Source organism: Excalfactoria chinensis, chromosome 9 (genome assembly GCF_039878825.1).
Source record: "Excalfactoria chinensis isolate bCotChi1 chromosome 9, bCotChi1.hap2, whole genome shotgun sequence".
NCBI classification, from domain to species: Eukaryota; Metazoa; Chordata; class Aves; order Galliformes; family Phasianidae; genus Excalfactoria; species Excalfactoria chinensis.
In genome coordinates, this window is record NC_092833.1 from 19028814 (window position 1) to 19253324 (window position 224511).

General features: G+C 49.6%; 6 protein-coding genes and 1 long non-coding RNA gene across 24 annotated transcripts; 1 reads left to right on the forward strand and 6 right to left on the reverse strand.

Annotated features, from left to right (window-relative positions):
• Nucleotides 1-1640: 1640 nt before the first annotated feature.
• On the forward strand, nt 1641-18435 carry DHX36 (DEAH-box helicase 36). The gene is made up of 25 exons (XM_072344944.1): nt 1641-1886; nt 2010-2131; nt 2927-3137; nt 3559-3597; nt 4029-4199; nt 4970-5049; nt 6068-6142; nt 6271-6437; nt 6981-7062; nt 7538-7678; nt 8878-8980; nt 9864-9951; nt 10510-10565; nt 10677-10741; nt 11209-11352; nt 11974-12091; nt 12705-12803; nt 13658-13831; nt 14141-14227; nt 14873-14956; nt 15059-15158; nt 15245-15335; nt 15946-16066; nt 16660-16812; nt 17721-18435. The coding sequence occupies exons 1-25, from the start codon at nt 1692-1694 to the stop codon at nt 17904-17906; spliced, it is 2952 nt and encodes a 983-aa protein (XP_072201045.1). The 5' UTR covers nt 1641-1691; the 3' UTR covers nt 17907-18435.
• Nucleotides 18436-20013: 1578 nt separating this feature from the next.
• Nucleotides 20014-119169, reverse strand: ARHGEF26 (Rho guanine nucleotide exchange factor 26). Of its 8 annotated transcripts, XM_072344945.1 has the most exons (19): nt 105982-106028; nt 101057-101112; nt 100356-100438; nt 76171-76258; nt 67404-67501; nt 55257-63757; nt 53839-53878; nt 52117-52262; nt 48008-48064; nt 44406-44566; nt 35519-35671; nt 34912-35041; nt 34377-34451; nt 33139-33228; nt 30051-30205; nt 25119-25328; nt 22308-22375; nt 21766-21870; nt 20014-21390 (listed from the first exon to the last, which is right to left on the reverse strand). In XM_072344945.1, exons 6-19 carry the CDS (start codon nt 56046-56048, stop codon nt 21248-21250), a joined length of 2325 nt encoding a protein of 774 aa, XP_072201046.1. In that variant the 5' UTR covers nt 56049-63757; nt 67404-67501; nt 76171-76258; nt 100356-100438; nt 101057-101112; nt 105982-106028; the 3' UTR covers nt 20014-21247. The 8 variants fall into 8 exon arrangements, with proteins under 8 accessions (XP_072201046.1, XP_072201050.1, XP_072201051.1 ...); XM_072344949.1 differs by lacking the exons at nt 100356-100438; nt 101057-101112 and adding an exon at nt 94928-95159; XM_072344950.1 differs by lacking the exons at nt 100356-100438; nt 101057-101112; nt 105982-106028 and adding an exon at nt 118900-119169.
• Nucleotides 119170-126855: 7686 nt separating this feature from the next.
• On the reverse strand, nt 126856-130483 carry RAP2B (RAP2B, member of RAS oncogene family). Its single transcript, XM_072344551.1, has one exon. It carries the CDS (start codon nt 130299-130301, stop codon nt 129750-129752), a length of 552 nt encoding a protein of 183 aa, XP_072200652.1. The 5' UTR covers nt 130302-130483; the 3' UTR covers nt 126856-129749.
• Nucleotides 130484-136476: 5993 nt separating this feature from the next.
• Nucleotides 136477-138422, reverse strand: LOC140256383 (uncharacterized). The gene is made up of 3 exons (XR_011904696.1): nt 138377-138422; nt 137222-137617; nt 136477-137106 (listed from the first exon to the last, which is right to left on the reverse strand). It is a non-coding gene; the product is annotated as an uncharacterized lncRNA (long non-coding RNA).
• Nucleotides 138423-152943: 14521 nt separating this feature from the next.
• Nucleotides 152944-156446, reverse strand: P2RY1 (purinergic receptor P2Y1). Of its 3 annotated transcripts, none has more exons than XM_072344312.1 (2): nt 156360-156446; nt 152944-155614 (listed from the first exon to the last, which is right to left on the reverse strand). In XM_072344312.1, the coding sequence occupies exon 2, from the start codon at nt 155544-155546 to the stop codon at nt 154458-154460; it is 1089 nt and encodes a 362-aa protein (XP_072200413.1). In that variant the 5' UTR covers nt 155547-155614; nt 156360-156446; the 3' UTR covers nt 152944-154457. The 3 variants fall into 3 exon arrangements, with proteins under 3 accessions (XP_072200413.1, XP_072200412.1, XP_072200411.1); XM_072344311.1 differs by lacking the exon at nt 156360-156446 and adding an exon at nt 155811-155997; XM_072344310.1 differs by lacking the exon at nt 156360-156446 and adding an exon at nt 155807-155996.
• An 8912-nt stretch (nt 156447-165358) lies between these two features.
• On the reverse strand, nt 165359-209592 carry MBNL1 (muscleblind like splicing regulator 1). 9 transcript variants are annotated; one of them, XM_072343929.1, is made up of 11 exons: nt 209460-209592; nt 193256-193818; nt 185208-185378; nt 183408-183608; nt 178400-178657; nt 177460-177513; nt 176399-176552; nt 173010-173045; nt 172220-172314; nt 169660-169734; nt 165359-168684 (listed from the first exon to the last, which is right to left on the reverse strand). In XM_072343929.1, exons 2-10 carry the CDS (start codon nt 193427-193429, stop codon nt 169678-169680), a joined length of 1200 nt encoding a protein of 399 aa, XP_072200030.1. In that variant the 5' UTR covers nt 193430-193818; nt 209460-209592; the 3' UTR covers nt 165359-168684; nt 169660-169677. The 9 variants fall into 9 exon arrangements, with proteins under 9 accessions (XP_072200030.1, XP_072200029.1, XP_072200031.1 ...); XM_072343928.1 differs by lacking the exon at nt 209460-209592 and adding an exon at nt 204299-204471; XM_072343930.1 differs by lacking the exon at nt 209460-209592 and adding an exon at nt 204107-204209.
• An 8918-nt stretch (nt 209593-218510) lies between these two features.
• On the reverse strand, nt 218511-221216 carry SUCNR1 (succinate receptor 1). Its single transcript, XM_072344680.1, has 2 exons — nt 221111-221216; nt 218511-219737 (listed from the first exon to the last, which is right to left on the reverse strand). The coding sequence occupies exons 1-2, from the start codon at nt 221111-221113 to the stop codon at nt 218787-218789; spliced, it is 954 nt and encodes a 317-aa protein (XP_072200781.1). The 5' UTR covers nt 221114-221216; the 3' UTR covers nt 218511-218786.
• Between the last annotated feature and the right edge of the window lie 3295 nt (nt 221217-224511).

Below are 224511 nucleotides of genomic sequence, written 5' to 3' on the forward strand. Positions count from 1 at the left end.
CCCTCATCTCTGCTCAGACACCATAGCAACTGACTCAGAAAGTCCCTCGGAAAATGTACCTGCATCAGCCCCTGCACTTCTCCTGCTTGTGGGATCTGGGCTGTTGAATAATACAAAGGGTAGAAAACAAGAAACTCAAAAGAATTTTTGAGACAATCTTAGGTAAGCAGTGTATCCAGTGTGTTGGAGTTTCCCTTTGGCGGCACATGTGCACTGACAAGAATGTTAAGCTGATAGAATTACAGGAAAAGTAGATATGAAATAGGCAGAGCCAGGCCTCAAGTCCCAAATGCCTCAAAGGACTGGGCTTCTTGAAACAGACAATATGGCCCAGTACTGAAATGTACGTTTCTTGTTCTGGTTGAATGACAGCATCATGCTACTTCATAGAGAGTAATAATTAAATTTTACCTACACGTTGTTTTACCTTTATAGGTGTGAGGCTGATACATATATTCTGGAACGTGATTCCACTTCCTGCTATGTATCGCTATAATGATTTCCAAGATGAACTCTGACTGCTAGCTTTCTCTCATGAATATTGCAGATTTAGATGTCTCAGAGCAGAATAAGTTCTGCTTTTCCAGTCTTAAGCAGCAGCTGTGTTATCCATACACTCCTGTATGCTGAACCTTCAATCATATGTGGTCTTTAAATGGATAGATGGGTGATCCTTCCAGCGTCTCAACCTACAGATCTATTGCAGATATTGGGATCTGTGACGTTTCCTTTAGGATGTGTATTCTTTTATCTCAGTGTTAAGAAGACATGGCTGAAATGCAGTGGTTACGTGCAAACAGAAGGGAATTTTCCCTGCCATTGAAATCTCATTTATGCACATCTCACTCATGTGCACTGCTTTGGTGCCCAAATACACTTCAACAGAGTAAACCTGTTCATGTCCCATAAGTGATGTTCCTGCAAAGTGATGAAGAAATCAGTTAAATATGATTCTCACTTTTAAATTTGATGATAATGTCTTATCAGTTAAATGTAATGGCCTTATGCGTTATATATGTTGTGTTGGAGACAGCCTGCAGTTCCGCTCCATTACCGGGGTGCCCAGATCTCCTGGCACCGTTATCTGTTCTGAACCAGATAGTAGTCTCATTCTCATCCCACACTGCTGTTAAAGAGCAGCAAAGGGAGAATGCCTCTTCCCGAGAGTTAGGGGAGGATCAGCTGATGTGCTGCTGTGTCCCAGCGCCAGATTTGGCCTCCGCAGCCTTCCCGTGGTTCTGTTGCACCTCTCCGTGCTGGTTTATCCCTCAGCCCACACCTTACGCTATGAGCAGCAGAATTAGACTGCACGGTCGTTATTTCAGCTGGGGTTCTGCCCCCAGTGCCCGCTCACGCCTCGCTCTCCGCGTGCCTATAAAGCGGCTGCAGAGCCGCGCAGCTGCCCGCTTGTTTTACTTTCCTCCTGACCACGGCTGCAGCTTTTTTCCTAGTAAAGTTATTCTTTTTCCTGAGGGTTTTTCTGCCAGAGTTCCCCAGTTCCCAAATGGAAGGTAACCCGAGAACTCGGTACAACCGATTCCGATAGCGCAGCCCATTCCTTAGCGCTGTTAACGACGGACGCCGCCCGGGACTCGAACACGTGGCCGGCCGTGGGGGCGGGGCCTGCGGGAGCCGGAAGTGAGGCGGCGGAGGAGGCGGGCGGCGCCGGGTGCCGTTGGGTGCCGGCGGCCATGAGCTACGAGCAGCGCCGGGGTCGGGGCCGTGGCGGCGATGGCGGCTCCTCCGCCGCGTCCTCCGGCGGCGGGGGGCACGGGGGCCGCGGCGGAGGGCGGGGTCGCCACCCCAGCCACCTCAAGGGCCGCGAGATCGGGCTATGGTACGCGCGGAAGCAGGGCCAGAAGAGCAAGGAGGCGGACCGGCAGCAGGTGGGCCGCGCGTTCCGCACGGGCGTCGGAGCCGCCGCTCGTGGCCGGGGAGCTCCGCGCACCGCTGCGGCCTTGAGCCAATGGCGCCGTGTCGGTGCGCGCTGACGGACGCGTTTCTCGCAGCGGGCCGTGGTGCGGATGGACGAGCGGCGGGAGGAGCAGATCGTGCAGCTGCTGAACGCCGTGCAGCCCAGGGCCGAGAAGGAGCAGGAAGCCATGTCGTGGTGGTCCGGGGACGAGGAGGGGTAAGGACGCTTACGGTGATGCAAACGCGTGCTGCCCGGGTGGGGGAGATCAATGAGGGACGTGGGGGGGAGTGGGGCGGGGGAGGTCGGTGGGCTCGGAGCTCCTTTCCCTGTTCGCCACGCGCTGAGCCGTCCTGGAGGGGCTGGCAGCAACCATTGCTGTAAAGGTCTTCTCCGGATTGAATTAGAGTCTGGAGTGCTGGATTTTCTCCAAGAGCCACAAAGCTCTGCCGTTGATCTTCAGGTTTAGGACAGCGGATGGTTGGAGCTTCTGAGTTCTGGGCCTCAGGCGCGCTCCTACGGTTGGTATCAGGCTCCCTTTTTCTGACATTTTGCAGCATTGGGAAGGTCGTGGTCTCTGTGAGGTAGGGTTCATTCTTAACACTTTGTCTTGAAGGACTTCAGGCAATAGCAGTGAAACGAGGGGCTGCGTGTTGTGCTCCACATGCTGGTGTGACGCAGGTGTGTCCCTGTCTGGCTGAAAGATGCAGTGGTTCCAACAGTGCTTTGAGCAGCAGCTCTCTGGAGATGTTCTGTGGCCTCATTAGCTTCCTCTAGAGGCAAAGAACACGTTGCACCTTAGATGCTGGTGGAGAATTTTTGTGGGTTGGTGGTTTTCAGACTTAACTGCTTTCACTTGCCACGTTCTCTTTGGGTTAGGGGTCAGAAAGCTTGTCAGTATAATATCTCAGAAGCAGATGTAAGGTTTGCCTGCCACGGCTCCCTGCACTTTCCTCAGAGGCCAAACATGCAATGGATAATTGTTGAAGTTTCTGTTCCCTGCGCTCGTTTCAGACATACTCCAGAACAGCCTCCAAAGGTGAAGCCAGGGGCTGAAAAAGGTGAAAAAGCTCCTGTGAAACGGCAGCCGGTCTTGGAGAAAACATTTCTTGATCAGGACGTGGAATACCTCTTTGAAAGGAATGATCAAGATGCGGATTTAGATGAGCAGCTTAAAGAAGACTTAAGGAAGAAGAAATCTGATCCTAGATACATTGAAATGCAGGTACTTTCCCAAGTGTTGAGGTGCTCTGGCTTTCTTTCTTAAAGATTTTATCTGTGCATTTATTTATAAAACTCAAAGTGGGGTGATGGGCTCTGAGGGGACGCCTCAGTTTATGCTGATGGTCAGACGTCATGCTGCCCACTGGAATGCTTTTAGCATCAGTCAGGTGGGAGGATGGTTCAGGGTCTTCCAGCTGTGTGTGCCTCTTTGTGTGCTGATCTGTTCTACATTTTTACTGAATGCAGTGACGTTGAAAACGTGCATGGAATTGAGTTCATTTCTAGTGTCCCAGTTCAACCTAAGCTGGGCGGTTTGTGCAGTTGTTTCTGAGTTTAGTCTGGGTCATAGTTGGGGTCTGCTGTATTAATTCAGTGTTTAAATGGTAATTTAAAATGTTTCCTGTTACTTTCTCTTTTCACAGAGATTTCGAGAGAAGCTCCCTTCGTATGGGATGAGACAGGCAAGTGTGAATTTCGTTTGTAAGGAAAGGTGTTTCTTGTGTGAATTTTCTATAACTGGGACCAGTGGGAAGGGAAGCTCGGATGCCTTTTATGAAGGTACTGAGGCCTCTGGAGTTTTGAGTTCAGATTGAGTTCTTTCCAGAATGCATCTTATGTTCATTGCTTCATGATAAGCTGGAATTTATTCAACCTTATCAGTAACGGTGGCATTATTCACATAAGTGAGTGTGTGTGGCCAGCCTTACGCATGGGAAGTGTACAAGAATTACTTTTAGTGTGGTTTAAAGCAAACTGTAATAAGTGTTTCTCTCTTCAGTTACCAGTATGTTTTCTTCTAAGGTCGCATTACAGTAGTAGGGACTTACAGAACACTTCAGGCCTCTGTTGTGGATCAAGTACTTGAGAACGTTTTGTCTCTTTTTGGAAACAGGAACTTGTAAACCTTATAAACAATAATCGAGTGACTGTAATAAGTGGTGAAACCGGCTGTGGGAAGACAACCCAAGTGACGCAGTTCATCCTGGATGATTACATAGAGCGAGGGAAGGGCTCCACCTGCAGAATTGTTTGTACTCAACCCAGGAGGATCAGTGCTATCTCAGTAAGTGCCATGACGCGGGGCTGTTGTTGTTGCTTGTTGTTTATTATCTGACCTCCCGCTGTAATTCTGAGAGGAAAATTACTGTCTCATTCTGTTTGAATGAAGATATTTAGTACTGGCTATAAGGAGCCGGTGTAAGTTAATTAGCTGAGTGTACAGTCTGCTAGACTAATTATAGCTGAAAGAGCTCCAAACGACCAGATAGATACTGCACACCTCTTACAGAAACAAATCTACTTTCAATGTCATCATGCTAAACTTAAAGCTGAAGGTTGGCATTCAGCCGGTTCGTATTGCTTTCTGTGTATTCATTAGTCCTGCTGGACTCTATTGCAGATCACAACTTTGCTAATACACACTGATTTGGCATTTCATACACTTTGGTAGTAGTTAAAGTACAGGCACTGCACATCTCCTTCCCTGAAGCTGACCATTATTTATGATGGTGGTTTTAGAGGACCTGGGCAGTGCAATTGTGAATTGAAATGAACAGTAGTGTTGTTTCAGGCCTCTTAGAAATCTATGAATAAGAATATGACGTTTTTAATTCTCTAACCTATATTTTTCATTGCAAGCCTGTTTCTGTGTTGCCAACAGAGAACAAACAGTTGGCTTTCAGAAACGGTGAGTTTTTCAGGTTTTTGCTGTCTGTGTTCCATCTTGGTTCTAGGCATTTCCTACTGATGAGGAGTTAAATTGTAGCTCTGCCTTTTGGGCTTTTTGTGCACATATATTTAATGTGTAATGCATTTGGCTTTTTTTGTTTTAAGGTGGCTGAGAGAGTCGCTGCTGAAAGGGCAGAAGCGTGTGGTAATGGCAAGAGTACAGGATACCAGATTCGTCTGCAGAGGTAGTAGAGGCGCTCTTGGCCATTTTTATTCCTTCTTGTGAAGTGCTGTCAACTGTTATTTAAGCAAGAAATAAATGAGAATTAGTTCTTGCTGGAGACAAGTGCTTTTACTCCCCTACTTTCTCCGAATGGAGTTCCTCTGAACAGCTGGGATAGGGAATAACAAGTTGAAAGTTAGCAACGAGTGTGGTGATTACTTTCTCTGTTGTGTGTAAATGAGTGGTTTGAGGTCAATTTGTGAAATCAGTTCTGAATCTCAAGCTGTGTAGCAATGGTTAGCACCAAACTCTGCTGTATTAAGATATTCTGAAAGGCCCTGCTATGGATAGAGGTAAAACTGATGTCTGTAATCCATGAATTTCAAGCAAAAAGCCAGAATGCTGAAGTAGAGGATTGCTGTTAAGTTATATTTCTAGGCTAAGTTATGTATTTGCTGCACTCAGCTGGTGGGCAATTTTATCGATAATAAATAATAATGAGAGTTAGGGCTCATTCACAAGAGTCCACTGAACTAAAGTTATGTGTTTGGAGTCACTGGTAATATGAAAAAAATACACGGGACATCTCCAGCAAATGATGACACCTTGCTTAACATTGATGGAAATACTGCTGGAGGGATACAACACTCAGTCCTTGTAGTGTTTGAGCTTGAGGCACTGGTTCATAGAATCTCATCTACATTTGTCATTAGTGTTCGATCAGGAATGTCCCAGTGCTGTATAATTTACCCTCTAGCTGTTGTCTGTGTTGAGTTCACATAACTGCAAGAATTTGGATCAGCAGATCAATGTAGTAATGATGCCTGGGAAGTCAGAGGTTCTGTCAGTGGTTATTCTCCATACAGAACGGTTGCATTGCTGGCCTATTCCTTGTTCCTCCAGCTGAACTGTGAGCAGGTTCAAATGTGAGGTGTGCTTCACAATGTCTATAATGACTGTCTGCGTTTTGATTTTAAGCTTCTTAAGTAATTTGTAAAATAAGGAAGAGAACTGAAGAACTCTTAATGTATCTCTTCCAGTCGGTTACCAAGGAAACAAGGTTCAATTCTGTACTGCACCACAGGAATTGTCCTTCAGTGGCTCCAGTCAGATAAGTAAGTTTTCCTGTTTAATAAGAAACTAAATACAATTATCAAATGATTTGACTCACGAGCTGCTTCTGTCCATCTCTGTTTTCTGTTAGTGCAAAAAGTAAACGTTGATTGTTGTTCTTCTGTTTCAGGCATTTGTCCAGTATTAGTCACGTAGTTCTTGATGAAATTCATGAAAGGAATCTTCAATCAGATGTTTTAATGAGCATTATAAAAGATCTTTTGAACGTTCGTTTGGATCTGAAAGTAATACTAATGAGCGCCACTTTAAATGCAGAGAAGTTTTCCGAGTACTTTGGTAGGTGAAATCCTTCCTGTGAATGTTCCTCTTAAGTAATTTAGACGCCTGTAATCCAGTTGTCTAATTATAAGATGGATTTTTATCAAAGGAATTAATGATTTCATTTCTCACAGCCACCAGCTGCTGGAGATGCTTATTTCCTCAATTCTGTTTCATTACGAGCAGATATTTCTTCTGCGTGTGTTACTCAGATGTACTGCAGGAATTCTCTGCACAGAGTATTCTCGTACTATGTCAGAAGCCACGAGTGGGCAAGCAGAGAGAAGTCTTTAGTTCTGCATAAGTTGGTGTTTATTCTCTAGCTGGAAAGAGGTGAATGTGCAGGAGAGTGCAGTCCTGCCTGCTGCCTGTGCTGCTTCTGTTCAGTCACTTTATGTGGAATTGAATTTGGCCTCTTCTGTGAGGATTCAGAGGGGGGGAAACAACAACAAAACCTATGGACTTGGAGCTGTATTGCAGAAACAGTGAAGATGTTTATGGACTTTAATAGTACAGCACTTGTGGTGTTGTTTTAAAAACAACTTAGACCTTTATCAACAGATAACTGCCCAATGATTCACATTCCTGGGTTCACGTTTCCTGTGGTGGAGTATCTTCTTGAAGACGTCATTGAGAAGTTGAGGTGAGTGTATTTTCTGGACACCAGTGCAGTTCACAGCTTGGTTGGTTTTGGCATTTGATTGGTGTGTATTTTCAAATAATACTGCAGTATAAATAACCTGTCAAAAAATCAGCTGTTTTAAGAAGGAAAATTGCACTGGAAAGCAGGCATCTTGTGCAGAAAAGCTTTCAAGAGCTGTTCAGTAGCTTTTGGTGTAGCAATCTGGAAACACTGGCTTGAGGAGGAAAAAGAGCCTGCTCTTTCTTTTGGTGCGGTGAATTTTCAGGCTGATAAGTCAGTCTCTATTTTTTATTTGTGTATTTATTTATTCAAGAAAAATACATGAGCCTTTTCAGGAAAAGTGTATCCGATGATTGTATTATGTGGTATAGCTGAAGTACTGGGCATTGTCCTCGGTTTGGAAGAAACAGTAATGCAGCTGGATCCAATGGCTGCAGGTTCAAAATGTAATCACTTGTGTTATTTAACTTTAAAGATATACTCCCGAAAACACAGACCGTCGACCACGGTGGAAGAAAGGTTTCATGCAGGGACATGTAAGCAGGCCAGAAAAAGAAGAAAAAGAAGAAATCTACAGGGAACGATGGCCAGAATATTTAAGGCAGCTGCGGGGCAGGTTGTTCTCAAGTTACTGTTTTGCATTGTTTGTGGTTTTTCTGTTTCTCAGCTGAGAACTGGAATTTTGTGCCGTATTTTAATACCGTGCTTTCATTAATAATCTAGTGCTTAATACTGTGGAAGGCAAGAATGATGGAGGTGCCAGTGCAGTTGGCTGGTGACTGCTGGAGTAATGTAGTCAGCCACAGAGGTCTACCTTCCTTTGCATGTGCAAGGTTTAAGAGGGCTGACAGCTGTCAGGTTCGCTTGCTGTTGATATCATGATTGCCTATCAGATTCTGCAGCACAGCGTTGGGCTTCGTACACTTCGTTCCTGATTTCTTTTGTTGTCAGCTTTGCTGTTTGTCGGTCTTTTTTTATTTTTCAGTGATAGATCTCATAGTATGGCAGTCTTGTAATCAGTGTGCTACCAAATGTGCTACTGTTCTTTCTTTCAAGAGTCTTTTCCTCAGAATATTTCAATATTCCTCTCAAGTGATTTGAATCCAAGCTAAAGCATTTTGCCTATCGAGCACCCAGCAGGGCTTTGCTGCTTGAGACATTCTTTTGCTTGCCAGCATTTGACCCTTTTGGTTATCCAAGTAAGTAGGTTAATTAGGTAGCGGGGCAGCTGTATTTCAGGAACAGCGTTTTTCTGTTTTCCTCCTGTCTTATTTTACCTCTGCAGTTTGTGACATCCTGTATATCCAGCTTGATAAAAATAATTAATAAGGATGGCTCAGTTTTGTTTCTGTCCTAAGGAAACTAGTAATCAGTGATGTCTGTTCCATCCCATGGTACACTTGCCCTTTTGTATTTCTTCATCCCTTTCCCAACCAAGTCTGTGGAACAAATGGCTAATTGGTATTAGATTTCATGAAAGCAAAGGGCTGAAGAGATGAGTTGCTTCCTGTTCTCACTGAGAGGGAGGGATGCACTGAAGGGTGAGCTTGGGCTATGGATCCAAGGTAATCCATGGGGAGCAGAGAAATACAGATCAGTCACAACAGGATTCTTTAACTTACCTGACTAAACTGGCAACAGTTGTACTAAACTGAATCTTGAGAGTATGTTGTCTGTTCAAGTATGTTACCTTCAGAGAAAGAAAAAAGAAATTGCATGATAGCAGCGTGTGTGGATGAGTAATTGTGGAGCCTTATAATGGATATGAGTGCATGACTGTGGGTGTACCGATACACTTGTTTTTGATGTCTGTAGGTATTCAGCGGGTACTATAGATGCCTTGGAAATGATGGACGATGACAAGGTTGACCTTGACCTAATAGCAGCACTTATCAGACACATTGTTCTGGAGGAAGAGGTACAGTTCTGCTTCAAAGCATCGTGTTTTCAAGATACAACTGAATTGTGGCCAGTGGCTGTTAGTAAATAACTACCAACTTGGTTCTTCTCTATTCCACAGATGTGTGGGTTTTTTTGAATGCTTTTAAAGCAATCTAATAACTTTAAATACCTAATTACAGTATTTATTTCAATTTCTAGCTTTCTCTCTATTGTTTGTGTTAGAGGAAGCGGATCTTGAAATATTAAGACATCAGATTCTGAGTCTGAAAATCCTAATTATAGTCTCAGTAAAAAGGACTTCCAGTAATACTGTTAGGTACATTATTGTCGGAGTGCTTCTGTGCATGAAGCTGTGGTAAACTGGAAGTAAGAGTAACTTCTGTTATCTTAGGTAACGTGCACAGGTTCCATATAACATAACCTGGAGTTACATATTCATTTCTGTGTTCAAAAACATCCACGGAAGGGCTGGTACTTCAGCTGGAGTTCTTGAAAAGAATTTTGATTATGAAGAACATCAAATCATTTGAAATTTCAACTGATAAGAGCACTGAAGCTGCGTAATGGGGGTGACTGGCGGTTTCTTATTTTGCTCTTCCTTGGAAAATCAAACATAGTTTTTTCTGTGTTTCATTGCAGCTCAGATTCTTCAACTGTTTATATGGCAGCATTTAAAATGCTGCAGGGAAAACGCGTCTAAAAAGGAATTTGGATTTCTTAAGTTTAGATAGGTGTGCAGTGTGTTCTTTTGTAGAGAATAACCTCTAAGTGTTGCTCCAAACATGGAGGTTTCAGATATCACTTAACCAAAAGACATTCATCAGTGGCTGTTTTGTTTTCTGCACAGCATGTAATGCATTCTAACATATTCCTTTTCCCATTCATTTCCTCACCTACAGGATGGTGCAATCCTGGTGTTCCTTCCAGGGTGGGACAACATCAGCACTCTGCACGACCTCTTGATGTCACAAGTCATGTTTAAGTCAGGTAAAAAAAAAAAGGGGGGGTTTTGATGGTTAATGTTGCATAGCTTAGTTTTGTTTTTAGAGGTTAATGCAAGCTGCTTCAGTAGAATAATGGAATGATTTTTTTATCACAGGTAAATATTTAGGTAGCTCATGGAATTGCATGTTTTAAAAAGAGAATGCGTTTCAGAATTGTCCCTTTGTTTAAACGAGCAGCACTGAATGTTTGTTGTGGTAAAAGACAATTTGTAAGCATAATATCTTGATCTTAAAACGCAGTTGTTGTCCTTACAAAAAGGTTCTATTTCCCCTCCCTCCCAGCCCCACATTTTATTGTAGCTGGTGTTTAATTTGCTAAATTTACATTACTATTAGGATTTGTCACCTGCATTTAATGTTGATGTCTTGAACTGCTAGCAAAAAGCACGTGTGAACATATGCCATTATTCAGAACGAGATCTAGGAGCAGTCATTCATTTACAGCATGGTTTCTCTGTTCTGTATTCTTGATTCTATTTTCTTCCCTGTATAATGGAAGTTTCTGTGCTTACACCGCATCTTTTCCTACCTTGATTTTCAGATAGGTTTATTATCATCCCTTTGCATTCATTGATGCCTACAGTCAACCAGACTCAGGTATGTGTTTCTGCTGTTACACGATGAGGTAACATTTCACAGCAATGAAAAAGAATAATTGTGCATATGTTTGGTTTTGCAAACATACAAATGGGCCGTGGATAATTACAGGTGTTTAAGAAGACCCCGCCGGGAGTAAGGAAAATTGTGATTGCTACCAACATTGCAGAGACCAGGTAAATAGCAGCTACACACACGAGTAGTACCTGTAATTTTGATGTAATAAGTGAAAGTATAAGCCTGCTTAATATTTCACAAGGTATGCTTTAAAGATCCTTATCATTCATTTATTGAATTACAAATGTGTCTCAAGGTAAAGACCGGGCGGGAATTTTCCTCTGAGAACTGTCTAAAAAACTCAAAATGCGGATGGTAACATGACCTGCAGTTGTTGTATATGGTCCCTGTGGGTTGGCTGCAGGCTTTAAAACTGTGCATGGTGACTCACACCAGACCTGTCAAAATAAATCAAGCTTGCTATTGAACTGTTTAATAACGTGCTTATTAATGACATGCTCAATACCTGAATTTTTATTTCCTACCCATGTTTTGAGAAGGGATAAAGAAAGCCTGAATTGGTAAAATTGCAGGTTAAGCTTACAAAGATGGAGAGTTATTTATTTTCCTCTTTATTTTTCAACAGCATTACAATAGATGACGTGGTGTTCGTTATAGATGGTGGAAAAATCAAGGAGACTCACTTTGATACACAGAACAACATCAGCACAATGGCTGCAGAGTGGGTTAGCAAAGCCAATGCCAAGCAGAGGAAAGGTCGAGCAGGAAGGTAAGGATGAGGCTGGTTAGGAAACGTGGTGATGTTAACTTTCAGTTGGCCTTGAAGCACGTGTGTGCTGGAGGTTCTACCTGGTCATTCCCACCTTCAGAAGCAGGCAGTAGCACAGTACTGTCACTGTTATGAAAGAGTTATTCCATGGTTTTCCTAGCAAACTGACATAACTTCTGCTGTGTTTTAGTCACGGGTTTCCTTCCTTCTCATAGAACAATAAATCTTGTGTTCTATTATTTATTTACTTATATTGGTAGCGTTTGCCCTCACTTTTGAGGCAACAAATATATTAAAGCTAAAATGGCCTACAAATTAACACTGCTCAGCTGTGTACCGAGTTATTTGAAGCTTCTGTACGTCTCAGAATTTCTTATGGAGTGTTTTCTGTTTGTTCACACATGTACGGTTTATCTCTGTTCTCTTCATTGTTCCTTTTGAGCAGTTATGAGGTCTGTTTTCTGTCGCTTTGTTTCCCTGTTGATGTGTGTGCATATCTGAAAGCTGCAATAACTGAAGATAACTCCATTCTCATTTTTCAAGGTGTCTTGGAAAACTGCCTACAAGTAAATGCAATCATGACATAGCAAAACCCATACTTTTCCTTTAAATATATTCCAGAGTGCAGCCGGGCCACTGTTACCATCTGTACAATGGGCTGCGTGCCAGCCTTCTGGATGATTATCAGCTGCCAGAGATCTTGAGAACGCCTTTGGAAGAACTCTGCTTACAGATCAAGGTAGGCACATGCATCGTCAGGTGTTTGCTTTTCTGTTGGAATAAAAGGTTGAAAGCTTCAATTATTGCAACTCTGAGCTTAGAGTTGTCCTGAAGTCTAAACTCTGTTACACCATCAGCACAGTGCACGTAGCTAATAATTGAGGCAGTTCTGGCAGAGCACCATCAAACCCAGGGAAGTGATTGCTTAGGATCGATAGAAGCTGAAGTGTTGATTTCAGCAAATTTCAACTGTGTTGGTTGTTTGTTTTGTTTTAAATCATTTAATCCGAGCTGCTTCCGTGAAAAGGCTGGTGAGTGAAGAGAGGATTCCTTAAGAACAGCTCTTCTAAAGTAGACCTGAGTTTCCATTTAGCAGGTTTATGCTGAATTCCAGTGCATGCATAGGGCTGCTGTGTGTGTGTTCTGAATGAAGTAGTGTAGATGGGATGAAGCTTTCAACCAGAGTGTTTCTGGTTTTGTCTGTACTTCTTAATTAGCAAAATCCTAATTTCAAACTGAATTGTTCACACCTGTTGTTGTCAGTGTGGTCACTGTGCGCTGGTTTTAGGTAGGTAACCACCTTTCTCCAATTGCTGCAGGCTTGCTGTTTTGTTTGTTTTGCTTTCTTCCAGATTCTAAAGCTTGGTGGAATTGCTTATTTTCTGAGTAAACTGATGGACCCCCCATCTCGTGATGCTGTCATGCTGGCCATTAATCATCTCATGGAGCTGGTAAAGTACTAATTAACGTACCGTTTCATGTGTGCAAGGAAAACTGCTTGCAGTCAGGTTGTTACTTTTGGTGCTTGCTAGAAAGGTTATTCTGACTGCACAAGTCTCAACATCCGAAACACTCTGTTATGCAGACCCTTTGTATCTTCAGGCCGTACAGTGTTCTGACACCTTGACTGAACAGAGAAGGCAGTTTCATGTAATACTGGAAGCTTATGGGTTGCATAAAGTAGTTCCTGAATTGCTGAAAACACTTGGCACAGCTTTTATTTAGATTCCCTACAGGTTCTTATCTGTAAGACCCTGCTTGTGTCTGATTTATCAGGAGTTCCAGCCAGTTCAGTGGAGAGCTGGAGATGTGTTTTCTGTGGGCAGATAAGAGAAAGGTCTCATCTGTCAGTGTGCTTTTGGATGATGGGGAGGGAGAGATGAATGACACGTGCATACTGCTGACTCCTTGCCTTGTCAAGGCTGCGTGGTAGCAAAGAGTAAAGGAAATGAAAACCAGGAGTGATATTGACAGGAAGGTGCAGATCTGAAACAAATGCTTGGCCAGAAGAACAGTAAGGCACTCAAATGTTAATTCGTCTTCATGCTTCCGTACAGCAGGACACTGAGCCCAGTAAACCACTTGAAACACAATTAAAGGTGGTTGCTCTTTTATTGTACCTCTTGAACCTTTCTATTTCTGCATAACTTGCACTGTTGTTTTCCTACCTTCCCCCCTTGTTGTTAATGCCAGCTGCCTTTTTTAGATAATGGGATTCCCTTTGGTTTCTAAATTGTGTGATGATTGTTTCACGAAAATCCTCCGATTCCAAATACCACAAATGCTTTCTTTTTCCTCCCGACAGAACGCTTTGGACAGACAGGAGGAGCTGACTCCGCTGGGTGTACATTTAGCACGATTACCAGTTGAACCACATATTGGAAAAATGATCCTCTTTGGAGCTTTGTTCTGTTGCTTGGATCCTGTACTTACAATTGCAGCAAGCCTGAGCTTCAAAGACCCTTTTGTCATTCCCCTGGTAACGTTTCTAAAGCAAGAGTTACAAATAGGATATTATGAATCTCAAAAGAATTTCAGGATGCCTCTGAGGTGTTGTAGTGTAAAAGCACTTCAATCTCACTTCTGTATTAATAGTGTTTTTTATTAGTACTGACTGCCTACACATGCTGTGACATACTGTACACGTATACCTACAGAACAGCATTAATTCTTGTGCATGCTGCATATGGAGTATTGTTTTATATGTGTTCATTAAGCTGGGAAAGAGAACTGGGTGGAGGAATGGCCTGTGAGTCACGAATACATTCTGAATTCAAATTGTTTTTAGGGCAAAGAGAAAGTGGCAGATGCAAGAAGAAAGGAGCTGTCAAAGAACACTAAAAGTGACCATCTAACAGTGGTGAATGCTTTCACAGTAAGGATGTTTTAATGTTTCTCTTTCAGAAACTTTTCTTTGGGTTTTATGCTTTATTCTAAGGAAAAATCCAATGTCAGTGTGTGTTCTCAAGTATTTCTTGATTTCTACAGAAACAAAACCAAATTAATTTTCACCCTCCTAGCCTTGTTTTCTGCCTCAGTAGCCAAATTTCTCACGGATGTGCTGTTGGAAACATAACTTCATGGTTATCTGGGTGTTTTCTAAACGTGTTTAATGAGAGATGAACTCGGTAAGCTGTGGCAGCCCTTCAGAAGCCACTGAGTCAGTGCTGCTTGTATGCTGTGGTAGGCTGGGCCTGACTTCAGAAGTGTTGGAGACTTCACTGTGTGCATTGGGCAAGAAGACCACTAAATAAATGGCGTGGAAAAATTGTTGCTACTTTGAGTATCAACTAATGAATTTCTGGCAAATTTGAGCAGATTTCACTTCTTAGCATTTAAAAAGCAGCTTTCCTGCTCAGATGCTGTGTATGTTGAAGGGGGAGGGTCTGATTTCTTTCTCACAGAGGAAAAAAAGTAATTTTTGTTGGCTTCTGGATTTTTGCTCTGTCCATATTCATTTAATTTTTGATAGTGTATGTTCTTCTAAAAGATTCCTTTGAACGGTGGTTTGAATTTCTAGGGCTGGGAAGAGACTCGTCGTCGTGGGTTCCGAACTGAGAAAGACTATTGCTGGGAGTATTTCCTGTCTCCAAATACTCTCCAGGTAACATTCTGGCTGTAAGGGGAGGGGAGGAGGAACATGTTGATGGGGACTGGGAAGAGCCTTTTTGCACAGCATCGTTCTGGGACAGTTGTTGTTTCCTAGATGCTGCATAACATGAAAGGACAGTTTGCTGAGCATCTGCTTGCAGCTGGATTTGTGAACAGCAGAGACCCCAAGGATCCCAAGTCTAATACCAACTCAGGTAAATAATGACGGAGACTGGAAGCTTTTGATCAGTCAGATTCACGGTTTGCAGAACCACGTTACTTACTTTGCTGTCTTCTGCAGATAATGAGAAGCTGCTCAAAGCTGTCATCTGTGCTGGCTTGTATCCAAAAGTTGCCAAGATCCGGCCAAGCTTTAGCAAAAAGAGGAAAATGTAAGGATTTGGTGTGGTCTTTGTTTGCAGTAGGGGCGGTTTCTACATCAGGTAGAGGGGCAAGGCAGAGCAATGGCTAAAATGCACGGATGAATCTCTTGAATCGACCGTGGGTGTGGGTTCCCTCATTTGAGAGCAACAGATGTGAGCATGGGATTGTTCATTTTTACTTACTGGAACAGAGGCATTGTCTGACTGTTTGGATAGTGGCTGATATGTGAAATGATTGGTGTGACATCATCGTATGATCTGTGATGCTACAATATGTTAACATCACGGCTGCTGAAGGAGGCACTGTCATTTTTCCACAGCAGATATAAGTGTAGGTGCTCAGAGTTCTGCCCAACTTCGTTCTGTCTGCAGCTGGCACTACTAGTCAGTTACTTTCCTGTTTTAAACTGAGATGGGTGTGCTTAAAATTACCTTAAGAATGCACCCAGCAGAACGGTCTGATGGAAGTTACTGTGTCTTTGCATCTTAGCCACGTGGTGGAGCTAGGTATAAGCCAGCTGCAAGGAAGATGCACCAAACACGAGGTGTGTTACACTCACAGCTTTGCTGGACAGGCTGGTTTTGCAAAGTTGTCAATATCTCTTCTTCTTCTTTTAAGGGTGAAAGTTTGCACCAAGACAGATGGAACAGTGAATATTCATCCAAAATCGGTTAATGTGGAAGAAACAGAGTTCCATTATAACTGGCTTGTGTACCACTTGAAGATGAGAACTAGCAGTGTACGTGGAGGTTTATGTTTCTTATTGATTTTTGTAGCTCTTTAATAAGGTTGGATTGAGGGGGGGGGGGGGGGGTGGCACTGGGGATGTGAACAGTGCCTCTTACTGTGGCCCAGAAGGTAAGGGGAAGCTTTGTTTGAAGCTGTCCTCTTTTGGGTGCTGTGTTCTACACATCCATGCAGTCTGTTCAGTGCTCCTGGTGGGGTTGTTCCATAAGTAACTCAAGGCCGAGCTTCTGATAGGTGCTTCTGTTCCAAAAAAAAGAGTATTTTTCATTTCCAACCAGTGCAATGCTTCTAAATACGATGCTAAGAACCCAAATGCGTTGTGAATTTTCTTCTTCCTGTTTGATTGCCAAGGGGACAGCTTAGTTTGATTCTCCCCTTTGTGTGAATGAAAGCTTTGAATGAAAGCTTTTGGGACCATTTTTGCTCCTGTTTCATTTGGTGCAACTTTTCCAACCAAGTTGCTTCAGATTTGTTTTGCAATGAAGGACAGAAAAGGTGATCTCGATCTGCTTTGGGTTTCATGAGTGGCTGTGATGCCAGTTGAGACGCTTTTGAGAGTGACGGGTCAGTTGTGTCTCCCTGCAGATCTACCTGTATGACTGCACAGAAGTGTCTCCGTACTGCCTGCTGTTCTTTGGAGGAGATATATCCATCCAGAAGGATAAGGATCAGGACACCATTGCTGTGGATGAATGGATCGTTTTCCAGTCTCCGGCAAGAATAGCACAATTAGTTAAGGTGATTCTGTTTAATAATGGTGTATATGAAGTCTCAGTATAGCAGTAGCTCTTCTTAGACCTTATCTTTGTACCTGCTTACATATTGCTGTAGGGGCATAGCAAATCACTGTTTTTCATGTATTCCCAGTAAATACTGTAGGTATGATAGGTAAACCAAATTCAGTTTCTGAAGGTGAGTGTATGGATGTGGACCAAACAGGGCTTGGAGATTCGTGATCCCTGAGGTCCCTTCCAACCTGGGCCATTCTGTAAATGGTGGTAAAAGGAGCATTCAGAGCAGTCTGATTCATGTGGTAAACTGGGCAGAAGTAAGCAGTAATGAGCTCCGTAGTTTTTGGCCTTAGGAGCAGGCACTCTAATAGCTGCACCAATGGAGTGAGGGTTGTGCTGCTATTGCAGCAGTGGGAGGAGGTGTTCAGCTGTGCAGCCAAACAGTTTGGGGGGTGCTGTAAGATCGTGGAGGTTTCAGAGAAGTGTAGTAGGGCAGATGGGAAGGTTTGTGAACACGGCTTATGGGCAGAGAGTTGTTGGAGAGTGGGATTTCTGTAGTTTCCTGTAGCTCCAGTGTGCCCATGGAGTAACCAGGTGCATGTGGAAACCAGAGGAGGGGGCTCTTTAGCTGGCGGTGATGCTTTCCAGTGGGAAGAGGAGCTGAACGGAGCTGTATGTTAGATCCTAGAAATGGCCTCTGATTTTCTTTCTTTTTTTCTTAACCTGAATACTTCTAGACCTGATAGCAACGATTGTGTGATTAAAGGCCAAACTGCTGCTTTTTGATCCTAAAGATCGCAGTGTTGAAATGAAAGCAATGGGAGCAACAGGGGTAGGGATGGGAAGAGAGGGCAGCACTGTGGGCTTCCTCACCATGGCCTCTCTCTCTTCTTCCAACAACTTTTCTGGCTGCAGGATTTGAGACGAGAACTTGATGATCTCCTCCAAGAAAAAATCGAGAACCCCCACCCCGTGGACTGGAACGACACGAAATGCAGGGATACGGCAGTACTGACAGCCATCATAGACTTAATCACCACCCAGGAGAACGAAAGTGCCAGGAATTACGCTCCGCGGTTTCAGGGCGAACGCTGCAGTTGATGCCCTTTGGCTGTTGGTTGCAACCAGCATCCCGTATTGGTTTGTTGTGGATGGCAGTTAGTGAGCGGGAGGGCAGGCTGAGGGGCAGCTCCTGCAGCAGCCACGGCCGCGTCTGTCTGTCTGTCTGTCTGCATGTCTCGTGTGTCGCTTTTTAAGTAACAGAGCAGCAGTGTTAGCAATGTTAGTTGGTGTTCATTTGCTTTTGCCCCCCTGGGAGCCCTGTGACGCTGCAGCGTTCTTTCCTCTCCGACGGCCCAGCTCTGCTTATTGCATCACGCTCCCCCAGCGTCCTCTGCTGGGTGAGAGGCGGCTGTGCGTTGAGCAGCACGTGCTCGTTGCCGTTTGGGGCCGGGGAGGGAATGCTGCAGCGCGGCCCTCTTCTGCCCCTTCTCTTCCCCCCATGCTCCTCAGCGCTGAGGGCGCCCCGTTACCGATCGCGGTGGAATCCGCCTGCAGCCTTCGTTGTTTCATGTTTTTTTTACTCATTCCGCGTCCGGGCGCTGCGTCACATTAAAGGACTTCTCCCCCAGCCGCGTCTCGGCTGCTCTCCGCCCGCGGTGCCGCTCAGCGCTGCGGGGATTTAAGAAAGCCGGGGCCGCGTGTACGGCGGCTGTAACGGTGGCGATGAGGTGAGAGCGGGGCGGGCACGATGCGAGGTTTGGCACCGGGGGGAGGCGGAGCTGCGGGTGACGCTGCGGGACCCTTAGGCTGGGAGCGGCGCGTCGTGTCCGCCTGCGCGGCCGCGGTGAGTCCCGGTGCGTCGTGCTGGGCGCTGTGCCGGCTGCTCACATAACGCAGCTGTCTTTAGCACAAGAACTTATCCGTCTCACTGTACCTGCCCCGCGGCATGAACCTTTTCATCTGCCTCTTGGCCAGCTGGGCGCACTGCTGCATCATGTCCATCAGCACACCGAGGTCCCCATCAGGCAGCTTTCCAGCTACTTCTCCCCTAGCCTGTAGGGTTGCCCAGCATTGTTGTGTGCAGGACCTGACGCTTGGCCCAATTGAAACCCATACAGTTTGCCCTGGCCCATCGATCCAGGCAGATCAACACTCCCTCCCAACTTGGTGTCATCTGCAAACTTACTGAGGGTGCACTTAATCCCCTCATCAAGATCATTAATAAAGATGCTAAATAGCAGTGGGCCCAGTACCAAGCCCTGGGGGCACCACTGGTGACCAGCCACCAACTGTGTTTGACTGCATTGCCCACAGCTCTTCTGGCCCAGCCATCCAGCCAGTGCTTCAACCAAATCATGGGCAGCCAGCTTCTGCATGAGGGTGTTGTGGGGACAGTGTCAGAGGCCTTACTGAAGTCCAGGTAGATCATACCTACAGCCTTACCTTCATCCACTAAGTGGGTCACCGCATCATAGAATGAAATCAGGTTTGTCAGACAGGATCCACCATTCATAAACCCACACTGACTGGGCCTGATCCCCTGGTTAGCCTTTAACTGGTCCATGATGGCTGCTGAGATAATTTGTTCCATCACCTTCCCAGACACTGAGGTGAGACTGATGGGCCTGGAGCTGCCAGGATCATCTTCCCGGCCCTTTTTGAAGGTGGGTGTCACATTTGCAGGTCTCCAGTCAGCCAGGACTGCCAAAGGATGATGGAGAGTGGTTTGGCAACCACACCTGTCACCTCTCTCAGCACTGCAGGGTACCATCACTGCAGTCTATGGGGCCGGTATCCATCTAGTCCATGGGGTATCCATCCAGCCCCATCGACTTGGGAGCATAACATCTTTATTGATGACATAGTGAGGGCATTGAGTGTACAGGGCAGTGCTGGTTCAGACACATCCAACTGCTCTGACAAGAATGGTGTTAATGAGCTGCAGCTTAGTGCTCCCTGAAGACAAACCGAGGCTGCATTTTAGTAAGGATTTTAAAGGATTTTATTGATTGTAGTCCTATAAAATCATGAAAGTCTTTAATTCTTGTGTCTGAAAATAAGAAAAACGCTTTTAAAAAACATTACAGCACTTTTGGAAAAAATAGGTATGAAAAATATATACAGTGTATTAAAAATCTGAATAAAATTAATGCCTGGATTTATACATTCAGTTACGTGTTAAACCTGTCTGTGTACAATAAAGCCTTTGTTACAATATTAGCAGTCCTTCTACTGCGTTAAATAAGGCCCTGCTCAGTGTGCGGTCCCAATCATCGCCACTTCATCAGTCCACTTTCCATTAATGAGCCCCGAAGGCTGGCAGGCCGCTGGCAGGTTGTCACGGGAAGCGTTCTTGTACGAGTGCCCTCCTGCCATCCTGCCCACTGTGACGGAGGTACACGTCTATAAACAAAGCTGTTCACAAATCAGCACAGTCGATGCGAAACAGCGTCCAGAACCTTTCACAACCTGCGGGGAAGGTGACGGCACGCCTGGGTGCCACACGTCTTTCACTTAACACACACTGAAACCTGCTCTGCCATCAGCCGGGCCATGAAGAGATGGAGGTGGTTGTAATATATCTGTCACATCTATATACAGAAAAGAGGCGCTGAAATTAAGTTGATTTTGAGTGCATTCTGTTCACACGATATTAAGTAGTTCCTTTTTTCAGTGAAATTCCAAAGCTAAAACACAGATGCAAAAACAGAGGAGCTGTGTGAAGTGCAACTGTGACAGGTCTCCAAAGCCAAGAACAGCACCACCACGTGAGGTATGGCCAGCTCTGGAGCTTGTGTCAGCTCTGTAACTGAGGCTGGCAATCTCACTGTGTCCTACAGAGCTGCTGCTGGACAGTCCTTCATCAATTACATGCTGGTTCGTGTAGCTCAGGTTAAACAAAGATTTTGATGGCATGGGGAAGTATCCCATTCAATGCGTTCTCGGGTTCTGAGAATGTAATACTGCAGTTCTTAGGAGCTGAACTCCCCTCCCCCAGTGCTGTGCTCCTGCTCTCCTTCCAGCTCAATGTATGTATTTATTTGGTGAGCTGCTGGTATTCAGCCTGCTACAGAGAGGTCTGAGCTTGAAAGAAAGTAAGTAAAAATGATCAAGGAAACAGATGGAGAAAGATATAAATGGGGGTGGGAGAACCACAGCTGAAAGGGAAATCTCACGTAGAAAAAAAGGAAAGTATGGCTGATCTGCACTGCCCAGCAACCCAATTCTCATAGAAACTGCTGTTCCTCAAGCCAGGCATCAGTTCAGAGCTCTCAGAACGTGAATCAAAAAGGGCTATCTGAAGTATCAGTGCTGTCACTGTATTGAATGCATCTGTGCCTCACGTCTGCCATGCAAGAGCTGTAGTGCATGCAGCTGTGCCTCTGCTGGCAGCAGTTTAGTGCAAATCCTGCAGCACAGTACGAGGATGCAGAAACCATCTATACGTTTGTTTCAAGTCCAAGCAGACGTCCCATGCGCTCCATGTTCTTGTCAATCGTGGCACGACACGTGATCTCCTTTGCACACTCCATGGGAAACCACCCTCTTTCTCCATCCCGCAGTCGTTCCCCTTCATACCAACCTGCAAGCGTGAACAAAGAGTGAGAACAAAGAACTAAGAACCCTTCCCAAGTTCTTTTAAAGGCACCTTGGCAGAACTTGTCAGCAATGCACTTGTGTAGGGACAGCCCAGGTGCCTGATGAGATGCCCAAGCTCTATGTTTTTAGGCAATGCAGTTTCAGTGTCTGTGGGTATTTCACACGTCAAAACCACCCAACACATACCTTCCCCAGCTCTGTATCTATGTAGGCTATGACAGCTGATCTGAGTTACTTACTACAAGTGCTGCTTAAACAGAGGCTGCCCTTTGGAAACCTGAACCAAAATACTCAAGCCATTGAGGAAACAAACTCTGATCTGCAGAGGTGCCGGGTGGTTACCACCATCAGTACTCACCGTCATTTACTTTCTGATAAACCAAAACAACGTCAGCAACTTGAAGAGACAGCTCGTCTGACTGCTTTGCTGTGTAAGTTCTGATGATCTCCACCTGCGTCAGAGCTGTAGAAGAAAGCAAACTGAGTGACACAATTCCTGCAGCCAGTCTGCTGTGAAGGTGTGCACTCCTTAACTCAGAACATTCTCCCAGCTCCAGAAAAACACCAAACCCAAAGGCAGCAGCAAATGGCTTCCCCATCACACACAATTACATCCCAATGAGCTCTGATTAAACACATGGGAAGGGGCTGTGCTCTTTTGTTAACAGATTGGAACAGCTCACCAACATTAATGAACGCAAACGGAAATCACGGAGCAAAACAGAACTCAAAGAAGCACCTCTAGACAAGGTGGAAATGGCAGCTCCTCATGTACTGGAGTAACAGAGCCCAGCGAAAGCAGGGGGCCGTACAGCAAACATGTGCTCAAGGCACCACCAGGGGGCAGTGCATTTCCAGACCCACGTCCCAGTGCTCAGCGCTGCTGGTAGCTGCACTTACTGGTTCTGTCTGTGCTCTGCCTGTCTCTGTCTTGTCCAAGCACTGTAATCCAGCGAGCTCTTTCACTCCTGCAAAGAGCAGAGCCAAGATTATGACTGTATCATAGACATAATCCTCCTAACGTCTGAAGCATCTGAGAAACATAATAAAGCCATTCTAATACACAGTATCAACAGGTTGCCTCTGAGTAAGGCTTAGCAGCAGAAAAGACTTAAAATGAAAAGCAAGAGTCAGAAAACTAAGTTCTCCATGCACCCAAAGGGCACGGTTATGTTTCCAGAGGTGCTGATGAGGGAAATTTGAGAGCCAGCACTAATCAAAGCCTGGGCGGAGGCCTGGACACATCACTGGGCTTCAGGTTGTCCAGCAGCACTTCTGACAGCAGCAGAAAGCATGCTTTAGATTCTGAGCTTACAGATTCACATCTTAACACAAGAACTGCACTTCCTATCAGACAAAAATGGGGTAATTCCAGACTGCCCTCCAGTCCGAATATCCCTTCCTTCATACATCTGAGCAGCATTTCTTTGGTGAAGATCCTCCCACTGGAGCCCTCACTCCCCACGGGCAGCATTAAAGTGTACAAAAAATCCAGTCAAGAAAACACCTCTTCCATCTTGCAGCCTGTCTAGGAAAGCCTCTACTTTTACACATGATCTTCTGTAGCCTTTAATGCATTTTTTCCAAGAGAATCAATGTTTCATGCATAAAAAGGCAATCTGGAAAAGAAAACTATGAAAACAGATGCCAGCACCACTGGATAATCTCATGCTAAATGACCCCTCAGCTACAAGGAATGTCTGCAGAAGCACTTGTATCTGTCTGGGAGAAGTGCCACGAGGATGGGTGTAGAACTCAGGGTCTGAGCCAGCCCTGGGCACGGCCACACTGCCCACTGCTGTCAACACCCTGCACAGCTCCTGCCCAGAGCTCGGCCTTCCCTCCAGGAGCCTCCAGCAACTCCAAGTGCAGAACGTGATCACGCAGAGCTACAGATCGGAGTCAACATCAGTGTTAAACTCCAACGTGCAAAGCCGTGTTCATTGAGCACTGCAGCCCACCCAGCCCGGCCTCCAGCTGCACAGCGCCTCCCTGTCCTCTTACAGCCAGGGCAAGGTTACGTTTGTCTACAGCCCGTGTATGCAGCTCACAATTATCTGCAATCTATTAAAAGGCAGCTTTCAAATCAAGTAATCACTGCTAGAGTTCTTCCTCTTGATGACAATCTGCCAGACGGCTAATTATACCACAAACCACGTATAGCAAAGCAGTAACGGATCCGTAGAACAAAATCTCTTTTAATAAGAAGACCAGACAACTAAAAATGCGCCTCATTTTTCCCCAATAAAAACGCATTTCCAAACAAGTCTGAATCATCTGCTTACTTTATAATGAGATCTTTAATAGATATAATTAATGATCTGTAGCTTCTTTCAGGGTTATTCTAAACTCTGAAGACAAACCCCAAATGTAACCGTTTCCAGGCTGGGCTCTGTCTGGAGCACTCTGTGCCTTCCGTCCTGCCTCCAGCTCTCACCAAACAGACAAAATCTTTCACTTTTGTGCAGGCTGTGTGAAAGTTAATGGCACCACAAAGGAACGAGTGCCTCTTGGGGACTTGCGCCCCAAAGAACAAGATGCTTCTTGTTGTTCTCTTGCAAAGCAGGACACCCTCCAGAGCTGCTTCAGGAGAACAAGGACCGCCTCTATCCCAGCACAGCCCCACAGCTTCCCCAGGGGGTGCCAAACTCCTCCCCCTGTGCCGCTGTGCTGTTCCCACTCCTGCACCATCCAACCATTGTTATAGTGGTGCACAAAGTGCAGCTGCAGGACAGCAGCACGCAGCATTCATGCCCGATGGCTGCTTGCTACCACCACGCCTCAGGATGCAGCCGTGCTCACTGCTACTACTGCACCGTGTTAGAAATGCCACGCAGCCCAGATAACTATTAGGATAAGATGGTTGGAAGAAACCAGTACAGAAGAAGTATCAGACAGAACAATCCTAAAGGAATCTGCAGTGACATTTTTCAAGGTTTTCCTGTCAAGAAGGAAAATCTCCCTGCCCAGCACACAGAAGGCAGCACTCCCCTGCCAGTCGGCTGCTGTGCTGGCAGCGCAGTGCTGCGGGGTGAGATGGGAGCAGCGCTGAAGAGGGCTGGGAACTCAGCCCACTGCTGCAGCGCTCCTCAGAGTGCTAGTCGGGAATGCACCCTGTTGTCATTCAGCCCTGAGTGCTGTTCTCAGCTACCTGCAGACAGCTGTGCATGCAGACAGGCTGCAGAAGGCACGTCTGTGTAGTGCTTTCAACTGCAATGCGCGAGCTGCTGCTCTGATTTCCTTTAGGCACTTGCCCTCTGGACATAACTGTTATCACAGGAAGGTTCTGTGTTCACGGGCAACTTCCAGCTCTCAGAAGAACATCTGTCAGAGAAGCATTTGAACAAAAGTACTTACACTACAACAAACAAGTGGGAACTTGGATACCTCAGCCACATTTGCAGTTCAAACAGAATCAGAATATTTTAAGCTGGAAGCACAAGGATTGTGAATGCCAGCACCCAGATCCACAGAGGACCACCCAACTCCAGACTGAGAGCGGTGTCCCAACACTCCTTGAGCTCCAGCAGCTCATGGCCATGCCCACTGCCCTATGATGGCGAACCTACAGTGGCTACAAGCCATCACGAGGCCTTCCCTAATGTTAGACAGACAGGTCAGCAAGTGGAAAGCTACTGCAGAGAAGCTCAGAGAGGTATGCGGCTTCCTGCAAGATTTTAACATTTTATTTTGCTATTTGCTGTTGCTTACTGAGTGTCTGTTCCCAGAAGCAGCTCCACCTTCTCTCCTGCGTGGTTACTGAGGATGGACAGTCTGAAGAGGTGAACTGGGGAGCTCTGCCGTGAGTACAGCATGGCTGAAGTGTTCTTCATGGGAGAAGAGGTCAGGTCCTCACTGTCACACTGCTGTACCTCCAGCTGGTCCCTCAAGGAATAATCGGTGACGTTGTAACTCTCGTCACTGCAGAACAATTAAAAACAAAAGCCACAAGTTCAGTGTTACGGAATCTGCTTTACCTACAATTCTGACACCTTGTATCTCCATCTTTTCTGCTCATTTCTTTCTGAAACTACCAGCTTCCCACAGCCTGCAGTGTGTCACTCTATATGCTCAACTTACTGCACTAAACCAGAAATCAGGCACAGCAATTGTATACAGTAACACATTTCCTTCTGTAACTCCAGTCAGTGACAGACCTTCATTTTAGAATACGTAAGAAAAATACACTTCCCTCTTCCTTGTGCATGCAGAGATACAGACAGGCAAACTTCTTCCCAATAGCACGGTCAACCTTTAAAGTACAGGATCATCTTCTACTCCTTGTCTGCCTGCAGGTGTAAGGTGCTACAATCTACTTCATATTGTTCTGAAACTAATTCCATAACATCATCCAACTGTGACTTCTAAGAAGAGGCAAAGAATCACAGAATCATGAAGGCTGGAAAAGATCTCTGAGACCCTCAAGCCCAACCCAACCCAGTGCCACCATGCCCACCGAGCCACATCTGCAGTGCCACAGCCACCCTTCTGTCACACACTGTGGGTCCTGAAAAAGGCACTGTGCCATTTACCTTCCTGAGAGCAGTCTTGCACACACACACCCCTTTTGTAAATTAATACACCATCACAGATGAGGAATGTAACTGTTATCTTAGGAACTCTGTCACATAAATGAAAACATACACTTTGCCTTGAACAGCAGCTTTCTGTTTGTCAACAGGAGAGTCACTGCAGCTCATCACAGTTTTCTTGACAGCTAAAGACACAGGAGAGAGGGAGAGAGAGGAGGGCAAACACCTGGACAAGGCACTGCTGGTGTGACAGTGCTGTATGACAGCAGTCTCGAGTTACTGGAACCGTCCTATCAGTCCATTACAGTACGGTTAGGATCTGTGCTTCTAAAGCAATACTGAAAACATCGTTTTCAAGTGGAAATTAATCGCACATTTCCCCATTTTCAAAGCAGTGAAACTAATTGCCTCAAAAACGCAACAAGCTTGCGTGACAATACAAGATTCATACTCTTGTTTTGTGAGATGTCAGCTCAGTGCTTAAAACCTCTTCCACGTGGCTGGCAATCCCTGCCCAGCCAAGGGCAGACACAGCACACCCAGCTGCGAATGCTGCCCGAGGCAGTCGGGACTCTTGAACTGCAAACCAAAGAAACGGAGTCTATACATTTGCATAGTAAATAATGAATGCACTCCCAATTAATTAATCAACTGAGATAAACTTGCACAGATCCGTCTTATCTCCATTCAACAAAACATCTGATGTTAAATTATTAAGGAACCTTTATCTTTTTACCTCCTGTGCTCCCCAAGAGGCCCCCACCCAAACTGCTCCCTTCCAGCAGGATTAAGCAGAGCGCTGAAGGCAGCACAGCCCAACTGAGCACACGTACACACATGGAGAACCCACCTTCCTGGCCAGGCTGTGGAACAACAGGACATTTAACATCCTTTAAAATCACAGCAATCAGCTCACACAAACGGGCACACATGCACTTTCAGTTTAAGGCTTAACATGTTTGTCAAACGTTTATTCGGATTCAAAACACAGAGCAGCAGCACCATTTAACACCTCTCTGCAAGGAATGCCTGCAAATTGTAGCAAAGCTTTTATGAAGACCACATATGTGTTCTAGGCCTTCTGTAACAGAAAGCACATGATGTCTCTTTCCTAATTCCTTTTTTCTATCTATAAAAAAGTGGTGAATCTCCTTCAGCAACATTTAACCATTTTTAGCATTATTACTTTAGTGACAAAATGATTCCTGGCAGCTTGGAAAAAAAACCATGTTATTTCAGGCAGCTGTGAACAGGTAACACTCCCGGGCAGAATTTAACCCTCGGGTGATTTCCAGTGCATGAAGTCCAGCTGCATTCCTCTGTCGAGATACACTCAGAAGCTGACAAGCCATTGAGTGCTGAAAACAGACAAGGTTCGAGTAGTTTTCTCAGGGGATCACAGAAAGCAGAATTTTCCATAAATGTGTGCTCGAATACAGCCCTGCAGTCTCGTACAGCACTCGGGATGTTGTAGGTAGGTTTTCTGAATAGCTCAGTAAGGCAAATAATGTAACAAAGCTTCATTAATTGTAAGTTTCTCCGGAGCTCACAGAATGCAGAGCTAGCTCACAGACAGTTCTGGGTATCAGGAACTGAAGGATGCAAGCAGATTTCCATGGTCCCAGGAGGGCAGACTGGAAAAAAGGAGGTATCCAACTTTCAATAGAGCTCTTAGTCAGCCACGTCCTGTTTTTAGCAGAGTATTGTCACAGTGTAAGCTTACAACCGTGCAAAAAGAGAATCATCGCTGCTGGTCAGCATCCCCCCAGGGGCACTTGTAAAGTGACCACTCTACTGTGGGAGCTCTGTGTGCCTGGCAGCAGACAAATCCACACCCAGCAGTTACGCCCATCAGCTGTGCAGGAGATGTAAGCACAATCCTTGTCCGTCCTCGTTTGGCGTTTAGAAGAAGAAAGATGAAAATTCATTTTGATGGAAATGCATACAAACATGGAGGTATTATCCGTAACATAAATATGCTCTATCCCAGCAAGGCACTGGTGTCATCATGCTCTGAGGAACCTGGAGTAACTTCTTCAGTAGCTCAGAGAAAGCCATTTCCAAGATATGACACCGGTATGAAGAACCACACTGCAGCCATCTGCATCACGGGGCAGACTGAAAGAACTCAACATCTGAATTACATTGCTGGCTACTCACTGTGTTGGAATATTGCCTTCAAAATCCAATGTCAACACACACCGCTGGTTTAATGGACACTGTAGTGGGAGCCGTGGCCACATCAGTGGCCATTTGCAGTTCAGCAACGAGGTTAAGGAGATAGAAGAAAAGCTGAGAGCGGAGCCGTATGGAAATGCAGGATTTTATTCTCCAGATGGATGTGACAGGTACCACAGTGGCAGCCACACGTCCCTTTCTGTGCTTTTCTCAATGGTACTGAGTAGTACTCAGCTGCTGTTTGCCTAAGTAAGGTGCATCCTAAGTACACCCCAACACGCTCTTTATGTTTGCTCAGCTAAAACGTAGTACTTCTCGTTACAAAAAAGCTTCTGGAGTGCTACTTTGCTTGGTATTCAAGGTGCACTTCATCCAGCGACAACTCAGTGCACGTGGGCAGAACACAGCCGTGCTTCACTGGGTGGGCAACACCTCACACTGCCACCACTGAGGGCACTGCCACCACCGTGGTGCTTTGGGAAGAGGAGCTCTGGGCCATCCCAGCACACACAAGCTTCTGCATATATGGCAAACTGCTCACACAGGACAGCTGAACTTTGGGGAAAGGATGCAGCAGCGTGACTGCAGCACTAAGTAATTAGTATTTTTAGCACAGTAGAGTGATTTTGTTGTGCAGTGTTAAGAATCTTTCAAGAAAGCAACTGCTCCACTAAAAATACAAACATCTGAACTCGGCTAGCAACAAATATTTCTGTCCATTGCTGTGGTGTCCATAGTAACGCTGGGGTAGGAGAACAGCTCACCAGAGCTCAGATGTTATTAATGACCATATTCACTTGGTAAGTGCACGCTTCGTGCCCAGAGGATCTGGGAAGTTCACACAAACCCTCTTCAATTTTTGCTCAGGGGGTGTTGGTCAAGTGACCAGACCATGCTGATTGTTAAGTTTGCTTTAGTTTTGGTTTCTGGACCCATTTGAGACGTTTCAATTCCATCAGCTGGAAGGTGTTATAAATCAAATCCCCCAAAGCTTTAGTAAGATGCATTGCTATAAAAATCTGCTATATAATCTGGACAACAAGCCAATAAACACCACAGATAATAAACTTGTCACTGTTTTCCTAACTCAGACATTTACTCAGCTAACAACACAGCCATAGAACAGCAGCAGGCCCACGAGAAAAACACAGCTTAAGAAGTGAGAGAGGGCTGAGGTGTGAGGCCAGAGATGTAACGAGGGGCCTTCAAGGGAACATTCCAGCAGGGACTCCATCAACACTCAATCTCAGAACTGTGGTTGCAGCATTAAGAGCTGGAGACAACTCTATTAATTTTTTCCCTTGCCCATATAACAGTATTTTGACTCATTCCTCGTTACTTCTCATTAAAGTTATGACTGAAGTTTCACAGACGAGCATCTCTTACAAATAGCTGGAATTTGGCTCACCTGGTTAAGGCAAACGCAAGATCATCCTTCCAAACAGTTTTCAGCCTCAGGAAGGTTTGTGTATCAAATATTATTTAACAGCAAAATCAGAGGATGCAAATTCCATTAGATTATTCTAAGTCTCCCCTCAAATCTAGTGATAAAGACTTAAGCAGGAACTACTGGCAGCAGCTTCCCATAAATGTCTCTCCAGGTAATTCCTGTGACTGCAGATACAGCTCCACAAATTTCGACTAAATAACACATTTAATCCACTTTTCCTCCTGTGTTACACTGCAAACGTACCAGGCCCCTTCAAACCTCGTTCATTCTTTCCAATTAGCACACAGCTAGAAAACACACAGAAATTCTGTGCACACATTCAAGCTTGCCCTTTCCAAGGCAGGAAATGCTGGTTTCCATTTCCCTTGGGGGGAGGCACGCACAGCAGTCACAACAATTCACAACAATTCACAAGACAGCTACAAGCTGGATGGTGTCTCTGTGCTGCAAGAGCCAAACACACTGTTCTGTACTGGCTCTTACCTCTTCTTCTTGGTAATAATGAGGACATCATTGAAGAGGAAGAAGTACACCTGCTGTTTACAAGTCCTTTTGGAAAAAAGTCCCGTGTCTTCTACATACGCTGTTAACTCGCCCCTTTTCACCAACCACCGTGAAGAAGAAACCAAAGGAAATGGCTAAAAAACAAGAAAATAACATTTCAATCCTTTAAAAGTAGCTTTTTTTCCCTCCCTTTTCAAGATCAGGTAACGGTCTTAAATAGCTGGAAAAACAAAACCCACTTGAATAAACTCAAAGCGCAGAGATTAGGAGTTCTAAAGCATCTTTATCATCCACACAGTCCACAAGTAACAGCCTGCAAATACTTGAAAAGTCTCATATTCACAACCTAATTGCTCATCTGGGATAAAAATGAACAGATTTGACTGCTTGCACTTCAGGGTGGAACTGATGCCCTGAGAAGAGGAGAACTGCTTGTTCAGCACCGGCAGCAGCTCCTTCCCTCACACAGAGAACACGGACAGGATGCAATTATGGCTGGCTGTTCCTGCCTGCTGGGCTGCCCACAGCACTCAGCTCCTCACAGTGCACAGTGCTGCTCCAGCAGCCCTCAGTTAGACCAGCAGTGCAGCAGTCCTTTGGAACCATTACAAATCATTACAAATTAAAGAAGCCTTCAACTTTCAGTCTTGCCTCAGACTGATTTATATCTTCATATATCAAGAAGATACTGCAGGGACTGCTCACCCAGATTCGGCTCTCTATGCAGACATCTACCAGAACAACACTTCTGCTACACTGTACATGGACACCAGGGACCTGTCATGGATGGTTGGACTGGGTGACCTTAAGAAATCTTCTCCAACCTTGGTGGCTCTACAATTCCATATTCTCCAATTAGAAAATGCAGGATTCGATTTAAACCCATACTTCCTAAGTAGCTTCTTACCCAAGTCTGCATCTCTGTTAGTGAGTCAGACAATCTCATCAGAAGTCTCTGTCATTTCAGATTCATTAACTGGCACTGTTGCTCATCTCACATCTGTAGCTAATATCAATCCAACCTTAATAAAGTGACAGTCCTTGGAGAAAGTGATGAAGACACCTCATTTCACCACGCAGCTCACAAAGGACCAATTTAGCTCAGTACTCTGACATGACAGCTCAGAAGGGCTTCCAAATTCCATCACTGCAATCTAAGTAACTTCTGAAGTTTATAAAAGCATTTAGCTTTAATAAAAAAGCCTTATGCTGAATCAAGGCTGTGCAGCTCCAGCACCTTTTAGGTCAGCAGACAGCCCCACTGATGGACACTTCCTGAAATGCAGGAGCAGTTCCCTGAGATGATAATGAACGTGAAACATCAGACCACAGGGGCTACACCACCTCTCTATGGGACTTCACAACATCAAAAGGCTGGGCTGTACAGCCCCTAACACAGAAACGACAGAGGAGTTTGGACTCAAATGTATGTTTGCAAAAAATTCCTTTCCTGGTGCTAAACACACAAAAATAAGAAACTTCACATCTGAATCTTCATTAAAAATACAGAACCCTCAGGTGAGCCATGTACAGAAGCGATGTGGGTTTTAGCAGCTTCTCTTGTACTCCCATGTAATGCTCTACAGTCACACCAAAGAAAGGGAGAATTACAAAATGCTGCATGAGAAAATAGCAGAAATAGCTCACCTGATTTATAATGGTTATAGAACGGAATCATCATCATTGTTCTTCAGATAAAAGCTATTCTGAAGATTTCTAGAGCATGAACTAAAAAAGCCTTCTCATCTCTATTCCAAATGAGTTCATCAGATTTTCCTGGCTGACTCTCTTCCAGAGGCATCCAGTGTTTACTTTAATATTAATTTTCCCTTAATTGCCAAAAGACTACAATGCATATTTCATCTCCTTTCTATGTAAAATAAGCCATCAGAACTTAAAATGTGCTGAAACTTGGCCAAAACAATCCGGCAAGCATTCCAGCTGGCACCTGCTCCAACGGAAGAAGTCTAAACCACTAAGTGGTCATATTTAAGAGGCACGGAGGGAAAAAAACTTGCATAAAGAATACAGAAAAAGAAGATAAAGTTCTGTTATTGTCATGAAATCAGCAAGAGTTGCCAGTCCCAGCATGCACACTGCAAGGATCACACAGGGCCTATTGCTCCTGCAAGGTCAGATCCATATCCCGGCCCCTGCCAGCAGAAAAACAATTTAAGGGCATTTAAAACCTGCCAGGTTCTTCTGCAGGTCAGAAAACTTGGAAGGAATGTGGGAAGCCAATGACCCAAAGCAGTCAACTTATTTAAAACTCTATTTTCAGTTATCCAACTACCTGAGACTATTATCTGCCAGTGTCAGCAGATGCTGTGATGTCACTTAGGATATATTTCCTTTATTCTTGTTGAGTAAATGTTATTCTCAGTTTTTAGTATGTAAATAGAAATACTTTGGACAACTTGAGAAATATCTTTCTGGAGACAGGACTTACCCAGAACAAGGCTGACTACTTAAACACAAACACATACTTCACATGTGATGACAACAACCAGCCTTCTCTCAAAACTACACCCATTACGTAGAGAGAGAGAAAAGAGAGAAAATTAACTCAAAATCTGACAGTGCTCACAGACACCAATGGTGAGAAGGAGACAGGCACAGCAATGTATGGCACCATGCAGTACTCGTAACAAATCTGTCATGCACATCTGTATACACTACATAAAACAGCATAAATGTCACTCTGGGTACTCCACCAGGGACAGGCTTCCATCTGCAGAGCTAAACCCAAAGTCTGGGCATTCATTCTTCAGTAATCAATGCTACTTCATTCTTTTAAAAAAGCACGTTCTCATGCCCTATTTCCTTAAAAGTCTCACCTGGAAGCTTAACAGACCTCGCTAAAGGAGCAGCAGTCCTCAGTTACTCTTCAAGTTTCCAGAGCTTCAGCTACCTTAGAATATGAATTTGTCTTCCCATTGACTGAGAAGTCGCATCAGGATTGCAGTGTGCCCCAGTTTACTTTGTGCTGGCAATGCAGCCATCAAAAGAACATGTAGTCAAAGCTCCTCCTATGCTAAATGGCTTTGGTTCCTTGATTTAACCATACCTTGATTTTAAATTCCAGCTGGGAGTTAATTGTGTACAACATTTCTGTCCTTTCCATTTTTCGAGCACCTTCGTTGCACAAACGCACCAACTGAAAAACAAGACATTCACTGAGTGTCATTCCATTTCACATCCTCACCATTTGTGATACCAGTAACTCCTGCTCCTTCACACAACACACTCCTGTGAAGCGTTTACAAAGCATCTGACATTTTCACATTCAGGGATGGTCACAATGCTTTCAGCACCAGGCTGAATGCACCACGGAGGGACCTGGTCAGAGCTCAGAGCTGGTTCTGCTCTGGGGCCAGACTGGACGACCTCCTGATGCCCCTCTCAACCCACACTAATGATACTATAATTACTATTTCTCTTACTCGCTGATCCAAGTCAGTGCCCTGCCCCACAAAAGCCATCCTTCCAGCCTGACAATCAGTGCTGCACACACATGCAGCTCCTTCATAGAAGAAAGTCCCGGTATAAATACTGCAGTGCCACCTTGTTAAACTCAGGCAAACTGGTCTAGGGATTGGCAACCCTGCCAAACAGCAGGGGCACTGAAATCAGATGATCCTTAAGGTCCTTTTCAACCCAGGCCATTCTCAGACTCTATGAAACTACCCCAGGGATGGATTCGTTGCGGCTGACATTTAGAACACGATCTTGAAGCACACACCATAGCCTTACTGAAGCCTGCACACGGGAGAAGAGGCATACATGCTCACAGGTGTAGTCAGAAGGGCAACAAATCACATTCCCTTCAACTCCATAAATATCAGGCAGGACTTCCCACAGTTAACAAGCCTTTTCTCCTTTTAAAATCAAACACTTCACAAACCATTTACTGTTCCTATGGAAAAAATAATTGTGTTGGCAACAGCACAGTGTTCCCGAGTGCAGGATATCTTCTTAAGTAAGACAAAGACAGTAATTTAGCCAAGAGAAAGGCCACTGTGGATTGATTTCAATTAAGACAGTTCAAAGCTTTTATATCCTTCACTGCTCTCCCTTACACAGCAACGTTCAGCGCCTACGGCCACATCCAGCCCTCACAGGGAGAGGAAGTTCCTTTTCAGTTATTCTTAGTTTCTAATGATGTCCATTGCACTTAACAGTCTGTGATGCGTTATGCTTTCTCAAACTGAGATCTTGAAGGCAAAAAACAGACAACCCTGAGATTTCTCCTTTTCTTTTCATACCACAATGCTCTGTTTGAAAGTCTTGTATTTGCAGACATACCTTGCTTACTTCTTTCAGGGCCCGCTTGCAGTTCTCATATTTTGGTGAATCTTTAGGAGTTTTCTGACAAATAGTCTGAAAGAAAACTTCCATTACTTCAGAGAACTAAAAACACCGACTGTAGCAAATAGAGAAATTTGCATAGCAATTAATGGCAATCAAAGAGCTGAAGTACCACCTGGGAACTTATGGACAAATGAGCTAAATGAGAGAACACCATGGACATACGGATGCATGAAATGATACTAATTAATTTTTATCCTAACAGCCTGTGAAACTTCTGTGCCAGGTTTCTTCTTGGTTTCAGAATCAATTCTACTGCAGATCCATTACGATTGGAATTAAGTAAGTATTAAATAAGTATTAATTTTCCACTGCACAACCAAATAAACGCTTCTGCACTTCATGCTAAGCAGACCTGTCAGTACTTACAGCCCCGTACCTGGTACAAGCAGTGGGATCACCCGGGAATCAAACACAAAGGAGAGCTAACGTTAAAAGAACACACGAAGGAAAAATAGAACAACATTCTCACATCCATCAGTAATGGAAGTCGAGTAACTCTCTGCATAGGGAGAATGAGGAAGGAGATCATCGGTAAATTCCTGCAGTCTTCATGGGACTCAATGCGTGCCAACGCCTCCTTAAATGCTGGATTTGTAGCTCTGGTGGGAAAAAGGGAGGGGAATGTAACAATGTTTTAGACAAGAGCTGTGAAAGTTGGCAGATTTCAGAAATAGGGGAATTGTGGTTGGAAAGATTTGTATCACAGCCTTCAGTGATGTTTACTTAGATATGCATGACCAGTATTGACATTCAGAGAGCTCATTTACTCCCACAGGTGAACACGAGTGCACACAGACTCATAGGTAACACAGAAGCAAAGCACAGCTTTGGTAAATATGCAGACCTGTACTTATCAGCAGAAAGGCAACGTGCCACGTGGACACAAGCAGGACTGCACGATGCAGCCCGGCACGTTTCCACTCCCAGTGACTTCAAAGGCACTTCAGTGTGCAGGGTCACCAAGCATGTAAGGACATGCTTTGCTGTGAGCCACAGGCCTTGCACAAAATGCCACGGCCTTTGCCTGCACTATACAGGAGGTGATATTGCAATCGTATTTTGAACTTAGCTCTTACAGCAATTTCTGAAGCGTCCGCTGCTGATAGACTTCATTAGTGCAGTATTTTACATAAGGATCAAACGTTGAAGAAGTGTGCTTCTCCACAATATCGCTGATATCATCAATGAAGATGTTGTTCTGATGTCTTGCTTCAAGCTCTTTGAAGAACCTGTGAAAAGAAATAATTCATTTACAAAAAAAAAGCCAAAACAACAGCAGACTTCCTTGCAACATTTTACACTTCAACTGACAGAACCCGCAGCTCTCATAACCTAATGACGATCTGGATGGTTTGTGAAGGAGTGAGGTCATCCCTCCTTTTGGCAGAGCAGCGTGGGAAGCCTTTCAATGATGCCGTCAGGGCGGTGGGTGTCAGCTGGCACAGCTCCCCCAGAAACACTTCCCACACTGCTGCCAAAACCAGGGCGGCCCACACGGTCGGCTGGACGGGAATTTCCAGAAATGGGGTTGAAAAAGAAGTGGAACAACTTCAAGCACAGCATTAAATCACCATTTCCTCCTCTAATAAGGGAAGTACAATACCGGAATAAGTTCAAGTAAATAAAGCGTGAATGGTTAAGCTAATAACAAAGAGAGCTGAGCTGTACGTGACTACCTTGTCTCACTTGCTTCAGTCTACCACCAAGCCCAAACACAGGATGGAAACAGAGAGAGAGGAAACAGAACCCAAAATCTCCTTCCCTGCTGCTCATCCTCTGTTCCAAAAGGGAGCCCCTTTGACCTCGGAGAGCTTTTCACTCCTTCTTGCCCTTGTAATTTTATTGGAAAACAAATGCCTTCATTTCAACAATGCTCATTAGGAATGTTCTGACCCTTTGGGGTATAAGGGCTCCAATGAATTGGTATTAGAGCTAATGTGGGTCATTAGAGCCACGTAACACCAGTGTGATGCAAAAAAACATCTAAAAGTTATTGAAAATCCCTCTGGTTCTTTTCCTGCCTGCAATCGTTACAACCAGGTAATGTGCCAGGGTAAACCAGTTAACTAAACAACTGGCACGGAGCACAGCAAAGTAACACAAATACTTGGAACACACCCCACTCAGACACACTGATGGCTGCAGTGCCCTGCCAGCCCCATTTCACTCAGCCTTCCTATCTGCTCCCTGTTACGGCATGCTGACCACGCGTTTGATCACGGTGGGCTGGAACTGACACTTCTAAAGCTTATTTCTTGCTTCAGCAGGGACACCAACAGTCACAATAATGTTAGGAGTCAGTATGAATGTTGCTTTGTAGGAGATACTTTAAAAACAAAACAAGAAAGGAAAGAAGGGGCAGAAAAAGCACTCCCATGTCCCATCACCCTCAGACTGCACTGAAAGAAACATTACTGCTGGAAATCACACGCTGAAGATGGACTCAAAGTCACCTTCCCAGCAGTCACAGTGCAGCCACCAAACCGTCCCGAATCCCTTTTACTTGTCATAAGGATCAGTACTGACTGACTCAGTGCCAATTTCACCGACTACAAATTAGCTGCACTCTGCTCTGTGACTGTTTTTTCTCAGCAGCAGGAGGACCTAATAAAGCATTTACTGCCAGACCTTCCCAGCTTAAAGTGAGTTCCATTGAAGTGAAAGTCACACAGCATCCTAACAGAAACTGCTTTGCTTTGCCCTGTGCTGTTTCAGAGGAACATCCCATCCGAAATACGCTGAAACTCTCCCTCTCCTAAAGGCTGTGTGCCAGACCCAGCAGTGCAGATGTCATTAATTTCCTGTTTGTTCCCTCTTCCATCTCGGGATAGAGAAGCACGAGAAGCACTGCACTACACAGCAGCACTGGGGCTGTCCCGGCCCTACGGCAAGTTTCCCCCTTCCAGTTTTGGAGTCTTATGTGAAGGTTCTCCCCCCTACACACATCATTAGTAACCCATCCATCATCATGTGCAACAACATCCCAGGCTTTGCTCAGGCCGTTTTCTTAAGCAAATTCTCCCTCTTAACTGGCACTGCTTCAATCCCTACCTGCTACACACAGCTTCCTGCAAAGCCAGGGCTAAGCCAGCTGAGCACAGCAGCACCAGCACAACGTGTTACACTGCAGGACTCAGCAATGCCTCCCTTAGCAGCACCAACTTCCCATCGAACCCAGCACAAGTGCTACTTAAAGGGATGCAATGAACAAATCAGCCAAGTCAAGGTGCTAATATCAGCTATTTTGCTCAGTCTTTCTTTTCAACATTTGCTCTCCCTTCACCCCTAAATAAAGATAATAAGTGAGTTGGACTTACATTGTTACCAATGCTGTCTTATTACCTGGTTATATCAAAATTAGGCTGCGCTGGGCTAAAATTGTCATTGGCCATGAGCTTCTAACCAGGCAGCCATAGAAGAGTTAGAAACCTGTTACCTGATACCAAAGCTGCTACCCAGGAGCAAAAAGCATCTCCTGCCATCAAGGCCACTCTGAATGTGGAAAGGAACCGCGACCTGCCCTGCCGGTTATTTGTTTATTTATTTGTTATTGGCTAAACCTGTGAAGTCACAACAACCCGTATTTCTGGCACAAGGGCTATAAAGCAGATTTAGCTTCACAGTGCTTTTGGTGTTGCCCATCCCCTACAATTGTGTGGTTCTGCCACCTTTCTGTGAAGCTATTCCTGTCTAACACCCTTGATTGGTTACATGCCCAAATGTGTGAGCACGTCAAGCTAAGGCCTGGCAGCACAGAGGAGAGGGGCCAGGAGCTGGGCTGCCCTGCAGCAAGCAGTGCAGCGGGTGAAAGCCTGCCCTGCAGCCACAGCCCCACATTGGTGAGGTTATCCGCCTGCTAGGAAAGCTTCTATCTCAGGGATTCATAGCTGTGTATAGCTTTAAAATCTCATTTTAAAATAGCACACTGACCCAAGGGTACAGGAGAGGATCCAAAGGAACACACACGGCTCCTCCTGCTCTGACAAGTGCACTAAACACAACCATTTCCAGGCAACGAACAATGTGGAGCCTTCCCAAAGCCGTGTGCTCCCCATGCACACAGCGGGGCTGGCAGTGCTCACTGCCCTCACCAGCAGTCTCTGCTCAGTCCCACCAGAACTGCCTGCTGCTGCCCTCCCTGCAGCCTCGCCATAAGGAAGGCACAGATTAAGAAGTCTGAATAACTGCTTGTATGGGAACTGCTGGGTCCCAGCCTGAACCACTGATGGAGCACCTGGGGAAAGGACCCAGTCAGCCCTGGCAGCACAGGTGAAGGCAATCCAATGGTGTGGCTGGAAGGAGTGGAGCCTGGCTGCACCTCTGTTAGACCCCATTTAAGGGCTGACTGCCATTGCAGTAGGATTTTTTTCTGGACATCCATCCTCTGTGGAGTTTTCCCCCGCAAACCTGGAATCTTCTGCCATGGGTGAGCAATATTCTTCCCTTATAGCACCTTTCTATCATGCTGGTCCTTCCATCACCACACCGTTGTAGTGAGGCCTTTCCCATCATATTGATCTAATTATTACACTGCTGAACATCCATCAGCTTTACTGTTAAAAACATGCAGATGAATCCAGTTTGCCTCTTTTACGCTCCCTGCAGTAACAGCAAAGCTGAAAAGTGGTGCAAGGGCTGTAACCAGAACAAACCCCGTGGGGCCCAGCACCAAGGCAGAGGAGGGTCCGTGCAGGTCAGAGTTTCAGCTGAACAGCACTGCAGGAGCAGCCACACAGCACCTCCTACTAAGCAGCTGCTGGCATTAAACTGCAAGCACCACTGCTCTGCACAGCAATTGTCCTTAAACACAGACACACACATAACTCCCTGCACAGCTCAGGCCACAGAAGAAGAGCCAGAGGTTGCAGGAATTCAGGAATGCTACTGCTGGCAGAGCTCTGTTAAACTGAGAATACATTCAAGCAATGTAGCAATGGGTTTCAGCACAAATGAGTATTACAGTGGCTGGGAGCTCTATGGCACAGCTCTGGTGATGCTGGCTATCAGGGCCATCACCTGCAGCATGCTTGAAATCCCAGCTCCAATCAGTATCTCAGCACAGCTCCAGCTGGGGATTATTCTTCAAGATATTGTCTTCCAGAGCTGCACATCGTCTGCAGACAAACACGGTCAGGTCGGCCCAGGGAGCTTTCTCAGCTGCTGAAAGAACTCTCCAAACAAACAACCCCTCCACATCAGAGCTGAAGAGTTCAGCAATTAGTGCTGATGTCCAAACAAACCGCGAAGGAGGAAAGCTGACAGAACACCAAAGTGAACTCGCTGCCCCAAGTCATCGGTGAGATATAAACGCCTGAACGTGTTCTGTCAGCACCTAAAATTTAGAGAAAAAAGTGGTATTTGGACTCACAGCTCTTAGTGCACCCTTTGGGCTCCCTGCAGTCTCCCAGCAATCAAAAGCGATCCCTTCAGCAACAAAGCATTTTTAAAAAAGGCAGAAATCAGAGTAAACTCAGCAGTTCTCCACACACTGAGAACCGGAGCCTCGCACTGAGCCCGGTGATCAGCAGCACCGGCTGTGGGTACACAGTACCACACAGCACACAGTTCCTGGGGGAGGCTTTTAATTCCTCGTCTGCCTTTCTCTGTCCACTGCACACAGCACTACCACTCAGCCTTACTGAAAAGGGAGGCATTTACCCACCTGGAAGCCTCCAGCATGAGCAGCCTTCCCTACAGGAGCAGAAAATTGCTCCCCAGACACGCTGCAGTGTCACTGAGCCGCCTGGGAACCAACACTCAGTGGCACCAGCTTCCTTCACAGCTGGCTGCAGCAAGAACTGTGATAATGTTGGACTGAGGCTGTCAGGCCACGCAGGAACAGAGAATGGTACTGACTGTTACTCCACTCATACAGGGAAATCCAACAGGTCAGCTGCAGCCTGTGAGCAGTTCACTGTCATTACAGCTCACCTGAGTCACCTGGGGTCTTCTCACAATCCTGCAATTGTTATTATTATTATTATTAAAGTACTTGGCTTATTTATTTATTTATTTTTGCCCTCAATCTCCCAAATAAATTAACAAAACTGCATTCTCTAGAAGCAGTGCTTCTAATGGCTGTTAACTGACCTAATACAGACACGTCCTCAACAAGGACTGACACCAAGTTATTCCACGGAGAAAGATGAAGGTATGTCATACATAAGGATACTGGAAAAAGATGAAGCACTGATCTAATTTATAGGAGAAGCAACTATAAAAAGCTTACCTGGACCCAAGGACATACACACTGGAATTTAATTTAGGTACTCAGATGAGATGCTGAGCTACCTCACAACCCACACAGTTTTCTCTGCTGAAGTCAACATGCAGAGTCAACAGTCTGAACCTGTCCTGGTAAGCTCTGTCTGTGCCCTTATGTGCTAACTCTAACCTCTGCATACCCATAAGCCTTCTGCTGCCCAAATGGCAGAGAGAAACACGCCAAAGCTCTCCACCTGCTCTGAAGCTGTGGCTTTCACCTTCAGAGCAGCTGCTGCTCGAGACGTTTCCCTCACTGCTCCCTGCAGCAGCTCTTTCCCAAGAGCCTCTTCCTGGGAACCTGACCTCCCTGCACCACATACTGAGGCTGGAGGGAGTTCTGACTGCTAAGACTGATTGCACAGCATTCACACACTGCACAAGCTTTTAGTTCCAAATAAGCTGAGCCACGGCACACCCATCAGGTTACATCTCAGCATAACAGCTCTTGCTGACGCTGGATGCAACCCGTGTGATTTTGTGCCCTGCCAGCCAGGAGCAATCACATTACATACACAGCAAATACACCACTAAGGAGTTAGGATGTTTTAACAAACAGACACCAAGTAAGCTGCGTGCACAGTTCAGGCCAGCTCTTCTTTGTTAGGAGCACCCCAGTGACCTCCCAAAAGCAGAGACCATCTTTACTGCCTGCATTCATCTTCCAACAAAGGCAGTGTTGTTCAGTTACAACAGCCTCGTCATGCACAGGGGCCTCTCCTGGCACTCTGGAGAGCTCCCACTAAGTGTGTTCCAAGTCTAAGTTTCTACATATAACTGCTAAGCAATTCTGACTGAAGATACCACTCCTACCCATCTGCATTCTTCAGCCTCACTAAAGGTTTGTCCCTGCAAACCAAAGCACTGATAGCTGCACCCAGGCACTCACAGTTCTTTGGTCTTTTGTTCAGAAAAGTAAGGACAGCCTAAAGCAGAGCACATCCAGTGGCACAGATGCCTGATTGCATTACTTTTCTATAACAAAAGGATGGGTTTTGCTCCTGTGGAAGACCTTGGGAACACAGAGTGGCAATGTGGACGCACTGAGAAAGAGGCTTTTTAAAGTGCCTTTGCATTATTTACACGAATTTGGCTGCAGAAAGCGAGCACATTTTGTTATAGTTTAACAGTGTTGCGTAACTCAGGAAACAAAATACGCTTTCGTTTAAGTTTAAAAAGGGGTTATGAATTCTGATTTCACTCCAAGTAGCACTAAATCAAGTTCTCAGCCTTTACACTTTCCAGACCAAAAAGAATAAGAATATAATTTTAGGGCAGTGTGGGGTTTTCCATTCTTTTTTCCCCTCCCACTTCCTCTGAGGTCTACGAACCAAAAGGGTTTTAAAGAATTCCCCTCATATACTGCAATCCCCACCTCTGCTATAAACATTGTAACTGAGAAACTCAGAAGTGGATTTAATGGTTTTGAAGACCCAGGCACTGAGAACAGGAAAAACAATCACAGCTTAGCTTTACTGCTACGTTCCAGTGCTTCTTACAGAACCAATTCAAAGCAGCAGCAAAGTCTCCAGGCTCGTTAACTTCTGATTTCTATTAAGCTACCCAAAAAAAGGCAGCAGTTCCCCCCTCACAGATGATGTTTCTGCAGACTCTAGCAGAAAATCAGCTCGTGATACTCTACTTTTACAAGTCACATTGCAGACAAGCAGAAGTCTTTAAAAGTACTATTCCTAGAAAATAAGGGCTTGGATAACCTGCACCTCTGGCAACAGTGCTGCCAGACGGTTCTCCTCCCTGCAGTGGCTGTGGGATCCAGTAACAGCCAGCTTCCATCAGCAGACCTCGACTGTAAGTAAAGGAGATGAGCAAAAAGCAACAGGGAGATGCTGGAATATAACTGAGTTAAGTTCTAACGTATGCCAATCACATGGCTCCTACCAGAGCTTTTCACTTGACATGAGACCCTCTAACATACATGCTCCATGGAATAAAATCCTATTACTGCATATACTTCAGAAGACATGAATTCAAATCTCTGCACAACCCATTTAACATTCCACAGCATGCGTGGCTTTGGAGAAATGGGAGCCAAGAAAGGCTGTCACCAGGGCTTAGGACATGGAACTTGAGAAGTTCTACAAAGACAAACAGGCCTGGTAGAAAGGAATTCAGGAAAACACGATTCCTGCTAGGACGCCAAGGGGACAAAAAGGAAGGGGACTAAAAGAAAGGTGGGTTGTGACAAGGCTGAATCCAGAAATACCCCTGCCTGGCAGAGCCCCCTCCCACCCACTGCCCACCTCAGAAATGAGGCAGATATTCTGTGTTCCACAAGGAAAGCAGGGGCACCGACAGTGCAGGAGATCAAACAGCACCTTATCCTTCAGCTTCAGTTCAGACTGCAAATAAGGTGCCAGAAAAGCAGCAGACACATTTCTTTTTCAGTTACATGGGCAATAGCAATTGAACGCCTGGTGCTGCTATCAATCACACTCAGGCAGCAAACAGGTTACCATGAAGCAAAACCTCACAAAACAAATTTCTGAAGAAGAATTTGACATATTCCTAACTCTGGAACACACTGTGAGTGCACATGTACATGCAGAGGCAATATTAAGTGACAGTAATTATCAACAATAATAAAACAGGCCTGAAAGTATTTGCACCTCAGAAGACCTGCCAGCACTTCCTCCTGTCTGGCTGTGTGTGTGCTGCATCCATCCTTTCATTGCTGACTTTGTAGGGAGGAAATTTAAAAATGAACTCAAAAAAGGAAAGAAAAAAGCAGAGCAGATCTGAGCAGCCTCTGCTGCCAGGTGCTGTGGATGCTCAGCGCTGCTCCCCTTGCCTCTGCTGTTTACATAGCAGATAGCAGAGCCGCACAGCGTGCTGCACATTGAGTACCAAGCAGAAAGTAAACAGATTCAACTCATCTAGGACAAAGCTGGCAAGAGTCAGCTCCTAAGGGCAAGTATTAAACTCCTGCTTAACTCTGAACAGTTTAATAGGGGCAAGCTAAGTTTAATTTGATAGACTGCAGAACTAAGTATGGCTGCTCAATGTTTCAAGATCCAGCTTAGGAACCATTCAGAAATGAACCATGCTTATTCATCTCTTGTTCAGCCTGCCTGCAAGCTCTCCTCGCTGAACTGATACAGTCAGAAAAGTAAACAAGTGTTCAACTTTAAGAACAGACAATTCCAGCAAGAAAAGATTTGGTTTTTCCAAACAAGGGCAAGCTGCCTCTCGGGACAAGAGGGGTAGGTAAGGCACAGCCTGCGAATGCTACCACATATCACAAACAGTACTGACCAAAGCTCTCCTACACAATGAGCTGCCTGCCAGGTACAGCAGGAAAATACAATCCAAATCAACAGAGCCCTGGTTGTATTACATAGGCAGAAATCTGTGGCTGGTAAAATCCAAACTGCAGCTCCTGTATTATGCTAAGGCAAATCCTTAGCACTGCAGACTACAGACATACCAGTGCAGAGAGAACCAAAGTCCATTCTAATTCAATTACTGCTTTACAACAAGTGCAACATCTGACTGCACATCCTTACATCCCAGGCCTAAACCTTCCACAAAAGCTTCACCCTGGTGGCTGTTGCTCCCTTTTGTGCTGACAGTGAAGACGCTATTTTGTATGCTACGTTTCATTTCTTACTTGAAAGACATTTTGATTATAGGCAGTCACCCTCAGCTACAACCCTAAAACAGTTTTTGCATTTGTACACTTACTTTTTACTTGCTTCATAAACGTCTGTAATATTGGAGAAAAGGTGGTGGCTCTCCGTTTTGGTCATGGTGAGGCTCAGCTCTCGGGAGTTTTTAAACATCCGGATCAGAATCTCCAAGCTCAGCAAGTACGAATGCTCAGAAGATATCACTTCAAATATGGCCTGCAAGGTGGAGGGGTGAAAGAGAAGGGTTACCACTGAGGAGGCTGGATCCCTTCTGTTTGTGGAGGGAAGCAAAGAGAAGGTATTGGATGCGAGCTAAAAACACAAGTTTTCATTGCCACGAGCTCCATGCCATTAACCCTTGGAAATCAGTGATCTCACACTGGGACAAAAAGCCATATTAAGACTTCTAAACTTCACACCAGTGGTGATCACACCCTGTTCAGACTCAGAAGAGGCTTTTCTGTTTGTAATTTAACAACACGTGCATGCTTCTGTGGCCTGACCGGAATCGTACAATCAGTAACAACTGTTCAGCAGCCAGACTCAGCTGCTGCCTTCTTTGAAGAGAAACTGATAAGTTATTTGCTTAGAAGCATTCTCGGCTAACAACTCTGATTACCAAGAATCTGCAGAAAGCAAAGCCACTTGCAGAATGCAGGACTTAGACATGTGCCAACATTGGTACCTTGGCCACTTTCAAAACTCCCACTTAGGAGATGATGCCTGCAGCAGGGCCAAGCGCAGGGCTGAGCAGGCAGGAACACAGCAGCCCATCCTTGCTGCCATCAGCTACCAGATCCCAGGCACTGGGACCACACAGCAGCCTCCAGTGCCCGCTGCCTCCCACAGCCAGCCGGCTCTGTGCTGCCATCCCACTGCCCAGAGGACACAACCACGTCTCCTCCCCCTGCCGGCTGTACCCACAGCAAACCTCCAGTGGACTCTTGGACTCTGAAATCCTCATTCCACAGGACACGTCCATCTCTGACAGGGAAACCTATTCAGCTTTTAGACATCTTTTACTCCTCCAGGCTTTGCTGGCTGTTAGTCTACTACTGTTTTTATACATATACATATTGTGGAAAAATACGAAAACATTTCCAAGAACACTTCTGTCACAAGCTCCACCAAATGGCATTTGTCACCAGTGTGGCCCCCCATATAAAGTTAGCATGGGATAATGCTATCAGCAGAGCTAACACAAATTTGTGTTATAACTGGTGTTCACACTTGCGTATACCACTTCATTAGTTATTTGCAATTAACTTCTCCAAACACCCTTAAATGACAGGGGAGAGCCTAACTTGAAATGCAGCACCTCAGACTCGAGTATTTAGAAAGGACGATGACCACAGCTCCATAAAGACAAAGAGGGAGAGAAAGGGAGTGAAAGAGGGGAGAGAAAGAAGGAGAGAAAGAGAAAGGTCTATGAGTGACAGTCTACAGAAGGTGCTCACTTAGGTGGTCTGATGCTCTAGAGAGGCTCTGCTCTTCCATAATCAGATATAAAAGCAAGAAAGACTGCAGGCATGCTGAAGGCAGCCTTGCTAAATAATCCCAGCCTGCAGCTGAGACAAACATTGCTGGGTAAGAACAAAATTAAGAAATTCCTCTGGGGACATTCTCTCTTAAGAGTTTGTTACAGTTTAAGTCCAGAGAATCCTTCTGCTTATTGAGATAGGCTTCTGATCAAATACAGTTTCTCCTGGATAAGCTGAAATTCAATGCTCCACACTGTACCTTCAAAACATTCCCTACCCTTCTAAAAAGTCTTCTTCAGAAGAAGCAGCAGTTTTACCTCAAGCCCTTAAAGGTTGATCAGGTTGGACTCAAACCTTTAAAATTCATTGGCTTCACAGAAAACCTACAGGGACACTGCCCACACAAAGAAGGAAGCCCAGCCAACACTGCTCAGCAGCATCACTCCATCCTCCTGCCTACCTCAACATCTTCTGGAATGCAGGCAGGGATGCAGCAGCAGAGGGGTAACAGCTACAGCACCCTATGTTATTCATGAGAGCAAACACTGCTGTGCAAGAATATATGCAAAGGTGATGCTTACAATAATGTGAAATTGCCCACCAAGCGCACTCGCCTCAGCACCCAGAACACAGGTGTACAGCCACTCTGGCAGCACATGGACCAACTCCCAGGGCTGACTGTGGGCAGAAAGGAGCCTGAGAAGGGCATGGGAGCCTTCGCCCACCATTACATTTCCAGTCTTCACTCTCTCAAGCCAAAAAAACCACGTTTCTTTGCAGTGACAATGTATTATGGGGGCAAAAATAATATAACTCTAAAAAGCAAACTGAAGAAATAATAAAATAATCAGTAAAGGTAATTTTAAAGAAATAACATGACCTGACAGTACAACTGCATCATAAATATTCCTTAGTTTCACTCTGAAAAGACAGGTCTCCAATATTCAAATAAAAACCCTCAAGCTGAAACTATTTTGGTAACATTTTAAGACTCCGTATTTAAAAGACAGCCGAAGAATGTGTTATCTTTGAGGGGATGCAAACATGGCTCCAGGACATACAGACCACAGGCTCCTGGAGGACACGAGGACCAAAATAAAGGCCCCGTGACTCAGAGCTTCTGAGCAGGAGGGGACAGAAGAGCGGAATGCAGAACCTCAACTGCTCATAGTCTATCTCAAAAAAGCAAAAGAAGTTAGACAAGGAAATGCAGGATAATTAAAGACAAACAAAAGCCCCACGGTCTGCATCACGTGGATGCCATGGAAGACAGTTCTGTGTCTGTACATGAACACCACAGCTGCAGGTCAGTGCTGAAGCAGGGTGTGAGGCTTGCTGCACACACCTGTGTGCAATGAGGGAAGCCCCACGCAGATCTCACCCTGCTCTGCTCACCAACGTGTGTCCTGAAGCGAAATGAAGGTTTTGGAGCAAATGACCACAGCAGGTAATTCTGCAGTGCTGCTATTTCAAGAACAAAACAGCAACAAAAAAAAAAACACCCCAAACCAAACCAAACCAAACCAAGACAGAACACTTGTTTGTTTTTTTACTTTCTCTTGTAGGACATACCTCAAGAACTGCAGGGATATAATAGCTGGCTAGGTCAGGCTATTCCTTTCAACACCTTTCATTCTTTTTGACATAGCCCCTGTAAGCAAGGAGAGAGGGGAAAGCAGATAAAGAGAACAAAAAGAGCAAAAATGGAGAGAGGCAGAGGGACAGAGACAGAAAGGGACAGAGAGAAAAGAGAACTGCATCAGTGACTGCTGCTGCTTCCTGTGCTGCTGACAGCATGGATGGATGCTCCCACACTATCTCAGTAAATAATATTTCAGGAATGCTGAGGCAAAAGCTCCCGTTCAAAACGGTTCACAGGGTGAGATGCAGCTGAAGGGCAACGCAAGAAGTTGCCCTGTGTGCTGCCTCCCACCTCTGTGAACATAAGGTTAATGTTACGCATATGTTGCTCCCAATGAGCAGCACCAAGCAGGTGCCCTGCTGCACGGAGCACACTGCATGCAGCACAGCTCTGATCCACGGAGAGAGCAGGCATCCCCCAGGGCAGGGAGCAGTGCTGGGCTCCTCTCCTTCAGAACCAACACAGAGCATTAAACCAGACATGCAGTGCACCCGAGTTACCAACATAAAAGAACATTTTCCTTTAAAAGAGTACCTCTTGTCTCTTTCTTTCTTCCTGGCTGATCGTTTCTGACAATCCATTCTTTTTCACCTAAAAAAAACCACCATAACAATTAATTCATTAACACATTTTGTAGAAAAACGTGGTTTGAAGACAACACAAATCAAATATGCAGAGCTTTTCAAACACTGTGAAGAAACAATGTAAGTACTGCATTAAGATTCACAAGTACTTAATTCTACTGGAGAAATGCAACCATGAGCCTTCAGAAATAAACATATAAAGATAATGTGTAACATTTGATAGCTCCAAAGAATACGAAGTAATTAAAAACCAGCACAGCTCTCCCATGGAAGGCCTCCAGCACAACTGCGCAGGCACGAGAACTCTTCTCCCCTCTCCAGTACGTGTGTCAGTCACGACACCTAACATCACAAGGTGCATTTTCTGCACTGGCCTGAAACACATTAGTATCTTCATTTGTGAAACACACCTTAAGGTCTTTTTAGACAGGTTCCGGTTGGTCAAAATTTCTTCTGGAGGAATCTTTTCCTTAAAAATACCTGCAAAGTCCTGAGTAAGTGTCTTGTGATGCTACCAGCCCCAGCCCTATGATGTCTAACTTCTTTAGTGAGTCGTATTTCTCCTCCCTCCGTGTCCTACAGCCAGACCAGCCATGCAGAGCTGGCCCCATTGCAATTGCACAGCTGGGAGTCACACACTCCACTACCAAACCCACACCACGCTTCTCAAGTTGATTCTTTCCCAGTGTGAACCACGTGCCAGGAGACCACTGACCAACCCAGGAGGCTGCAGCACAAGGAGGAGCTGGCTCTGTGCACATCCTGGAGGACCCCATGCAGCAGCTGCATTTGGACAGGACCTCAACTGCTCCTGAGACACTCAACTGGTGCACCTCCATCCTCACACTTTCCTCCAGGTTTCTCCAAAAGCTCCTAATGGACCATCAGCAGCAGCTTGTTCTTCTCCACTTGCTCTCCTGCACAGCAGCCCCCACAAAGGTAGGCAGCAGGCTCCCCAGTGGGGATGGCAGCACAGTAATGGTACTTCATTTGTAGCAGATTGCTTGGCATTTCATATGACAAAGAAAATAGAAATACTCCATTTGTGTATTTGAGTAACTGCTCTTCTGAACACATCACCATAAGCGTACAGTTCAAGCACCACGTAAGAACCAGTTAGCTGACTTCCTACTGACATACCTCTCCATCAACAACCAGCAAGCTTAGGAGTGCTCGCTAGGAAATAAAACGACTGTTTTTTGGATATCACGGAGGGCTTTTCTAAAAATATGCTGACACAGGAAATACCTATGAAGATATCCAAGAGATTACCATGCTTCCTGTTAATAGAGCAACTGTAAATTTCCAGCAAGGACAATGCAGCAATGCTAACCTCACGTTCCAGAAACATAAGCTGTGTTTTGTGATTGTTGTTTTGGCAAACATGGGTTTGCACATAGCAAAGAGCACATCTGAATCAGCTGTAGAAGCAAATGGTTCAATCTCCTAATTAATCAATGGCAAAGCTTCCATTCCATCCTCTTCCAAGAAAGAGGTGCAAATATGGAGATCAATTTTGTCATGCTCTGTGAAAAAAATACTGTTCTTCTTTTTGAGGTGCCCAAAATGTTTTAGCTTAAAGACTCTAAAACCCACATTTGTGGTGCTATGCCATCCACAAGGACTCAATACAGGCTAAGAAGAGAGTACCAAGAAAGCTACAAGGGATGCCATACTGTCAGCACTGCTGTGCCCCCCAGGGGCTGCAGAGCTTCCTGCCCACAGCTCAGCTGTGACTGAGCCCACCAGACAGAAGGAGGAATGGAGGAGAAGGAGAGGTTAATCCCGCACTTAGGTACAGGATGCTCCTCTAAAGAAACAGCTACACAAGGGAAAAAACCCACATGAAATATTTCTTTGAGAAATGATGGCTACACCATAAACCAAAATGAACAGAAGCCTTCTGATTCTGAAAGGGGAGCTAACACAGAGATCAGCCCTGAGGCAGGCAGCTGCTGCTTGACACCAGAGGGAAGAGGCAGCCATGGAAGTTCACGATGGATCCTGCAGCTCCTTGCACACCCAGCACCACGTTGGTATCATCCAGCACAGCTGACCGCTGTGTCTGTTGGCAGTCCTACCTTCCACAGGACACGCCAGGTAGTAGCACTGCATACGACTGCTGTGAGTTCTTAAAAAAAATGTTTAAAGATGCTTTTGGAATATATTTTAGAAAAATTGTTTACCCTCTTCAAATTAAAACTTTAAATCCACAGAGGAAGGCTGCAGAAAACAGGGAGTAGACAAGCTGGCTCAAAGTGCCTCGGGAACCTGAAGAGCAAGAGAGCCCAGGGAAGGAGTTCGAAAGGAGCTGAATTAAATACCATCCCACTTCGGGGACTTCAAAAGCTCTTTGAAAAGTCTCTTACTTCTACATGTGTAAATGCTGCAAGAATACAGAAGCACCTTTTTATTACAGTCTAAAGGCTTTAACAACAGAATACACAAAGGTTTCACCTCCAAGAGCAGACCAGCATCAGCTGTCAGGGCTGCACGGCCAGAGACACCCTACAGGGATGACAGATTTGCTCTGTGGTCTTTCCTCTCCCAGCACAGTCACAGCTAACAAGGGCCAGACACCTCCTACAGCCCTCCTTTCCTAATGCATGTTGAAATCCAATGCTTCAGTGTTTCCCAGCTGACTTCCTGCTGCAGTTCAGCACTTGCTCTTTTTAATACTAAACGACAGCACATGCTTTTTCCAGAGAGTTGTAAACAGAGACACTGGGAGACTCACAGGTTCCCACCCTTGATTTTCACAGAGAACCTCTTCCCATTTACCTCCCACTTCAAGCCTTGTAAATCAAGTGCAGGCAGGGAACAAGTTTGCCGTGTTAGAAATGGTGAAGAACAAGTCTGGTTTATGTAACTGTAAGCACAACACACCACTGGTTCTTACTGAGACAATTCTACTTTGGTCTCAAGGCAAATTAGCCTTTTTGCAATCATCATTACTGAGTATCATTCCTTCTGAAATACCTCAGCTGTTGAGCACTTAACTGCTAGTTTGCCTAGAAGGCAAAAGAAAACCAATTTGTCCTCATTAGAAACAATGTTTTTGCAGCATTAAGCAAAATGAACTACATTTTAAGTACTCAATCTGTTGAAAGCAAATTCAAAGATCTTTTTAAAACCACCTTGTCTTGGCTTCTTTATAATTAACGACTCAGAGAGGTGTTCATATTTCAATACCTTGAACCACAAGGTCGCCTATTGGACAGCCCTTCTAAGAAGAAAACCTTACTCAGCAATAGTGGTTATCAGGGTAAACACAGCTAGTGGGCCCAATGGTCAAACGTTCTCCATCATGGTGTGGTACGATAATAATCTTTCCCTATGTCATATATAAAGATGAGGTTCTAAAAGTTAAAAAAAAGAGACGTGGCTCTGAATTTTATGGATAACCCCCAGAAGTCACAGAAAAATCAAAAGGTGAAAGTAACAACAGAAACCCCAGTGTTTTGTTCTCCCCTTGGACTCGGAATTATGCACACTAGGACAGCTACAGGCATTGCTGACTTTCCAGCTTATCAGCAGGGTTCTTTGGTCCAGCACGGATTTAAAGTGAAACGCATCTTAAAGTGTAAGGTGATGAATTCCAAAGTCCTCTGCATTTCAAAGTTCTGTTTAATTTCATTTTAAACTACACTGAAATTTGTTTCTTGGCCATTTCAGATCAGATCCTATACCCACGTGAACCTATGCACAATTATGCCAGCAGATGACAGAGAGAGGTGGCACCACAGAAAACGATTCTGGCAGGACTGTGAGTCTAAGCCTACTAATACTGACTGAGAGAACACGACTTGTGCTTTTCTAAGCTCATGGAGTTACCTTACACGAGACCCAAATAAAATCTAAATCTGCACAACCACAACCTGGACTGGTAACCTGGACTTGTTGATAGAAGTACTCACAGAAACTCAATATATATTGTGGAAGGGAAAGGAAGATGATGATAAAGCTCAGCTGAAGACTCCGCAGCAAGTAGATTTGCTTCAGTGCGGTCTGAGCGGCTCAGATAGCCTTTGTCTGGCTTTTCAGTGATTAAATACTCACAACTGATAGCTGACTCCATGTTGATCTCAGGGGCTTATAGGGAAAAACAATCTTGTCATCTGATTTCTGCTCTCGGGGCTCCGACTCCTCATCAGAATCGATGTCCAGAGCTTTTTCTTTGTAGTTCTGATACAATACAGCATTTTCTATAAAACAGTAACAATATGCCATTAATTACATGAACTTATTTAGTGCTTTTCATAAAAAATAAGCCAGACTTAAACAATGAAAGAAATGAAAACGTCAACGTGCTGTTCACAAACTCCACCAGACAAAGATTGCATCTTACTTCAGATGGACAATGGAGCAGTACAGTAACAATGGATCGCTGTAACGCTACCAAAAAAGATCCACACTGACTGCATTAAAGAACAGATGTGTCCTTTGTCAAGAAAAAAACAGAAAACAATTTTTCTGCCCTCCCTTTGCTGTATGACGTTTCATAATTAGCCAGCAATTAAAAAACAGAACGAGCTGTCAGCAGAGCAGTCGCCGATCTGGAGGTCTAACTATTTTCATCAGAAAGGCTGCTGTACATCCAACACCCATTCCCACTTCTACTCCATCAGCTTTAAATAACACCTTCCCACCTCACTAAGAGAAAGGAATGACCCAGGCTTCAGAGATCTCAAGGCAGAACTATTCCAAACAGAAACTTCAAAGGGTGCCTGACTAAGAATAAAGCCTATGGATTTCAAATTGGACGGCATGCAGCAGCCCTGCAGGCTGGGGGGCACCTGTAGCAATCAGCTCCCACCCCACGGGGTCCGCTCTGCCCCTCAGCTGGGCACCACACTGGGCTCAAACTTCTGTGCCCGCTCCTTGGAATGCATCTATGTAATCTGTATACCCTGAAGACAGGAAATCCCTTACAATAACTGCATTCTGAGAGGCACCGCAGCATCTAGGGAAGTAATTAGAAGACAATGCATGAAAAGATGAAAACAAGAAACAGACAGAGAGATGCAAACAGGACACAGCATAAAGTTTGGAAGACAGAATAAAGAGGAAAGGGAAGGTAAGGCAGCAGCTGAGATGTCCTCAGGAAGCATTAAGCAGGGCCAAGGGAAACAGCAGCCGTTGTGTGACAGCAGTTCCACTGTGACAGCCACAGATTTGCTGCCAGGCAAAAAGTTCTTTGTTGAGTACTGGGAAAAGCAGCAAAGCTCTGAGCTAATGAGTAACACGAGAGGGCAGACACACAGGCAGGATTTCTCTGACACTGAAATTTGAAGCCCAGGTAGAAAAGAAAGTAAAGGATTTACAAAGTCAAGGGATTCACAGCAGTGGAAGCAGCATTCTGCTCACTGTGAAAAGGGGGGGAAAGCTGCATAGCCTTGAGCTTTCAGAATAATAATCCAGGCATTTGTTGCAGGTGCTGACCCTGAGGCTGACCCCCAGGAGCTGTGTCTGCCTCACCTGCACCTCCTCTGCAGGTCTGCTAGGGCTGACACACATCAACCAGTTCATCTTTTAAGGGGAACAGGAGCTTAAGGTGAGAAGAAATTCTCCAAACAGAAGGCATTTGTAACCTATCATCCCACATTCATTAAAATAACTGTTAAAGTACGGCTAGTGCCACAACTACAGTTCCATATTACAGTGCAGTTACCGACAAAGAAGGCATGTGGTGTAATCAAGTAACAAGGAACTGTGCAAAATGATGTTTAAGTTCATTTCATTTGTCATTAAGCACCTCTTAACGTACAGGAAAAGGCTTACCTTCCCCATCAAACGTCCCTTGTCCTCTCAGCGTTTTCTTCTAACAATTTTAATAGGAAAGAGACACAAACACATTAAAAGAAAGGAAAATAACCACCAGTAACAAGAACTTCACTCCATACTTAAGCACTGACTTAGCAGGACCTGCTCCAGAAGCCTCTTCTGTTCATGAATACAGTTGTTTCATTGCAGAAAGCAAAAGGCTGCTCTGGACTTTCCTACTCTCACACACTGTTTACATACATTTGCCCAAATGTTGTATTTTTCTCACACGTTCAAAGCATTACGTGCATCAGCACCAAGAGAGCTTCGGGAGCTCGTAACTCAGCTCAGAGTCTCAGGGCTTCCCCAGGAGACACAAGGCTCGGTCTGAGCCGCACGGAGCTCTTCACACTCTGCAAAGAGTTTCATAAACAAAAATGTGGAGAACCAAAACAAAGCTCCAAAACAGAACGGCTGCTGTGGTGCTGTACGGCCCAGGAAGGCAGCTCTGATAGCAAAGTGCTACTGGCAAGAAGTCTGAGTGTGAAGCCAGAGAAGTCCCAGCATCCCGCCCCAAACTCCGCTCCCTGCTGCTCCGGCTCAAAGCACTGCTGAGCAGCTCCAGCCAGCCCCTCTTGCAGGAGCAGCTCTCATCTATCACTGCTTCACCGCAGCTCACACCTTCACAGAAGCCTCCAGAACCGTCATCTTTAATTTAGCAAGGACTGTCACAAAGCTGCTAAGCACTTCAGCAGCTCCAAACCAGCCCTCTGCACGGATCTGCTCACGATTCCACAGCACTGCAGAAATCTATCACCTCTATCACTATGTTAAAAAAAAGTAGCAAAGGGTATTAAAAAGCAAACTAGACCAGAACAGCATAGCATTTAAGAACCATTTTCAATAAGGCTTAATAATATATTTTCATGCATTAACATTCTACAGAAATGCACCGTTCCTGGGGCTCACCAAGCAGTAAGGCTGGGTACTCTGCTCCACTTGAAGTCATGCTCTGCTATTTTCCAATGCTTTTAAAGCAATGTTTCTGAGCAGGGTGGAAGTCTGTTTTTCTGTCAGCCTATTTACTCCCTCAATCAGAACCCAACAAATCCAGTGGGCCTCTTTTTTCCTGTTTACTGCTGTCTGGATGCAGGTTCTGAAGCATCGATGAACTGCAACACTGAACCTCGGGCTGGGACAGCCCATTGGCACCAGACTGGCAGGACACACTGCAAGCTGCTCAGAGAGTACCTGCTGTGGCTTTGGAAGCAGCACTTTAAACCATCTGTGGAACTCACCCGTGACTACAAATTGACTTAAGCAGCAGAAAGGAAACTGGAAATAAATGAGCGCTTACAGAAAACACAGAGGTGACAAGTTGTGCCGGTGCATAACCTGCAGCACCCAAACCAGCGCACCTCACACAGCACAATTACCTTCGTCCTCCCCAGGCTGGAAAACTTCTCTTTATCTTCAACAACAGCCTTCAGGATGGGCTGAGACATTCTGTTTTTCTTCTTGAAGTTGGCGGAGCCGTCGAGGTCGATGCCGCTCACCACGGCCCGGCGATAGGAGGTGGAGCGCAGGCCGCGCCGCAGCACGCCCGGGCTGTCCGGCTCACCTTCGGTTTCCTCGTCGGCACCCAGCGGCACGCCGGGGCTCTCCACCATGCTGCGCGCCTTCAGCACCCTCCGGCCGGCATCCACGCCGCCCTTGTGGGTCGCCTTGCTGTCGGACGCCAGGCCGCGGGGGATGATCTGCTGCGTGCCCACCTTGAGCGCGGCGGGGCTGTGGGTGCTCAGCGTGACGGCGGGCTGCTCGGGGAGCGGGGCCGGGGGGGCGACGCCTCGCTCCGGGGACATGGCCCGGGAGATGCCCTCGGGCCCCGCCGGCCCCCGCTCGGCTTCTCCGCGAGCCCCTCGGGGCGACGGGCCGCCGGGAGCGGGGAAAGCGCCGTTGGTGACGAAGCCGAGGGACGCGCTGGAGAGCAGCGCCAGCAGCCCGGCGGGCGGCTCGGAGCCCACGCGGGAGGGGAGGCGCGGGGAACCCCCCCGGGGCGCGGCGCTGACGGTGGCCGCGGGCTGCGCGAGGGTGAAGGCGCACCTGTCCTCCACCGGGAAGTCGGTGACGAGCAGCCCGCCGGGGCTCTGGTAGGACTGCGGCCGGGGCTTGCCGTGCGGCCGCGCGGTGCCTCTCCTCTTCCCCAGCGCCCCGCCGCCCGCGTCCATCGCCGCTTCCCCCGAGGCGGAAGCGCCGCGTCCCGCCCCGCGGATCGGCCCTCCGAGCGCCGCAACCCCGCGCCGGGACGGGGAAGGGGGGGGAGGAGGAGAAGGAGGAGGAGGAGCCGCCCCGGCTCGCTCGCAGCTCGCGGCCTCACCTCCGCGCGGCGCCGCCGGGGCCCGAGCACGGCCGCATCCTGCCCCGCAGGTCCCGCGTCCCGCACGGCTCCGGCACAGCGAGGTCGCGCTTCAGCGAAAAGCGAAGCGATTCGCCTCGCCGTAGAAGTGAGAACGCGTCCCCCCGGGCTGCCAGGTGACGGCAACGCGCCGAGCGGCCCCGATGGAGCGGCCCGCGGCACGGCTCTTCCCTGCGCCCGCCCCGAGCCTCCCGCGGAGCGCCGCACGTGCACCCGGCAGCAGCCCGGCGGGCGCCCCGGAGCGTGCGGGACTGCGCGGCGATCGCGGCACCTTTCCGCTTCAGCTGCCCGGCGCTGCCCGCCAGCCGCCCCGCAGCCGCGAGTCCCCTCCCTGCACAGCGCACCTGCCGGGGGTGCAGCACGGGAACGGCCCATCGCCCGAGGACGCTCAGCGCCAGGCCCGGGCTGCTCTGCAGGCGCAGCGCCACAAGACGTGGCACCGTCCGTGCCGCCTCACTGAGCCCGGCACTCACGTCTAAGCGAGCTGCGGGAACCTGCGAGCAGCCCCGGGCAGCAGAGGCTCCGTCACGCTGAGCACAACCCACCCTCGCCGCCCCCACCTGCAAGACACAGCCCCGCTTTCTCCAGATTTCAGCCCCAAAGGAGCAGCACCAGAAGCTTTGCAGTGCAGCACTACGGCCACGCTGCCGCAGAGCAGCCAGCAGAGCAGCTCACAGTAGGGAGCTGTGGGGGGACGTGTGGCACAGGAAGCGCTGCCAGCCCCAGGGTCAGCGGTGCACAGACGGGGCTGTTCCACTCTAAGTACGTTTAACTGGAATCTTTATCGAGAGTAAAATGAAGCAAAGCACACTGAAGCTGCCCGATGCGATTCTCACTGCTGAGACAAAGCTGCGCTGGCACAGCACCTTTGCATGACAGAACACACAATGCATAGCCCAAAATGCCCGTTTGTCACTAAGAACTCTAAGCTTTCCGTATGGATTTGCCAATAGGACACAGTTGCAGCATATTTCTTAACTCATAAATCCTAATTATTAATAATGGAGGTAACCAGCTTTTACAAGATTACTGTTATACATACTTATTAAATATGATGCAACTCCAAGGGTAATTCCTGTTCCTGAAGGGCCACCTCAGCACTTGCTTTCATACACAGCACTAAAGAAATAGACTCTTGCAATAAAATTAAGGCTGTAATAACAGTAGAATCGACTATAATTTAAAGGAAGGAAATTGAAATGGAATTATTCGCACCTCATACTCAGCCAGCTCTCAGTGCAACATCAGTACAAATGAGCCGAGCTGAACGTGCCCACCTACATTGCTCCTCGCAGATGGCACACAGCTGTTTCTGACCTGTGCAGCACCCCCAGCACGGCACACAGCCATGAAACCTGGGAGACCAGCACCCAGCCACATCCACGGGGACACCAGGTCAGCCCTGGTTCTGGCCATGAACACCTGCAAACTACACCAGTCCCCAGCTGGTGTAATGGATTCACACCAAACCAGAAAGCGTTTCTGGACTCAGCTGCCACCAAATGTGCACTAACCCCCAGATCACTTACCATGGCCGCTGCCAGGCAGGTGGGCACAAGACACATGCAGAGATGCTCAGTGGTGAATGTGGTTATTCCTTGAGAATCTACCAAGGAAAATGAAAGCTTATTCATCCCACCCCACATTCAAAGCAAGAGTGCGCTTGTGAGCATCCCCACCTCTCCCACAGATCTCAGTGCACCGCTACCTGAGGGAGCTGGGACAGCTGCTGCACACGGCCAGAACAGAGCAGCCCTTCACGTGCTCAGCACTCACACGTACCTGTAGGCTTGAAGCTAAACACGGAGCCATAGGTTTGACAGCAGTTAGAACTTTTACAGGGCTGGTCCTGTGCTACCGAACCACAAAGCAGTGCACAAAGCTGCTGCCCTGTTGTACTTTCTCCCTGTTTTCTCAATACCACGTGTGGATGGTTAGCTGCCTGTTCAGTGTGTTTTTCATGTTATATGGTACCTCTCTCAGTTCTCTCTCCCAGCTGTTTTGGGGTATGAGATGTGAAGCAAAAAGCTCTGCCCACAGACACCGACTGCAGCAGAACAGCCCTGCAGCTGCTGGGAGCTGTGCCGTGTGGTACCGTCCTCCTGCACAAACAGACCGCAGTGCAGCCATGGCCCACAGCTCAGCACTGTGCCCAGCTGCAGGGCTGCTCTGCCATCTGCACTCAGCCCTGTGATGCTGCATTAACTGGCAGCTAGCTAGGAAATATCAATAATGTTCTTTTTAGACTCTTTTCGTGACTTCAGGCAGCCTGTTTACAGTTAGTTGAAAACGAGCCAACTGTTCTCAGAAGGATCAGTGCAAGTCTCTATCATAATTAGCATGCATGAATGAATAGGGCTCTCACTGTCTCACAACAACAGCAGGGGCAGAGGACACCACAAACACAAAGGACTGGATGCAGCCTGGCCACTCATGAGATACTTCTGCTGCTGCTTTCTCCTTCCTGACAGGGATGTGAACCCAAGCGAGGCAGTGGTGCCTCTTGCCCATGAGCAGGAGGGCTGTGCTGGAAAGGCTGCTCCAGCAGCACAGGCATATGTGCCCACAACCACCAGGACAGGACAGGACGCAGCCTCCCCTCCTGCCCCTTCCTTTCAGCACAACTACAGCTCTTTTATTCTGAACAGCGCTCAGCTGAGTTGTAACCATAAATCAATCAGCAAAAGGTACATTCCTTGGTTCTTCCCACTTCCCTCATAAGTCGTTTTTGCTGTTATAATAATCAGCAAAAGTTAATGCTCTGTAGCACCAATTAAAAAGCTTTCAGGGGAGAAAAAAAACAGATTGCATGGCAGGAAAAAAGAATCTGTTAATGCTGGCATTCTGACTGCCTTGGCTTTAGCCACTGCAGATGAAAGAAGTTTCATTGCTAATGTCTTCTCTCCCCCTGCCTTGCCTCAAAGCAGCTCCCCATTACAGCCAGTTGTGCACGCTGTCTAAATCAACAGACTGTGAGTCACTGCAATGCCATCAGTGTGCCTTGGGCCCTTCAGGTACAGCATCAGTGTAACTTCATGGGGCACAGCAGTAACTGTGGGCTATTTCTACAGAAGGTTATCAAACCTTCCAAAATTCACAGCCACCTGTATGTTCTGTTCACATAAAGTGCAGTGAACCAGAATCATAAAAGAGAGCCATGAAACTGAAGGCCCACCCATCTCCTACTTATTTCTAAATGGTATTTTTCCAGTTTTAAGATTCCATTTACGTGTCTGAACGTGAATTTCATCTCATTACTGCTAACAATGCCCTTTCCATAGGAGAACAGTCCCCAAAATGCAGACACAAACTCCTTTAGCTGATGACAAATAGTTCAGATGTTGCTATTTAAAGAGCCTAGCAGAAAGAGAAGGTGCTTCAAAGGATGCCTAACAAAAGGACCAAAGCACTGCTTGTCACAGCTGAAGACATTCTATATATATTCTATGGTTGCTATTAGCAAAGACCAAAAGCTTGGGAGCCTGCACTACTACATCTCGGAAGCTGAAGGATGCTATTTTCATCTTTTTTTCCTTCTTTGCCTGCACATTGCCCAGACAACGCCACAATAAGTGACAGGGAAGAGGCAGTCATTACTGCAGGCATGTTTCCAAGGAGCTAACACTTCTTCCTTGTTAAAAAAGGAAGAAGAAGAAGAAGAAAAAAAAGGAGGAATGAACATTCTGTTCCTATCAAAAATAATAACACTGAGCAACTATCTGCAGAACCACTGTATCTTCCTCCATGACTGACTGTGACGGAGGGGCTCCCAGGAGCACACAGCTCCCTCCTGCCATGCACCAGGCAGACCATGCACCCAGCTCCGTGCAGCAGGACCCTGCCCTGAGCGAAGGTTGAGGTGGTGAAACCTGCATCTCTCTCAGGTTAAATACCTCAGCCCTACGTAATGACTTACCTACATTGGGCTGCTTGTCAGAAATGCTGGACCTGACCCAGGCACCCAGAGAGCTATTAACCCCAGAGTGACGCACCACGCTTTCCCTTTGCTGTACAAAAAATGCTGGAATTTTATGAATGCCATAGCAACAGAATCAGAAAACGAGGAGATGCAGAGCGTGAGGCATGGAAGCTTCTATCTTTTCTCTAATGAGCTGCCACTGAAGCATGACTCTCCTCCTTAAATTCAAGTTTGCCATTTGTACTCTACATTCAGACTCCACGCTTCGCTGAGCTTCTTGGCTGAGGTTTCCTCAGTGGAAACTACACATCAACACGTGTAACGCATGACCATGTCCTGGCCCCATGAAAGGCTGCAGGAGTTTTATACTGACTTCAAGAAGGCCATGATTTTGGCTGCCCATGACTAACTGCACCCAGCTAACTGTGAGTCCCACTGAATGCCCGAAGAAGCTACATGAGAATCTGCCCCCTTTACATCTCTACTTCCCAAAAGATCCTTAAAAAGGAAAGGCCACATCCCAGATCCAACTTTTGTTAAACCCACCCATTTTCTCACCCACTACACCATCATTTTCAGAACTCATCATCTTTCTTCTCTAGTAAACCTTTTTGAAATTGTTCTCATTTGCTTCCCTAAAAGAACCTTGTATTAATTAAGATAGGAGCCTATTAACAGTGAATGCAATTAAATATGCAATGCATGAGGATCCATATAGCTCTACCAAAATAATTGTGACCAGCTACACACATTTTTACATGCACGCACAAATACATGTAACACAAGTACACCAAACCCCAAAGCACATCTCAGCACTCAGATGCAGGAAATTCTCTGCTAAAAGCACAAGGATTGCCAACTCAACTCAAGCACCCTGGCACAGTTGTGTGCCTGCACAGGGCTCAGTACTGCAAAGTGTTGCATAAGCACAGTTTACAAAGCACATTTGTGGCACAGTCTGCAAGCGGAGGTTTTGGCAGCTGGAATTCAAGAACTGACAGTTGCAGATGTGAGGAAGAAAAAAAGGACAATGGCTAAGGAGAAGGCAGTATGGCAAGAAAGCAAAGAAACACCTTCATCTTAGACAAGCACATCAGAAACTGAGATGTGTGAGAACTCATACTACACTTTAAACTGACTAATGAGAAAAAAGATGAGGACAGAGAGACGCTTCCCGAGCCAGGAGGTGAATCCCAAAAGAGAAAAAGCCTGGATTTAAAAAGAGGGGGGGAAAGATACAGACAGACAGACAAAGTGGTGTTTTACCAAAGGCCTCTGTCTGAAGGAGAACAGCACTCAGCCTAAGCAGCCTTCTGAGATTATTTTTATCTATGACATAAGTCCCCTTAGACAAAATATTACTACTGCTTTCCACTCGGCTTCAAAATTAGACTAGTTTTACACAGAAATCAAACTAAAGGTGGCTGCGACCTTGAAGAGGACCTTCTTCCTGAGAAGTGATTCTGGTCCCAAAGCAGAAACGCTGCCCAGCAAAGCTGCTATGGGGAATGAGCTGTCTTATGGACATCAGTAGTGAGTTTAAACACTTTTCAAGTTAGTCAGGAAAAACGTGCTGAGGAGTCACAAGGGCCATCCCTGCAGCAGACCGAGGATCGCGTGCTGCAAAGTGCCCAGCACTGAGCGGATGGGTGGCTGCCAGCTCCTGTGCTGTACCAAGCTGGGAACAGCCCTGCCCAGAAGGTTCCCCTGCCTTTGCAAAGGCCTTACAAGCACCTGAAGCTGTAGGTCAGCACAGCACTTCACTGAGTGGCCATGGAGACAAAGATGAGCTGTACAGAACATAGAGGAGCACAGCTGCTTCTCAGCTGGCTTCAGGGAATGCTATTAAATATGCGCTTCTGGACTTGTGCGTGGTGTCAGTGGGTTTAAGTATCATTTACATCTTCATTCAAATCTTCCCAGGAGAGGAAACACAAAGTTGCTGAAATTGCAGTCTGAAAGCAAGAGAAGAAAAATTGAATGTCTCTGTCATTACATGGAAATCGTACAAAGAGATCCGCGAGCAGCTATTTGTGATTCCAGAAACTGCTTCCTGTTCTTACTTCTGTGTGTTCCTCCTCCCTCAGCAGCCGGGACAAACAAGAAAAGGGAATGCTGAGCAGGGCTGCCCATGCTGGCCCTGCAGGCTGCAGAGCCCAGCAGCACAACGTGGTGCTCCCAGGCCTGGCTGTGCTCTGGTGCTTTTGGTGACAAAAGCCAGAAGCTAGAAAGAAATATAGGGAACGCTTCCTCTGAGAGAAAACAGAAGAACAAGTGTTACAAGCCAGATTAGCAAAGCTTGGTATCTGCCTGCTCTGTGTAATAGCTGCGTTGGATTTTTTAAATAGGAAAGCAACCAAAATAAATGATCTTCATCACCTCACTGTGGGCTATATGGGCATTCTGAAAAGAGCAGTGGTTTCCAAGCCCTAACCCAGGGATGTGAGATACCAGACACAAATGCTTGCAAGCAATGGACTTTCACATGCTGAATGAAGAGGATGCTCCTTCCCGCCCAGCAGCCTGCTCCCCTCCAGATGCTCTCTGTGGATTTAACTGTCTATCAGCTTGCAAGTGCCTTTATGGACTCTTGTGACTTGGCAGCAGTCATACAGTAAAGCTCACAGGAAAGGAATGTGGTCTTATATTACAGCCTGAGCCCCGGCACAACCCACACCTCCCTAGCAGCAATCCTTTATGATCTGTTCAGCTCAGCCTGTCCAAACTCCCTTCTAAATGCTCGTAAATGAGTTTAATGATTTAGAATTCATCTTTAAGCTCAACTGATACCTGCTGGGATTTAAGCACATTTAAGCACATCTAGTGGGGATACAACAAAACTGCCACTCACACACAGGACTGGGGCTCAAAGGGAAGTTCTGCAGTTCCTTCCACACCAAATTTAAGCCATCCTGAGAAGCAGCACAGTGCGAAGCGGCTGCCATCTCCCACAGAGCTTTGGGCAGTTTTGACTGTGGCGTTTTTAGTGGAACAAAACCAACTTCTTAGAGGAACGAATGGTCCTCAGAATATACTGAAGCACTGAATAATGGATGAAAAGTTCCTGCAGAACGAAGCCACTCATACCCTGCAATGAAACAGACACGCAGTCTGCCTGTACCCTGATTGTTTTCTTTGCGTTGATGTTTAACTTTATCTCTATTAAAGATAACATCCAATGCAGAACCTCATGTTACAAGGACGCAGGGCCTGAAACAGCCAATGCCAGCATAGCTGCATGCCCTCAACGCCAGCATTCCCAAACACCCTGGGAATTCCAAGAGGAATAGCCGAGCCAGGAGCAGGCAGCAGTAAGGACAGACAGCTACAGATGTTCTTATCCTTGTCAGTGAAAACCCAGAAATACTTGAAATACCCCAGATAGTTCCAGTTGGGCAGCCAGCACCACAGCCAGCGTCTGTCTTTGTTTTAAGTAAACCACTAACAGCAGAGTCCAATCACAAGGATAAAAAACACAGTAATGTTTTTGGACTAAACACACCCCAACCAGCCATCCAGAACTGCAGCACAGAACCCCAGTAGTTCCAGCACAGGGAGAAGCATGGAGACAGTGTGATCCTCAGATGAACACTTGGAAATCTCTGAAACACAGGAGGACAGATTTATTAGAGGGACACTGCATTCCCACAGGGCTCTGCAAAACTTCAGCCTAAAAATAGCCTTTCTCACAGCCTTTCCTTGAATGAAAGCTGTATTTAAATGACAAGATAATTAGAAACCTTTCTTTGCCTTTTGGCTGCACGGTCTAATTCCTAATTACCCATTTGGTTTAATTCACGGCTATGATTTCAGAAGGAAGATATTTTTCAGCATTCCGTACCTGCTTTAATAAACTCCTGGCATTTCTGCACCTGGAAGTATTTTAAATACAAATACATTCAGCATTCTATTTTTGTTTATATTTTGAATCAAACACTTGTGTGAAGACAGACAAGGAGAGGTTTACATCACTGTGTATACAGTTCAGACACAGGAAGGAAATCAAATCTTCAGTTAAAAGAGCTGCATTTGCATCAAGTTCTATATAAATAGGAAATCAATACGGAAAGGGGAAAAGTAACAATAACAATGATAACAACGTTTCATTCCAGTTGCATGTATTGTAACCCTACAAAACCTCACTTCCATGCACCCCAATACAAACTGCTTTCTTTTCCACCACTTTCCAGCTAATGACACAACTCCCCAGGAAATCAGAGCAACCACAGGCAGCTGCTCAGCTCCCTGCACTGGAAGATCAAAAGACCAACCAGTGTCACCCAACTACCTCAAACCCCACCCATCACCTTTTCTGCTTCTAGCAATACTCTGGCTGTTTTTCCCGGAAGGAGAGCACAACAGAAATATGGACTCGATCCACTGACACCATCAGGTCAGGTTGTTTTGCTGTGAGCTGTGAGCACTGGCTCTGTACCAGCTGCCTACCTTTCCTAGACACACACTCAGGCGATGCTCCTCCCGCTCCAGTCGGAAGGCTGGGGCTCCAAGGAAGGCACAGGGCCAGGGATGGGCAAAAGGGTGACTGTCACTGAGCCCTGCACAACACTGCCTGGGGTGCAAGGCAGCCCCACAGCCCTGGGAGCAGGGACACACTGCTGGGAGGGCTGATGGCGCCCAGTGGGATGGGACCATGCAGCACCCTGATGGCGGGGCAGTCCCCAGAGCGTTGCTGAAAGGCAGTGCTGGCTCTGCGCCTGGGCAGCTTGGATTGCTGTATGAGAATGCAAAGAGAGGCACAGGGTGATGCCAAACACGTTGCCTAGCAAGTTAATGTTGAAGCAAGTTCTTTTCATCAGTTATGTGCCTATGTGCATTCGTATGCGTCTTTAAAAAAAGAAAAAGAGAGAGACTGTGATTATTTCTTCTGTTATTATTCTTAACCCAACCCATTGTTGCCAGTACCTGCAAGAAGATGCTGTGCGTGCTTCACATACCTCCCAGCCTGCTGGATGGAGCAGCTGAGGTCAAGGAAGCTTAACAGACTGTCAGCACGTACATATAGGGCACGCTTGTTTGGGGAAATCCATATTCACAACTGTCTTGCCACTGACAAAGAGCCTGAGGACTTTTCATCAAGAAGGGAGCTATTTTCCATTCTCCCTATCCCTCTCAAAGGAACAATGTATTCTGTCATTGAAGCAAGAGAAGGATAAGCAAACAACAAACCAACACATGGGTCACCCCTCCCAGAGGCACAGCAATGCTGCTCCAGGTTAAGCAGAGGTGCTGCCAGGACACGGGGCTGCCTTGCCTGCTTCTAAAACATGCACAGCTTTGCTGAGGGCTGGGGAACAAGACAGCAAACGGAAGGCAGCCACTGCACATACATAAAAGCTCTCGTCAGGGCAGAAGAACAGCTCAGCATGGTTTTAGTTCTGTATTTGAAAACTACAGTATGGAAGGCTCTTCACAAAGCCAAACAGGCAGCTGAGCTAGCAGTTACAATAGACCCACATTAACAAGCAAGCAAGCAACTTCTGAATCCGTTAATACAGAGATTTGTTCAAGAGGTTTTTTCCTTATCTTAAACGACCTCCTTTTCCCACTGGGCTGCACACCAGCAATTCACTTACACATGCTATGCATTTTGGTCCCGCCTTGCTTTCTTTGGAGAAAGAGAAGTGAAAAGACTGTGTTTTGAAAGACCTGCATGGGGCAGAATTAAGTGAGCATCTGTGATAAAGACTATTTAAAAGCATTCTTCAGTAAAAACCAAATTTAGCAGAGAAGACTTTTTAAACAATAGGAAAACATGTAAAGTTGAGTAAGCCATTATGATTGTTAAATGACTTTAGACTTATTTCATGCACGCCAGTGCAACAGAGGTAAGACAAGATCCACGAGTGTCCTGCCTTAGAGATCAGTTTCCCACACAAAGCAGCTGCTCAGCTGTAACTTCTATGGGCAAGGGGATGTACACGGAACAAAGCACCACCAGTTATAATGTCTTCAATGTGGAAAAACAAGTGGAGGGCAGGCAGTTCCAAATCCTGTATTCACATGCCAAGAACACAATGAAAATGAAGACAATCATTTTAAGAAGTAAGGCCTCGGTCCTGGCTTCAGGATTCAAGAAAGGTTTGTGAGGCTTTTCCATTTGCCTCCCTCCATGCCTAGCTGTACGGAGAGGTCAGCAGGCACAGCAGTACTGGCACAGGCACATCCATCCCAGCACAGGCAGATATGTCGGCCCATTTTCTGCAACTGACTGGAAAGGCATAATAAAAGACCAAAGATACAAAAAATCTTGAGAGAAATCTGCTACCTTTCTTTGCCCGCTTTTTCAAGAAGCACAATCCCCACCCAAGGTGATGATTAAAGAATAGAGATATGGATCAATCTTTGTTTTCATTTACTGCTAATGCAAGTTCCCTGACTGTTCTTTTCTAATCTGCATACAGCTCAGCAATAAGCAAACCCCACATCCTTGATCAGACTGAATTACTGCTGACCCCAATCCCATTTAAATTCTGCCCACATAAAACAGAGTTGCAGCCAAGACATCTAGCTGATGAACTCCAATGGTCGTTAGCTAATGGCTATTTTCATTTACAGATCAGAACAATATCATTGTAGCTTGACAATCCTATTACTCCAGAATTAACGCCAGGTATTTGAGGAAGATAAATACAAACAACAGTTCAAACAGCGATTCACATGCAGTTGCAAACCAGCAATTAAATCCCTGGCAAAAATCAGTTTGCAGGAGAAACTGTTTTAAACAGTCTCAACAAGCCACACATGTTATCTGCAAACACAACACCTGGCACCGAGCTGCAGGCGCTGCTTTTTCTCCCTTTTCTGCTCTCTGCCCTTATCTACTGCAGCCTTCCACCTCGCACTGCTGCCCACTATTCCCTGTCCTTGTTCCTACCACTGAGCAGACATGCAGAGCAGCCTTTTTCTGATCCTCACCATGCACATCACGGCCATTATCAACCATTCACTGCTTCTTCTGGTGCCCTATTGCAGACCCTTCTTGCAGAATGCACACAGGTAGATCCCAACACAAAAGCAGCTGCTCCTGCAGATTTGTCCTTCAGACAAATTCAGTCTGTGGTGCTAAGGCAGTCTGGTCTGCTCTCTTCACTAGGCTGTTGTGAAGTGCAGCCAGCCTTAGGAGAGTGCTTGAAGTGTATGCCCTGCTAAGTGACAGTACTGCCAGATCAGGACATATTCAATACCAGAACTGAAGGAGCAAACATATGGCAGACAGTTCACACAAACCTTTGGAGAACAGCACTCCGGCATTTCTGCTTCAGACTGCACTCGGGGCGTCATTCCTTCGGAACTCACTGCAGTGCTTCCAGCTGTGGTGAACACGTCTGGCAGTAATAAGAAATACAATAGAATTAAATAGGAGCCCCAGCGCTCTCTATTATAATTCATAAAGTAGAAAAAATGCTATTTGTAAGTACACTAAGTAATAAAGGGAGAATTCAAGAATCTGTAGCAGAGAAATCTGCACAGTTTATCACTACAGCTCTAGCTTACTTAAGCCCTAAGGCAAAGATAAACAAACCATAAAACACGGTGCGTGTTTGCAGGGACGGGCTCAGCGTGGGCCTGCTGCCCACCCGGCTGCTCCTGCCTGCTCCACAACACCTCTAGCACCACTGCCTGCCCACCGACTGCTTCTGCCTCCACAGGACTCATGAGTGTATTTGGGGGTTTGCATATACAAAGACATGTGAATACTACGTGTATGTATGAGCACGTACAGACATCCTCACCGAGGAAATACGATCAGGGTAACATTAATATAGAAGGGTTTAGAGATATCTAATCGAGGAAAAGAAGTAACAGTATATGACTTAGATGATCAGACATACGTTGCAATATGATAAAATTCTAATGCAAAAAAACTCCACCCAAAGCAGAAAGATTTGCACAGAAATATCATTATAATGTCATTATAATGAAGAACATACATTATGGAGTTACAGCCTCAATACTGTGGTAAAGACAAGCGTGGAACAAATTTCTGCCTGCTGGAAAGCCCAATGGAGCAAGTCATATGTAGGCTGGCAAGTTCGGTAACACTTTCTGTGAACTTTCTGAACTTTCTGTGCCTGTTTCCAACAGAGATGAGGACAAAGGAAGAGTATGAGGGAGTGACCGTGTCCATTTAATGTTAGTACAGAAGCTGATGTTGTATCTACTGACGTACACTCTGCTATACAAAAAAGCAGGCAAAACAGCCATTTGGTCCCAAATGGAGCTGCAGAACCAGCAATAGAATATCAAAATAGGAAGCAACTTCCAGCAAGACTGAGAAATGTGTTTGCAAGAGAAGCTGGCTGATGTACAGCTATGCTTAAAGAGAATAAAGGAGACAGATGGGAACATTTTAACTGACATATTTGTTTCAAGTTTGCAGCACTTAACAAAACGTTTGCAAAGAAAAAACAATAGCATTATTTTTTCTCCCCTGCATATTAGCTAGCTCTTATTGCTCCATCTTACACGCGTGTTTGTGGGAAACACCCTTCAGAGCAAATAGGAAGAACAACATAAAACTACCAGAGAAAATCTTCCTGTTCCCTGCTGCCTTCCCTGAGCCTGCTAATAAATGGAAGTTCTGGCATATGCTGTTCTTTGGAGCTTATTAAGACTCTGCATTTTGGGTCATCAACAGCCCTTGCTCTCCAGACGCAGCTGAGAGACCCTTCTGCTGTGAATAAGGCCTGCGGGAGCACATCATCAAGGCTCCATGCCACCCTGCCCAGCTCAGCGTGCCCCAAGCCAGCATGCAGAACTTGCTGACATTCCTTGTGCCTACAGAGTTCAACCCAGGGCTAAAAGAGAAATGGTCTCAAGTATTAAAACAGGAGAAGAAATAAAGAAGGCAAAAAAATCTCAAGAGAGCAGATCCTAGAAATCTTGAAGTGAGGAGTCTGAGAATGGGAAGGCAGCCCAGAAACAGTGCATGGAGATGACACGGGGATTGCAGGGAATTGGCACGATGGGAGATGCCAAGAGAGAACATACAAGGAGACTGAAATGAGCCAGAACTTACAAAACACGTGTAAGAAAGAAAACTCAGCACAACAGGAGGGAGACGTGATCCAGGACTTGCGGCTTAAAAAATGCTGAACAAAAATATCTGAAAAACCTAATTCACCAGATTCAAACCGAGAGAAAGGCAAACAATGTGAATGATGGAGTGCAGTGAGAAACACTCGCACAGAACTCAGGTAAAGAAATAGTGCAGAGACAGCAGCTGAATCAAAGTCCTGAATTCCTTCTGGGCAGGGCAGTCTGTAGACTGCAGGTTTCTATTATTGTTTCTCTCTCCTTATCTTCAGCCTCTGCTTATGCAAAAAGCACGTCGGGGCTGCAGGCAACGCTACTGCCGGCTGGAGGTGTTGCAAGGGAGGAGACAGATTTATCAAGAATGCATTCCATTTGTAAAATTCTGCTGGCTTCACTGCAGCTTTCAAACATGCAAGTTCAGACTTCACATTAAAGCTCTGCTGTACGCAACTCTCAGCCAGCCACAGTTTCACTTCAGTCTCTGCTCACCATGAGAATCAGAATTAAAGCCTGCCTACCCAGAAATAGCAGAGTTCTTGTTTGAAGAGAGCTTTACAAACAGAAGCCCCATGTCATTTGCTTTGCAGCCTACAAAGCATCAGCTCCACAGCCAACCTCTGGCTGCAGCAGGCACCCTGCTGCTGTGTCCCTGGGCTGAGCACTGCACCTGACATCTCCAGCAGCTTCCAGCATGGCCTCCTCTACCTCTGGGCACCGACCTTCGAGCCTTTGTATGCTGACATCATTACACAGCAACAACACAGACTCTTCAACTTTCTCTACTATTTGTGCTTGCACTTTTTCATTTACCACAATTTACCACAATTAGCACAAGCAGCTCAAGTCTCAGATCTGGGACATACTATGCACAGATGTGTTTGAACGTACAGAACAGAAGTACACAAAACAATTATGATTCTGACAATTTCACCTACTTCTCCCTTCACTTCAACTTTCTCTTTGGATAAAAAGGCTGTTTCTCCTGTTTGTTTAGTACTGTCAACATAGTAAAAAAAAGAAGTGTGCTTTGAACTGTTCTCCAAGAGCTGACCAGATAGCAGCCAGCACTGAGGGGTGGGTGTGAGGTGGGGCTGCGGGCAGCCTCTGGGCTTCAGGAATCTCTTATCTTGGTGAGCACACAAGTGAGTGTGACAGCAAGAACAAGAAAAGCAAGACCAAGTCGTGGGCGTCAGGCTGCTAAAACTCCACAGACCAGAGACAGCACCTGCTGATTGCTAAGGACAGAGCAGAGCGTCTGTGCAGCGTGCTCCACTCAGGTGTAGATCAGGAGCTGGCAACCAGTCCAAGTCAGCTCAGAGATTTCCTTAATTGGACCTCAAGGTATGGGGCTCTCTGTGCTCATATCCTGAACACTGGGACCTGCTGGCCACCTGCAGACAGCCCTCTGATCTCAGCTCTCCAAAGCTCTCTGTGGAGGTCCTCCTGCAGCAGCTCTCATGCAGGAATATGTCCCTGCTCAGCAGGTCAGACCCTCAGCTGCCCCTCAACCCTACCAGGAACTTACCATGTACCCCTTCAGAGCACAGCACTTCAGCAGAGGGGTGATGAGCTGATTTGCTCCCACTTCAAATGGCACTAAAATCACAAGGCTAAATGAAATTCTCTGAATAACTTCTCTACAGTGCCACGTGAGTGACATCTTTCAGCGGTATTCTGGAGATGGGAAGGGATTGGGAACTTTATCATTGCTTCACAATTCCCCTCATATTGCAGCGTGCTGGCTGATGGGCTGTCACCAAGGACACACACCCACACTGCTCACTGCACTGCCTGCAGGTAACAGCCTCCAACTGCAATCCCAGGTGACCTTTGGCCACCTCCTCCCAGCCTCAGTCTCCCTTCAGGCAGCACAGCCCTGCCCTGCCCTTGGCTCCTCTTCCACATGCCCTGAAGCTGAGGGCAGCAGCCCTGGCCATCACCATCACTGCTGGGTCCTACCAAGGGCACTTCCACGTGACAAAAACCTGTCCACCCCACCACCATCCCTGTCTGGTGAGGCTCTGCCCAGCACCAGGTGAGACTCACTGCCCACAGGGCAGGCCCAGAGCAGGGCTTGTGCAGCCTGCAAACTCAGTTGTCAGAACTGCCTCAGGGAGCAGCACAGCACTGCACAGCCTAGAGCTCCCCAGATCTGCTGCTACAGCCCACAGTCTGCATGGTGAGCCTGGATATGAGGCCTTCACACTGCCACAATGGGGAGGCAAAGTGCAGCATGTGAGGTATATCCAGCGTCACGGCTGTGCATTGGGCTGGGGGACAGTCTCTGAGAACTGGGAGAAAACTAATCACAGAACGGCCTCGTGTGTCTAACCCAGGTCTCTGCAGGACGTGGAGCATTTACCGCGTGGAAAAGCAAGCCAACATATTTATAAACTCAATTGATTCAACATGTAAGGGCTGAATTCTGAATTAACATCCTTCTGATGTAGTTATTGAAATTGCCACTAGACAGAGCTGTTTATCTTGGTTTTAACCCTCAGAAATATCTATGAGCATGCTAAGACATGAGATGGGTTTGTTGCGGCCCCTCCAGACAGCAGCATGTGGCTCAACAGCTGCACAGGCAGCCAGGGTGCACGCTCTGCATCACACTGCAGATATCACAGACTCAGAGAATCATTAGGTTGGAAAAGACCTCTATGATCATTAATCTGACCATCAAGCCATCCTCACCATGCCCAACAGCCACATCCCTCCTCAGATGTTTCATTTCCACATAGGAAAGCAATAGCAGGAGTCCCATGTGTATGCCCAGCACAGCAGACTCAAGAATTAAGACAGTTCTTCCTGTCAAATAATGTAGACGTTAACCCTGGAATTAAATGCTGGTTGGCAACCATGGAGCTATGCAATTTATCCAGTTAGGCGGCCTTTTTATGACGAATTTAGGGTAAAAAACATTGTCTTTAATGAGAAGCAAGCACTCATTTTGAGATGAAGCCGGCAGAGACCAGCATCAGCACTGGTTTCAGAGGGCTCACCCCGATTTAAACTGCAAGCAACCCAGAGCAGGAATTTCTGGAATTCCTGCAGCTGTAGCTACAGCACTGGTTTCATGTTGTGATGCCACAGCCAGCTCCTGTGGGACAGAGCTCTTGTAGAGGCCACGTGGAGGATTAAGAAGGTTGGTGTCAATGTTACCAGAAGTTCAGATTCATTACCCTGCTGGTGTTGGCTACAACGCTCCATGTTAGTGCCAGGCACAGAAGTGTTTGGGCAGATAAATGACTGCAAGACCAGGGACTCTCTGAGGATGTGTAAAGGCTACAACAGGGCTTAAAACCGTCTGCACACTGCACCTCAGGACCATACGTAACACATATGCTGCTTTACAACACACCAACAAATCAAACCTCTGGCTCTCTCCCACCCTTTCTCCCCTGCTTGCTCAGCCCTTGTCCCCAGCACTGGCACAAGGATCTCCTGTCAGCAGGAATCTCTGCCACTGGGATGACAGAGCATGGCAATTAGAGACAGCTTCTTAATTCTTAGGACTTCAAAACTGTACTGCATTTTCAAAGCCACAGCTTTATATATTGTATCAGTATAATATACTAACATCAGCTCACTTTTTTTCCTATGAAGAACTAGTGTAAAACTGTGTGGGGTTTTTGAGAGACCAAGTTTGTGATGGCACTTCTATTTCTAATTCCAGTCAAACCCAGGCTTTATTTATCCTCCTACCATGCCAACATCCAGCTCAGCAGTGAGCACAGGTGAGATAAAGCAAAGTAAACAGTCCTGAGGTTCTTCCTGCCCTGAACAGAGCAGGCACAGAGTGCTCTGGTTTGCCATGCCCTGCCCTCAGCATTCCCACACACACCACAGCACCAAGATCAGGAGAAGTTCCCAGCACCAAAACCAGCCCAATTTCTGACACTCCTGTCAAACTGAAATGGGGAAGCATTCTCTCTAGATTTATCCATAGCCTCCAGCAAGCAATAAATTTAAATCATCACTTTGAACAACCTCAGTCCTTATGGCTGGGAATTGCTGTCCTTTGATGATTAATCTTGGGCACTTCATTCCAGATCAGCAATCAGGGAAGGCCCTGATTATGCCGCTTCTCACTGGCAATCCGCTGCCAAGTACCTGCACCTTCTACCTTCCTGTCTTCTGTCACTTAGCAGGAGAAAAGATTTCTTGCAACAGATTAGCATGAAAACAGGGCAACGTGTTGAACTTTTCTTACCGACATCTTGAATCTACCCAAAACAGTATTTGAACACCTCTGGGAGAAGAGAATGTAATGAAGTGAGGAACCACCCACATGACAATTGTTCTCAAAGACAGATTTCATTTGAATGGGGAATGAAACACTGAAGGCAGAGTATTGCCACGAGAAAGGAAGAAAGCAAGCAAGCACCTGGGCATCCACTGCATGGCTAATTAATGTGGGATAAAGTCAGTACCGATTAACTGAGAGGATCAAAGTTCAATGGTCACAGCAGCCAAGATATAGGCTTTTATGAAAGACATAACTGGTTCACACTAGGTGGTTTGATCAGCTGTGAGATGCTGAACATTTCCCTAGCAACCGCTCAACGCTTCAAGCTCACAGCTTAGCTGGAGCCCAAGATCTCTGCTCAGCTTGCTGCTGCCCTCCCTCACCTCCACCCAGTTCTGCTCATCATTGCAAGGTCAGTATTCAGAAGTTGGTTCATTACTAGAATTTGAAGGGGAGGAAAAGGCCTTAAAATAAAGGCCTTTAAATGTCATTTTTGTTCTGCAATTTTCTGAGAAATAAAGCTTATCAGCTTATTGTGGCAAAGTCAATGAAGAATAATAATGAATAAAGAATAATGCATCTCAGGATCACCTGCTTCCCTTAGAGTAACAATCTTTGAGGCGGCAAAGCACAGCTCCTAAGCCTCCTACGTGCTTTCCTCCCAGCTCCCACAGTGGCTAACTGAGCCAAACAGCCTTCTTTAGCTTCTTCTGGGGTGAAGGCAAAGATTTCATGGTTTGCAGCTCAGTGGTGGACGTTCTCAGCTGCTCATACCAGCAGGCAGACAAATGAAGAAATCTGCAGCCTGAACGTGCCAAAGACAAAGCAGCAAAGAACTTGTTTTTACTGGCTCTTTGTAACCATTTGAACATGAGAAACTAACACAGGTCTCACCTCCTTTTCCTCCTCAACATCCCGTATCCTGAAATTACTGTTAAACAACCTGGTCCCACAGAACAGCTTTTAAACAATTAACTGGATGGAACTTCAGACCAAAAATAAAAGCCGTGGCAGTTACCACGTCTGTGCTCCTGGCCATCAGATTCCTCCCTGCATGGTTTGCACTCAAGTGGCCCAGCTCTGCCAGCGCACAGGAGCCTGGGTGCTGTCCTGAGGCCCTGCCCAGGTGATCTGCATGGCTGGACCCACTGCAGTGTATCACCCTGACAGACTCATGGGATGTTCTTTCCATCATGCCCATATAAACTGTATTTGCTAAAGAAAGTGTCTCCTCTGCTCATCTGAAGCATCACTTTTGGGATCAATAGCTTGTATGTGTTAGCTTGAATTGCCTTTGGGTAAGGAATTAAATAAGGCAGCTGGGAAACATGTGGTGAGGTGAAATCATCTTTAGTGTGCATTATGGCAACAGACTGGAGCATCTAGGAGTGCTGCTATAAACAGTTCTCATTTATGAAAATAAATGGGGAAAACTGATTCCACTTAGTTTAGCTTGTGCTTGCAGCACTGACCATAGATGGCAAACTACTTTAACACAGACAAATAATTCAAATATCAATTGCTGTTCTTTAGCACACCTTAATTTCCCTCATTGCATGCATGCCCACCAGCCCTAGCTGCTGCTTGTGCGGTCAGCCTCAGTGGGCTGAAAGAAAACTCTACAATTTAACTGGCAAGCAGTTCTTCCTTTCACTGTTATAGGAGCTTTCTGGAATGGCTCAGTGGCCTTCCTACAGTTCACCTGCTGCAGCGTGACAGCGTGGCCCACTGCTGGGGCCACAGCACTTCTGTCTGAGAGAAATGAGGGGCACAAGGCAGTTTAAGGGGCAGCCTGCCGGCACCCAGCTCAGGGAAGGCCTCAGCGGTAGGCAGTGGTTGGAAGCAATGATCCTAAGGGTCTTTTTCAACCCAGCTGGTTCTATGGCTCCACAGTAAAGGCTCATGCACAAGAGTGCAGAAGCTTGCCTTCACTCTCGAGAGCTCTGAGGGTAGAAGCACCGTGGAGGTCGCAGTGCCTAAGGAGCACTCCTTGCCCACTGCCAGCCTCCCCCAAGCTGGGCCACCCACACAGCAGTGCCACAGCTCAGCAAGTCTTGAACTCATCTTGGTAACTGCTGACATGTAAAGAAGTTACGTTTACCTTGCTCCTAGTTTCACCACCAAGCGGCACTACAATTAGCATTCATTTCAGGCAGAGGAGAACGATGAGCCGGTGACAGCAGCGCTGTGGCTTTTTCGCACTGAGTCACCACTAATTAACTACCCTCCACTCGTGCTGTAACAAACACTGCAGAGGCTCACTGTTAAGAGCCCATCAGATGGGAGTTTCCGTGCAGTTCTTACACTTTGTTGCAATACTTTCAGCAGTAAAATGATACATTTGCTTTAGCAGAAATTGAGTCCGTAAGGCTAACCAGTCACTGACCAGTCACTGGGAGAAAAGTCAGGGCAAAGAGTCCTTCCAAATCTAGCGTACTTTTCTGTGAAGACTTCATGCTTTGCACCCATCGAAACCCTTCCAAGATTTCAAGTGATGTTAGTTAGCACTAAACAAAGCTTTTTTCTGCCTGACGTTACTTAGTGCTTCCACTGTACACTAAGGGTAGGGCAACATACGCTTTCTCCTTTGGTTCAACCATTCAAAGTTTTACCTGCTTACCAAAAAAGAGATCCAAGGGCGGCTGAAGAATCCTATTTTAAACCTCTGTCCCTCTGCTCTTACACGCCTACCCAAAGACACAAACTTACCTGCTAAGCTCTGCTGCTGCTGCATGTGACCACTCCAGCAACTTCAGCATGCTTCCTGGCAGCCAGGAACACGTCCACCTCCTCCCCTCTAAGGAAGAAAAGAAGCATTACTGACACGTACTCCCCTGTATCAGCCCACAGGCATCTCCCTTGCATCCAAACTACTTTTGCATGATTTGCTGCCACTGAACTGCCTCAGCTCCCACAGCACTGCTCACCCTGCCCCATTCTGCAGCTGGAACTGCCTGGCTGGAGCACCCAGTCAAGGCAAAGCCTGCTGCAAAGCCTTCTGTGTTCTACTGCAGGTCTTGTTACAGGCACTGACAGGAGGAAAAGCCAGCCAGCCAATAGGAGAGCTGCATCCCATCTCCTTACTTGCTGAAGCCACCGCAGGCCCCTGGCAGCCCCAAAGAACTGATGCTTGTGTGCAGACCCTGCAGCTGCAGTGCTGGGCAGGTGGAGCAGAGGAGCCCTGCAGTTCCCAACTACGGCCTCTGCAGCTGCCTCCTCACCCTTTAAACACTTTGTTCTACACTCCTCACACTTGCAGCTCCTCTGACAAACTGGAAAGTAAGTTAATGGAATATTTTTCTTGGTGAACACTGCAGCAGCACAATCTTATCTACAGCAATGCTTGTGCCTTTATTCCCATCTATTCTTGTATGGGTTCTTCTCATGCAGGCGAAGCCTGAAATAGCTTACTGACTCATAACAATCACAGCAAAACAATGAGCTCAGAGCCAATATCACACTGCAAGAACAGTGTTTGTGGCTTCACCCAGGTTCTGTGGGTCTTGCTGATCCCTGTTGACAAACACACCTGCGAGGGACAATTCTGCCCACAACGCATCTGCAAACAATGACCGACCAGCACACAAACCTCTTCTGTGACCAAAGCAGAGCTCTGCCTGTGCTCCTCATGGCACATCAGAAGCCCCACTTTGGCAGACTGCTGAAAGATGAGTATGGCACACAGCAGTTACTCACTATGGCCAACTGCTGTACCTAACTATAATGCTATAACACAATGGAAAGTGCCACAATGACAGCCTAGCAGCAAACTTCCAGGCTGCAGCAAGTGAGGATCTGCTCAAATGCTGCATCCACAGAAACAATGGAAAGAAGCTGCTTACCCTTGGGATGCCTCAGGTACACAGGAATCTCCACTGAGATCCCCTCGCTCTGCTGCCAACCTTTAAATGATGTCTGGGAAGGGGTGCATCCTGGCTCCACCCCTTCCATCACTCAGGTACACTGCATGCAGTTGAGCTCCCCTGGGTTGGCCCTACCTTCCCACCAGGTGGTACAAGCCGTGACTCAGCATTTCCAGGACATTAACCAACATCTAACGTGCCTGTCAGCTGTCCTCTGCACTCCAGAAACTCCTGCACAGATATTTCAGAAACACTATAACAATTCTGGGCTGGACAGCAGTTTATAAGCATGTCTGAATGCACTCTGGACAGGTATGGAAAGTGTCATAAAACCACCCGAGATACAGACAACAAGGGAACCGACCCAGCCCAACAACAAAAAGCAATGCATTTCATGCCACATCACATTCTTCCAATGCTTCATGTTTTGATTCATCGGGGGCACAGCACTCTGAAATGACCAAAGCGCTAACACAGAGGATGCTTTGTGTTGGAGCATCCTCCCATGCTGCAGTTGGAATACAGACATAAAAATGGAGCAGCCCCGTGAGTGAAATCCAAGTCTGAAAGCAGAAGGCCAATGTTCAGAGCAGAGCAGGCAAAGCATTGCTTCTTATTCTACCTCACCACTGGCAGTGACTCCACACACCTGCAGCACACAAAGGACCTCAGGATGCCCCCCAGGCACCTGGTGTCGGATCAGCCACCTGCACCACATCTGTACCCCACAGCCAGCACCCAAAGCAGCACAGAGCACCCTGGGGAGTGCTCCTTCCCAGCCCACCATTCCCAGCAACAGAGCATTTTTAAGAACAGGAAAAAGTTGTGTTTTTTTGTTTTGTTTTGTTTTTCTTTAATTTCCAAGAATTTTTGTTAATACTTTTGTAAAAGTAGACGTGATGGGGTTTGTCCACAGCTTGGTGCTTACACTGAATGGTGATCACAGCAGAGGTGCCAGAGCAGCACAACCACCAAGGACAGAAACTTGCCATCTAAATTGTTTCCCAGTAACCCCTCAGCTGCAGCCCTCTGCTGGCTTGCAGCAAATCATCCAGGCATGCTGAGCCTATGGCTGCACCAGGACATTAACAGGGGCCACCTAATCTGCCCTCCATCACTGTGCCCATCATTGCCATTGCACAACATGTTTCCCAACACACACCAAACTGCACAAGGCTGTCCTTTTGGGTCTCAGGAATGCCTTACCTTTCCAGTGCAAGGATTAAGCACACCCTAGGAAATGCTACTCTGATTTTCAGCTGAGGGAAAGATAGCCAGCCAGCTTACAGGATGTAGAAGTATTCTTGGCTACAGCTCAGAGAACGTGTCTGTAAAGAAACAGCCCATGGCACAGCTATTTTCCCTCCACCATTAGAAAGCAAGATGGACCTCCAAACATTGGAAAAACAAAGTGAGTAGCTCATTTTCTGTTCATGCAGTGAACAGAAGTGCAGTCCCACTCCTCGTGCTGCTGTTTGGTACCTACTGTGCCCTCTCCCTCAGAAATACATGTTGTGATTTGCATCCAGAGAGATGTGGAGATCTGTCACATCCTTATCACCTGCAGTTGAAGGCACCCTGCAATCACAGACCCCCCAGAAAGAAACAGTGTCAGAACATGGCCCAAGCTCTGCCTGGCCCAGCAGACATGCGTGACGTGGAGAGACCTCAGAGAGGCACGGTGGGTGGCAGTGGCTGTGTGTGGCAGTGCCAGGAGCTGCTCCATCCGCAGAGTTCAGACCCAGTAGGGCTGCTCTAACCCAATCCACATATAGCTCAGCAGTTTCAGAAAGCTTCTCTTACAGCCCCACCCTTGTCAATTTTCTCCAAAGAAAATCTTCCATTTTATCAAACATCCCCCGCCCTGATAATGGTAGGAGAGCAGTAAGGAGCACTGCTTGTTCAGAAGCTTTGTCAGTGACACGGAGGTGGCTCTACCTGCAGTGTCACAGCTGCTGTCCCTGGCATTGGCTGAAGCACTCTGAACAGCACCAGCAATACACATCCCTGTAGTCTGTTCACTAATGCTCCTGCTAATGTAAGTCAAACATTTCAATGCTTCTAAAGCTCTGTAAGGCTCTTACAGTGTGTGCCACCTCCCTCAGTCACTACTGGGAGCAAAAAAAAGAAAAAGCAAATGAAAAATCACAAAGAGAGTCTGATATTTGGCTTCCAACCATTCTCATCAGTTCCTCTGGCAACTGTAATTGGTTGGTTTTCAGCAGACATCTTTGTAAACATTAAAACAGGAACAGATTTTCCTTTGAATTCCCATTTGCTTGCAGAGGGATTTGTGTTGAATGGATATTCCTGGACATTCAAATGAGCAGTAAGAAATGATATCTCAAGTATTTAGAAAGCACAATGTACATTCCTTGGGATTCTTTGTCAGGGCAGATGAAACAACAGCCCTTCAGAAACACAGGCAGCTGTTGTTCTGCACACTCCACATTTCCGAGTCTTAGGAAATTCATGAGATCTTCAGTAGGATCTCTAACCTTCCAGCAGCCCTGCAGCTGCTCGGCTCAGAGCTGCTGGCTCTCCATGAGATGGAGCAGTGACGGCAGTGGTGGCAGCCACCAGAACCCTGACCCAGGGTCACACTGCTTCCAGCTCTTCCAGCCAGACCCCTCACAGGCAGCCCATTGTCCTCTAAGCAGTGCCATTTTCTACACAGGCAGCACCAATTATCTGCTGATTTTATGATAAGAATCCCTTAATTGTCAATAGTAGCAGAGAAGCTCACTCAGTGCAACAACAGCGCATGCTCATAAATACATTCTGGCCACATGGCAGCTGCTCTCCCTCGCAGATGTGGATTTGGTCAGCAAGAGCCCTGAGCTGCCCTGGGTGTGGATCTGAATCCACCAAATACACTGGCTGCTCCACACTGAGCCTCTCCAGGCACCACTGAACACCCCACTGCTCTGCAGAAGGCTGAGGGGTAACACTGAGACCCTGGCTCACCCTTCACTTTTGCTGTTTCACTTCACATGTACATACTGGTGATCTTATTTCACCTCTTCTATTTATTGATAGTCTGGAAAAATGCTGCATCATCTTACTCTCGCAGTCACTGATGGAGGGACTGAAGGGGCCCCAGGAAAAAAGGCTATTTCAAGTTCTGTACACTGCAGCAGGTAGGCTGCACACCTCCAGCTTCTGTCCTGCATGCACTCTTTGAAGAGCCCTTCAATTACCACCAGGGCTCCCTGATGAAAGCAAACCTTCTCTCTAAATGCAAAGTGTCCAAGCAATAACTGATCAAACGGTGTAACCATTAACAAAATTACCTCGGGACATGGCAATATAAGTCCACTTTAACAAGAACCACATTTATTTTAGCGAGAAAACTTGCAGCTTGCATTTAATACCCTTGTTCTTCAAATTCGAGCTATTCTGCTTCATTCATTAAGCACTGTCAGCACCAGCACACAAACACTGGAAGCGTTAACTGAATCTGATAGACATAAGCACAAAAATGAAGGAGATACCAAGGCAACATTGAACTCAGCTAACGAGGTGGGCTGCTTTAAAAAAATGCATCGAGTTGAAGCAGCCTTGGAATCACAGAGGCAATGGGTTCTTCAGGAATCAAAAGCTGGACAACTCAAAATGTCTTCTAGGAAACACTTTGACATGGGCAGGTGATGGAGGAATGTGCTGCCATGGGAAGTCACTGGAGCCAGGAATGGGCACTCCTGAAAAAGGCTTTTGACAAAGAAAATGTTTCTGTGCCTACTGATACCTTGTTATCCTTCCTAGCAGGGACTTACTCTTAGGAAACAGTAACCCACTGTTCGGTGGATCAAATCCTTTTTTAGAGCAGCAGTTCCCAAGCTGCACAGAGGAACAACTCAAGCAGCTGTGTATGTCTATTACTCTGAAAAGCCTTGCTCTAAAACGTCCCTGCAGAATGCTGGGACACTGCAGGGGCAGCACAGCTCAGACAGGGGAGGGTTGGGATCTGCTTTGCACAGATTGCCCTGCTTGCCACAGGAAAACCCCAACAAAATAACAATTACAGCCATTAGAAAAGTACAAAGATTCTATGCCTTTAAAAACAAAAACAGAACAAAAACAACAACAACAACAAAACAACAGTTTTTTTTAAATAAGCCCATGGGTCTAGACAATAAATAGATAAGGTGCTGCTGTACTCAGTACACAATGTTTGTCACTGAGTAGGCAGGTACCTTTTGAAGCTCAGGGTGATCCTATTAACTCCAGGAGCAAACCCCAACAGCAGCCCTACACAACACAGCAGGAAGTACACAGCCAGGAGCAGCCGCCAGCTCTGCAGGCACAGCACCTCACTCTGTGTTTGGGCTGCACGTGGGAAGCAGGGACATGCCATGTAGTCCAGTCAAAATCCTCTGAAGTTTGCAGGGCTCATACTTGCTAAAGCTTGATTTTTTTCCCACTGGGCTCCACTGTAAAAAGGTCATAATTAGAACTGTGATTGCCCAGAGCAGCACTGAAGCATTCTGAAAGCAGCAGGCTGGGATGTGTGAGCTCCTGGGGAGATCTCAGAGATAAGGGACAGAGTTCTGCAGTGAGACCAGCAGTGGGGCACAGCCTGGCTGAGCTGTACCATGCAGAGCCTGAGTGGTGGCTGAGCCAGAACCCTCACTGAGTCCTTCCCTAACTGCCAGACTGCAGAAAAGGAAGTGATGGTTCCTGTGCTTCCAAGAGAAGGAAGCTGGGAGAGGCTGCTATTACACAATGAAGAAAAGAAGTGGAGAAATGGACAAAGAGAAGTGGTTGATGCTCATTCAAGGCCTGGGCTGGGGCACAGCACAGATGCACAATTTTCTGTCAGCCTGCTCCTGAGTTAGCCTGGGATGACTGCTGCCTGCAGAGGGATGAATGCTGCAGCAGCCTCCTGCCCTGCTGCACCATGGCTAGCTTGATTCTGTTGCAAGCTATCAGTAACAAGCCAAACAAAAAGGGAAAGCTTTCATTCTAAAAGTAAGAAAAACACTCATAGGAATGTTTAAAATAATAAATGTATTCCAAACTGCTTCCATGCTTTGGAGCATGGGGAGCAGGGCTGGCCAGGTAACAGCAGACAGTCTGTGCTCTGTTAGGAAGCTCAGGAACAAGCACCTTGTCCCTGCTTTGTTAAATTACCCTTGTCCAGAAGAAACATGTCAAAGAAAATTCAAGTCAAAACCAGCTGTTCCTATTTCCAGCCTCATTATAACTTCTTGGGTTGCTGCTCTCTCAGTTTGTTTCGTCTGGGAGAGATGAGGTCCACAGGCAGAGCTGTCCCAGTTTGCTGACTGGCCTGATTTGTTTTGGGGCAAGGCTCCACGAGGGCAGAGGCTGCAGAGAACAGACTCAGCAGCACCCAGCTGCTTTGACTCTACACATTTCAGGCACATCTCAACCCTTTACTAATGGGAACATTAGACACAAAAATCTAATCCCCACAACTTGTTAACTTCACTATTAGACAAGAAATACCTCTCTAAACTTTACATTCACTTGGAAAGCTCATCTGGAGAGTCAGCAATAAACCTTTTAAAACAACAAGACCTCTGCCATCAGGAAAGAGGAGACTGAGAACTCCCACCAACTTCAGCACAGCCAGGAAGACAACCCTTTAACTGTATCTCATTACTTGGTCTGTAAGCAATTCATGCAGAGAGGAGCAGGGCAGAGTTGGAAGCCTGCAGCAGGTGGCCCACCTGACAGCTCTGGGCTTTGCAGCCAAGCAAAGGGGAAAGGCAGCAGATGTGTGAGCAGAGCTGAAGAGCTCTGTGTGCAGTGCAGTAACGTGCAGCAACCAGCTGCAGGCTGTGACAAGAACACAGCACTCAGATTTCAGCCAAACCAAAGTCATAATGGTCAAGGACAACAGGGTGCTGAGAAGGCCTCTCCTTCAAATACACTGGGACGCACCTGCAGACTGTGCTCCAGGCACAGAGCAGGAGAAGCCTGTGGGGTGGCCACACAGAAGTGTGATCCCTGCAGTCTGCAACACAGCCTAAAAGGAGAGCTGAACGCCAAGTGGTGGAACACACACAGCTCCAGGCAGGAAGAGCCCGTTCAGCACGCTCTGGCTGGCACTGTTTTGGCTGCAATATAACAGATTAATATAACTGAGAGGTTACAAATTAAGCCTCTGAGCAAATTAAAAATGCCAGTAATCAATGAGTACACAGCAAGCGGCGAGCCTTTCAGCCCATCTATTAGCAAAACAAGCGCTAACAACATTAAGATGCTTCCACAGAAATTATCAGGGCCTAATGAAAACAGCCCACCACAACAGGCAGAGCAGCTGCAGCAGCTTGGAATGATGAGACTTTCTGCAAAGCACTCCTGTTGAGCTTACTAAAAGCAGGATCTCACCCTGTACCTGTGCACAGACAAGCTGAGCAGCAAGGCCAGGACATGCATGGTATTGCCAAGCATGGGCTCTAGGCTCCCCACTGCCCAGGTGATCCCTCCCATCATAAATGGTCATGCCAGTGCCCACAAGCCTGTTCCAAACCAATATCAGCATCTTCTAAACTGCACTCAGGTATATGCAGAAAGGACCCAGCTTATGAGAACTCTGCTACTGACAGAATAAAAATGGCCAAATGCCTCTTGATTTTAGAATGAGACTGCAAAATTCGGACTGCATCTGAAACTGCTCTGAGCAGCTGAAATAGATAAAAAGAAATGCTTTGTGCTCCTATTTCTCATGAATACAGCACCTTCACTCACAGTTATGCAGGACTTCAAGCCAACATTGCTTGTATGGAACTAGCAGACAGCACACCAGAGACACCTATGAGCAGACAGGAGAAGGGAAATGAGCAGCAACCAGGCAGACTTCTGTGCTGCCAAAGCAAGGGTGAGATCTGTGCATTATCACTAGTACCTCCACCCAGACCAAACTTCTGCTGCACTGCCTGACTGGCCACAGCACCTCCAAAGAATCACACATAGGAGCCCAGGCTGCAGAAGAAGGCATCAACCTGAGAGTAGTTCCTTTCAGCTCAATTCATTCTGGGAGAAGAACTGAGCACTTACTGATATCAGTTTCCTGAACTTCTTACTTTGTTCGTACAATGGATGGATAACTTGTATAACCACATTCATTGGTTTTATTTAACACTGAATGCATCAGTAACATCTTCACACGTTGTCACTTGGGAAGAGTAGCGTATCTATTAACAGTGCGCTTATCAAAAAATGAAACCACAGAAATGATACCTGCATCTAATCAAGCAGCTTTGCTGCAGGCCCCAGTAGTTTCCACGCTGAGGGCCAAACCACAGACCATTTGTTTCAGATGGGAATGCACAGCCTGGGTCACACCTGGGGTTGCTCCTGGCACAGCTGTGCTCTGGGAAGGCTGCAGCACTGCGCGCACTTAGATGTGGTTTATCAGAGCTCAGGCGGAAGGTCATTTATAAAGAACAAAAGGTACAGGCTGCATTCAAACTGAACTGAAAACTGCTTCATTCATCTTAGAAAGTGGCATAAAGGAAGGCTCTATCACACATTAAAAAAATATCAAGACTCCCAAGTGGTACCCAAATTAACACGTATGTAAATCCTCTCCCATTCTCATTGCTGACAGCAGCAGTGTGCACACAGCACTGGCAGCTCAGGCAGGAGCAGGATGTGTGCAGGATGGTCACACTGCCCCGCGCTCCCCCACCCACCCCACTGCATGCCGCCTTGCAGCACCCCATATGGTGCTGGAGGAGCACCACCTTTGTGACCACGGCAGAGCCCAGGGCAATCACTTTCTAATTACTACCAAATAGCATTCAAACAGCAGCCTTATTCACAAAATACACAAGCCTACAATCATTCATTAACCGTCAATGCAGCCAGGACAGTAGCCTAACTAAAGACATTATTTCCTTTCTAATATACATGCAGTCCTGCCCCTTTCCCAAAGCTCCCCACTGTGGAAGTTCTGCAGCACTGATGTACGAGAGCTTACTGTTACAAACACTTTCAACAGCCTTTGTTTGCAGGAGAAAAACATAAAAATACAAATCAGTTCTGAATGTCACGCTGCTTCTGGGCACAACATAAACCTCAGCAGGCAAAGGGCTTTGCATCAACACACAGGTGCGCAGCTCCACACTCAGCACAGGTCTGCTGCCTCCCATCCCCACTATGCCTGCAAGTTTCTGCCTCAACCAAACAGCTCCTGTCAGAACGCAGCTCGGAGGAAGTGCTCCAGCACCCACAGCGCTGCTCCTGAACAGAGCCACAGCCACTGAGAGCGAGCACTGGCTTCACACAGGGATGTGCTGACTTGCAGCTCTGACCGCCACACAGCAGCAGGCCTTGCATGGTCTGCTGCAAAGTTTTGGTATCTTCTGCTGCTTTGGTTGAGCAAACTGAGTGCTAACATTAAAATGGGCAAAAAGAAACCCTCTAAATCAATTGGAAGAAGCAAGACAGACATTATCGTGGTCCCCCTCGGAGGGATAAAAGACAAACAGGGCAAAAAAAAGTAACTGTAAGGCTCAGATATACTTTTAAAATTACTTTTGAGATGGTAGATTATTATCTGCAGTGAGCAATGCTATCACACCGGATGTCATAGAGCTTCCCAAAGAACATCCCTTCTCAGTTCCATTGCTGTCCACACCGATTACACAACATGTTCATGGAGGAAAGAGCCCTTAGTAAAATGTTCCATAATATAACTGCACGCTTATTTCATACTTTTCAGCCACATTCTTTTAAGTGCTTTACAAATGTAAGCACATCTCATTCTACCCTACAAGGGAAGGGTAAATGTCATACATTCACAGACTCTGTTGGATGCTGCAGCCCCAAAAACACCTTACCCCAGGAAGGCTGCACTGGGCTGGCTTCTGGAGCTCGCTGCTCAACAGCAGTGGCACACAGCAGGGGCAGCAGGAGGGCAGCTGGCAGCAGGACAGGCAGACTGACAGCACTGTCACAGTGCTGGCACCGCACCTGCAGCTGAGGGCTGGCAGCAAGCTTCCTTCTCCATAAGGACTACACACGGAGCATGCTCCTGGCAGCACGCAGGGGTCTGTTCTGGCACAAGCCACACTAAAACAGACCAAAAGTGCTGTGTGCCTGATCACTGCACTCAAGTTTGGACAAGCCTATGGGGAACAAGGGAGCACTGAACAGCATTCAAAAACTTCTGACAGTTTTTAAAAGCTTCTGGAACTGCTCCAATTTACACTCACTTAGAAGCTCCAAGCAAGCAGAGAAGGGCCAATGAGCAGCTCTGGCTGACAGCGTGGTGATGGCTGGAGACACTCCCAGGTGGGCTGCAGCTCCCCAAGGCAGAGGCTCTGGTAGCTGACTGTGCAGCTCACCTGGAGGCCAGGCTGCACAGGGCAGCCTCATCCAAGGCTGGATTCAGCAGCTGGCAACCCTGCCCACAGCAGGGGGATTGGAACTGGACAGTCTTTGAGGCCCCTTCCAACCCAAGCAGCTCCATGATTTGATGTTCCCTGTATCTTTTAACCTTGAAAATCCTTTCAGACATCAGCTCCTAACACAACATCAAAAAAGTCAACAAAAGCAGCAGAACATTGTCTCCATGCAATCTCCACATTCCACGTGTATCAGCAGCAACCCCTGGGGTCATTCTAGGTGTTTTGTATGAAGCGTATAAACAGATTTGGTAAGGCAAATGGCTCATTTTGAGATCTATTTGTTATTTTTAACTGCATCAGTAGCTGCTGTCAGTTTTAATGCTAACATGATTCACAGAGCAATGTGCTAAATTCAAGTTTGAAAAAACAAAAACAAAAACAAAAAAACAGCACTGTGAGCACAGCAATGATAGCAAATACAGCATGTTTTCCTGATGCTTTCCCAGATCAACTCTGAAGGCTTTTGGAATGCCATCCTCTTAGGTAGGCGATGAGGCAATGGAACCATTTCCCCGCTGTTCCAGTTTGCCTGCAACAAGAAGCAGAAACTATTTCCCTTTCAGATAAAAGGTCTAAACCAAACAAAATGAACCTTGCTACTTTCAAGCCAGTTTTCCCATGTTGCTTTCTCTTCCCAGCAGTGCCAAGCCAGCCAGCACCAGATGAGCCCCTGCTCTGCACAGCTGATGTGCTGCACATTGCAGGGCATTTCCTTCAGCTACCTCTGAGCCCAGGCAACCAACCCAAGCTCACATTTTTTCACACAAAATCATACTGATAGCATTATGTGTGTTGTTGGGAGAATAAACACTCAGTGCAGCTCTGTAATCTTCCTTCTCACCAGCAGGACGCATCAACAGAAGGGGCTCCTGAATCAGGCATTCCCTTTCTGCAGGAGGGGTTGGTCTGATGCTGCGCACACACACACACACACACACACACACACACACACACACCCCAACACACTTGTCCTTCAGCTCTCAGACAGGGAAGCACCTGCAGGGACCTGAAATCAGTCTGCTGAACTCATCTATCTCTTCCAAATAGTGCTGGGTATGGCTATATAGCTACTGCTACCTTCAAACTAGAACTAGGGTTGGCAATGTTCTTAAATTTCATTCTCATGGTCTGCCATTTTGGGGGGTTCTTCACAGAAGCATCCACATTCTTGGAGAGCAGGCAGTCCCTATTCCCAGGGCACAATATTCAGCTTAACAGACCACAGACTTGTCCTCATTTTCTGACTTATTTTGCAGCAGCAACAGTATATTATAAAACTTACAGGTGTCAATCTTAGATTTTTACCTCCCCCCGCCACATATTTTAATGGCCATCAGATACAGAAAGATATCAGTGAATTTTCACCTGGAGCCCCTGTACAGCTGACCACAGACACCAATGGCAACACCAGCAGCACAACCATCATCTGCGTGCCAAATTCACAACCCCAAGATGTGAGCAGATGACTCCTGAACATCTTGACTCACTGTTTCTCCTGCTTGCCAGTTTCTGACAGTTATGAATAGCAACTTGAAAAAGTGCTTAAAATAAAACAGATTCAGGCCCTGGCTCAATTTTCCCCCCCCCCCCCCTCCCATTTTACCCTTCATCGTTTGCTTAGTCCTGCTAGTAATAAAGCTGCTGTGACTCATTAAACTACCTTAAAAAAAAAAAAAAAAAAAAAAAAAAAGAAAGAAAAAAGCCTATTACCTACAAAAAGGCACTAATCCTAACATCTAGAATTCATTCCTGCACAACATTTAGCTTAAACGATACACAGCTCCCATCTAGCATATTCTGAGGCACACAAGCAATTGGTGCACTTAGGGCAATTTCTTCCCCAGATATAGGAACTGATGCATACTTCTAAGAAGAAAATAGAGACTGGAAATTGGACACAGACTGGAGTTGGAAACAGCCTACCACCCTGTTAATGCCTTTTTAATGGCACACTGAGCACAGTACCTGGCCAGTGAAGCAGACAGCCAAGGGAGCCAACCCTCATCCTGTGCTGAGCTGCCTGCACAGTCAGCTTTCAGCTGCTGCCTTTCCAAGGCTCTGCAGTCAGCATCTGATGGCACACACCAAGCTACCAGGCTGCCTGCAGGAGAAGCTGGGCTCTGTGTAGGTTAATCATTACTTCTGTGCAAGTCTGCAAACAGGTAAACCCCCATGAAGTCAATGGAAGGGCTTCAGCATTTGCTTGCACCAACCAACACCTAAGGGCAATCTACAGAAGAATTCTGGTGCCAGTGTGTACAAAGGTTGGACGGAACTTCCAAGAGCATCTGTGTGTCCCACTCCTCACGGTTCTCACATGAGATGAAAGCCTGGTGCTCCAGCAGTCCCTCTGTAAATACTTCAGGTGGCAGCAACTGGTGCCAGGGCACTGTTTCTGGCTCCCAGCATCTCCCATAGTGTCCCAGTGATGGTGATGGATGATCCCATACTGCCAGCCCTCTGCAGCTCTGACTGTTCTGCTACAGCTCCCTGCATCTGCACCACTACTGCCAGCCTGTAACAGCCCAACACCACGAGGGGCTGCTGGAGAGCAAAGCCAGGGCAGAGCACTGTGAGTATTACTGAGGGGATTCTGCAGACTAATCCCAGTTTGTCATTAAGTACACTTCAAAAGGCATACACTTATCACTTCTAATACACTAAGAGACTCATAAAAATTAATTAAACATCTGGTTCTGATCTAAAGACAATCTTTGCTTCGCCTAGCAACCACCATAAACTGTGAAAATGAAAGCATGTTTACAATAAATGCAACATGAGAATTCATCAGTGCTTAGCTCCACATCTCAAATGCTGCTGCTACATCAGTATCTGTGCTTTTGTTCTGCAGACAATGGCAGAAAGGAATAGAGGACAGCAAGAGTGGACACTGTGTGCGCACTGTGCCTTAGCAGTCATGGGGCTGGCGTGGGGCAATGCTGTTGGGCAGGCAGTTGGAAATCAAGGGATACCATTCAGCCAAGCCAGAAGACATAACAGATGGTTAGCATGGAAAACAGACTATGTTATGTTCGACCTAAAGACCTTCATGAGAGAAAGATGATTTTGTTCAGGACCACATTCAATGCATTAAGCATCCAAACGGTGTAAGCAGAAATATTAACAGCCTTTTTGGATCCCACCACACAGCTGAGATTCATTCAGCACGAGATGCACAACCAACACAGACTTCTGCTGAAACTGTAATGGCTAAAACAAATGCAGTAGTAATTTTGCAGCTGTTATAAAGTTCAGTCCTATGTATGCTGCTTCTCCAGTGCCACTGAGAGAATACAATGTGAAATTCACTGCGACTTTTCCCATTTAGCTGAGAAAATGCTGATTGATAATAATGGCATTTGGTCAGAAGAGAATGACATCAAGGCACTTTAGGTGGAATTTCTTTCCTTACCTACCTTTATAATCCTACTAGGCTACAGTATGGATTTATGTTGGATGCAGAAAACAACAAAGCCACCAAGCACACAAAACCAACCAAACAGTTCCCACAATTCCTTCTCCTCAAGATACCAACAGAAGTTTCTTCATCCTTCTAATCTCTTCATGCAATAGTAGTAGATACAGAGAAGCATGTTTGAGCTGCAGAGCTTCAAAAAGGAACTATTTCAGATGCCAAATTAAGAGTAGCATTTTACAGATAGCTTTGTCAGGCTACTTTAAAATCACCTCTTCCCCTCTAAAATCTGACTTTTCTTCCCTGCCACAGCTTAGCTTGGCGTGGATGAGGCTCTACTTGGTTCTGCACGCTCTCTTTGTGGTGGCTGGACTTGCAGATGTGCCTGCTATCTCTGGGGCATCTATACAGGCCCTTACATTGGCTTCTTCCTCCTTCAGGTTCTCATTCAGAACATAGGACAGTTTGCAGGCTGTTCTGCCCCTCTGTACCTCACCTGCTCTCAGCACAGCCAGCAGTTTGCTGGGGAAGGTCAGCCCAATGAAGGAAACCGCTGTGTGTCTTGTAAGAATGGTTTTCTTTCCCAAAAGCACAGGAGCCTTCAAGTCCTAAATTAATAGTTTTGTGTGAAATAGTAAGAAATGAATTCTAACAATAAACAAGTCTCACGAGACATGATGTATCAGTAAATACACTCTATTATGTGGACATGCACACACACAGTCTTTGCAAATTTCAATTTTTACATCAATTTTCTCATGCTTTTCAAGTGTGATTGTTGGATGAGGAGATTAAAGCAGAACAATTGGTTCCACTATACAGAACGTGGGGACACAGAGCTCCTGTAGCTCTCCCAGCAGTTCCCTGCTCACACGTCCAAGACACAGCCTGTGTGACACAGCTGTCCTGCAGCTTAACAGGGACAATGACTTCCACCAGGCAGCACCATGGGCAATGCCATGGGATTCATGTGTCTCGTTATTGAGAGAGGAATCAGATAAAAAAAAAAAAAAAATAAAAAAAAAATAAAAAAAAAAAGTGAAGCCTTGACATACTTGACATATATATCTGCTAAATGAGAACAACACCAACATAAACAGACCCAGTGCACTTAATTCATCTCTGATGTTCCTAAAATGAGCAACAATTTAGAAACACCTTCTAGAAAAAGAAATTGTATTAAATGTTTGTGGCAGCCCAAATAGCTCAGGCCACAAAAGGATAAATGCCACCTCCCAACAACAAGCTCATCTACACAAGCACCACTGCATGTTTCCAAGGGAGGAAGATAGTGGGGAGGCAGCAGAGCTGAGGGAGCAGCAGAGGTGTCCCAGAGTGAGCCTCACAGCGCACTGACTCTGCTCTGCTGGACACTTCTTCCTTGCTTCACTTCTTCCTCTGAGCCCTGGGGATGACATCACTGCCCGTTTCTCTTTTGTTAGGTATTCTGTGACCTACCCAGCCAGCCTTCAGGCAGCAGAGCGCACCCTGTGCCTCGCAGTGGTACCAACGGCTGCCTTTGTGGCACCCTTCTGAAAGGAAAGCGTGTTTCCTCCACAACGGAGACACATTTCTTGTGAAGGAAGGCACAGTGTCAGTCTTTTCCTGAAAAGTCAGGCATGTGCCTCACGAGCTGAGCCACACGGGATGGCCCCAAGGCAGCACAGCGGGAAGGGGCACCGCGTCGGCAGGAAGCGGGCTGTGCGAAGGGCTGTGCTGCAGGCATGTCTGCAAGGGCTGATAATGGGCTGGCTTCCTGAAATTCTTCTCCTGGGGCCATGTGAGAGGCAGGAAGCACGGGCAGGGAGAGGAAGAAAGTTACAGACGAGGAAAGAAAAGTGCTCTCCCAGACTAGCTGGAATTCCACATACATGGCACTGAAGGTCCCATCAGTACAGCCTCAGTGTCCCATGAGCAGACACAGGGCAGGCAGGGGCATTCCTGTCACTGCAGCTCTTTGCCTCACACCCAGAGAGCAGCCGCCCCCCTGTCCATCCCAGCAGGTGCCTTCTGCCACCTCCACAGCCTCGTGCAGCAACACGCTGACAGGACAAGACGTGACACCAAAGCTGGCACAGCCAGCACAACACCAACACCTCCTCCTTCCTTCAGAGGAAACACAGAATTCCTCCCAACTTCACAACCCGTTTCGTAGCTCTGGCAAAGCAAAGGAGTTCTGTGTGAGTGCAGAGCAGCCTGACTGCAGCCTGAGCCCCGGCACAGCCCTCCCTGAGCCCTCCTGCTCACCTGCCTGCAGAAACAAAGCAGTCAGCAGGACGGTGCAGTAAGCACAGACAGGCTAACAGCAAGGAAAACAACCAGCAACGATCATGCAAATTCTGAGTTGGCCTTTCCTTTTCAAACACATTTTTTTGGCATCCGCTGAAATTAGTTTTGCTCACAAAAATATTTGGAAAAGAGATTTTATTTATGCAAATAGATGCATTTCTGAAAAACGAAGATTTGCATGTAAATGAGAATATTTGTGCATCAATTAGCGAATTTGAGTCCTTCTTTGGTGCAAACACACATCTGTTTATATGGCTGTGAGTGAGTCCATCCTCCTGGGCACACAACAGAGACCAGCCTGTCTGCTGCACAGAAGGGGAAACCGCACACACACAGCACTGCGGTTCCTGGCCAACATTTTATGCCCCCTTAGACACAAAAGAACAAAAGGCACTCCAAAAAACTGCTACCTGTGTTCTGCAGACACACCAGTGGTAAGGCTTCATGAGAAAGGGATCAAAGATGCAACCGAGACAGCCACGTGAACCCAGTGCAGAGAACACTGCTGCTAAGACACTAACACCAACCAATGGGATCCCTGTCCTTTCCATTAGGAGTTACAATAGCCCAGGAAACCCAAGTGTAACAACGAGCTTTGGGATAAGTTCTATTAATTTCATTTTTAACTTCCATCTGAAGAGAGGCAGAACATTCTGCACAGCAGGCAATAGAGCACAGGGCCTGCAGGCCATCCCTGGGGACACAAGGTAGCCCTGTGCTGCAGCTCACCGCCCAGCAGGGGTGCCTGCATGCAGGCGCTGATCAGCCCTGGTGCCACTAACTGACTGCTGCCTTGCTCCAAACACATCCCTACAATGCAGGCAGGTTGGGATGAAGGGCTGGTAACATAAGATCACATTGGATACAAGCTCCAAAAACAACTAAATTGGACTAAATTCTGCTCTTATCCTCAACAGTTACACGAAGATGACAAAGGACAACAACAACAAAAAAAAAAAAAAAAAAAAAAAAAAAAAAAAAAAAAAAAAAGATCTATAGCCCATAAATATCATCAATTTAGCCTGTGCAGTAGTGGAAATTAATTGTGCCCAACTGGGTAGATCTGCAAGATTTGAAATCTGGGACACATCCTTTCAAAGTTCTACTCCAGAACTTATTTTGTTAGATAATTTTACATTCTGAAAGCATTGTTTCCTATGTCTCGCTCAATGAGCAAAGCAAGGAAAGTAAATACCATCAATAGCCCATTTAACTCCAGTTGCTCAGCCACAGACAGCATCCCATGGCTATCATAGCAGGGGAATCCTCTGCTAAGAGCGCCACAGGGATTTGTGTGGATAAGCACTCTAAGCAGAGCCAAGCTTCTAATGAGAGTGATACAATTATCTGAGCTGCTGGGCCGCTGGAAGCAGCGTGGAGCACAGCAAAGCAGTGTGAGCTGCCTGCCTCCCACCGCACACCCAGCCTGGCACAGAGCACAGTGCTGTGCAGAACGTTATGTGCCCTGCTGTAAGCAACGAGCTCTGCTGGGACTTTTAAGGATGGATGAGGCACAGAGTTACCTAAAGAAAAACACTGGTGCAACATGGACACGCATGGAAACACTGTTACAGAAAGGAGTGCTTTCTTATATCGCAACTGGAGGTAATCAATGTTTCTGATGTCTTCCCTGGAAGTTCTCTTCAGACAATGAACCTCTGCACCTGCAGCAACACAGGGAACCCCCGGTCTGGCTGCTGTACCTCTGTACTCCAGGCAATTACCTTGCCTATTGTCTCTTGCTAATTGAAGCATACATGTCCCAAAACCCCCAGTGAGATGCAAATTTCACAAGTCCAAACGTTATTTATAGTTCTTATTTATCTGCTCTTTCTGGCTGCCTCTGCCTACAATGAGACACCTCTGGACTGAAGTTAGAAGGGAAGAGGTGGGAAGGAACTGGGTGCAGATGGCAGACTGCGGTCAGCCCAGGGCCAAACGTTCACGTACAAGTTTAGCACACTCTGTTTTTCCACCTGCACGTACTACGGCTGCACTCTGATAATCCTGTACATTCATATTTGACCAATTATAAAGCACTTCTTTCATGAAATAAAACGTCCTTGCTTTTACAGTGGTTTGCTTGTATACACTACAATTAGATAGCAGCCAGCTGAACTGTTTCAGCACATACTCAGGTACTACCTCGTTACTCCATACATTGTCTGGGAGGTTTCTTCCCCTTAAAAAAAAAAGCCCCAAACAATTCTTCAGACAGTAATATAAAACACAGAGGGTATTCAAAAACCTGTAAGGAACAGCTCAGGCAATAATACTCTCATTTGATCTTAATAGTGATGTTTATGCAGCATATATAATTAAAAGCATTTTTAGAATCAGCTTAATTAATCTCAGAAGTTCAGTATTCAAAGAGCAGAGGAAATAAGCTTTTGTTACTCATTATATATCATGCAATTGTATAATGAAGACATCCAATCATAATGACGTGTCACAATAATAATCCCACGTCAGAAAGTTCCCTCAGTCTATAGGAAATAGAACAGTGCTTGCCTTACAGGGTGCCTCCAGGCCTGGGAGAAGCACTGCAGGGGCTCTGAGACCAGAGGAGGAGGAAGGTGTGGGGGAGGAAGAGGATTCTGGCACAGGCAGAAAACTAAAGCCAGGTTCCCATGGGTACAGTGTCCAGGGGTCACAGAGGAGACAGCGACAGGACTGGACTGGGGCTGCTGCACTTCTGCCCTGCTCTCAGTAGGCTCAGCATGGCTTTTGGGTTCCCAACAGGCAGCTCTAGGGCCAAAAAAAAAAAAAAAAAAAGCTTAGCTCATGCTCCTAATTCTGTTGAGAGAGAAACAGTTTAAACAGAAATAGGAGCTGGATATCTTCCCCAGCAGATTTAAGCTGTGCATCTGCACTCTAACCTACTCCGAGCATTCAGCCTGTACACAAGAGCAGGAGAGAGCTGAAAGAAGCATTCCCACATCTCCAGCCACGGGACCTCTGGAGCACAGCAACCTGCAGGCCTGTTCCTGAAGCCCTGGGCAGCACCATTCCCTGGGGCACTGCTTTCCACCACGCACCCAGAGCTTGCTTGCAGCCAGCTGGGGAGGCTGATGGAGGCTGCCCTCTTTCTCAGGATATCAGCAGAGTCACAGAGTGAACCACACAAAGCCTTCTGTGCCAAGGACACACCATGGAGGGTGGCCACAGCTCCCAGGAACTGACACAGAACATAAAAAACAATACAAAACCAAACTTATACACATCCTACACATGGCAACTTGGTATAACCCCGACATCTCATGCAAGACAAACACATTTCAGTTGGAAAACAGTTATTTCTCTTACCCTCATGGAGGAGAGCACTGAGATAAATACAGAAGGCAGCATGGTTCTGAAATTATGTATGCAATAGATCCAGTTGTACTTGATTAATGCAGCCAAATGGGGTTCATACAAAAACAGTACCTTTAATTTCTCTCCTTCAGTCACAGTAGATCTGATCTGCAGTGATCCGAAGGAACTCCGCTTCAACTCTGAGATTCTGGCAGGGCTGACTCTCAGCAAAGCCCCCTCATCGGGGCTGTAAGAGCCCCTGCTACCCACAGCTGTGCCAGTAGTTCTTTAAATAAATTGTTTCATCATCAATACCGATATTGATCCATCTGAGACTACCAGGACTCCCAGAACTGTGCCAATATAATTCCCCCTCCTTTTAATACTTAAAATTAATTAAAAAGCTCAGAGATGAGGCTGTATTACTGAAGCTGAAAATATCTACACCGATAACAGTTCAGAAGTACAAACACCATGAGAACACCTACAGGTGCCCCTTGGTTAACCCTGAGATGCACAATTAGCCCACAGCAGCAATCCCTGACTGGTACCTCTCCAAGACCCTCCTGCTTGGCCCAGCACCCCTCCCTAGCTGGAAGCAGGAGAACATCAGCGACCTGGACCACCTCACACACCTCACCCTAAGAGGAAGGAGCTGCCTTATTTCAACATCACAGCAGTTTTAGTGCTCCTCCATGGAAGCTATCTGCACACATCACATACATGGCTTTGAAGCAGGATGCCTTCCAACACACAGCAGTGATGTGATATTTGGGCAGCCACCAACCAGGTGCTTGACAACACAGACCCTCATCTCTTCTACTACTGGAAAGGAAAGAGAAACCCCACCTACCTCACCTTTCAACACACTGATTTTTTGTTTTCATCTTTTACCACAACAGTTCACACCCATGACACAATTAGGAACAGCTGAAATTAATGAATTAATCATCAAATGGATTAGCAGAATTTAAAGCAGTAAGAACAACACATCAAAATACAACATATTAGCTAATGCTGACAACCATACTGCTTAATTATTTATCCCAACCGCTACAGAGTACTGATCTACTGCAGCATATCTACTGAACAAAGCCTTGAAAGGCCAAAATGTGCTCCAGCTTTTCCTATGTGATCCACACATCAGAAGGTGAGGAAGGGAGGTCAGCCATTGCAAAGCATCAACAGAGAACCAAAACGTGACAAAGTTCTGCTGTCAATCACCACTTAGAAAGTCCTGCAGAAGTCCTGCAATTACCCACACCATGATACCACTGCTGAACAGTTTGCCTCCTGCCACCCATGAGCAGCACAGTGCATCCCCTGCCTGCCAGCTGCACAACCTGCAGGACTGCAACCCATTCGGGCCATTGCTGCCACGTAGGGCCGCACAGACCCTGTGCTGGAACTAAAAAGCAGCTGATTACCAGGAGAGAGAATTAAAATAGTCTATTTTGAAGCTCATGTTTGAGCCAAACACTTTCCAAGGCATCTCTGAGGCCAAGCTGGGGTACATCAGAACTCCCTGCAGCCCCCAGTGGGCTTCAACAGACAGCACACAGCAGGATGCTGCACAAGCTGGTGCCTCCAGGAGCTTGGTGGAAGCCAACAGTGACACTGCAAAGCACACAAGATGTACCAGCTAATGGGGTGGAGGAGCAAGACCAGAAGCATTACAGTACAGCTAAGGATAGTTAAGGGCACAGAAAAGATGGTACAAATACATCAAATAAACAGTGGTGTTTTTTAAAAAAACAAGCAGGTACCAGAGTGTGCTGTAAGGTCACAAAGGGTGGAAGGGAAAACCCAATAGCCATCCCCTCTGCATGTACTGTTGTAAGGGCAGGCTGTGGCTGCATAAATGGAGTTACTCAGAAGAGGAACGGCAGATGACATTTCAGGAGCTGTACCAACTGCTGACAGTAGAAGAAGCAGAATGCATCCCGCCTGGAAAACACAGCGTGGCAGTGACGTCTGCTAAAAGGAAGCCATTAAGAGTTCACAATCCACAGATTCTATGAATTTCTGTAGAGAATGTTTCTTTGGTCCCCACCCATCACTCTGTACTGCTTTACTAACCCCTACCAGCCCAAGTCACTGTACGGCCAAGGGCTGACAGCAGGACAAGGAAATGGAGTTATTGAAGCTCAGCTGCCCAGAGCTAACAGCCCTCAGAAGCAGCCCGTGTTGCCTACGATGCTAACTGCTGCTGTGAGAACAGTGTGTGAGAGGTACATTAGATCAATAAGATTCATTAACCTTGGTCTTGGGATTCCCAGCTCTCTGTGCACAGCATTTGGAAAAGCAGATGCACATCAACTGTTAGTCATTTTTAGCCCCCTACAGGGCCCACACCTAAAACTGGACATTCCTTCTGCCAAAGATTGTGACAGCAACTCCATGTAAAGAAAAGCTGCAAAAAAAGATTCACTTTTATCAGGCAAAGAAAGCATAGAAGCCATCAGTGTCCACAGGCAGTCTCTAGGGCAATAACTGCTATTTCAGCGTGGTACTGCATGTACCGTACTGCGACGAGCTCAGCACTCCCACACACATTCCTAATACGTTGATACCTGGAAGATTTTTCCAGTTACTAGGAACTCTTTACTTTCTTACTATGAGATCTGGGAGTCTATTAATGGTTAAATAGAAACTTTGCTCTCACTGGTCATATACAGGAACATTCCTGTACTTACCCACTGAAACAAATGCAGAAGTGCATAGACTACAGACCAGCACTGCTGTAGCTCCAAGGCTGGCCTGTGCAGGCCCTACTGAGGGCATTTAACCCCGCAACACAGCCCTGACGGTAACTTCATTGAGCACTGCAGTACTTAACAGGGAACTTCCCAAAGTACTGCATCTCCTCGGGGGGAACACTGCTATCCACCTGCAGGGCCACTGACTGCACTGCAGTTTCCCTTTTCTTCTCTTAAAAAAGTCTGCCCAAGCCTGCAGGAAACCTAGAGCAGCTCGAAGGGGAACCACCCCATCTCAAAGACCACATTTCACATGGCTCTACCTGCAGTGACAATACTTTAAGCACACTAGTTGTGAGATGCCAGCACTGCCCGAGTTCTTCCCCAGCACAGCACAGTGCCACCCAGCTGGGCAGAGCTCCGCACACTCGGAAGCAGCACTTGGGGCACAGCTACAAAGAAACAACCAAGGAAACATCCATACAGGCAATGTAGGTGCCCATGGTCAAGTACCAGCACTAGAATGATTGCAGTAACCCCACTGAAATCAGAGACCATGCAGCCAGCTGTTTGGCCTGTTTATGTAAGTGCCAGTCTGTAACACCTGAGCAGCAGCAAGGCTGACCTCTGCCCATGAACACCTGTCCCCAGTCATTGCTCTGCCTTACATGGGTTCTATTTGCCTTACATGGGTTCTATTTGCCTTACATGGGTTCTATTTGCCCCACAGTGCAAATGAACAAGGGGGGCACAATTAATCCTTTTGGTATTGAGGCATTTTAAAAGAAACTTCACCTGCCTCTCATTTATCCTCTTGTGTAATGGTTTATTACACAAGTGATACTTCTGTATCTCAAAAAAGAATGCTCACAAAGTTAAAGGCAGTGCCAGAATGATCCCAATACTCTCCAGCAGATCCTTCTGCTGATTTCAGCAGAGCCAGAACCCCACCTCCCACCCAAAGCTGTCCTCTCATCCAGGTCCTTCTGAGAGCTTGGGAGAATAAAGACCAAGAGTGAGCAGAGACTCTCAGTCCCACCATCAGTGACTTTTATTTTGTAAAGGCAGAGCTCAGAGGCGCTTCCAGCACACGTGTGTTGGTACTCCCCATCCCAAAGTCTAAAATAGCACCATGAGAAGAGAAGGCTTTTTCTCCTCTCTTCTTTCTGCTTAATTTCTCTCTTCTAAATGTACTTTGTACATTGTTAGTTAGGCAGAATATGTGTGGGATTTATTATTGAGGTTGCCATGGTTTTTCATTTTTTAATAAGCCTTGAGACTTTATAAGCTAACCAAACATGTTCATAATTGCTACATCTCCTGTTCCTCCCTTCCCTCTACCCCAAAGCCCTTCGAACATTACTGGTGGTAAAAAGCAGTGAACTGAAAGTCAGTAAGGCATTCCACTAAAAGAAGTGGCAAACGGCAGCATCAGAAAGCAGGGGGAGAAAATCACAGCCCTGAAAGTTGGGCAGAGATTCCACGTCCTTGTACCCGTTCCCAGCACTGAGGTCAGCAGGTCTCTCTGCCCCACCAAGTGCAGAACCCCAAGGCACACAGGCTGAGTGGTGTGACAGCAGAGCAGTGGGCACAGCAGAACAGCTGCCCAGTGCTACAGGCAGGAATGGGGATGGGGCACTTCCTACACTTAAGGGTAGGCCCTATTTTTATTGTTATTTCTGACTGATTTGCCGAATTTAAGTAAGTAAAATCAAAGAGGCGGACACACTATTAATTCAAGAGGCAGGGAAAGTATTTCCTCCTGTAAGTGGCTTTGCTTCTACAATACTGGGTGAAATGAATGGACACAAATAAGATTTCAATAAAGGTGTCTGCCAAATCTGTCATGGAAGTGAAAAGAGCTCAGTGCCAAACCAATCAGAAGAAAACACATCTCCCACCAGAGCGCTGTGCTGCCTTCAGCCATCCACCACCCCTCACTTCTACCTACCTCCTGGTGCTGCTGAAATAGCTCAGGGTGCTATTCCCAAATCCAAGGACTCTCCCATGTTCCCATCATGGCAGAAGGACAGCCTTCAAGAAGAGCAGGCAGTGCTGAAAGACTTAATGGTGCACTTTTCACAGTTAACAACAGCAACATCACAGCTGTTGTTTGAATTCTGGATTAAACTGCTTCCATTTCTCCTTCCTATTCAAATTGTTTCTAGTTTTAAAGTCAATCTGCTGAAGCTGATGTGAGCCAGCATCTTGCTGAAGCTACGCCGTGCGGTCTGAAGGCTCATCAGCAGTAACAGCAGTTCCGTCTTAAACCACTGCTCAGCTGCTTCTTCATAACTGATTTATGGCAATCCCGTCATGTCAGCTGCAGCACCTCTTGTTCTCTCACTTTACAATGCAATTTTCACAGGCAAATTCAATTTCAAAGTTGAACGACTGAAACTGTAGATATTTAAAATGCTTTTACGTGTGATTAATTATTGCTTTAGATTAGAAGCTGCCAGATACCAGTAATGACCAAAAAGAAAATGCAGACTCTTAGAAACAAGCTAAAGCTTTGCAGGAAAGTCAACAGGTGCAGCCTTGCCTCCAAATCCCTCCACAAAAGAAAATAGTTTGTAGCTTGCTCTGCTGATTAAAACAACACGCAAACAGCAAACACAGCCAGAGTACCAGCAGTGCTGCAGTACTTACATACGTTCCCCAGACAGGCCGTCCCCCACACTGCACACCACTTCTGAGAAAACAAACTGAAATGCAACATGGAAGTGAAGGTGAGAGAAAGCGTGAACAAATCTGTGAAGACCGTCATTCACAGCTATTTAATGCAGCTCAGATAAATACACTTCTGTGTGCACTCCCAAACCAACAGCAGCCAGCAGAGAGGTCATTACTGGACATTAGGAAATATTACTTCTCGGAAAGGGTAGTCAGACACTGGAATGCACTGCCCAGGGAGGTGGTGGAGTCACCGACCATGGGAGTGTTCAAGAAACGTTTGGATGTTGTGTTGAGGGCTATGATTTAGCTGGGAAGTATTGGTGATGTTTGGACTGGATGATCTTCTAGGTCTTTTCCAACCTTGATAATTCTGTGATTCTGTGAGCTGGCTGAGCTCACCTTAGCAAACACAGCCTGTGCCATGCAAGGTTCATGGCTGGGAGCTTCCATGCTCCAGTCATTCACACCAGGTTCCTCATTCATAAACCTACTGGAAAACCTCTCCAGTCTCACTGCCTGCTTTCCCATAGACCAGACTGCAGCTGACCCTCCCAGCAGCCAACTGCACCCCAGCACTACGGATTTCCTCCTCATTTCCGCAGGATGCTCACACCTTCCCATAACATCACACTGCCAAAGGAAGTGTCCCACAGCTTCCCTTACTCCACAGCCACCAAAAATAACATGGCCCCTCAAGGCTTTCAGCTCTATCAACACTGGTAGATTCTTCAGTCATTTTCTACTGTACGACCACCACGTTCTGTTCACTTTCTGGCTTTTTAATACAGCACATGGTTAACATGGGAAGGCTGCAGCATTCCTCCCTTCACACAGCCACAACATTAAGCACATGAAGCCAGAAATCACATCAGCCATCAGGATGGGCTCACACAGAGCTGGGAGCTTCACAGCAGGGATTCCCACCACTCCTGTCTCTTCAGATAAAGGTGAAATTTCTCATCCATAACCTACACTGCTATATAAATCACATGTTACAGCAAAGTCATTCATGGTATTTCCAACTCAGAGAATAAAATAATTTAGTTGCCAAAGAGAGACAAAGTGGAACAGAAACTATTCCAGCACTTTTGAAGCCAGGAGAGAAACATCCCTTCCCACCCAGCTGCAGCCCATCCATCAGCCCAGCTCTGCAATCACACTGCACAGAGCTGCAGAAGGGCATCCTGCAACCCAGAGCATCCCCTCCATGTCACAGAGCTCTGTTGCACAGCAAAGGAGGGACTTCCTTGGGCTCAGAAGGGCAAGCTGAGGAATCAAGCTTGTTAATGCACATCACCAGTCACCCCATTCTCAGTAAAGCACATTGTGAAGCATACAGCTCAACTTCTGCTGTTACCACTGAGACTGACTGTGCCTAAGTTACTTTGTCTTACACAAACCCACGCCTTAGAAGCTCCTCCTCAATGCTGAGGTGTGCACAGGAGCACAAGTGCTCTATTGAACAGGCTGGAGAACTTCCCCAAACTTCACATTCCTTTCCAGCAGGACAGTCAGACGCCTTAAAGCCCACAACAGTTAATAACAGATTATTTTCTCTGTCTTTGAGCTTGTTGCTTTTTACCCTTCCCCCATCTCACCCAGAGAACGTGCTCTCAGTCCACAGATTCCATCACCCTTCTGCTTTTCATGTTTCCTCCCTAGAAATCAGAAACTCCCACCAAATACACTGACGTGGAAAAGCCATGTTGCTGGATAAACCACACCTCCCCAGCTCCTGGCTCATTTCCCCTACACACCCCACTAATGGTGGGATCCTCTTCATGTAGGAAATACCAGCTTCAGACTATTTTAGATAAAAAAGCACTTCCAGTAGTTTGCAAAAAAGATCCCATATGTAAAACACATTCTGGCTTCAGCTCATGTTTTTGACGCAGGAATATTTCTTAGCCGTCTCCATAATTAAAATTGCAGCTAAACCCAGAAAGCCTTGAAATCCACGCTGCATCCCTCCCCCAGGAGCAGGGCAGGCAGGGAGCCCTGTGTGTCCCTCCTGCTCTCAGCTCCCCACCCCTCAGCCAGCTGCACCAACCCTCACCTGAGGCAGCAGCTGAACACAGCATGGCCAGCACTGCCCTGCACAGCATCCAGGAGCCCCACAGCTTCAGAACAAATGAGGCTGGAAGCAGAGGCAGAACAGCTGGTGTCAGACACACCTTGACAGCCAAAGGAACAGTGCTTGCACCAACAGCTCTCCGGCTGCTTGAGTGTCTCCATGGAAACTTCCATCTTTCAGAAATTGTAATATGCAGCTACACACTTATTGTGCTCTGCGTTCCATGTAAAACACCAACAGAACTGAGAGCATTGCAATATCCACTCCATTAGACAGGCCTGCTTCAGCTGGGAAGTGCATCAGGAGAAGGAAAAGCTCCATGCAGCCCCCACCTTACACCAAACCCCTCCAAAGGACACAGCTGCAATTCCTGCATTACTGCACAGTTTGCCAACAGCATTTGTTATTCCATAGCACAGCCATAAGTGCTGCAGGACAGAACCTCTCTATGAAACAAAGACAACAGGTTGATTCGAGTCTGAACCAACAAACAAAAACCAAACAGTAGAGCAGGTAAGACACAGTTCCTCAAGGAACTCCTTTTCCTTACTTTCATTTCTGTGCTGCTCTTTATCATTCAAATTAAGCCACATTGCCAGAAAATAGCAGACATATCCGTGGAAGCAAAGTGTGCAATATGGGATTGTACTGAAGGGAAAAGAACAACACAAAAAAGACCAACAATCTCCTGGCCATCTCTCAGAAGGGAGTGGGGCAGAGGCAAACCAGAACCAGGTGGAAGCAGGGAGCACCAAGCAACCACATTCTGGGGCCTCAGCAGTCCCATTCACACTGTCCCCTGGAAAAAGCCTTTGAATTGAAGAAGAAATTTCACAAAGACTTCCAGTCTTAATAGAAAAAGTCTACCAACTTTCCATAAACTGTTCTCTGTAATACAGAATAATGCTGTGCATGTTTTATTCCCTCGTATCCTCCTCCATCGGACCCGTCACACTGAAGCAGAGCTGGGAGCAAAGGAAGATGTGCCTCATTACACACTGGGCTGTGGTATCAGTGAGCTCGGGCAGCCCTCTGCCTTCTATGCTTTGCTTTTGCAGAACATAGTTTATTTCTTTTACGCTGTGCTTAGTTTTTATTAAAGTGATTTTTTCCGTAAAGCTTTAAGCATAATAAACCAACCTCAATGAACTTCTTTTGGCATTCACAGTGCACTTTGGAATAGTATTTTCGTCTAGAGACTTTTATAACCTTTAAAGCACTGTCGAAACAATTAAGCTCGTCTTTCTTAAAATGAAACCTTTTTATTCCATTCAGCTGCATGACTGCTGAGGTCTCAATTTCAAGACTGTGAGTTTTGCTTTAAGCAATAATTGAAACTAAAACAACACAGAGGAGCCCGTGCTTGCTGATGGCTGCCTCTACCTCACTTGTTTCCCTCCTGTTTCTTCAGTGGTTTGAGGTTATGTTCCAGGCATGGATGCAGTTGATCTGTAGCAGCACGCTGTTACCCACTCGTGCCACTGAACAGACTGCCCCAGAGAGACCTGCATGGGTGCAGATGTAGGGAGCATGCCTACCCGTGTCCTCCTGAGCACTTCAGCTGCGTCTGCACATGGAAACGTGCTACAAAAGCAAAATCGAAACTGTATTCTTTCGGTTCACACCCAAACCTGAGAGTGAGATTCAGTACAACATTAGTTGTGACAGTCATCAGGGCTCATCAGCACAAAGTGCTACATGACAGTGATTTGGCCCTGAAGGACATCTCGATGCAAAACTTCCTTCTTCACTGGTGGTGCTCTGGGATGATTTGAGCCAGCCTTGAGCTGGCTGGGCAGCCACAACCCTGGCACAGCAGGACCTCAGCTCCAGGCCCAGCAGCCCCTCACTGCAAGGCACGAGCTGTGGGAACTCATCTGGTCAGTTGTTCAGTATTCATTCCTGAATTCAGCTCAGGCAAGACCCCTCCTACTGGAAGCTGCAAGAGTGGACAACATTTGTCCTGAAGGGATCTGACTGATGAGAACCAGCTGCAGTGCAGTGAGCTGCACCTGGGGCTGCAGGGCACTGCTGAGGTCTGAGCAACCACCAGCCTCTCCTTTCCAGAGGCATTTTAACGCCCTGCCAGGTTAGCTCCTTAGCTGATACGTTGCCTATGATTAAGAAAATGTGTTTTTCATTTACATGATGACAAGTCACCTAGCAATCTCCTTATATGAACTAAGAAAATTAAGGTATTAAAGCTGCCAAAATCCAGACATATTCCAAGTCAGATAATGAGGTGTATCCCATAGATCCATGTAGTGGAAAGCATTAATCCTCTCCTGTCACTGCTTCAGAAGGGATCACCTCTCCCTGTGAGGCCCAGCACATCATCCTTGCAGCTCACAGCTGTTCACCACCCACAGGCAGCCATGCTGCCCGTCCTGCTGTGCTCACAGCTCTTGCTGTGGGTCCCTTCATCTCACAGCACTGTGGCCAGCCACCTATTAGAGGGGAACTCCATTGTAATGAGCACTATTGGAGATGAGGTAATGTATTTACCACTTCAGGAAGGAAGGTTTTCCTGTTTGTGTCTGAAGCACACCAGAAACATCACCATTCATGTACAGAACAATTGCCTAGGGCATGCACCGCAGAGAAGCTGGGCTGGAGAAAACCCATGTGCACCAGAGCCTGTGCTGTGCTCCTGCAAGTCTGCTCCTGCAGCACTTGTGTGCTTGAGCACTGGCTGGTGGAGCTTCTGACACCATGACACCAGTGGAGCTGACAAGAACTTGCTCCGATAGAGCAATCTGAAACCACATATAAGGGTGGATAATATGAAGGATGGTAGATACTCAAAAGGTAAAGGGAAACTCACCGATATCAATGCCTTGGCTGGAAAAGCTGGGGCAATCTCCACCAGAGAGCAGTCTCAGAGAGATACTACCTCAGAGGGGGTCAGCCCTTAAATGAGGTCTTAGAGAAGGTGGAGTCAATCTCCACCCCTTCCAGGAGCACGGCTAAATTACTCTCACCTGTGCTCCCACAGCTGACCCAACACTTGCCTCAGCTGATTAATCAGAGTTTCAGGCTGTGGTTACCAGTTTCCCATACACCACAACAGAGAGATGCCAGTGAGTGGATTTGATTGGAACTGCATTCCTTGCAGGTTGCTTGCTGGCAGTGAACAGCACCCTGGCTCTGCTGGAGCTCATCTTGCAGAGCAGCACAGGGCTGGGTGGTGAGGGGGGTCCACGCAAAGCTGGGCCATGGAGCTGGCAGGGAACATGATGCTGGAGGGAGTTGGGGAAGATGGGCAGGGGGCAGGGACTGGAGGGGCTGAGGAAGGAGTTAGCAGCAAACAAAGCTGAGTTTGTTGGGCATTTTCTTTTCAATGTAAAAACAGAAGATGATGGGGGAGAAATCACCACATTTACTGAGGTCACGGTGGAATATAGCTCTGTAGATGGAGGAGAAAACACAGCCAACTAAAGGTAGAAGCTGTGGGACATGCATTAGTCATGAGAAGATACTTCATCAAAGTTATGTATGTGTGAAATGAGCTTTGACAGAACTCACAAGGGAGAAAATGAGGGGATTAAAAATGCACCTAGAAAACAAGTAATAGAAGAACTCATGTGTGCCAGAAGAATGCATGAAGGTGCTGTACTGAAACCTTGGGAACCAGAGGTGCAGCCAAACAAAAGACATCTATGGAAATGTAGGAAAAAAGCAGTCTTAACCCTGATCATGAACACACCGGGTACTTAAATGAAAAAGTAAGATAAAACAAATAAGCAAACACTTACTATAAGCAAATGACTGTAAGCAACATTGCCCTGGTTTGTTGCCCTACACTATAACTACAGCTAAAGGAGGAATGGGCCATGAAATGCAATAGAAAACAGCATTTGATGCATCTGCTGTTCCATTTGTGTCTCTGGAATTGCACTGCAAACATAGTCCTCTGCCTTGGTTTGATAAGATCCATAAACACAATCACTGCACGTTGTTGCTTCTTCCAGTACTTTTCCAACCTTGCCTACTTTGTGAGATTCTGAATCAATGTGGCTGGAAATAGAAGGAAGAATTTGTCAGAAGACCCAGATTTCCCCAGTTCCGCTTCCATGAACTTAGAGGAGAACCCTGGAACTCCTCCACCTGCTGAAAGCAGCACCTTTGTCCTGCCTGAGGGTGCAGCCCAGCTGCTTCCATCACCGCCATTGCCCATGGAACATCCACAGTGGAACTGCAAAAAGATCAGGGCATTTAAAAAGGGAATTCCTGCAGATACTCAAACTGTTAAATGCGGACAGTCTCATATTAAACCTCAAAACCAAACAACAACCAAGTCACATTTCTGATTCAGTACGGCTTGAGATACACAGCCTTATCCTGGCTTGATGGCTAATTACATTCTCCAAACAGCCTAATAAAACAAAGCACGCCGCCAAACGGGGTCTCTAATTAGCAAGCAGTCATTTGGCTTCCAATACTCCCTTCAACAAAAACAAAAAAAGAAAATCTAGCAATGCTGCTGCCCTGCAATGCTGGAACAAAGAGGAAAATTGTATTGAATTGTAAAGCTTTTCTACCTGCTTTCTACAGTGAAAAAAGAAGAAATGAGGGGAAAAAAAAAGAGGAACACTCATGTCCTTTCTATCTCCAGAGAGCAGCTGGCATCCTAGCACTTCAGGTGCCACACTGCATGATGTGCAATGACATGAAACCAATTTATGTCACCTAAATGACTTTCCATTGACAGTGTGTATCAGCAAGCACATATTTATAGCTGGGACAAGCACATTCAGACTAATTAGCAGCTTTCTCCCCAAATGAAAAAGCGGCAGCGTTTCAGACAGTCTGTGTGGCTGTGAGCTTGTGGGAAGACAGATTTTAGCAGCACTATGAGAACAAAAGAGCTGCCTGGAAGAAAAGATAGGACTGGCATGCAGAGTTAATTTGTTTCAGAGCAAGTTTAAGAGTTACAAAGATGCGTCGCTCATTCCTTCTCATGCAACAAACAAATGGTTCAGGCAAGGGTCCGTGCTATAAAGTATCTTCATCACAGCTGGTGGTGCTTCTACCAGGGCAATTTCTCTGGTTTAGCTGTTTAATCTACAGCTCCAACCCTTCTTGTTTCAGCCAATGACATTGCAGTGAATAATCTTGATCTGTGTATTAATTCTCAGAGCCAACAAACTACAGTTGAAGTGATAGAGAAGACCTCATTGACAGCCCTGGGCATGGCATCCCCCATAGGCGCACCTCCAGTTGGGATAGAAGCTGACAAATGGAGCTTGGAGGGGGTTTTCAGCCAAAATACAGCACAAGTCTAATGTAAAGGAGGTGACAGATGGTGTGCTTCCTGTTCTAATTTGTTGAAGCTGGTGAAAAATTAGAAGTGCTAAAGCTAAGCAAACTACTGTTAAAAAGGGGGAAAATTTTGAATTAGATGCATAAAAATGCATTTGCTATCTTTTAGAAACAACAGATCCCTTCTGTGCAAGGCAGCTCCATTCCACCCCCACCGCCCCCAGTGAGAGCTGCTGCAGGAGTGGAGCACTCAGCTGCCCGGGTGTGAGACACAAAGCACTGAGCAGTAAAGGAGCACAAGAATTGGGCCTCTAAAAATGACCGGACCGTGCTGGCTCCTGTACGCTGTCAGCACTGCCACAGGGCTGGCAGGCAGATCTGCACACCAACATCCAGCCCATGGCCTCCACACACTGACATCCAGAGCTGAGATGGGCTCCATGTGAGGACACCCAGCCTGCAGAGCATTCACACTGCTGGGGAGGCACATATTACACAGCAGTTTGGAGCTGCTCAACAGCACCAGACGATGCAGCAAATGAGGTTTCTTTCAGGATCTGGCTCTACCTTCCTGTTTGGTTCACAGATCTCTGCCCACACAGAACAGGTCAGAAAGCCAGGTCTCAGTTCTGAGCGAGGAGGAGTCCCTTTTAAGGCACAGAGCTGAGGGGCTGAGAAGCAAGCAGCTGGCACTGAGGGGCTCAGTGCTGTCAGAGCTGCGGTCTAATTGAGTCTCCAAACTACACCATTCATTATTGCCTTTCTGTGCTCACTGCTTGCATTGCCTGGTAATTATAGGCCATGTGCCATCACCAGAACTGGGCAGCAGCAACCTGCCTATGCTGTGCCAGCCCTGCATGGCAGCACATGTGAGCCCTGCTGGCCTTGTGCCAGGCAGGCTGGGCACCACCAGCCACTCCACACCTTCACACAGAACACCAAACCATCCATCTCTTCTCTTTCCCTCCTTGCTAGCCTGGTTAAAGCAGTCTGTAGAATAATAGGAGATGCTAAAAACCGCACTCTGCTCTTGAACACACTGTGCCTGCTTTTGTTTTTGAATGGGAGTGATGATAAACCCTGATCCTCATTCTTTGAAAACTCCTCGAATGAATAAATGTGAAGAAGTGTTTCTAATTACCTGTTACCCCACTGCAGCCTGCCCTGTGCCTGCCCAGCCCGGCCCGGTTTCTTGGGTTCTGTTCCATAGTAGAAAAGTTTCCTTTTCAGAACAGAAAGGAAAAATTCTCACTGGCAAGAATTTTTTGTGCTGTCGATTTGTTGCAATATAGATGGGTGCCAAATGATTGAAAAAGTGTGAAGAATTCCAGCACACACCATAGTAACCACAGCTCTCTCTGAACAAGGCTCAGGCCAGCAAGCATAGCAGCAGTCATGCAGCCCAGTATATTTACACATACCACATGTTTTTGCATGGGAACTTCTGCAAAACAAATCTTAGCTTGAACTGAAAACTCCCTTTCACTTCTATGTGCAGATTTCCTAGTGTTTAACCAAAGCCCCAGAAGATAAGGAGGGGAAGCAAATAGGCAGAATCCATTTCTCATGCGATAAGGCCGGAATGGTGCAGCACAGCTTTTGTCTTGGAGACGTCCATGGCTGTTGATGGATTCCAAGAGTCAGGAACATAACCATAAACCCTTTGTTTCAGTAACAGCCTTTCTAAGCCTTTACTCGAGAAGACAAGAAAAATACCAGTGCTCTGCATCCCAGGTCTGGGGAAGCTTGCTGGAGGAACATGTGCTCCACTGTGGTATTTAGGAGCAATTCTGCATTAGGTGGCAGCGGGGCCTGGACAACAATTGCCTGGTCTTGGAGTGTGGATATTGGATCATTTTCTGCTTGGAAAGACAAGCAAAACAACGTTCCCTTCCAACATTCAATTAAGAGAGCTATTTGGTGTCAAAGTGCTGAGGGAATTTAGTGGGATCAGTTATTCTTTATGCATAATTCTGAATTTGCTGCTCTAATGAGCCTTTCTCTATTTCCTCAGCAATTGTTGCCCATCTTGGTGAAAATGACTTGGCCTGACTGACCCCGTTAAGCCTCAGAAATTAATTGAGATCTGAAAATGCTTGAGTACACATCCATAGCTTTACATATTGTTCTGATCAGCACTGTTAGTTAAGCAAACCTTAATAAACTTAGAGCTATGAAACAGGAGAAATTTACAGGGGCTGAGAATAACCAGTGCTCCTGAGAGCAGGCCTGAAAGAGAAGATACAAAAATTTAACAGAGAGCTGAGCTAACTACTTGGAACCACCCAGGTTCCTTTCAGACTGCTGTGCCTTGGGTTGTACAGAGCCCAAACAACACAGAACTGCTGTAGTGGTCGAGTGCCCGTGCACCCAACACAGCCCCACTCAGCCCATCAGCCCCCAGCACTGTGCTCGCTGCTCCATCCCCTCCCACCCCCCCAGCACAGAGCTCTGGCACACTAAGTCCAGGATGCACTGCCTCCCCGTGCCAGCAGCTGAGCCCACACCCACTGCAGCACAGTGTGCTGCTCCCAGCTCTGTGGGCACTGCGACCTGCCAGGGACGTCATCCCCTCTCCTTATAACTGCTCGCTGCTGTACACCAGTATTGTTACAGACCTATTTTTGTTCGAATCCCTGATGAGCTGATGCAGGTCTATAAAGGCTGATTTGAAATTCTGTAGCTCAGCAGGAGCGTCGCAGGCAGGAGAAAACAGGCTGTGAGGGTGTGTGTGTTTCTTGGCCGCGTTCTCTGCTGCTGTCAGTATTTACAGGCAGGCTGGGAAGCCACATCTTTTTCCTCTAACAGCTTTCTCCAGGCTGATCCGCTACCTAATGCGGAAAGCACATCTCTGAGCTGCCACTTGCAGACATTTGACAGCCCTCAAGAAACTGACTCAGCGCCACAGCCAAGATCCCCTGGAAAGCCGTGCTAAGATACAGACTGTCACATCTACCTGCAACTTTAAAGAAAGAAAAACAACGGCACAGAAAAAAAGCTTCTGAAGGATGGGAGATGGGAAGGGGTCAAAGTTTATAACCAGCAGTGACATCCATCCCAGGAGAAGGAGGAAGAATTGAAGCAGATGCTCTGTCCAGAGATGCCACGTGGGAGGGCCCAGCAAGTGGATCCAGCACTGCAGGGAAGCACAGCACCCTTCCAGAGGGGCAGAGGAGTGTGCATTCCTGCATGGGGCCAACCAAAAAGGAGGTGCTGGGGCCTCACAGGAGCTCTTGTCTGTGTCCCAGCATCACCTCTGGTTTTCCTGAGGAGAACAAAAGTGATGCGGTCACCCAAACACACCCTGCAGGACTCCAGGATCGTGACACAGGATCCCTGACTACAGATACTGCATTAAAATCAAAAGCTATTTTGGCACACGCAGTTTGTATTTCTGTTCTGTCTCATGTATTCTTAAATAAAAGAACACTGGTTTAAATAATTTAGCCTTAGTAAACTGCCGGTGTGATTAAAAACATCGCAAACAATTGCATACAGCTCTCTGAGAGACATCAGCAGCTGTCTCTACAATATACAGTAGGACTGAGATTGAGATTCCTACAAGTTTAGGCTTCAAGTCGAATAGAAAAACAAGGAGGAGAGGGCTGGTAATGACAAAAATATGTATCTTGTAATATTTTGATCAGTCAAGGCTTGGAAGACACGTGAAACTCATTAATGGGAGTGCTCTGCTTTGGAACAAATTGCAGTGGCCACGCACCCCTCTGCAAACAAAGAAGCAAAAAGCACTGCCAGGAACTGCTAGCTTTGCCTCATCTTTCCCATATGCAAACTGCACAAATGCTGTGACAGAGGCACAGATCTCTGGAGTAAGTTTGAGAAGCAAAACCTCGAGCCAACTTCAGCACTGTCACAGCAGAAACCCATCTGTGTGCTAAGAGGCAGGCCCAGTCCCAGGGCCGCGTGTGCCTTTGGGTACAACAGAGCAGTGCGGTCCAAATGTGACCTCCCACCTTTTGCTTGAGGTTGTTCTGCCCAAAATGTGTCTAGCAACCAAAAAGGAACACCATGAAATGAGCAGCAAGGAAAACTTTTAAGAAGCTGCACTTCCAATAAACACTCAAATGCAAAACCCAGTGAGACAAAAATGCTACACTGGTTTTTATTAATTCATTGGTTACCACGTTCTGGATCACCTAGCACTGTGTGACAGTGGATACATACCAGTTTAATTTCTGCTGCATGGCACTCAAACTAGAGAGAACGTGCATCTATCTGGTTATGCACACGGAGCAGTGATTTCTGATTTATTATGCAGAGCTCCTAGATGGCTGCCAAGCCACCAAAAACACAGTATATATTATATGGGTGCAATCTGAACAAAGAGCCTACAAACATTCACATTATGCAAACCATATTCATCCACGCAGCGTGCCTTCTAAAAATCAGCCCCCTTCCTTTTTTCTACCCAAGGAAGACAGCAGCAGCAGAAACAATAAATCACATTGCTGCCTCGTGCCAAGGAAACCACTGCAGGCTGCAATGGCTGCAGAGAAGACTTCCTTCATCACACGACCTCTTGAGCCACTTCCAAAGTCAGATCCTGGCCAATTAAAAAACATAATATCGAAAGCTGATTTTAGTACCTCAAAAGCAACAAAATGCCAGAGTTTGATAAGGTGCAGTAAGTGTGATCCTGATTTCAGTTTGTACCTTGTAGTGGAAAAAGTGACTTATCACATCAAACATTCAGACACCGTGCAAATAGATTTCCCAAATCAAATGCACAGAAGGGCAAACTACACCTGAGGAAATGAATCCCATGGTGGAAGGAAGACCTGAGGACCCAACGACAGCACCATCAGACTGGGATTCTGGGTTTGCAATTCATTAACAAGGAGGAAAAAACAATGGCCCAGTATGGAAACCATGTGAGTCATTAGAACCTTCGCTACTGCTGAGCTGATGGGAGAGGACTCAGACATCCTAAAACGATGACACTGTTCTGTTGGATGACGATCCTGCTTCCTTACTGGTATCTAATTCAAGAAATAGCATCAAAAATTCAAGCTATATTGAAGCAGAATCTGTTCCAATCTAAAGTTGTTCAGCAAATAAAGAAACTCTATTAGAAAAAAAACACAAGAAATGTTTTGGTTTTTGTTCTAGCACATTCAGATCCAATTTAGACCAATTCTTAAACTGAAAGTAAGATGTCTTCAAGCAAAAAAGCATATCTGTTTTTAGCAGTTCCCAAATGAAGCTTGGTTTGGAAAATACGAAACAGAATGCTTCCCATTGCTTCCCCCACCCCACGCACACCACACGCTGTGCTCAGCTCTGCAGGGTAGGCCCTGTCCGACTGCTGCATTGAAAGAGAAGTCCAAAGGAGAACCCCTCATACCACATCCTCCTGCTGCCCCAAACCCAGCCCATCACATCCCAGTGACCCCAGCATCACCCACCTGTGTTCTGCATAGGTTTTGTGTTTTGAATGAAGCTGCTGAGCACCGCAACGACTGGGACCCTATATGGGAAGTGACAGCGTCACTGACAGCTGCCCAGATGACTGCACAGAAGGTTAAGAAGCCCCTGGGCAGCCATGCTATGTCAGAACCCAAGGCCTTCACCCACACAAGTCCTCTCACCTGGCACGTCACCCCACTTGCACATCAATTGCCCTGCTCCAGTAAACTCATTTGCTTCTGACATCTTGTTTCATTCCCTTACAGCTCCAAGCATCACCTTTCTAATTAGGGGAAAATCCTCAAAATGCAGCAGTGAGATGGTGACAGGAAAGACTGTGGCAGACAGGTGCCCACAGCAAGGGCTGCAGGGCCATAGGGCAGCCAAACCCCTTGGGACCTGCACCAACCCACCAGGGACATGCAGGGCTGCACAGCTCACACAGCTACCCCTCTGCTCTGCAAGGAGATAAGCACTCCTTTTGGCAATGAGAGCTGGGTGCCCAGCAGCCCCCACACCTGGGGATGGCAGTGCTGGAGGGATGCAGCCCCACTGAAGCCTCTGGCAGCCACAGGGCCCGACCATGCACAGCCACCCCAAGAGGAGAATGCTGCTGTGGGGAGAGTCTGAGCTGGGGCTGGAAGGAGCAGGGATGGCTTGGAATGCTCTTAGCACCAGCACGATCAAGGAGAGGATCTCCATGCTCACCACCCCCCTCTCACCTCCCTCATTTGCATTTCCTAATGCCAGCTCGCTGATACAATATGGAACGGTTTGACCAAGCGATGGATCTGCAGGTTTCTATGGTGATCAGCACATAAATTGCCTGCCCAGCCGCATGCAAAAGGAGCCATCCGTTTTGGAAACAGCAAGCACTGCACAGAGCAGCAGGACCAGCGTGCAGCCCAGCACAGCAGAGTGCTGCAGAAACATGGGATGTACAGCTGGCCATAATGCGGGAAAGGACAAATACCTGTACAAAACAATACTAATGACCCCTACAGAATTGCACCACAAAGCCTCATTTCACAACATTCGTACACAGAAGCTGCAATTAAAGATACCTGTAAATATCTGGAATTCTGACACTCGAAAACTTCACAGAGAGCACAACATGGGGGTTACAGCACGGCTGCTGCGTGCAGCTGAGGGACCTGGTGTGCAGGTGGGAAGGTACTGAGCATTTGGCACAGCTCAGAGGGAAGCCCTTGCAGAAACAGTGGGGCTGCAGCTGGAATTATGGAGGTCATCTGGAAGTAGAAAGTGAGACAGGAACTCAGACTTCTGCTTTATGCTTTCTGGAAGATGGTGCCTAAAAAATACTCATCATCTACCACAGCACATGAAACAAAGCTCCATGCAGCCAGAAGAGAGGATGCTGCCCCTCGCCATGCTGCACTGGGAGTATTTTTCACGTTTCATAGGAGAGCTGCTCTGAACAGTAAGTAAATGGCAAAGGAAGACCTTGTAGTACAACATTTGATAGGGAAGCTTTAAAAGGACATCAAAATTCTGCTGATATGAGATTCTTATCACTGTTAAGAGGAGGAAATACAGGACAGAAAATGTTGGTAAGGAATCTGAAGCCAGCAAAAGGTGCCCTGGAGACATGTTGAAATTCCTGCACTGAAGCTTGTGCTTTCTTTAACTTCACAAAGAACATGGGCCTGAGATTCTGCCAATCTCTTTAATTAAATAAACGCCCTAAAAATAAAGAGAACAGTTGGAGTGGAGCAGAAAGGGCTGGTTTCTGCTGGTTTCTTCATTTCCTTCAGTTTTTGTCCTGGCATTAATCCCAGAACAAATATGTTTGACAAAAGTAAGTTATGGTCAAATACATACAATCAGCATAAACACCGACAGGATGCTGTAAATAGGAACTTCTTTCAGAGCTTGAATCGTCCATACCGTGAGTCCCTGCTCTGGTTCCTCACCAGGCAGTCAGCAGGTTAACAGTTCCATCAAAAATCAATGTAAGATCTCAGGATGGGCATTTTATTCGTAGCACTTACAGTCAGCATCCAAGTGCTGCACAAAAAGCTTTCATTATCTACCCTGAAGCCCATAAAAGTGGTTTTACAAGTGGATAGGGAAGGGCTCCACAGCCTCATTTTCCTACTGAAAGAGCCAGTTTGGTACCAGTAGAGAAAACTGCTGGGGCCCATGAACACAGCCGGGGCCCATGAACACAGCCCTGCTGTGGGAAGAGTGTGGGGCTGCCCTATGGCAGGCAGACACTGTGGCCTGGCTGCAGCAGGGCACAGTGGGTAGCACTGCTGCTCTGTGCAGAACGCCTGCACTGTGATTGGACACCAGGAGAAAACACTCTGAAATAAACTTATTCAGCATAGAATACAAGGATTTCAGATGAATACATCTGTGAGTATTTTCTCTAATAGCTGGAATAGCCATGGAGCAACACACGAGCTATTCCTGCTTACATGGCATGAAATCCAACAGTACTGTCCAGATACTTCCTGAGTGCACAGCATTCCCCACTAGGCTACAAGGAAGCTAAGTGAAAAGAAATAGTTCCCACATCTCACACCGCACCATTTCTGATGCCACACCTCCTTTCCCATTGCAAACTGCCCTCCCCCGCTCCCCCCAGCCAGCAAGGCAGACAGGGCAGGCTGTGCCAGCACGGCTGGAAACCACGTCTGTAAGCAGCAGAGAGGGAAGGCATTAATCAGCAGTTCTTGTATGTTCTCCATAAAATGCAAATTAAATATACATTTAAAAAAAGAATCAGAAAAATAAATTCATATGTACGCCTATGAATGAACACCCATGGAAAAGAACTGAGGAAAACTGAAGCAAAGGAAAGGCCCTTTTCCTTCAGATGAGTATGACTGCTACTGAAACATCTATGTGCGGATTAGCTGACACCCAACAACAAGTATCAGCTGCACTCATAAATGATAGCGCAAGAAATGCTAAAACTTCATGAACTTACTGTACGTTCTAATTATCTAACTGCATGCTCTACGCAGAAGGCATCTGACTGCATGCCCAGCACCCCTGTGAACAGTGGCATGAAGCCTCATCTTCACAGAGATGTTAGTCCCTCCAGATCTGTGTGATGCTGAAAAAAAATCCGGAATCCTGACTGCCACTTCCTTTATGCGGAGGGTAACTGGCTCCGCCTATTTTGGGTACTCCCAAAAGAGAAGGGTGGATGATGAAGGTGAGCACTGGCAGAAAGACAGGCCTTGCTAAACAGTGCCAACTAAACACCTGGCTGGCACTTCTCGGCTGAGGAAGCCTCACCCAGCCTCCTCTGGAGCACTTTCCCTTGCCCTGCTGCCAGCACTGCCTCAGAACTCGGACGGGGATTCACCGACAGGAGGCATTCAGGCACCTCATGCAGAACGTTCCAGGAGTCCGACCCAGAGTCTGTCAGTTCCAGCTGTGCTCAGAGCAGGCAGTGCTGCAAGGCTAAAGGGAAATTGTTCAAAGCGGATGTTCATTCCCAGCTTTCCACACTAATAGGTTTTGAAATGCCAGCCATTTTTGTTTTATCCCGTTATGGAGAAACATGAATGTTAACTCCTAACACATATTAGGGAATTAGTATGGCTGTGGAAAAGGGTATAATACACACAACAATTTTCATTTACGCAGTAAATTGCCCTGGTTTCCAAGTGCGAATTAAGCAGCTGCAGGCCTCTGAAAGCAGCAGTGCCACGTGCACACCGCGCTCTGCACTGCCCGCCTGCATGCACCAGCACAGGTGCTCGGCCAGAACTCACAGCCACAGCTCAGAGCAGGAGTCACAGCCTGCCCGTCTCTCCAGACACCACGCAGTCACCTCAGGCTGCGCAGCTCCCACCCCTCCCACTAGGTTTGTGTTTTGTGAAGCACCAGGTGAGCTGAGCGCGTAGGTGAGAGGAACGAGATGCTGGCTCCACGCTTCCTGCATCACAGTCTCACTCGACTTGCTCAGAGCACGGTTGTGCTTCTCATTACAGCTCCCATAGAGAACTACTGACTGCCAGCAGCTCCTGCCGCCATCAGTTCACAAAGCTGTACAAGGAGCACTGGGGTATCAAGGCATGCACACACCCTGTGAGGACCTGATGCAAACACAGATCCGGGAAGTGCCACGAGATACCCCTTCTGGAGATACACTCCTACGAAGAAACAAAATCCAAGCACGGAGCCAGAGCACCACTGCTGCTCCAGCGCATCTCCTAAAAAGTCACCCAGCCCTGAAGGCCTCACATGATGGAGATTCTTCCTCGCACACATGTACGCTGTTCACATGTTTACCTACCTGCACCACTTTGGTAGGAAGAAGAGCCATCAGATCTGTGCTGAGCTCCAACCTCTGGGCTTCTGCGTGGGGTTGCACTCCATGCTCTCCATGACCAGCCTGGATGGCCACACTGCTCTGCAGCCCTTCTTCCAAGCAGACAGGAAAGGCACCAGGTAACCAGGTCACCTCCAACCCCCTCTGGCCCCAGCCCACAGGAGGCCCTGCTGACCACCAACAGCTTCTGGAGCACATGCAGCTCTCAGGACTTGAGGTGTCCCAGCTCCCACAGACAGGCTACACAAGTTGGGGTATTTTCAGGCAAAGAGGAATAAATCAGTTGTATGTAACCAGCCATGCTCCCAGCAGCACAGGTCCAGCCACTCGCAGGCTGCCCTACACTGCAGCAGCCCACTGCTCCTCACCCTGCCGTGCTGCCTGGTTGCAGGGATGGACAACTGTCACAGGGAAGAGAGGAAGAAGAAAGCACCACAACTGCAGAAGTAACTGCTGCTGTATTTCCAGCTGGGCCTGCTCCCCATGTGCGGCAGGACTGTGCAGAAGGATGGACCCCTGCAGGGCTGCCCTCAGCTCCACACACCACACTGTGCAGTGCCATGAGCCCAAGGCCACAGAACAAGGTAGCAGGTGCTGCCTTCCAGACAGAGCCCACAGAGATCAGACTGAGCACACTGAGATCCAAATGCCAATATCCATGTTAAAAGTTTCCACAAGGTGGTGAAGCTCAGAGATACACATCCCCTTCCAATTACCAATGCAGAACAGAAATGACCATACCCCGTCCAGAGTCCTGCAGTCATCACTTTCCTGACTGAATCTTTCTCAAGAGTGGTAAACTTCTTCCTTTTCCTTGAGGGTAATCATTAAACTTAAAAATTAACACCAGCTCTTGACAGAAAACTGCAGCCACTGCCAAGGTTGACCTTGCTACCCACTACAACTCTCCCACACAGAGGGAAACTCCCTTTTTCAACACACCACGAGATCAGCTCATTCTGTTAATTCAATGAGCAGCTTGAAGGGTCATCACAAAAGCCCTTCTGAAGCAAGCACACTTTATCCTTCAAAGGGATTGATTGGAAATAGACCCGATTTTGAACAAACAAAAACTGTAACATTTACAAATGGATTCCATCTGCACACCCTCGCACAGCACCTTTCACACTCAGCCCCCGGATTTCAGACACAAACTTCTCCAGCTTTCTTCAAAGAGCCCAGGGTGAGGGAGGCAGTCAAAGGAACTAATGATTCTCTTCCCCAAAGGTCTCCAGCACAGCACAGTACTTACACCAGAAGTCTTGCTTCCTGAAGTGCAGAACAGCAAGGCTATTTATATATTATATATATAATTTAGAATACATATTTAGAATATGTATGTTTTCATACACTTGGACCATACCCCTCTGCAGTGACCCATGGACTCCAACACTTCCAAAGTTCATCTGATTCTAAAAGCAGAAAAGGCAAAATGGTAGGAGGAAAAAGAAAGTTGAGGGCACCTTTGTTCTCCCTCCAATGCTGACATAGTTCATTGGTTTATGTAGCTCCTGGCATCAGTCTCTAAAGAAAAAAAAAAAAAAAAAAGAAAGCAACAGCTTTGCCTAACCTTGCTCTTTGCCTTAGAGCTCAGAGCAGCTGCAGAGGAGTGTGCTCGGGACACAGCAGTCACAGCACAGCAAGCTCCAGGCTTCGGAGCCATCAGGCGCCACTGCTCTCTTGGCTGCCGGCAGCTGCAGTTGCAGTAGGCATCATGGACCGAAGTGCTGGGATGAAGATTAGTTTCTGTATCAGTTCAGAACTGCTGTGGATTTCAGTCTGATGAACTACCACACAGAACTCACCTGGCAGATCATTATCCTTCATGTAGGCAATGCACGGTGCTGAGCAACAAGTATGCATGAAGCTCAGCACACAGCCAGCATGCAACACCTGCATTTGACCCAGGCATGTCCTGAGCAGCACTATGAGCGCCAGGGACAGGAGCAACCTGCAGGGAGTCTGAGCAGGTCCTGGAAAACCACACAGACACTGCAGAAACAGCACTGTGGGAGGCTGCTGTTTACACTGGAGAGCAAACCCCCAGCAGGATCCCTGTCTGCAAAGGCCCAAGCGCTTCTCTTGGCTCACTGCTAGGGCAAGGTTTCCCTCTTATCTCTGCCTCTTTTTTAAAGAAGGTGTCAGCAAAAGCAATTTCTACTGCTGTAGCTGATGTATGACATCAGCTGTGGACTCTGAAAACCAACCTTTGTGCTTGTAAGCCTACCTCAACATCTTTTGGGCCTTACAGGGCAAAGGGTTCTTTTGTCTTTTCACAAGAAAAATGCTGTTAAACATACCAAAAAGATGCTGGATTTGGTAGTCGGAATCCTGTTCGGAACTGATGTCTTGAAGTTTTGCAACGAACAACCAGGATTGAGGAGAGGCCTCACCCTGCACACAGCCCAGCCGCCCAGTCTGCAGCACCCCTGCACAGCACATTGGATTAGATAACACTGCAAGGATAAAAGGTTGCCTAACAGATGTGAATAATGGGCATGAACAAACCTCGCTGAACAATATATTGTAAATTCCAACAGAATGGAAAGAAACAACTGTGTAAAATTTACTTTCTATCAACCTTTTGCCACTTTAAGTTGGCATTTCACAATTTATACTAACCCGGTATGACTTCAAGTTGAGAAAAACCCACCAAGGTTTATGAAAAGCTGCATTTCAGACATCTGAAAATCCAGCTAAAGTCACAGGGGAAGGCATTCAATTAAGCCTCCTCAATAATGCATTTAATGCTCGTAGTAATGCTTACTATGAGCTCCCCGCGCCCCGCACGAGGCTCTTTTCACTCCCTTCTTCCTTCCCAAGAGTAAAGGGGAGCAATAAAGAAACCCCCTTTGAAGCAGATTTCCAGGAGCAGCGAGACAAAAAAGAAACGGACTCATTTGTGTGGGGGCTGTGCAGGCAGGAGGAGGCACAACCGTGTCCTCCCCGCTCTCCGTGGTGCAGCTGAAGGCACTGCCAATGTACTTGCTGAGCAGGTGAGCACCGCTCCTGGGGCCGAAGAGCCTCGGTCAGATCAAGGAATCACAGCACAATTACAACTGGAAAATACCCAATCCCAGCACAGCATGCCTCTGCCCACATCCCTCAGCACCAATCCCTGTCTGAGTGCATCCAGGCGCAGGCAGCCCAGCAGCATGGCAGTCTGTGCCCCTGCACCACTGCTCTGCCAGAGATCTCTCTGCTGAAACCTGCATGTTGAAAATGTTTAGCTCATTTACTGACAGAGGGACTTTATGTGCAATAAGAACCCAAAACCTGTTAGAAGGGTCACTGCTTACAGTATTATTTTAAAAGTATGTGTCAGGATTTTCTATAGTCTCTTTCTCAAACTGACCACACAATTTAGAACAACTTGGTCTTCAGAACGCTACAGAATTAGTTAAGATTCCTAACAGTGTCCATGAAGACACCATTTAACTTCATGACTGAAGTTACATTAAAAGTTGTACTGCAGGCAGCCAGGTTGGTTGTGTCTCTTTACATCCCGGAATAATACAGTTTACATCTTCGTACCAGCATGCACAAACGCACTTGCCAAACAAATTCCGGTTACCCATCAATTAATTTCTGTTAAAGAAGTGCAGAAAACCCCCGAGTGACTGATACAGGAAGTCAGCACCTCACCAACGCCTGAAACAAGCTATGACCAGTTGCACATTGAGCAATTCCAATTAATCATAAAGTCTCCAAGGAATCCAAGAATGCCCATCCTCGAACTCCCAGTGATTCGGTCAAGGCAGGTTTGGTTTCAATTTACTTATCGCGAGCAATAGAGAAGTGAGACATGAGCTAGAAGGTTCATCCACAGACAGCACTGACCACAGACACTTCCAACTAGTTTAACTGGTTGCTGCCCCTGCAGCTGGTGCAAGGCTGCACACACCAAACGGCCGCTGTGATTTTCTGGTTTAGGAATGCTGAGAATTACTTTGTGCCAGGCCAAAAATGATGAAAAGGAACAAGATGACTCTTTTTTTTGTTGCTCCTAACTGGCTGTATAAATACATGTCTATATTCCTGTGCTACTAGTCCAACATTCAGTGCCTGTAGGCACCTTATTCATGGTTCTCTATGCCCAGAGTAGAAAAACATGGACATTTCCCAAACTGTGGAGACCAGATCCAACGTTGTATGCTTACATAAATATTTCTGCTTAGAAATCTGTGACTTTTGCTCAAGGGTTTTAGTACAGTAGTTCTGTAAGTAAATAAATACCAAAGCACCTATGAGCACTCTAGCTCACTCCACCAGACTGACCTAGTTCTTTGCTAAATCAGTTTTTTCCAAGCTGTTTCTCTGCTGAATGTCCCAGACTTGGAATTACCTTAAACATACAGTATTCTTGTTTCAATTGCAAAAACACATGCAGTATAGGGCAGGTATTGCTGGAATCCAGGCAGCACGTGCTTTACAGTAATCAAACGTGAATCTCCTCTCTGTTTTTTCCTCTGGTTTAAGGAGAAAGCAAAAGATCCAACAGCCAAAGAGAAAGCAAAACCCACACTAAAGGAAACACAATATTTGAAACAAGAAACCCAGCAGAAAAACATCCAATCTGGAATGCAGGAGAGTATTCAAAAGAGACTGGAAATCAAGATCTCAAGTATTAGAAACTTAATTACTCAAGTACTTCATTAGCATGCTTTCATCTTACCTCTGTTAATCATCAAGTAAACTTGGCAGGAAACTCCCAATACTGAACTGAGGTACGTAGTATCACCACAGCTCATTCACAGAATAAAACTATTACTACCATAGTCCTTAAATACATGCGGCTTCCAACTGAGTCACACTGTAACCATCATCACTGTCAAGTCGTACACAGGTGAGCAGAGATTTAGGTGAGCTATGGCATATAGAAGCTAGGAGGACACAGCACATCATCATCCCTGGTGTGTAACACTGGCTGCACAAACTCCCTGTGCAGTTTTGAATCCACTCAGCACCAATAAAACCCACAGCAGTGGTTCACAAGATGTTAGGAACCGCACGACATATATACCAGCTCATTAAAACAGCCCAGGAGTCCCTCCGTACCTTTATGAGATCTGGGCTGGAAAAAAAGTATGATTTAGAAAAACAACTATTTAGTACATCACCAGTTTGACATCTACTCACTTAAAATTGATGCTTTCAGGAACTTGTGTAGTACAACAGACACTAGTACTGTTTGGTAACAATACGCAGGGACACCAGATTGCCTTCCAAAGATCACTCACATTTAACCCAAAATTTCAGCCTTTACAAATGCATGTTTTGTACCTAATAAGTTACAAGACATAAAACCAGCAAAGTCAGTCCAAGCTGTGCTGCTACAGCTGTGTGCAGCCCAGGACAGGGAAGTACAGACTCACCCAGGCAGGCAGGGAGGAAAGAGAAGTAAATCCAAATGTTCAGAGCTACTCTGTCCATGACATACACAAACAGGAGGGTGTTACTTTACATACAAAACAGAAGAATTCAACCAATTCTCTCCCAGAACACCCCTGTCCCAGCAGGCATGCTTCCTGCCTCCAGTCTCACACCACAAGCCCGAGATTCAGTCCTCCTCCACCTCAGATTCCTGTCCTACCCAGGCAGTGTTTTACTGGCCCAACATTGCTGGCCCTTGGTCATGTACACCCACCCCACAGAAACATCACGGACACACGTACAGTAACCCTTAAACTTACTTTTGTTATGGGTCTGAAGACAGCATACAGGCTATTTCTGATCACCCTTGTGATTCCTAAAGAAGCAGACCTTCCCAGCACACCGGGCACGATGTGCAGGGGCAGGAACCACAACCCAGTGAGGAATTTAAACAGAAGTCACACAAGTTTCTTTAAAACAACATAAAAATCCCACAAAGATTCTGCTTTCACCCCCAGAATCCATCCATAGAATGCACATACAGAAAGCACTTTTAGCACCTCTCTTGCATGCCAGCTCTCTGGACGTGCGAGAGCAAATACGAAGCACGCATACCAAGTGATGAAAGTGTGAAGATAATTCTCTGAAATCATCCAAGTGCTCTACCTCCAACTCTAAGGAGTCTTAAGTGTCTCTTCTGATTTACGCATAAGGCTTGATGAAACTAAGATTTCTGCTAGACACTCATTGAAAAATTGGCTTCCAATATTTACCTCTGTCTTAATGGAAAAGGTCACATCCTCTTGCAAGAAACATTTCTGCAGCGCCCTCACGCTCTCTCCATCTTCCTTTATTTCATTTGGTACTGCAATTCCAGACTGAAAATCTCGGGAGAAATCAATGCACCTGCTCCAAAAGTGGTACTTTGTCAAAACACAGAGTGCAAAAACAGAGCTGTGGAAAAGAGAACAGGCGTGCTACAAGCACACAGCACTCCCACGCTGAAGCAGGGAGCCAGAAGCAGGCATGGCACACCACGGCACCAGGGGACACCTGACGGCCAGCAGGTCAGGCTTTGCCCCCTCTTGGTACAGGTGCTGTAAGCTACCAGGAGACAGCAAGAAGACAAGGAATGGAAGAGCTCACTGTGAGCAGGGATGCGCCAGGCCCCCTGGCCCAGGATATGCACCTCCTTCTGCCGCCTGCTCTCACCCTGCAGAACACAAATAGGCACACAGGCCATGGACATCTGTGTTCCTCAGGAACATCTACAGGTGCATAACTTTTAATGGCAAAATTGAGACTTCTTTCCAAATACCCACACTGGGGTCCATACCTGCTAAAGCTGCCATTAATAACAGCAGGTCAAAAGCAGGCATACACTTGCAGCTCAGTGCTTATGGTTTTACTTGTAATTCTAACAAAACAACATGAATCTGTAGGCACTCACACTCATTATTTAATTGGTTTAACAGTAGCACGGTAGAAACAAAGTACACTGATAAACCAGAGAGAAACTGGCAAAGGAATACTGATACAAATGCTGGCCTGCACCTTTTCCAATTCCTCATTCAAAGGAAAAACACTTCTTTGGAGGGTTAGTTTTTCCCTCGAAGCTGATTTACAACCATCCTCACAACTAACCTCAAACATCCCACTGCATCCTACTGTCACAACACAAAAAGGCAACAACACACCGGCAGCACAGCGTCACTGATCAGACTGTTTGCTACAGGATTTCTTGCAGCAAACACATCTGGAATCTGTTACCTGGACTTTAGATCTATTAATTAGACACTTTTTATGATGTTCCCTTAAAACCAAATAATTTCATAGAAGTAAAATGTTTTCTTAAAGCACTAAAGCTGAAGTTACACGTCTGACACTACCTCCAAAAATCTCCCTCTGCCCAGATCATCAAAACAAAACTTTGGACTCTGGACCACTTAGCCTTGTCTGGGCCCAAACTTCCCAAAGACCCAGACGCTGTTGAGATGTTAAAGTTACTGCACAGCAGCTGCTTCCAATCTTTTAAGACTTGTTTAAACAGCTTACAAGTTCTGGTTAATTCACTTCTAATTTCACAGCGTTTTAGATAGGATCTAAGACACGTTGTTAGATTTTGCAGATTAAGTATTTATCTGTAGAGCTTGTTTTTTTTGCGCAGTATGTCATCTACTTGAATCACCACACTTGGCATCAACAATATCGTCAGCACCCGACATACATTCGAGCACTCATGGCCCCCCCAAAAATAAGACTGCTATAGAGAAATTTTAATATCAGTATCTCCCAACCAGTTCAGGTTTCACTGCATGTTTTCTCCGTGCAATAGTGACTGCATGCAGCACAGAGACCACAGAGGCTGAGGTCACTGCTCAGGATGAGTTTTGACTCCAGCTGTGTCAAAGAAACACACAAACACACGCAACCACTCTTCCCCTGGGAAACACAGAGAGCTTTCCCATTACAGACTGGCACAGTGCAAGGTGCAGTTGAAGCCAAACCAAGGCGGCCCAGTACCATGCTCCAGGTGTCTGCACTCAGCTCACTCAGGCACCTTTAACCATCTGAGCCATCCTGCTATTTAATCACTCCCATAGGCATATGTAAGCATATGTTTGTCAAAGTTCCTCACTTCCAAATAAGATTTTAGGAGTCAGGCAGATGCTGAACTCCTAAAAAATGAGATTTCAGACCATGATGTTACAGCGGTGTGACAGAAGGGGAACCTTCTGGACATACACACTTTGCACAAAGCTATAAACGTTGCAGGAGGAGGCTCTGCGCTGCGAAGACCATTACTGAAGACTACCCCACCTTTGACAGAGCTCACACACATACTCGCTTCCACAGCAGACTCTCTTCAGCCCAGGAATGGGCACTCACAGCAGTAGTCCTCCAGGATACAGTGAAGCTCTGTCACAAAGGCTCCTGGGCTGCCTGCCCTACTCATGTGTGAGTCACGGAGCTTCTAACGGCCTGCTGCTCCCATGGCCGCCCGGGGGAGCTGCCCGTTACTCTGAATGGCAGAGGATCCAGGGACACACGTGCCGCTCCTTTTCACACAAAGCTCTTGGAGAAAATGGAAGTTCTTGCATTTTGTCACTCCTTGAGGAAACGCGATACTTAGCAACACCTGCACGCAAGGAGGATCCAGATGAAGTCATAAAGAGCCAGCTGCCCTTTACTGAAAATAAATGCTCTTTGAGAAAAACCCGCCATACATTCTTTTGAGAGCAGCAGAACCTCCAGGAATCCCACAGCCACAGCACTGAACGTCACCCTCAGAACTGCACGCATCAACAGAGCCTGAGCACGGGGTTGGGAAGAACCACACTTGTATTTGCAACGAGGTCTGGAACACGGCACGGTTACAATCACAGCGACTGGGATCTCAGAGGCATGCTTTCTGGTGATAGAACAAGCTTGGATTTTTAAAAATACCATCATTATGTACAGCAAAATATGTGGTCATAAGACCAGCCTTAAACCAAGGCCTTGTTTATACAATTTCTGCACTGTCAGGAAGTATTCTGGCTGGGAATGTCATTTTTCTTCCAAATCAACTACATTTTTGCAATTCTCACTGTGAAAAGAGCTATATACCACCTTTGTATTGACACTGGTATAACATATTCCCACAGGGAAAAGGAATAAAAGAGTACCTTTACATTGATACAACATTTTTTTTCTAGTGTAGAAGCAAATATAGCTTTCATTATCCAGTCAAGTTAAAGCAGTGTGATTTTGTTTCTACTTGATAGACAAGGCCTATGTTTAACAAGCACCAGAACACTTCAGAGGATTTGGAAGATCAAACACAGAGTTCTACTTTTGCACGGTCCTCACCAAGTCATAGAGAACACTGAACACCTACATACATTCCGAACTCCGATTAGACCCACGCCATGTTTTCTTTAATCCTTCGCCGTTTGACGAACGCACCTTTTTGGCAAGAATTAAGAGTAGAGCTACAAAAAAAACCAGCACAGTCCAGAATTTCCTCAGTTGCCTTCAGCTGCTCTGCTGGGCTGAGGAACGCGGGACTTTGTGTCCCACCGTACGCCACTTACATCCATTTGTGCATCATTCCTCAATCACAACACAGGCAATAAAAAACAGGAGGCACTACAAAACATGACAAATCTGCAGTCTGTCACAGAGAATTGCTTCTACCAAGCTGAACGACTTGCTTTCGATACATTGATCTGGCACGAGGCCGGTTAGGTGCCAAACACCACACAATCCCACTGAGTTTAAGGCAAACGTTGACCATCACAATAGCTGAGATGTGAATTTATGGCAAATTTTCTTCTGTAAACTTAGTTCAAGATGTGCCTGCAGTCGAGCTTTCTTTCTAACACATCATTTTTGTCAAAAGAAGCCCCTAATACTCAGCATCCAAATTTTCAGCAGGTATTGGATGTTGCTAAAATCAATACCCAACCTTCAACTAAAATACATTATTATAATTGTAATGTCCATCACTGGGGTTCCAATATATGGAATTTAACTAAAGCCACTTCTTCTGGCATTGGAGCAGAAAGCTTTCCTACCTAAAAGGAGGAAACATCCAGTTTATGCTGGGCATCGAGGCTGTTCGATTGCAGCTGGCCTAACCAAAAGCCCTTCATGCAGCATTGCTCAATTGCTACTTTCATGCAGTAAGACAATTTCAGGTTTGCTTGGTACAGGGAAAAAGATGCACTTTTTGTGTTCCAGTCATTGAAGAGGAGCAAAGAGAGAAAGGTAATGGCGACCACCAAAGCCCAGGCGTCCCAGCTCACTGAAGGTACAGACTCCTCCCACCCCGCTCCCTCTTCAAATCAGGAAACCACAATTTCAAGGCATTAAAATGCAAAGGGACGAAAAGCTGAGATGCCATAAATGACTTTCAGACTTTTGCTCTAGCAAACCACAGGGTCCCAACCTTAGGAGACACTGCTGTGTTACAACACACAACCTTCCTACAGCTGCCTACTGAGCGCAGCACTCCGTGCTTGCTGCCTTGCACAGGATCAGGACCTAAACACAAAGGGAAAACTGCATCGCTATTCTACTGCTGTTTAGCACCTCGGGCTTCAGCATTCAGGCTTTTTTCCTTCTTCTTTTTTAAACAGCACCCTTAGCTTAACAAAGCCCCTCGTGCCCATCCTTACTGCAACTATGCTGTGAACCAGGATTAACGGCCTATGTCAAAGCATTCCATGTAATACATAAAAGAGAACAAAGTTGGTTTCTAAAAAACAGCACTTGTATTAAAACTCTTAAAACAGATAGACATCTCTTAACTGCGGGTCTGGAACCCAAAGGACAGGTGGTGGGATCTTCTGGGTACATTACAGTGTTGAGATCTCCTCCTCTGCTGGCTGGAGGTAACCCCACACTATAATAATAATAGTAATGAAACACAAAGGAGGCAGAAAAAAAAAAAAAAAAGCCCACCACTCAAAGTCCCCAAAGGCTGAATTCTTGCAAATTTGAAGTAAATGAAGGCCAAACTTGCAAGACGTGGAAATTACAGCTAAAAGGCTCGAATGGAAATAAGAAATAAATCCCACCAACAATGGGCCCTTTTGTCCTGGCCTGTCGGGCACGATTACTGAGAGGGAACTGTGCGTGGGTTCGGAGTGGCAGAAAAGGGGATTCTGCGGCGCTCACAGGTTGGCACGGGCCGGCACGGGGTGCGGGGAAGGCACTGCGGGCACGGGGCTGCGGGGGGAGGGGGGTGGGGGCTGTGCCGCTCGAAGCGGAGCACTGCGGGGCAGCGCCGACCCAGAGAGAGCCCCGGGAAGGAACGGCCCTCTCACCCGCCGGGGTGTGGGGGGAAATAAAATAACGAAATCACACACGCACGCACACCTAAACATTGTGCAGACTTGTAACGTTTTCACAGCTGATCGCAAAAAAAAAGAACCATTAAAAAAATCACGCCCTGCCACTCTCCTGCAGACTCCCTGTGATACAGCAGGTAAACAAAATAGAGAATCCTTTCACAGGCGGTCGCGCCGCTCCGTCCCGCGCTCCGTCCGGTCCCGGTCCGGGTGGACGCGCCGCTCCCCGCGCCGCGCTCCACCTTGCATAGCGTGTCGGGGCGCCCGGGCCGGCCCCGCTACGGCCGCGACGCGGAGCGGAGCAGCGCGGCGGGGCGGGCGGGAGGCGGCGCCCCGTGCCCGGTCCGGGCGGTGCGGAGCCGGGTCCGTCCCCGCGGGCGCTCAGAGGATGGCGCAGGAGGCGCAGCAGGGCTCGTCCCCGCCGGGCTGCGCGGCGTAGTTCATCTGGCGGACGATCTCGGCGAACAGCTCATCCACCGAGGCTTTGTGCTTGGCCGAGGTCTCCATGAAGGGGCAGCTCCACTCCTCGGCCAGCGCCTTGCCCTCCCCGAAGGACACCTCCCGCTCGCCCTCCAGGTCCACCTTGTTGCCCACCAGGATCATGGGCACCCGCTCGTACCGCTTCACGCGGATGATCTGGTCCCGCATGGGCTTTATGTCCTGGAAGCTCTGCTGGTTCACCAGGCTGTACACCAGGATGAAGCCCTGCCCGTTCTTGATGTAGAGGTCCCGCATGGAGGCGAACTGCTCGGTGCCCGCCGTGTCCAGGATCTCCAGCACGGACGGCGAGGAGTCCACCTCGATCTCCTTGCGGTAGAAGTCCTCGATGGTGGGGTCGTACTTCTCGATGAACGAGCCGGTGACGAACTGCACGGTGAGGGCGGACTTGCCCACGCCGCCCGAGCCCAGCACCACCACCTTGTACTCCCGCATGGCTCCGGAGCGCCTCCCGCGCGGCGCCGCCGCTCTCCGCCCGCCCTCGCGGAGGGGAAGGAGGGGCGCTGCCGCCGGCCGAGCTCCGGCGCCGGGGCGGAGAAGGGGCGGCCGCGCCTCGCGGAGCCGCGCCGGGCGAGCCCCGCCGGGCAGCGCCGCGCCCCGGGGAGGGGAGGGGCGGGCAGCGGGGCCTGCGCGGGGAGGAGGGGAAGAGACGGAGAGGAGGGGAAGAGGCGGGGAGCGGCGCACGGGGCGGCACCCAGACGCCGCCGGCCCACGAGCACGGCCCGCCCCGCTCCGTTCCGCTCCCGCCGCCGCTCGGCTCGGAGTTGCGGGAATGGCGGCTCCTGCCCGCCCGCCCCTTGTGGGCGGCACTGCCCAGATATCGGCCCGCTGCTTTATCGGCCCTGCGCAGGGCCGCGTGCCCCCGTTGCCCGTGCCGGGGCCTCCCGCGGTCGCTCCTCGGGCGCTGGCGCTCCTTAGGGCGGGTCGCGGTGCCCCGAGCCCCGTTCGATCCGCCCAGGCCCCGAGCGGCGCTGGGCAGCCAGCAGCCGCTCCGTGATGCCGGAGCGCCGTGCCGCGCTGGACGCGTCCCGAGGGCCGAACGCCGCTGCGCCGGATCCACCAAGGCCGGAGCGGATCTGCCCGCTGCCAGCTCTCCGGCCGGGCACGTTGAGGTGCGGGCGCTGCCTGCTCGCCTCTGTTCGCACGGGGCTTCTTTGCACTTTCTGTCCAGAGGACATTCCTTTCCAGGACGTGTCGCCGGTTACTTTGGCACCATAAGGTTTTGCATTTACATCTCACCCGGTTCCTTACGGTTCCCAGCCTTTATTCAAGTGTTTGCAACACGTGGGTCCTTCTGACTACAGGCTGATAGGTGTCACTGGAGCACACACCTGGGTGACACGGGCCTTGATAGGCGAAGGCAAAGTTCCCAAAATAAACCATCACACACCTGAAACCCAGCTCTCTCCTGCTCTGTCTGGGTGCGGGTCTGCCTGCTGGGATCCCCCAGCTCTGCCAGGCTGCCGCCTGCTTCCCCAGCTGCACGCACATCTGCAAACTTTGGCTGCAGGCTCCTCGTAGGTGACGCCTGCAGAGCTGTATGGACCGACCTGGAGATGGACGGGATATTTTAGAGTCATAGAAGCACAGAATGGTTTGAGTTGGAAGGGACCTCTGAGGGCTGTCAGCCCAGCTCCCCTGCAGTATGGGGACACGGGCAGCTCCATCAGGTTTCCCAGCCCGCCCATTCTGCAGGGTGTCTGTAGGGTGTCTGCAGGGTGTCTGCAGGGTGTCTGCAGGGTGTCTGCAGGCTGCAGTACTGGAGACAACACAACGTTCTGCCGACTCGTTTCGCTGACAGTGCTCCGAGGTTTTGGGGACAAACGTGTTTGTTGACCTCCATCTCCTCCATAGCAAACCCACACAAAAGTGTCTTATGCTGTGTTTTCTAACATGGCAGGAGCAGCTTCTACAAAGACCAGATAATGATGATGCTGGGTTGAATCGGCCCATTAAATCCAAATTTGCTGTTGAGCTGGGTTTTTGCTGTTGTTGTTATTTTCTTTTTGTTTGTTTGTTCTTAGCGACAGTAACATTTCAGTGTCTGGTTTTTCATGCCACACAATGAGATTGCTTGTTGTTACTTCTGAAGAAGAAAATGTACTGTGTTGAGAGCAAAACGTGCTGGTTATGCTGCTGACATCTCAGAAATATCACGTACAAATCAGCATAAAAAGCACAAACGTGGTTGGTAGGCAGTTTGCCATACAGTATTTACACATGCAACCAGCTTCCACTTTGTGGGGTAACCCTGCTCATTCAAGAAACCAGCTGACAGGTAACATTTATTTCCCTGCATGACGTATAAGATCGAGCCATTGGCCTTTTCCATTTGTCCGGATGAGTATCAGCATCATGCAGCTCCAAAGCAGTGTTGGTTGCTCCGTTTTGATTTCCCCCCGAATATATCTAAATGACTACAGGTAAAGACTAAATCAGCAGCACATATGGAACTGTAAATCCCAGTACTGTGAAGGTCCATCAGTGTCTGACGACATCAAGATGTAACACCTGGAGCACAGGTGGAGATGTTCTGGTACAACCATCCAGCCAGCTCCTCTGGTGCTCCTCTTGGAGCAGGCACAGTGGGACTGCTTACACACGCAGCGTTACCCCCTGCCAGGGTCAGTGTTAACCAAGGGGTGCATAACCTGAGTGCTAATTAAGTCCGGCTGAGCTTGTTTGAGATGAGTATTGGATAGAAAACCTGTGCTGTGTTTGTGGAACAGAAGGACAGAAGAGTGGTGGGCTGAGCTGAGCTGTGCTCTGCTTAGCTGGAGTTTGTGTGCTTCCAGACATCAGGCCTGAGCTCTGCAAATGAACCAGAGCCTGCAGGAAATGCACTGCTTCGGTTAAAACAGCCCCTTTGGAAATACGCTCATAATTGTGTGTAAGGTGTGTGTGAATGTGGTTGTGTCTGAAACTCCTTAGAGCTCTAGTGGCAGGAGACAAGAGCCTTCATTTAGGCTTCCTCTGGCTTCTGACAGTGGCTGTTCATTTAAATCATGTTTATTAATACATGGGAAATGCTTCTGACTGAATGAGTTCATCCGAGATCTGGGAGCTCAGACACCGACTGGGTAGGTGTGGTGACGATTGGACTTTAAAGCTACAAACAGTACTAAATATATTAGTTTTAGCTTAATGAGACAGTAGTGATTATAGTAACAATGTTTAACATGTTTTTATGTAACAGTTTTCAATGGAAGATGCAGCTCCATACACATTTTTACACGTTTTTCCTCCTTTCCTCCTTGGCAATGTGACTAAATGACCTCACACCCTTTTTTTGCCCTCAGTTATACAGCAGTTGTTGTTACACCCGTGGTGTAACCAGGCCCTACAACAACCATCAGCTGATCCGTGGCAGGAATAGATCCTTCTGTTGTGGGTTTTGCTTAAATGCTTATGGGCCACTGGGGCAACGTACGAAGAACTGAGCAGGGAATTGATGTGTTTTTAGCAGCACCACTGGGGCTTAATCCAGCACTGCTGCTGAGAAAACCTGATGGGCAGTCATGGTTGCATAGCACTGCACACAGAGCTGTCTCACTGCCTCACAGCTGACCTGTTCCCCAGGTCAGACAGAGATCTGTTCCTTTTCACTTAGGTTGTGACTTAGAAGGCTCATCATCCGATGTCATACAGTTACACTGAGAGCATTGGGAATCGTTTGGGAAGAGCTGCTATTCTCCTGCTCCCATAGCACCAATACATAACACGGGTATTAGCAGGGTACTGTGAGTAAAGGGAGAATACTGACTGAGGGGAGCTAGAAGATGAATTAATCTCCACGAGTTCAAGGTACTGAGTTACACCAAGTGCTTTCTGGCATTGGACAAATCTGGAGAAAATGTTCCATGTTTATTCATTTGGAATACATGAATGTGAATGATCTGTGGGCCTGAACTCGTTTGCAGCTCAGCAGCATAGTTCATTGCGGATTCACCAGCTGTTTGACTGCACACTGCTTAGGGAGCTGAGGAGGGAGATGAGCTGCTGAGCACAGATATGTAAGTATCCACAGCTTAAAGGATCTGCCATTTTTAATAATGATTTGGGAAAAAGTACAATTTTTAAGATTTTGTGCACTCACGTGGCCAGTAATGTCTCCTCCTGCCCCTTTGTTAGCTGTGAGTGGCTCTGGTTGACATTCAGTTCATTCTGTCACAGTAATGTCTAATAATATTAATACTGACATTTGGTGTGTCTCACTCTGAAACAGTGTCCTCGTTCCTCATTGAAACCGGATTGCTCCCCTTGAACAGCAGTACTGCACTCAGCGTTGTGCAACAGGGTCGCTCAGCCCTTAAAACCTGCTGCCAAATTTAACCAGAAGTCAGCAAGAAAGATTTATGCAGTGGGTGTGAACTTGGTTTAGGAATAGCAGTGGAAGCTGCTGACTGCTTCTCAACGCGTGACCACATCCTGGCAGTGGCTGATTGAAGATCTCTTTCATCCCATCTCTGCTTCTTCGGCTCCATCCTTCCTCTTTCCAATAACAGGAAGTCAGAGTGCTGATCAGAAGGCAGTGCAGCAGGTTGCTGTAATGAACTATGCTACCCTCGTGCTCTCCCCCCCAAGATGTGCAAACAGGGGACACTCTGGTGTCCCAGCTATGGGTCTGTCGGTGATGTTGCACTCGTTTTCCCACACAAGGTTCATATTTAAGAAAGAAAAGAACAGGAAAGAACTTTCAAATTCTTCACAAAAAATAATCTGGCATTTCAAGAGACTTTAAATCCAGCAATAATTATCTTGTCTACACCTTGAGCTGCTCCCGATAATTCTGAGTGTGAATAGATATCTAAAACTAGGCTGCCTAATTTCTGTTTATCTTCAGCCTGTGGCATAAACTATTCTTATTCTAAACCAAGATGCCTACATATGGCGCTAAATGCAAAAGTCAATTAGGGTAATTCCACGGGCAGAGCCGTTTTATTGTAAGTGAAACCGTTCCATCTGTTCCACCCAGATAATCAGAAAGAAACTGATAAGACGGGTTGCACAGTGACTCAGGGCAAGGGCACTGCCTAATGCTGCAGTGTGAGGTGCTGCAGCAGTGTCAGCTCCTCGCTGAGCAGGAAGGGCTTTGTGCCCTCATCCTGCTGCCTGCCAGTACGAGCAGGGCCAGCACACGGCCCTAGGAAACACGGCCTGGCTGGGACTACCCGCTGCAAAAAGAGCTCTTACAGAAGGAAGACACACGTCTCATTTTCACGAGATAGTAGCAGCTACTAGTGAATGTAAAGAAATAGTACTTAAAGGGTAGTTCATTGGTAGGAAAGAAAGGTTGTTTCTGCAACAGAAGTCCTGCCAGAGATCACTGCTGTAAATACAGCCCATGCTGCCGCAGCTCACTGCACAGGGTCTCATTAGGACCGGTGTAACAATGCCGGCTTCTCCGTGTTCAGTGCCTTGTTTGTATCCCACTCATAGATACAATGTTTCTAGTAAAAACATGCATTATTCATCCAAGTTCAGATCTACTGCCACAACTCGTCACTAAGTATCAATCCCCTCACATTTACCTCTGAAGCAGCTTAAATAGAGGTGGTGAGGGTTGGGGTTTTAGCACGTGAAACCAAGAGAGAAGGCTTATCTGTCAGTGTGTGCAGCAGGCGGGCTGCAAGCAGGAGTGCTGAAAGGGCTTGAGGAACCATAAATGTAATCTTGATAGCACTTGTGTGGAAACAGAGCTATTGTATGTTAATGGAAACGGTATCATCAGCATGAACCGAAACTGATGACTAATTTCAAAAATAAACTTCCTGTCTGCAGCAACTGCCCTTTTTGTTGAGAAATGCCTTTTCCTCCTTGACCCCTGGCCTGGTGTCACGCTGCACTATGAACTCTGCTGGCAGTCAGCAGCAGCAAGTTACAACGTGGAGAGTTTTCCCTCTTTCGTTAGTTGAATTTGTTTCTTCTTCCATCACCTGACCAGGAACAAGGAGCTGCTCCTAACAGACACTTCTGGTCACATGGCAGTGAGGCACCAGCGTGTTCAGCTGCGATCTTATCCTGTTTTGTAAGAGAGGTGGGAATTTCCAGCAGTCCTGAGGAGGCGGAGGCAGGCTGTGCAGTTTGCTGGGCTCTGCTATTCTGCCACAATTGCTGCCACAGCTTATCTTCTGCCCCAGTCTGTGATGTGAAATCATGGCTGGAATTACTGGGAGCCGCTGAAGTCTGGGGATTTCTCACCTCGGTACCAGTGAGAAGAGCATGGACTCATTTGAAGAAATGAGAGTGTATCTGTGGATGGAGCTGTAGCAAAAGCACACAGAAAGGTTTTCATTTTTAGGGTCTTTATTGTTTACTGTTGGTTACGAGAGGAAAATGCCGAGTTGGGAACACTGATTGTGACAAAATGGATGGGGCTAAGAAAGAATTTCATGTATTCTACCTGCAGGAACACTGACATAACTCCACAGGTGAGCTGGTAGATCAATGTGGCTCTGCCAACTGACTCATTGTTCGCCATCCTGTGGTAGCAGACTCAACCTTTAGGCTCCCGAGCCAAATCAGATAGCACTGAAAATGGCTTAAAATAGCATTTCTCTGATGACTGCTAAAGACAGGCTGCAGTTTGTCTCTCCAGGTTTAACGAGGATTGTACAACAGTCAGTGAGCTGTCAAAGCTTTAACGCCAAAGGAATGCACAGAGCACAGTCGCCTGCTTTTTTGTTGTTTTGTTTTTTAAAGCCAATCTATTTTTATTTTTTCCTCGTGGTTGGGAGATTCAATGGTAGGAGCTGTGCAGGGCGGAACGCTGACACACAGCATGTTTTTCTCCCTGAGTCTGTCTGCACACAGTTTTATCAGGGGCGACATTACCAGACTTAGGGAAGCTCACAAGAAACTGCACCCATCTTTAGGCACCTGGTACAAACATGTAAAATATTTGCAGCTTTACAGCATGGCCCTTTGTGGAACTGAGCACCTCTAGCTCTCATGAAGCCAGGAAGCCCTGGATCCCTCAGCCTTACTCTGACTGAGTCCTTCAGACTGCAAGAGGAAAGAAATTAAGCCAGACGAGGGGACCCGCCTGCTCCATTGAACTTTATTTTGCAGTGCACAGGCAGACCGCAGGCTCAGCAAATCTCTGCAAGCTACGTGGCCATATGGGCAATGGCAGTTTATGAAACAACTGTGCCAGATTTGGCAGCCTTTCTAACGGCCACATGGCAGGTCAGTGAGAACCATTTCAGTGCCAGTTGCGTAATTTCACTCTTCAGTCACCCTAGAAGAATACATAAGGCAAGATCTTAGGGAGGACGGCGTTCATTTCAGCATGGAAAGCAACACTATTCTTTATAAAGTATAAGCCTGCTGCTTATAGCTCATGCTAGGCTTACTTCTGTCTGGTCAGGGTTGGAGGGCTGCTGGAGGCTGGCTGCTGGCTGTGCCATCAGTGTCCTCACCAAACACTTTCATATTCCCAGACCTGTGGCTGCTGGGCCAGATTACCACGAATGTGGGAGCAAACCAAGTCTTGCAACACCTGGCCTCTGCAGATAACCCCACCCAGCCTGACTCCAGGCCGAGTCGAGTCATGATGCATCAACAGCCTCTGCTCTACTGACAGGTGACCTCATGAGAATGAACAGATAAGATGCAGTGATGTTGATTCTGCTTGATCTGTAAGCCATGCTCGGTGCTGTCAGTCCAGACAGCCAGGAATGCTGATGTGACCACAAGCCTTAGAGAATGCATGTGAAAGTGGTGATGCTCACACACTGTCAGCACTGGACCTGTAGTAAACAGGAAATGTACATGAGTTACTTTATTTACAGGATGTAAACATCTATTCCCCAGGATAGAACCAAGTTCTGCTTGTTTGTCCCACTCATAAGCAGCAAACACAATATCTGGTCCCAGGATCTGCCCCAGGCAGGTTTACTCATGCTTTTGCTCATTCCAGTTTTATGGCAGACCACTGATAACTGCTCTGAATGCAATAAAATAACATCCTTGTGGTTTTCTCACTAGAAGCAGGGGATGTAGAAAAAGCTTTTCTACAGTCCAGAACACATCACAGACACTGGCTTCCATTTGTTCTAACAAAATGAGGATGGAGTACACTGTGGTGTGGTTTGGTCATGCCTGGATCTGGATTCATGTCCGTTTCTGATCAGGCTATTCCTAATACTTTCACAGGCTGGTTAATGAAGTGCTGTGTGCTGATGCTGGGTGACTGACTAATGCAAACATATGCATAAGAGTCAGTTTGAGTTTCATTGTGGACTAATCTCTCAGTATCTGTCTTTGTACAGCAAACAACAAACATCACCGTTTAGATGGGATCAATTCCTTCTGCAAACAAATAGAAGTAACTGCACTCATGAGAACAGGAGAGTAAACTCTGCAGGACCTTCGTGGCTGCAGTGATGAACCAAACAGAAGTTGTACTACAATTATACAGTCAATAGGTAAACAGGGGTTAAAGAGATGTTTCATATGAAAGATTACTGTGATAGCAAGATAATCTATGATAAAGGGAAAATACTCACTGATGCTGAAGGTTTGCAGTAAACTCCACAAAGGAGCAATCTCCAGAGAAAGATCCTGCCTTAGTGGTGGTCAGCCCTTAAATCTGATCTGGAATTACCTTCACCTGTGCTCCCTCAGCTGACTCATTGCTTGCCTCAGGTGGTTAATCAGAGGTTCAGTCTTCGATCAAGTTTCCCATACAGAAGTCTTTCAGCATTTCATGGGACTGCACAGGCTGCAGCAGCATTGGGGACAGGGCTCTGCATCCCACCACAGCAGGGGCTGAGCAGCAGGGCCTGGTGACAGCGCTGGGGTACCTGGGGAGTGTGGTTCTTGGCATTTAATAAGTGTGCATTGAGTTTTCTTGCTCTCTGCCAGGCCCACGGCTGGTGGGAAAGGTGCTGAGCTGACCTGGGCTGCCTACAGCTGAGTCTCACAGTTTTCTGATCAGTGGACAGAACAAATTGGTAACGCCGAGTTAGAATCACAGAATCACTGAGCTGGGCTCAGCCCTCCTGCACCGCCCTGCCAGGATGTGTGGATGTGGAGGGGCAGCTTGGTGCTGGTCCTCACCATGCCCGGCCCACGGGCCCCAAGTGCTCAGCACACAGAGTCTCCTTAAGTGCACTTTCTCCGAATTAGGACATCTCTTGCTTAATGAAGGTTTTGTGGCGGTTGTAATATACAAAGTGCTGCATAAATGCTGAGTACGATTCAGCTGTCAGTATCTGAATGTAACTTATGCTTCACATGGACTTTGGGATAAGAAATTCCATAACGTTTTGCAAAATGGCTCATGCATTCCCAGTAATTTTACATAAGCTCCATTCATGGTGTCCACTGCCTGGAAACAATATATGTGATTCTTCTACTCAGACTACTTAATTCAGCAGATAACCGCTGCTGCTCTGTAGTTCGTGGATTAGAATTTAAGGGAGCAGCTGAGGCGTATATTAGAATTTGATTAATGACAAAGGAACCATTTCAGAACACAGAGAGTGTGCTGTCCGCTCCGCTCCGCATGGAGCACAGCGTCACAGAGTCACAGTGTCCACTTCCAGCCCAATGGCAGAGCAGGAACTGAGCACAGCTCTGGCACGGTGGCGTGAGGATGGCCTGGGACAGAGCATGGGGCCTGGAGGGACGTGTGAGCAGGGCCAGCGAGGGGAGGAGAGGTGGCACTGCTGCACAGGGAGGCTGCAGGGTGCAGCTCAGCGCGGTGAGCACCAGCATTTTCAAGGGAAAAAAAAAACCTTGTCCAATATTGTCTGAAACTGAGTCATCCAGACACGGAGTAACAGCGTGGGCTGTCCTCGTTCATCATTTTGGCCAAAACCTACACTCAGAGCTGTAAGATGGGAGCCCATGATTGATGGCACTAGTTAGTTCCTGGTGTGCTTTCTCTCTTGCCTTCCTGTTTTTTGCTTGCTTTAGAAGATACAGAGAAGCTGTGTGGGGTAGCTCTGCTGTTTCATGGACCTGAACAGATAAATGGAACTTGGTAGGGTTCTGCCTGGGGACAGCTTGCTCAGGGCTCAGTCTGCAGAGGACCAGGGCTGAGCTGCTTGTGCTCCTCTGATGTCCTTGCTGTGAACAAGAGCTGTCTGGGGCCTGTGAGAGCACTTTGCACCCACAGCACAGCAGCAGCATGGCCAGGGAGTTCCAACATGCTGGGTCTTCCCAGGGAGTTTCACGAAACACAAAATACTTGACCGGCTCTTGGTGGACCTGAATGACTCACAGGGTTGGGAATGGGATTAGGTCATTGGTTCAGAACCAGTTCAGGGCCCATATCCTGTAACCTGATACACGGCACTGAGCTCTGTTTGCTTCAGGGCTTTGGGAAGCACGCTGGTTCGCTCCTGCAGATCTCAGTGCAGGAGGCAGAAGGACACAGACTGATAAGCACTGCCAGACTGATAAGCATTGCCACGAAGTCATCAGTTCTTGCTCATGTTCTCATTTCTGTTCTCAGCTCATGTTCTCATTGCTGGGTCACGTAACATCACTGAAACCCTGTGCAGAAGAGGAGTGCCCTGTTCTGCAGAGCCCCCAGCCTCAGCACATGGTGGGGTTTGTGCTGAGAGCCCTGTGGAGTCCCGCTGTGCTCAGCACCGTCTGGAGCTGCCAAGGTCTGGTGGAAATGGAGAGCCCCTGGGGTGGGGTGAGGGAGTGGGGGGACGCCTCAACCAGATGACACCAAAGCTGTGTAATGGTTCAGGGCAAGGGACGTTCCTGCATCATGTAAAGGCACAGCTACTCCGAGCTGGGCAGAATGTGCCCAATCAAATAAAATTCTGGTGGGTGTGTGAGCTGCCACACACAAAGGAGACGTTTGATGTTCAGACAGAGAGTATCCAGGAGCACGGGAACTTGGCTAGTGGGCATGGTGGGGAGATGTGGGGCTGGATGTGGTGATTCTGGAGCTCTGTGCTAACCTTCAGTGTTCTATGATTCTATGAAAAGCACTTGCCCAAGCAGGCTGTGTATTTAGAGCAGCTACATGGAACTGTGCAGCCACAGAGGCACAGTGATGGCTGTGTGCTGCAGTGCAGGACACACAGCTCTATCACACCGTGAGTGCCTTGGGCTGTGCTGCGGGAGACAGAGGGGTCAGCAGAAGCCACCTGCATGGCCAGGCCAGGAACAGCCCAACGATGAGAGTGCACAAAGAATTCACGGACCTAATGAGCACTGGGGGGAGGCTGCTGCACTTCCACTGGCTTCCGCTGAGCTGCCCCAGTGTACAAACTCTGAGTCCTGGGGAGCTTATGAGGATTGTGGCCTGGTGCCACCTTGCTGCTAGCTCTCGTGCTGGTTTGCAGGAGGTAGGCAGCAGTCCCAGACCCAAGGCTCTGTGCTCAGCTCTCTTCCTGGTGCCCACGCCTGTGGCTGCCCCAGGGTCAGAGTCCCTCCAGCAGCTCTGGCAGTCAGCCACAGCCACTGCACAGCACGATCCTGGCCCAGGGTGTGAGCTGCAGGGTTTGTTGTGCACACAGAAGGCTGGGAGCTGGGATGAGAGCAGAGAGCACTGAGCAGACCTCAGCTGGAGACAATGCAGCCACACCAGGCAGCCCCTGGTCAGCTGGTGCTCACCCATGGGCAACACCTCCCTCCCGTCGTGCCCCTGAAAGGGCCAGGTGTGCAGCTGCACTTTTCCTGCAGGGCACAGAAGGAGCAGCAGCTGCCACCTGTCCTGTGGCAGCCCTCAGCACCCCGAGCCAGCACTGTGCCAAGGAGCTGTGGGATCGGAGCCCTGCACGTGCTGCATGACAAATGTCTCCAAGGCAACGCAGCACAGCCTGTGATGCTCAGCATGCAGCAGGTCCCGAGCCCACGGGGTGCACCACGAGCACACCTGGGGCTGAGTTATCCCTTCTACCTTCTAATCACTGCAGTTTGGTCACTCTGGTTTAAGAATGAAGACAACAGAACCCCCCGAACAGCCTCTGCCCCTCACTCAGATATGGATTGAAACTGAAGGTCCAATTCCAAGCAGTGCTCAGCACTAAGAGCTCTCTGGTCCTACAGAGAATTACTATTCTGAATGCTACAAGGAGAGATAAAGCACTGACCGCCTTGCAGGTGGCTCCAAGCAGAACTGCTTTGTCTAAACACAGCAAATTGCGCTCCTGGCCAGCAGGGGCCCTGCCCTGCCTGGGGAGAAGCAGCATGTCTGGAGAATGGGCAGCAGCTGGGACATCCTACAGATGGGCTGGGGTCTTCCCTAGGCAGGGAGCACTGGATGCTGATGTCGGATCAGCCATGGGCACCCACCCGCCTACATTTTTTCCCTTTCCCTTTCCCTTACCGTTTCCCTTTCCCTTTTTGTCCTTTTCCCTTCTCCTCCTCCTTTTCCCTCCGCCGGGCCGTACCGCAGCCCCACGTCCGCCCCCTGGTGCATCGGACACGCAGCGCAGCGGGACGCGAACGGTTAGCGGGACTGCTCTGCCCTCGGACCCCGCGAGTGTTCCGCAGCGCGGGGCGGCCCTGACCGGGCGGGTAGCGATGGATCTCCTCAGTTACAGCAGTTACCGCAAGGCTGCGGTCCTTTAACTCCTTCAAGCTGAAGGTCGCAGAACCGCGGAACGTCCCGCGCTGGAAGGGACCCACAGGGACCGCCCGAAGCAAATCCGCGCGGTGTCCCAGCGCTCCCCGAGCTCTGGCAGCTTGCGGCCGTGACCGCCTCCTGGGCCCCCTCAATGCCGCAGCTCCGTCCGGGTGCCGGTGAGAAGCCCACCGTGACCCTCGCACTGCTGCTCGGTGCCGCTCGGCCCGACGTGCGCTCTGTCCCTGCAGGGGCTGTGGGCAGAGCAGCAGGACCCGCTGTGTGCGGAACGAAGGGAAGCAGACGGCCCTCCGCCTCCGCTCTTTGCACTGCGCTCCAAGTTGCAGTGGTGCCATACACCAGCTCATCCCCATTCTGTTGTTTTAGCTCTGGCTAAATTTGAGAGAGCACGTTCTTAGCTACAAAACACTATTTTTCAACACAGTCACCACCATTAGCTGTGCATTTTCACCACTGATGAGTAAGAGCTGCATGCCACGCTTGTCAAAATCCACACCAGCAGAGATGACCGCTGTTGCTCTCACCTCAGCTGTACGTTCTGCAGTGCCCAGCTGTGGCTCCTCTCACTGGGAGGAGTGCATCAGTGTGCTCTGCCTCCTCTTCATGCTTTCTGTGCAGCAGCAAACCGGGCTGGGATCCCTGCAGGATGTGGCTGTGCTGGAGCTGGGAGCTTCGCAGAGGGAGCCATGCCGTGCACATGGCTGTGTGCGGATGGAGTGTGGCAGTGGGTCTCCCTGCAGCCCCCCCAGCCAGTGGAGGGTGTTGCTGGGGCTGGCAGTGCCCCTGCCTGCGCTGCAGCCATCTGAAGGCAGATCCTGAAGCTTTGCAATATGGAAAGAGGCCCATTAGAAAGCACCAACCCTGACCCATGCCAAGCAGCGCATGTGTGATAGGAAGAGCCTCTGATACACTGATATGCTGGGATCCAACAAGTGCATTACCATACCTAAGGGGAATAGAGAACCTTCAGTGCTCAACAGTCTGGCACACTTCTAAATTGACCCATGATACATTATTTAGGAGCTCACATTAGAACCTCTTCTCTCTTTTAGTGGGGTTGGGACACTATGGAGCTCAAAAGCAATATATCACCTCTCCAGAAACAGAACCCTTCCTGATTTCAATGCAGCCTCCTGTTACTGACCCATCTGAACAGACCTGAGTGCTGGAGCACTCTGTAAGCTGCCAGGGTGAGCAGACATCCTTAGCCTTGTTTCCACCCTACCAAACCTCCATACTCAGGTCGCTGTTTTCTGAGCACGCTGCCGGAACACTTTGTGTTTCACCAAAACACCACGGCTCTGCTCTGGGCCCCTTCCTGCCTTCCCTGCTGCTGTGGCACCACACGCTGTGCTCAGTGCTGTGCTGGCAGGGCCGGGGCTGCCTGCTGCAGGACCTGGGCACACAGAGATGCACCTGGTTCCTTGGCACATCTCCAAAGCACAGGATGCTGAAAAGGAGGGCAGGCTTCTGCTGGAAGGGTGATGGGCAGCAAACAGCTGCTTGCTGGTTCCAAGCACAAAATGACTTTCTAAATCAGCAGCAGTTTTCCCCCTCATTTACATTTAGAAGCCTTCTGAATTGCTCAGCCTGCTGTAAACAACATATGAAATGGAACCGCTCCCCCTGCCCGCAGCATGGGCACAGCCAGCGGAGCATCACTGCTCTGAGCTGACATGGGGCCCAGTGCTGCCAGCATTGCCCCCACACTGCCAGAGCCAGAGGGGCTGTCCTGCAGCCTGTGGGCCGGGTGCTGTGCTCAGTGCTGTGTGGTGTGGGCAGCCAGGCCCCTGCCGCATCTCCTTGCAGCCAAAGGGAGCACACACAGCTGCAGTGTTGTTCTCCCCACAGAAGCAGTTTAACGTTTGTTCCCCTCCACAACAGCAGTCTAGATTTTGTTCCCCCCTAGTTCCTTCTGCAGGCGCTGGTGGGGGGACGGAGCTGAGGCTGCAGCAGTGCGTGGGCTGGCGGAGCCCAAAATGCTGTGCTATTGCAGGAAAAAGCAAACGTGGGTGCGTGGTATCCCTTGTATAACATTTCTGTTCCTGTCTGCTGTGCAATACTAAATGTTATCTGAAGCACAGGCTGAGCCCAGAGTGTGGGTGCTGTGCTCGGTGAACACACAAAGCACCGGCCAGACTGGGGCAGAGCAGGGCCTTGGTGTGGTGTGCAGGAGCCAGCTGGGGTGGGAGCACTGGGCAATGGGAGCTGCTCCCAGCCTGAGTGACAGCAATCACTCTCCTGCAGTGGTTCCTTTCATTGTTTCCAGCTTTGGAAGCTCTGGGCTGCAAGCACAGCTCACACAATTGTGCACACAGGACGGGTGCTCCGGAGCAGGGCTTTGCTCCCTGTGGTGTGGCAGCTTATGGGCAGCAGGCATGGGGCTGCTGGTGTGCTGGCTGCACACTGCACATGGACATTGTTCACCATGCTCTGCAGGCACAGGGATGACGCAGCTGCCCTCTGGCACTGCTGCAGGAAGCGGGGCCAGCTCCAGCAGAGTGCTGTGGTGCAGAGCTGTGCTCAGAGATGGATGCAGGAGCTCCAGTGACACTGTGCTGTGCTGATGGAGGTGACACACAGTGTGTCTGTCTGTGACATGCTCCAACTTCAGCCCAGTGCTGGTGCGACATATTTCCCTGTGCAGTTAACCAATGGAGTCTGAACAAAGCCCAGCACACTGGGAGACCGTATGGAGCGGGCAGAGAGCAGACCCCGGCAGCAAATCTCTCCTAATGATTCTGGGCTGCTGAGAAGAGGCATTTTACTCCTGAATGCATTTGATAGAGAAGATTTGCTACAGTATAGAATTAAACCTCTTTCAGTTTTAATGGCACTAATCAGCTTAGCGCAATGACAGGCACAATGTGGCATGGTGTGATGTAGAGAACCCCATTCCTGCCCTGTGCCCCATGGTGGGCCGGGTGCCCGCACCACTCACACTGTGCCCAGCTGCACGGTTAGCTCCTCAAACCCTGCTCAGTTCAGCCCCGGTGCCATGAGCACAGTGCAGGCCTGTGGGCTGCATGGGGACCAGCAGGGGATACTGCAGCCCACGGTGGCTGGCCTGCTCCTGGAGGTGTGAAATCGCATTTCCAGCAAGCAGCCAATAGCCGGGGAGCCCAGCAGCAGGAGGTGCCCGGTGCTCTGTCCGTGCCCAGCAGTGTGTGCCCACACCGGCAGCGATGTGGGTGGGACAGGTGGAGAGAGAGAGAAAATAACACAAAGCTTTCTGCCTCCCGAGGGGGTGTGCGACGTGGTGTTTAGGGGACGAAGATGCTGATTAATTTGAACAGGCAGATAAAGACCCTGACATCAATTAAATGCTGCTGATGAGGTGAGGTCAGTGGTAATTACAACCTGCTCCTACCTTCGTGTGCTGTGGAGTTGTTTAATCTTTGTGTTGAAAAGCTTTTTGTTGAAATGATGTGGTATGATAATTTCCTACCGTGTCCCACTTCTAATTAAGTTGTTGGAAATGTGGTGGGCTGCACTTCATCACCTCAGCTTCATGTAAGGCCTTGCTAAAGAAATACCCTCAGTTTTAGCTCCGATTACTGCTAAGCCACGACTGTTTGGGCAGTGCAGGGTGCAGGGCACACACTGCCAGGGGATGCCACGGGGCTGGGGGCAATGCTTTGTGTGGGAGGGAGCAGCAGGGCTGTGCTCAATGCTGGAAGTGCTCCGGATGCTGCTCAGCAGTGAGTTGCCACCCAGGTGTGGCCGGTGGTTTCGGTCTGTCTGCACCATTGCTGTCCAGGGGTGTCACCGGCTGCATCTCACTGTGTGTGCTGAGTTCTCTGTGCACTTGGAGGGTGCTGCACGCTGTGGGTGCCACACACTGCGGGTGCAATGCTTGGGCTGTGCATGCTGCCGAGGTGGGTGGATGCTCTCCAGCCACATGCTGGGGCTCTCTGTGGCCATGGGCACCCCACAGCTCCCTGTATGGCTACAACTGGGGCTGTGGGTGCAGCAAGGCTAGAAGCTCTGTCTGCAACTTGCTCCACCTCCTGCCCCCAGCAGCGGGACTGAGTGCCACAACCACACCACTGATGTCACTGCAGCAGCACTGACCCCATGGCTGGGCTGGGAGGAGAGAACCACAGCCAGTGCCAAGATGGGCGTGAAAGGGATAGAGCTGCTTCCCACGCATTGCTCCCCTTGGAACAGGGCGTCTTTTTGCTCTGGGGGCATGGATAAACCCTGCAAGCACTGCCACCCCCAGGGCCACGTCCCTGCACTGAGCCTGCTGCTGTGCCAGCCCAGGCCTGGTGGCCTCTCCCAGAGCTCAGCAGCTTTGCTTTGCTGGGAGTGCCCCTCTGCTCTGTGTGTGAGCACATGGTGCAAGGCAGGCAGCTCCCAGCCATGCCCTGTACTGCAGCCACCTGCCTGCTGCTGCAAGTTTGGCCCTTCCTGCACCAGAGCTGCTTATCAAAGGGTTGCATCTACTTCTTTTCGCATTAACATCTGCAAATGGCAAATTGAAACCTGCGAGGAAGGCAGTAGGCTGGAGATCAGCTGATAGTTTGCAATCTGACAATGAAGGTGTATAAGAGGGAAGGAAGTGGTGCCAGCCTTGACGTGCGGTTGCTGTGCAGCAGGGAACAGCGGTGCATGGAACTGTTTTGTTTTTCTTTTGCTGCAACTGACATTTCCTTAAATCCCAGCAGTGCCAGCAAAGGCATTCCACTCCATTTTCTTTACCACACTTGGTGGAGGGATGAGGCACAGTAACAGCTTCCCGGGTTTGGAGCCTATGAACACAGCGTCACATGCAAACCACTTCCAAAGCAGAGACTGTGAAAACCCCTAGCAGCCCAACACCCTTCCCCATATGCTCTATAGAGCAGCTCTGTTTACAACATGAGCTGGCAAATATCATGTAATATAGCTAATAATTAGATGACACTGATGGGTGACTCACTTGGAGTGGTCTCATGTGCGTATTTCTGGCCCTAGAAGCTCACAGGTTGGGGCAGGCAGAGGTGCACCAGCTCCACATCTGCCCCTGGGCGGGAACCGTGGGCACATTGCTGCAGTATGGTGCTGTGATGTGGTGCTGTGATGTAGTGTTGTGATGTGGTGTTGTGATGTGGTGTTGTGATGTAGTGTTGTGATGTGGTGTTGTGACGTGGTGCTGTGATGTGGTGTTGTGACGTGGTGCTGTGACGTGGTGCTGTGACGTGGTGCTGCAGACCCTGTCCAGATGTAATTAGATGTAATTGTTTTATCTTACTATGAGGGGAAGAATATGACCTGGTGTCCTCAACAGTTCATATGGAGGGCAAGTGTGGCTGCTGGATCACCGTGGTGCTGGGATGGATGTGGCTCCTGGCCCTGGTGCTGCACCTGGGGCACAGCAGGATCCCATCTGCGCTCTGCTCGGCACCTCACCGTCTGCTCCCCCAGCACTGAGCTGCAGCAAGGCGGCAGTCTCCAGTAGAGAAGACCCGAAGCACTCACAGCAGTGGCTGCAGGGCAGTGCAAGAGCAGGGGGCTGCCTGGGACAGCACTGCGGCTCTGCACTGGGTTCAGTGCTCATGGCCACACTGCAGTGTTGCCATTGTCTCTTTGACCATTTCTAAGCAGCAGCGATGGGAGCTGAGACCAAAAGTGCACAGTGTCACTCCCCGTGTCACAGTGAGCAGCGACCAATGAAGCACTGAAAGGGGATATAAATCATCACCATCTCCTGGTGCTCTGTCTATGTGCACACGCACAGATTTATTCGCATGGATATATGTGTGTCCGTGTGCATGTAGCTCATGGTATATTTTTAGGTACAGTGCAAACTGATCCCACCCATAAGCTCTCTGGGTAGCACAAACTGATTGAGAAAATTAACAGCTGAAATCTTCAGTCCCTGTAACGCCCCAAAGAGCTGTACTGGTCCAGAAGAGCAGCAGGACTCGTTGCAGCAGGACGCACACAGCAGGACTGGTTGCAGCAGGGTGCTCGTGGCAGGACTTGTTGCAGCAGGCACACTCCTGCAGCCTGGGCCAGCAGCGGGTGTTTGGAGCCAGCTCTCACCACCTTCCCCTGCACACCTCAGCTCGCTGCTGGTGCTACAAACAGCCCAGCACGCCCTGCACTCTATTTTGGGTGCAGGGCACTATACTTGGGGGTGAGTCATCCCTCCAGCATCGGCTGTAGAATTGCTCCAAGCAGCAAAGCTCTGGGCAGCCCGACCCTGGTGCAGGGCTGTGGGCTGGACAGTGTGTCCAGAATTGCAGTTGGGGCATTGCAGCTGGGACGCTGCCGACCAGCCCTTCGTGTGCGCCTCCCCATGTGTGCACTAATGCAGCTGCTGACACAGCACTGCCTGGGTGTGGTGGCCAAGTGGCATTTTGCATCCTTCAGCTCTGGGCAGTGGCTGAGGAGCCTGCATCAGCCAGAGGAACCTGCCTGGGTGCTCATTCAGGAATGCACATGCTGCTGGCCGAGCAATGCAGATATCAGTAGGACGATACCGGCCCAACCTCACCGAGAAGTGCTCTTCTTTGCAGATTCATTCCCCGTGCAGAATGGGAGGCTGCAGAACATGTTCATTGAATGCCATCCAAGCGCTCCGTCAGCCTCTCCCATCTGCTCGCAGTGAGGGCTGTGTTGTGCTGCTCCCCGCTCTGTGCGTATCCCCATCGTGCTGCTCCGGGCAGCCCAGGTCCCTTCCTCTGATCCTCACTGGACTCAGTGCTGCTGCAGGTTGCTTTTTGCCCAGCAAAAGAGGACTCAGAAGGTCGTTTTGGTGCTTCTCTGCCTGCAGCAGGAGCAGGCTCACGGAACAGGAGCTTCTGCTCTGAATTGAGTCCCCTAAGTAATATATGAATATTGGCATCGTTTTCTGAAAGCGTTTAACACCGGCAGCTTTATTTTTAGTGTGTAAATGTCAGCAGCAGCGTTGGATCACTCTCATTCCCACTGCTGAGTCCCAGCTCACGCTGAGCTCTGATGGGAACTGACACCCCCAGCTCCCACTGTGCCATGGAAGGGTCCCAGTGCAGGGCTGGGGGGCAGCTCCCCGGGCTCTCGCCTCCCCAAAGTGATTTTGTTTTAAGCAAGCAGCCTCCAGAAATGTAGGGCAAGAGTGGCTCCTGCCAAAATTAGTCCTTGTGTGAGAGCGTGAGCAGGATGCTAATGGGCAGCCGGCCGCATGCAGGGGGAAGAGGGCTGCTTTCCCTGCCCAGTGCTGGTGTCACAGAGGCCTGTAACAACACACACACTCGTGGGCATTTTCTGCAGGAAGCACTGACACCACAGCCCTGGGACATGCAGAACATCAGGCAGATTTCTTCTCCCTGTGCCCAACGTGCCCCAGCACATCTGGGGCGGAGGGGAGCTACAGCTGGGAGGGAGCACAGACAGAGCTGGGCAGAGCCGTGCTGTGCTGCTGTCTGCCTGGTGGCTGCTGCTCACAGGGGATGGTACAGGATCCTCACAGGCCTTTGTTCGGGTATTTGCACAACTGCAGTTTCCTCCCCTGGTAACAGAGCCTGTCTTAGGTGTGCCAGGGAGTGGTGAAGCCCATCCTGTGCCTGACCAAGCTGTGTCCTGCATGGAGCAGCAGTGAGGATGGGGTGGGGGTGAAAATGGGAATCATACCTGCCCCGTGCTGCCGCCCTGAACAGCCCCGTGGAGGTAAGCACTGCTGCGATGGAATTAGTATAACAGAAAGCAAGAGAGGTTGCTAGCAGGGAAGCATCTACATGCATGCACACCCGGTGCTGCTGTGCTCCTTCCCGGTGCATCCCAGGACCTCGCAGTGGGCTCCCACTGCCCCAAGCACCCCGTGATCCCAGCACATGCAGGGCTCACACACAGGGTGTCTGAAGGGGATTTGACATTCCTGTTTAACTCTGCCAGATGAAGCACGTTGGGGCAGTCTCCTCCTACTAGCAAAGTGGTTGATTATTTCTGCTGGGACGTTTCAGTCTCTGCCAGTGCTGGCTTCCTGTGGCACGCTGCGGGTTCTTGGCAGCACAAAGGCAGGGTCACCAACTCAGAGCAGGAACAAAACCACAGCATTTCCTGCTGCCACGGGTGCTGTTGGGTGTCCTGGGCTGTCCCCGGGCTGTGACAAAACCTGCATTGCTTCGCTTTGAATTAATTCACAGTTTTGAGGGCCATACTGTTCCAGAAGGGGTCCCTGGCACTAGTGAGCAGAGCACAAGAAGCGTTTCTCTGTGTGGTGAGTGACCCAAACCATGGCTATCCGCAGCACTACCAGCACTGCCTACCTGCACAGGGCCACACTGTGCCATGTGGTGCACACAGCTGTGGGGCAGAAAGGAGCTCTAGGTTCTCTTCAGTAGGGCAGGAATGAGCTCTGGGCTCTCGGAGCCCACACTGCACAGCATGGTTGGGATGCTCATGTCGGAGCAGTGATAGCAGAGTGGCCCTGCACAAGGCATTTGTGGCCACCACAGCACCAACCACAGGTGCTCCCAGGATGGCTGTTAGGAGGCTTAGAAGGAGCAAAGCCACATCTCATAAGGCCAGGGCCATTCAGTGAGTCTCCCATAGCAAAGGGCCAGCAATATGGGACAAATGAATGAGTTCTCCTTTACAGTGCAGGGAGAATCTTATTCCTGACACCACTCATCTGTGACCAACCACTGTGCACAAAGGGGAGGAGTGTGGCTCAGCACACACCTCGGGGAAGTGGGCACAGCCATCATGCTTCTCCACAGCTGAGGTTCATGGAAGCTGCCCAGCCGACAGCCAGCAGTGTGCTGGGAGCTGCCATCCATGCACCAGAGCAGAACTGCTGCACACACTGCCTGGGGAGTTCATGTCAGCAGCACTCTTACACCAAGAGCATTCAAAGTAAAACAGGTACAACATGTGAAATATGGCAGTACTATATACCACTCACCTGCAGTTTGGACCACAGGATCACACCACAGCCCCACAGCAGCACCTGCAGCTCCAGGGTCAAACACTTCTCAAAAACCAAAACCTGTCTCCCCCACAGCAGGGTCTGAGCCCCTGGGCACCACCCCTCACAGCAGCAGCTCCCAGCTGTGCAGGGCTGGGGGAGGGCTGTGCTCACCTGGTCCTCATTAGGGCAATTAGCACTAAGATGGAGCAGCAGTGAGTGTGCAGGAAGGGAGCTGGTGTGGGAGCTGCCTGGGCTGTGTGCTGGAGTCGGGAGAGGTCCGTCGGTCTCCTCAGAGCATCTCACTGCATACGTATTTTGCAAACCTTCTATTATCTATTTTTAAGCACAAATGGCTGTCTGAGGATTTGCCCAGGAGGGTGAGCTAAAGGCAGGAGCACAAAGGCAGGAGGAGCGCTGCTGCTGAGCCCTTCCCATGCAGGTTGCTAGGTGCAGAGCTGTGTGCTGCAGTGCTGGGCCACTAAAAATAGTCCCGGCTGCAGAGCTGTGCCTGGCGCGGAGCACGGCCGGGCTGGGCTGAACGAACAGCTCCTGGTCACTACAATTATGCAAATAGGGATTTATTCACTACTATTTAATGAAAGCAGTCGAGTAAGCTGAGAAACTTCAAAGCTTGAGTACTGAGAGGTAATGATGTCTCCGTGGGTGCTGCAAAGCCAGATCTCACTGTAGTCCCGCAGAAATGGAGCTCAACAGCGTTAAATCACAGAGCAGCAGAAAAAACAAACACTCTCACAAATACCCTTGAAGTGCACTGCAATTCCCAGTCACAAAACAACAGCAGCTTTAATCTGCAAGTTGTATGGCAGCAAAGTATTGGGAGGTGTGGTGATGTGGTTGGGCAGATGTGCTGGTCAGCAATGGGCTCTGATGGCACTGGGCTCCAATGGTGGGGCTCAGACCATTGCTGCAGTGCAGGGCCTGAGGTGCTCAGTGAGATCTGCTCACAGTTCATGGCCATCATCTCATCACCTTTGTGTGGGATGGGTTCAGAATGAAAAATAGGAATGTTCAGCTGGAAGGGATCTGCTGATCCTTCCCCAGTGCCAGGCAGCCCTTCAATGAGGTCTAAGAGAGGTGCAGCCAGGCTCCACCCCTTCCAGCCTCACCACTGAATTGCCTTCACCTGTGCTGCCAGGGATGACCGGTCCTTTCCCCAGGTGCTCCATCAGTGGTTCAAACTGGGACTCAGCAGTTCCCATACAGAGGTGTGACATGGAATCCTGATGCATGGAATCCTATTTGTAGCCAAAGGTGGGCACAGAGCAGTGAGGGGAGTTGAGCTCTCAGCTGGCATTGCAGTGAGATGAGGGGTGGAGGCAGCACTGCCCATTGCCATCAGTGCTTGCCCAGCCCCACACTGCAGCACTCGCTCCTCGTGAACCACAGTCATTCCCTGTTGGTATGAGCAGGCTGTGCTGTTCAGCAGTGTTTGTCAGTAGGGATTCATTAGCAATTGACCCCTGGTTGGGGTCTTTTTCCTCTCTGTATTCTTTGCCTTATGGTGCTAAATGAGTTTGTAAAGCCGCTACAAGAAGCTGCACTTCCTGAGCAGCATTTAATTTATCAATGGGCAATCCATGAGCTGAAGTTATCTCTGGGTTACATATAAGAGTGAGAAGTCAGGGTGGAATTGAGTTTATTATAAAGATGCTCTGTCAGAAGACACGGTATTACAGTGACTTAAACATGCTGCCAAATTTCCCACTAACGCCCAATTCTGATATGAACACAGAACCACACTTTACAGACTCGACACTTAGTCTCCTAATAAATAAGTTCAATAAATAGGGATTCTGCAGACTGAGCTGTGTGTCCGAGCAGAAGCTGCTGCACATTGTTGGGCAGTAAGCAGGGCTGCTCCTGCTCCTTACTGACCGCTCGAGTCTGAGCAGCAGAGAGCCGCATCACTCTTACCGTGAAGAGCAGAGGAACGAGGATGTGCTGCAGTCACCCCCAGCACCACACAGAACCCAATTCTGCACACTGAATCTATAACGTAAAGCATGCTTTCATAATGTTTTAGCACAATATTTTCAAACACGTTTCTTAAAAACATGAAAGCATCCAGGCCGCCCATGGAGGAGTTCAGCCGCGCTCCGACCGCTCTCGCGTTACACAACACTCAACTAATTTTAGATGACCTATTCCGTGTTGGGAGAAGGTACACCCCGAGCAGTGGGTTTAGCCTGTGCTATCTCACAACGTCTTGCTAATGCAGTGATTTGTCACAAAACAAGAGATCGGTTCCCTCCCAACTACTCAGAAGTAGCACACCAGCCGTGTACCTATTTTCATTTTGATGACGTTTTTCTTGGGAAGCCACTCGTGCTGCCGAAGGGCCGCGGCACGGCGGTGTTCCTGCACGCAGCAGGACGCAGGCAGCTCAAGTAACGCAGCCCCACTCGTCTGGGAGGAGTCGTTTCCAGCACGCGCTCCTGGCGCTGCACCGTGCGAACCGCAGTTAGACCCCAGCAGCGCGGCCCGGCCAGCACGGCGCTGACGGCCGCACCTGCGTGTGCCAGGCGGTGCCGCCCCGCCTGCAGAGCGACCCGTGCCCCCTGCCCGCTGTCCCGGCCGCCCCCCGCAGCATCCCATGTGCGCGGCAGTCGGCACGGCTCTGCGACGCCGGCGTTCCGTGCCAGCGCTGCCAAAGCGCCGAGCGATCGCCGAGGCCGGGAAGGAGAGGCAGCGTTCAGCCTGCAGAGCCGGCACGCCGTGAGCCGCTACCAAAGGGGCAGCTCCGGGGGCCGTGCTGAGCTCCTCGTCTGCATTTCCTGTTTGCAAGGGAGGCCGGCGAAGATCCTTTCGGAGTGTGGGAGCCTGAGCCATTAAAACAGAAGCACTTTGATTGCTCTCTTCCTTTAGGGGATTTGCTTCATTTTACTTTATCTGACACAAGTCAGAAAGAAATGAGAACATTGTAAGGAGCAGCAAAGCTGAATTCTGACATGTTATTCTCCGCTAAGATTAAAATTCTTTCACATACTGTGTTAAGCTTTTTCTAATCTTAGAAAAAGTGCCTTTATCTAAAATGAAAGGGGCCGGGCAGATCATCCTGACACAAGCACAGTGCTGTCCGGCTCTGCCAGGGTGCAGGGCTACTGCAAACCGTCCCCACACCTTTTGCATCCATTCACAAGCTGGTGTCCCCGTTCTGCTTGTACTCTGCCAAAATATTGAGTGTCATCTCCTCGCTCTTGGACTGCACGTTGGGCTCGCTCCTCCGGGATGACTTGCGGGTGGCCCTGGAGAGCCGTCGGCGGAAGGTGTCCCCGGCCAGGAAGTAGAGGATGGGGTCAACACAGCTGTTGAGGCTGGCCAGCCCCCGCGTCACCTGGTAGGTGGCGTACACCTTGTCGTTGAAGGCACACATCTGCGGGGTCTGGAAATCCAGCCTGGCCCTCAGGTTCAGGGTCTTCATCACGTGGAAGGGGAGGTAGGAGACGGCGAAGACCGTCAAGACGATGATGACCAGGTAGATGGACTTCCTCCGCAGAGGAGAGTTGTCCAGGTCCTTGTAGATCAGAGCTTTCACGATCATCCCGTAGCAGCCGAGGATGACGATGAAGGGGATGCAGAACATGAACACCGTGGTGCACATGCTGTACACGAAGTAGCTCCGCAGGTACTCGTCGGCCGTGGTGTCGTAGCACGTGATGGTTTTGTTCCTCCTCACCCCCGTCCCTGAGTAGAAGAGGATGGGCGCGATGACGGCCACCACCAGGGCCCACACCAGCGAGCTGACATACACGGCGTTCTTCTTCTTCAGCCTCCCCAGCGACTTCAGCGGGTGCACGACGCCCGTGTACCTGTGCACGCTGATGCACGTGAGGAACAGAATGCTGCCATAGAGGTTCACGTGGAAAATGAACCTCTGCAGCTTGCACATGACATCCCCGAAGATCCAGTCGGTTTTGTTGAAGTAGTAGAAGATGAGGGCGGGCAGCGTGAGGACATACAGGAAGTCGGCCAGCGCCAGGTTGAACATGTACACCGAAATGCCGCTCCACGGCCGCATGTGGAAGACGAACATCCAGATGGCCACGCTGTTGCCCAAGAACCCGGTGATGAAGACAAGGATGTAGACGGTGGGCAGGTAGTAGAACTGGAAGCCCGTTTTGGTCAGGGAGCACTTGGTGGTGGCGTTCCCCGCGGCCCAGCCGCCGGCCAGCAGCTCGGGCTGCGTCCCGTTCAGAGCAGCAGAGATGAGGGCTTCGGTCATGATCCTCCCGGCGAGCTCACATCGGCCTGAGGCGAAGCGGCGAAGGCTCTACGGGAATAGCAACGCATCTGGAAAGGGAGAATAAAGCAGGGGAGTCGGGCGGGAAGGCGAGCGGAGCCGCGCAGCCCGGCACGCCGCGCAACGGCCCGCCGCCCTCCGCGGAGAGCAGCGCGGGGTGGGAGCGGTGCGGGGCACCCGGCGGCGGACGGCCGCTCCGCCCGCGCCGAGCTCTTCCACCCCCCGGCCCCGCGCCGCCCCACCTGCCTCCCTCGCCGCGCTCCGCTCCGCGCTCTCCCCTCCGCTCCCCGGCGACGCGAGGAGGCGTCCCGCCCGCAGCTGTGCCCATGGCGGGGCCGCGACTCCATCCGCCGCCTCACGGCCCCGCGCCACGGGAGGGAGGCAGCGCCCGAGCCGGGCGGGGAGCGGCGCAGGGGGCGGCCCCGGGCAGCGCTCGGCCCAGGGGCGCGCCGCCCCGCACCGCCCCGCACCGCCCCGTCGGGAGGTGCTCCCGGCCCCGCGCCGCCCCGCCTGCGGCCCCCAGCCCCGCCGCGTGCCCGCCCCGCGAGCTCAGCTGCTCCCCCCCGGTGGGTTCGGCCCCCCCGAGCCCCCCACACGCCCCGCGGTGCGCGCCCGGCTCCGCGCGTCGGTGTTCCTCGTCGTGGCGATGCTCGTTCCGCCGCTCCGTGCCATCTCTCCTCGTTCGCCTCGGATTCAGACGCGCGCCGGGAGAGACGCGAGCCGGTCGGAGCGGCTCTGGGCTTAAAGCCTCGTCTCAGACTGAGCGTTATTAGTGCCTCATGCATATGGATTCACCCCTCAAACTTCGGAGTCTGGCTCAATTACAGGAACGCTCCGTCGAGATGAACCGGGCCACCAGCTGCGCCCGGCGCTGTGCGGGAGGAGGGGAGGGGGGGGAGGGACCGTCCGCCCGGCGCTGCCACTTCGAAGCAACGTCTGGAATTCTGTCCTAATGAGAGCTTTCCTCCTCGTATACCCATCTTTCTGTAACTGCACGTTCGCTGCATTTTTAGAAGAAAATTCTTCTAAACTTTAACATGAAAGGAAGAGAAAGACGAGGCGCGGTGCGGGGAGGTGCGGGGCGGTGCCCTCGGCCGCAGCCTCGGTCCGGGAGCCCCGGCACAGCGCTGTACGAGCCGCGTCCTGCTGCGGGCAGCCGGGGCCTCTCCTGGACACAGACGGGGCTCGTGAAAGGACACTGAAACGGGAAGCACCGCTGCCGGCAAACAAGCCGCGCTCCGGGCACCGCCCGCTCCCCACGGAGTGCCGGCAGCGCGGAGAGGTGGCCCTCGGTGTGACGCTCAGGTGGGCCCACGTGGGCAGTCGGGGATGGATGCGAAGATGTAAGCAAGAGGACTGAGGAAGCGCGGCCGGACCGAATCCGTTCCCGGCACCGATCGGCCTTCGGCTCCGAGGGCCGCGTGCCGCTGCGAGGACCCCCCGCCGCTGTGCGCTGGGCGGAGTTCTCGAGGCGTCCGTCCCCGCTCCGCGCCTCCCAGTGCTTCCATCTCCCTATTGCTTTTTGTAGGGCGGACGCGGCATCGCGATGCTGCTGCCAGCACTGCGCCCTCGAGTGCCCCGTGCCCGCCTCACCCCGCTGCCCCGCGAGGAACGCGGAGCGCTGCCGGACAGCAGCTGCCACTCCGAGCACCGAGACGTTCCCTTTCACGCAGAGTTTAAGCCCTTTTCACGCAGTTCAGGTCCCCGGCGTTCTTTCCTCCTTCCTCCGGTGGTCCCACGCTCTGCTTCAAAGTTTTCACCTTCCGGCTGCAGCACTGCAACGGTTAAAGGCCCGGCGCTTCCACCAGAGAAGAACGAGGCATATTTTTTAGCAGCCATGCTGTTACATGACTTCATCTGCAGGCAGCAAATTAACGTCTTCCTGCTTGTGCCACTGATCTGTTCTTATTTTGGAGCTCAACCATCCAACATGTTCCACTTGCACCTTTCCTCCGTGCTCCGGCACATGCTGCTGGGAGCCGTTTCCCACCGCTGCGGTGAGGCTGAGCCCTTTGCAGCTCTGCATCCCAGCTTCCCTCCTGCACGCGCTGGGCTTTATGATGCCGGCTTCCATTAAACCTAATGTTTTGTTCTTTTAACAGCTGATTTAACTCCAAGGGATGATACATCCCTAATGAGAAATGAAGACCCACTGGAGAACACACAGAAATTCCCAGCCAGGCCGATGAGCACCGCAGCCGTGTGTGGGTGTGCAGGGGTGGCTCGGGATGGCTGCGGGGCCACAGCCTGCAGGGAAATGGTGCAGAGCTCTGTATGTTGGGGTGCCAGGGGGATGAGTGGGCCTGAGCTCATGCCTGGGATCTGGGCATGATCATCACAGCAGCTGCTGGTGGTGAAGGTGTGGGCACATCTCTGGGTATAGGCGTGTGTGTGCAGAAATGTGCAGGCTCGGCAAAGTCTGGCTTAACGGATGTGGGTAAACTCCATGCAAGAGGTGAAAGGCTTATTTGTGTCTGTTTAAAAAGGCTTAACAACAGGCTGTTAGCAATGGCTGTTCATCGCAGTTCTCACTATCTGCCAGCATCATTTTTCTTGCTGAGAGTGCCCAGGCTTGGCCGTGATGTGGGAGCAATGCTTTTGGGAAACATGAGTGCAAGCAGAAAGGTGTGCAAAGAGCTGCTCCATGCTAAGGATGAGCAATGAGTGAGTTCTGCCTCCTGCCTGCACCCTGTGGGCTGGGGCTGATCAGGGCCCCCCTGCACCGCATGCCCCTGTGTGCAGGAAGCCAGGGATGTCAGCGTGGGGCTGATAAGGGCTGTGGGGTGTCTGTAGCAGATAGGGTCTGCGCTGCTGCCGGGAAGCAGCTTGGCTGCCTCCTGCCCACGTGCTGCAGCAGAGCAGAGCCTGGTGGTGTCTCCGGGGTTGGCTGCTGTGTACGGCCATCCGTGGGGGGTCAGTGCCCCCAGCCCAGGGGACACCCCGTGCACTGCTCTGCCCTGTCCCATCTGGTGGGAGCAGTGCTGCCATGTGCGTGTTGTAACCGAGCTGACATTTGGATCTTGGCAATGCAAGCCATTGGTGGGCTGGGGCTGGTAGCAGCAATTAGGGTATAGAGTACAGCCCCATAATCTATAGATTACAATTTTATGGTCAGCAATGGGTAACACGAGAACTTGGAGTGCATAGTCCATACTGCACAATACCCAGCGTGACTGTCACGCATTCCCAGACAGACAAACTGTGTCTTTTCTTCTCCCTCTCTGATGAAAACTTCCTCATACCATAAACCAAAGGGTAACTGAACTGCAGCTTGGAGTGCCTTCTGAATTCCAGAGCACGCGAGTGGCTCCCGCCTGCCGTGCTGCACAGAGGAAGTGGCCTCGTGGTCCCAGCCGAGCAGCCACACTTCATGGTCTAAAGATACCAGCGAGTACCAGAGAACTGCTCTCATTTCACCACAGGGCACTGCCCATACTGCCATTCTAAATGGAATTTCCATTCTCCATAGATAAGCCATTTGGTTTGGCTACTGGCAGAGGAGGACAATCCCAGCCAGGTTTCAGAGGATGCTCACATTTCCCCAACAGCCAGGAAGGCACAAGAGCAGGCACTGCATAGGGAGGGAGCCAAGCCTTGAGACCCGCTGCCTCGCACACCCAAAGTGCCCTGCTGCGATGTGGGTGGGCACTGCCTGGGGTCTGCAGAGCCTGGATGGGGGGTGAGGGCTGTGCCAGGCAGAGTCTGAGCTGCTTGGACTGGGGGGCTCTTGGGGATCAACCTTTGCTTCCAGGGCTGGAGCCCCAGCAGCCTGGTGCAGAGACTGCTCTGAAAATACACTGGAAAACACAATTGGAATTATCAACTCTTTTTGTAATCTCTAGATTTTATCTGCGAGAAGTTAAAGAAGGAAAATTACCTCTGTTAATGTTCAAACATGAGCGGGTACGTTTGCTGTTATACAAACCTCTTAAAGTTATTAATGATTGATTTTAATGTCTTGCACTTAGTGGGGGCAGATCTGGCTCAGCGCAGAACGGCTGGCAGGAGGGACACACTGCCTCGGCCAGGGGCTCCCCATCCATTAATGTCAGATGCTCAGAGGGGCTCCTCCAGCCCCAGAGCCCCCTCCCCATACTGGGACCCCCAGCAGTTGTGTCACCGCACTATGCCACCCATCTTCACTGACTCCAGGCCTGCTAAACACGAGTAATGCAAGAGGTTGGTTCCCCGTGGCCGCATGGTTTACAGGAAGCGATCGGGATGTGGCAGAGCAGTAAATACAAATTGCTTTCATCTCGTGCCATGCTCCAGTGCAATCCCATCCCAGTGCAACCCCATCCTAGTGCGCAGCTTCAGGAGAGTGGCTGTGATGTGCTGGTGGTGCTGGGGGCAGGAGGACATTCCTCACACAGCTCTGCAGCTGCTGTGGCCCTCAGGGGTCATGGGGGGACACGCAGAGAGGGGCAGAACCCCACAGTGTGGGCTGACAGGGCCCTGAGGGGTGCGGGTGGGACAGCAGCTGTGCAGTGGGACAGGGGAAGGGCTCTGCTCCCTCCACTCCGTGTGCGGTGCCTTTCCCCAGTGCTCCCCTGGACACACCGTGGGCTGCTGTGTGCTCGCAGGGGTGTTGGCCCAGCACCAGCCCACAACACCCCACTGCCACTTCAGGTTCCACTGCAAGACCTGCTCTCTGAGCTGTGCCTCTGTGTTTTCAGACCTTCCCCAAGCACTGTTTCCCTCTGTACAGCTTCTGCTTCATTATTCTGATTGAATCAAGCTGTAGCTGAGGCAGAGGGCAGACTTTCTGGCTAATGGCAGACCGTGACTTGTTTGTACTTCTTGTTATAGATTTTTCCTAATTACCAGCAATTCTCAGAGCCAGCTGAAAAAGGCAGCGAGCAGCCAGTGGGACGTGAACCTCACTGCATCTCCTGCAGCTACAGAAAAAGCGCTGCACTCACAGGGCTGCACGCAGTGGAGGCAGAGGGGCTGGCTGCTCTTCAACAGGCACCCACCGCAGCCCCTCCTGCTCCCATCGCTGCCTGGGAAAGATGGGTTCTTCCACCCTGCGGTCCCACTGGGGAACCCACACAGGTTTGGGGTGAGCAGCAGGAGCATGGGGGCTGTGTGGGACCGGGGCTGCATTGGGGGCTCTCATTTTTGCAGAGCAGTGCAGGATGCAGAGCGCAGTGATGGGGCAGCACTCGTGGCATTCCCTGTGGCACACAACAGTGCTGCAGTGACCTGCATGGGGTGGCTGAGCATTCTCACCCATGCTTCACTGCAGAGCAGATACAGAGTGTGACGTGAGGGAAGGAATCCAACAGCCCTCCATGTGCCAAGCGCATGCTGCTGGCCGTGGCTATTAGCCTGCTGCTTGTGCACGTCGCCCCATGCTGCGCTGAGAGCTGTGCAGCCACGTGCTTTGGTTTCCTCCCTGCAAACCATGCTGGGGCTTCTGCTGCCAGCTCCTTCCTGCAGCACTGCAGGGCGAGGTGGGCCCCATCCTGACCACAGCCTGCACGAACCAGCAGCACTGAGCAGGGCAGACAGCAGTGCACGCTGTGCTGGGTGCTGCCACACCACTGTGGTACTGCTCTCCTCCACCTGCTCTACATGGAGGAATGCTGCAGCAGGAGGTCCTTCCAGGCAGCTCCCCTGCATGGTGTCCCCGTGCAGCTCCCAGGTGTGCACGGCTCAGTCTGCACACGGCTGCAGCCAGGGGGAAGTGAGTGCAGGCAGGCCTGAGGGGAAGGAAAGCAATTCTTACCCTTGAGAAGTCCCAGTTGGCTCCCAAGGGATGACGGAAGGAGTCCACGATGGTCCCAACTTTTGAACCTTCAGCTGTTCCTGCACAGCCTTTGTTTACATTTAATAACTTTTTATTTAGCGATGTTCTTTCCCACACAGTTTGCCGCTCAGCAGAAGCAGCTGCTGTGCATGAAGAGCTCTGCAAACAGCACTGTGCCTGCTGGGTGAGCTGAGCTCCTGACCCAGCACACACTCTGCAGTATGAATGGCGTTTTCCTGCTGGGATCCCTCACTGGGGGCAGAGATGGAGCAAAGGAGCAGCACCGCCCTGGGGCTCCACACAGCCCTGAGCCAGCTCTGCTGTGCTGTGGGGAATGGTGGCATTCTGAAATGAGTGGCAGATGTCTGGCTCTCACATTTGTCATTCCATAGTTGGAGTCAAAATGTTCGTGTTTTCACACTGCGTGGTGTTAAAACTGAGATGCCGGAACATGGCAGCTCCTCAGGATGCAGACAGCATTTCTCTGTAAAATGCTCCCCTGCATATGGAAGGAAGTATGGATATCCCATCATGGATGTGACCCGAGGCTGTGGGCAAAGCCAGCAGGCCCTGGCATCCCCAGCACCCAGAGCTGAGAACCACACCGTGTGCCTCATCTCCAGACTGGTCCTGGCTCAATAAGAGAGCCCTGTTGGCAGCAGTAGTGCTGCAGGGATGGGGCTGAGGAACACAGCAGGGCAGCTCGGCGTGGGGCTGTGGGTCTGTGCTTTGGTCATGGGGCTGCTGTGGGGACCTGGCACCCCAGAGAGGGCCCCCCAGCCTGGCCCCCGGCGCTGAGCAGCTCATTGGGTCAGTAGCTCATTTTGCCATCAGCCGCACACCTGCAGCCTCTGTATCTCAGCACGCACCTTAAGAGGCAACACGTACTTACCACAGAGCCCCACATGCTTCACACATGGTCTGTTTTTAATCACAGCCCCGTGGTGCATGGGGACCTCAGGGCACACTGTTGTGTTCACACAACCCACACAGAGGTCAGAGCACGGCCTGCCCTGCTGGGATGTGGCAGCACCTGCACACAGAGGTGCTGAGGGGCCCCTGCAGTGCTGTGGGGCTCAGGCTCATAGCCCTGCACAGCAGAGCACGGCCCCGCACACAGCCCCTGGTGCTGCCTGTGACACGTGTGCCCGCAGCACACAGCCCTGGCCAGGCACGCCGCTCCGACATGCAGAGACATGAAAGTGTTGACACATTTCTTCCTGTTCCCATTTCAAACCAAACTACGAGTGGTGCTGCTGGAAAATCACGTGCCTCATTTCACAGATTTCTCTGCAGAGCGAGCGCTCGCCTCAGAAGGGCAACACGTTGGGGATGGGAATTAGTAAATACTCGGATTGGTGAGGGGCTGTCACAGCACGCCTGAACCAGCTGCCAAATTCTTCATTGAGTCCTGCCCGTCTGAGCTGTGAGTCGGTGCCCCTCGGAAAGCAGGAGACCTCAGCGTGGCTCACACAGCAGTGGATGCCCGTGCTGCTGGGGGAGGACTGAGAAAGAAACCGCAGCACAGTGGCCATTCACCCGGAGGGGACTTCGGGCTGCAGCGCTGCAGAGCTCTGCTGGGACAGAGAGGACAGGGCCGTGCTGTGCCCCCAGGCTGGTGGGGGCTGCGGGCAGCTCTGTGCCTTCACCTCTGTGCACGGGGCACTGCCGTGTCCGTGTCTGAAGGCAGGAAGAAGCGTGCGTGCACAGAACGGCAGCAGGGCTGGGCTTGGCCGTGCTGAAGGCAGAGCGAGGGCTGGATTCCTGCGAAGGGAAACAGATTGGGAAACAGAAGATTGCCCAACGCGCCCACCGGTGACTCACGGAGCTCAAACCCGCACGCTCGCTCCCAGTGGCACGCGCTGCTCAAGGCGCACAGCTGCCCGTATCCGGCAGCCAGACCCACACCTCGCTCTTCACACGAGGCCCCGTCAGTGCCCGGCTTTGGGCAGGCTCAGGGGGAGCGGAGCTGTGGGCACGGGCAATGGGAGCGGGACAAAGCAGTGCCACGGCCGCACCGAGCTCCCACCCTGAGGCACCATCAGTGCCGCTGCGTTTATCGCCAGGCGCTGGAGGCCAATGTCCTGTTTGCCAACCGCCCGGCTCCGTCTGCAGCGGCCCCTCCAAAGGACAACAACCAGGTCCTGGGTGCTGGGTGCAAAGGTCAGCCGCCAGAAGAGCACCACTGACCTGAGGGGAGGCAGAGGGGGAGGGATGGAAGCCTAGAAAATAACTTCAGGGCGACTGTGAAAGGGTTTTATTTGCAGCTCAGAGTGCATTGTGCTTCTTCCGTGGAAATGAGGCCGCTGAGGCATGTTGGGCTGGGGCTGGGGCTGGGGAGCGGGGAGCCAGGGAAGGGGTGGGGACAAAAATCTTAAAGCCCAGAAGTGGAAGGCTGAAAAAAAAGCAGGAGTCAAAAAAAGATGGAGAGGCTAAAAAGGAGTGGGAAACTGGAACAAAAGTGGGGGCTGAGGAAAGAAGTGAAGAGCAAAAAATCAAAGGGTTGGCCAAAAGAGCGTGAGCTGCAGCCAAGAGGGGCGGCCCAGTGCCACATGCAGGCAAATGGCAGACTGGGACCTGGAAAGCCCGGGCCCATCTCTGAGCACATGTCAGGGCTGGGGGTGCAATTTAAACCCCTTCCACACAGCCGTGCCCGGAGCCCCAGCAGCCGCGCAGCACAGCAGGCAAATGGCACAGACCAGAAGTGTCTCTTTGGTCGGTGTTGGCACAGACCCCAGTGCCCAGCCTCGCTGCCGAAGCAGTGCAGCACCGCACTGTGGCCTCCTTCCAGGCAGGGTAAGCCAGAACGTTAAAGCCAAGTTCCAGAACTTTCTTGAGAAACAGACAGGACTGGGGCCGCTCCCCTCCAGGCACCCAGCGGGGTCTGCATGGAGCGGTGGGGGCTGTGGGACAGCAGCGTGTCCCGCCCGGCGCCCGTGGGATGGGCACACGAAGGCGGCACTTTGAGCTCGGCACTTACGGACCGAGCGGACTCCAAACACAAAACCTCCCCACGTTCCGTTACTGAGCCGGAGCCGCTCAGTACGTAACGTGTCAGCGCTCCTGCGGTTGGCAGCGCCCGGCCCAGCACAGCTCTCGGCTCCGGGGCCGCACCGGCCTCGCCCAGAGAGCGCCCCGTGGGGGAGCAGCACTCCGTGCAGCGCAGTGCACGCACCGCGGGGACAGCACCGTGGGCGCAGGCACCGCACAGCCCCGGCCGCTCTGCTGCAGGGTGTGCTGCAAGCAGGGGGAGCGAGGGCGGCAGGGATGCGGCAATGGAGCCACGCGGGGAGCGGCGCAGCAGCTCCACCTGCAGACACACAGCGCTCCCCTTGCAGCGCAGCCTGCTTGAGGCCCGGCCCGCCGCTCCCCGCAGTGAGCGCGATGCGGCTCGTGCAGCTCGGATCTCGGGGACGCAGCGGCTCTCAGCGGCTGATGCCGGTTTTTATCCAGCACTGTGAGAGCTCCGTACCGAGCAGCGCATATCGGGAGGAGCAGGGCCCGGGGCTGGCACAGCTCCGCATTCCCTCCAACCCCCCCCCAGGACCCCATGGCACAGGACCCAGCACCCGTAATAGTCAGGATGCAGCAGCACACCCTGTGAGCTGCCCCTGATGGAGCAGGGACAAGCAGAGCCCTGTGGAGGTGTCCGGGCTCAGCAGAGCAGCACTGCACAGAGCGGGGCCCCTCGGGCAGCTCTGGTGGGGCTGTGGGCTTCCAGGAGGGACTCCCCGTCAGGTGAGCACCGGGAGGTTTTGCTCTGCAGATGGAACGGTCCCCGAAGCACGCCGAGCTGCCGCAGGGCACAAAGCCCGGCGCTGACCTCAGCAGGGCACCCCCTGGGTCAGGCCGGCTCTCTGCAGCGTTCTCCCCTGGCGAGTGCTGGGGAAGGAAAGCGAAGCCCGGGGGCACCTCAGGCTTCTTCCCCCGCAGGTAAAGGGCGTCCCCTCAGACGCACAAATACGGAAAGCTGCGTGTGGAAGGGAACGGCGCAAACGTCGAACCTGGTATCAAAAAGCGTAATTAAGAAAGAGAACTTTTATTAGGGCAATTTCACTTTATTTTTCCATACAGCAAGGTCAACTATAGCAGTAATAATAAAATAAGCATAAAAACAAATTGCAGCCCAGGACAGAGTACATAATTTGGAGCAACTACAAGCAAAAGTAAGTCTGTGATTACATAATAGTAAAACCAAGCACGCCTGTCCTTTCAGCAGATGAAAGTGGCGGGGTTGCAATAAGTGCAGCCTACCCCTCGTTGTGCCTGAGCACCGGAGGGAGGTCAGGAACGGCCCCGCCGCCTTTTCTTTCCAGCTTTGGCATTGACGACCACGAGGTTCATCGAGTGCTTCCCATTAAAACTGTAAGATTTCGCATCTTTGTGTGTTGTTTTTTGTTTTCACCTGCTAAAAGAACAGGGCCGCTACAGCAATAGAAAAGAATCACGTAACAACTACAGCTACGGAGCGCTGTTCGGTTTGCCTGTTCATGATTCGACTCTTTGTGGAAGTCAGTATCGGCTTTGCAGAACCTTGGTTGTGAACAAGAAACCACTGAGGTGGTCCGGAACTGGTCCGAGCAGTGTATACCTTTAATAGAGCTCTGATACTTGACACATGCAGTAGTTTTTGAGTAATGTACGCAGTACTGGATCCATGGGTTCACCTCGATGGTCTGAAGTACCTGCTTGGGTTTTGGTTTTTTTTTTTTTTGCTTTTTTAAAATTTTTTTAATTTTTTTTTTTAAATTTTTTTTTATTATTTTTTTTGCTTTTTCTTTCCTTTTTTCATCATGGATTTCAGGCAGATCTGAACCAGTGGAGCTTCTGTCAGTCATGAGATCTCGGAAGGATGGCATCTCTTTCCAGCTGAAAAAATCCTGGCAAACTACAAGCTGTCCACATAAAGCAAAGCAACTTTTTCGAAGGGGTATGGAGTGCGAACTCTGTGCCACTTTTGCAAGCAATTTTGTTCAGCCTGTCATTTTATTAGCCTTAACAAAACTCCTTGTAATTATAGACATTTTTATTCAAAATAAGATCTTACTATTATACAGGTTTCTCTCTTTTTTTTTTTTTTTGACTATATACAGAAGTGCAAAAAGTCAACCTTCTCCTGGAACGTTCCCACGTGCCCAACTGCAGCATCATCAACCCTCACGAGTTTGCACACGCACGCTCTAATTCCCACTACGTAAACTTTGAGTATTTGGATCACCAACAGAAAGTCCCTCCATCTCTCGATTATGCAGCTTATTTATAACAAGGCCTGATATTCAGGGATCTCAAAAAATATTTAAACAATATTTTAAACATTTGAAATGGATACAGTAGAAAATAAATTTTACTCTAATATCTAGGAACTAGATTTTCTCATAATAACTAATTACAAACAAAATAAATCATCAAAATATTACTCAATTGTCTGCCAGGATCGTTGCCATAGCAACAACTTAACTCCTTACTTAGCAATGATTATATAATTATAAGATATCCATATAAAAGATCTTTGTTCTTTAAATGAGAACTAGACAAGAACTAACGATGACTGACATTCTTACATTGTCGTATTAAATCGGCAAAACAGAAATCACTTTGTCAACAAGAATACGGACGCTGGGATGGCGCTACACGGAAACCCGAGACTGAGTTACGTGATGAAGACAACGGCTCTCTCCTACCCCAGAAAAGCCATCGTGCGGCTCCAACAGAACACGACCCCGGGACTGAAAGGGAACTCAGCTGGGAAGAGGAAACGAAAACGACCCACTAAATGTAAGAAATAAGAGCTACGCCTTTAACGAGAAAAAAAAAAGAAGTAATGTTCTATAATGTCGAGTAACTACGATAACATGTGAAGTCACCTATACTTTCTTAACACGATTGAAATTACATTGGTATGGGTTGTAACCCGTAATGTAATAATCTAAGGCTTTAATAGATGTACAGTACAATCAGTAAAATCAACACGTCACTCTTATACTATAAAGCATCTCTCTCAAGCATAAAAACTCGCCGTAAACTCGGAAGTATGGAAGGTTCTAGAACCGAACCCACGCTTCTTCCACCCCCTGTGCTGCCAGTGTCCTGGCCCCCACGTCAGCACTTTGCTGAACAGAGCAAAAATACCCTTTACGAGCTGCAACATCCAAACCACAAAGAGGAATTCCTTTGGATGAATCCGTTCTTAAAACTTGAATGCACATCTATCTTTTTTTGTTTTTATTATTATTTTGTAAAGGCTTTCTAAGGCTATAAGCAGTTAATCTGAACAACAAAAAAAAAATCACATATAAAACTCACCCGAGTATTGAACCCACCCGATTCCTACGCTAATTAACATCTCCGTGTTGCCACGTTTTGGTTTGTCGTGCATCTGACCCAGTGCTTCTGCCGCCTTCGTTTAGAGTCACCAGTGAAGGCGCGACTGTGCGAAGGGAAGGCGCAGCCCGTCTGCAGAGCGTTTAGAGTCCTTTGACTTCTGACAGAGGCTATACAGAGAAGCAGAAGAAGTTCCTCAGACATTTGTCACCACGTCTCAGAAATGGCTTTTCCCTTTCCGGCGCGCCGCAGCACAGCAAGCGCCATTTCTGAGACGGCTTTGGTTTGGAAACAGAACGGTGCCCTTTGACTGATCGGTACGAGCAAGGTAAGCGAAAACGTGGTTCTGAAAATAACACTGCAAAATAACACTCTGGTCTGACGTACAGTCTATGGCACTTCATGAGAATCCTTAACAACGTGGTACTTAAAGCCATCGACGCGCTTTAAAACAGACACGGTTGTGGTTTTGCTTGGCACATTCATCTCTGTCAGATACCTCTCTTACCGCTTCTTACAATCTATTACATTAAAAATATTACTCTTAAACAAAAATTACTGTGCATGCACGCTCTCATCTATAATGGCAATTTTAAATACAAGGTGCACCTTTGTTATTTGTAAACCTTGAAAGAAATAAACTTACTTTAAAAAATTATATCTTGGTCTACAGACGTACCAATACATAATAGATTTATGGTTACATCATAGTCTGTCTTTTCAAGGTGACGTACATGGTCATGTAGGAAACAGATTGCATACGCGAACCCGAGCGCGCACGCACACTCCTGTGCTAGAAAAGATAGACGATGTTGTAGTTCTTAGACAAGAAGATCACCTCAGCACAAATATCAATTAAATGTACAAAGTATATAGGCAACAGTGTGCAGTGGACTTCCAAGTTCTCGTTAATCTCCTTAACATGCAATGTGTGGATGTCTTACTGCTGAGGGGGTTCCGAGTGTGGCTTGACGGTATATACATTATGGCTAATGAACTTGTCCTTCCTCAACCCAAACACACTGTCCTTTTCTCCTCAGTGATGATCTGGAACGGAAAGAAGAGCGCCGTTATCCCCGCGGCCAGACGAGGGAGCAGCCAGCGAGCACACAGCACAGCAGGGCGCTCTGCCCGCCACGAGGCTCCTCTGCTGCACTCGTGGCCATAAGCACAGTGTGGCAGCAGCTGCCCTGCTGGGACCGGGCCCTTCAGTGGCAAACACTGCAGAAACAGAGCACGGGAGGGAGAAGGATAACACAAACAGCAGGGAACCCAGAGGCGACATGATGCTGATGGCCTGAACTCACAGCATGCAAATTACCGACAGTTTGGAAACTACAATTTGCTCAGAGGAACACACAGTAGGGGATAACCTCTCCATCTCAGGCACGCTGACCTCAGGCTGTGCAGGAAAAAAGGCGTGCTGCCACACACTGCCCATGGGCACAGCTCCGGCAACGCAACGTGAGCAGCAGCCAGGTACCTGGCACGACGGCCCTGCTGCACCACCTGGCCAGAGCAACACCGCACAGTGCCCCGCTGCCTGACAGGCTCTGCCTGACAGCAGCTGGGCTGCAGCTCAGTGACTAACCCTGCGCTTGGTGACTAACCCAGCCCTGCAATTGGTGACTAACCCTGCCTTTCCAAACGTGGAGATTTAAAATTACTTCTTTCTAATGAGAGCTTGGCACGACTCCTTCACCTAGAGCCGGTGTCATCACCCTTTACACACAGGAAGCAAACCTCTAATCACAGCGACTCTGAATTTGCTATTCGAAAGTATATCCACATGCAGTGCTCTCCCACACACACTTATCCCTGACGCCAGGCCAGCACATGGGCTGGCAGGGCACTGCTAACTACGGGCTCTCCCTTAGCAGAACAGCAGCAGTGGGAGCTCAGCCTCCTCCCTCATATCTCAGTAGTTTTCTATGAAAGGAAACAGAAACATTGTCCCCCCTGCAAAAGACAAATTAAGCACGCGTAAGAAAAACTGCAAGCAACAACACATTGGAAACTTACTGTTTGATGACAAAATGTCTACATCTGTGTAACATACTTGTGGCTAGTCAGATGTTCGGCAGATATTATGGGTATCTATAGGCAAAAAAAATGTAAACAATGAGTAACACGTGCCACGAGCCAACCCGGAGACGCAGTATTTTGCTATAGAACATAACAGTCTGGAAAAGTGAGCATCAGCTGTGAGTTGGTGGATTTTACATTGTAACTACAAGTTAAAGTCAACTGAAGTGCTACAATAGCAACTAAAAATGGGGAAACATTGTGTTAAGTACTACTGACAAATACAAACAAGTATTATTGGTCGTTGAGGAAATAACAGAAGTTAAAATCTACAAAAGTCATGCAGTGCGGTAATTGAAATAGCCCTTTTTGTTGGCCTACACAAAATTTGGTGCTTTCAGTGCATCATTTAAAATGACAAATCCCACACTGGCCTTGTTTCAGTCCGATTTTGTGAAGTGCTCCTGCCTTCTGTGTCCCTGGGGCCAGCCGGGGCTGGGGGACAACATAGCATGGAGCACAGCTGGGAGTCCTTGGCAGCCACTGGGTGCCACAGGCCTGGCTCCAGAGCTGGGACTGCCCCAAGCAGCAGAACGCTTCTCAAAATCTCCATGTGCACAGACAGAATTCACTACGTGGCTTCTTAAGTGTCCCATCAACTCATTTTCCTCTCTTCTTCAAAACAACGTGAAGATGCCAGAGGGCTACAAGCAGTACGGGTGTGAGAATGTACACCCTGCTCCCAGCAGCTCCGTCCTCTGTGAGGACTAATGCACGCAGGACCAGAGGAACTGTGGTTACACAGAGGAAAAGGAGGTCCTGCTGGATGGAGCAAATAGATTTGTTCACGTGCAGAAAGACGTGCTTGGGCACAGCACACAAAACAGCTCCACACGGCCACAGACAGCTGCTGCACTTGAAAAGACTCCTTCCTAATGGGCACAAACATTGGTCTATTAAAGCAAGCAGGAAAGACAATGAAGAGGACTTCTCTTAGCCAAACCGGCACTAGGTCTCAGTGCTGTTTCCTCCGCCCCTCTTCCCTCTCCTCCCCTACCAGCGTCACACAGCTCCACCGCACTGCTAACTTGCACAGAAATGCCTCGAGGGTAAGGAATTGTCTCGTACCATTTTCCTACTGCTGCAGGCAGGCTGGAGCACCCAGCTGCGGAGAGCATCGGGGCGGTGCTGGCGGGACATGGCAGGGACCTCCAACACCAGTCAGTGAAGATGAAGGGCCAGATCTGAAGACTTTGGCATGCATGCACATTGCATCGTGTGGCAGTAAATCACTTTAGCATTGCTCACATGGTATATACATATATTCATTATATATGTATATATGGAGGTTTGGCTGCAGTACTTTACTAAGTGTGTTATGAGGCTCCAGGGAGGATTTGCATGAAATGATCCATTTCTACAACGGAAAGCTTCCCTGTGACCTGTCTGGGAAAACGCGTGGCAATTTGGACAAAGACCATCTTAAAACTGATGATGACTCTCTGTGGTTTGACTTGTTCCCTTTGCTCTAGCAGAGAACCTAAGGACACATCCTTCAATTAACTGCGCAGTGCTGTCCATTGTGGCACTGAGATGCTTCGGTGACACGTAAGCAGAGGCAGCTGTAGCTCTAGGCTGGCCCTCACCAACACCCAGCAGTTCTCATACTGGTTTGCACCCAGGACATGGAAGGGCACCTCTGAGCCCTCGCTAAGTGGCCCCAGCACCACAGCACAGGTAGGGGCACTGCAGGGCATCGGGGAGCCTGCCTCACAAACTGACCTCCACCACCAGGATCAACACCCATACAGAACCACACCTGCAAGACATTATGGGCAATGCTCATCCCCACCACGGGCCCTCTCTGGGGCTCTCCTGGCAGAATTTCTGGTTGCTCATTCACTAAAACACTGTTCTTTTTTTTTTTCTCCAAACACACATCTAAACATGGGAACAACTGGGGTCACTGGGAAATAAAGTCAGATCTTACTGGGCACTGTATTAACAAAAGTTTGACTAGTGCGGAAAGTAATTGGCCCTTGCCTAGCAGAATCACAAGTAGAAACAAAGGCCTAAATCCTGCTTCTGCGTGGCCCAGCCACAGATGTCTTTGTTTTGCTTTTGGAAGAGCTGAGGAGAATCAGAACATGGCCAGACTGCTAAGCTCAGAGTTACAGCCCTGATCCTGCCATCCCTCTGCACAAAAGCTGTACTGATCTGAGTGGAGTTCTGCACAAAGAGGAACCGTAGGCTTCACAGAAATAGAGATAAGTAATGGGTTCCTTGTATTATCCCTTTCTCTTTGCATCTCTGAGAGCAGAAATAAGCAGCACGGCCCATAAATGTTGAGACTGAGTCAGAAACTCCATTATCGATTATTTTTAGCATCAGAAATGGAACTGCAGCACCTTTGGAGCATGGATAAAAGCTTATTAAGCTGTGCCGCAGATCTTACAGAGAATGTGTAGGCCAACAAGAGGCATAATCAAAACCCCCATGCTCATTAAAGCACTGATTTCAAGATGTCTGTAAGGAACAAAGCTGTAAATTAGCAAACCTGGTTGGCTGTGGCTGTTGCAGCGAAGGGAACACTTGTGGCAGATGTTGTTGCTGCAGACACAGTGGCTGGCGTAGCACCGTGCACCATGGGAACTTTCGGAAGGAAAATCATATAAGCAAACATACAGAAGAGTGTAGCAGTATGGGAACCAGAGCGACATGTGGTAGGATCATTGAGCATGGTATTTATCACAGCAAAAAGCCCGAGACGTCATTGGCAGCGCGTGACATGCAACCACAGTGCAAAGCAGGACAACATGCCGGGGAGAGAGAGGGGAGGGAAATGAAAGAGAAAAAAAGGGGAAATGCTTGTTACCATCAAATTGAGAAATCGACACAAACAAGCTTCATCATTTCAGTACGAAAATCAACAGAAGAATTTTAAAATGCCCTTACACTTACATGTGTTTGTCTTTAAAAATTTCAGCCCGAATATTTACTAAAAACAGAAATTAACCTTGTCGAAGGACAGTACACTTCTATGTCACTATAGCAAGACACAGTCTTTATTTAAAACGAGATAGTTTCTAAACACTGGAACTCATAGTCCAATCAAAATCCACCAAGGAACAATGTGCAATTCAAACAAGTGCTATACGGGACCGACAACATCTACGTGTCTGTGTCAATTAAATAAAACCATTGCATTTAATTGACAGGTGTTAGTGCAGGAGGCTGGGGGGATGGATTGGCACAGGAGCTACAAGTTACGATCTAGCAGTGGATTTTGAGGGTCCGTGAGCTGCACCACAGGTTTAAGATAATCAAGAAACAAAGCTGGCACCTACCAACACTTGTAGCGGGTGTCATGCACAATATTGAGCCTGCCCATCATGCATTGCAACAGGAAGGTGGATTTGGAAAGGGAAAAGAATTAAAACAACCCATCACACGTGTCATTAGAAAATTCCATTTGAACAAAGAAGAAAAATTGTTATTATGGGAACAGTGGCACGTAACCGTCAGCACAATCAAACCACACACAGCACAGTGATCCATCAGAACTGGCCTTCAGAAAGGGAGAAGTGGGCTGAGCCGGGTGTGGGGCTGAACTGGGGGCTGGGACTAAGCTGGGGAACGGGGCTGAGCCAGGTGTGGGGCTGAGCTGGCTGCAGGGCTGTGCTCACCTCTGCGACTGGAGCACCAGCACTGCTACGAGGGCATCCTGCAGCTGAACCTCACTGCTGTCCTACATCTGCCTGTTGACACAAGTGCTGCACTGCTCTCTAACTGGATTTCCTCAGATACAGCAAAGACTCAACTGCAATTGCACCTGCCCGCAGTAGCCCAGGTCCACATGGTGGGCAGCACTCCTGGGGCCCTGCAGCTCTCCTTGGGCTGTGCAGAAACGCCAGGTGACAGCAATTAATTGATGCGGCAGAAACTAAGATAAGTCCTGAAATCCAGGAACTGCAATGGAGACGGAGCTGTCGGTGGTGCAGTGCTGCTTTGGTGTTCTGCGGAGCTGTGGGCACAGGGCACTGCTCTGCAAAGGACCTGGGTTGTATTGGGGCACACACGGCTTCAGAAGCATTAAAGTAAGCAGGAAAAGAGTCAGTCAACAGCACTTCTGCCAGGGACAAGGTGATCCCCTATGACCACTGTGTCTGTAGGGCTACAAAGAAAAGGGATCTATTTCTGTGTAATGGAAAAAATGAAAAACATAAAGAAAGGTTAAAAGAAGAGTATCTTTCCTGACTTCCCCCTGCGTGAATCACTGCTGATGTCAATGGGACCGCTTAATAGATTAAAGAATGGGACATTTGGCCATGAAGAACAAACATGAGTAGAACTGTATCCTCAGTTGTTTCTGACACCCAGGTGTTAATGGGGATTTACAGAAGAACCTTCTGAGTCCTGCCTCTCCAAAGAAGAGCCCTATTCATAAGGCAGTGCACGCTTTATTATATCTGGAACATTAGATCACTCCGTGCATAATTAGGCCTACATGCTAAAAACACGTTAGATTTTTGTAATGACTCTCTGCAATGTCGCTGTGAAGCTTTTCAGCTCAGAACTGCAGCCTGAGTTATCATCATTAGCATTATAACTAGTGCTAGTGCTTATAACTAGGCCTGAATCGCAGCAGATGAACTTGAGGCAGAGACGAAAATCCTAACTAGGGAGCAATGATGTGCAAATATGAAGACACAATGCTGTATGGCCCTCTTACCAGCAATAAAAACCATTTTTGCCGTGACCTTAATATCCATCTTGACTTCAGAAGCTCTGACTAATGAGAACACATGAATAATAGATGCCCAGTCACAGACATCCCAAGCTGCTCAGCACAAGGCAGAGCGTTAATGCAAGGACGTGCCAGTAACTGACAATCCCACTGGGACGTGTCCCTTCACAGCACCAGCACACCTGTCCAGCCAAGTGACTGCAGACACCCGGCGCTTTCCTCCCTCACACATGGAAAACTCTGTGCCTCCACGGCCCTGAGGAGCTCCACAGAGCGTTGCCCAGCACCCGTAGGGCAGCAGCAGTGCAGCAGCTGAGCCCCTGGGAGCAGCCCACACAAAGGTGCCTCCCTGCAGGGACTTCTGCTCTAAGAGCCCTCCTGTGTGCAGTGAGAGTGCACAGGCCAGGATCAGCTGTACAGCCAGCTCAACTCAGCTCACCTCAGAGAGCCAGTGCCATCAGCGCTCCTCCCTGTGCTGCAGTGCCTCCAGCCAGCAGCCCAGAGGACAGGCCTGGAGACACCAAGCCCCCAGGGAGCAGGCCCTGTGACAATGGCTCCCCTGTGCTGGCACTGACGATCCCTCACTGCCCTGACCTTAATCCTGGGCATCCACTACACCTGAGTGGCCAACGCAGTTCAAATGAAGCACCAAGAACTGCTCTGCAAGCTCCTGTGGGTTCCATGGCAGGTTAGCTAAGTAAGAAGGCAGGCTGTGCCAATGAGGTCTGGTATAAATTATAGCCTGAGGTTCTAAGTTTAAAGGGCACAATTCAGAGCAGTTTCAGTACTTCCAGAAACCAGCCAACCCCCCTTAATGGAAGTGGGAAACCTCTGCAGATAACTACATCAGCCACTCTTCACAGAACAAACTTGTGACTTTAACATCTGCAGGACGGGCTGTGATTGCTCACGCATTTGGTCTGTGCTTTAGAACACGGTCTAGAGGCCTGGCCTAATGTCTGCTCAGTCAAAGCCTCTCCACTGACCCCACGAGGCTCCTGCTAATACACACTAGTGGTTGCAATGAATTTTTGGGATCCAAGTAAGTTACTACCATCCACTACATCAAACAAATAATTTCTGCACCATTTAAATCACTATATGCCAAAATTCTACCAAGAAAGAGCAGTAAAAGGCACTGCACCAAATCCCCAGCAATGCACACGCTGAAAATGTTTGGGTAAAGACTCAGTAGTTGCATTCTCCTTTCTCCCCTCCCTCAGTTAGCCTGAGTTACAAAGGGCTGTTCTCAGGCTCCTTTCAGTTTTGAGTACATCTTTCGGATGTCCCCAGCTTTCCACCACTTACCTCCTAGACTGACAGCGCTGCTCTAACTTGTGGTTCATGTGGAAAAAACTGACTCGCCTGCATTAAGACAGGCAGAAGCTCACAGAGTGGGCTAAAATATGCTTCTGCATGACGTGCTGTATGCAGAACCACAGCTATATTCAAGCTCTATGTTTTATTTACTTCAAAGGGATCTCTGCTTATGTGTGTAGCACAGGCATCAGTGCTTCAGCAGCTGCACTAGGATGAGTGTAACTGTGGTTGTGCGGGATTAAAACCAAGCGCACCTCACTGCTGCTTAGCTGAACTCAGCCCCAAGGCTCTGGCAGCAGAGGCGTGGATCTTGGCCCTCCAGTTTTGACTCACACCTGCCTCTAAGCACAGGAAAGCTAAGGGGTCACACAGCAAACAGAAACAGATGCAGGAGCTGAAGAGATGTATCATAAAGAAAAGATAATTGAGGGAAAGAGGAACGAGAGAAAAGATTTCCAGTTCTGATTTGGGAGGACAGAGCACAGTGCTGATTCTTATGTTAGAGAGGAAAACACCCACCCAGCCTCCGAAAAGCACCGGGAGGGAAGCAGCCTCCTCACCAGCATCCTCCGCTCGGCACGGCCGCACCGCACTGCGGCACTGCATGGCGGCTGCTGCTGGCCCACAGCTCCCACCCTCCCGCCCCGCCAGGCACGCGGCAGCACTTACCTGGTGGGAGAAAGGCTGTGTGCTGCTGCAGCTGCATGTTGGCGAGAGCTTGCTGGTATTGGAAAATACCAGTATTGAACACTGCGGTGGCACCATTGGTTTTTTCAAGCGCAGGCCTCTTTGGTAATGGGGGAAGTACAGCTTGAGGAATTCCCTGAATGGTGGATGGGCATAAAAATAAAGTCCAGTAAAACAAAACAAAACAAAAAAAAAAGGGTGGGGGTGTGGGATGTGGAAGATGGGAGGGAGACAAAAAGAGAAGAGAGAAAGAAGAAAAATCAGTAGAAGGCAAAAAAAACCAGGCAGCACCATGTTTATCCATGAGCAAGCAAGCAGCGTAGCAGACTTTTAACTACCAAATAAAAGGCGAGGTCAAAGCTTCACAAGGGAGCACTACTTCGGCCTACCATGGCAGCAGTACGGGGAGACGTGTCGGAGCCGCGCGTTATAAGAACTGGAGTAACTATTAGGCTACGGTAAAGCTTCAGGGCTGGGGCGAGGAGCAAGGCTATCGGGCAGGGGGAAGCAGCGCTGAGAGCTCCATGAGGATCAACACGTAGAAGCGATGTTAATCGGCGCGGCCGGCACTACCGGCACTACCCCACTCCCAGCCCCAGCGCCTGCCTGGCATGCAGAGCTCGCCGCATGCCGGCACCCCCGGCCACCTCCACGCCGCAGCGCCGCCAAGCCATGCCAACGCGCCCTGCACCGGGCCCGGCCCTCGCGGCTCCCGGGAGTGGGACGGGAATGGGACTGGGATGGGACAGCAAGAGGAAGGATAGGAGGGGGATGGGAGGGGATGGGATGGGGGTTGGAGGGAAGGGGATGAGAGGGACGGGATGGGATAGAAATTGGGATGGGATGGGGATGGATGGGATGGGAGGGCAGGGGGCGGCAGGGCCTGCACAGGCTGAGGTTGCCATGGGGCCTGGTCCCACCGCCCCCACACCCACCAGGCAGGGAGGGAGGGATCCGGGAGCTTTTGGATTCTGCACGTTAACCCCCAACTCGACTCTACAATACAGCTACATGCCAAGCTAAAAGGTGAAAGGTCATAGTACCAGGTCAAAGGTTGCCTCGAGGGGTCGCTTCAGTGATTTGACAGCCGACTGAGTCTTAATTAGCAGGCAGCGAGCACATGATGGCAATGGCCAGTGGGGTCAAGCGCATTAACATAAACAGCAAGCAGAGGTGCATCATGGGGGCAGCAGTGCATTTGGGTAGGTGAGAAAAAACAAATAAAAACAAATCACCGGATGCCGTGTACAACGGTAACAAGACTAGGCATGCACATCGGGCCTGGGGCAGCGGGGGGTGGTGGGACGGGGGGCTCTCAGAGCCAGCCCCCACGTGCCCCACACCACGCCCCGGCTCCCTGCGCCCTCCCTGCACTCACACATATGGATGGCGTGGCCAGGGCCTGGTTGGCCAGGGCCTCAATGCTGTCAGGGCCTGTATGGCCATGGCTGGGGCCTGCACGTGGCCAGGGCCTCGGTGCCACCGGGGTCTGCATGTGGCTGGGGACCCCACACCGCAACGGCCACTTGCCAGAGCCAGGCCCTGCACTGTGCTGAACCCGGCGGAGTGCCGGCTCCAGCAGCCTGCCCATGCTGCCTGCTGCAGGAGCACGGTGGCTGTGGCCTCAAGCTACTCTGCCATGCACACAGGCTGGCGGCAGCTCACCGCCATAGGTCTGTCTGTGCCTCGACATAGGTATGCACCTACCCACACACAAACATACAACAGACTCTATATACATGTATGCGCACACACACACATATGCACATGTATATGTACATGTACTCCATACACCAGCAGGCAGAATTAGTGACATACTGTAACAGCCTGAAACTCCGCAAGAGCCGGTCTGGCACCACGTGCTGGGGCAGCTCGCTGTGCCCCCTACCAGCCGGGACCCCGAGCACATCCCAGCAACAGTAGCTAACACTGCTCGCTCCCTCTCGGTGCACTCATACCGTCGGATGCAGCTTCCAAACTCACCATGGCAGCCGCCGTCGCTGCTGCCTGGGCAGCTGCAGCCTGGTTAACCTGGTACTGGGCAGCCTTGATCTTGGCTTGCAGATGTGCTGGAGGGTGGAAGTATTTGCACTTTTCCCGTGAGCATCTCCCTTTGATGTAATCCATGCAGACCGTAACGGTGTTATCGTTGGTGTCGATCATGGCGCTGTCGGCGGGGTGAGCGAACCGGCAGTCGTTCTCGCCCCGGTTGCAGTTCCCGCGCTGGTACTCCCGACACACCTGCAACACCGGGAGGAGAGCTCAGCCTGGCGGCCATCCCACCCTGCCAGCACAGCGCCGGGCTCACCAACAGGAGCGCTTGCGGTGCCAAGAGCCACACACGCAGCAGGCCTTACTTTGGTCCCACTGAGCCCCACTCAGGGCTGGCAGTTGCTTTCAGAAGAAGTTCCCAGAGATCCCCCTCAGCATGGCGGTGCCCAGCAGTGCTGGCTCTCTGCCACCACCCGGCCATCCACAAGGCAGCAGGGCCATGCTGGGCAGGCCCCTGTGCTGTGCTGAGCATGCACAGCACTGCCGGCTCCCCACGGCTGCCATCGGAGTAGCCTGCAGCGACACCACCACACGGGGCTGAGGGGGCTCAGCCCATGGAAGGGAGCAGCAGAGCTGCCACCAGCCTGGCACGGCCACACCATGAGCAGAGCAGCAGAACCATGCCAGGGAAAAAGCCGTGACACTGCCACCACCACGTGGTACCAGCTGGCACCACCACTGACTGCATCCCAGTGCCAGCAGTGCCGGCCCCCCTCACACACCTTGGAAACATTCTGCTTTAGAAAACGGCATGTGTTCTATTCATGGCCAGCTCTTCAGAAACCACAAACAAAAAACGCATCTGTCATCACAGGTTTCAAAAGTTATAGGAAACAGAAAGAAACAAAAGCAAGCAAGTCTTAATAAAAATAAAACCACTTTAGTAGGTGGGATTTCCTTTTAAAAGGGGGTGCCATAAGCCTGGATCAGCAGCACTTCCTCGAGACCCTTGGCTCTGATCCACACAACAAACCAGACTCGGCTGATTACTGCCTCTCCATCCCTGCCAGCATGCTGGCTGCTTTCTAGCCGCTGTGCTACTTCAGGCCCAGCTGCCCATCATCCACAGCTCGGGAACAACAACCCAAGGACAAGCACCCCGCCACGCATGGACCTGCTCGCAGGGAGCACCCTTTCTCCACGGTCATCCCTATTTATAGTCTTTTTTTCCATACGGTGACAAAGGCTGTGGATGTATGTTTGGCAGCAAACACACTGACCCAAGCAAGTCAGTCACCTCCCTTCCTCTTCCATCCCCACCGCCCCACTGCTTGCGGCTCGATGCTCGCAGGGCTGTTGTTGTAGCACACATGGAACAGGCTGGGCACATTCCTCAGCTAGCAAACAACCACTTGCTTACTGGACGACTTTTGTACCGATTGGTTCCTGGCCAGGCCCCAGCTCCCTTCCATTGCCTGTGAATGCCTTCTGAGCTGTAAATCAGGGTCTTTTACCCAAACACAGGCCTCCTAAGTAGACAGAAGTAGATAATTCCATCTGATTATTTGCTAGAAGTCTAGGAAAGACTTTTGCTCTGAAGATAAAAGATGCAACAAACAAGAGCTGGCTGCCTCTGCTCATCTTCTGCACTGGTAATCCACAGAACCAAGGTCTCAGAACATCTCTGCGTGTAAGCAGGAACTGCTCAATATATAACCCAAGGATGACACACAAAATACACAGAAAAAGAGAGAAAGAAAAAGAAAACACACATAGAGGTAAGGAAATTTAACCCAGTTGAAAGCCAAAGGAAAATGACCAGAAGCCTGGAATAGCTGGGCACAGGTCTTGGCTTGTAGTGCCAGCTTTCACAGAGCCATCGCACGGTAGCCAACAGGACGATGTCTGGCTCACAGCAGTGTTTGCCCATCTCTGACCACAGCTCACACCAGACACAAGCCATGAAGCCACTGCGCCTTCTAACAGGATGACCTGCATTGACTTTTGAGACACTGTGATGCTGGCCAAGTGTTTCCAACCCTTATTTACTTACAAGCAAACAATGAAAATGGTGTTACTTCTTGCCATAGGCACACAGTAATATATCACTCGTCTGCTGGAGCAGAGAGAAGCATGGAAGCACGAGATGTGGTCTAGCCTTTCAGATCTGGAGAGTGTTTATCTGTTTGTTTATTAGCCGCTCTGTAATTAGCATCATCATTTTCCACTCGGTAAGCTAAGAAGCACAAACAGAACCTAAGATGCTGGCAGGGAGCCACAGCTGCCAGCCAAGGGAAACGCATCTCACCCGGACTCACGGTGCTGCCCACCCCCAACAGCCTGTGCTTTCGCCTCCTCCCCTGCACTGAACTCATCGGAGGGGCTGCACTGTCATCCAGCATGTTGTGAGTATCTGCAAGTCTCTGAGAACTTGTAAGCTGCTTTTATCCAGGAAAAAAATGGCATCTGTGAAGCACGCAGGAAACAGCAGCTTGACTGTGGCTGTTCTGATTCTCAAACACCTTGAACAGAAATGATAGTGCTCAGAGGGAAACGTGCTTGTGAACAAACACGGCAGCGAGCGGCTCCTTCCTCCCCCACCTCTCGTTTACCAGAAGAGCCAACTTCTGCTCAGGATCCCTATGGCTGGGCAGGAATGTGAGGGGAGCTGAAGGAAATTCTGAACCCAGGAAATTTCCATCTTGAGCCCAATGCCTTCAGTGAGTGGCTGATGACCACCTGCACACATGGTGACAGGAGCCATGCTGCAGGAGGAGGCGCCAGCCCAGCCTCACCAGCACCCACAGCTGCCCAGGATGCCACTGAGCCCGGCTGCCTTCCTGAGCCCTGAGCATGTGTGCAAAGAGCTCTCTGCTGTGGGACAGTGTGATTCAGTAGCCTGGAACACGTGTGCCAGCTGAATTAACAACTGAGTACATCAGTCTTGAAAATAAGTATTTAAAATTCTAACCAGAACAAATCATATTCCAAGATTAGATGCTAACATCACGCAGTTATTTTTTCATGGGACAGCTCATTCCAAGAGAGAGAGAGCCAACCATATAAAGCTCTGCAGTCAGGAAGAACAAATGGCAGCACGGTGGCAGTGCAGAGAGCAGAAGCCACGCGCTACTTGCAGCGTGCCAGCTGCTGGGAGGTAAAGTCTTCCCAGTCTGCTCTACATTTTTCTAATCAATAAAACACATAACAATGATTTACTGTTCACAAAAGATATGGGCTGATTTGTCATTCGTACCCCAAATCTAGATAGCTCAGATTAAACAGCCACTACACAGGACGGCACTGCCACATTCCCTACACGTTAAACTACTGAATCCACATTTGCCGCGGGGAAAAAGAAGGAGGAGGAGCAACCCCTGCCCACAGCAGGCACTGCACATGTGTGGGAGAGGCACGGAGCTGCAGAGTGGCTGCACTGGGACAGGATCCTGGTCACAGCAGAACTGTATAGCTTGAGGGGAGAAGGAGGCTCAGGGAGCTGCACGGTGAGGGCAGGGCCATGGGAAGGCCTGCTAGGGAGGCTGGGGATGGGGGCAGAGTGGGAGGGACAGCCCTCCTTCAAGGACAAGGGCATCACTAAGATACACGGCCAGCTGAGGTAAATGCAATCACAGCAGAGAACCTGCCAGATGCTGCAGGCCAGTATATCAGGAAATGAGAGGGAATTTGTCTAATTTCACATATTTTTGCAGACTTTTTTCTAACTGTGATCACATCTCCCTGTTGCGTGGAGAAGTGAGTCCCAGCAGCTCAGCATCTCTGAACTGTACAGACAGAACACGCTGCCAGTAGAGGGCCAGGCCTGCAGGAAGTGGTTCACCTGCTGCAGTCCCTTCCCCTCCCCATGGCTGCAAGTTTAATTTCTGAGCCCAGTGTGGTTTATTCAGGAGTTTATCTGACAGCATTTTATTTTAATCCCTTTCCAGTAAGTCTCCTTGGTGAAATATGGAGCTGGCTGAGAGAATTCTCTTCTTATAGAGGATGACATGCCTGCTCAGGGAGGCTGCCTCTCCTGCAACTTGAATGCACCCCAAGGAGCTCTTTCTTTTGACACACCAACTCCATCAGGAAGTGCTGTGACCCTGCAGGAGGGCACCTGTGTGGATGTGATGCCCAGGAATAGCGGTGCCAGGCAGCTCACAGCCCGCTGCTTGCCTCGATGACACCACCGAGCAAAAGGCACTCATGGCCCCATCAGCAGACACATGCCCTATCACTGCAGATGCCTAGGCAGGTATAAAGGCACTACCATTACAGCTGGCTGCATTCTAAAACAGATCCCCACCACTGCTCCCACCACACGCAGGGACCACCTCCACAATATCAGCTCACCCCACAACCTTGGACACGTGTGGTGGGTACCTGCAAGCTGCTGGGTGCTGCTTCACATCTGCACTGGCACCTAGGGCACCACACACAGCAGCACATAGTGTCGCACCGCCTGCTGGAGTGTCACCCACCTGCACCACGCAGCACCACGAGTGCATGGCATGGTGCTGGCCCTGAGCACAAGGCCAATATGGTACCAAGGACATGTCCCAGAGTTTCGAATCAGAGATATTCAGGACAAGGGGGAGGGGGAGCCAGCGAGGACCAGCGCTTGCCAGGGCCGCAGCAAAGGAGCACACAGAGGCGCCGGGCAATGCCAGCAGCATGTGCCCAGAGCAAGAACATGGCAGAGCTGGAAGCGGCTCCTGGCCAGCAGCTGCAGCAGGCTCTGCACCCGTGCCCATTAGCAGCTGCTGCACACACATTAATGCGGCCTTCGGACGCTCTCTATGCTCCACTTCCCTTTGGGTGGCAGGGCCAGGAGCAGAGCTGCAAGCACGGCACGGGGCTGCGCGCTTTCCCTGCCCTCAGCCAAGGCAGGGTACCATCAGCTGAAGTGATGCTTGCGGTTTGCTTTGCCAGAGAACTACATTCTCCCCAGCACACGCAGTGACTGGCACTGCGGGAGCAGCTACCATCGGGCTCCTACCTCCAGCCTGTCCGTCCTCATCAGCTTCTGTGCAGCAGCAGCAGCGGCAGCAGGCACCGGGACACCAGGGTTGCCCGTCACCAGCATAGGCGCACTGGGCAGGATCTCCGCCGGCACCAGCCCTGGGGACACGGGCCCCAGGTAGGGGTTGAAGGCAGCCGAGGCATTGGTGGCTAGGCTGGGCGCAACGGAGAACATGGGCTGCAAGCAGAACAGAGACACACGCGTAAGTATGGGCACCTGCCACGCTGCCACCCAGCGCTTGTGGGCACAGGACTGGTCTGCAGGTCTTGGAGGAACGCAGCCAAAGCGTGTGCAGGTGTCTGGTGCTGCTGAGAAGGAACCGGCACAAGGGCTGCGGCACACGGCAAGCTGCAGGATCGAGCGCTGCAGCAAGGATCGGGACCTGCCACCACACTGAGTGCAGGGCACGGTGCTGGCATGGCCAGTCAGACCCTGCCCAGCTCTTTGTCTCCATGGCCAAATAAAGCAGCTGCTCAAGGCGTTTCCATTTTTCTTCCGAAGAAATTTTTAGAAGGAAAAACAACGGGGTTAATGCAACCTTTTTCTGTTTCCTATCTATGTAGGCCAGCCAGCACAGAGCACCACATGGCTTTGAGTTCCTGAGGAAATGACCCAATTGTTTGCAAGCAACGACAAACTGTCTGAAACACTGCACAAAAACATATGCAAAGGTTATTGGAGAAAGAAAGCCTGATATGTCCATAAACAAGAGGGCTCTCTTCAATGTACCTGCTTTTTCATCCATGGGAACGAGATAGAAATACATACATTTTACAAGAAACAAAATAATATTAAACATGCTATTAACTATACTTTTCATTACTGTGTTACCACCTATGCAATAATGAACCTATTGGTAGGATGACAGGAAAATATTTTAAGCAATGGCTTGCATCGACTGCTGCATGTTGGCTGTTCAGCTTCTTCACAGCCCCAGTGAGAACATGCTGGCACCAGTACGGCATCACTGTGCTCCAGTCAGGGAAGAAAAACAAAACTTTGCAGTTGAAAACTTATGGGGAGGCAGCTCTGGAGTTAACGCCCTCACAGCACGGTGTAGCCTCACTGGTGCTTGCACAGCAGCACGGCCTCAACTCAGTCCCTCACTTTGGTGATGCGTTCAGTTGTGTTGAAGGACGCTCAAAGGAGCACAGAGAACGCCCTGTCTTCCCACACTGTGCTAACTGCAACCAAAGGCATTTTACTGTGAAGATCCCTCCACAGCATTTCTGATTTTCCCAGACACGCACACTTTTTCTTCAAACAGGTGGCATAAAGCTCTGTGGGAGAACAGCAGTTGTACTAAACAAACCAAACAGGACACTGAGTGCAGGAGGGCCATTCTCTGCATCTGTCCCCCTGCTGCCAGCCCCAAGGCCGCAGGCTGAGCTCCATGCATGGCTCACAATCTGAGCTCTGCCCTGCAGCATGCGGCCAAACTGGAGTCCAGCACAGAGCACCCGGAGGGCTCTCCCAAATGGGTGGATTACAGCCAGCATGAATCTTCCCCAGAATTTCCCACAGCATATGAAATCACAAAGGCAATGGCTGTCTACTACAATCAAACACACATCGCTCACATTCTACCAATTAAGAAATACGTTACAAAAAAGAGAATTAAATTAACAAGCAAAACAACGTAGTTTCAGGCAAGGAGGAATCAAGTAGCACAAAGACATGCAGCCCAGCTCTGGATTTCCCCACTGGTTCCTGATGTGCGTGGGCTCCTACAGCCACCCCCCTCCAGCACTCACTGCCCCGGCCCCAAGCACATACCACGGGCTGCAGCGGGGCTCCAGGCATCATGGCATTGGCAAGCTGCATCTGCTGGGCCAGCATGGCCATGTTCTTCTGCTGGATCAGGTTATTGCGGCCATTGATCTCCAGCTGTGTTTTTAAGTGCGGTGGCGGGTGAAGGTACTTGCAGTTCTCCCTTGAACATCGCCCCTGAGGAAGAGGAGGAATGCAAGAAGCTTAGGCAGGCAGAGGCACATCTCCTAGGGAGCCCCGTCAGCCCAACCCAGCCAACCACAGCCCCAGCTCCTTCCAGGGGCAGCCAGGAGCAACCTCACAGCTCTGCTACCAGCTGCCTAAACCACGCATTTCTGCAGAGCAGCCCTAATAAAATGCTGCTGCTGCTTGAAACCAGGCAATCAGCAATGGCTGTAAAGCAAAGCATGCACATCATTGACATGGATGCATTTTCCCCCACGACAGCAGCACACAGTGGATCTGGAAGAGGCTCACCCGGCGCTGGCCCCACACTGAGCAGCACTGGGCCGCCGTGCAGCACGGGGGTCACCGGGTGGCACTGGGGCCACCACAGCCATCTCACAGAGCCAGGACAGCTGGGCCACCTGCACCCACAGTGCACCCACAGTGCAGATGCACTTCACGCACTGCCTGCAGGGTGACAGAGCGGCCTCAGCTTTCACCAATGAGAAGACAATGCAGTAACAAAAGAAAAACGTTAGAAAGGAAGAGAATCCACTTCTGGAAAAACAGATCCTCCAAATTACAATTCTTTTCCTCTACTCATTCCTCTCTGAAACAAATCCAAGCAGGAACAGTGACAAGGCAAAAGACAGCCGTACGTTCAGTAAAAAAAAACTAGAACATTTTTATCCGGTAACAAATCAATTCAGTGCAGTTTGATTTATCCCACAGTTCAGCTCAGAACGCAGACTGTGCTCTCGCTGCAGCAGCTGCCAGCAGCCTGCACTGCTCTCTGCCCTGCAGCCCAGGCACCCAGCCCCAGCCTCCGACAGCACGATCTCATGGCTTGCCTGCTGGCTCTGTCCAAGCCCTGCACAGAAGATGCAGCTGATGCACAGGGCAGCAGCTCTGGCTCACAGCAGTGAGGATACACACCATATTTCTGGGAAGGCATATCCGGGTCAGCACAGCACAGTGCTGAATGCCACATCTCCCCAGGTCAGGCCATAGAATGGCCTGGGTCGAAAAGCACCTCAAGGATCATCTGGTTTCAACCTCCTCCTGTGGGCAGGGTTGCCAACCACTAGATTAGGCTGGTTGCCCCATTGATGTTTCTGGGGATGTCCCTTCCCAGCCCCAGCAGCCCCGTGCTGCCCTCTGAGCTGCACCCAGCTAAAGTGCTCTTCACAGAGCGAAAAACAGCAGTTATGAGTTGTGCTACAAAATGCAAAACCTCAGAGCACTTGAGGAGTTAAGCACGTAAAAGCATTTTTAAAATGCAGAAATAATGCAGGAAACTGTGCAGAAGCCATTGAATTCTAAGCAATAAAATAGTACCTGGAGCTACCATGCGTTATGCCTCGCCATGACTGCTGAAACGTGTGCTTGTTTCTCAAGGCACAGAACTGCAGTGCACTGTAGAGCAAAGGGACTGACTCAAAACCTGAAGTAAACTCACGTACCGGCAGCTGGCTGCTGCAGCACCCAGCAAGGTGCAGTGTGCCACATGTTTGGGGTGCAGAACGTGAGCACAGCTGCTTACAGTGCAGCCACCAAAGTGCCAGCAGGGGCCATGACGCTGCCTATGCAAAGCAGCGCACAGTGTATGGTTACAATTGTGCAGTTATAAAGTTGATGGATAAGCAGAGGTTATGTAAGAGAAAGGATAAATGCTCACCAATGTTGAGGCTTGCTGTAAAACTCCACACAGGAGCGACCTCCAGAAAGAGATGCTGCCTTAGTGGTGGTCAGCCCTTAAATGAGGTCTAGGAGAGGTGGAGCCAAGTTCCACCCCTTCCAGGAGCACAGCAGAATTACCTTCTCCTGTGCTGCCGCAGCTGACCTGCCGCTTACCTCAGGTGGTTAATCAGAGGTTCAGGCTGTGATCAACAGTTTCCTATACACACAGGTATGCAGAAGGGCTGCAGGCTGCCGGCCATGGTAGGGATAGCTGGTTCCTGCAGCACTACAATGCAAACAGGCAGGAGTGCTGACAAAGCCACCATCTGGACAGCAGGCACAGAGGAGTGCTTTGCTTTATGGTCATCACCACAAGAACAACTGAACTTAACGTGGGTTCCTGCCCATGCCCAGCCAGGCCTGCGTGCTGCAGATCACCAGGACTTGCAATTTTACGTGAGGAATTGCTTCACATTCTGTATCACTCTAGGCCAGCTGGGCATACTGTTATCTACCAGCTTTATTTCGCTTAACTTTTAGAAAAGGTTCTCTGAAGGGAAGCCGAGCTGTAGCCCTGCCTGCAGAGTACAGTCTCCCAAGCACCACGCAGCAGTCACAGCCCCGCAGCACCCGCTCCCCTTTCCAGCTCTGCAGGCCAGCAGTACCAGCACTGCCTCTTACAGAACCCTGGGATCAGTGGCACATCAGCTAACTCAGGCCGACCTCCAGCAGCACGGAATGCTTCAGACACCACGGCACACAGCAAAGCACCGCACGTGGCCCAGCACCAGGGGGATGCCCCATGCTGTCACCAAGCCCAGGTGACGCAGTGAGCCCAGCAGGCAGCGCCAAGCAGGGCCAGCAGTCACACACCATTGCCTCCAGTGCTCCTTTATGGCTCCCGCTGCTGTTTTTACAGGCGTGCTCATGGTGGCTCACTGCCCTCCTGAGTGCAGGTGCAGAGCAGTGTGGCTGCACCCTCACAGTGCATGCAGCTGCCCCAAGGAGCAGCACCCTGAGTGTGCTCACAGCACCCAGGCCTTCATGCAGTTCCCCCGGTGGTCACCTGTTGCTCAGGGGCTGCTTCTAAACTGCATCACTGCTGTAAGCGCTTTCCCACCAAAATCAGCTTTAGTGCCATCTGAAGCTCACACACAGGGCCAGGCGTGTGGGAACACCCAGAGAACCACCACCCACCCTGGGCACTCATGGCAGAAGCAGTTCTGCTCGGCAGCTCAGCAATATGTGCCACAGGTGCACCCACACAGCAGCACCCCTGGCACTCCCTGCACCCCCGCAGCAGCACTGCAGCAGCCCTGGCAGTGCAAGGCATGCAGCCTGCACACAGCCCCAGAGCAGCTCAGGGCAGCAGCCCTCACATCCCACACAACCACAGGACACCACCCGGCCCACAGAGCATCCTGCTGCCATATGGAGCAGTGCTGGAGGCTCCAGAGCTACGTGCTACTCATGCTGTAATGGCATTTTGCAGAAGCCTCGGAAGCAGGGGGGAAAGTTAAAACAAGGATCAGATTGCTCCAGTGATGATCTTCTGCACTGAAAGCACTGCTACCACATTGCACGCTCACCAGTGAAGTGACAGCAGCATCAGATGTTCGTAAAGAGGTAATGCCAAAAACCAGTTCAGTATTTGACTGCATAGCCTGCAGGGGCCCGCATGCACAGCAGGAAGGAAAGGCAAGTTTAAATAATAATAGACTGAGAGGGAAAGCAGCCACAGCAAGCCAAAACAAAGACAAGATAAGTTAATCGTTTTTTATGGCATAGGCAAACAAGGGAAGAAAAGGACATAATGAGCAAATGGTTAAACAGCAAGAAGTGAAAGGACTTAACCGTAAACTTTATGATTTAAAAGCTACTGCAGTGAACGTCTCTGTGCAGTTTGGATTTCAGTGGCAAGCAGAGAACCAGTAACCTCAGTATGTTTGATAACACCAGGGAAAGGGGAGTCAGAAGCCTTTAAGAGAAGAAAGCGTGTAAGCAGACGAGAAGGGAGGTGGGAAACAAAGGCAGGCATAGCAGGGCTACTTGGACCAGCAGGGGACTTCTACAGCACAGCACAGCTTCCCAAGCACAGAAGCAGTCCTGGACAGCACCGGCTGCACGCAGCACTCCTGCAGAGGGACCTGCAGGGAACTGCTGTGCGTGCAGACAGGCCCAGCACAGAGCACTCGGTGCAGGCTGCAAACATGGAGCCCATAGCAGGGAACATGGGCACTGGGAGCCCAAAACAGCTTGGGAAATGCAGGGGCAGGAAGAGACAAAGGGCAGTCAGAAGGCCTTAGGACACGTTGGGGCTTTGACAGAATAAAGATGTGAGGATGGAGCTGTCCTTGCTGTTCTGCTCCAGCTGCTGAATGGAGCTCACTGGGTACAGTCAGTGGCAAACAGCCGGCAGGATTTATTTTTCTACAGTCAAAGCAGCCCGAGATCTCCCAGAGCAGCGCTCCGCAGCCAGAACTCCCTCCGACTGTTTACTCTGACACCGGCACTGCCAGGCAGAGCAAGGCCTTCCCGGGAGGCAGCGGGGCTGCACCAAACCTGGGATGATAGGCAGGGGCTGGCTGAGGGCACGGCGCTCCCAGGAGTGCCAGCACATGCTTGTCCTGGCAATATTTTAAGCTACCACCCAAGCCTGCGCTGATATTACCTTGATAATGCCAGCAGGATGGGGCTGATACACTTGCCTTCTGAGCTCACTGCAGAGCCTGGAGGCTCCGTTAAGCTGTGCCTGTAACCACTTCAGAACAGCCGAGCGCTCACTCAGGTGCACCTGTTCTACAAAGCCCCTTTTCCCTTCCTGTTCAGTGCCATCACAAAGGAGGGCTCAGTTCTGCCCCGCACAGCCCTGCCCGACACCAGCCGGATTTCTAAGAAGCACGTGGGATGGTGCTGGGCTCACAGCACCACGCAGTCCCAGCAAACACCCCACCACAGCTCCTAAGTCAGAAACCAGATGTGATCCTTTGGTCCTAGGTGTGATTTATTTGTTGTATCCCGCAAACTTAGGAGTGAGCCCTGGCAAAGGGGCTTCTGTATTCAGGAGGACCAAGAAACTCTGACTTGACTTGGGTCAGCCTCAAAGGACAGAAGCCTGGCAAGCTGCCGCCGATCACAGGATGGCTCAGGCTGGAGGGGACCTCAAAGATCCTCTAGTTCCAAGCCCTGCCAACACCGGATCAGTGCCCAGGGCCCCATCCAACCTGGCCCTGAATGCCTCCAGGGATGGGGCACCCACAGCTCTCTGGGCAGCTGTGCCAGCACCTCACCGCCCTCCGAGTGAAATGTTTCTTCCCAACACCTAACCTAACTTCTCCTCTTGTAGAGTAACGCCATTCCCCTCTGTCACTATCAGACTGTGTAAAAGGCCGTTCCACTCCTGCTGGAAGTTCTTTAAGCCAACAGTCCACCATTCTCACATCACTGATGAAATAAGCTGAGGTGGCAGCAACAGGGTGCTCGCGGTGTCATCTGCAATAACAATATTGTTCGGTATTTTTAAGGCCTCTACAAAAATTGAAAAGTGTGTGCACCAGCTCTGAAACAGTGAATGAATCCCACCAAACCCAGCAGTGTTTTCCAGATCCTTACACCAGTGGGGCTCAGATTAGTGAGAACCAAAGTGTTCTGGGTGGCAGCAGCTCATACTCCACAGAACGGCCACCGGGAGCGGAGAAGCACCTGCTGACAGCAGTGCTGAGCACAGCAGCCACAGCGAACAAGCTCTGAATCCAGGTCACTCCTTTTGCCATTGCCTTCCTCTGTGCTTTTACAACTTCAGAACTGCACGGCCACAAAACGCAGCACAGGAGATGGCATCCGGCCGTGGGCAGGTCCTGCAGCACACAGCCGTCCCTGTGCAGGCATCCCCAGGGCAGCTCTTGTGGTGTCTGGGGAAGTGACCAGAACTTCAGCAATGAATCCGACTCAGGCAGATTTTTCCAGGAAAAATATGGAAAAAAAAAAAAAAGCTGTAATATGATGCTTAAAATTGGACTTCTGTTGCAAAGCAGTTTCCTGACTTGGGACCTCAAGAGCATATTTTTGTTGTGGATAGTTCAACAGGCTTTGAGGCATCCAAATTTAGGAAGAAAATCCGATGGAATTTGAACAATGCAGAGCCAGAGCTGGAGCTGAGTCAGCCACTCCAGCGCCCAACCGGAGTGCTTGGCCTCAACCTTTTTGTCTGAAAGTGACCCCAAAGCCGGCAGTCCCCGCACACACCCCTTGTCTGGGCTCCCACCTCATGTGCTGGTTTTATCTTTTTGTTGCCCTCTTTTTTTTTGTGTTCCGTTAAGAAACATAAATAAATGTAACAAGTTTTGTTATCCATATCCATGATCTGTATTATATACTTTATATATGGCCGGAGACCATTCCCCTTCCCCTGGTGTGGTCCAGAGCAAGCCCACAGGTTGGACGCCCATGATCCACACTGAGTGACCGAGGCAGTAAAAGTTGCAATGGCCCAAACGAAAAAACACTTTTTTGTAACCTACTCACTGAGCTTCCAGAGCCAGACAAACTTGGCAAAACACTTTCCTGAGTTGTTTTTGCATAACATGTAATGTTTGTGATACTGCAGCAAACATAACACAGTGAACAGAGCTTGTTTAGATTAGCGTGCGCAGAAATCTGCAAAAATCTGATAGACAACCACAAGGAGTAACTGCTGGGACTGGGCAGGGAGTTCAGTGCTGAGCTGTATTGTTTTCTCTTTGATAAAGACACTCTCCCACATTAGACGAGCTACTTAACTAAATAAAAGGAATCAAACAATACAGAGCCACCACTGCGGCCCAGCCTCAAGCCAGCAGCAAGCCTTTACCATGAACACGAGTAAGGATGTCTGCAAAGCAGCGTATTTCTTACATACCTGGCTGGGAATCCTCCCTGGCTCACAACCCAATTAACCACACTGACTTCACCTGAGCAACAGAGAAGTCTTGCTGGGCAGAGCACCCTGAAGCAACACAACACTGTAACATCACCTACAGCCATTATCCAGGGCTCACAGCTCCTGACAGAGATGATAATTATCTCCTTCATTAAGACCCAGACACTGAGGAACTTTGCCGGGGGGGGCAGAGCAGCAGCAGTGCCACTCAGAGCACCCAGCCGGGTGCACGGGCCACACCAAGCACAACAACACCCCACATGAGCTTCTGCCATCTGTGACAACGTGAGAACACCATGTGCCATAATTCTTGTTGTTTTACAATGAAAGAAGCAACACAATCCCATTTCAGTTCCCACACACAGAGCAGGCTGGCATTTCGGACCTGGGGACATTCTGAAGGTTCACCACATCCCCCCACCTGAGCCAGCACAGGTTTGAAGCTCAGATCCACACTCTGTACAAGCCCACTGCAGGCCCTGCTGCTGTAGCTGCTCCTGGGGCTGGGGCTGCAGGAAGAGACTGATGTTTCTGCTTCCCAAGTTTTGATGTTTAGGTTTACACTGAATCAAAACACCCATCCTACAAATGGCACTTTCCAAGTGCTAAGATTATTGAAGTAGTAAAAAACCAAGGGAAGGAGCTGCAAGTCCACGTGCTCAGCACCTACTGCTGGAGCCAAGATGCACAGAGCCCAGCTCAGGCCCAGCCCAAAAGCAGCACCAGCAGCACATCGTCACCTCCCTGCACCCAGGGGCACCTGGGCATCAGCCTTCCCCACACCTGGGCCTTGGTGGGAAACAGAGGCTAACTGTGTGCCCCGAGCACCAGCGTAAGCACAGCATCCAGGCACCCAAGGAACAGGGAGGGAAAGCACTGCTCTAAGATGAGCATCCCACTGCTGGGGACAGCACCAGCCCGCCTGCAGCCACGGTGGGAACCAATCATCATATTGCTTACGTGTCTGAGCTATTAAGAACAGCAAGTCCCTGCAGTGACTTAGCTGTTTCTGAACGAAATGCCCTCTGCTCCATCTACGCACAGAGCAATCTGTGGCCAGAGGCCTCCTGGCTGCAGCCACACCGGCTGACCCAGCCCAGCGGAGCTCATTCTGCACCGCTCCATCCCTCCTTCCCTGTGCCCAGAGAACCACATGAGCTCTCAATGCCAGCAGCAGCAGCAGATCGCCGTGCCGGCAGGACGCAGCCCTCCCTCGGGCTCCCGGGTCCGCACCCCCCCGCGACCGCTTCCCCTTAACCTCGTGCCCCCGAACAAGGCGGCGGTTACTCACCTTCAATGAATCGAAGCAGGCGATGACGCGGCCGTTTTCCACCTGGCAGCTTTTCGACGGGTGTGCAAATTTACATTCCGTGTCCGGCCGCGAGCACGTCCCTCTCTGGAACTCCCGGCACACCTCCAGCGTCAGCCACTTGGTGTCGCGGATGGGAGTGACGCTGACGGCCATCGTTGGGTCCTACGGGGTCAACGTCCAACGGAGCGGCGGGGCCGGGCGGGGCGGCTCCAGGCGGTTCCCGCTCCGTTAGGGGCACATGGGGCCGGGAGCCGAGCGGTCACCGCACGGGGGGGCCGGGGGGGAGCGGGGCGGGCTCAGCAGCCCATGGCGGGGCCGTGCGGGGCGGCCGCTGGGGGGCACGGGCGGCTCGGGGCGGGCGGGGGCGGCCGGCTGCGCTCTGCCGGGCTTTCCCGGCGAACTTTGACTGTGCCGCGCTGCGGGCAGCGCCCGTCGGTCACCGCCTGTCGGTCACGGCCCGTCGGTCAGGGCCGGCGGCAGCTCCGGGCGGCGGCACGAGCGGGGCGAAGCGGCGCGGCGTCGGGAGGGCCGTCAGGGCCGACCTGCGGGGAGAGAGGACAGCGGTGAGTGCGCCCGCCGCCACACGTGACCCGCCGCGCGACGGAGAGGCGGCCAATCGCGCGCGGCGTTGCAGCGGCACTACGGGCGGCGAGCCAATGGCGTGGGCCGTCTTATGAAAGGTCGCGCCTGTCAGACGCTCGCCGCCGCCGCGCCGGGCACAGCAACGCGGGACGCGCCGCCGCCTTCGTTCCGCGCCGCGTTCCTGCAGCCGGGATCCCAAAGCCGGGATCCCCGCTCCGTCCCGCCCGTCCCACACCCGGCGCTTCAACGGCGCCCGTACGCGCGAACCCGCGGCCGTCAGGCGCCGCCGCGCCACTTCCATGCGCCAAAGGGAGCGGACAGAAACGCCGCACAAACGCACGCCGCACAAACGCGGCGCCCCGTGTCACCCTGCCGGCAGGAGCCGGTCAGCCCGGCGAGGAAAGGACGGCGAGGCAACATTACAGAGCGCAGGCGGCTGAGAGCCCCGCTCTGTCAGCACTAAAGCCCGTCAGCTCAGAAGCCGGACGCTTCGTCCCCGCACCTGCGGCACGTTCTGTTCGGAGCTCGAGCAGCCGCTGCCCGCAGGGAACGCCGCCGGGCCGGGCCGCACGTGGGGCTGCCACACGGGGCCGAGCTTCAGCCTTCGCTCTCCGGCCGCCAGCTCCAAGCAGGGCGGTCCCGAGAGGCTGCGCCGCCTCGGAGGGAAATCGTCCGAACAAACAAACCGGAGGAAACCCCGCGCACACAATCACAGCTTTGGATTTGCACGAGCTGTGCTCCCGTTACTCTGAAATCCTACTGTGATGTTCCAAGCCAACAAAGGAGCCGCCAGCGAGCCTCAAATCCTGAAGGTTACTATCACCTCTGAGACACCAGCAGACACACGAGGTGTCACTTTGGGGATGTCTGCACTCAGCTGGGGAACACCGCAACAGATCCAGAGCCGTGAGGGCAGCATGGATGCACACCTCTGTGCTTTACCTGCAGGCTGTCCTTACTGCAGGAGCACTTCACCCACACCTGCCATGAGAAGCTGCCTCTTTTGTTTTCCCCCAGATGTTTTGCCGCTTGCTCTGGGAATGCTGCAACATTGCTTTGACCGAAGTATCACTTTGTATTCGCTGATTGCTGAGAACCGAAGGAAACACAAATAGATACAAGCCGTGGAAACCAAGTCTGAAACACGGAAAGCAAATAAAGAGGCGGTTCTCAGAAAAGGCAGAAGCAGAAGTAGACTAAGTAATGCTGAGCAGTCACTCCATAAGGGGTAATGGAGATGGCTGAGTTGTCTGCTGGGCTGGGTCAATGAAAATTATTAAGAAGCAGCTTCAAAAAAAATCAATAAAATTGTAATCTGAAAATGCCCAAGAAAGTGAAACTAACGGAAAAAGGACCACATGGTTACGGTGCCTGAGTTCTGCTTGAACGTGTCCAATTTTTATTGCTTCCCGTTGTTCCCATAAGGATGCACTGTGCAGTGAGGTTAATGATACGCTCTTCCTCCTCGTTACAGTCCTTGACACAGAAGCAAGGCGCTGGAAGTGGCTCTGCAGGAGCCATTGTTTTCACTCTTCCTGTAAGGGGATGGCTGGACGTTCCTGCCTTCTCTATCTCAATTCACACATGTCTCTTAAAGAAAGATGTACGAAGCTGGATGATCAAAAAGAGCAACAATAACACCACGGCAGCGACAAGTGCTATTTTTATGCTTGCAGAAAGTGGAAGCTGCAAAAGGAGTCTCAGTGACACGGGAACTGTCAGTGAGAGCAGATAATTACACAACGCGAAGCCATCCGCGTGACAATGACTCTAACGAGATAGGAAATGCAATAAAATCAATATCCTATTTACACTGCCGGTAGGATCTCAAAGCCTGAAATTGCCAAATAGCTGTCTTATAAATAAAGAAATCTAAAAATTACCGACTGCCTTAGAGTGTTTCCAGAACTCCTCTGCCAAATGCAAAGTTTACCAACAACGTATCTCAACATCAAAGTTGGAAAAGATGCAGCAGTTACTTCATGGCACAACTGAGGGGTATAATTATAGCACCATCATCAAATTAAGCCGAAACAATGAGCTAATTAACGTCTTGGCCACCTAAAAGCAAAGGACTGGTTAAAGAGAAACACTCTCTAGTCAACTTTGCTGCTGAACATGTGACATCTGTATTGCACTCCAGATGCACAGAGACACTCTCCATACGGGCAGGGCAGCAAAAAGGGATGCTGCTCCCTGGTGCTTCTGTGTACATCCATTACAGCTGCAGCAAGGGAACCCTCCAGCCACGTGCCACTACTTGAGATACATCTCAAAGCCCCTCACCCGGCAGTGACTTACAGCCCTGTCAACTGCAGGCACACCACCACTAACTGCACTGCAAGCCCCACACCACGACTGTGAGATGCCTGCCAACATTACTGTGGCAACCCAGATACTTTGCATAAGATACATATTTTGCTGGTTGTAGTGCTGGAAGTGGTGTTTGAAAGGCTACTTCCATGAGGGTCCAGCTCTGGCAGTAGGCTGGGAAGGCAGCATGACCCCAGAGTTCAGTGGGCTTCCAGGCAGCCTCTCCTCGGACACCTTTATCCTGAGTACAGTTCTAGCACAACCACCTAAAAGCAGCATCGCACCCGAACTTAATGCATCCAGCTTGGTTCAAGAAGCCTGGATAAATAACGAAGGGGCAACATCATAAAGTAAGTGCCCCCAGGAGTGCATCCATCTCTGCCTCGGGCAGAAATAAGGTATTTTCTGAAGTCAGTTCTCCAAGATGTACGTCCCTCATCAAACTGCAACCCGATTCCTACCAGCAGTCAGGGACATTCCTGCACCAACGTACAAAGCTCACAGCCCAGTCTTGTCTTACTTCAGAGTAATGCCATTTTCCAGTCCGAGAACCGTACTGCAAAGTCCATACATTCCCTTTTCCTCAAGGAGCAACTCTAGATAAAATACATCAAGGGAAAGAAATAGAACTGTTGAAAACTTCCTTCTTATTTTGTACTCAGTTGGTATGTATCAGCCTTTACAAAACTGGTAATGGTTCACATTATCTGAAAGCATTAGATGGATGCATACTCATAAATGAAAGCAGGGAAAGGTCAGGCTGCCTCTTGTCCAGCAGGAAGGACTGCTGTGCGTTCAATCCATTGCCATCGATTGATGTATTACAAAGCACTCACATGTCCAACATTAAAACTGCAAAAACTATTCCTGGTAGTAAAACCTTGCCCACATGATTATTCCTTCACCACAGCTTTTACATGGTGTATGTTACAAATAGGAAGTTCTGCATTTTCCTGGCCCTTATGGGGGCATTTAAACCATGCAGTAAGAGCAGCATTTCCCAAGCAAGTCTAAAAACAAGCCTTATAGTAAAAAAATTAGCCTAGTGATCTACCTTTGAATGCTGAGAACCATAGCTCAGATTGAAATAACCAGGAGCTTTAATAACCAGAAGTTCTACTCCAAAACCAAAACTGATCAGCAACCCTGTGCACTTCCAGAAGGCAGAACTTACAACCAGGCTCCTGCACATTAAGACATGCTATCTGACCAACTGGAGGCGGCTGCCAGTTGCACCTACAGCCGTCAGCGAGGACACCCAGCGTGCTGCAGTTTGGGTGTTCTCAAGAACACAGCCACGTGACAGACCTCGGGACAGCAGCCCCACACTGGGACTCAGAATAGAGAGGTACCCTTAGCTGTGACGAAAAGCATAATTACACATTAACAAAAAACACCTCCCCATCGCCAGGTGACTGCTAACGGGTATGTAAAGATAAAACGTTCCTACAAGGCACATGTATGTATAGAACGTGATTGGCAGCACCACGTAGGATGGTGCTACAGCAACCAGCAGTGCCCATGACACAGTGCCCAGAGCTGTGGGACGCAGGGGCTGCGGGGGCAGGTGGTGAAGAACATGCTGTGGGTACTTCTGCTTTCAGCACAACCCCCACTTGGACAGCCCAGCCACTTGTGCAGAGCTGCAGGAGCAGCGGTGACACTGCGGCCATCACATGCCTCTGCCAAAGCACGAGAAAGCACTGAGAGCTGCTCCCATGTCTGCTGCCAGGCCCAGAAAGCCAACCAGCTCTCTTTCCCAAAGGATCCCATGTCCAAAATAGAGTAGTTTCTATTTTTTAACACATCGCGACCTTACATTTGATTTATCTCAAGCGTATCCTTCTGGTGTAGTAAAAGCTTCTACAGTCAGAAAATACGCTGAACCTAAAATGACATAATAAAGGGACATAAAGGTCCCATCCAACTCAAATAATTCTGTGACAACAGAACAAACCCTACGGTTTGCCCCCCGAGGTGTCCGTGGCAGCTCTCCTGAGCCATGCAAGAGTGGAGTGGTGCGGGTACACAGCAGTGCCAGGTGCAGAGGAGCCTTCCTTGGCTTCAGAGATGCCTACAGACAGTGCTCAGGGCACACAGCCTCATGTGTTCTGAACAGTGGATGGCCTCACACAGCTCATAGCTGTGCCTTTGGATAGCAGGCAGACGCTCTATCAGCCAACAGCACTAAGAAGAAACAGTGAGAACCGTATGGCTAAGCTTCATTCTGGGAAAGAAGTGAACCACCCTTAAGACCTTTTTAAAATCAATTTGCCATAATTATTGTTTCGTTTGCTCACCCTGAAGGATGACATTCCTGCTCTGGCACCACCGGCACCACCAACTCACTAACAGCTCTGCACAGCTTGAAGGAAAACTAAGTAGTTTTGACACTTACCACGACAAAAGACAATGCTTACAAGGCACGGAGAACAAGAACACAAAATACCCACGGCAATGATTGTCACTCACACAAAACATGAGTGAAAAAAGTTCAAGTGACTGTATGTGAGCCGCCACCACCGGAAGAAGGAACAGAACTGTGTGTGCTTTCACAAAAAGCAGACTAGCAAAGAGTCATTAAGGAACACATCTGCAGATAAGGAAGCGCCGGTGTGCAGCCAGAGGCTTCCCAGGGACCCCCTCCACACAGAGGCAGGCAGCAGAGCCCCCACGCCTGGAGAACACCGCTCACAACGAAGCACACGGCCGCAGTCCTGCCCTGCCTGCACTGCTGCCTTCTCTTGTCACTGCCTGGGAAAGGAATCCCAAAGTCAGCTTACCTTTTGCCTACGTATTGGGCACTGAAGGGCTCCCATACAAAACCCTACAGGCAGGATTTCACTTCAAACCAAAGGCAATTACCCGCAGACAGGAATGCTGTCTAGGCATTAATAAAGCTTCCAAACATGGGAAGAAGCTTTTTTTTTTTTTTTTTTTTTTTTTTTTTTTTTTTTTTTTTTTTTCCCAGCTTCTGAGAGTTACAGAAAAAATACTATGGTTTACTTGTGTGAAGGAAGCTGTGCTGTGTTTATCAGCCTGCGTGGCTGGCAGGAGCTCTGCCATGGAAACCAGCTGGCACCATGCTGCAGCCGCAGGGCTGGGGCTGCCGGGCTCAGCAGGCGAGAGCTGGGCACCGGCCCTTGGAGTGTGTGCAGATAAGGGTCTGACTGGGGGTGGGGGTTCGCTCTTTCTTTTTCTGCGGTGAATCCAGGCCTAATACTTCAGCCTCGCAACCTGCTCGGGAAACCTGACAGATCTGCCTGGGTCATCGAACTCCCAAAGCCTGAAACCTCCATGGGAAGGGGATGTAGGAGCTCACAGCCCGGGGTTTGCCCAGACCCACAAACGCAGTGAGCTCACTTCCTCTACAGCAGCCAGGTACTGAGAGAGGAGCCCTCCTCCGCAGCATGGCCATGCAGCAATGGTGACACCATGCCACTGGGCACACTCAGCCCACACAGCCCCAGGACACGAGCACAGGACCCTGTGGCCATGTAGCACCCTGTGGCCATGTAGCACCCTGTGGCCATGCTGGCGCGCCGTGCCTGCACTGCCTTTTTTAGCAGGGTGAATTCCCACTAAGTTCTCTGGAAGCAGGCTGGGCCTGGAGCCCAGACATGGCCTGGCTTCCTGAGCCCTTACTCACCCGGCACGGCCCCACACCCTCCCCCAGTGCAGCACGTGGGCAGCGGTGCTGTACCCTGTGCCCAACTGCAGGCATGCTGCTTGGGGGCTGCCTGCTCCGTGGGCACCACTGGGCTCCTCTGGCAAACATGAACTCCCAAAAATCCACCTGAGCTGGGGACTGTTAGTTACATTTGCTACACTTCACTTTTCCTTCCAAGAAGTACCTGCTCTGAGTTCAGCCCAAGGCACGCTGTGCTTTGCCTGGCGCTCCATGACTGTCTCATGACAGTGTTATCATCACTGAGCTTAACAAACAGGGAGGCTAAGTCTATTAATCTTCTGAAACACAACCGGTCCGCAACTGTAGAAACAAAACATCTTACCATGAGATACACAAAATGTGGCACAGTGAGATAAGGGGAAATGCAGTGAGCACTCCCCCATTTTTCCACGTGACTGCAAGCAAGGCTTTCTGTACGAAGCAGCTCTAAATGTAACACTGACGACAAGTGTGTAAGTGGAAAAGAAGGTTGTATTACGACAAGTATGTAAGTGAGACATTCCCCCTTCCCACAGAAGCCCCCAGCCAGGCAGGCAGTGAGTTGCACCTCCAGCAGAAACACCCTGCACATACTGAGGTTCCAGCTGCCACCTGTAAGCTCAGGCTCAGAACTGACAGGTGAGGCACATGCAGCTGGGCTGGCGACCCAGTGCGACGTGAAACCTCACTTTTCCAAATGTCAAATGATGTAACATTCTGATTTTAAGCTGTCTGTGCCTGCAGAAGGTAGACACAGCTCAGGGTTACCCCATCCCAGCTCCCCGTTTTCTGAGCAATCTGCAGATTCCAATGCAAATTCATTCTGAGTGCACTCAGCATCCCAGTGCCATCCGTATGGTTTTATCTTATAAGCTGCTCCCATTTCTAATTGGTACCAAACAGCAATTCAAGCTGCACTAGCGGATGCTTAGGCCCTAGTGAGAAGAAACAGATGAGATCCACAGCAGACGTTTTGCCTTTGCAGTACATTAAAAAGAGTTTTCGAAGCTACATAAATAAGGATATTTTGGATGAAGATACTCTTTTGTAACAATGCAACGTGCACACATAACTCAAACCATGCGCAGTTTCAGCACACAGCAGCTGACAGCACACAGACATGCAAGAACCACCAGCACCGAAGGGATGGCAGCTCTGCCCTGGGGCTGGGCTCACCCGGAGCCGGCCCACACCAAACCTCATGGAGCGCAGCTGGAGCTGCAGGGAGCACAGCTGTGCCAGAAGTGCCCTGCACTATCTCACGAGCTGCTCAGGTCTCACAACCGTGGTGAGCTTCTAAGTGCCCTTCTCCTGCCCTGCTAAGTGCTCCAGGCTCTCACTGACACCGATGGGAATTGCAGCAGCTCACTGCAGAGTGGGTAGCAATAAAAGAGCACTCAGATGTTGTTCTTTTGGTAAACAATTATGGGCCAGTAGGAAGGAAATGTTGTTTACTTTGCTGCATTAGTTGGGAAACTAAGTTTACAATAGATTATCAATAAAAATCTGAGGATGCTGCTCCCCAAGGGGCGGTGGGGACCACCATGTGCAGCATGGATGGAGCGCTTCTCAGCTCTGGCCCTGCTGTGCATGCAGCACTGCAGCGGGAGGTGCCAGGGATCATCCTTCTCACAGGCATCCCTGCATGGTTGCTACCTCTGCATTAAACCTGAGCAAGCAGAATAAAGTGAGTCCTTGAGGGAAACAAAAATAGAGAGGATGCCGTGATGCAAAGCGGTGCAGCTTGGACACTGTACAGAGGGCACAGAACAAGACGTTTATCAGCCCTCTACAAATCTCTTGCAAGATGGACTGCAGTGCGTTGCATTGCATTGCATTACTGACCTCAGTATCATCTTCTCTGCTTCAGCAGCACAGGGCAGCACATCTGCAGTGCTCCCAGGTACAGCCCTCCAGACAGGGCAGGGCTTAAAGGGAGGCAACAAAATCACTCACTGCCCTCAAACGCCTGCCAGAGTGTGATATTTGTCACCAGGGTGTCAGCTAATTCAACCCTTGGCCACTCCATAGGAAGCGGAATGAAGATAAACTCCTTAATTGCTGCTGAGCATCACCAGCAAATGATGAACAGTATCTCAGCCTTAATGAGGTGTCAGAGTGCCAGAGTTTGAGAGGTGGGACAACACAGAACAGAGCTAACCTTTCCCCAGAACTGAAAATGAAACTCTGAACTTCAGCTGGAGCAGCTCAGTTCACATCCACTTCCCTTTACCTATCTTGTTTGGTGCTCCCAAAGCACAGTGAACCAACAGCATTCCCAGCATGACAAACATCAGCAGCAAACCCCAAGCCTTTCCCATGCAATCCCAGGCCCAGAGGGGGATGCTGGCTGCCTTGTATCCACCCGCTCACACCTTCTGCTCAGCACTGGAGTCTCCTTGGCCCGGCCAACACGCGCTCACAGCACCGCACGCCAACTGCTGCCACGCAGGAAGGAAATGTCCTCTGGCCGCGTTTACCCACAGAGCCTTTGCATGCAGCCTGATCTGAGGAACTGCGATGATTCCAGCAGTTAGATAATCGTATAACAGAAAATTTAACACTGAAAGTCTCTGCTTCCACTAGCTGTAGTGATCTGTTAGTGCTCTAAGAGGGATCCTGCCCGTGGCCCTGTTGGCTCACAGGACCCAAAGCCGTGCCCTTTGCTGCTGAGGAGCGTGGCTGCCCGCCAGGAGGTGTGTGCAGGGCAGCACGCGGCCCGGCCCCGCTGTGCCTGCAGGAGGCTTCCAGGGCACCACGCGGAGCACACGGCCCAGCTGCACCTCACAGCGCACCACAGGGAGCGAACTCAAAGGGGGATCTGCTGGGAAAACAGAGGAAATGCCAGCAGCGCTGCGCAGCAGCAAAATGCCAGCGCTGTGGGGTGGCACACGGGCACATCTCCACCCGTGGCAGCTGATGGCGGCTGCTGCAGGACAGCTTCTGTGCTGCTCTGTGGCTCAGGTGAGCTACAAATCGCTCACACACGCCCTGCTTTGCCCACCCATCCCAGTGCCTCACTCCAACCAGCACCCCCGGGCTCAGACCCTGCCCTGCCCCTCAAAACACAATTAATCCAACGATGCCTTTAAGCAACTAACACAATAAATAAGCCCCATGACTCTCTCTGATATATCAGACAAAAAAACACGTTGCCTGCACATCCTCCCTTAACAAGGAAAGAGTGGTTGCACAGCCCTGCATTTTAGCTGGCACGTAAGCCAGGTAGATGTCACAATTACCACAAATCTACACATACAATGCATAAGGTGCTATGTTTGCAAAATATTCTCAGGCCTAGAGACGACTTGGCTATCATGCTACAAATTGCCACTGCTTTCTGTCTGCATTAAGCCTAGCAAAGCAGCCCCGAGGCCCGGCAGCCCAGCCCTGGCACACAGGGAGCCCAGCATCACCTCGCGGCACACAGCCCCGCGCCTTGTGCAGGCACACAGGACGCCCAGCGCCACTGCTCTGTCAGTGCTGGCTGCCCCCTGGCCCCACGGTAACGGCCCAGCACTGCCGTGAGTGCAGCGTTACACGGAGCGCTTCCTGCTCGGTGCCCTGGGATGCAGCGCGATGGCAGAGACCTTTTTTTCCATTGCACCCAATGAGCAGCGCAGCCACTTAACGCTTTAGTATGTGTTACATCGCTCTCCCATCACAGCCACTCGTTAACCCCACTCTCACAGCTCCATTCCGTCTACTTCTCTATTTGACACCTGTGTCCCGCAGCTGCCCATCGCTCCGCAGATCGCCAAACCTTCCGTCCGAGCAGCAGCCGCACGTCTCGCTGGGCTCCTCACGCAGCCCCATCCCTGCGCTTTCCTCTCCCGTCACACCGGCCCTTCAGCTCCCGGCCTGCGGGCAGCGCCCAGCCACAAAGCGGAGCTCCGAATTCAGCACCTCCCCCCATCCCAAAACACACAGAAAGAAACAGAACGGCCGCAATGCTCCGTCTGCCCCAGCCGGCCCCGCACGGCCCGCAGCGCGGAGCAGCGCACTGACACGCCACGTGCCCGGCGCCGACAGCCGCGCACCCGGCCGAGGCCGCTCGGAGCCCCGCCGCGCCCGCAACGTCCCCGCGGCTCCGTGTCCTGGCAGGGCTCGGCCGGCGGCCTCCGGCTGTGCGCGGTTCCCCGGCCCTCCTCCGCCGCCGCTGCCGCCCTCCGCTCGCGGTCCTCCCGGCCCCCGCCCCGCCGCCCTCCGTCCCGCACTAGGCCGCGGGCGAGGCCTGGGGCCGGGCCGGGCCGCACGGCGCTCACCTCTCGCCCTTCCCCGCGGCGGCCCGGCGCGGCCGAGCGCCCGCTGCATGGCGGCGGCGGCCCGGGTTCCCCGCGCGGCTCCGGCCCCAGCGCCCGGCTTCCGCCGCCGCCCCCGCCCGCCCGGAAGCGCGGCCCAGGGGGTTCCCGGGCCCCGTGGTTCCCCCGCTCCGCTCCTCGGTTCGCCCCGCTCACCTCAGGCCTCGGGCGGCCCCCGGAGCGGCGCGGAGCCGGGCGGGAGGCGGCGGTGCTGCTGGCGGCGGAGCGGCGCGGAGCGGCCTGCCTCATCCCCGGCGGGCCCGCGCGCCCCGGTGCCTCATGAGTCACGGTGCCGGAGCCGCTGAGCACACGTGCGCGGCCCCGCGCGGCCGCCTCCGGCTTCGGGAGGGGAAGGAGGAGGCGGGGGGGGGGGGGAGGGGGGGGCGGCGGTGGAAGCGGATCCGCGCAGCGCCCGCCTCGAGCCGGGCCGGGCCCCGCGCTGCTGCCCGGGCGGCGAACCGGGGGCGGCTCCGCGCCGTGCGGCCGGTCGCGCTGCCCGCGGGGACGAAGCGGGGCGCGCGCCGCTCGCTCTGCCCCCGCCATCCCGGCGCGGACGGCGCTTCCTTTCGGGGCGGCCCCGCGGGGTTCCCCCCCGCTCCGCGTCCACCGTCCCGCGCCGCCCGGCAGCGGGGCTCGGCCCTGCGGGGAGCAGAACGGAGCTCCTCTGGAGACGGCACAGAACACCAACGGTGCTCGAGAGCCGTGCCAAGGTGGCTGTGTCGGGCACGGCGGGATGGGGTGCGGACCTGGTGATTTCCTTTCCAACCTTAACGATTCCGCGGTGCTATAAGATCCCCCAGAACGAGCTGCGGGACCGCAGGTCAGTCAGGAACAACGTGAACGTGTCCCTTCGCACCAGGTTCATTTTCACACCCCAGGATCCACCGCCGCAACCTGCCAAACTCGGCCTGGGCAAGTGCAGGACAGAGGCAGCCCGTGAGTACGGAGCGGCCCGCAGCGCAGCGCGGTGCCACCAGCACGGCCCTGGAGGAGCGGGGCGGTTTTGCAAAGCCGGGGCTGGAAGGGCGGCAGCGATCTCCCAAGGTTTAAGGAAAGCGTGAGGAGCGGCCCCTCTCCCAGGCCCGACCCCAGCGGGGTTTGTGCCTTTGGAGCTGCCCTCATGCACCGAGCAGCCTGCTCCAGCGCCGAGGCTTACCGCGCAGCTCCGATGGCTTTCGTTCTGCTTCTTGTCCTTTTCCATCAAACATTCACGCCTTTGAAAATCATGTGTTTTCGGTTCCCTACTTTATATTTTGCTATTTTAATAAAATGAGTGACAGAATTCTCTTTGTCTTTTGGTTTCCAAGCAGCAATCACACCTGAGCCAAACTTATGCCAAAACCTCACAACTATCTGCACCGATTCCAGCTGTTTGCTTTAAAGGTTTTATGTTCTACGGCACACTGATACTCTGATAATACAGAGTGCACTTGAACGGGTGCACACACACACACCTTCCAAAAGCTCACTTTCAGTTGTGTGTTTGTCCCTCAAACCTCACCCTTCTGTTTTCTCCCAGATGGATCCACCCAGACGAGTGTCCCCATCGTGCAGGCGCTGTGTGCCTGCACCTCCCAGTCCCCCATAGCGCAGCTGTGGGGCAGCCGGCCCTATCTGTGCCCCCCAGGCTGTGCTGTGCTGTGCTCCAGCCACGCCATGCTGCTGGCCGTGTCATGCTGTGGCCACGCCGTGCCATGGCCGTGCTGGGCCGCTCTCCCAGCCCCATTCCGCTCAGTGCTGGGCGCAGGCGCAGCTCGCCCGGCTGCCAGCTTGGCCCCAGCAGGAACCAGGGTTTGGGCAGGAAGTTTCCACAGAAGTTGCAACTGCTTTTAGAAACAGAGCATTGCAGGCGGCCACAGCCCCACCTCCACGGAGCTTCTCTTTGCAAAATTAGTTTGTCAGATGAGCGGATGTTCACTGTAAGAGTCCTGCTCTGTGGCAGCGTATTTCACACTCTGCCAAAAGCCTGTCCATGGAAAGGTGTATTTTTGAGGTCCCTCCCCATTACACTCCGACCTGCGGCCCATGGGGACTGACTGCAGCACAGCTACGTGCTCAGCGGCAGAGCTGGCTGCTCACTGGTACCACGTGCTGCAGGAACCAGCACCCCAAAGCTATGGAGGGCTCTGGCTTCCTCATTGCTGGGTTTCTGTCAGGCACCAGGAGAGGGGCTTCCTTCTGCCCAGCCCTGCAGCAGCAGATGCCTTCTGCCAGCCTTTTCCTTCCTGCTGAACATACTGAGGTTTGTGGGTCTGACAGAACTGCCTGTGCTCCCCCTCTTGTGCTTATCTTTGCCCCCTAAGTCGTGTAATTTGTGTCAGTCATTTTGAACATCACTTGCTATCTATGCCCAGTTGTTCCAGAATGTTTATTTTTACTCCATGAATGAAAAAGAAAAGAAAAAAAAAAAAAAAGTAGTGCAACTGAACTGTGTTTTATTCACTGATGGGTACTGAGCTCCTGTCGAGTTCTGGAGCTTCAAGTGATTGCTCAGGATTCCATCCTTTAATCTGTAACAGAATTACACAAACCACTTTGCTATTTGCTTTGACATTTGTTAGACTCGGTGACTACAAGAAGGTAAATTTGCCTTTTCCCCCAGCTGCACTGGAGCTGAACAAGCAGCATCAGGTTTGTGAAAGGTGATAATGTGCTTTGCGGCTTTCACACACAATTCCTTCACTTCGGGGGACAAATGATACCTCCTCTGAGATCTGAACTCCAGCTGCTTCCTTCTTTAGGATTTGTTGTTGTTCTATTGTACAGACTGGCATTAATATAATTAACTTTGCTCTTTGTGCACTCCAATCACAGCACGCAACAGCGTGCAGCGCTGCAGCCCCTTGGGGAAGGATGGCCGCCCCGAGCAGTGCGGGTTGGAAGCTGCCCACGTATGGCACCCGAGGAAGTGGAAGCTGACGGGGCCTTCTGGCATTTCTTTTTGTCTGCTGGAGTTTTTCTCATAAAAACTGAACGCTGAAAGGACGTAAAGGAACAATGATTTTCCTTTGAGGAAATTTGCACTTGTGTTTCAAAGAAGCTCAGTACAGATCAGCACAAATTGGGTGACAATTGGTATCCCGTGTTATTTGGACCTTTCCCTGACTTACATCCCTCTGCCTGTCACCATGTAAAGCGAGGGCACAGATGCAGCAGGCAGATAACTTCAGCACTGATTGCACATGCCTTGGTAGTCCCTGGGAATGAGCACAGTAATGGATCGTTTGTCCCTCTTCCTGTTTCTGTTCTATCACAAAGGAGTACGTGAGCCTGTTTCCGCTCCATGTGCTTACATCAGTACGCTGGGCATTTGCAAAGCCCTTGTTCCTGTCACAGAGTTTTCTGCATGAACTCTTTGTTGCCCAGATTTCTCTTCATTAGCTGCAGTAGGTGGGTGCCTGTGAAAACCATATTTTCCACACGCAGAGCTGGCTGTAACAACCTGCATGTAAGATGTGCGTCCCTACATGGCCCCAGCAGCGAGGCAGCACATGGCCAACAGGGTGCTCTCAGCCAGCAGCTGGCATGGCCACCACAAAGCCCATGCAGCCTCCTCCACCCTACTCATTTCAAGGGCCTTGCCCCAAGGCCATGTCTTGGCTGCACTAACACTTCAGATTTACATCAACTCCTGTTGCTCTCCCATTTTCATAGAAGATGCAATGACTTGCTGGCTCAGCTCCAGGCTGCCTGGGACCTGCAGCCACCTGAGCAGGGCTCTGACCTTGGGGGCTGTGGGATGGTGCCTTTCACCCCCAGCCCCACAGCACTCTGGGAGCCAGGTGGGCAGGCAGGAGCAGCCCGAGCCCAGCATTGCACACCACATCTCCCCATGCTTCCCGCCGGCGGCACAGAGCTCCACACCCAGCGCCAGACCCAGCCCTGCCACCACCTCACTGCCGGCACGGCACAGGGACCCAACAGGAGCCCTTTGTGAAGGCTGAAGCAAAGGCAGTGAGGATCAGAGCTCAGTTCAGAACCAGCTGAAGATGTCCCAGGATGTCGGGCAAGTGTGTGCGACACACTCACCTATCTGCTTGTCAGCTCCCCAACGCCAGCAGTGCTACTGGATGAGAAATGGGCCCAGAAAGCTCATTCTCTGTGCTGCACACCTGGAAGCAGAGCTGTGCCCAGCAGAGCAGCCTACTGCTGCACATGAGGCATGGTGCTCAGGGCATGGCTGTAGTACCAAGCCCTCACCTCTCCTGCTGCAAACCAGAACCTGCTGTGCCGTGCTGCATGCTCAAGGCATGCCTGGTGCCTCCACTCATGCTGTCACAAAACAAACCTCCTGCTCCCGTTTTCCACCTTTTTGCTGGCCTTCACGGAAGGCAGATCACACATAGTTTCAATTGCAGACCCAACATGACTGTGGCCCTCAGGAAGCTCTTTTTGTTCAAAAAGGGCCCTTGTGCTCTTTTTGTTCAGCACTAGTAAGGCTCACGTTCTCTAAAGGGGTCTGACATTAAGTTTCAGCCTTGTCTGAATGTAAGAAAGTGATTCTTACATCCCTTTTGTCACAGCATAAGTTCTTCAGTGAGGAACTTCTGCTTCTGCTCTGCAGCAACATGGAGGCACCCCATTTGTGCTGCTGTGTTAGAAGAGGCTTTGCTGTGGCGATATACCGACACACGTGCCTCAGGAAAGGCAACGGGCACACTTCACATCCGGCACTGCTCCAGCTCAAAGCCTTGTGTCAGTTTTAAGTGATACGACTTCTATGAAAAGCAGTGGAACTTCTAGAAAAACTTCTACAAGTCCTCAGGTGCACAGATGAGCAGAATCGGCACTAAGAATTTCACATCAGTTGCAACATACAGCGTGCATTCTGCCTAACAGTGACTTAACGGCCGTTTAACCAACAGCGGGGGCCCATTTCCACTCACTGCAACCCCCACAGTGAGAGGCACGGCTGCCTGTGGGCTCAGGGAGCTGTGGACACACGGCCTCAGCTTTCCTAGCAGAGCAAGAACCCGGCCCGATGGAACGCTGATCCACGGAACTCAGGAAAAGCTGGAGAGGCTCTGAGGGCACCATGTCTGTCCAGCGGTGCCAGGCGAGCTGCCTGCGTCCCTGTCATGTGTGCCACATCCCACAGAGCCCACGCGGAGAGGTCTGCATGGCTATGACTCGGGGTCTGGCCCCAAGAGACAGCAGTTGCCTTTGCTGTGCCCAGTGAGCTCAGAGAGCTTTACATAAAGTTCACCAAGTAAAACTTCCAAGTTTCTTTGCCACGTTCCTTATGCCTTCCCAACTTATCTGACAAAGTACATGCAATAAGACACAGTATAACAAAGCAGCATTCCAAGCAGCTTACCGTAACCTCCCAGGGCACTGCACATCGTTCTGCCGTGAGCATGTGAGGGTGCAGCCAAGACAGCACACTGCTCCCGCCCGCCTGAATGCCCGCCTGGCTTCCGCCTGCGCACAGCTTCAGTGCTACTGCTGGCCCACAGTGCTGTGCTGCTCACTGCACGCTACTCACTGCATGCTGCTCACTGCACGCTGCTCACTGTGGGCTGCTCAATGCATGCTGCTCACTGCATGCTGCTCACTGCATGTTGCTCACTGCATGCTGCTCACTGCATGTTGCTCACTGCATGTTGCTCACTGCGCACTGGTCACTGTATGCTGCTCATCAGCAGCAGGCTGTTCCTGACCCTGGGGGCAAATGCAACGATAGTGCCTTCTGAACTCTATGGGTCTAAGAACGTGGAATTAGCTATTCCGGATAGCACAGAGCAGTTCCCATGGTGACAGGCTGCGGTTTGCATATATATTTTCTTACAGAAGCAAAATTACTGACAGCTAATAAAAAAAAAAAAAGCCGCGCTAGGGGAAGTGCTTTGCATTGCAGTCACATCCTTGGTGACAGAGCCACCGCCCGCTGGGCACGGCCGCGTGCTTCAAACTCCCCAATGGCGAGTGCCGGGCCTGGCTGCTAATCGGGTGCTGCACCCAGTGTGACGAGGCCAGGCCTGGGGGTGAGGGCTGTGGGTGGTGCCCGGGCCCCACGCTCCCTTCCTGCACCGGGCCTGCATGACACAGATAAGGGCTGCACGGCGCACAGCTGCAGCCCTGAAGAAGGGGAATGTGGCTGGTGCTCCTGCCACAGCCACCACAGTGTTGGAACCACTCATTGAGGTGACCACCAGCACTGTGGCCGCTGTGGCTGAGGCTGTGGAAGCCACTGGAAGCACCCAGTGCTCAGCCTGGGGTGGAGACTGTAGGAGGGATGTCTGCCAGCACTGGGCTGGGCACTGGGCAGTTCACAGGGAGGAAGAAGTGTCGTGAGGCTCCCACTGCGCTGTGTGCGGCCCTTTTGGTGTGTGATGGGTGAGCAGCTGCAGGCCGTGCTGTCTGTGCCAGTCTGCATCCTGCCAGGGCTGTGCTCCTGGCTGGTGGGGGGCAGCTGCAGCCTGGGCAGGCAGCGTGCAGCATGCAGGGCTCTGCCACGCAGCTATCAGGAAAAACGTAGTTACCTTCTCCAGCAAGAAGTACTGCTCTCCCCTCAGACGTAAGCAGCCCTTCCCAGGTGGGGCACTCAGAATTAAAGGCAGATCCAGAACGTGGCAAATGTTCCAAATCTCGTGCCCAAATTCAGCTGCTGATCAATAATAAATTCTGCAAAGCGGGAATGATAAGGTAATTGGCTGGCTTTGTTTGGGTTTACTTCAGAGTTATCTTTAGTTTACATTCTCTTAATGCTCTCCTCCCATTTGTTCTTATGCCAACACCACACCGCTGCAGGACTGCACTGCAAGCACTGGGAGCTCCCGGTATAATAAAGTGTTCACGTGGGCATTAATCGGTATTTGAGTATTTCTGATCTATGACACCCATAGAATAAAATTAAGATCTATTTCATAAAAGCTTGACTCAATTATTTCATGACTGGTTCTTCAAAAGGCTGCAAAGCCATTTAGGAATAGTCATCCCTCACTAGGCAGGTATGCTGCCTAAGGACACTTCAGAGAAAGCATTGCTTTCCTTCGTTGGAGGGCTGGGAGAGCCCTGCAGTCCTGGGCAGGGAGCACAGCGCGGGGCTGGAGCTGAGCCACCCGCAGAGCATCGTCCCGACCGAGAGCTCCTGTGGCTGCAGGGCTGCACAAATCGGGGTCATGGAGGGAACTGCAGGGCTGTTCAGTGATGGAGGGACCACAGGGAGACCATGCTGAAATGCTGAGAGATGCTGTGTAAATACACAGCTGGGAAACATTCGTGCTCTGATGAATGAGCAAAACAACTAATTAACTGCTAATTAAAGATGAACTTGTTGGCACCTTGTACTTGGATCGTGGTTTGCTTTTTCTTCGTGCTGGTTTTGCATCCAGCTGAAGTGCCACCAACAGCTGACTGCCCGGGTAGATCGATGGCCTTGGGCCATGCTTTCCACCCTGCTTTTTTCCTTGCTGTTATTATTGCTTCCAAAGGGTTGTCCGAAGCCTGAAGACCTCCATGGGCCTTACTCAGCCGTTACTGAAATAACAAGTTCCCGGGGAGGGGCTTTCTTCCCTCAGAGCCCAAATTGTCTTCAGAGGGAATTCACCGGAAGGAGGGCAGACAAAACCCCAGGAAAAATGTCACTATCTGGCTTCTGCATCCACCCTGAAACCAAATCTTCGTTGCTTGGCAGCTCATCAATGCTTGCTGCATGTTCCTCAGCTGAAGTCATAGTCCTCTGTTTGTGAGTTGTTGCTGTGGAGATGGAGATGGCTGCACCACAACACAGAAATATTATTCCAGACAGCAAAACAGCAGAAGAACTGAACAAAATGTTGGTGTTGTTTTGGTTTGTTTTTTCTTTTCCCTACACAAATGTAATTAGCAACTACTAACCCTCTTCAGAGAAAGCTGTGAACCTCTCTCTGAGCGTGGTGTGCTGGGGGCTGTGCCTGCAGCCATGAGCACAGCTGTGTGGCAGACAGGTGCCTGTGCACACACAGCACAGCCATGCACAGCACAGCAGCACGCTGCTGAGCACAGCCATGCACTGCATGGCCAAGCACCACACAGCAAGCTCTGCACCACATGCTCGGCCTTCTGCACTCCACGCGCTGGCAGTTGTCCGTGACTTGGTTTTTCCAGCCTGAAAATGCAAACACATCAAGATGTTCAATTAGTAGTTCACTTGAAGAAGCTCTGAGGAGCAGCTGAGATGGCACGGCAGCCATTTGAGGCACCTCCGAACTAGAGGAGCACACGATGACATCACTTTGCAGAGCAGAGCAAAGCTGAGGGACCCAGAGCTGTCACGGGCAAGCTTCAGTTTTCCTGTTGAATACAGAGAATGCACGGAGATGGCAGCAGGCTCTGGGTCAAGGCCCTGACTGTGTGGAAGTAGACCTCCAGCAGGTGCCCATGGAACAGCTGTACTGGTGACTGATGGCAAAAGCAGGCCGTTCAATTACTCCTGGTGTGCAAACAACCCTACATCACTTCATTTTTGAGTCAATAGTAACACCAACACAACTGATCTCACATGCTTCTGTAAGCTGGGGGAAAAGAGTATTTTCCTGCACTATTTTCTCTTTCTGCGTGGAAGGCTCTGTGTCCTCAACCCATCAGTAGCCATAATGCTTTCCTGTTGGAGTTGACATGTCTTATTTCCATTATTTTTCTGAGCTTTGCTGAGGTCTTCAGCTCTGTGCAGAAAAGCGGTGATTCCAGCAGGGGCCAGGAGCATTTTGTTTGAAAGGAATAAGGACACTGATTAATGTGGAAGCAGTTATCTGAATCGGAGGAAACGTGGGAAACATGTGGACAATCTGTGTTCCCCCAGCTGGGAGATAAGTCTCCTCTCTGACCGTTCAATTGCAGTGCTTGCAGATAACAGCTCTGCCTTCCTGCCATACATCTTGTCTAACAGATCCAGACTTGGGAACACCGTTCTCTTTCCTGATATGGGAACTGGTAGCAGGACCCCTTGTCTGTTTTTAGAAAGTACCAGTGTAGTTTATAATAATAAACTGGGGTAGCAGCAATCTCTCTTGTCCCTTCTTTAGTTGCTTAGGACAGTTTTCAGTTTTCCATTAGGAGCTGCGTAGCTGAAATGCACATCTTCATGCACCAAACCGAGCATGAACCCCTGGGCTCATTTCTCATCTCTCCCCCTGCCTCCCAGTTAACACCTGACCTGCTGCTGGACCTACATTGCTCTCTCCAGGTATCTCCGTCCCACGCACAGCTTGCATTAGCAGAGAGCTGCTAGGAGGCCCTGGTGATACGTTTTACCCACTGAATATGCAGCTCACTACCTGGTCACTCCTTGCTGCACAAGGCGGCGGCAGCAATGGGCTGAATGTACAAGAGCATCTCTTGCTCTCCCGATCCCCTGTGGCCATAGTTATTTTACCTCATTTATCTTTCCTTCCAGAAAAATTCCTCTTTTTGCCAAAATACGATAATGGTGGAACAACTTCCAGTTCTTACTTGTCTGGAGTGCAACACTTCAAGTGTAGCAGTGCAGAGTGTGTATTTGGAACAACAGAGTCTGAGTCCAGCAGAACCCTGACAGCAGCTCCAATACAGGGGTAAATTGCCCCAGAATTGGTGGTGGGTGGGAGATAGGTGGGCTATGGGCGGGTAATTGGTGGGCACAGTTCTGGGCCCAGAGCTCGGAGCAAACGGTGCATCTCCTCTGCCAGCCACCAGGTGCTGCCCAGGCAGATGCTGCAGCCAGTTGCTGAGTGGTTGTTTAATACTGAACTCAAAATGTGAGCTGCTGTGCTGACAGAAGCTGTGAGCGCCGGCCTGTTTGCATGCTCTGGCATTTTGGCACTCAGTCAGAGTATTTGCTTCCCAAGAGCATCTGATACAGCTGTGATCCAAAGGATCACATTTTAAAAGTATTTTGTTGCAAAACTGTCAAGTTGCTCAAGTGGAAGTGCATGGCGACTGCTCTTCCTCAAAGGACTCAGCGGTTTCAGGAATGGGAGGTTTTAAGGGATCCCAGCTGTCAAGCCAGAACACAACCATCCTTTTTCCCCAGACCTTCCACAGACACAGCAGCTGATAAACAGGAGCCCGTCAGAGTGGCACTGTCTGGCTTTGCTGCTGAAATGCAAATACCTGTTGAAAGCTTCGGGTCAGTGCAGCACCAGCAGCAGCAGAACGGCCGTGGGAGAACTCACAGTGACGGCACGTAGCTGTGCTGCAAGGCTGACATGGCCAGCAGCAGCGCCAGGTGGGGCACAGTGCCTGTCCTGCCATGGGGAGAGGAACTGCCCTGCAGGGTCCAACTGCAAGCAGATGTGGGCCATGGAGTCACAGCATCCAGCTGTATTGAAATCATCACTTATAATGAAAGTAACACACAGGAACTGGAGCCCCACAATACCTCAGGCAGACAGGCAGAGTCCTGCTTTCTCCTTTCTTACGGCTCGTCTGGCTGCATGCTGCACGCTGCCCTGCACACCGCTCTGTGACGGCGGTTTGTTTCACACCCTCCTGTCAGCTCTGGTGAAAACAAATGTTGGTTTGCTCCTGTTTTAGCATTTCAGCACTGCGAGCCAACAAGGAAATGATATTCCTCTCCTTTTATGGCCTTCTGCTCTGGCCTGGCTGGAACGGGAGCATTTTGGTGACTGTGATGGATCTCTGTTGGACAAACTCAGAATAGCTGCAGGCAAAGAAGCCAGGCCTGCACACAGCACCTGCACACACAGTGTGCACACAGCACCTGCACAAACAGCAGCACGTGCACACACACACTGTGTGGAGAGCTCCTCATGCACACCTCGGGCTCCCAGGGCCCTCCAAAGTCTCTGGCTGCCACTGGAGCTGCATTTATCAAACCTGATAGCAAACAACCAGCCTGGCTGCCTCTGCCTGCACTCAGCAGGGCCGTGGGGGTTCCCACAGCAGCACAGGGGGACGGGAGCACAGCTGCATTGAGCCGGACAGGAGCACAGTGTGACTGAGCGCAGCCTCATGCAGGGCACTGTGGTTCTTTTCTGTCTGCACTCATTTAAAAAGCAAATTGCAATCCATGCTATACCAAAACGCTACAGTTTGGGGAGCTCTGGTGTTGGAGCTCAGCCATAAACATGCCAACAGAAGTGGTGCTCTGGGTTTGGTGCTTTTAAGGGGAAACACATGAGGGAAGAACAGTGCAGGGTGAGATCCATAAAAGTATTTGTCTTATATGTGCATTTGACCAATGGCACCAAAGGAAAAATGTGGCCAGTGGATGGTTTTCACTTCTGCACTCTCCCTTGCAGGGGTTGGAGGGCAGCCCAGCACCCCCAGAAACATGCCTGAGTTCTACCAGTCCCATATCCCTGTACTGGCGCTGCTATGGGGGGTGCTCTCAAAAACACCTCTGTGCAGGCTGCAGCAGGCAGCACATCCCCACCCTGTGTATAAGAAGCAGAACTCAGCCAGCAAAGCTCACACTCACAAGCTCAGGACATAATGAGGCACAGGGCGATAACTCCACGGCCCTGGGTTAATGATTATCTGACTCCTTAAACGTAAGCTGGATCTTCCGGCTCCATATTTAAAGTTATGCTCCTTATAGCAGTGCTACAAGAAGCAGTAGCTTCTGTAAATGCTGAGCACGGAAGAGTTTTATAGGAACCTGCCTTCGGGTAAATTATTGCTGGTTACTTTGGGGTTCGGTTGTTGTTTTGTTTTTGTTTGTTTGTTTATTTGTTAGTTTTGCTTTCCTTTCTTTGTGAAGGGAGCACTCTGCACTGGGCACATGCAGAGCCCAGGGCCCCACCAGGCAGGGGCTGATGGGGCACAGTGCTGGGGAGGCAATGGGGAAAGAAGAAGAAAGAAAGGAGAAGTAAAAAAAAGGAAGGTGAGGATCAACCGCTTTCACTGCAACTGAAAGCAGAATGTGGGGAAGGACACGCCTGGGGTCAGTGAGAAGGGCGCTGAGGAGCAGGAGAGCGGTGCACAGCAGAGCTGATGGCAGTGGGAGGCCCCGTTCCCCTCTGCCTCCACCCATTACAGCATCCTCCTGCAGAGCTGTGACCCCACAGCCGCCGGAGCTCCAGTTCCTCACCATTTCCCAACACCTTTCTGTGAGCCCACGTGCCTCTCAGCACAGTGTGCCATTCAGCCTCACCGCCTGCTAAGGAGCTCCTCGTGGCTGCACCATCTCTTGTGATAACGTCACGGAGTGAACATGGCGAGGCATGCACTGCCATGTGCTGCAATAAGCAAAACCAGCATCTGTTGGACAAGTCCACGTGGCACCACTGAGAAAGGAACAACAGTCAACAAACAACAGTGTTCTCAGCTACCTTCAGACAAATCACAAAAGCAGCACTACGCTGGTGGCTTGGTGCTCAGCTGCTGATTTGTGTGCTTCCATCCCACGTTTGCATTTACAGCCGAAATCCTTCCAAGTTCAGATTTCCTCACACCCGGATGCATTCCCTCGCACTGACCACACACCGGTACGGCACTGCCGGCCCTCCCAGCACCTCCCACCACAGCCCGTGCTGTCCCAGCAGGAGCAGGGCAGTGGCTGCTGGTGAGGCTGCAGTGGTTGGAGCACTGGTTCCATCGGGGGGGCGGGGTCAGCTCTTCTGACACCTTTCACAAGGAAGAAGCCTCTAAAATCTTACCTTTAAACACTGTTAAATGTCAGAGGAAGAAGCAGCAGGATTCCTTCCCAAGGCCTCTGTACACAGAGGGAATGCATTTGGCTGCCACAACAAAACTGACTTTTTGTTGGGTTTGTTTTCTCCAGATTGTACCAGTAAGGACAGGTGAGATGTCCCTACAGGAGCACATCTCCATGTAGCTGCAATATCCCCACCGCTGCTCGGCTGCCTCCCCCTGCACGTCTCCTCCCAGCATAGAAGCTGCCGAGGAGCTGGGCTCAGTCTGTGAACAATCAGTGTGCACCTGCACAGCTCTCAGGAGCAGCCCTGCACAAAGCTGGGGTCCCTCACTCAGACCCAACACCTCCCACACACTGCACTGCCCGGCTCTGCTGCGCCTGACAGACGTGCACAGAGCAGAGTGCCACTCCCATCCCAGCACCGAGCACTGCATTGCACAGGGCTCCTTGCTGGCACCCACGCTGCTCGCTGCAAGGAACATTTATTTTTAGGCTGCTGACCACCATTGAGACGTGCTTGGACTGCTTTCAGCCTGACTCACCGTGGAGCTGCTGTGCTCCTGTGGCCAAGTTCTGTCCCCACCCAAAGTGGAGGAAAACGGAACAAAATAAAATGCAAAGACCTGGACTGGGCCCAAGGCCTCAAGAGTGCCCCCAGCGTCCTGCCCTGCTGTGCCACTCGCTGTACGGGGCACTGTGACCAGGCAGCACAGCTCTCACTGCTGGGACAGCAGCTCAGGGCAGGCAGGGCAACAGCTGCAAGTGGGCACAGCTATGAGTTAACTGGAAAGAGAGAAGCAGTGGATCAGACTTTAAATATTCAAACGCTCAGATACTGAAGCCACCCATCAGCCTCAGTCCCATCAGGGCAGCAGTGCCACACAACTGCCGAAGGGACCGCCTGGCTCTAGGCTGGTGCAGGGAGTCAGCATTTGGTGCTTTGATTTCCCTGAGCTGCTTCCCACACCAGGAGGAACAGGGCCGTACATCCTGCAGCACAGCATCAGTTCCATTCCGTGCTCTTCAGCTGAGCCTACCATGACCTCCATGCTCCTGGCCAACACCTCGCCACATCGCTGTGGCTCTGTGGGAGCTGCAGAGCAGAACTGCTGCCTTATGCTTCCCCTCTGTGATGGTTTGCAGGGGGTGATCAGGCAGAACCAGCTCCTTGTTGCTCCTCTTTCAGTGCTGTGAGCAGAAGGGCCGGGAGGCCCATAGCTGCATGTTCTGTTCTCAGAAATAATTACCTGAAGTTAAGCAAACCTCTACTTGTATCCTAAAGCTAGATTTGCCAAGAAGAGGCAGGAATAAGGAAATGCATGGATGAAATTCTCAAGAACAAAAACAATGCATCACTGGGAGCCCTACTGGTGTTCTGCAGCCAAGTCTGGCAGCATGAAGAAAGCAGCCTGCACACAGCACAGCTCCTGTAAGGCCTGCCTGGCCCACCGCCCAGCACTGCTCCCTCCTCCTGGCCTTGGTCTCAGGGGGAAGCAGCCACCCTCCCAGCCTTGCTGCCAGCTGAGTCTGTCCACCTCTTTGCATACCTCCTTTGGTGAACATCCTTGGTGCCAGCCCAGACAGACAGGAGATGTAAATGGGTGCAGCTATTCATGCCAAAACACAAACCCCGGGAGCTGCAGAGCAGGCAAGGAAGTCACGTATGCAAAGGTGGCTCCACATGGAGCCTGGGCAGCACCCAGCTTCAACACATCTCCCCAGGCTTGGGTCTGGTCCGGCACCAACTGGCAGATCGCTGATCACAGAAGATGTATGACGACAAAATTTCCTGCTGAGAAATGTCACAACAATGTTTTATTTGCAGTCTCAACAGAGCACAGTATACCCTATGCTGAGTGCAGTGTTGCACTGCCCGCCACCAGCTTCCCCTGCCTCTGTCCTGCTGGAGACAAATCGGCAACAGGCACATTCAGAGGGACACCCTCAGCTCCTGTGTGTTCTGTCACCTGAACAAAGCTACCTAAGGAATAAAGCAGTGCACGCTGCTAGTGCTCTCCCACACAGCTTTCCCCCAGTTCCAGTGCCAGAGCTCTCCCCAGCGGTTCATTTGCTTGAGCTTTTCAGCCTACCCAAGATCTGCACTACTTTTGCCATCAGCATCTCTCGGAAGTGGTCCCCCATTAGGAAGTAGAACACGGGGTTGATGGCGCTGTTGAGGAAGGCGATGGGCCGGGTGATGATGTAGGCGGTGTTGATGGCGCCCTGGGTGCACACGGACATGTTGAGGGCTGGGATGCGGGAGGCGAGGCGGACATTGCGCATCACATGGTATGGGGTGAAGAGCAGCGAGAAGGCAGCGACAGCCAGCACCACCAGGGTGAGCGGCCTCTCAAGAGCCAGGACAGAGCTGCTCTGCTCCTTCCAGGTCTTCAGAAAAAGCAGCATCTTCACGTAGAAGAAGCACATGACAGCGAGGGGGATGAGGAACCCAAAGAGCGTCAGGAGCAGACTGTAGATGAGGCTTTTCTCTGGGTCCCCAGAACTCGCGTAGTCGAGGCACGTGAAGTTATTGGCTGGTGTCACTGCCTCCAGGAAGAATGTCAGAGGCAACAGCTCCAGTATGACCAGGACCCAGACAGCAATGCACACAATGAAGGCTGTCTTCCTCTTCTGCAGAGCGTGTTCTCTGAAAGGGAATCTCATGAGCATGTACCGGTCGATGCTGATGACGGTAAGGAAGAGGATGCTGGTGTACAGGTTGACGTGCAGCAGGAACCTGTTGCTGTGGCACAGGATGCTTGAACCTATCCATTGGCCTTGGGAGTAGCTGTTGACCAGGATCGGTAAAGTGCACAGGAACAGCAAATCTGACAGCGACAAGTTGAACAGGTAAATATTGCCAGTTTTCCACTCCTTCAGGCAGAAGATATAACCGAGCACAACAACGCTGTTCCCAATGGCACCCAGAGCAAACTCCAGGCTATACATGGTAGAGAGGTAACCCTTCTCCAGGGCTCTTCCCAGCACCTGGCAGCCATCTGTCCCATTCACAGCCTGCGAAGGCAGAATGAAAAAGCAAAAATCAGCACAATCAATCACGTTGCTGCTGTTGTATTGTTGCTGCAACAGGTCAACACGGCATGCCGCTTCCCTACGGCCCAGGCAGCAAGTAAGTGCGAAGATCACACCTTGCTTGCACAAGGTTTCTGCTCTCAGCTGCTGTCAGGTCTCAGCGAGCAGCAAACAGCCGGCAGAGCCCCGCAGCGCGGCTGGGCGGTGACACCCCGCAGGCAGCGGCCGCTCGCAGCCCTCGGCTCCTTTACACAACTTCCGTCCGCGCTGCCCTCGCAGTACAGCATCAGCCCCATTTCCAGAAGGATGCGCTCAGCAGCACGGCCACACTGACGGCATTTCTCGTTTCTCAGAACTCTGTGAGAACTTCCCAGGCTGCGTGTGTTGAACGGATGGAGCCATTCGTGGCGTGTTCATGTTTCTGCTTGCACCGCAGCACCAGGATGGCACAGAAGTGGTGCGGGTGGAGCACATCACCCCACTCCCGCACATTCTGGGGCAGGAGTGCTGAGCATCCCTATGGAGCAGAGGGCTGCCCCGGGGCACTGCGGCGTGGCTGTGAAGAGCGAGCACTCCCGGGGAGCTGCATCTCACAGGAGGCTGCTGGGGGAGAAACCTTGCTTTTGTCCTGGGGGTTTGGTTACGTAAATGCTTTGTTTCAAAGAAATCAAGCAGAGGCACAGGTGCTCAGCTCCCTTCCTAAGGGAAACACCCACCTGCTGCTGAACGTCCCCAGGGGCAGCAAGAGCAACCTGGTCAGAGCGCAGGGGAACACTGAGTGTTAGAAAAGGAGAACGTGGGCTCCCACCAATAGGGAGTTAAGGTTCAGTTCTGAAAGGACATCAATGTGACTGCCACAAATTCTGCGTCAGACTGGAGAAGGACACAATTTGCAGATACAGCTTCTCAGAGCTGCTCTGGTGCCTGAAGCAGGCTTCCCTGCTCAGAAGCCCCTATTCTCGAAGTGCCACACTGTGCTCTGCAGGCAGCTCACAAGACAAAACAGGCACAGCACACATAGCTCCCCACAGCAGTACCCACCCCTCCCTGTGTGCCCCAGAGCACCTCAGAGTCCTCAGGACCTGGAGCCAGATCAGCATCGGGCACACCTGGGCCCTGGCTGCTGGGATCCTGCAGAACAGCTGCAGAAGTGACCACACTGCCACCAACACTCCAAGTACAAATAACAACTAGCAAGCTTCTGCAATGGCAGACATGTTGACACAAGCAGCAGAAGCAGAGGGGCTGCTGGCTTGCAATGGGTGAGACTATGCAGGAGTTCCCCACAGAGCAGGAAAGGGCACAGCATGCAGCTCTGCACGCAGCTCCCCATGCAGGAGCATTGTGCAGCTTACCATGCTGGGGCTGCTCCCTCGCTGAGTTCACACCAACCATCCCTCAGTGGAACCCCTCCGACTGCCAGAGCTCGGTGCACGGCAAACGCTTTATCCTGGTTTGCATGTGATGCAGACGTTGGTGAGTCATGCGGAGGCGCAATCTGTGTGGCCGCACATCATCAGGAAGCTGCCCCAACTTTGTGCAGGACCAGCGAGAGGCAGAGGAGAAGTTCTCCACATGCTGTGGGTTGCCCTGTGTACAGCACAGTTACACAACCAGAAAAGAACCAGCGCGAGCAGTGCCTGCCCAACTCACAGTGCTGCTGTGCAGCCAGCACCACCACCAAGCGATGAGGCGGGATGGATGGAGACAGCTATAAAGCACATTGCGGTTCTGTTTCACTCAGAATTCCTCTTCCAGGCCTGTTTATCTGCTGCACCAGCTCGTGGGGCAGTTCAGGGGCTCTGCCACAAGCAGCAGTGCCATACACCTGCTCACACAGCTAGCAGCAATGCTCTGCATTCACTTCATACCCAGAGTGCCAGATCTGGCTGTTGGGAGACAGCTGCTAACACCCGAGCTACATCTTCCTCTTTGCATCACTATCATGATATGAGCCATAAAAAATTCAAAACGGAATGGAAGGGGCAGCAAAGAAACATATCACATGATGGTCAACCCATCAGTGATGACTCACCAGTCATCACTCATGGGCAATGGAGGCAGCTTGCAGCAGATGAGGTGCTGCAAGACAAGCAGAGGTGTTGCCAAAGAAGCTGACCTTAAGGGAGCAGCCAACGTGAGACCGCTGCAGTGGGTATCCCAGCAGGCAGATGTGCCCACCCAGCCACTCAATGGAGCTGGCCTCATACACTCTGATAATAGCAGAAGGCCACTGCTTTGTCATTCTATAGTAAACATGAGTATGAACAGAACACTGACAGCTCAGAGGGAAGGAGAGAGTGGGGAGCAACACACTTCCTTGACAGAGCTTTCCCCTTAGAATCACAGAATTGCTCAGGTTAGAAAAGGCCTTAAAGATCATCAAGACCAACTGCAATCTAACCACACTACCTTCTGATCTGTTTCCAGCTCTGCTGTTCTATTGGGCACAAGAGGTTTAGAGCTCTCCAGACACGGAGGACAACATCTATTAAACAAACAAACAAACAAAAAACAACACAGAAACAACAACAACCACCAAGAAACAAACCCATCAGAAAAAATGAACACCTTTGGGAATGCATAGAACACCTTTGCTCACAGTGCCATTGCAGCCCCTGAAGGCACTGCTGGATGCCTACCCCTGTGCTGGGCCACCAGCTGAAGAGAGCTGCAGTCTATAAACACATTGGGAAATGATAGACCAAAAATGCTCTTTTTTCCTCAAAGTACTACATACATCCACCATCTCTGTGTGGGATTATAGAATGATTTGTATTGAAAGGGATCTTAGAGATTCAGTTCAGGGACACCTTCCAGTAGAGCAGGTTGCTCACAGCCCTGCCCAGCCTGGTCTTGAATGTCTCCAGGGAGGGGGAACCCACAGTGACTAACTCTTGGATGGCTCATTTATTCAGAAGCTGGTGCTCTTGTCCATCATAATAGGCCTTGTGAAACAGAGCCACCAGCCTCTTCGTTCCATGCACTGCTGCAAGCGGTGGGATACTCTTATTCTGTTAAAAAAAATAATTGCATGAAACAACCAGGAAAGCATTCAAGGAAAACATCAGCAGCAACTCAAGAATCTGCAAACAGCACCACAGAGGCAGAGTACCAGGTGTGCAGAGACACGCTTCCAATGAGCACAAACAGAACCACATTTCTCTAATAGAGTTTCCAACATGGGCAGTGAGGAAAACTCAGTGACACAGCACTGCTACAAGGCTTGTACTGCCAGACACCTGGTGAACTGATAAGCTTTTCCTTTTCTCCACTGGAAAGCAGGAGATTTAACTTCCAAAAACTCCATGCTAGGCAGAAATGCACTGAACCGAGCAGGCTGAGACATGGCAGCAGTCAGACATGTTTTTTAGGACAGCAGGTCACCCAGGGGACAGCCTCAGCACAAGTCTTGTCACAGAGAAGCAACCCAGTGCCACCACCACCAGCGATTCAAACAGCAACCTGCCTCAGTGACCTCAGCACTGCGCTGTGCGGGTGGATATGTGCAGATGCATGCAGGTGCATGCTGTCCTGCTGACAAGCTGCTGGAGCATTGCCTCCAAAAGCTTCACCATACCACTCCCCATCAATTCAAAGCAAGTCTTTGAAGCCTGACATGCCTTTGGCTACATATGAGGCAGGCTCAGCCATCAGTCAGGGCTGTGCTGTTAAATTCCTGGGGTATTTTAGCATCCTGCAGGCTTTGATGGAGAAAGTCAGGCGTATTTGTTGTCATTTAAGGACCCTTTACTTGGTGTATATCATACTGAGACCTATCAAAATGAGTCATGCATATTGGATGGCTCATTGTGGACACATTTGCATTTGGCTCAACCACTGGGTTTGGCTGTGAGCAGAGCCCCCACCTAGATGCACCCAGTGAGCAGCCTGGAGCAGGGCAGAGGCCCTCGGTAACAAATACCAGGAGAATGATCAGTGGGCAGGGGGCTCCTAGGAGAGAGCAGAGGGATGCCAGAGAGCGGCTGGGCACAGCACACACAGCAGCACAGCCACGGAGCAGCTGTTGCTGTAAGGCACAGCGGCCCCACCTGCTCCTACCTTTGCTGCAAAGAAGGGATGGAACAACATATGTTTACCTTTCCTTTTTCAGCACCAGGCTTACCTGTGTCCCAGAATAAACGTGACTCATTCCTCTGCCCCTGTCCCCAGGCTGAGCTGGACAGAGGCACAGAAACCCAAACCCCTCCACTCCCACGCTTCCCTATGTACAATTCTGCTTTTATGAGAGGAGCACATGAACAAGCCCACAGAGTTATGACTGCACGTGGAATGCTGTTTGCATAACGGGTTTCGATAATGCACATCCTGTACAACAGCCCCCTGAGTACTTCACCAGCTGTTATCTGGAAAAGCACCAGTTATGTCCAGGGTGCAAAATAGGGAAGTCATGAAACTGTTTCAGCCATTCAATTAAACTTCTGCTCCTGCAGGAACGGATCTCAACAACACACACTTCAAAATGTCCAGCACAGCTTTCCTTCACACCCAGAGCTGCAGAGTCCTTCTTTCCCACCTCCCCATGCAGCTCTCCATTTCCCTGGAGAGCTGAGCACTCCTCCCACTGAGCAGCAACCAGCTGCAGGAGTGGGGCGAGAGCCACTGCCTTCCACCATCAGCAGGGCTGGGATGGGAGATGCTCACTGCCAGCTTCCAACACTCGGTAGGTACGAGCTGCCTCAAGAACCGCAGTTCATTTTGCCTGGCTTCATTCCTCAGTTCAGTGAGCATGGAG

What these genes read in the sequence shown, in the direction of transcription:
- RAP2B (XM_072344551.1), bottom strand. Translation starts at nt 130,301, where the DNA reads ATGCGGGAGTACAAGGTGGTGGTGCTGGGCTCGGGCGGCGTGGGCAAG.
- P2RY1 (XM_072344312.1), bottom strand. Translation starts at nt 155,546, where the DNA reads ATGACCGAAGCCCTCATCTCTGCTGCTCTGAACGGGACGCAGCCCGAG.
- MBNL1 (XM_072343929.1), bottom strand. Translation starts at nt 193,429, where the DNA reads ATGGCCGTCAGCGTCACTCCCATCCGCGACACCAAGTGGCTGACGCTG. An exon ending in CCTGCTTCGATTCATTGAAG is followed by an intron (nt 185,379 to 193,255) that starts GTGAGTAACCGC and finishes CCTCTTCCTCAG; the next exon opens with GGGCGATGTTCAAGGGAGAA. An exon ending in CAACAGCCACAGCCAACCAG is followed by an intron (nt 169,735 to 172,219) that starts GTTTGCTAATTT and finishes TTTTGCCTATAG; the next exon opens with ATACCCATAATATCTGCCGA.
- ARHGEF26 (XM_072344950.1), bottom strand. Translation starts at nt 56,048, where the DNA reads ATGGACGCGGGCGGCGGGGCGCTGGGGAAGAGGAGAGGCACCGCGCGG. An exon ending in CCCTGAAAGAAGTAAGCAAG is followed by an intron (nt 33,229 to 34,376) that starts GTATGTCTGCAA and finishes CTTGTTTTTCAG; the next exon opens with TTGGTGCGTTTGTGCAACGA. An exon ending in GCAGAGCACAGACAGAACCA is followed by an intron (nt 21,871 to 22,307) that starts GTAAGTGCAGCT and finishes TTTCTTCTACAG; the next exon opens with CTCTGACGCAGGTGGAGATC.
- DHX36 (XM_072344944.1), top strand. Translation starts at nt 1,692, where the DNA reads ATGAGCTACGAGCAGCGCCGGGGTCGGGGCCGTGGCGGCGATGGCGGC. An exon ending in TACCAGATTCGTCTGCAGAG is followed by an intron (nt 5,050 to 6,067) that starts GTAGTAGAGGCG and finishes TATCTCTTCCAG; the next exon opens with TCGGTTACCAAGGAAACAAG. An exon ending in TTAAGGCAGCTGCGGGGCAG is followed by an intron (nt 7,679 to 8,877) that starts GTTGTTCTCAAG and finishes TGATGTCTGTAG; the next exon opens with GTATTCAGCGGGTACTATAG.